The sequence below is a fragment of the Musca domestica genome, unplaced genomic scaffold (genome assembly GCF_030504385.1).
Source record: "Musca domestica strain aabys unplaced genomic scaffold, Musca_domestica.polishedcontigs.V.1.1 5, whole genome shotgun sequence".
NCBI classification, from domain to species: domain Eukaryota; kingdom Metazoa; phylum Arthropoda; class Insecta; order Diptera; family Muscidae; genus Musca; species Musca domestica.
In genome coordinates, this window is record NW_026712346.1 from 8,589,322 (window position 1) to 8,877,679 (window position 288,358).

The 288,358-nt window shown below is 35.6% G+C and overlaps 4 protein-coding genes and 3 long non-coding RNA genes across 9 annotated transcripts; 3 read left to right on the top strand and 4 right to left on the bottom strand.

Moving 5' to 3' along the window:
• The first annotated feature begins 69,174 nt into the window (after positions 1-69,174).
• Positions 69,175-69,833, top strand: LOC131804916 (uncharacterized). Its single transcript, XR_009343385.1, has 2 exons — positions 69,175-69,603; positions 69,660-69,833. It is a non-coding gene; the product is annotated as an uncharacterized LOC131804916 (long non-coding RNA).
• LOC131804917 (uncharacterized) lies at positions 69,540-70,155 on the bottom strand. Its single transcript, XR_009343386.1, has 2 exons — positions 69,857-70,155; positions 69,540-69,784 (listed from the first exon to the last, which is right to left on the bottom strand). It is a non-coding gene; the product is annotated as an uncharacterized LOC131804917 (long non-coding RNA).
• A 27,633-nt stretch (positions 70,156-97,788) lies between these two features.
• LOC101894303 (protein fuzzy homolog) lies at positions 97,789-232,653 on the bottom strand. Of its 3 annotated transcripts, XM_059128272.1 has the most exons (5): positions 232,629-232,653; positions 232,460-232,573; positions 231,828-232,394; positions 179,068-179,567; positions 97,789-97,940 (listed from the first exon to the last, which is right to left on the bottom strand). In XM_059128272.1, the coding sequence occupies exons 2-5, from the start codon at positions 232,535-232,537 to the stop codon at positions 97,883-97,885; spliced, it is 1,203 nt and encodes a 400-aa protein (XP_058984255.1). In that variant the 5' UTR covers positions 232,538-232,573; positions 232,629-232,653; the 3' UTR covers positions 97,789-97,882. The 3 variants fall into 3 exon arrangements, with proteins under 3 accessions (XP_058984255.1, XP_058984256.1, XP_058984253.1); XM_059128273.1 differs by lacking the exon at positions 232,629-232,653 and having other exon boundaries at positions 232,251-232,394; positions 232,460-232,595; XM_059128270.1 differs by lacking the exon at positions 232,629-232,653 and having other exon boundaries at positions 232,460-232,592.
• Positions 142,876-145,628, bottom strand: LOC109614473 (uncharacterized). Its single transcript, XR_002195562.2, has 3 exons — positions 144,818-145,628; positions 144,625-144,748; positions 142,876-144,558 (listed from the first exon to the last, which is right to left on the bottom strand). It is a non-coding gene; the product is annotated as an uncharacterized LOC109614473 (long non-coding RNA).
• Positions 232,654-239,142: 6,489 nt separating the features above from the next.
• Positions 239,143-241,373, bottom strand: LOC131805041 (protein fuzzy homolog). Its single transcript, XM_059128274.1, is given in 4 exon segments — positions 239,143-239,695; positions 239,697-240,033; positions 241,019-241,172; positions 241,233-241,373. Coding segments are annotated over 4 exon segments (657 nt in total). The 5' UTR covers positions 241,311-241,373; the 3' UTR covers positions 239,143-239,607.
• Positions 241,374-251,916: 10,543 nt separating this feature from the next.
• Positions 251,917-254,023, top strand: LOC131805060 (uncharacterized). Its single transcript, XM_059128303.1, has 2 exons — positions 251,917-253,469; positions 253,529-254,023. Exons 1-2 carry the CDS (start codon positions 253,040-253,042, stop codon positions 253,924-253,926), a joined length of 828 nt encoding a protein of 275 aa, XP_058984286.1. The 5' UTR covers positions 251,917-253,039; the 3' UTR covers positions 253,927-254,023.
• A 3,051-nt stretch (positions 254,024-257,074) lies between these two features.
• LOC131805073 (uncharacterized) lies at positions 257,075-267,411 on the top strand. Its single transcript, XM_059128310.1, has 2 exons — positions 257,075-257,400; positions 264,790-267,411. The coding sequence occupies exons 1-2, from the start codon at positions 257,356-257,358 to the stop codon at positions 265,753-265,755; spliced, it is 1,011 nt and encodes a 336-aa protein (XP_058984293.1). The 5' UTR covers positions 257,075-257,355; the 3' UTR covers positions 265,756-267,411.
• Positions 267,412-288,358: the final 20,947 nt, after the last annotated feature.

The window sequence follows — 288,358 nt, forward strand, 5'->3', positions numbered from 1 at the left end:
GCTTTTTTAAAGATTGAACTAGATTTTCGAACATGCTTGGATGCCATCGATCTTGTGGAGGAGCGATGAGGTGAAACATTCTTTGATGACAACGATTTCTTTGCAGGTCTGAGAAGAGTAAAAGAGTAAAAGTAAAAGAGAGGAAAAGTGACTATTTTTTACTTTTCTGTGGGCCGATTTTTGTGTATGCTCTGAATGCACTGCAAAGTTTGTATTCTGTCTACGAAGAAAACATCTAAGTCTGGCCAGGAAGGCAACAACGACTTATTTTTGATAATTCCATTTTGGACATTTTTCAAACCCGCACAAGTTTCAATTTTTATGGGACTATTACCAAACAAGTTTTTAATATGACTGTTCACCCCTATTATCATACGCATCCGACAAAGCTTTCCAAGGTAAATGGAAACTATAATTAGTGAGTGGAAATCTGATAACGATTTCCCGAGCCTCACCGGTGGTGATATGCATAAGGTGGCAGAGGCGCTCAATATCGGATAGACGTGAATTTTGTACAAAAAAAGGTTGTAAACAAGTCGCGAAAGGTGGGCCAACACATAAAATCACCAGCAAAGACTTCGATATCAATAGGTGGTACTACGAAACAATGACTATCAAAGGGTGGATTGGAGCAACTTTTATTGGGGGGAAGATTTGGAGAAAGCATCAATGGGTGGAGAAACAGACTGCACAGAAACCGGTTCGACGAGACTGTCCAAATTTGCTCGGAAGGGGGTGTTATATTAGAAATATCAGGCGAAGATCTGTTTTGCACACTAGAACTGGAAGCAGCTGAGGAATGAGAAGCCACAGCAGAAGAACAATGATCATTGTTTGGAGATTTGAGGCGATCAAGGTCCTTGTTTATGGTGGTCAAACACCAATGGTAAGCAATAAATGAATCATTGTGTTTATCTACAACAACATTAATATTATCAACATGTGCAGTCTCGGATGCCGTGAGGTAGGTTTTACACTCAGTATAAGTGTTCTGAACCTTTTCACAAGGACTGTTATTGTTGAAAGGAAATAAGAAATTTTCAAAACTAAAACCTCCAAATAATTCAAAAAATGTTATAAATATTGAGGTTATAGCATGGTTCAATAGAAGAGGAATTAAGAAAATCTTTTCCTATGTAATTAAAATTGCTCCAATATCAACAAATTAAGAAAATATATGATTTGCTAATGCCAACTGCAGAATGTATTTAGCTTTCAGTATTATCTTTGTACAAGTATTTACCAAAAGTCTTGCAAAATTGAGTATTTTTACAAAATATTTGAAGCTAAAGTTGGTAAACTTTAGAGTTTATGCGGAAAGTAGGTTATATTCTTCAAAAAAAAAGACAAAACCCTGCGGAGAATCACAATCAGTATCGACAATTATTAATAAATTGTCCAAACAATCACAAGAATAGTCACAAAGCGAAAAGATTCAACGAATATATTTTGCTGAAATTTGTGCAAAGAATGCCGAATGTAGGGTGAATTTGTTCAAAAATTCAAAAAACCCTACGTACAGTATCAATTATTCAAGCAAAGGATAAATAATACTTAGTTTTTGCAAAACTAGCAAAAAAACGACTAATTTTCACAAATATGTGTTGCTAAATATGCCTGAAAGGAATGCCGAAGGTAGGGTAAATTTGTCCAAGAATTTCAAAAACCTTACTGATAGTCAGAAATATTTCAGAAAATTATCAAAAGATATTTTCTAAAATAAATTACAAAAATTCACAAATTATGCTGTTTTACCCAACTCTGCCGAACCAACAACGGATATCGCACAAAGAGGAATAAAACACAAGCGACGTGGGCAGAGAAACAATTGTGCGTCGACGCTACAAACGACAGTGAGAGTTTGGAGATCAAAACAATATTTTGTTATTTTTGCTGTATATCAAACCGACGCTAAAAAGGGCGCGTGGGATGATGAAGTATTTTTGTTGCAATTTTTGGCAATGCAAATTCTCAAGTGAGAATTGATCGACGGTTAGAAACAAACGAAAAAGAATTGCAACAACAATAAATGCGCGTTGGTGACGACGACGAAGTAACCAACAGACAGATGGATGCACTGTTAATACAAGCGTGTTGTTATTGTTAATTAGAAACAATCAATTATCATTAAAGGGCTCAACCTTTGAAACGTGAAGTGGGATAACAACAACGAGCGTTTGGTTGGTGAGAAATTAAAGAACAAATAAATCAAACGGCCAAATATAAAAGAATGTTACTACCTATGTGGTGATGCAAATTTTTCTTCAACTAAGGTGAGGGAGTAGAATAACAACGAGGGGGAATAAAAAAACATCAATAACTCTTTATAGATCCACTTGTTGGATTGATGTAAAATGAATTGTGAGCCAAGCAAAAATAGATGATTGGATGTTGTTTTTGCTAAATGAGACTGCGAATACTAACAAATGTTTCGACTTTGGAAATTAGAGTTAGAAAACGAAACAAACGAAATGGTAATAACAAAGCACCAAAATGTTTTGTATGATCAACGCAACGACGGATGATATAATACAATAACAGAACTACTTGTTGTAGGGGAATTCACTTGATTAACACAAGAAGTGTTAATATAAGTCGACCAACTGACTTGTTTTCAAACGAAAGGCAAATGTACGATCAACGCAACGTAGGTTGATCAGTACAACGAATGCAATTAAATGCAACAAGAGTGGACTGTATTTGAATTACAATGACACAGGCGAAGAGTGATTGAAAACCGTCCAATATTATGTTGTCTCAATTAAAAACAATAAACATACGCACTAACAAACGCGCGTAGCTCAATCAAACAAAGATCTGAATTTACGTACCTGGTTTTTAGTCTTTTGTATGTTGACAATATGATGAGAGAGAATCCGATGATTTCTGCATGCAGAAGAGGGAGCAGCGAAAAAGTGATGGCTTCAATCCGGCTCGAAGGACCAATGTTTAACTCAGGGGAGTGGGGAGAATGTCTTCGATTGCGACAACAAGACCTCCCCAGAGTTGTGATGATGTGAGATGTATGTGTAGGTGAGAGATGTGGTGCGGGTGAATCGCGCGTGTGGTGTGCAAAAAAAGAAATATGACAAGAATAAAACAAAGATAAATTAGTATTAAGTCACGATTCCTTGTCCAAGCTGAACGTCGTCAAATTCTTGGAGTCGGTTAGCCTTTTAATACCCTGCTAACAGTTGAACCCGAATCCAGTAGGCATCGCGCTGTCAACTTCACTTTCCCATCCGCAATTCGAACGACCACTGTCGGAACCAAAACGATGGTACTTTGACGTATCAGCGATAACAGTGTATTGACAGTAATGCCGTTGGTAGCTACGGGCTGCGATCGATCTTTGGGCTGGGCGTACCTTCGTACCTTCGGGTTGAGGACGTCGTTGATCCTAGGTGCGTTCAGTCGTCGGGTAAGGAAAGGTGCCCTGCAACCCTTCGATGAAAAGCAGCTGCCGTGGGAATGCTCGTGTGCAAGACAATTTTTACAGTATTTATATTCCTCCACGACACTAAGACGGCCAGATGTACTCATCCCCATAAATTTCCGGCATAAACGCAATGGATGGCGGGTGTGACAAATATAGAATATGCCGGACGTTCTTTCTCCACGCTGAAAGGGATGATGGAACGAACACGGGATGGCGATCGGTTGGACATATTGTTTTACTTGGCGTAGAAGGAACGAATATAATGGAATGTTACAGATTAGAAATCAGAAACAGGTTGGATGGAAGAAAGTATTAGTTTTGGGCGGATAATACGACGAGTTTCGTGACTGGCCGGGTGGTAGTTCCCCGTTGGGTAACTATATCCGCGACTAGTACACGTCCGTCTGAACTCAGATATACTTTCGAAATGCATCCTAGACGCCACGCGTTCTGTGGAAGATTGTCCTCGATGAAGCTCACTCAAGTATTGGTTTTTCCATCGTGAACAGAAAATCTGGTGAATGGCTTTTAGCTTTTCCCAACGTTTAAGAATGGAAGTGGAAGAAATATCGATTTGAGGATCGATGGGAACCAGAATAGGAGTCCCAATAAGGAAATGTCCGGGAGTTAAGGCAGCGAAGTCAGTAGGATCCTGAGAAATTGGTGATAATGGCCTGGAATTAAGGCAAGGTTCTATGCGGGACAACAAAGTGAAAATTCTTCGAATGTAAACTTCATGGAACTGCGAACATACGGAATTGAGACTTGAAGCTCTTAACTCCAGCTTGCCACAATCTACCCATATGGGGAGCCCCCGGAGGTATAAAATGCCAAGTTAGCCCTTGTAGAGCACAGTAGGCGGTGTCTCCGTTACGAGAGGCTAGCAGGAAGTTTTGGGCTAAGATCTTTGAAGCCCCTACGAATGTTATGTTATTGTCGGAATACAAATGCAATGGACAACCTCGGTGTGAAACAAATGAAACGATGAAACGCTGAAAGAAATGTAGACATGGAAAGATCTGAAGTGAGTTCTAAATGGATAGCAGTAGAGTGCTTATGGGATGTTGGGATTTCACCACGGTAAATTCTATTGGGGATGTTGATTGGTGAAATTCACCACGGTAAATCTTAATGGGGATGTTGTCTTGGGAAATGCACCACGGTCAATTTTAAGGGGAATGTTGTCTAGGGAAATGCACCACAGTAAATTTTAATGGGGGTGTTGTCTTGGGAATTGTACAACGGTAAATTTTATTGGGGATGTTGGCGTTGCTTGTTTTAATATGAACTATTAGATGGCGCTTAATTTAGCGCAGACACAATCCAAAACTGCTGTAATTCATATTACATATACATTACATATTACAAATACATTACATATTACATATACATTACATTACACATGGTGAAATTTCAAGTTTTAATATTAACCACTAGCATAGACATCCTCTGAAACGACTGTATTATGATCATATCGAATGGGACTAAAGAGATTCACCATGTGAGAAGTGAATATAGCAGAAACACATCTGAAAGTGGTTAGTATCATAGAAAACAACAAGATGTTTGTTCTACTATTTTGTCTAGATGGCTCTCAGCATGCTTTTGTATAGTCAACATGCTGATTACTGCAGTCAAATGTGCTTATTAATTTATTTGAAAACATATTTTTCAAGAAATCGACTTCATTAAATGTGATATATTATAGAAATATCTCAATTGACAAATAACCTACAATTATTGATATTTCAGGGGTTTTGATTTCAGCATAGATGGAATTATAAATTAAAATATAGACAAATAAATGCTCTCACTGTTTATTTTCGAAAAAAAAATCGGATCAGCAGATATCGTTTTAAGGATTTGAGTGAGAATATTAAAGTAACTCAATTCTAAAACGTTAAAAATAACAAAAATTGTAGGACATTTGTCAATTGCAAATTGTTGCATAATAAAAGAAATGTGAAAAATACGTAATGACATCGAAAAATTCCGGAATAATCAAAATTTTCAGTCATTCCCCTAGAAACGATATACGCGAGATCTAACGGTGAGTTCTATCTATACTAACCATAAATAATGTTGTAGCATAGACACACTCCAAAACTATTGTAATATGATCATATCGAATGGGGCTAGAGAAATCCACCATATGAAAAGTGAATATAGCAGAGACACATTTGGTTAGTATCAAAGACAACAACAAGATGTGTGTTCTATTATTTTGTCCAGTTGGTAGTATGTAGCCAAGTTCTTTCCAGTTTAGCTCAATAAATACAAATATCTTAAATATATTAAATTAAATAATAATGTAATTAATAAATAATTTAAATATAATTAAATCCTGTGTCCAAATGTACAGGACAGTTTGTAAAATAATTTTGACAAGCTCGAAGTTTCATATTATTTTCTAAATTTATAATGGTAGAATGAATATATTTATGTAAAAACATTTTTTTTCTTGTCCAACCACAAAAATATATTCAGAGTTGTTCAATGGTGTAAGACATCATTATAACTTTTTTCTCCATCCGTCCAATCTAAGCCATTCACATGTGTCTTGGTGTAGGCATTTGTTCTGCATTCTTCCCCAGTAAGTTATTTTATATTAACACGAACGACGAAACAAAAAATAATCCTGAACATAAGAAGCACCACACATAAATGATAGTTCCTTCACGAAAATACTCTTGTGGTTTCCATGGCAATATTGAAAATCAACCGGTGCAATATCCGATCTATTGATTTCAAACATCTTCTTAGGAAAGTTGAATTTGAATGGAGGCGATATCATCGATGTTGGAGTATTTATAAAATTTTGCTCATGTCCAATAAAAACTTTAAACAAAGATGTCCACAATTGTATGTATGAAATCGTTGATCTCTTTTATAATTCTATGTAATAGCTGATCCCAAATTACGTAAAACTTCTACCGGAGGTTGAATATTACCAAAACAGTCGTAATAGTCGATATTATTATTGTGTTTATTATATGCCACCCAATGAGTACCAGGTCCACTGCTAACATCCAAATTTATGATACCACATTCAATTCGATGTGGTTTCTTAGGTAAAGTATCACACATATAAACACCTCTAAAGTGAGGTATATATTTTTTCCCAAAACAAAGCTAATATTTGCATCAGTTAGAGAATCGTTGGGTAGCTGCTTAATTATTATTTTTTTTTTTTTTTGAGTTTTATTTTCATCAACATAAATTCCATAGCCCTTTTTATATGGTTTAAGATAGAGGCCTTTACCCATAGCTATAGCTTGTATTGTTATGTCTGGTTTGTTCATCCAACTCTTGGCTCTTTTTGCATTAAAAACGGCATTGGTAATTGCTGAACTACCCGATGCTAAGGCTCCCAATGCTCCTAATCCACTGAGAATGGGAATGAGAGGAAGAAATCCACCTCTTTTGGGAACGCTTATTACTCGCGGTATAGCGACCTTTGATTTTTTTCCTCGAAACGTCCTTTGTATTTTATGTGTGGCAATTTTTATGGCTTCTTCGTTATCAGTTGTTTTTTGCTTTTAAGGGAGCGCGTAGCTTTTTTTAAAGCATTTTTAAAAAATTGTTGACCCAATATTTGTTTGGGGTTTTTATTACCCATCCCCACACCTAGCTTTGTCTTAGCTTTCATTATATTAGTTACAAGATATGCGCTAAATTTCTTCTCCAATGTTACTATGTTTCGATTTTACTCGCTCCCAAGCCCGTTCAGTTATCAGCAGTATCTTTATTTTGTGATAGGCAATATCGTGTGCTCTACACGCTGCATCTAATGGATTAATACCTTGATCTCCTCTTTGAATACGTTTTCCTAACTTTGTTCAGGTCCACAAAATTGATATCCTGGTAAATGAAGTAAAGAGTTAATCAACTTATTTACCAGTCCTCCTCCTTGAACGTGTTTCTTTCTAATAAATCGCTTCGTATTGTAAACAATCATTTTATACTTTTTAGCAGTGCGCTAAACGAGAGAAATATCGATATTTGGTTATATTATAAATATGAATGTTTTCTTAAAACTACTCCTTAGTTTAAATCATGAGATTACTAGCAACAAGCTAAAATAATTGTTCAAAATGTTGATTTTATACAAAGGAAAACCCCTTGACCTAGTACTTTGCTACCTGATTCTATTCGAGCCTTAACAGCAGGACCATCAAATTGTCCTGATAGAAAGCCCCAATGGATTAAAATTCGAAAATGTTTACATTTACTCAAAATCGCTGTATCAGACGAAATATGAGTACCTAAAGAAACTGATATTCACTATAAAGGGAATGAGATTGTATACATTTATCAACAATGATGATGTTATATAAACGGACGAAATAAAACCAAACTCAATCATGATTTTTGATGATGTTGCATGCGATAAACCAAACAACATTAAAAATTACTTCAGTACGGGGCGACATAAGAATGTTGATTCGTTTTACTTGTGTCAAACGTACACACGTATACCAAAGCATTTATTACGTGATAATGCGAATTTGATAGTAATATTTAAACAAAATGATCCGAATTTAAGACATATATTTAACGATCACGTCGGATGTGACATTTGTTTTGAAGATTTCAAAAAAATTTGTCATGAATGCTGGAAGGAAAAGTATGGATTTCTAACGATTTCCAAGGATAACGAAATTCACTCTGGAAGATACAGAAAAGGTTTTCATATATTTATTCAACCTTAATATTATTTAACGTATTTGCATATGTTAATTTATATTAGTGCACCTACAGCCATGGAGGAGGAAATGCTGAAACGGCTTGTTAAGTCCAGAAACGTTTTGAAAAAGAAATTTCAAAGCATTAAAATGGGCGAAGAAGCTAAGACTACAGATTTGAAAAATACTTTCAAACAAATAACGGAGCCAATAAACAAACTACTGAACAAACAAACTTTCAACTGAAAATTCTTCCAAAATGATTATGCCTAACAAAGATAAAATGGAAATGTACAGAGATTCTATTATTACAAGTACACCCCTTACGAATTAAAAACCAGATGATAAGTTAGATTCCAATGTATTGGAGGTGTTACAACATAAAGTAGATTACACACAAAATTTCGATTCCTTTAATACATCAAAAGACGACGACAAATTTTATTCCAATAATGAGGAAGCTATGAATCTTTCATTTTTGAAGAAAATTAAAAAAACTAGATGTAGTCCTTGGTCCACACAAAGATAACAATGGAGAATGAAGATTTGGGGACCAACCACTCAAAATAAGCGATGAAAAGATTTTGATTGGAAATAAAAGTTGGGCATTAACACCCGGTTTGTTTGAACTGTTGTTTTATCAGGACCCCAAGAACTATGATCATACAGAACTCGATATTTACAAAACATTATTATTAGATACAAATGCGCATAAAATAAACTATGAATCTAATGAACGAATAAAGGACAACAAGGGGAAAAAATAAAAGAAAATAATAAAAAATATAATAGAGGATACTCACAGCGACAAAGGCTTACAGACAATAAGTCCTGGTAAACCCAACTATGTACACTGGGACGATCCCAACGAATTGGTAGAACGATTAAAGCTGTTGTTGGCGTCACAACAAGCCGGAAACAATAACAATACTAATGAAATTGTTTCTATTATCGAGGAACTGCGAGAAGGAAATATAATATATTAAATAATACTCTTAAAGAGCATACAACATATGACTGTTGACAAGTTTGGACATCATTACAATCAAAAAAAAAAAAAAAAAACAATCAATAGCAGTGAGAGAAAATGTTTCCAGATTATTGGATTATTAGTCAATATTGATGAAGATAGCAATCTTAAAGTGCAAAATAAAAAGATTAGGAATGTTGCACCTCCAGCAGAAGGAGCGGATGCGTTTAACCAAGCATACGTACATACGCAAATCAAGCACATACAAGAAATTTTAAAGAAAAATTTCATTCAAGAGTGTACCTACCTAAGAGAAGAAATATCACAACTGAAACGTTCACAAAACGAAATAATTAAATCCTTATCGCAAGCTCCATTCAACTCACCAGATTTAACATATCATACGGAATAAAACAATGGAAAAACGGGATTTGGTAAATGAACTTCATCGACAAGCACGAAAAAACTTCTCAAGACGAAGGGATATTACTCCTTCCACATTAGCGACTTCAATGTTCTTTTAAAACGCTCAACAATTGGGGTATTCAATACACTATATGTGGAGTAGTGGTGTATAGAATATTTCTGCATATTTTTTTTTTTTAAATCTTTGTTGAAAAATTCTTTTCCATCATCTGTTTGCAAATTTTTTGGAATTCTTCCTCTTTGTAAGATCCATAGAAACATCCGTTGCCGTTTTTGTTTTAAGGGCTTCACACCATGCGAATTTCGAAAATGTATCGATGACAGTTAACAAAAATCGGTACCCCTTGTTTGCTTTTGAGTAACTGCCCATTTCAACTAAATATTTGTTTGGGGTTTTTATTACCCATCCCCACACCTAGCTTTGTCTTAGCCTTCATTATTTAGTTACAAGATATGCGCTAATTTCTTCTCCAATGTTACTATGTTTCGATTTTACTCGCTCCCAAGCCCGTTCAGTTATCAGCAGTATCTTTATTTTGTGAATAGGCAATATCGTGTGCTCTATACGCTGCATCTAATGGATTAATACCTTGATCTCCTCTTTGAATACGTTTTTCTAACTTTGTTCAGGTCCACAAAATTGATATCCTGGTAAATGAAGTTCAACGGGTAAAGAGTTAATCAACTTATTTACCAGTCCTCTTCTTTGAACGTGTTTCTTTCTAATAAATCGCTTCGTGTTGTAAACAATCATTTTATACTTTTTAGCAGTGCGCTAAACGAGAGAAATATCGATATTTGGTTATATTATAAATATGAATGTTTTCTTAAAACTACTCCTTAGTTTAAATCATGAGATTACTGGAACAACAAGCTAAAATAATTGTTCAAAATATGGATTTTATACAAAGGAAAACCCCCTTGACATAGTACTTTGCTACCTGATTCTATTCGAGCCTTAACAGCAGGACCATCAAATTGTGGGAAAACTAATGTTATGCTTAGTTTGATAGAAAGCCCCAATGGATTAAAATTCGAAAATGTTTACATTTACTCAAAATCGCTGTATCAGACGAAATATGAGTACCTAAAGAAACTGATATCCACTATAAAGGGAATGAGATTGTATACATTTATCAACAATGATGATGTTATACAAACGGACGAAATAAAACCAAACTCAATCATGATTTTTGATGGTGTTGCATGCGATAAACCAAACAACATTAAAAATTACTTCAGTACGGGGCGACATAAGAATGTTGATTCGTTTTTTTTTTTTGTGTCAAACGTACACACGTATACCAATGCATTTATTACGTGATAATGCGAATTTCATAGTCATGTTTAAACAAAATGATCTGAATTTAAGACTTACAGTGGTTTCTATTTACCTGCATCAACATTAGCTGCGCATTGGCCTTTGCAGACCAAAAAACTTTTTTTATGCCATTTTTTTCTGAATCCCTTTTGTTTATGTAGAGTAATGGGAGAAAAGAAACAATAAGAAAAATAAAACAAACAGTATTAATTTCTTTTCTTGCAAAATTTGCTGGTTTATTGAATTGCTTTTGGTGTGTTTTCGACAATAAGTTTACCTCTTTTCAATGTTGTGTGTTGGCGACAGTGGCCGTGTTGGGTATTGCTTCAAAGACTAAAGACAAGTGAACGCAGAGGTTCTAGGTGATCGCAGAGGATCTCATGTCTGTCTACTAATACAACTACAACTACTTTCAATGAGAGCATGTGTAACAAGGTGAGGTTACCGACAACAACCAATGTCCAGCGACGATCCGCTCACTACGGTCTCCGCCAGGGGAGTTGTAGAGGAGATGCCTGTGCGCCAATCAGCATCCAAAAATGTTTGGGTCAGCCAACTGGAGATTTGGCAGAGAACGAACTAAAGCAGGGACAGCAGAAAAGGATGGAAGGTTACTAGAAATCTTGGGGAGAACAAAAACATCGGTTTTCAACAAAATTGAAGCACTTAAGCGAGAACTTATAGAAATTCGACAGTTTTTCCTAGAGGTAACGGAAGACGAACCATTTACACCAGAAATGGTTGCAAGAGTGGATCGAGACGATAACTTCAATCTATTTTGAAGGTTCTCAGTTATGAAACTAGCCTCAGACGCAGGGTCAATGAGGGCTCGAACAGGATAAGAATTTCCTTCGTGAACAATATTTACAATGGCGGTACCGAGAAGGACTCGAGAGTTATGCGATGTGCGAAACACTTGACGGTTTACTACAGTCGGATTGGCACCAGTGGATGTAGAGGCAACATTATCTAGAATAGAATTGGAAGCAGTTCTTGGGACTCGGACTGTGAGCGTCACATTTGAGGAGGAACTATTTGTAGGTGTCGAACGATTAGGTTTATGCATAAGCGTATGATGTTTTTCATGGCATACATAGCAGTTATGTGCACTGGGACAATTACTAACAGAATGACCTCTTGACAAACAATTGAAACACAAGCCATACTTTTTTACAACAGTAATTTTTTGATCGAAAGACATCTTTTTGAAACGATGACAAGAGTAGAGCGCATGATTTTGATTAGGGCATAGAACACAACGATGTTTTGGATAAGATTTTACTGTATCAGGGGAAGATTTCGCCACATGTACCTTAACGTTGCGTTTGTTTGGGGATTTTGATGAATCTATACCTTTTATGTCCCGCAAACAGGCAAGCGTCTGAATTCTCTCCGTGAGGAACGAATTGAGCTGAGCCCATGACGATAAGGAAGACTTATCAGTGAGACTCTGTTCCCAGAGTGTCACCGTAAGTTTTGGCAGACGCTGAATACAAATAAAAACTAAAATAGGATCCCAATGATCCGTGACAATGTCATAGACTGACATGGCAGATAAACAACCATTTATGCCTCTCTGTAAAGTCTTAAGACCTGAACTCGTTTCATTAGCTATTGATGGAAGATCGAACAGAATTTTTAAATGACTATTGACTAGAATTCTTTTGTTGTCATAAGCATCCCTAAGAGCTTTCCAAGCCAGAACAAAACTTTTATGCGTGAGTGGAAACTTGAGTCCCTGAGACCTTGAGTTTTCTTAATCAAATGACACAACCTTTCAATATCAGTTAATCGGGAATTATTTATAAACATGGCAGAAAATAGATCCCGGAACGTGGACCACGACAAAAAATCTCCGTGGAAATCATCTATATCGCACGGCGGTAAATTAAGATTATGCGTGGTGTCGGAACCACAAGGCGGTAATCTCCAATTCGAAACTGAGATATCAGAAGTACTCTGAATATCTGGATAAGCCATATTGGATAAAGGCGGCAAACTATTATTCAGTACATTGTTTGGAATGGTAGTACCTGACTGTGAAGTATTCGACCTATTGCATGACCGCGCCACAGAAACCTGATTTTGGGCATTATGGGTGGTACTAACACGAATTTCAGATGGTATGGAAGGAGGTGTTTTCGCAGACCTTAGTTTCTGCAACATTTCAGTTATTTCCGACAAACATTCAACGTAGTTTTCTCTAGTGGACTGATATTTCTCATCAGCAGAAGCAATTCCGTCTGAGGTAGTACCCTCAACGGTTATCAGATAATCGAGATACTTTTCGTAAGTATCCTTGACCTTGTACCACAAGTCCTGAAGTTCGGTGTTTCGAATTTCTAAATTGAAACCCGTGTGAGTTTCTGCCTTAATCAATTTAAAAGCAGCGGCAAATTTGACAACATTATCGGATGCCCGAATAAATTGAGTTAGTGGAGTGACCGACATGGTTTCAGAATTCAATTTCAACAAATACTAATCAAATATTCAGCTAAAATGAAGCACAATGACGCAAAGTCTTATTAAAGAAACCCAAATAAAGGTAAAAGCAAAGAAAGTTTCAAAAGAAAATGCGAAATATTTGAAAAATCCCAAAGGAAAACTAATTCGGCAGAGAAAAGATTGAAAAACTTCCAAAAATTTACCAAAGAAATAGCAAAAAAGAACAAAAAGGTTATTTATAATGAAATGTATTACGAAAATGCAAATAAAAATGAATATAAATATCCAAATAACAATTAAAATATATTTAAATTGTCGATTTTTATCAAAAATACTGAAAAAGTAAGAAAAATGATAAATTGTCAGTTTGTGCCGAGTGTAGGGTGCACGTATTTCCAACTGGCAAATATTGATATGTACGCACGAACTAATAATTTCTTTAAAATAAGCTAAACTTTTAAGATAAGTTAGGAAAATATCGATATTTTTCTCGCAAATGAGCACAATAAAAAGTACATATAATATGCCGAATGTAGGGTGACAAAAATTAAAAAAGTCCAAAAACACTTTTTTATCGACAATTATCAAAAACAAAATAAAAATTATTTTTCAAAATTTTATTTTTTATAATTCACAATTTTACTACTTGAACCCACTGTGCAGTGGTGAATAACGAATACCGCACAAAGAAGAATAAAACACAAGCAGTGTTTGATGGTCGAACGGTGACGGGGGTGGGTTAACTACCACACTACGAGCTGACCAACGACAATGATCGCAACGGATATCGCACAAAAGAAAATAAAACACAAGCAGCGTCGGCAGAGCGCTCAGTGTGTGTGGGTAAGCAACTGCCTCCCCAGTAAACAATTTTTTCCGACTGCTCTGATTTTAGATTTTTTTCCGAAATTGGAACATTACATCATTACAATCAAAAAAAAAAACAATCAATAGCAGTGAGAGAAAATGTTTCCAGATTATTGGATTATTAGTCAATATTGATGAAGATAGCAATCTTAAAGTGCAAAATAAAAAGATTAGGAATGTTGCACCTCCAGCAGAAGGAGCGGATGCGTTTAACCAAGCATACGTACATACGCAAATCAAGCACATACAAGAAATTTTAAAGAAAAATTTCATTCAAGAGTGTACCTACCTAAGAGAAGAAATATCACAACTGAAACGTTCACAAAACGAAATAATTAAATCCTTATCGCAAGCTCCATTCAACTCACCAGATTTAACATATCATACGGAATAAAACAATGGAAAAACGGGATTTGGTAAATGAACTTCATCGACAAGCACGAAAAAACTTCTCAAGACGAAGGGATATTACTCCTTCCACATTAGCGACTTCAATGTTCTTTTAAAACGCTCAACAATTGGGGTATTCAATACACTATATGTGGAGTAGTGGTGTATAGAATATTTCTGCATATTTTTTTTTTTAAATCTTTGTTGAAAAATTCTTTTCCATCATCTGTTTGCAAATTTTTTGGAATTCTTCCTCTTTGTAAGATCCATAGAAACATCCGTTGCCGTTTTTGTTTTAAGGGCTTCACACCATGCGAATTTCGAAAATGTATCGATGACAGTTAACAAAAATCGGTACCCCTTGTTTGCTTTTGAGTAACTGCCCATTTCAACTAAATATTTGTTTGGGGTTTTTATTACCCATCCCCACACCTAGCTTTGTCTTAGCCTTCATTATTTAGTTACAAGATATGCGCTAATTTCTTCTCCAATGTTACTATGTTTCGATTTTACTCGCTCCCAAGCCCGTTCAGTTATCAGCAGTATCTTTATTTTGTGAATAGGCAATATCGTGTGCTCTATACGCTGCATCTAATGGATTAATACCTTGATCTCCTCTTTGAATACGTTTTTCTAACTTTGTTCAGGTCCACAAAATTGATATCCTGGTAAATGAAGTTCAACGGGTAAAGAGTTAATCAACTTATTTACCAGTCCTCTTCTTTGAACGTGTTTCTTTCTAATAAATCGCTTCGTGTTGTAAACAATCATTTTATACTTTTTAGCAGTGCGCTAAACGAGAGAAATATCGATATTTGGTTATATTATAAATATGAATGTTTTCTTAAAACTACTCCTTAGTTTAAATCATGAGATTACTGGAACAACAAGCTAAAATAATTGTTCAAAATATGGATTTTATACAAAGGAAAACCCCCTTGACATAGTACTTTGCTACCTGATTCTATTCGAGCCTTAACAGCAGGACCATCAAATTGTGGGAAAACTAATGTTATGCTTAGTTTGATAGAAAGCCCCAATGGATTAAAATTCGAAAATGTTTACATTTACTCAAAATCGCTGTATCAGACGAAATATGAGTACCTAAAGAAACTGATATCCACTATAAAGGGAATGAGATTGTATACATTTATCAACAATGATGATGTTATACAAACGGACGAAATAAAACCAAACTCAATCATGATTTTTGATGGTGTTGCATGCGATAAACCAAACAACATTAAAAATTACTTCAGTACGGGGCGACATAAGAATGTTGATTCGTTTTTTTTTTTTGTCAAACGTACACACGTATACCAATGCATTTATTACGTGATAATGCGAATTTCATAGTCATGTTTAAACAAAATGATCTGAATTTAAGACTTACAGTGGTTTCTATTTACCTGCATCAACATTAGCTGCGCATTGGCCTTTGCAGACCAAAAAACTTTTTTTATGCCATTTTTTTCTGAATCCCTTTTGTTTATGTAGAGTAATGGGAGAAAAGAAACAATAAGAAAAATAAAACAAACAGTATTAATTTCTTTTCTTGCAAAATTTGCTGGTTTATTGAATTGCTTTTGGTGTGTTTTCGACAATAAGTTTACCTCTTTTCAATGTTGTGTGTTGGCGACAGTGGCCGTGTTGGGTATTGCTTCAAAGACTAAAGACAAGTGAACGCAGAGGTTCTAGGTGATCGCAGAGGATCTCATGTCTGTCTACTAATACAACTACAACTACTTTCAATGAGAGCATGTGTAACAAGGTGAGGTTACCGACAACAACCAATGTCCAGCGACGATCCGCTCACTACGGTCTCCGCCAGGGGAGTTGTAGAGGAGATGCCTGTGCGCCAATCAGCATCCAAAAATGTTTGGGTCAGCCAACTGGAGATTTGGCAGAGAACGAACTAAAGCAGGGACAGCAGAAAAGGATGGAAGGTTACTAGAAATCTTGGGGAGAACAAAAACATCGGTTTTCAACAAAATTGAAGCACTTAAGCGAGAACTTATAGAAATTCGACAGTTTTTCCTAGAGGTAACGGAAGACGAACCATTTACACCAGAAATGGTTGCAAGAGTGGATCGAGACGATAACTTCAATCTATTTTGAAGGTTCTCAGTTATGAAACTAGCCTCAGACGCAGGGTCAATGAGGGCTCGAACAGGATAAGAATTTCCTTCGTGAACAATATTTACAATGGCGGTACCGAGAAGGACTCGAGAGTTATGCGATGTGCGAAACACTTGACGGTTTACTACAGTCGGATTGGCACCAGTGGATGTAGAGGCAACATTATCTAGAATAGAATTGGAAGCAGTTCTTGGGACTCGGACTGTGAGCGTCACATTTGAGGAGGAACTATTTGTAGGTGTCGAACGATTAGGTTTATGCATAAGCGTATGATGTTTTTCATGGCATACATAGCAGTTATGTGCACTGGGACAATTACTAACAGAATGACCTCTTGACAAACAATTGAAACACAAGCCATACTTTTTTACAACAGTAATTTTTTGATCGAAAGACATCTTTTTGAAACGATGACAAGAGTAGAGCGCATGATTTTGATTAGGGCATAGAACACAACGATGTTTTGGATAAGATTTTACTGTATCAGGGGAAGATTTCGCCACATGTACCTTAACGTTGCGTTTGTTTGGGGATTTTGATGAATCTATACCTTTTATGTCCCGCAAACAGGCAAGCGTCTGAATTCTCTCCGTGAGGAACGAATTGAGCTGAGCCCATGACGATAAGGAAGACTTATCAGTGAGACTCTGTTCCCAGAGTGTCACCGTAAGTTTTGGCAGACGCTGAATACAAATAAAAACTAAAATAGGATCCCAATGATCCGTGACAATGTCATAGACTGACATGGCAGATAAACAACCATTTATGCCTCTCTGTAAAGTCTTAAGACCTGAACTCGTTTCATTAGCTATTGATGGAAGATCGAACAGAATTTTTAAATGACTATTGACTAGAATTCTTTTGTTGTCATAAGCATCCCTAAGAGCTTTCCAAGCCAGAACAAAACTTTTATGCGTGAGTGGAAACTTCGACACAATTTCCCTAGCCTCACCTTGAGTTTTCTTAATCAAATGACACAACCTTTCAATATCAGTTAATCGGGAATTATTTATAAACATGGCAGAAAATAGATCCCGGAACGTGGGCCACGACAAAAAATCTCCGTGGAAATCATCTATATCGCACGGCGGTAAATTAAGATTATGCGTGGTGTCGGAACCACAAGGCGGTAATCTCCAATTCGAAACTGAGATATCAGAAGTACTCTGAATATCTGGATAAGCCATATTGGATAAAGGCGGCAAACTATTATTCAGTACATTGTTTGGATTGGTAGTACCTGACTGTGAAGTATTCGACCTATTGCATGACCGCGCCACAGAAACCTGATTTTGGGCATTATGGGTGGTACTAACACGAATTTCAGATGGTATGGAAGGAGGTGTTTTCGCAGACCTTAGTTTCTGCAACATTTCAGTTATTTCCGACAAACATTCAACGTAGTTTTCTCTAGTGGACTGATATTTCTCATCAGCAGAAGCAATTCCGTCTGAGGTAGTACCCTCAACGGTTATCAGATAATCGAGATACTTTTCGTAAGTATCCTTGACCTTGTACCACAAGTCCTGAAGTTCGGTGTTTCGAATTTCTAAATTGAAACCCGTGTGAGTTTCTGCCTTAATCAATTTAAAAGCAGCGGCAAATTTGACAACATTATCGGATGCCCGAATAAATTGAGTTAGTGGAGTGACCGACATGGTTTCAGAATTCAATTTCAACAAATACTAATCAAATATTCAGCTAAAATGAAGCACAATGACGCAAAGTCTTATTAAAGAAACCCAAATAAAGGTAAAAGCAAAGAAAGTTTCAAAAGAAAATGCGAAATATTTGAAAAATCCCAAAGGAAAACTAATTCGACAGAGAAAAGATTGAAAAACTTCCAAAAATTTACCAAAGAAATAGCAAAAAAGAACAAAAAGGTTATTTATAATGAAATGTATTACGAAAATGCAAATAAAAATGAATATAAATATCCAAATAACAATTAAAATATATTTAAATTGTCGATTTTTATCAAAAATACAGAAAAAGTAAGAAAAATGATAAATTGTCAGTTTGTGCCGAGTGTAGGGTGCACGTATTTCCAACTGGCAAATATTGATATGTACGCACGAACTAATAATTTCTTTAAAATAAGCTAAACTTTTAAGATAAGTTAGGAAAATATCGATATTTTTCTCGCAAATGAGCACAATAAAAAGTACATATAATATGCCGAATGTAGGGTGACAAAAATTAAAAAAGTCCAAAAACACTTTTTTATCGACAATTATCAAAAACAAAATAAAAATTATTTTTCAAAATTTTATTTTTTTTAATTCACAATTTTACTACTTGAACCCACTGTGCAGTGGTGAATAACGAATACCGCACAAGAAGAATAAAACACAAGTAGTGTTTGATGGTCGAACGGTGACGGGGGTGGGTTAACTACCACACTACGAGCTGACCAACGACAATGATCGCAACGGATATCGCACAAAAGAAAATAAAACACAAGCAGCGTCGGCAGAGCGCTCAGTGTGTGTGGGTAAGCAACTGCCTCCCCAGTAAACAATTTTTTCCGACTGCTCTGATTTTAGATTTTTTTCCGAAATTGGAACATTACATCATTACAATCAAAAAAAAAAAAACAATCAATAGCAGTGAGAGAAAATGTTTCCAGATTATTGGATTATTAGTCAATATTGATGAAGATAGCAATCTTAAAGTGCAAAATAAAAAGATTAGGAATGTTGCACCTCCAGCAGAAGGAGCGGATGCGTTTAACCAAGCATACGTACATACGCAAATCAAGCACATACAAGAAATTTTAAAGAAAAATTTCATTCAAGAGTGTACCTACCTAAGAGAAGAAATATCACAACTGAAACGTTCACAAAACGAAATAATTAAATCCTTATCGCAAGCTCCATTCAACTCACCAGATTTAACATATCATACGGAATAAAACAATGGAAAAACGGGATTTGGTAAATGAACTTCATCGACAAGCACGAAAAAACTTCTCAAGACGAAGGGATATTACTCCTTCCACATTAGCGACTTCAATGTTCTTTTAAAACTTATCATCTGGTTTTTAATTCGTAAGGGGTGTACTTGTAATCATAGAATCTCTGTACATTTCCATTTTATCTTTGTTAGGCATAATTATTTTGGAAGAATTTTCAGTTGAAAGTTTGTTTGTTAAGTAGTTTGTTTATTGGCTCCGTTATTTGTTTGAAAGTATTTTTCAATTCTGTAGTTTTAGCTTCTTCGCCCATTTTAATGCTTTGAAATTTCTTTTTCAAAACATTTCTGGACTTAAAAAGCCGTTTCAGCATTTCCTCCACCATGGCTGTAGGTGCACTAATATAAATTAATATATGCAAATACGTTAAATAATATTAAGGTTGTATAAATATATGAAAACCTTTTCTGTATCTTCCAGAGTGAATTTCGTCATCCTTGGAAATCGTTAGAAATCCCCACTTTTCCTTCCAGCATTCATGACAAATTTTTTTGAAATCTTCAAAACTAATGTCACATACGACGTGATCGTTAAATATACAGTATTTTTTGCTTACCTGCACAATCAAAAATTGCACGATATCTTGTGCAGCAATGCCCAAAATGCAGGTAGCTTCATTGCATTTATCTGCACAATGAAGCAGGTATCTTTTAATTTTACTTGCGTGCACAAAAAGTTCAGGTATCTTTAATTTTCTATTCGTGCACAACAAAGCAGCAATCTTTATTTTACTTACGTACGTGTAATAGCCAGCCAAAATCAAAGGGGAATCTTTTAAAGTTTATAATACATTTATTAAGTGGTTTAATTATATTAAACACAACAATTTAACATAAATAAATAATTCATAATTCTCATGAATTGTCTAGGCAAGCAATGCTCGCCATTAGCGTCATCGGAACTTCAAACAAAAGAGTGTTCTCTTTTAGGTCGTCAAAAGTAGTTAAGCAATGGATAGACAAACTCAGAGAGACAAATTCACAACATATGTATTTGAGCATCAGTGGTGTTTTATCCAGCATAACCATCTTTTAGTGTGGGAGAGGAAGCGAGAATATGTGGAAGGAGTTTAGTTATAATGGGAAGTATCTATGGATTGATGTTTATAGAGAATTGGTTAAACAATACAATAAAACACATCATCGAATAATAAAAATGGCCTCTATTCAAGTAAAATCATCGAATGAGAAGGCGTTGCTGCAATCTGATTATAACCACTTAAAAATTTTTAGGAGACAAAACTTTCTTGTGTGTGATCATGTAAGCTTTAGTAAATATAAACATCAATTTGTAAAGGGATACACTCCAAAATGGACTACGGAAATATTCAAGATAAGAACAATAAGAATAACAAACCCCGCCACTTATTTATGAGAAGACTATGAAGGGAATCCCATCCAAGGATGTTTCTACAAAGAATAACTTTTACCCATTTTATAAACAAAAGGTAATAAAGTCTTGGTTGAGTGGCTGGGATTGTCAGACAAACATAATTCATGGATAGATAAGAATCATGTCATATAATCTTAATACATATATATAAATATATATATATATATATATATATATATATATATATATATATATATATATATATATATATATATATATATATATATACATATATATACAAGCATGGATAGATAAGAATCATGTCATATAATCTTAATACATATATATAAATATATATATATATATATATATATATATATATATATATATATATATATATATATATATATATATATATATATATACATATATATACAAGCATATACGTATGCATATTTTGTGTCTCAATTATTACGACAAAGAATTTTGCAATGTCAAGAATACAATCATAAACAAATACCAAGACCTAAAATTTCAAAGGAAAATAAAGAGTATTTAAATCTTATAAAGCTTAAAGTCAAACCAAATGTCTGGAATACTTAACATTAATGAGCGGCTATTCTCGGATGAGAATATTGTAAAGAGAGGCTACCACAGCTACGTTCTATATATTCAACCATTTAAAAATAATGATGAAATTCGGTGAGTATACAAAATCTAGATCTTTACATACTTCCATCGGAGAGTTATCTATTCATTGAAGGAAATTTGAAAAATGGCATGGGAGAAGTTTCGCAAAATGCAAGACTGAGATATAATTGTGTGGGATACATGTTTGATGAAATTCGCTATGAACTAAATGGAGTTGAAATTGAACGTACTCGTTATCAAGGAATAACTACAGAAATTAATAATTGGATTTCTCAAAGCGAACCCGAAAGTAAGGTTATGAGCAAAGCGCGATGGAAAGCTGATAATGATTTATCAGTAGGCTACTTTAATTTTTGTGTACCCTTGAACCGTCTACTAGGATTCGCAGATGACTTTGATAAAGTAATTTGTAACAGCAAACCTGACTTAATTCTTTTGCGTACTGCCTCGTTACGAACTAACCAACGACAACGAACCCACAGTGAGAGTTGGAGAAATAAATAAGTTGTTGTTATAGTTGTTGGTTAGTAGACTGACGCTAGAAAAAGGCGCTTGGAATTTTAGGGATTATTGTTATTGCAATGACAAGACAAACAGACCAACGAAAATGACCAAACAGTGTGTGTTGGGGCGAGGTACGGGGGGATTTAGCGATGTTGGTATGTTAATTAGAAAAGGCGGCACTTGCAATGTGGTGATTTTATTCTCGTTGAGAGTAATACCGAATTGGTGAGATGTAAAGAGATCACTCGACAATGCAGAAATGTGTGGAGAATATAACAATAACCGAAAACAAAATTATGCACACTACAGCTGCAGGTTATTTTATAAACAAAAATATATTTCTTTTTGATAAATTCGAATTATTAAACACAAATTAACCGGGAAATTCGATTATTTCGCAACAAAATGGAAAATAATGCGAATAAATCTCGATTTAAAATTAAATCTTTAATAGATTTTTCAGCAAAATAAAATTGTTGTGGACTGTAAATTTAAAGATACCGCGACTAAGGGTAAAACAAAGGCGACCAGTACCGCGAAGCAAACAAAAACTAACACCTTTTCACTTGTTTTTCAAAAATAAAAGCACTCTAAGCTCACAAAAACAAAATTCACTGAACTTACGTACCTTTTTTGATGTTGATGATGATGAATAAGATGATGTTGATGCGGTGGTGCGATTAATGAGGGGGGATGTATGTTTTGGAGTTGTTTCCTTTGCAAAGAGATAACAAAAAAACAGCAATTAATATCCAGGCAAACTTCTCAACTTGGCAAATCCGGCTCGATGCGACCAAAATGTTTATGTAGAGTAATGGGAGAAAAGAAACAATAAGAAAAATAAAACAAACAGTATTAATTTCTTTTCTTGCAAAATTTGCTGGTTTATTGAATTGCTTTTGGTGTGTTTTCGACAATAAGTTTACCTCTTTTCAATGTTGTGTGTTGGCGACAGTGGCCGTGTTGGGTATTGCTTCAAAGACTAAAGACAAGTGAACGCAGAGGTTCTAGGTGATCGCAGAGATCTCATGTCTGTCTACTAATACAACTACAACTACTTCCAATGAGAGCATGTGTAACAAGGTGAGGTTACCGACAACAACCAATGCCCAGCGACGATCCGCTCACTACGGTCTCCGCCAGGGGAGTTGTAGAGGAGATGCCTGTGCGCCAATCAGCATCCGTGATTGATCGAGCAAGGGAAGTTGAGGGGCAAAGTATCTAACTTATACACCTTTATTTGAATTGTATTCCTGCCTCGAAAATTTGGTAATTTTGTTTTTTTTAATTTGGTTACAAAAGTTGTATTTATCTGCACAAGAAATTTTTTTGCAAACTCAAAGAAGACACTAAAAACTACCACTTCGTTTTTGTTTTTGTATTCGCAAAAACAATAACAACACAAGAAAAGAGCATGCATTAAAAACATATTCTCGCTTCCTCTCCCACACTAAAAGATGGTTATGCTGGATAAAACACCACTGATGCTCAAATACATATGTTGTGAATTTGTCTCTCTGAGTTTGTCTATCCATTGCTTAACTACTTTTGATGACCTAAAAGAGAACACTCTTTTGTTTGAAGTTCCGATGACGATAATGGCGAGCATTGCTTGCCTAGACAATTCATGAGAATTATGAATTATTTATTTATGTTAAATTGTTGTGTTTAATATAATTAAACCACTTAATAAATGTATTATAAACTTTAAAAGATTCCCCTTTGATTTTGGCTGGCTATTACGCGTACGTAAGTAAAATAAAGATTGCTGCTTTGTTGTGCACGAATAGAAAATTAAAGATACCTGAACTTTTTGTGCACGTAAGTAAAATTAAAGATACCTGCTTCATTGTGCAGATAAATGCAATGAAGCTACCTACATTTTGGGCATTGCTGCACAAGATATCGTGCAATTTTTGATTGTGCAGGTAAGCAAAAAATACTGTATATTTAACGATCACGTCGTATGTGACATTAGTTTTGAAGATTTCAAAAAAATTTGTCATGAATGCTGGAAGGAAAAGTGGGGATTTCTAACGATTTCCAAGGATGACGAAATTCACTCTGGAAGATACAGAAAAGGTTTTCATATATTTATACAACCTTAATATTATTTAACGTATTTGCATATATTAATTTATATTAGTGCACCTACAGCCATGGTGGAGGAAATGCTGAAACGGTTTTTTAAGTCCAGAAATGTTTTGAAAAAGAAATTTCAAAGCATTAAAATGGGCGAAGAAGCTAAAACTACAGAATTGAAAAATACTTTCAAACAAATAACGGAGCCAATAAACAAACTACTGAACAAACAAACTTTCAACTGAAAATTCTTCCAAAATGATTATGCCTAACAAAGATAAAATGGAAATGTACAGAGATTCTATGATTACAAGTACACCCCTTACGAATTAAAAACCAGATGATAATTTAGATTCCAATGTATTGGAGGTGTTAAAACATAAAGTAGATTACACACAAAATTTCGATTCCTTTAATACATCAAAAGACGACGACAAATTTTATTCCAATAATGAGGAACCTATGAATCTATCATTCTTGAAGGAAATTAAAAAACTAAATGTAGTCTTTGGTCCACACAAAGATAACAATGGAGAATGAAGATTTGGGGACCAACCACTCAAAATAAGCGATGAAAAGATTTTGATTGGAAATAAAAGTTGGGCATTAACACCTGGTTTGTTTGAACTGTTGTTTTATCAGGACCCCAAGAACTATGATCATACAGAACTCGATATTTACAAAACATTATTATTAGATACAAATGCGCATAAAATAAACTATGAATCTAATGAACGAATAAAGGACAACAAGGGGAAAAAATAAAAGAAAATAATAAAAAATATAATAGAGGATACTCACAGCGGCAAAGGCTTACAGACAATAAGTCCTGGTAAACCCAACTATGTACACTGGGACGATCCCAACGAATTGATAGAACGATTAAAGCTGTTGTACTAATGAAATTGTTTCTATTATCGAGGAACTGCGAGAAGGAAATATAATATATTAAATAATACTCTTAAAGAGCATACAACATACAACTGTTGACAAGTTTGGACATCATTACAATCAAAAAAAACCAATCAATAGCAGTGAGAGAAAATGTTTCCAGATTATTGGTAGTCAATATTGATGAAGATAGCAACATTAACGTGCAAAATAAAAAGATTAGGAATGTTGCACCTCCAACAGAAGGAGCGGATGCGTTTAACAAAGCATACGTACATACGCAAATCAAGAGAAGAAATATCACAACTGAAACGTTCACAAAACGAAATAATTAAATCCTTATCGCAAGCTCCATTCAACTCACCAGATTTAACATATCATACGGAATAAAACAATGAAAAAACGGGATTTGGTAAATGAACTTCATCATCAAGCACGAAAAAACTTCTCAAGACGAAGGGATATTACAAAGGGTATTGATGATCTCTGTCCAGCAGATTTAGTTGAAATGGGCAGTTACTCAAAAGCAAACAAGGGGTACCGATTTTTGTTAACTGTCATCGATACATTTTCGAAATTCGCATGGTGTGAAGCCCTTAAAACAAAAACGGCATCGGATGTTTCTATGGATTTTGAAAGGATCTTACAAAGGGGAAGAATTCCAAAAAATTTGCAAACAGATGATGGAAAAGAATTTTTCAACAAAGTTTTTAAAAAAAATTATGCAGAAATATTCTATACACCACTACTCCACATATAGTGTATTGAATGCCTCAATTGTTGAGCGTTTTAAAAGAACATTGAAGTCGCTAATGTGGAAGGAGTTTAGTTATAATGGGAATTATCTATGGATTGATGTTTATAGAGAATTGGTTAAACAATACAATAAAACACATCATCGAATAATAAAAATGGCCTCTATTCAAGTAAAATCATCGAATGAGAAGGCATTGCTGCAATCTGATTATAACCACTTAAAAATTTTTAGGAGACAAAACTTTCTTCTGTGTGATCATGAGATATAATTGTGTGGGATACATGTTTGATGAAATTCGCTATGAACTAAATGGAGTTGAAATTGATCGTACTCGTTATCTAGGAATAACTACAGAAATTAATAATTGGATTTCTCAAAGCGAACCCGAAAGTAAGGTTATGAGCAAAGCGGGATGGAAAGCTGATAATGATTTATCAGTAGGCTACTTTAATTTTTATGTACCCTTGAACCGTCTACTAGGATTCGCAGATGACTTTGATAAAGTAATTTGTAACAGCAAACATGACTTGATTCTTTTGCGTACTGCCAACGATAAAAATGTTTGTTATTCAACCATGGATGCGGAGGAAATTAAACTCAACATAACAAATGTTGTATGGAATGTACAACAAATTCAATTATCAGACTATAGAAAAATCAGCTTCTTGAAAATCAGCTTGAAAACTATCAAGGATGGAAAAGCGTTGTCTTTAGCATTCCGTCGCTGGGACTGCTAATTTAATCCTACTTTTTCTGGTGGAATACAACACAGTTGGAGTGTTGTCTGTCAATCATGAAAGACCACGATATGTTGCCTTGATATTTGAAAAAGACAACAAGCTGTAACATTGCGAACTTAAAAACATCAAAGTTCACTTGAACTCTGAAACCTATCCTTACGATGATTTGAATGTAAAGTTCGAGGAAAATCGCTACGCAGTACTATATGACATGTATACAAAGTTTCAACAATCATGTTACATGAGGGAGCCACAGCCACTTCTTACATATGCTAGTTTTAAAGACAACCCCAGTGCCGTTATTGACATTAGCAACCAAAACGAAGCTGTTAAGAATGGACCAATCGATTTAAAAATCCAATTTGAAACTAATAAACCAATTCCACAAAACACTTATGCGTACTATTTAATTACCCGAGTACGTTCCATTAACAGGAATTGTACGAAAAGTAGTATAATTTATTTCATACTCACTGTTTTTAGGCTTACCTTTTTGCCTTTTTTAAATTATAACAATTATTGTGTTTTTTATTGCGTGTTTTTATTTATTATTATTTATATTTTTTCGTGTGGAAGTGCAATTTATATATATAACATTAGGTTTTTTAACTTATTTCAAGTACTTTATTCATAGTTTAGACAATTTTGCGTAATTTTAAATCCACTAGGTTCTAAGTTTTATTTCAGTAGATTTTAGGTTTTGTTTTAAAATATTTTTAAATTCTTTTGATTCTACAATTTCACAATTTATTTGTACAATTTTTCACCTTTTAATATCAACAATTTTACAATGTTCTTTGTTTTCTGTAATGTTGATGATTTTTATTGTCTGTAAAAAGTTCACTGTTTTTTTTATAAAAATATTAATGTTATTATTTTTTCTCTTTTATTTTGCACTGACACTTGTCATACGGGGGGGAAACTTCGCGTTTCGTTCGCGACGATAATTCGATTAGAACTAATTATTGTCCAATTTGCATCGTCACATCAAACCTGTTTTGGCTGTTGACGATGCTTAGTTATTAGAATTCAGTATTGGAATTTACCGGTGGCTGCATAAATGTATGTGTGTATGTGTATGTATTTACATTATTTACATCATTTTGTTATGATGCCATTTATGCGGCCGCCGGTAAATGCCCAACCAACAGTGTTGGGCAAAATTATAGCAATTTTATGAACATTTTCTGGGCCCCGAATGACAAGTGTAAGTATTCATTTGTAATATACCATAGGGATCCTCGGTTTTCAGTTCCTCGGCATGTTCTTGATTGGCCCTGCAAACACGTAGCCCAGTTGTGTGTTGTAGGCCAGGACATCTCCAATTCCAGCTGCTGTACACCCATCTTTCCTTATGGCGAAGTACGTGTCCGCTCCCAGTTCCACATCGATCGGACTATTTCCTCGGGGATCAGGGTCAGCAAGGGCGTAATTTGTAAAGCATCTCTTGGGGTCTTCTAATATCGGGTCTGAGTAAATGCGTCTGGGGAGATCGTCGATAATTACTGTATTTACCTTCAGACTCCAAGTACTGTTTGTGCGGCGGGGCGAAACGGTGAAGGTGGTGAATCGCTCCCCTTTGTACTCTCGCGACTGCAGACCCAGGCGACGGAACACGGCATACGAAATCTTGGACATCGTCGCCGATTGGCTAACTATGGCTCGCAACATGCTGAAACCCTCCATGCCCTCGGCTGTTATGCGTACCATCGCTGTTGGTACAAAAACCAAATCCCATGCGAAGGCTGGGGTGGTGACGGCTTCTATGTTGAGGGATACCTCGTCCAGTTGAGACGCCCCGTGCAAAAGGGTATGGTGCCGGTCGTTGCATCTCCGGCAACCAGTTAAAGACGGGCAGTCGGGGGCCAAATGACTTCTCGCCAGGCAATTTCGGCAATACCCCCGACGCTCCACGGTCTCATACCGCTGAAAGGGCGTCTGCCGGCGGAACCTCTCACAAGCACTGAGGGCATGGTCTTCTTGGCATAGTCCACATGAGTATTGCCAGTAGCTTGGTCTATCTTGTCGTTGACGGGGTCTTGCATCGGATCGACTTCGTTGACGTCTTTCAGGGGATGTGGAACTGGGACGATTGATTGGCCGTATGGGTCGATTGGCGCTTCTTGCTGTGGGACGGGCAGGTGAGTCTGGGCTACGGTTGCGATCGTCCAGACGGCAGTCCTGGTTGGGCAAGTAAGCGGCCATATCTGAAAAGAAATTAAGGCGAGTACTAAATTCTTTTTTGAGTGAGAATCCGACTAGTCAGTCGGACCTGGTATTTTGGTCACTACCTGGATACGTTTTTTCGATACGACCTAACTTCCATTCATGCGGAGCCAATCTATCATCCTTTACGACAACTAAATCTCCTTCTTTGATATTCTCTTTTTCATTTTTCCATTTAGTTCTTCTGTGAAGTTCGTGAAGATATTCTAGCTTCCATCTGTTACAAAAATATTGCGAAATAACTTTGAGTCTTTTCCAACGATTGACTAAGCTTAAATCTGTATCTGAAATGTCTGGTTCAGCTGGGGTAAGAATAGGTGTTCCTATTAAGAAATGACCAGGTGTCAAAGGGGAAAGGTCGTTTGGGTCGTCGCTAGCAGGACTTAAGGGTCGTGAGTTAAGACAGCCTTCAATTCTTGATAAAATAGTTGTAAATTCTTCAAAAGTGAAATTCATTTTTGGGATACTTTTTCGTAAATGAATTTTAAATGATTGGACGCCAGCTTCCCACAAGCCGCCCATGTGCGGAGCACCAGGAGGAATAAATTTCCAAGTAAGATTTTGAGTGAAATTATTTTGAATTGTGCTATTTTGAATATTCTTCATGAAAGCTAATCTATCTCGCTTTAATAGATCAACCGCTCCCACAAAGTTATTTCCGTTGTCCGAAAATATACAAGACGGAAAACCTCGCCGACTAATAAACCTAGAAAAAGCGGCAAGAAAGGCATATGTCGACAAATCGCTTGTGGGTTCTAAATGTATAGCCTTAGTGGCGAAACAAACAAACAGGCACACGTAGCCTTTTGTAATAAAGCAGGCTCTTCCTGAATAACTTTTAATGTTAAAGGGTCCTGCAAAATCTACCCCTGTGTTTGTAAAGGGTCGAGAAAGAAAAGTGCGTTCGGGTGGTAGCGAAGCCATTATTTGAGTTTGGGTTTGTTTTTTGTGAATTAAGCAGATTTGACATTTTCGAATGGTTTGTTTGATAAGCGACTTGAGTCCAAATATCCAGAATTCGGACCTTAATACTCGGGTCATTGGTTGATTACCCCCGTGTAAAGTAACCTTATGAGTGAATTCGACTAATAATTTGCTAAGTTTTGCGCCATGTGGTAATATTATTGGGTGACGTTCGCTATAAGTAAGGGCTGGCGATTGTACCAATCGGCCATTTGCTCTAATAATACCCTTTGAGTCTATAAACGGATTGAGTGTCAACAGAGGACTTGAAGGAGAAATTTGAGTCTTTTTCATAAGTGAGTTGTATTCGTCTGCATATACGAATTTCTAGGTACGAATTATGCAAGATCGTTTTCCATCTTGGATTTCATCTGAAGTAAGGTCTCTTGATGAGGTGCGAAGGTGTTGCCTATTTGTTCCAGTATTTTTCCAGAGTTTTAGGGCATATGCGTATGATCGATAAACTTTAGATAAAGAGGAGAAATTTTTTAAAGGGTCATCTTTTTCAGCGAAAAGAGTCATAACTTTTGCCGTTTTGGCTTCCAAATTTGTGTCATTTGGGATTTCATATGATGGCCAACGGTCTTTTGGCATTCTGAGCCATTGAGGTCCCTGCCACCAGAGATCACTAGTCTTTAGCTCTGCAGGCGAACATCCACGGCTCGCAATATCAGCTGGATTATTTTCCGAATCAACATGTCTCCAATTTTCTTGTCCAACATTATCAGCAATTTCCGAGACTCTATTTCCAACAAATGTGCTCCAATGACAAGGAGGCTTTTTTAATCATGCTAAGACGATGGTAGAATCGGTCCAAAATTGTGTCGAATATTTTGATATTTGTAGGCTATTTACAATGGATTTAGCTAATTTGGAGAGTAATACTGCCCCGCATAACTCGAGTCTGGGTATTGATAATTTTTTAATTGGAGCGACACGAGTCTTTGCTGCTAGCAAGAATGTATGTGTGGTATGGTCAGTATTTTCCACCCGAATATAAAGAGTGGCTCCATATGCGCTTTCTGATGCGTCACAAAATCCATGAATCTCTACAGAACCATCTAGCGTGTATTGAATCCATCGAGGAACTCTGAGATATTCAATATCTTTGCTATTTTTGACAAAATTGTTCCAGTTCATTTGTGTTATTGGCTTTAATTGATCATCCCAGTCAATTTTGTCTAGCCAGATTTGTTGCATTATTAACTTAGCTACGACGACCACCAGTGCCAGCCAGCCACATGGGTCAAACAATTTGGCTATCGTTGATAAAACTTCTCGTTTTGAAGATACATTTTTGTTTTCCATTGAGGGCGGTGTAAACGAAAAATAATCGCCTGAGATATTCCATCGAATTCCAAGGGTCTTAGTTGAAGCATCTTCGGAAATGTCTAGCCAATTGAGTGGTAGCAAATGTTCATGTGGAATATCTTGTATTATTTTGCGATCATTTGATGCCCATTTCATGAGTGTAAAACCGGCAGATTCTAAAGCGGCAGTTAATTCTTTTCGAGCTTTTATTGATTCATCTTCAGTGTGACCGCCAGCTAATACATCATCAACATACAAATTATTCTTTCTACATCTTCTGCTAGTTTAAGAAGAGTTCTCAATGCTAAATATGGTGCGCAGTTAACTCCAAATGTAACTGTTAGCAGCTCATAATCCTCTACTGGGTTTTCCGGAGACTTTCTAAAGAGAATTCTTTGATATTTTGTTTGCTTTGAATCCAAAAGTATTTGGCGATACATCTTTGTTATATCTGCATTGAAGGCATATTTGAAGAATCTCCATTTTAAGATTTGCAATACTAAATCCTGTTGAAGAATGGGTCCAGGATATAATATGTCATTGAGACTTGTTTTGTTTGATGAAGGACAAGATGCGTTAAATACGACTCTTAACTTCGTTGTGAGTCGATCGGGTTTTATCACAGCGTGATGTGGTAGATAATAATTTGGCATTTTATCTATTTCCTTCGGATTGATTTTCCTCATATGACCAAGTTCTAAGTATTCAAGTATTGAGGCATCATATTGTTCTTTGATCTCTGGTGTTTTCATAAGTTTTTTCTCCATTCTGTAGAATTGAGCTAGGGCGATGTTTCGGGAATTCCCCAATTCTTCGCATTTTTTGAATGGGAGAGTCACCACATATCTTCCATCCTTGTTCCGTATTGTTGTTTCAATGAAGTTTTGTTCACAAAATTGGTCTTCTTCTGACCGTAAAACTTTTTTAGGGGTCTCTTCCACCTCCCAAAAACGTGTAAGTAATTTCTCTATTGAAGTTGTATTTAGAAGTGATATTTGTTTTCGTTGAAGGATGCTTCCTGGTATGGGTCCTCCAACTATCCATCCAAATTTGGTTTTTTGTGTTAAAATTGATCCAAATGTTTTCATTGGAGTTCCAATTGTGAATATTAATGGTCCTATGTCCATTCCAATAAGTAAATCGATTGGTTGACTAACGTAAAATTTCGGGTCAGCCAGTTCTAATGCTGTTACATCTCGAAGTTGTGATTCATCTAAGTTTTGTGGTGGTAGATTTGAAGGTAAGTTCTTTAAAACTGGAGCCCAGACTTCCAGTTTAAAGCTAGGGTCGTATTTGGATCTCATAGTGAACAAGCAAGATTTCGTTGATGTCTCAGAAACAAATTGACTTAAGCCAGTGACATGAACTATGTTATTCCGTGTAGGTAACTTCAAAAAGTTTTTCATCTTTTCCGAAATAAAGGTGGATTGTGATCCTGAGTCTATTAGAGCTCGGGCATCGTAAAGTTGTCCTTTCGTTTCAATTTGTACTATTGCTGTGAAGAGTAGTGTTCCTCCAGATTGTCGCTCACAAATTTGCTTATCTTGGAGGGTCAAAGTAGTAATAGTAGTTGGTTCTAGGTTTGTAGTGGACTGTATTTGATTTGTAAGAGCAGCAGCACTAGTACTAGGTCGTGCTTCCACTCGAGCTAGGTATGAGTTGGTTGTTTGGGTTTCCGTTCCCTTGTGTAACAAAGTATTGTGTTTCATAGTACAAATACGGCAGCCAAAGCGACTTTTGCAATCCTTTACTCCGTGATTTGATGACAAGCAATTGTAGCATAAGTGTGAAGTTTTCACGACGTGAATTCTGTCATTCACACTCTTTTTCAAAAATTCGATGCAATCTCTTATGAAATGATTTGATTTGCAGACTTGACAAGTTTGAGTATTTTTCTGTTTATTTTGTTGAGGTAATATTACATTAGTAGGTCTTCCTCCAAAGTTGTTTGTATTTTTTGAGACATTTGTTTGAAATGTTTTCAAAAATCTAGGCGTGTAATTGTTAGTTGGTTTTTGTTGAGCAAATTTCGATGTAGAGGGCTTTATATTTCCAACTGATTCCAAAGTTTTGAATTTGTTTGTTAAGAAAGCGTCAAACTGTTCCCATTTTGGAATTTGTTTGCAATCGCTTAATGAGTTCTCGAATTCTTCTAAAAAGCCTCTAGGTAATTTTGTATATTAAAATCGGATCCCATCCTTTAACATCGACATCAAGCATCCCCATTGTCTGAATGCTGCTATTAACAGTGCGTTGTAGTTTTTGTATAGTGTGACTTGATTCAGTAGAAACTCCAGGTAGATTAAAAAGTGTCTTGATTTCTTCATTAATTTGCATTCGTTTATTCTCGTAACGATCTGTGAGATTTTTCCATGCTAATGTAAATCCATCATTAGTTAGTGGGAGATGTGAAATAATTTATCTAGCTTCTCCTGCTGTCTTTTGCGTTAAATGGAATAATTTTTCGACATTGCTTAATTTTGAGTTGTTTATGTAAATGGCCGAAAATAGATCTCTGAAAGTTGGCCATTTTCTATAACCACCTTTAAATGTGTCGGTATCGCATGGAGGTAGCCGCGATACATTAGTAAAATCCACTTCCCTTCCTTGTTGTGACATCTCTGACTCTCTTTTCATTTTTTCCTGTGTCTTTTCATCCAAAAGATTTTGAATTTGTCCATTTATTGAACTCAGCGCTTTTTTGTACGATCCCATGGTATCCATATAGTGCTTCCTCAGTTTATTTTTATCGATCGGCTTTCCTTCCTCTTCTGGAACATAATCCCGGCAGTCTATGTATGCTCTTTTGACTTGGTCCCATGCAGAGTCCAACTCCATTCGTGTTGTTTCCAAAGTATGTACCGTGTCATCAGGTTTGGTTATTGAAAAAATTGAAATATAATCCAGAAGATCCTTGAAGCAATTTGTAAATTTATCGATTAAAGTTTTATCCATTTTGAAAGCTGAGCGTTAACCTTTACGAAATTTTTGTTTTGTTACAAAAAAGAAAAGTTGCCCAACGAAAAGGACTAACTTGGTTTAGAATTTAAACTTTTATCCAAATTTTTATTTTTAAAATGAGGATAAGTTTCTCTCTCCAATTTTGTCGACGAAAACGATCTTATCTTATTGGTTTGAGTCAAATTATATTTCGTTTCCTTCAAGAATTTCAAAATTTTTGAAAAATTTCAAAAAATTTTCTTTGTATTAGACGCCGGACTGATTTGATTAAAAATGTTTGTTGGGTTGCCAGAAGGAGTCAACTTTTAGCCAAAATGAGCAAAAAGGAAAGTAAAATCTCTTAAAGTCCACTTACAGGAGGATTTTATTTTTGCAAATCGACAAATAATCAAAATTTTTTTAAAACAAAAGTGTGTAAAGGAGAATTGCAAAGGAAGAAATTACCAGAGATGTTTTGCTGCAATAAACTATTTTTTCCAAAAAAAACGAGAGTCTTTTTTGATAGTCAAAGAGAAGTTTTATGTTCCAAAAAGTTTCAGAAAATCCAAAAAAAATTTTAACGAAAGAAAAAATGTGTGTTGGGTTGTCGAACAAAAGTTTCAAAATTTTTACTTAAAATCGCTTAATATCCTATGACAGGAGGATTTTAGTTTATAAAAGCCAATAACTTTGATTATTGCTGTGAAAATTTGTCTGATTCAACAAATTTTCTAAATTCGCCAAATTTTTCGATAAAATTCGCAAGAGAATTGGAGAAAATTATGTATGTATAAACCCAATATTTCAGCAGAAATATTTCAAACAAATAATTTGGGTCAAAAATCCAAAAATTTGAGCAAAAATTTCCAAAAAATTTGATTTGGGTCAAGGTCCAAATATTTCAGCGGAAAATTTTATGTCCCAGCAAAATATTACAAAAGAAAATAATTTGGGTCAAAATCCAAATATTTTCAGCAAAGAATTCAAGAAAGTGTAAAAAATGTCAATGAAGAAATTTTTTTCCAAAAAGTTGTCGTGTTATGTGTCACAAAATCAAAAAAAATTATACCAGCAAAATATTTCTGCGAAAAATGCAAGAAATTAATTTTGGGTCACAGAAAAATTTTTTAAGCTCCTTAGAGCAATAGATATTGTGCTAAATGGGAAAAAAGGTTAAAATTAGAATAAAAATAAAAATTGTAAATATATGGGATCGATTTTATGTCTGTCCACCAGACTCCGATATAAAATTTGTTCTCCAAAATTTCAAAAAAATTTGTAGTTGAAGTTTCAAATGTATGTCTGTCCACCAGACGCTTGCTTGTTTGCCAATTTTTTCTCCAAAAATTTCAAAAAAATTTGTAGTTTAATTTTCAAATGTATGTCTGTCCACCAGACGCTTGCAAAAATTTCAAAAAATTTAGGTTATTTTTTGTCTGTCCACCAGACGCTATTTTTTAAACGGGTTTTATTTACTCGTTTATGTATTCGGGTGACGCCAAATTTTTCCAAAAAAAATGGCGACTATGTATTGCAAGTGACGCTTTGTTTCCAAAAAATTGTATATAGTTTTTGCAATATGGCGTTTATGTGTTTGTCAAGTTTAGTGACGCCAATTTTCCAAAATTAAAAGCTTATGTATTTGTGTCAATATGGCGCTTATGTATTCACCTGAACTCCACGTTCAGAAAATTCCAAAATTTTTTGTATATATATATTTGTATATAGCTTAAAATTCCCGCTATTTTCGAAAAAATATGTGTCTGTCTGTTTTTTCTTTTTTCCGGGTCAATAGCCAAATGTCTGTCCACAAAAATGGCTCCTAATGGAAAATTTCGTTCACTGTGTCAGAGTGGGCAACTAGCAGCTTTGAATATGTGTCAAAGTTATCTTGCCAAATATGGGAATATGCGGGTCAATGCAAATATTGAAGATTTGCCTGCTCCCGAAATGCCCTTTTGTGTCAAAAAAGAAAATTTCACGAGTACTCACTTTGATGTTGGGTTTTGGGTCTCGGTTGTTGTTATTGTTGTCGTGCTGCGTGTGTCCGTCCTACTGCTGGCTCCAAAATTCTCCTTGTTGTGGTTGTTTTTTGTGTCACTGTATATTGTCTTTCGTGTATCACTGTGTATAGTCTCTTTTAAAAAAAAATTTAATGTCACTTTTGTTGTAAATTTTTTTGTAAATTGTATATTTTTTTTAAAATTGAAGAAAAAATTAATTTTTCTACAATTTTAAAAATTTTATTTCTTGTAGCACTGTGTAGCTTCACTTTTGTTGCACTGTGCAAAGTCTATTTTTTTGTTAATTATTTATTTTTTTTCTCAATTTTCTTCTTTTTTTAAAAATTTAATTTTGTTTTCTTTGCACTTATTTTTTGCACCCACTGTTATTTTTCACTGTTCTTTTTTCTCACTGTTCTTTTGTCCGTCCACTCACAAATTGTTTTTTTTTTTTTTTTGTTTTTAATAACTTAAAAAACTTTCACTTTTTGATCCGGCTCTGGAGGACCAAATGTTTTTAGGCTTACCTTTTTGCCTTTTTTAAATTATAACAATTATTGTGATTTTTATTGCGTGTTTCTATTTATTATTATTTATATTTTTTCGTGTGGAAGTGCAATTTATATGTATAACATTAGGTTTTTTAACTTATTTCAAGTACTTTATTCATAGTTTAGACAATTTTGCGTAATTTTAAATCCACTAGGTTCTAAGTTTTAATTCAGTAGATTTTAGGTTTTGTTTTAAAATATTTTTAAATTCTTTTGATTCTACAATTTCACAATTTATTTGTACAATTTTTCACCTTTTAATATCAACAATTTTACAATGTTCTTTGTTTTCTGTAATGTTGATGATTTTTGATGTCTGTAAAAAGTTCACTGTTTTTTTTTATAAAAATATTAATGTTATTATTTTTTCTCTTTTATTTTGCACTGACACTTGTCACACGGGGGGGAAACTTCGCGTTTCGTTCGCGACGATAATTCGATTAGAACTAATTATTGTCCAATTTGCATCGTCACATCAAACCTGTTTTGGCTGTTGACGATGCTTAGTTTTTAGAATTCAGCATTGGAATTTACCGGTGGCTGCATAAATGTATGTGTGTATGTGTATGTATTTACATTATTTACATCATTTTGTTATGATGCCATTTATGCGGCCGCCGGTAAATGCCCAACCAACAGTATTGGGCAAAATTATAGCAATTTTATGAACACTCACCTTTGCAAGAATATTTCAATAAAACACAATTTACGTAAATTTATATGCAGAAACATTTTGTTTTATTTTCTAATAAGAATTTATATGAGACTCAGTCATCGGTAATCAGCTGATCCGTAAACTTGTTTTCTCTGCTCGCCTACAATTTTTTATTGAATATATTTAATTTACAGTCGAAATTGTATTTATTTCGGAAATGAATACAAATAAAAGGCGTCGGTACTGGGGAAATATCCCGAAATTCAAACAAGTAAAATATTCCGAGACTACATCTGTTGGAAATAGGTATCAAGCACTGTCTGCTGATGATGATATCGATAGTACTTCTGAGGAAGGAGAAATTGTTTCAAAAATATGATCGGCAACAAGTTTCGAAGAGAGACGTTAGGAAAATTAGATTTTTAATTGGAATCTCTGTTCATTGGAAAAATCCTCTAAAGAGTAAAAACGAGCCTACTATTTGTTCCAAATGTTCGTCATATGGCCATGGTGGAAAAAAATGCTACAGAAGTGAAGTTTGCCCAGCTTGTGCAGGTAATCATGACTATTCTGTCTGTACTCTAAGTAAATCTTCAGAAAACGAACCTGTTGTTTTTAAGTGCTACAATTGCGCCAAGAAAAATCCAGATAATATTAATCTCAGGGCAGATGACCCTCTGTATCCATGTAGAAATGAATATCTAAAAGTTCGAGAAAGAATAACTTCCAGGTCGAAGACGAACCTGCCAAACCGAAGTAGTTTTTCTAACGCAAAAACAAATATAAATATGCCACAACAACCAACGAGAGAACACTTCATTCCAACTGCGCCAATGTCACATGGTACCACATGCTCTCAGAACAAACAGCTGTTTTCAGACGTCACACGAAACAACAACAATGCTAAACATTTCGATAACGATAACGATATTTCTAGTGATAGTTTATTGGATATATTTTTTGAAGCTGTGGATGCTCTCCAAAAATGTCAAAATAAATATGACAAATTGAGAGTACTGGGTATGATGCTTCAACATGTCATATAATAATATAAACAATGAAGGATTTCACGTTATGCACTGGAACGCTCAAGGCATAACAAATGAGTCAGCTGTTTCTCAGTTGGAGCTCTTTATTAAAAAAAACTGATGTGGATTTAATAATGTTGAATGAAACATTCTTGAAATCCAACCACAAATTTCTTATTGGTGGTTACAAAATATACAGGGAAGATCGCCCAAGTAATAGAGGTGGGGTTCTTATAACCATTAAAAAGGTAATAAAACACGAAATTTTTACCTAATTTTAATACTGGATGTGTTGAAAATATATCCATAGCGGTGATGATAAATGGTCGCAAAATAATGTTTACTTCGGCATATTGCTCTTATTATACTAACACATTCAAGAATGATTTAGAGGTATTGACTAATCATAAAAATGATTTTTTTATTTTTGGAGACCTAAATGCGCAGCACACAACCTGGAATTGTTTGTCTCGTAACACAGCGGCAAATACTCTTTATAGCCGTTGCCATCTATCTAACTACTATATATATCATCCAACTTCATTCACCCGTTTTAGTCAAAATATAACACCAAACCAAACCTCCACCATTGACATTTTGTTAACAAACTCAAACTTGCCATTTTCCTCGCTAAACACTTACATATAAGTGGCACTATTTGTTATGATATTCAATTTACCTCATTGTACCATTTGGCAAACTGGCCTTACGTAAGAACATGGATTATTGATGAAATTGCTTCCAAAAATCTACAATCCCTGGATATTACATTGGAAAAAATAGAAATAGAATAGAATGTTAAGTTGCTTAAACAAAATTCTAAAAGTGCGCAAAACCCCTTGGCAAAGAGATATTTCTGAATTTAGTTTGACACTAATTCGACAAAGAATAAATATCGTCGTAAAATGCAAAGATGTTTAGACGCAATTGTCAAAACTGAATTGATGGCTATTGTTAAACAAATAAATAGGCTCATAGGTTTCCATATAAAACGGGATAGAAACATAAATTGGAACAAATTTATATCAAATCTTCCCACTGGTTCTAAAAATCTTTGGAAATTATCGCAAGCACTGAAGGACCTGTACCTGTTCTGGCGTTTAATGGTAGCATACTAAGAACTAATGGAGACAAATGCAATGCAATTGCAGATGTGTTTGCAAATTCGCATACCTTAACATTAGCTTTCCCTTCGCCTCTTGACAACAAAGTCAATTCTTACATACAGCATCTGAACTCTTTGAACATACGCCAAACTGAAATAAAATTTATTGATGTGTCTGACATACGAGATTGTGTAAAAAATCCAAAGAACCACAAAGCATACTCCTCAAAAACATGCCCGATGAAATTCTAAGTATTTTTGTAGAAATATTCAATTTTTGTTTAAAAAATGGATATTTTCCAAGATCATTCAAAAAATCAAAGGTTATTCCAGTACTTAAAAATGGAAAAGATCCAAAACTCACTTCCAGCTACAGACCAATTAGCTTGCTAAGTTTATTGGACAAAGTCTTCGAAAAAATTGTTCATACACGTATAATGGAATTTGACAATTTAAATAGCATCATGAAGAAAGATCTATATGGATTTCGTAAAGACCACTCGACAGTTCATCAAATCAAGAGAGTGGTAAATATTATAGATGAAAATAAGCTAAATCGAAAAAGCACCGGAATTGTTCTACTGGATATCGAGAAGGCCTTTGATTCAGTATGGCACAATGGCCTTCTTTACAAACTACATATTCTTGGATTTCCTACATATATTCAAAAACTTATTCAACATTTTTTAAGTAATAAAACATTCTTAGTGAGCATTGATAATGTTTTTTCAAGTGAAAGGCCCATACCTGCCAGTCTCCCCCAGGGTTCTGTACTATCTCCTATCCTTTATTCGCTGTTTACGTCGGATATAATTGTTAAAAGAAATGTAAAAGCAGCGTTTTACGCCGACGACAGTGCCGTCATAGTAAATGGAAAATTGTCGAATGCGATAATCAAACGGATGCAGGACTCCTATATTTCCTTTTAACAAATTTCCAAAACGTATTGCCACGTTGCCACTTAATGTTCAAGGATGTAATATAATGATACAAGACGAAGTAAAGTACTTAGGGGTAATATTAGACAAAAAATTGAACTTTAGAAGTCATATTAATCAAATCTGCGAAAAGGCTATTCGCTGCGGACGAACGTTATATCATATGCTTAATAGAAGATCAAGACTAAATGTAAAAAACAAAGCTCTTCTGTATAAAATGTGCATAAGACCTATTATGACCTATGGTTGTCAAATATGGTTTACTAAAGTAGCTAAATCCCACATCAAAAAGCTTCAGATTATCCAGAACAAGAACTTAAAAATTATCCATAACCTTCCTCACAGATATTCTACCACACGACTACATTCTACATACGGATATAAAATGATAAATATCTATATGAAGGATCTGATGCTGTCATTTAAGGATAAATTCCGACTATCTTCTTTCGATTCGATAAGGAATATTTCATAACTACTACCACGCCAAACTCTTTAATTGAAGAGTTTTTTAGTGGTTCTCAATTACCTTTTCCCTATACATACAAATTACGGTTATTACTAGGTTTTTTAACAATATTTTTCCTAAGTCTGTGATACATATTTCTTTCCATATAGTTTATTACACAATATTTTAAAAAGATCTAATTGTTGTAATACTTTTAAGTAAAATCTCATAAATTGTAATATTCTACAGATATCAATAAAACAAAAATAATATATAATAAAAAAAATCTATATGAGACTAGTTAAAATATAATACACTTATATTTATTTAAAGATTAAACATTTTGTGTTGCGAGAAAATATTAATATGATGACATTTGTAGTGAGTAAAGAAAAATAAATTGAAATTAATATTATTATGCTCTTTTATCTATATATTGAAACTTAAATCATAATGAAATTTATATTTTAATCCAAGTCCATTGAGACAGATTCATTTGAGTTATTTATATTTGTTTCATGAAGGTTATTTAATATAAAGTGGTCCCAAGCATAGGTGTGCATACCATCCTCTAGAATAAATCGTTTATCATCTTGATGGCTTAGAGATATTTTAATAATTTTGTCTGTATATATTGTATGCTGCCTTGACCTAAACGAAAACATGGTGCCGTAAAAGAAACCTTTTTGTTATAAAGACATTCTCGATATTTACCTATAGTATACCTTTTTAGGACCGACTTTTTAACACCCTTAAATTTTTTTTTTACTTCTTCGCTATCAACTACTTTGATGACATATATTTTGGGACGAAGGCCTACAAATTCAACCATTGTTTTTCCGTCGTTCTCATCTTTCATCATGTCAAGTTTCTTCTTATTAATGAGAGGAAGTTTATATTTATTTTCTTTTGAAAACACTGACGTGTCAAATTTAGCCAATATTTCATCTAAAGATAATTCAAAATACAAATTCCGTCCGTAAAATGTTAATATGAACGAATCTGTATCCATATAATTTAGAATAAAATCCTCACCAAATTTCTCTTTTAGAAAATCATACATCACCCATCTAATGTGCAGAACCCTAAGTACAATGGTCTGTAATATTTTACTTTTACATTCCTAATTTGAATAGCAACCATATTTTCGGATAATATTGAAAGGCTGTGAAAATTTGGCTTCGAGATTAATTTACTAGCAACATTCCTTCTTCTTTGGTTTGCCTCATCTACCCACATTGTCACAATTTTCACAGTTTTTCTTTTATCGATATTCTCAATTGCCTTACCGAATGAAGAGTTTTTCAATAATTTAGAAAAATCTTTTTCAAAGGTATTTTCAGCCTTTTCCCTATGTTCATTATTCTTCAGTATGTAAGGAGCTAACCAAGCGCTTTGTGTGAAAGCCAAAACTCTATGGACTTTCTTAAGAATTAGATGCTTAAGTAATTTGCAGTGTATGGTGTATGAAGTTTTGCCAGTAATATCTGCAATTAGTTTTTCGGAGCCCTCAACTCACTTTTTCTCCCCCAAAAAAGGCAAATCGCTATGTTTGTCGTGAAGATGCGATGAATATTCAATATCAACCTCTAAAATAAAACCAGTACGTGCGTTGTCAGGAATAGATAATATTACAGCTGGATAATTGAATTTCTCCATTTTATAACTCTCCACCCATCTAAAATCTTTTCAGAGAGACACTCAGTAAGTTAAATTATTTACATCCAAATAATAAATATTTACCTCTGGTTTGGCGCTATTATAATTGGGAGCATCTTCATTATTTGCTACCGAGTGTCTGTTTGAACACTGGGTAATTCCTCCCCGAATACCATTTTTGCAGAAATTGTACATGTCTATATCTCTGAGTAGCTCATGTTCGACTTTAGTACATAGTAGCATTGCATCCCAAGATAGAGATGGTGCTGTGAAATATTGGCACGGGTCCAGTTCGTGAATTCGCATACATAAGCTCCTGAAATTTTCAAATACGTCTGCTAAAAGCAAGACATCTGCTTTTAAGTACAAATCCATGTAGTCTTGCATAGTTTGAAATCGAAAATGTGACCAAACATTTGTTGCATGCCTATAGTCGTCTGACGAACATTCAGCATCTGTCAACTTGTTATAACATTGGTCAATTTTTCAAATGATGAAATTCATTCGTAGGAAAATACCCCTTTCCTAGTCATAAGTTCGAATGCTTCATCACCATGAAAATGAGATCCCACCGCAACAAAAGAATTTCGAGATAAATTCCTTGCTAATTTATCCATACTTGTTGGAATTCCTTATCATCTTCCTCACTTGAATCTTCTTCTTCTCCTACAACAACTGTACTTTTTAAAGAACTAGAGTCGATTGACTCGTTATCCGTATTAATGAAATAAGACATTGAAATATATTTTTCTTTGATTTAAGGTATGACACTAATTTCACCTCCAAATTCAACTAATTCTTTAAAGAAAAGGTGACAGTCGTACGAAGAAAAATTGTGGAAATATATTGGAAGAAATTTAGATATATGATATGGTAGATTGCAATGGTTATATATCGCACCTCGATATTGTCCCGTTAAGTGACAGTGATGTTTCACCCTATCATTACCTAAAATATCGCCACATATACGGCAATTGATATCCCTAATAAAGGCTGTCTCTTCTTCCGGTGTTAAAGTATTCATAGGTTTCGTTTTGGTTAAGTAACTATCATACAAAAATTTACAATCCTGAATTAGTTTTTTTCAGAAAAACATTTGCTGCGTCGGGACCACTATATATAAATAACTTATTTAAAATTTCATTAAAACTACATTTAATAAAGTAACTAAATGCACATGGAATATGCTTCTTTACCTTTTCTGTTTTACTCCCCCCATTGTTCTCATCTTCCGCAACGTCTTCTAGTATGCTCTCGGAGTCAGCATAAATAAGAAAAGCCACCTTTTCCATTTTCTTGTGATTGGCGAGCTTCAATACAGCATCCTTCATGTTTGGCAGGATACAGACTACTTTTCCACACAGCTTTTTGTGAGTCATACATTTATTTTCATAGTGGAAACATTGTAGGCATCCATAACAAAAATAAGCTTTCCCCCTATTGACTTGTGAATTAAGACCGGATAAGACAAAGAACAAATACATGATTAATAGAATATGGTTTTGATAAGTTTTTTTTTTAATTAACAAGGCATATCTATTACTAAAATGTAATGGAAATATGGTTAAATATATTTTCAATCGTTAACTCTTTATCATTGTTTGGTTTCAAATATAGTCCTTGGAGTTCCATATTAACATTTATGACCGTTTAACTCATTTTTTAAGGTTTTAATTATTAATACTTTTGATGCATTAAGAAAATCGATGGGGTACAAAATGTCTTTATTGTTTTTTATCTAATAGCTGAGTATATTTTTGTTAATTGCACTGTTAATTAATTTTTATGTCAGAATCCAGATTTTTTCTCACGGTCGATCAATGTTCTTCGCTACGAACGTATATTATATATTATTCACAATTTTATCACAATCATCACAAAACTTTTCCACCTTCACAGCTGATTTATTTTCATGCTGCTGCTTTAGTTTTCCTTGTTGTTGATCACGATTTGGTTTCATTACATCCTCATCTCCATGATGGTTCTCTAAGTGCAATTCTAAATCGTTTACACTTTCACATAAAACCTCGCGAAACATACAATGCTTTTTCATATGTTTCACAAATTCACTTTTTTCCTTGTAATAAAGGAGACATTTTAAAAACTTTTTCAAAAATATTAAGAAAAGATGCTTATTAATCTGCGACTTGTTGAGTACTGATCTTTCTTCCAATCCATTCAATACATTATTGACTACATTTTGTAAACAAATAGAAATTTCGGAATTCTATGATTCAAGCAAAATTTGTCATGAAATTCTGCAACAACGCTTCCCCCCAAAATTCTCATATCCATTCCGCAGAAATCCAATTGTTAGTTAATGTAAATAATGGTGTTTCCTTCTTCAAATCCCTTCAATATTCAATACCGAATTGATCATGAAACTCTTTCAGTTTCAATTCTCTCAAATTGCTACATAATGTAAATAAATTCTTCAACGACAAAAATATCAAAAAACGATCGATACAATGTATCAAAATGCCTGTCCACACAAGAAGAATTTGCTTTGACTACAACAACATTATTTGGTGGTTAGATGTCGCCTATATCGTTTCGAGGGGAATGACTGGAGAGCCATCTGGACAAAAATAATAGAACACACATCTTGTTGTTGTCTATGACTCTAACTAAATGTGTCTCTGCTATATTCACATCTCATATGGTGGATTTCTCTAGCCCCATTCGATATGATCATATTACAATAGGTTTTGAGTGTGTCTATGCTACAACATAATTTATGGTTAGGATAGATAAAACTCACCGTTAGATGTCGCCTATATCGTTTCGAGAGGAATGACTGAACATTTTGCGTCACTAAAATTATAGAAAACTGAAAATAAGAACAACGAAAAGTTAGTTTTGTCTTTTTATCCAGGTTGCTCTCATCATGATTTGCATAGCCAACATGCTGATTTACGCGTTCAACCCACTCGACTTCGAAAACACATTTTATCGTTTTTCAAGAATTTCACTTGATTATTTCGGAATTTTTCGATGTCATTACGTACTTTTCACATTTATTTTATTATGCAACAATTTGCAATTGACAAATATCTTACAATTTTTGTTATTTTGGCATAAGTTGAGTTTAGGGGCTATGCTTGGATTGACCTGAAATTTTTACCGCAGGTAGGTATTTGTAACCTGATTACGGCAATAATTTTTTTTTTTGTGGGGGAAATACCCGGTTACCCGGTTATTCGACCCAAAAGTTCGGATACAACATCCGGTTTATATCCGATTCTACGTAACCGATATCAATAATGGATATCATTTCAAATGGATATCATTTGAAAGCTTTGCATTTTTGTATGAGTACTTTTTGAAAAACCCATAAAAACTCGAAAATGGGCCCATTATAGGGTCTATACACAAAATCTATATATATATATATATATATATATATATATATATATATATATATATATATATGTATATATATATATATATATATATATATATATATATATATATATATATATATATATATATATATATATATATATATATACAAAATCTATACACTATATTATAGCTAACACTATTGCCTTTCCAAAATCCAAAATATTGACTTTTAAAGTCGTTACTTATGAAAGCAGTTTGAGTGAAGCCAAGTTTTGTGTCGGGTTTAACGTTCTTCTTAATCTGCTTTGTTTTTAATTCGGTGTTGAGTAAAAACTACTTGTAATTTAACGGTATTTTTTGCATTCTTTTTTACGAAATTGAATACAAATGGAATCAAGATATAAAGAATTTCTACGAATGTGGGTGGAAAGGGAATGCCTAAAAAGTACCGTTAAAAAAGAGTTAGTTTTTAATTAAAGTGTGCTTTACGATGGAACAAGTCGAATTATTTGAAATTTATGAAATTTTTAATTTTCAACGCACTGGATTTTTGTCCGAAGGTGCCCTTCGCCAACTGCAAAACTGGGGATTAATTCCAAATGTTGGTGCATTAAAATGCAATCGGGGAAATTGTATGGAGTTGTGTCGTTATGGTGATTGTTGTGATGGTTGGATTTGGATGTAAGTAAATCATATTTCATATATTTTATGTGTCTAATTATATTTATTTTTAGGTGTCAAAAGAAGCTTCGGGGCCGTCGACCAGGGAGATGTAATCTAAAACGTTCCTTACGAAAAGGAACGTTTTTTGATAACTCTCATCTCTCTATTTGCCAAATTATTGTCTTCTGTTTTATGTGGATTGAGAGGGGAGGTCCTCTTAATGACATAATACGGGAGACAAGAATTGATAAGCGTACTGGGGTGGACTGGAACAACTTCTGTAGAGAAGTTGTGGTCTTTAGTTCATTCCAGACGGATTTGCAAATAGGCGGCCCTGGTAAAATTGTCGAGATCGACGAATCCAAAATCGGAAGAAGGAAGCTTCACCGTGGCCATGCTGTTGAGGGGCAATGGGGCGGTGTTGAACGGGAAACAAATAAAAGTTTTATTGTTCCCGTTGAAGACCGCTCGAAACAAACCTTGCTGCCCCTCATTAAAAAGTATATACGACCCGGTTCTATTATAATTTCCGATTTTCGGAAGGTAAGATTATATAATATGTTGTCATATATTATCTTATAATAAATATTATATTTTTTTGTAGGCTTATGACACCTTGGATGAGGAGGGGTATACCCATTATAAAGTGAATCACTCCGAACATTTTGTGGATCCTGAGACGGGGCACCATACCAACACTATAGAGGGTTTGTGGCGCCACCTCAAGGTATCACTTTCTGCATATAACCGTAGAAAAATATTTTTCAACGGTTATATACAGAAATTTATATTATTGAGGTGGTGCAACGCTAACCAGAAAAATCCATTTGAGGAATTTCTGCGCTTTGCTGGACAACTTTACGACCCCACAAATACTAAAGTTGTACAGCAAAGGCAGGAATTCCAAATGGATTTAATGGAACCCTCTGTAGTGTTGGAGGTGAGTGCTTCTGAGGATAGCTCCGAGGATGATAGTTCCGAGGATGAGGACGCACCACCCAAAAAAAGAAGGCGCCTTTAACAAAAATTGAATTTAATTGTTAAATTTTTATTAGTTTTTTTGTAAATTTTGTTAATTTAATTTTAATTTTTAATTGTTTTTTTTTTCTTTTTTAATATAATTTGTAATTTAGTTTTAAGAATTTAATGTGAATTAAATAAAAATATATAAATAGTTTTAATTAGAAAAGAGGGTGTTTTACTTTTAAATGTTTAGAATATTATGGATCGCGTAGCCGGTGTTAGACATACCCCAGAGGAGAAAATCTTAAGCCCCGGCCGAAGGCCGGCTACTTACAAAAATTACAATTTTTAGAAAAACTATGGATCGCGTAGCCGGTGTTGGACATACCCCAGAGGAGAAAATCTTAAGCCCCGGCCGAAGGCCGGCTACTTACAAAATTTACAATTTTTAGAAAAACTATGGATCGCGTAGCCGGTGTTGGACATACCCCAGAGGAGAAAATCTTAAGCCCCGGCCGAAGGCCGGCTACTTACAAAAATTACAATTTTTAGAAAAACTATGGTTGCTTATAAAAGCTATAAAATGATACCCATTTTATCGATATCGGTTACGTAGAACCGGATATAAACCGGATGTTGTATCCAAACTTTTTGGTCGAATAACCGGGTAACCGGGTATTTCCCCCACAAAAAAATTATATTGCCGTAATCAGGTTACAAATACCTACCTGCGATAAAAATTTCAAAATGATCCGAGCATAGCCCCTAAACTCAACTTGCTCCGTTATTTTTAACGTTTTAGAATTGAGTTACTTCAAAATTCTCACTCAAATCCTTAAAACGATATTGACGACATCTGCTTATCCGATTTTTATTTTTCGAAAATAAACAGTGAGAGCAATTATTTGTCTATATTTGCATTTATATTTTCATCTATGCTGAAATCAAAACCCCTGATATATCAATAATTATAGCATATTTGTCAATTGAAAATATTCTATAATATATCACATTTAATGAAGTCGATTTCTTGAAAAATATGTTTTCAAATAAATTAATAAGCACGCTTGACTGCAGTAATCAGCATGTTGACTATACATGCATGCTGAGAGCCATCTAGACAAAATAGTAGAACAAACATCTTGTTGTTTTCTATGATACTAACCACTTTCAAATGTGTTTCTGCTATATTCACTTCTCACATGGTGAATCTCTTTAGCCCCATTCGATATGATCATTATACAGTCGTTTCGGAGGGTGTCTATGCTAGTGGTTATTATTAAAAAAAATTACAGCCGTTTTGGATTGTGTCTGCGCTAAATTAAGCGCCATCTAATAGTTCATATTAAAACAAGCAACGCCAACATCCAACAATGAAAGAAAAAAAACAATAAACTTTGAAAAATAGCAATTGGACGGAAGGATGATTGGATGCTTCTCATTATAAGATAGGTCAGGAGAGGACGAAAGGTGGCCACATTATTCCATTGAAATCTTCGAAAGGATTTAGATTTCGAATGCAACTGGAAGAAGGAATTGGAAGTTTAGCGGATAGTGCAGTGTACTCATTTGCATATAATGCCTTTTGGCACAACTGAATCCAACGATGTCTTGCTAGATTTAGCTCATCGCTAGTGAAAGGGCCAGATTTACGAATGAAATTAGCACGAAAACTCGGATGAGTACGAGAAATGAATCGATAAAACAGAGCGAGGGCACGAAGAGCTTTGCTGAAGCACGAGAGCACTTCTAAGACGTCTTGGGAATCAGAAAAATATGTAAAGCTTACGTGAATTGACTTCTTTTCGAGACTTGTGTCTTGATTTGGAGCAACGGTTGCACACCACATGCTCGATGTTTCGCGCAGCCAATGAGGTCTGTCATTGCAGACAAGGTCTGACGGGATAACGGCTCTGCTTGCCAGGTCAGCTGGATTTGTCTCAGAAGAAATATGACACCATTTGAATGAATCAGCAATTTGAATAATGTTGGAAACTTTATTTGCCACGAAAGTTATCCAGAAACAAGGTGGTTTAGCCAACCACGAAAGAACAATGGTGGAGTCCGTCCAGCAGAATATGGAATGGGACGGGACATCCAATGACGGAAGAAGACTATCAATCATTTCAGCCAGAAGTACAGCACCACATAACTCAAGTCTCGGAATGGATAGTGTTTTTAATGGAGCTACTTTCGTCTTTGAGTAGAGGAGGTGTGTCGAAATAGATGCACCAGAAGATATACGAATGTACAAGGCCGCGGCAAACGCGCTCTCCAACGCGTCACAGAAGCCGTGAAATTGAATACTGCTGATAGGAGTGAAGTCTATTCAGCGCGGAATTCGATTTTTTTTTTAATGGATGGAAAATAGTTTTGGAATTGCAACCAATCGAAAACGATATCTTGGGACAACGGATCATTCCACAGTGGTCGCTGCCATTGGCCAAAATTCAAAAAATTAAAATCATATATTTATTGTCAAATGTGTATCGATGGGGTACAAAATGTCTTTTTTGTTTTTTATGTAATAGCTGAGTATACTATTGCTAATTGTGTTTAACTTAATTTAATTTCTTTAAAAATGCAAACCTTTGCTCTTTTTCTTCAATTTGTCAAATACCATTTTATTCAACTTTGAACTTTCGTTCAAAGTTAGTGATGACAAATTGTAACGAGCAAAGATGATCAATTCGCGCCTCTCTTGTGAAATTTTCGTCCAACAACATCTACACAACACTCATTGTTCAAAAGGTAAATAATATTAGTTTTTCGCAATATTTTTGGTATCTTCGAGCCGGTCTCTTGAGAGAGCATAAATCGCGAGTGTTTCGTTTTGAAAAAAGAATAAAATTACAAAAACAACGAACAAAGTGCTTAACTACGGTCGTTTTAAAAGTGTCCGTCGGTAATTCGTTTTGTTCATAATTTCCAACAGTGCCGGTTTCTCATTGTGTGTAATATTCTCTTCAAGAATATTAAATTTACAATATTATTATTAAATTTACATATTAAATTTACATTATTACGATCTTCTTTACGATATACGCGTAAACTGTCGTAAGTGTGGTGCAAATAAATAAGCAGTGATCTGTGATTTTCATTGTTGTTGTGATTTGTGCTTTTGTGTTTATTAACACAAAACAGAGAAGAAATAAAAACAACAACAACAACAATACGATCACATACATAGACAAATGAAAATATAGACAACGAAATGCTCTCACCGTTTATCTTTGAAAAAATCGAATCAGCAGATGTCGTCTATATCGTTTCAGGGGTTTGAGTGAGAATATTGAAGTCACTCAATTTTAAAACGTTAAAAATAACAAAAACTGTAGGATATTTGTTAGTTGAAAATTGTTCCATAATAAAAGAAATGAGAAAGTACGTGATGACATCAAAAAATTCCGGAATAATCAAGTGAAATTCTTGAAAAAAGTAAAATGTGTTTTCGAAGTCGAGTGGGTTGAACGCGTAAATCAGCATGTTGACTATGCAAAACATGATGAGAGCCACCTGGATAAAAATACAAAACTAACTTTTCGTTGTCTATATCTTCATTTGTCTATGTCACATATTAGTGCTGTATGCTTGTGGTTGAGTGTCTTTGCAATAGGTAGTCAGTAACCACCCACACAGTGTAATAGGTCCGTTCGTTCAAAAAATTGTTTATTAGGTCTGTTCGGGCCAAAATTATAAAATATTTTGCTTCACAACATTTTAAATTTTCTTAAAAGTTTTAACGATACTGTTGGAAATTATCTGTTTCTGTATAGGATACACCCTATTTTCGGTCGTATCGATATTTAATAATAATTTTCGTTATTATTATGTATTATTAATAAACATCATTAATATTTTTAATTTTTTTTTTAAATATTTATTTGAATTTTTTGTCCTTTTTGGAAAAAATAATTATTATTTTGAGGTGTAGCGTGCATCTTACAGTCCGTGCGCCCTACAGTCATTAATAAATATTGATTGTTATTGATTTTTTGCAATTTTTTGGCGATTTATTTTGGCTTTTAAATTATTTCTTTTCGGAAATAATTTTGTTGTGTATATTTCGATACACAAATCAAATTATCTGTATTTTTCGATACACTGAGAGAAGTTTTCTGCACATAACGAAACATACTTTGTCAAATTTGCAAAATACTTCTTCAAGTTTTTGGTATTTTTGTAATACTCATAAGAACAAGAGTGTATTATTCGATACACAGTGAAAATCTTTTCGATTTTCATTACCGAGAAAATTTATTTACATTTTCTCATCATTTTTTTTTAATTTAAAAAAAAGAGTTTGTTTATCCAGTTGGGTGTTGTATTTGTTAGCATTCACTAACAGATAAAAGCATTTTCGTGCTGTTTCAATATAAATTTGAGCAATTTCGCTCAATTTTCGTTGAGTTTTGACAATTTTAATTTTTTTTACACTGATATTTTCAGATTTGCAATTTTTAAATTCGTTTCTTGTTATCTTTCGTTATTATTATGTATTATTAATAAATATCATTAATTTTTTTAATTTTTTTTTAAATATTTATTTGAATTTTTTGTCCTTTTTGAAAAAATAATTATTATTTTGAGGTGTAGCGTGCATCTTACAGTCCGTGCGCCCTACAGTCAGTAATAAATATTGATTGTTATTGATTTTTTGCATTTTTTTGGCGATTTGTTTTGGCTTTTTAATTATTTCTTTTCGGAAATAATTATGTTGTGTATTTTTCGATACACAAATCTAATTATCTGTATTTTTCGATACACTGAGAGAAGTTTTCTGCACATAACGAAACATACTTTGTCAAATTTGCAAAATACTTCTTCAAGTTTTTGGTATTTTTTTAATACTCATAAGAACAAGAGTGTATTATTCGATACACAGTGAAAATCTTTTCGATTTTCATTACCGAGAAAATTTATTTACATTTTCTCATCACTTTTTTTTAAATTTAAAAAAAAGAGTTTGTTTATCCAGTTGGGTGTTGTATTTGTTAGCATTCACTAACAGATAAAAGCATTTTCGTGCTGTTTCAATATAAATTTGAACAATTTCACTCAATTTTCGTTGAGCTTTAACAATTTTAATTTTGTTTACACTGATATTTTCAGATTTGCAATTTTTAAATACGTTTCTTGTTCTCTTTGGCCAAATTCATAGAGCTTTCTAACTCACAATGCCACTATCTCCACTTGATTTCTTTATCAGGGCAACTGATGCTCTGGTAAAATTTGAAGCCAACTTTACCTCTCTTCGAGAGGAAGAGTTTGACATATAATCCCTTGATGTTCAGGCCGCTGAGGCAAGGGAATTGTGGAGTAAAGTGAAGGGTTTGACCAATGTCTTACATGTTTCCAAACTTCTGAAGATGCTGAAAGCGAAGACATCACATCTGCAGAAAGTAAATATGACGTTGCGTATAGGGCATATGTAAACGTCATTGCTTCAATAAATCGTAAATTGGACCAATTACGTACCTTACAAAAAAATTCTAACCCTTCGTTAATTCAAAGTTTGAATAGTACCCAGCAGTCTCAACGCTCGAATTCACGTGTTTCATATGTAACTAGCACTCCAAGAGTTGTTTCTTCTCCTCATTCAGAAATGTTACCTCTGTCTGGTGTTTCGCCCCATACAGAACCGTCAGTTGAAATTTTCGCTTCAAATGACAATGTGATGCATAGTCTGAATCTACCACCATGTGATATAGATGTTTTCAACGGCGATTTCCTTTCCTGGCCTACCTTTAGCGATCTTTTCTCTGCGGTATACATCAACAACAGTCAACTTAGTAGCATTGAAAAATTATGTTATTTCTTAAGAAAACCAGTGGGGAAGCAAAAGACATAATTTCAAAGTTTCCGCTGACACACAAAAGTTTCGCTTTAGCGTGGCAGGCCTTAAAGGAGACATATGACAATGTCCGAATCTTGTTTAACAACCAATTGAAATTGCTCTTTGGATCTTCCAGTTCTCGATAATGAGTCCAGTGCTGGTTTGAAAAATCTATAACAATCAATGGATGTATTTCGGCTATGGCGATCTATGACGTTTCTACGAACGAGTGTGATCCCATATTAGTCTTCATATGCTTTCAAAGATTGCCTAAGCACACAACAGACAGTCAAAGATAAGTCGGCTTTGTCTGATTGGAAGGATTTGGATCGTTTTCTTACGGAAAGGATCCAGACCCTTACTTGTCTCCGAGACATTCGAGGTATTGACTCATCAAAAAAGGTTGAGAAAAAAGTGCGGACTCACTTAACAAAGTCCGCAACTTCTGTATTATAGTGCTTCTTCATTTAAATCTCGCGATCTCTGTCCTAAATTGGTTCACCCTTTGCGTTTTTGTCCAGAGTTCAAAAAGAAGGTCGTTTTTCAGTGCTTAAACGCTTCAACTGTTGTCTGAACTGTCTGACGGTTGGTCATGAAGTTAAAAAATGTGTAAGTAAACACAATTGTGGGAAATGCAATAAACGACATCACACACTTTTACATCGTGAGATGTCAAATCACGCAAATTCTACACCAGCAGCGACTCCGTCGCCATCAACTTCGAACCAATTCAACAATGCGAATCGAAATATTCCCTAGACTTCGTTAGGTATATCCCACTCTGTCAATCTGCAAGTGTATCATATTTCGCAAAACAAAAATGTTGTTTTGGGTACTGCAATGGTGAATCCAATTCACCAAGGCATCACATACCCTGCTCATGCCCTAATCGACCCAGCTTCTGAAGCGTCTTTCATCACTGAAAATTTGCAACGTCATCTTGGTATTTCTACTACCTCGACCCAAGCTACGATTTCTGGCGTTAATCAAAGTGTTTCAACTACATCCAGAAAATCGTGCTCATTATGCATAGGTTCTCCTATCGACTCATCAATTTTCTTTGAAATCCCAGCTCTAGTGGTTCCGGCTATTTCTGGTAATTTACCCTCCATTTCAATAGGTGGTGACATAATTTCCCGTTTGTCAAATATTCGTTTGGCGGATAGAAACTTCTGCGATTCTAGACCAGTTGACATTCTACTAGGCGCTGATTTATATCCTAGAATCCTTTTACAGGGAATTCAATCGAATATCTTAGGTTCTTTAATGGCACAGAGAACTGTTTTCGGCTGAATCATTACTGGTCCCATTCCCAATTCTATAATTACGGTTTTAACAACCACTATCAACTTTCCGGAAGAAGATCTTAACAAGACTCTTCTTCGATTCTGGGAATTGTAAAAACCTCCAAAACGCGCTATCTTGTCTCCTTCGGACAAATTCTGTGAGGAAAATTTCAAAAAGGCTCAGAAGGCAGATATATTGTCACACTTCCCATCATTCCTGAATTCGCAGGCCAACTTGGGCATTCTAGGACCAATTGCTTACGACAATTCTTTCGAAATGAAAAAACAATTCTTTTCTAAGAAAACCGCAAATTAAAACCATTTACGATGGGGTGGTCCGGGAATATTTAGAATTAGATCACATGAGACTGGTTTCGACTTCGTCAGCAAGCTCTACAGTTTGCTATCTTCCTCACCATCCGGTTATTAATCCGGATAAACAAACAACAAAATTGCGAGTGGTTTTCAATGCCTCGAACAAGACTTCCAACGGGAATAGTCTTAACGATATTCTCTATGTCGGCCCAACTCTTCAACGACCTAGTCCGTCTTATTCTAAGACTTTTCCAATTTGTATTCAATTGCGACATAACGCAAATGTACAGGCAAATTCGGGTCGATTCTGCTCATACGCCTCTCCAAAGAATTTTATTTCGGGATTCTCCCAACAAACCGGTTCAAGACATTGAACTTCAAACGGTAACCTTCGGAGTAAACAGTGCTCCTTATCTTGCGATTCGTGCTTTACTTCAATTGACCGATGATACAGAAAATGAAATGGGAAGAATTTGTGATTTCTTATCAGGGTGTTAATTCTATATCCATTCCTCGTTGGGTCCAATATTCACCTCTTAGTCATGTCGAACTTCACGTACTTTCCGATGCCTCGGAATAGGCATACGCGGGGGTAGCGTACATTCGTTTCGTTGCTTCAAATGGGAAAATTTTCACAATTTTGCTGACTTGCAAAACAAAAGTAGCTCCGCTTAAGTCCATTTCCCTACCTTGCTTAGAATTATGCGGTGCTGTATTAGCATCACAACTTGTCAAGGGTATTTTGAGTGAAATTGACATATCTTTTAATAATATCTTTTGTTGGACCGATCGTCCCTTCTTGACTTCAAAAGACTCCATCTACATGGTCTACTTTCGTTGTAAATAGGGTATATCGCATTCAAGAGAATGTTGGGCAAAATAAATGGTTTCATGTTCGATCTGAAGACAACCCTGCTGATTTAGGTAGCAGGGGGCTTTCTCCTTCGGAGTTGGCCTTTTCTCAAATTTGGTGACACGGTCCTCATTGGCTAAGCCTTAATAGTTTTACCTGGGAAATTCAAAATGTTTCTGTTGACACTGAGGTCGAACTTCGTCCTGTTAAAAGTCATGTCACTTTTATCAAAGACTATGATGATGTTTTAAATAGATTTTCTTCCATAGATAGGGCATTTCGTGCCATTGCATATATCTTTCGATCTTTCCACAATACGCATTCTCTTCATAGAGGTAAATATCATTATGAGCGTTCCGCTCCTAAAAATTCAGAGATCCTAGCAGTAAAATTACGTCTTGCTGCGCTTGCTCAAAAGGCATAATATTCAGAGGAAAATTATGCCTTACTTCATAACCGACCACTTAATCCTTAAAGTGCTATTTTATATCTAAATCCATTTCTGGATAAAGAAGGGGTAATGAGATTGAATGGACGCCTATCGCAGTCTCCGACTCTCTCCTATTCTGAACGGCATCCTATTCGCTTAGCTTATCATAGTAAATTCGCGAGACTGTTGTTGGAACAAATTCATATAGATTCGCTTCATGGAGGAAACCAATTAATGCTCCGTATGCCTCGCATGGAGTACTGGATTCCTCGCGCTACTTCACTGATTAGGTCAACCATAAGACATTGCAAATTGTGCGTTTTAGCAAAGAAACGCACTTGTACCCAAATTATCTTCTCGGACAACGGCACTAACTTCGTTGGTGCATCTCGAGAGATAGAACGGGAATTTAAGCAAGCATTAAATGAAATTCGTCATAAACTCCGATCAAAGTTTTCCTATCAAGAGCTTTCATGGAGATTTAAACCAGCTGGAGCTCCACCTATTGGTGGACTTTGGGAAGCTGCGGTTAAAAGCTTTAAAACTCATTTTTGGAAAATGGCTAAAAATTTCAAATATACGTTTGAAGAGTTTTCTACATTGCTAACAAGAATTGAAGCATGCTTAAATTCTCGTCCGCTCTGTACCATGAATGGTAGTCTTGACACTACGGTAGAACATCCCAATGTCGTATGAAGAGAGATGTGTCGAGGATGCCATTATTCTTCTGGGCTCCCAAGACTCCGACATACGCGGGGTCAGCAATGCTGCCGCTCCTCTACGGGAACCTGCACCGGCACTGCCAGCCAAATCGAACGGCTCTACGGCCGATCTAAAAGCTTCTGCTTCTCCTCTACGGGAGAATAGCACCGCAGAGCTTGCACCTAATCCGGGATCTTCGTCCCAAACGGTAGGAGATACCCCTCAGGTGCTCCTGGGCTCAACCAGAGGTCTTTCGACCGCAGGTGCAGACACTCCTCTACGGGAGATTGCACCAGCGAGGTCTGCATCTCCCCAAGGCTCTGCCTGGACCGTCGGTACGGCGTCTCCTCTACGGGAGCTTGCACCCGTCGTACACGAACTTCAATCGACAGATGTGGCTACTACAGGCGGAATGGTTGCTCCTCTACGGGAGACTAAACCTTCCACTTCCGCCGAAACTCCTCAAGGCAAAAGCACAGTGGCCAGATCCATTATCCATTCGACAACAGGGACCTAAATGTGTTTTATGCACACAGAGGCACGTCCTTCGGGAATGTCCCGAGTTCATCAAATTGGCCTGCGAAAAAACGATTCGATTTGTGGTTCAGGAGCATTTCTGCTCCAATTGTTTAGGCAGGTCACATACCCTCCGAAAATGTTTGAGTCCACATCGTTGTCAGAAGTGTAAAGGCGACCACCATACACTTCTTCACCTCGGCAAAAAGCCCCTATCCAAGGCAATAGTCCGACCTTTGGGTAAAAAAGATTCCACGTCTCGTCCATCCACCTCGTCGCATATACCCACTTCGAAAAAGTCCGTTCCAAAGAAGTCCTCTAAACCGAGATTGTCCGCTCCTCCTTGTCCGGTCTCGTCCAAGCCGTCGAGCTTTGTTGTTCCGACTATACAGTCCATTCAGCCCATTGTTACGCTGGGGCCGACAATGGTGGTTAATATTATCCTTCAGGATAATAAAGTACCAGTCAGATCGCTGGTGTACCCCTGTGTTTGACATAGCCGTATATGCTCAACGCTGGATAGTAAGCTTCAGCTCAATTCTCTAAACGTTGGCCAAGAGCTTTATTGCCAACTTACTTTGCAATCATTTCATGATTCGTCCCAACTTCTGCGCGTTTCCGCCAGAAGTATGTCCTTGTGGCATGTGGTCACGCCGTCGCAATCAGCCCCCGACTATTTCAAGGACCATTACGCCGGGATGCAATTGGCAGATCCCGAATTCCATAAGTCCGCTCACGTGGGGCTTATTCTTGGGCCTGATGTGAACCCGAAGGTAATAAAGTCACAGACTTATTCGAGTCCTGGGTTCCCCTGGGCTCAGTTAACCATTTTTGGTTGGGTGATATCGGGTCCTTGTCCACTGTAGGATCGCCAGAGATGATCAGACAACATCTGTTTTATCGCCAAGCTGATTTTTGGAGGCAATCTTCTATTGTCTCGATGGTTATACGACCATCAATTTTTTTTTGAAAAAAAAAATGGAAAAAAATATATGTATGTAATAATAAATAGAATTTAGTATGCTCAAAATTGACGGTTACGCCTCTTTTTTATTATAATTGTATTTCCAATTTATTGTAAGTTAAGATTTTTTTTGTTGTAACATCGCTAGATGTTTCAAGGGTGGCGGAAAAGTTTTAACTTCAATTTAATTTAATTTCTTTAAAAATGCAACCCTTTGCTCTTTTTCTACAATTTGTCAAATACCATTTTATTCAACTTTGAACTTTCGTTCAAAGTTAGTGATGACAAATTGTACCGAGCAAAGATGATCAATTCGCGCCTCTCTTGTGACATCTAGGCTTGTTCGCTACTTTTTAACTTACTTGTTTTTCGGATTTTCGTTCAACAACATCTACACAACACCCATAGTTCAAAAGGTAAATAATATTAGTTTTTCGACTAATATTTCTAATAAAACCGCAAATTTTTATTTGAAAAATACTAATTATTTTGTATTTTATTTTTCCTTTTATTTATTTTCGCTGCTCCGCCTCAAATTGCACTGTTAATAATTTTTATGTCAGAATCCAGATTTTTTCTCACGGTCAATGTTCTTCGCTACGAACGTATGATCGTATATTATTCACAATTTTATCACAATCATCACAAAACTTTTCCACCTTCACAGCTGATTTATTTTCATGCTGCTGCTTTAGTTTTTCTTGTTGTTGATCACGATTTGGTTTCATTACATGCTCATCTCCATGATGGTTCTCTAAGTGCAATTCTAAATCGTTTACACTTTCACATAAAACCTCGCGAAACATACAATGCTTTTTCATATGTTTCACAAATTCACTTTTTTCCTTGTAATAAAGGAGACATTTTAAAAACTTTTTCAAAAATATTAAGAAAAGATGCTTATTAATCTGCGACTTGTTGAGTACTGATCTTTCTTCCAATCCATTCAATACATTATTGACTACATTTTGTGAACAAATAGAAATTTCGGAATTCTATGATTCAAGCAAAATTTGTCATGAAATTCTGTAACAACGCTTCCCCCCAAATTCTCATATCCATTCCGCAGAAATCCAATTGTTAGTTAATGTAAACAATGGTGTTTCCTTCTTCAAATCTCTTCAATATTCAATACCGAATTGATCATGGAACTCTTTCAGTTTCAATTCTCTCAAATTGCTACATAATGTAAATGTTAATATAAATCGGACCTAGTGGGATTCAGTTCAAATACATAAATTTGAACTGACACTTACAGTCCTTAAAATTCTCCTTACAAGCACTTAAACTTGAAGGAAAGACGATGATTATTAAATAAATCCAAATTGGTTATGGTCGCTTCACAAAAGACAACTGATTAATTCTTTATTATTTTCATTCTTTTATACAAATAATTTCTTAGCATAATTGATTACTTGCATAAAGTAAAACTAGGTCAAATAATATTAATACAAAGTGAATAAATGAAATTGTTAAATATTGAACCTAAATAAACGTTAATAAATGGCTTATATGAAAATGCTGAATTAACAAACTAGAATAAAGCTGTAAATACGTCACAACTAAACTACAACTTAAATATAAATATGTATGTAGATACGTATGTGTTAACATTCTACGCCGCGTTGACAGTGTTCAAGCAGAAACGGAACCATTTGTCGCTGATTGGTGATTTCTTACAGCTGGAGTAGGTGTAAATTGAGCTGGTTTGTTGAACCTTAAATGCATTCTCCAACTCAGCAGACCAAGCAGAATAACAATGCAGCAACATAACAAGGTGTAGCTAACTGCATGATGGTGAAGACTGGTGGAGTGGATAAGTTGTGGCAAATGCTTAAGAGTTGATTCATTCAACTGCCGTTGTATATTATCCAATACTTCCAGATGAACCTTGTAAGAAGTAGTGTTCGTGAGCGTTAAAATCTTTTCTATTTCCTGTGGTGGACTTATAGAATGGATGTCTTTTAATCTCACATATGAAGTGTGTATGCTGTTTGAGGGTTCAAAATGTCCAAGTATGGTAACAAAATGGTTCTTCATGACACAGTTGGAACCCATCTCCATTATTCCGGCATTCTTGATGATGATAAGATTTGTCTCCGTACCGCCCACAATAGAAGATTCAACATCGACAGTAGTAGCGAAGATCCATCTATTTTGATGATGCAATTGGCCCCATACTGTAGATCCAATAATCTTGTTGAGATTGCAATTGGCAGTTGAATGATTATTAAAGATATTGACTTCACAGGGGTTGGGGACTGCGTTCCTCCGGAGTTTGGACCGCTGATTTCTACAGATGTATTCGTCATTCTTTGGTGTAAGGCATCTTGATATGTCCTCAGGTTGGAAAAGTATGTATTCGTCTCTGTGCGCATCTGTAGCCAAGTATGACTTTTCTGGCTTAATGGCTATTAGAGTACTTTATGGGGCTATTTGCGATCTTCATTCTTTTCCTCGGGATGGTATCTTTCCCATCTTCCTCTTGCCTAGAAGAGCCGATGTCACCCTGCGTTGTCTGGTCTGTGGATAATTCACTATGCTCCTCTGGAAACAGTGGAGCCAGCCTCTGAATGGCCCGTTTGTATACTCCAGTTGATGTTTTCACATCAGCAACTCTTATAGCTCCTTCGTCACCAGCGAACACATTGAAAATTCTTCCCAATGGCCACTTCCTCGGTGGTAAATTATCTTCCTTGATGATGACCATGTCACCTTTCCGAAGATTGTTCATCTTTCTCCTCCATTTGTTCCGTTGTTGCAGTTCGTGGAGGTATTCATCCGACCATCTTCTCCAGAACTGCTGCTTGATATATGAGAGTAGCTTCCAATGAGATGTGCTGGATGTCTTAACAGATTCTGCTCTGCTGTCTACTTGTGTAGTTAAAGCCTCCCCGATTGAAAAGTGTCCTGGTGTCAATGCTTCAAGACAATCAGGATCGTTTGACAAAGGCATGAGCGGCCGGGAATTTAGGATTGCTTCTATCTCGATTATGATCGATTATGATCGTTTCCAGTTCCTCATGTGTTAGGTTTTCCGTTGACACGCTACGTACCAAGAAGCGTTTCGCGGACTTCACTGCTGATTCCCACAAACCTCCGAAATGCGGTGCTCTTGGTGGGATGAAATGAAAGTGAATGCCTTTAGCGCTTGAGGTTGAAATAATTGATTCTTGCGCTTTATCCGAATATATATTTTCAGATAGCTCCGCTAAATTATTCTTGGCTCCAACGAAGTTCGTAGCATTGTCGCAATATATGTTTTGGCAGTGTCCACGCCGCGCAATGAAGAGTTTAAGTGCGCCAATGAAAGCTTCTGTGGATAAATCAGACACAAGTTCTAGGTGAACTGCCTTTGTCGCAAAGCAGCAGAAGACAGGTACATAAGCCTTGGTTGGTCGCTTACCCCTCACTTTGTAATGTATCCAAAATGGCCCACAATAATCAACTCCAGAGTTTATAAATGGCCGTGCGGGAGTTACTCTTGTTGCTGGCAGCTGGTGCACCTTATACATTTTTGAATCGTTGATGTGGCAGTTATTTTCCCTCTGATTGGCCAAAATAGTTGTCTTATTGTGTTTAACACCGCTTGAGGTCCACAACGTTTTTTTTCTTCATGAATCGTCGTAAAAAACAATTTTACTAATGGACCGTTATATGGCAATATTATTGGATGTTTTGCCTCCGGTTGAAGCATAGAATGTTCCAATCTTCCACCTACGCGAAGGACACCTTCTTCATCCAAGTACGGCGACAGGCTGCATAGAGAGCTGTGTTTGCTAATTTGCTTCTCAGCTTTCAACTCTTTTATTTCAGTTGCGAATTCTGCCGATTGTATAGCATGAGTAATTAACCGGAGGGAGTCATCTGACTCCTCAGGGTTAAGGGCCTTACTTCTGGGCCGCTGAGACCTTTGCATCCGCGCATTTCTTATGAATCTGAGGACGAATGACACAATCCTTTGTAGTCTCCTGAAGGAATTTTTGTGATCGATTCCATCTATAAAGTGGATGTCAGAGGTTACTATAGCAGTCGTAGCGACAACCTTTAGCTCCATGTTATTTGTAGGAGCATTTTGAGGAGGACATTTAGCAGCTCCTTTCCGTGAAGAAATACTGGCCCATGAAACCATAATCGGCTTTTATATAGGTCTACTGGTTGCAGGCCTCGAGAAAGCATGTCGGCAGGATTCTCCTTTGACGGAACGTGCTTCCATTGCTCTAGTAATGACAATGTTTGAATGACTGACACCCTATTTGCCACAAATGTCTTATATAAGGTTGACTGGGATTTTATCCAGGCAAGGACAATTTCCGAGTCGGTCCATAGAAACATGGGATGACTTTGAAGCTTTAAATCAATCCTTACTCTATTACCCTGTTCAGCTGCTACCACTGCGGCACATAGCTCTAGTCGAGGAAGTGTTTGCTATTTCAACGGAGCAATTCTGGATTTAGCGCAGATCAGGCGTACAGCTACGAGACCATCCTTTGTAACAAAGCGAATGTATACAGCGGCGCCAAACGCTTTCTCCGACGCATCGGCAAACACATGTAATTGCACCTTTGCCGGAATCTGCTCGCTTCGAAATGTTTTCCAAGTAGCACAAAGTTTTTCGGGTAATGGTTCATCCCATCCTAATGCAAGTTGCCACAGCTGCTGGATAAACATCTTTGCTTTTACAACAATTGGTGCAAGCAGACCAAGTGGATCAAAGATTTTCGCTAGCTCAGACGTAACTGATCGTTTCGTTCTTACTTGACAATGATCAATATTTGCCTTCACGCAAAAACGGTCGGCCTGAGGCATCCAAAATGGTCCCAAAGTCTTTATCGTTTTGCTTTCATCAAAATCTAGATTGACTTCCCTATCACTATAAGGTATATCCTTTAGCAATCTTGGACTGTTTGGCGACCATTTTCTTAAGTTGAAGCCGTGCTTTTTCAAAATGATTATCAATTCCTTTTGTGTCTCCATCGCTATGTTTAAGCTATCAGAACCACCGAGACCATCGTCCATATAAAAGTTCTCTTTTAGCATTTCTGAACCAAGGGGATAGCGATCCAAGTTGTCGTCTGCGATTTTCTACTTTGTCTACTTTGTGGCAAGGTACGGTGCTACACGAGTTCCATATGTAACAGTATTGAGCTTGTAATAGCTAACTGGGTGCGATGGATCTTCCCTCCAAATGATCAGTTGATATTTCTGATCATCGGGGTGAATTAAGATTTGTCTATACATTTTTTCAATGTCAGTTATGAAGACAAACTTTGGTAATCGGAACTATAGCAAGATAGAGAACAGTTCACTTTGCACAGTTGGTCCTGTGTACATTAAGTCATTTAACGAATGACCCGATGACTTTTTCGTGGATGCATCAAATACCACCCTTAATTTTGTCGTGGTACTATCTGGTTTAAGCACACAGTGATGCGGAATGAAATATTTAGGGTTCGACACTATATTCACGTCAATTTTCTGCATGTGTCCTAGCATTTCATATTCCTGCATGAACTTGATGTATTCTGAAGAAGCCGACGTTCAAGACTCATGAACCGGTTATATGCCATCGCATGAGATTTTCCCAATGTTGTTGGAGATTCTTGGAAAGGAAGACTAACAATGAATCGCATTAGGCTGAAGTAAAACTCCGCCCCGAATAGGATGTCAATTTTTCCTTGAATATTAAAATTTGGATCCGTCAATTTAATGTTCGTTGGAATCTGCTAGTTAGATATGTCCAAATCGTGATTCGGTTGTGCAGGTATAATCGTTGGTAAAACAAATGCTTCCAAATAAGACGAAAATCCAGAATTGTTAGACATCATTTGCATGTTCACACGATGATAAGCCTTCTTCTGAATTTTTCCAACTCCGTCAATAGACAAAGAGGTCTCTGTTGTTGCAATTGTGACCTTTTAATCAGCCGTTCTGTAACAATAATTACTTGTGAACCGGAATCAAGCACAGCTCTGAACTCGCCTGACATACCATTTGCAGCTTTGCAGCTTTTATGGTGACAATGAAAGCTTCTGTGGATAAATCAGACACAAGTTCTAGGTGAACTGCCTTTGTCGCAAAGCAGCAGAAGACAGGTACATAAGCCTTGGTTGGTCGCTTACCCCTCACTTTGTAATGTATCCAAAATGGCCCACAATAATCAACTCCAGAGTTTATAAATGGCCGTGCGGGAGTTACTCTTGTTGCTGGCAGCTGGTGCACCTTATACATTTTTGAATCGTTGATGTGGCAGTTATTTTCCCTCTGATTGGCCAAAATAGTTGTCTTATTGTGTTTAACACCGCTTGAGGTCCACAACGTTTGTTTTCTTCATGAATCGTCGTAAAAAACAATTTTACTAATGGACCGTTATATGGCAATATTATTGGATGTTTTGCCTCCGGTTGAAGCATAGAATGTTCCAATCTTCCACCTACGCGAAGGACACCTTCTTCATCCAAGTACGGCGACAGGCTGCATAGAGAGCTGTGTTTGCTAATTTGCTTCTCAGCTTTCAACTCTTTTATTTCAGTTGCGAATTCTGCCGATTGCATAGCATGAGTAATTAACCGGAGGGAGTCATCTGACTCCTCAGGGTTAAGGGCCTTACTTCTGGGCCGCTGAGACCTTTGCATCCGCGCATTTCTTATGAATCTGAGGACGAATGACACAATCCTTTGTAGTCTCCTGAAGGAATTTTTGTGATCGATTCCATCTATAAAGTGGATGTCAGAGGTTACTATAGCAGTCGTAGCGACAACCTTTAGCTCCATGTTATTTGTAGGAGCATTTTGAGGAGGACATTTAGCAGCTCCTTTCCGTGAAGAAATACTGGCCCATGAAACCATAATCGGCTTTTATATAGGTCTACTGGTTGCAGGCCTCGAGAAAGCATGTCGGCAGGATTCTCCTTTGACGGAACGTGCTTCCATTGCTCTAGTAATGACAATGTTTGAATGACTGACACCCTATTTGCCACAAATGTCTTATATAAGGTTGACTGGGATTTTATCCAGGCAAGGACAATTTCCGAGTCGGTCCATAGAAACATGGGATGACTTTGAAGCTTTAAATCAATCCTTACTCTATTACCCAGTTCAGCTGCTACCACTGCGGCACATAGCTCTAGTCGAGGAAGTGTTTGCTATTTCAACGGAGCAATTCTGGATTTAGCGCAGATCAGGCGTACAGCTACGAGACCATCCTTTGTAACAAAGCGAATGTATACAGCAGCGCCAAACGCTTTCTCCGACGCATCGGCAAACACATGTAATTACACCTTTGCCGGAATCTGCTCGCTTCGAAATGTTTTCCAAGTAGCACAAAGTTTTTCGGGTAATGGTTCATCCCATCCTAATGCAAGTTGCCACAGCTGCTGGATAAACATCTTTGCTTTTACAACAATTGGTGCAAGCAGACCAAGTGGATCAAAGAGTTTCGCTAGCTCAGACGTAACTGATCGTTTCGTTCTTACTTGACAATGATCAATATTTGCCTTCACGCAAAAACGGTCGGCCTGAGGCATCCAAAATGGTCCCAAAGTCTTTATCGTTTTGCTTTCATCAAAATCTAGATTGACTTCCCTATCACTATAAGGTATATCCTTTAGCAATCTTGGACTGTTTGGCGACCATTTTCTTAAGTTGAAGCCGTGCTTTTTCAAAATGATTATCAATTCCTTTTGTGTCTCCATCGCTATGTTTAAGCTATCAGAACCACCGAGACCATCGTCCATATAAAAGTTCTCTTTTAGCATTTCTGAACCAAGGGGATAGCGATCCAAGTTGTCGTCTGCGATTTTCTACTTTGTCTACTTTGTGGCAAGGTACGGTGCTACACGAGTTCCATATGTAACAGTATTGAGCTTGTAATAGCTAACTGGGTGCGATGGATCTTCCCTCCAAATGATCAGTTGATATTTCTGATCATCGGGGTGAATTAAGATTTGTCTATACATTTTTTCAATGTCAGTTATGAAGACAAACTTTGGTAATCGGAACTATAGCAAGATAGAGAACAGTTCACTTTGCACAGTTGGTCCTGTGTACATTAAGTCATTTAACGAATGACCCGATGACTTTTTCGTGGATGCATCAAATACCACCCTTAATTTTGTCGTGGTACTATCTGGTTTAAGCACACAGTGATGCGGAATGAAATATTTAGGGTTCGACACTATATTCACGTCAATTTTCTGCATGTGTCCTAGCATTACATATTCCTGCATGAACTTGATGTATTCTGAAGAAGCCGACGTTCAAGACTCATGAACCGGTTATATGCCATCGCATGAGATTTTCCCAATGTTGTTGGAGATTCTTGGAAAGGAAGACTAACAATGAATCGCATTAGGCTGAAGTAAAACTCCGCCCCGAATAGGATGTCAATTTTTCCTTGAATATTAAAATTTGGATCCGTCAATTTAATGTTCGTTGGAATCTGCTAGTTAGATATGTCCAAATCGTGATTCGGTTGTGCAGGTATAATCGTTGGTAAAACAAATGCTTCCAAATAAGATGAAAATCCAGAATTGTTAGACATCATTTGCATGTTCACACGATGATAAGCCTTCTTCTGAATTTTTCCAACTCCGTCAATAGACAAAGAGGTCTCTGTTGTTGCAATTGTGACCTTTTAATCAGCCGTTCTGTAACAATAATTACTTGTGAACCGGAATCAAGCACAGCTCTGAACTCGCCTGACATACCATTTGCAGCTTTTATGGTGACTCTCGCAGTGGCTGATCTTCTGCTGATGCCGAAGAAATTACTGCAGTATTGACTGGTGTATGATTGCTGTTGATGATTGAGATCTCCTTGATAAATGTAACAACGTATTGCGTTTATTATTACATTTCTTGCAGTTGCCAGATGTGCAGTTTTTCGCTATATGATCAGCCTTAAAACAGTTCACGCACATTTTATGTCGTTGTACCCATTGGAGTCTTTCAGATTCCGACATCGCCAAGAATTGCTTACATTGATAAAGACGATGTTGACCATTTTTGCATAGCTTGCAATTACTGTGATTCTCCATTGATGTTATGGACGAAACAGCTTTGCTTGAACCTTTGTGAGCAGTTGCCACTTTCCCAATCGATTCCATTGACTCAAACTGCAATTCCAAAAATGCAAAGAGTTCTTTCATGGAAGGAACCTCCTTCGGTCTTTTTAACGATTGCATAATTCGTATGTACAACGCATGATCCAAATTCTTCGTAATCAATTGGATCAATAGCGCGTCCCACGACGAAGTGTCAATATCCAGGTTGTTCAGGGCCAGCATACATTCCCTCGTCGTATCATGCAAAGCTTTGATAGAAGCGGTTGATGAGGTTCCTGTTGGCTGGTTCAGAATACGTTCTACCAATGTTGAAACAAGAACCCGTTTGTTATTGTACCGTTCTTGGAGCAACATCCATGCAGTTGCGTAGTTGTCCTCTGTCAAGGCTAAGTGGCTTACGAGTTTTCCAGCTTCGCCCGACAAATTTGTTTTTAAGTACCACATCTTTTGGACATTAGGAAGATGCTGCTTGTCCACCATCTCGCCTTTACCCTTCGGGCCAGTCCCTCAACTTGAGCCGACGCAGGTTCCTTAACCTGGGCTGATGCTTGGGGTTCTGAATCATTTTCTGGCGATCTTGCCTTAGCGGGTTTATCTGGATTGACCTTGGCAGACTTCAGCTTCTCCAACTCCGCCTTTATATAGTCCACTGTTGCATTGAACTTTTCGCCTATGGCCTGGTGCAGATTCTCCGCTATATACGGATCATCCTCTGCCAATGATGGATCTTTGCGGATCTGGTTTTCTACCGATTCAAACGTCTGCCAAAGCTGCTCTAGCTCCTTACGCTTGCCAATGTAGAATTCCTCAGTTCTTCTTTCAAGCGGTGCCTTCCTAATTGTCGCTATGAATTTTTCGAAATTACTGCCCCTTACTTCTTGTTGGACTATAAGGTCTTAAAGCGATGTCATTGTTGATATTTAAATTTTTTCCAAAGAAATTTGTGTACAAGATGCGGTATATCACGTCTGACAAAACCGGATATATGTTGCCGAGTCCTTTACCACTTGTTGGGCAGAAGGCTGTGTTTAACGACACGTATCACGATCAACCTCTTTTACCAATTGTGGGGTAAAATAATGTGTGTAAACGAACGCGTATTACGATTCAAATCCTTTACCACTTGTGGGGTAAAAGGAGGTGTGTTAACGAACGCGTATTACGATCAAAATCCTTTACCACTTGTGGGGCAAAAGGGTGTGTGTAAACGAACGCGTATTACGATTCAAATCCTTTACCACTTGTGGGGCAAAAGGATGTGTGAAAACGATCACGTCGGGGTCACCAAAAAATGTTAATATAAATCGGACCTAGTGGGATTCAGTTCAAACACATAAATTTAAACTGACACTTAAGGTAAGGTCACATTTGGCAAATATTTGACGAAAAATGTGAAATATTTCTTTGTCACAATCTGACCACCAAATATTATTTGACGGTAAATACAAAAACAGCTGATTTTGGGAAAACAAAATTATTTGCCAGAAAACAAAAATTTGACCAATGTGTCCATAATGTGAACATATATGATCAATTATTTTCCTATTTTTTGGTCACACATTTATTTGACGATGCAAATGTTTTGTAAGGTCAAACAAGGGAAAATATCAGTTTAAAACATTGGACAGTTTTTTGCTTTAAGAACAGGAGCATTTGTAGCATGATTTTTAATGAATAGAAAAACAAACGAATGCAATAAGTGGCTTTGTTTATTTGATATTTTTGAATTAACTGAATTTGAATGTTTAGTAAAAAATGTTTATATTTGGTCTGTTCCAGAACTGCGAGAATGTAACAGCCTGTTCCACGATCTCGAAAGAAAATTTGTGCGAACGAAGGCTACTCACTCACTTTCGCATAAAAATGCGTTCCACTAACTTTCGTTCTTTCTTTCGCATAGCCTTACGTGATTCAGTGTTGCAAAATATTTTTTGGCAAAATTAATCGCGAAATAAGGCAAAAAAAAGCGCCAAATGTCTAATATAAACGCGAAAAAGCAGCAGTGGCTCTGTCTCAACTGACAGTTCAGTTGTAAACAAACAAATTGTAAATAAACAAACAAAATAAAATTTCTAGTGATTGTGTTCAGATTATTTGTGTTCTTAAAAAAGAAAAAAATGAATATTTCTGTAGCCCTATTTTTTATGGATGATGAGGAGGAGGTTCAAATTGTGCCACGGAGGCATTTAAGAGATGCTTCGAATTTATTTGAAGTACCTAACAACCAGTAAGTATGATTGTATTTTTACATTTTTAAAATAATAAAAAAATGATTTTTTCTAGGTTTGTGTCTTCCAGTGGTCTTCATGGGATTGCCTGCTGCTTCCAAAAATTGGCACTCCTCTGGCGAACTTAGGATTCTCCCCCATATACTCAACTATTGCCCGCAGCTGTGTAGTTTTTTCGTGCTGGAATTGAGAAAATAAAAAAATATATATTTGTTGTTCACAGATTAAATTGCATTTATTATTTTTACTTACATTTTTCTTTCCATTTTCAATCAAGAAATGTTTATGTTAAAACAATTTTCCTTAATTTTTATCATTCGACAGCAAACACACAAGTGACTGATTTTGACATTTGTGTTCGCATGCGTACGAAAGAAAAAAGATAGTGGAACGCAAAATTACACTGAAACGCTTACGTTTTCGTTCGCTTTGATTTTCGTGCAAATTTTCGTTCTGATGGATTTTAGTGGAACGGAAATCAGCTGTTTGTCGTGTAAAAGTTGTGCGAACGTGTTCTTTCGACATCGTGGAACAGGCTGTAAGTGTTTTTACTACGATAACCGATTTTCCCTTTATTATATCGAAGAAAATTGCGAAACTATTAGATTCTTGCAGGTTCTGGAACAGGATATGGGTAGACGCATCAACGCTTGAAACAATGATATGTCAAAAATTTTGAAATGTTTTGACAAAAATAAGTAGATTTTTATGTTTTCCTATACAGCGAAAAATCGGAGTTTGCAATGATATATATTTTTCAACAATTTTTACAAACTTCAATAAAATTTCATTCATTATTTTCAATTTAAAATTGTTTTGACAGTTCATTGTCCCAGCAGCTATGTCGATGTGACTACCTGTATTCTTCTACCATGATACAAAAAAAAAAAAAGCAAAAAAAAAAAATTGTTCTGGCAAGGAATTTATTCCACAACAGCTGTTCTTTTGCTTCCCTTCTCCAAATAAATTATACCCGAAACTACATTTTCTTCATGTCTGTCTTTCACTCTCTCGGTCTATTTCTCTCGGCCAAATAAACTTATGTTTCCTTACAGTTTGATCAAACAATTTAATGGGAAAATATATTTTACGAATGTGAACATGTGTCAAACATGTTTTCCCATAGCACTGTTTGACGCTGTTTGGTGACTGCTTGAACAAACAAAATCTGTCAAATATTTGACTGTAATGTGAACATCGAATCAACTCTGTATGAATTTCACATTTGTTCAGTCAAATATGGGAAAACAAATTTCGATCAAATATTTGCCCAGTGTGACCGTACCTTTACAGTCCTTAAAATTCTCCTTACAAGCACATAAACTTGAAGGAAAGACGATGATTATTAAATAAATCCAAATTGGTTATGGTCGCTTCACAAAAGACAACTGATTAATTCTTTATTATTTTCATTCTTTTATACAAATAATTTCTTAGCATAATTGATTACTTGCATAAAGTAAAACTAGGTCAAATATTATTAACACAAAGTGAATAAATGAAACTGTTAAATAATGAACCTAATAAACGTTAATGGCTTACATCAAAATGCTGAATTAACAAACTAGAATAAAGCTGTAAATACGTCACAACTAAACTACAACTTAAATATATATATGTATGTAGATACGTATGTGTTAACAGTAAATAAATTCTACAACGACAAAAATATCAAAAAACGATCGATACAATGTATCAAAATGCCTGTCCTTACAAGCAGAATTTGCTTTGACTGGCTACAGCAGCATTTTTTTTAGTGTGTATATGTTACAACATTATTTGGTGGTTAGATGTCGCCTATATCGGTTCGAGGGGAATGAATGGAGAGCCATCTGGACCAAAATAATAGAACACACATCTTGTTGTTGTCTATGATAGTAACCAAATGTGTTTCTGCTATATTCACATCTCAAATGGTGGATTTCTCTAGCCCCATTCGATATGATCATATTATAATAGTTTTTGAGTGTGTCTAAGCTACAACATAATTTATGGTTAGTATAGATAGAACTCACCGTTAGATGTCGCCTATATCGTTTCGAGAGGAATGACTGAACATTTTGAGTCACTAAGATTATAGAAAAATGAAAATAAGGACAACGAAAAGTTAATTTTGTCTTTTTATCCAGGTTGCTCTCATCATGTTTTGCATAGCCAACATGCTGATTTACGCGTTCAAACCACTCGACTTCTAGAACACATTTTATCGTTTTTCAAGAATTTCACTTGATTATTCCGGACTTTTTCGATGTCATTACGTACTTTTCACATTTCTTTTATTATGCAACAATTTGCACTTGACACAATTTTTGTTAATTTTAACGTTTTAGAATTGAGTTACTTCAATATTCTCACCCAAATCCTTCGAAAATAAGCAGTGAGAGTAATTATTTGTCTATATTTGCATTTATATTTTCATCTATGCTGAAATCAAAACCCCTGAAATATCAATAATTAAAGCATATTTGCCAATTGAAACTATTCTATAATATATCACATTTAATGAAGTCGATTTCTTAAAAATATGTTTTCAAATAAATTAATAAGCACATTTGACTACAGTAATCAGCATGTTGACTATACAAAAGCATGCTGAGGGTCATCTAGACAAAATAGTAGAACAAACATCTGGTTGTTTTCTATGATACTAACCACTTTCAGATGTGCTTCTGCTATATTCACTTCTCACATGGTGAATCTCTTTAGCCCCATTCGATATTATCATAATACAGTCGTTTCGAAGGGTGTCTATGCTAGTGGTTATTATTAAAAAAAATTACAGCAGTTTTGGATTGTGTCTGCGCTAAATTAAGCGCCATCTAATAGTTCATATTAAAACAAGCAACGCCAACATTCCCAATAATATTTACCGTGGTACAATTCCCAAGACAACATCCCCAATAAAATTTACCGTGGTGAATTTCACCAATCAATATCTCCAATAGAATTTACCGTGGTGAATCGTGGTACTCATTTGGATATTTTTGGCACAACTGATTCCACAGTCACAGAAGCCGTGAAATTGAAATTTGCTGATAGCAGTGAAGTCTATCCAGCGCGGAATTCGAATTTTATTAATGGATGGAAAATAGTTTTGGAATTGCAACCAATCGGAAACGATATCTTGGGACAACGGATCATTCCATCCGATACCACAGGCCCAAATCTTCTGCATCATCTTTTTTGCCAAAACTACACATGAAGATAACCAACCTTCTGGGACGAACAACTTTGCTATATGCGATAGAAGTACACGTTTGGTACATGTGGACAAATGAGAAAATGGCTTGGCAGTTAAAAAGAATGATTCTGAATGAGCCTCCCATCGCACAGTGGTCGCTACCATTGGCCAAAATTCAAAAAATTAAAATCATATATTTATTGTCAAATGTGTACACATGATCTCTTAAGGAGTTAAGCATTTTAGAAAACATAATAATCATGGCTTTATTCTAACGTTCCAGTTCGCGAATAGCATACAAAAAAGAGAAAATGTAGTTAATTGCTTTTTTTAGTGGGATCAGTGCAAAAGTGGAGTAAATATAGAACTGCATTACAAAATTAAATACATTTCAAAATGACAAATCTTGGCATAATTATTGAAATACAAGGTATTGACTTATTCTTAGTACAGCAATTTGTGTGTTTAGTAGTCTGTCAACTCTGCTCGCATGCAAGTGTTTTTTCTGTGTGTCGTAAAACATATTAAGATATAATTATATACGTTTCAATAGTTTGCTAAAGTGTGAAGTTTTTGTGAAATAAGTGTTTTATACTATTTTACTAAATTAAATTTTGTGCGCGTTGATCATTTGGTGTTTTCATTTTCTTTTCTGTGTTTGTTATTTACAACGTAGTGTTACTTTCTTTTGTCTTTTACGTTTGTGCCTGATTCCCTTTTGCTGTTCTGGACGTATTAAATTAGCTGTCCTGAGCATACTCTTAGGTTGTTACGGTAAATTGATTATTACACTATTTCCCTAATACACTGCTTCCTTTAGTATTTCGAATTATCATGGAGTGCTCAATTAAAAATTGCAAAACTACTAATTTTAAAGAATGTTTACTTACATGTTGGCTATGCGATAAGCATGAAAATTTAAAATGTGCAGGTCTTAATGGCCGCCATTTTGATGTTCCTACTGATTGGGAAAAATATGGTTTACGTTGGGCATGTATTGGTTGTAGGCCCTTAGAAATTAACTTTTATAATCATTTCAAGTAGTTTAAAATTGAATTAGCAGCTTTGAAGAAGGTTTTCGACGAAGCACTTTTAATGCTTCAGAATTTCGAAAAAAAGTGTAATAATTTTCAATTCTTAGATGGATCTCCGAAACAAAAGAAATCCTCAGTTTTTGTACCTGGTGGTGATTTGATCCGTTTAAATTCACCAGCTGTGACTCAGCCATACCACGCTACCAAATCTTTCGGCTCGAACATCCCACCCTCTATTGATTATAAAACTATTGAAATTGTTACACGAAATGCTCCGGTAGAAATGCAATCTTCTAAAACCGTACCTATAGCTTCTCAATTCTTAGCGCCTGCAATTGTTGTTACAGTACAATAGCTAATACTATTCCTGTAATTTCTACCGATAACACCGATAAGCAAACGTTATCTTCTCCACGTTCGGCGGAACCGTTAAAGGAAGCTTCTATTACTGCAGAATGTAATAAGCCTTCCATTCTGGCCAAGCCTCCAGCGGTTATAGAAACAAAATCTCTTCCTGCAGATAAATATGAAAATAATCTATCTGCTTCTGCAGACTTTCACAATACTATCCCTGCGCCTTCTGATTTAAGTGAAAAGTCTGTTTCTGCAGACAATAATAACAAATTTTCTATGCCTTTGCCTACGAATCAACTTATTGTTGTAGCGCCGAGTAAAACTATATTTGTATCCCGATTGCATAACGATACTACTGTTGATAACTTTCGTTCTGGCCGGATGGATTGTTGGTAAAGGAATTTGTATTTAGGGAAAGAACACGGAAACATGGTTAAAACCACAAATTCGTGGCACTGAGATTTTATCTGATCACTACCAAATTTACAGAATAGACAGATTAAATAAAATTGGTGGAGGTGTTTTGATTGCCGTTCATAATTCCATTGCCTCAGAACGTATTTTGGCTACAGAAAACCCTTACATTAAATTTGTTTGTGTTAAATTAAAATATCTAAATTGTATGTTTATTATAACTTGTTCATATATTCCTCCGAATTCAGACATTGATATTTATCTTATGCATTCGGCCTTAATAAAAGAGGTTTCATTATATCATTCCTCCAACGCGGAAATGATTTGTCTTGGGGATTTCAATCTACCTAAGCTAGTATGGATCCCAGGAGAAAATATTGTAGATTATGTATCAGTCTCTTCTTCAGAACTTTCTACTCAGATGTCATCATTTTGGGAAATCATATTTGATCAATGTCTTTATCAAATAAATTCTATCTATAACGCGAAAGGTAAATTATTAGATTTAATTTTTTCTTCATCCATAACTTCTTCTGTGTGCAGAAGGCTGCCTTTCTCAGAGCCAGAAGATATGTATCATCCTACTCTTTTGGTAGCTATTGAACTTCTTAACATTCAAACAGAAAATACTTCATCTCAAAAAAGTCGCGTAAGTTAAACTTTGGCAAGACTAACGTTGATCAGCTGCTTTCTACATTATCCAATATAAACTAGTGTTTTGAAGGTAATTTGGATTTTCGTATTTCAAGCTTTTATAAAATACTTAACAATGCATTAGTAACCTCAGTCCCACTTGTGAAAATGTACTGTGATATGGGTCCAGTTTGGTTTACCCCACAACTTAGACGCTTAGGTAACATAAAAAGCAGTTTATTTAAAAATTTAAAAAATCAATTCTATCATAAATTTTACTAATTATACGAATGCTAGAAATTTATACAACACTGAAAATTCTAAATGTTACTCTGAATACCTAGTCAAGATGAGCCTCTATAAATCCTAATCTCTATAATCCTAAGAACTTTTATAAATTCGTTAATTCAAAAAGAAAAGTTCGTGAATTTCCCAGTAGTAGCGATTCGGTAGTAGAATAACATGTGAACCTAATGAAATAGCAGACATGCTTGCAGATTTTTTCAAAGTACGTATTCCAGAAATTACACCATCAGTGGAAAATACTCCTATAGTATTAATAAACTTAATCAGTTTCCTCGTATTATTTTCACATCAGATGAAGTGTTGAATGGTTTACTTTCATTGAAATGTTCCAATTCACCGGGTCCAGATGGTGTACTGTCTTTCATTTTAAAAGCATGTGCACATGAATTATATCTTCCTCTAAACATAGGGTATTTTTCTTTTATTTGGCGTTCGAGCTTTATTATTCCATTGCATAAAGCTGATAGTAGATGTGTTGTTAAAAATTATAGGGGCATTGCAAAACTAAGTGCAATTCCCAAACTTTTTGAGCGTTTGGTTACACAACGCTTCTTTACATCTATAGTATCACTTCTTTACATCTATAGTATCACCACACCAGCATGGTTTTGTTCAACTTTAACAAATTTATTAGAACTGGTCTCTAATGTTCACACTGGATTCTCAAAAAATCTCCAAACTGATATTATATAATTTGTTAATATATAAACTTGACTTAATGGGTTTCTCTACAATTCTACTAAAATTGATATCATTTATTGTTCCTCAGGGTAGCCATTTAGGTCCACTACTTTTTGTTCTTTATTTAAATGACTTTCCATCTACTATTCGCAACTCCAAAATATTAATGTTTGCTGACGATGTTCAACTTTTCTGCGCTCTTAATTCTCACAACGAATCACTTAATCTGCAACCGGACTTGTATTTTTTGCAAATTGGTGTAGTGTCAATGTAATGTCATTAAATTTATAAAAATGTAAAAAAATGTCCTTGTATAGATCTCAGCATATGAACTACAACTATTTTATAGGTTCTTACAAATTGGATAATGTAGACTCGTTTCTTGATCTTGGTGTCATATTAGACAATAATTTACGTTTTTATTTACATATAGAGCCTTGTGTTAATAAAGAAAAGTCTTTACTAGGATTTATAAACGTTGGTCAAAGAAATTCGACGATCCTTATGTGACCAAACGCTTATTTATCAGCCTTGTTCGACCTACTTTAGAATATGGCTGCGTACTTTGGAGTCCTTTTTATAAAATATATTCCGAAATTATAGAATCTGTACAGGTTCAATTTCGTTTGTTTGCTCTGAGAGGTTTAGGATGGAATTCAAATGAACATCTTCCACCTTATGAGAACCGGCTTAAACTTATCGATCTTCATACATTAGAGAAAAGGCGATTAATGCTAAGATGTATTTTTATCATCAAACTTTTGCGTGGTCAAATTAATTCTGAGTTTTTAACTAGTGATATTAAATTCAATGTCACCTCGCAAAATATACGTTATTACATACTACTTAAACTAACATTAGCAAAGTCGAACTATGAATTAAATAATCTCTCCAGAGTTTATTTGCTGATTATAATAAATTATATAACATGATTTATTTGCGTGAACCCTTGCATGTCATAAAAAACACTATCTTACGTTCTTAGTTTTGTAATATACTTGCCAGACTTAGTTTCTGTGATTTAGTATTTGTATTGTTTGGTTTTACTTTTTAGCTTATACAGTATTTTTTGCTTACCTGCACAATCAAAAATTGCACGACACCTTGTGCAGCAATGCCCAAAATGCAGGTAGCTTCATTGCATTTATCTGCACAATGAAGCAGGTATCTTTAATTTTACTTACGTGCACAAAAAGTGCGGGTATCTTTAATTTTCTATTCGTGCACAACAAAGCAGCAATCTTTATTATATATATATAATATTTTCTTTTAAAGTTTATAATACATTTATTAAGTGGTTTAATTATATTAAACACAACAATTTAACATAAAATAAATAATTCATAATTCTTATGAATTGTCTAGGCAAGCAATGCTCACCATTAGCGTCATCGAAACTTCAAACAAAAGAGTGTTCTCTTTTAGCTCATCAAAAGTAGTTAAGCAATGGATAGACAAACTCAGAGAGACAAATTCACAACATATGTATTTGAGAATCCGTGGTGTTTTATCCAGCATAACCATCTTTTAGTGTGGGAGAGGAAGCGAGAATATGTTTTTAATGCATGCTCTTTTCTTGTGTTGTTATTGTTTTTGCGAATACAAAAACAAAAATGAAGTGGTAGTTTTTAGTGTCTTCTTTGAGTTCGCAAAAAATTTTCTTGTGCAGAAAAATACAACTTTTGTAACCAAATTAAAAAAAAAAGTACCAAATTTTCGAGGCAGGAATGTCCAATGTGCAGCTATCGATTGGGCACTTAAATACAATTCAAATAAAGGGATTCAGAAAAAAATGGCATAAAAAAAGTTTTTTGGTCTGCAAAGGCCAATGCGCAGCTAATGTTGATGCAGGTAAATAGAAACCACTGTATACTTTATTTCTTTTTAATTGTTAGACCGGCTGATGCTCTAATGTAGCCGGTTTCCCAAGTCTACTAACCCCCTATAATCCGGACTATGGGGTATACGTGCTCCCTACGTCATGGGGAGGTGGCCCTCTCGGTCGGCAGGGGCGGGAAAGTGAGGCGCTGGGAACGATCGGAAAATATAGAAGACGTGCGTGTTCTGCGTCGGCTTTAAGATTAATTTTGACAATAAAATTGAATTTCAGTTCAAGTTTTAGTTGTCTTTCCCCCTGAATCCTCCAATGTGATTTTTTCACGCTATTAGTAATGGTCCTAAGATTCGAAAAGTGCTAATTTAACTCTCAGATTTTGTCAGATGTGTATGTCTATCTTCCACCCAAAGTTCATAACATTTTAATACATGCACCCGACATTATAACATATGCCTTTGTATCGATTGGGGAATTATGAGGCCGCGGAGTCTAGAAACAAAGATATAAAAATGTTTCGACCTAATCATATTCGAAAAAATTCTCGCGTTTCATCGTCTTCTTCTGAGTTCTGACCCCTGCGAACGTTACCAAACAATAAAAAATCTGTATTGTATTTTTATATGTATTTGATTTATTTGAATAACACTGAAATATATTAATATCCATTAAAAACTTTAATTTTATTTTATATTGAATTTTTATTTTATTTTGTTTACAAAAAATGTGAAAATAATAAAATTTGGAATTTATTTGTATGAAAAATTATTTTTTTCTGGAGGTACCTTACAGAGGAATCTACCTGAAGGCAAGCCGTTCCAAATAAATTTCAAAAAGATTATTCCTTTACTCTCTAGAACGTAAAATGTCAAATAAAAGAACAAGATTTGGGCAAATAACTCTTATTCGGGAGGTATGTTGTAAGGGGATCATGCCAAAATATGCACCGACTATATCCATTTTGTAAATTTTTTTTTATCCCAGCAAGGTACCATAACCAGATTCATATTGATATCTGCACTGAAAGTATTTTTGGCCGCAGTTCCCATACGACCTCAACCACTGTGCATCGTGTGCCTAACATTTTTGGAAATACTACTTTCTTCGAACTCAAGAAAGGCCTGTCGAAGGAGACGCTCAGGTGGAATACCGGCCACAATTGTCTTCGAATTTGATATCCACTTTCGTAAAGAAAATCCAGCGGGCGATAAAGCTGATTGCAACTACTGAGTAGAACGCAAAGCTATGTGTCAATGTCAAAAATGTCACTGTCTGTAATTGAAAGTCTTGAATTTCCTCATCTGGGCTTGAACGACATAAGATCATCTATCATATTCCTCCTTTAACTCGGGAGTTCGCATGAGTCGAGCTTCGTTCCTAATGAACTGAGCCATAGCATTGGACCTGGAATGCCCTAAACCTTCGCCATGAAAACAGGTCTCCTTTAAAGGTAAACGAACAATGTACTTACCGTCAGTAGTTCTTGTTGTAGTTGATTTGAAAAAATCTTTGGAAAATTTATCGGGTGGAGACAAAAAGTTCTTCCTTGGAAGATTCTCCACCTTCCAATGTGCCAATCAGAAAATGGTTAAACATAAAAACCGTTAGATTATCAATATTTTCTAACTGTGGAGTCAACGGGAGCCAATTCAGGTTTCTAAAATTGCGCTGACTTCCTCGCAGGCTTGACCTGCGTTGTTTTGTAACTTGTAACACCCATAAACCTCCCATATGTTGGACAGAGGCTGGTATGGCAAAATGATTGGCAGCCTTTCACTATAAGATAATGAAAGTGTTGATGCCATAAACCTTCGCCATGAAAACAGGTCTCTTTTAAAGGTAAACGAACAATGTACTTACCGTGAGTAGTTCTTGTTGTAGTTGATTTGAAAAAATCTTTGGAAAATTTATCGGGTGGAGACAAAAAGTTCTTCCTTGGAAGATTCTCCACCTCCCAATGTGCCCATCAGAAAATGGTTAGATATAAAAAACCGTTAGATTATCAATATTTTCTAACTGTGGGGTCAACGGGAGCCAATTCAGGTTTCTAAAATTGCGCTGATTTCCTCGCAGGTTTGACCTGTGTTGTTTTGTAACTTGTAACACCCATAAACCTCCCATATGTGTGACAGAGGCTGGTATGGCAAAATGATTGGCAGCCTTTCTCTATAAAATAATGAAAGTGTTGATCCTAATCGCCCATCATCAAAAATTATATTATATTTATCAATAAATATTGTGTGTGGGAGAAAATGACTTTTTGATCTATATCCTTCCTTTGAGACAGAACTTGGAATTCTTCGGGAATGTATTTTAGTTGCGAAATCCTTATAAGTCGATTTCGTCTAGCGAATAGTTTTTCGGAAGACGGTCTTCTGGTATAATATTTATATAAATATGTTTTTTGTATCAAAATGATTGACTCCCATGAATCTTTTATATGAACTGCCGTTGTGAACATCTGGAAATGTTTTAAATGATTTTCATTTCAATTTCGAACTCCGCAGATCTAGGTACATAATGCTGAGATGATTTCATTTCCAGCTTAATTTCCGGAATTCTAAGAGATGTGGGCCAGAATTTCACCTCTTTTTCACGTGAGCTTGGTCCAAACTAGCGCATATTTCTCTTCTTCAATTCTGAAGAAGTTTCCCCCGATATTGCTTGGTCTGCAAGCTTGCCATGTGTGGCAACATTTTAATATCACCAGTAGCTACTTATAAGCTCACTCTGCAGAAAAGAACCATGACCACTTATTGCGAGACAGACATATGCATGTTTATTCCTATAAGATTACAAAAGTCATATTCTAGTTGTATAACAAGTATTCTGACAATTATATTTTATTTTATCCATATGGTTCACATTTTTTCTCAATAATATGTGGAACAATTCATACGTGATAATCCCACATCCGCGTAAGACTAGTTTTAAAAATCCTCTGCTTGTACCATCATTAAACCCCCCTGGTTGTTTCATGTCCGCTATTTCATTAAGTTTAGTGACAGCGACTTAGTCCTTCAGTTGCAGCAATACTTAAGACAGAGCTTATAGTAGGCATTTTTGCTACTGTATCGAATGCTTCATCATAATCCACTTTTGTTTAAATAATTTTATTACGAGTCTAGCATTATATTATTCAATACTTCTATCAGCATTCGTTTTTATTTCAAATACCCATTTCGAAGGGAGTGCCTTTGCTCCTTTTGGTAGTTTCGAGAGAACCCATGTTTTGTTTTCAATTAATGAATTTATCTCTGCTTGTATTTATTTGATTCTGTCAGCACCTTGAACTGCTTTTGAATATTTTACTGAAGGCTCTGTTTGGTTAACGAAATCATGTGACATCATTACAAAATCATCCTGATACAGTTTGATATTATAACTGATCGATTTCTTAACCGTTTTATATTGCTATATTCACAAGAGTCTTTCCTCTTTATTTCTTCAAATTTTCCTCTTTCCTCTTTATTTCTTCAAAACCTTCAAAATCTTGTAAGCCGCTTATCAAATCTTGTTCTTCAGCTTCAATGCTCTCTACTTGCGGTTCGGCATCTAGCACCGCCTCATCTTGAAATCTTTGTGGGAGGTAAAAATCTTGGACATCATCTGATTTATTGTCATGTAGACAAATGGGTACTAATATTTGACTTTCCTGTGTATCTTGAAGACTACTAGAATAATCGTCGTTTTGTTTCTCAACTATTGTGTCTTTTTCAATTCCTACATTAGGATAACCACTGATATCTTCTGAAAATGTCATATTTCTCGATACTTCTATGTTTTCTTTTTTCTCTTTAATATAGACATGATATCTCTCATCGCCGTCATATCCAACAAGATAACCCATTACAGCCTTTTTGCCCAACTTTTTTCATCTTTGACTAGAAATATGAATACGATTTAAAATGTATATGGCAGGTTTTACAAATTCTGCCCATAGCGACATTGAAAACTGGAGATCATAAATGTTCTTGACATCTCTACAATGGTTCTATTTTCCCTTCCAGCACGACCGTAATGTTGAGGAGTAAATGGAGCAGTAAACACTTACTCCATGTTTCGCAATAATTTTCTTCACTTCTGCATTGTATAATTCATTCACATGTACAGGGTGAGATAAAAAAAACTGCAACAAAGTCAAACGCCATAATTTTGTTTAATTTTATTGAATGAAAGCAAAAAATGTTGGATATAGCATCAAATTTTATAATAAGTTTAGATTTGTTCGAATTGGCCACCTTTGGCACGAATTAAGGCCTTCAAACGGCCAACGAAACCGTCACACGCTGCTCGAATGTTGCTATGCGGTATTACTCCAGACACAATAGCCCAACGGATTGCTATCAGGAGATTTTGTGGCCATTGTGCGCCAGAAATGAAGCGAGGAACCTCATTTTGTAACCATTTTTGGGTGACGCGTGCTGAGTGCGATGGTGCTGAGTCCTGCTGGAATGTCCAAGGTCTGCTGCCAAAATGTTTGGGTGTCCAAGGCTTTAGTACAATTGAAACTATTCTATAATATATCACATTTAATGAAGTCGATTTCTTAAAAATATGTTTTCAAATAAATTAAGAAGCACATTTGCCTACAGTAATCAGCATGTTGACTATACAAAAGCATGCTGAGGGTCATCTAGACAAAATAGTAGAACAAACATCTGGTTGTTTTCTATGATACTAACCACTTTCAGATGTGCTTCTGCTATATTCACTTCTCACATGGTGAATCTCTTTAGCCCCATTCGATATGATCATAATACAGTCGTTTCGAAGGGTGTCTATGCTAGTGGTTATTATTAAAAAAAATTACAGCAGTTTTGGATTGTGTCTGCGCTAAATTAAGCGCCATCTAATAGTTCATATTAAAACAAGCAACGCCAACATTCCCAATAATATTTACCGTGGTACAATTCCCAAGACAACATCCCCAATAAAATTTACCGTGGTGAATTTCACCAATCAATATCTCCAATAGAATTTACCGTGGTGAATCGTGGTACTCATTTGGATATTTTTGGCACAACTGATTCCACAGTCACAGAAGCCGTGAAATTGAAATTTGCTGATAGCAGTGAAGTCTATCCAGCGCGGAATTCGAATTTTATTAATGGATGGAAAATAGTTTTGGAATTGCAACCAATCGGAAACGATATCTTGGGACAACGGATCATTCCATCCGATACCACAGGCCCAAATCTTCTGCATCATCTTTTTTGCCAAAACTACACATGAAGATAACCAACCTTCTGGGACGAACAACTTTGCTATATGCGATAGAAGTACACGTTTGGTACATGTGGACAAATGAGAAAATGGCTTGGCAGTTAAAAAGAATGATTCTGAATGAGCCTCCCATCGCACAGTGGTCGCTACCATTGGCCAAAATTCAAAAAATTAAAATCATATATTTATTGTCAAATGTGTACACATGATCTCTTAAGGAGTTAAGCATTTTAGAAAACATAATAATCATGGCTTTATTCTAACGTTCCAGTTCGCGAATAGCATACAAAAAAGAGAAAATGTAGTTAATTGCTTTTTTTAGTGGGATCAGTGCAAAAGTGGAGTAAATATAGAACTGCATTACAAAATTAAATACATTTCAAAATGACAAATCTTGGCATAATTATTGAAAAACAAGGTATTGACTTATTCTTAGTACAGCAATTTGTGTGTTTAGTAGTCTGTCAACTCTGCTCGCATGCAAGTGTTTTTTCTGTGTGTCGTAAAACATATTAAGATATAATTATATACGTTTCAATAGTTTGCTAAAGTGTGAAGTTTTTGTGAAATAAGTGTTTTATACTATTTTACTAAATTAAATTTTGTGCGCGTTGATCATTTGGTGTTTTCATTTTCTTTTCTGTGTTTGTTATTTACAACGTAGTGTTACTTTCTTTTGTCTTTCACGTTTGTGCCTGATTCCCTTTTGCTGTTCTGGACGTATTAAATTAGCTGTCCTGAGCATACTCTTAGGTTGTTACGGTAAATTGATTATTACACTATTTCCCTAATACACTGCTTCCTTTAGTATTTCGAATTATCATGGAGTGCTCAATTAAAAATTGCAAAACTACTAATTTTAAAGAATGTTTACTTACATGTTGGCTATGCGATAAGCATGAAAATTTAAAATGTGCAGGTCTTAATGGCCGCCATTTTGATGTTCTTACTGATTGGGAAAAATATGGTTTACGTTGGGCATGTATTGGTTGTAGGCCCTTAGAAATTAACTTTTATAATCATTTCAAGTAGTTTAAAATTGAATTAGCAGCTTTGAAGAAGGTTTTCGACGAAGCACTTTTAATGCTTCAGAATTTCGAAAAAAAGTGTAATAATTTTCAATTCTTAGATGGATCTCCGAAACAAAAGAAATCCTCAGTTTTTGTACCTGGTGGTGATTTGATCCGTTTAAATTCACCAGCTGTGGCTCAGCCATACCACGCTACCAAATCTTTCGGCTCGAACATCCCACCCTCTATTGATTATAAAACTATTGAAATTGTTACACGAAATGCTCCGGTAGAAATGCAATCTTCTAAAACCGTACCTATAGCTTCTCAATTCTTAGCGCCTGCAATTGTTGTTACAGTACAATAGCTAATACTATTCCTGTAATTTCTACCGATAACACCGATAAGCAAACGTTATCTTCTCCACGTTCGGCGGAACCGTTAAAGGAAGCTTCTATTACTCCAGAATCTAATAAGCCTTTCATTCTGGCCAAGCCTCCAGCGGTTATAGAAACAAAATCTCTTCCTGCAGATAAATATGAAAATAATCTATCTGCTTCTGCAGACTTTAACAATATTATCCCTGCGCCTTCTGATTTAATTGAAAAGTCTGTTTCTGCAGACAATAATAACAAATTTTCTATGCCTTTGCCTACGAATCAACTTATTGTTGTAGCGCCGAGTAAAACTATATTTGTATCCCGATTGCATAACGATACTACTGTTGATAACTTTCGTTCTGGCCGGATGGATTGTTGGTAAAGGAATTTGTATTTAGGGAAAGAACACGGAAACATGGTTAAAACCACAAATTCGTGGCACTGAGATTTTATCTGATCAGTACCAAATTTACAGAATAGACAGATTAAATAAAATTGGTGGAGGTGTTTTGATTGCCGTTCATAATTCCATTGCCTCAGAACGTATTTTGGCTACAGAAAACCCTTACATTAAATTTGTTTGTGTTAAATTAAAATATCTAAATTGTAGGTTTATTATAACTTGTTCATATATTCCTCCGAATTCAGACATTGATATTTATCTTATGCATTCAACCTTAATAAAAGAGGTTTCATTATATCATTCCTCCAACGCGGAAATGATTTGTCTTGGGGATTTCAATCTACCTAAGCTAGTATGGATCCCAGGAGAAAATATTGTAGATTATGTATCAGTCTCTTCTTCAGAACTTTCTACTCAGATGTCATCATTTTGGGAAATCATATTTGATCAATGTCTTAATCAAATAAATTCTATCTATAACGCGAAAGGTAAATTATTAGATTTAATTTTTTCTTCATCCATAACTTCTTCTGTGTGCAGAAGGCTGCCTTTGTCAGAGCCAGAGGATATGTATCATCCTACTCTTTTGGTAGCTATTGAACTTCTTAACATTCAAACAGAAAATACTTCATCTCAAAAAAGTCGCGTAAGTTAAACTTTGGCAAGACTAACGTTGATCAGCTGCTTTCTACATTATCCAATATAAACTAGTGTTTTGAAGGTAATTTGGATTTTCGTATTTCAAGCTTTTATAAAATACTTAACAATGCATTAGTAACCTCAGTCCCACTTGTGAAAATGTACTGTGATATGGGTCCAGTTTGGTTTACCCCACAACTTAGACGCTTAGGTAACATAAAAAGCAGTTTATTTAAAAATTTAAAAAATCAATTCTGTCATAAATTTTACTAATTATACGAAAGCTAGAAATTTATACAACACTGAAAATTCTAAATGTTACTCTGAATACCTAGTCAAGATGAGCCTCTATAAATCATAATCTCTATAATCCTAAGAACTTTTATAAATTCGTTAATTCAAAAAGAAAAGTTCGTGAATTTCCCAGTAGTATGCGATTCGGTAGTAGAATAACATGTGAACCTAATGAAATAGCAGACATGCTTGCAGATTTTTTCAAAGTACGTATTCCAGAAATTACACCATAAGTGGAAAATACTCCTATAGTATTAATAAACTTAATCAGTTTCCTCGTATTATTTTCACATCAGATGAAGTGTTGAATGGTTTACTTTCATTGAAATGTTCCAATTCACCGGGTCCAGATGGTGTACTGTCTTTCATTTTAAAAGCATGTGCACATGAATTATATCTTCCTCTAAACATAGGGTATTTTTCTTTTATTTGGCGTTCGAGCTTTATTATTCCATTGCATAAAGCTGATAGTAGATGTGTTGTTAAAAATTATTGGGGCATTGCAAAACTAAGTGCAATTCCCAAACTTTTTGAGCGTTTGGTTACACAACGCTTCTTTACATCTATAGTATCACTTCTTTACATCTATAGTATCACCACACCAGCATGGTTTTGTTCAACTTTAACAAATTTATTAGAACTGGTCTCTAATGTTCACACTGGATTCTCAAAAAATCTCCAAACTGATATTATATAATTTGTTAATATATAAACTTGACTTAATGGGTTTCTCTACAATTCTACTAAAATGGATATCGTTTATTGTTCCTCAGGGTAGCCATTTAGGTCCACTACTTTTTGTTCTTTATTTAAATGACTTTCCATCTATTATTCGCAACTCCAAAATATTAATGTTTGCTGACGATGTTCAACTTTTCTGCGCTCTTAATTCTCACAACGAATCACTTAATCTGCAACCGGACTTGTATTTTTTGCAAATTGGTGTAGTGTCAATGTAATGTCATTAAATTTATAAAAATGTAAAAAAAATGTCCTTGTATAGATCTCAGCATACGAACTACAACTATTTTATAGGTTCTTACAAATTGGATAATGTAGACTCGTTTCTTGATCTTGGTGTCATATTAGACAATAATTTACGTTTTTATTTACATATAGAGCCTTGTGTTAATAAAGAAAAGTCTTTACTAGGATTTATAAAATATACGTTATTACATACTACTTAAACTAACATTAGCAAAGTCGAACTATGAATTAAATAATCTCTCCAGAGTTTATTTGCTGATTATAATAAATTATATAACATAATTTATTTGCGTGAACCCTTGCATGTCATAAAAAACACTATCTTACGTTCTTAGTTTTGTAATATACTTGCCAGACTTAGTTTCTGTGATTTAGTATTTGTATTGTTTGGTTTTACTTTTTAGCTTATACAGTATTTTTTGCTTACCTGCACAATCAAAAATTGCACGACACCTTGTGCAGCAATGCCCAAAATGCAGGTAGCTTCATTGCATTTATCTGCACAATGAAGCAGGTATCTTTAATTTTACTTACGTGCACAACAAAGCAGCAATCTTTATTTTACTTACGTACGTGTAATAGCCAGCCGAAATCAATGGGGAATCTTTTAAAGTTTATAATACATTTATTAAGTGGTTTAATTATATTAAACACAACAATTTAACATAAAATAAATAATTCATAATTCTTATGAATTGTCTAGGCAAGCAATGCTCACCATTAGAGTCATCGAAACTTTAAACAGAAGAGTGTTCTCTTTTAGCTCATCAAAAGTAGTTAAGCAATGGATAGACAAACTCAGAGAGACAAATTCACAACATATGTATTTGAGAATCAGTGGTGTTTTATCCAGCATAACCATCTTTTAGTGTGGGAGAGGAAGCGAGAATATGTTTTTAATGCATGCTCTTTTCTTGTGTTGTTATTGTTTTTGCGAATACAAAAACAAAAATGAAGTGGTAGTTTTTAGTGTCTTCTTTGAGTTCGCAAAAAATTTTCTTGTGCAGATAAATACAACTTTTGTAACCAAATTAAAAAAAAGTACCAATTTTTCGAGGCAGGAATGTCCAATGTGCAGCTATCGATTGGGCACTTAAATACAATTCAAATAAAGGGATTCAGAAAAAAATGGCATAAAAAAAGTTTTTTGGTCTGCAAAGGCCAATGCGCAGCTAATGTTGATGCAGGTAAATAGAAACCACTGTATACTTTATTTCTTTTTAATTGTTAGACCGGCTGATGCTCTAATGTAGCCGGTTTCCCAAGTCTACTAACCCCCTATAATCCGGACTATGGGGTATACGTGCTCCCTACGTAATGGGGAGGTGGCCCTCTCGGTCGGCAGGGGCGGGAAAGTGAGGCGCTGGGAACGATCGGAAAATATAGAAGACGTGCGTGTCTGCGTCGGCTTTAAGATTAATTTTGACAATAAAATTGAATTTCAGTTCAAGTTTTAGTTGTCTTTCCCCCTGAATCCTCCAATGTGATTTTTTCACGCTATTAGTAATGGTCCTAAGATTCGAAAAGTGCTAATTTAACTCTCAGATTTTGTCAGATGTGTATGTCTATCTTCCACCCAAAGTTCATAACATTTTAATACATGCACCCGACATTATAACATATGCCTTTGTATCGATTGGGGAATTATGAGGCCGCGGAGTCTGGAAACAAAGATATAAAAATGTTTCGACCTAATCATATTCGAAAAAATTCTCGCGTTTCAACGTCTTCTTCTGAGTTCTGACCCCTGCGAACGTTACCAAACAATAAAAAATCTATATTGTATTTTTATATGTATTTGATTTATTTGAATAACACTGAAATATATTAATATCCATTAAAAACTTTAATTTTATTTTATATTGAATTTTTATTTTATTTTGTTTACAAAAAATGTGAAAATAATAAAATTTGGAATTTATTTGTATGAAAAATTATTTTTTTCTGGAGGCACCTTACAGAGGAATCTACCTGAAGGCAAGCCGTTCCAAATAAATTTCAAAAAGATTATTCCTTTACTCTCTAGAACGTAAAATGTCAAATAAAAGAACAAGATTTGGGCAAATAACTCTTATTCGGGAGGTATGTTGTAAGGGGATCATGCCAAAATATGCACCGACTATATCCATTTTGTAATTTTTTTTTTTATCCCAGCAAGGTACCATAACCAGATTCATATTGATATCTGCACTGAAAGTATTTTTGGCCGCAGTTCCCATACGACCTCAACCACTGTGCATCGTGTGCCTAACATTTTTGGAAATACTACTTTCTTCGAACTCAAGAAAGGCCTGTCGAAGGAGACGCTCAGGTGGAATACCGGCCACAATTGTCTTCGAATTTGATATCCACTTTCGTAAAGAAAATCCAGCGGGCGATAAAGCTGATTGCAACTACTGAGTAGAATGCAAAGCTATGTGTCAATGTCAAAAATGTCACTGTCTGTAATTGAAAGTCTTGAATTTCCTCATCTGGGCTTGAACGACATAAGATCATCTATCATATTCCTCCTTTAACTCGGGAGTTCGCATGAGTCGAGCTTCGTTCCTAATGAACTGAGCCATAGCATTGGACCTGGAATGCCCTAAACCTTCGCCATGAAAACAGGTCTCCTTTAAAGGTAAACGAACAATGTACTTACCGTCAGTAGTTCTTGTTGTAGTTGATTTGAAAAAATCTTTGGAAAATTTATCGGGTGAAGACAAAAAGTTCTTCCTTGGAAGATTCTCCACCTTCCAATGTGCCCATCAGAAAATGGTTAGACATAAAAACCGTTAGATTATCAATATTTTCTAACTGTGGAGTCAACGGGAGCCAATTCAGGTTTCTAAAATTGCGCTGACTTCCTCGCAGATTTGACCTGCGTTGTTTTGTAACTTGTAACACCCATAAACCTCCCATATGTGGGACAGAGGCTGGTATGGCAAAATGATTGGCAGCCTTTCACTATAAGATAATGAAAGTGTTGATGCCCTAAACCTTCGCCATGAAAACAGGTCTCTTTTAAAGGTAAACGAACAATGTACTTACCGTGAGTAGTTCTTGTTGTAGTTGATTTGAAAAAATCTTTGGAAAATTTATCGGGTGGAGACAAAAAGTTCTTCCTTGGAAGATTCTCCACCTCCCAATGTGCCAATCAGAAAATGGTTAGATATAAAAAACCGTTAGATTATCAATATTTTCTAACTGTGGGGTCAACGGGAGCCAATTCAGGTTTCTAAAATTGCGCTGATTTCCTCGCAGGTTTGACCTGTGTTGTTTTGTAACTTGTAACACCCAAAAACCTCCCATATGTGTGACAGAGGCTGGTATGGCAAAATGATTGGCAGCCTTTCACTATAAAATAATGAAAGTGTTGATCCTAATCGCCCATCATCAAAAATTATATTATATTTATCAATAAATAGTGTGTGTGGGAGAAAATGACTTTTTGATCTATATCCTTCCTTTGGGACAGAACTTGGAATTCTTCGGGAATGTATTTTAGTTGCGAAATCCTTGTAAGTCGATTTCGTCTAGCGAATAGTTTTTCGGAAGACGGTCTTCTGGTATAATATTTATATAAATATGTTTTTTGTATCAAAATGATTGACTCCCATGAATCTTTTATATGAACTGCCGCTGTGAACATCTGGAAATGTTTTAAATGATTTTCATTTCAATTTCGAACTCCGCAGATCTAGGTACATAATGCTGAGATGATTTCATTTCCAGCTTAATTTCCGGAATTCTAAGAGATGTGGGCCAGAATTTCACCTCTTTTTCACGTGAGCTTGGTCCAAACTAGCGCATATTTCTCTTCTTCAATTCTGAAGAAGTTTCCCCCGATATTGCTTGGTCTGCAAGCTTGCCATGTGTGGCAACATTTTAATATCACCAGTAGCTACTTATAAGCTCACTCTGCAGAAAAGAACCATGACCACTTATTGCGAGACAGACATATGCATGTTTATTCCTATAAGATTACAAAAGTCATATTCTAGTTGTATAACAAGTATTCTGACAATTATATTTTATTTTATCCATATGGTTCACATTTTTTCTCAATAATATGTGGAACAATTCATACGTGATAATCCCACATCCGCGTAAGACTAGTTTTAAACATCCTCTGCTTGTACCATCATTAAACCCCCCTGGTTGTTTCATGTCCGCTATTTCATTAAGTTTAGTGACAGCGACTTAGTCCTTCAGTTGCAGCAATACTTAAGACAGAGCTTATAGTAGGCATTTTTGCTACTGTATCGAATGCTTCATCATAATCCACTTTTGTTTAAATAATTTTATTACGAGTCTAGCATTATATTATTCAATACTTCTATCAGCATTCGTTTTTATTTCAAATACCCATTTCGAAGGGAGTGCCTTTGCTCCTTTTGGTAGTTTGTTTTGTTTTCAATTAATGAATTTATCTCTGCTTGTATTTATTTGATTCTGTCAGCACCTTGAACTGCTTTTGAATATTTTACTGAAGGCTCTGTTTGGTTAACGAAATCATGTGACATCATTACAAAATCATCCTGATACAGTTTGATATTATAACTGATCGATTTCTTAACCGTTTTACATTGCTATATTCACCAGAGTCTTTTCCACGATTTCCTCTTTATTTCTTCAAAACCTTCAAAATCTTGTAAGCCGCTTATCAAATCTTGTTCTTCAGCTTCAATGCTCTCTACTTGCGGTTCGGCATCTAGCACCGCTTCATCTTGAATTCTTTGTGGGAGGTAAAAATCTTGGAAATCATCTGATTTATTGTCATGTAGACAAATGGGTACTAATATTTGACTTTCCTGTGTATCTTGAAGACTACTAGAATAATCGTCGTTTTGTTTCTCAACTATTGTGTCTTTTTCAATTCCTACATTAGGATAACCACTGATATCTTCTGAAAATGTCATATTTCTCGATACTTCTATGTTTTCTTTTTTCTCTTTAATATAGACATGATATCTCTCATCGCCGTCATATCCAACAAGATAACCCATTACAGCCTTTTTGCCCAACTTTTTTCATCTTTGACTAGAAATATGAATACGATTTAAAATGTATATGGCAGGTTTTACAAATTCTGCCCATAGCGACATTGAAAACTGGAGATCATAAATGTTCTTGACATCTCTACAATGGTTCTATTTTCCCTTCCAGCACGACCGTAATGTTGAGGAGTAAATGGAGCAGTAAACACTTACTCCATGTTTCGCAATAATTTTCTTCACTTCTGCATTGTATAATTCATTCACATGTACAGGGTGAGATAAAAAAAACTGCAACAAAGTCAAACGCCATAATTTTGTTTAATTTTATTGAATGAAAGCAAAAAATGTTGGAAATAGCATCAAATTTTATAATAAGTTTAGATTTGTTCGAATTGGCCACCTTTGGCATGAATTATGGCCTTCAAACGGCCAACGAAACCGTCACACGCTGCTCGAATGTTGCTATGCGGTATTACTCCAGACACAATAGCCCAACGGATTGCTATCAGGAGATTTTGTGGCCATTGTGCGCCAGAAATGAAGCGAGGAACCTCATTTTGTAACCATTTTTGGGTGACGCGTGCTGAGTGCGATGGTGCTGAGTCCTGCTGGAATGTCCAAGGTCTGCTGCCAAAATGTTTGGGTGTCCAAGGCTTTAGTACACCCTTCAGAACATTTTCACGATTATATTTGGCATTTATTTTGATGCCACGGTCGATTAATACGAGTGGAGAGCGACCATCGGCTATTATGGCGGACCACACCATCGCCATGGCCGGCTCTTGTGTTCTGGTGGCCAACCGAAGGTACACATTTTCAGCTGACCACTTGGGCAAGTGAACACGATAATTTTGTTTGTTTACAAACTACTGGACAACGAATGTTTTCTCATCGGAGAAAACCAAATTCGGCAGTTCACCACTTTCGGCCAAGCGAAGCAACTCTTTAGCTCTTTGGAGTCTATTTTCTTTCTGTTGCTGTGTAAGTTCTTGCACTTTTTGGAATTACAATGGATTTACCCCGAGCTCTTTTTTCAATAGTTGCCGAATGGAATATTGCGATATATTCAGCTCACGAGTCATTTTTCGGACACCGCTTCTTACTTTTCAAACCATTTCTGCATATGTTGCTGTTTTTGCCCGTCACTTTCCTTGACGTCAGGCTGCGCTACCAGTATCACGGTAACGAGCGATGGTACGAGACACAAAAGATTTACTCACATTTAAATGCTGAAGTGCTCTACCGATAGCCAACCAACTATTGCCAACCAAATACAAATAAATCACACTATCACGCTTGAATTCCATCAATAATAATAACTTTTTTCTGGAAAATTCTCACCCAAACCCTTCTGTACGCTTTTAAAAGATATAATGAGCTGTTACTGGAATAATTTTAACAGCTGTCGGAGGAGTGGCATTTTTTCAGAAATCCCTTACCCAAAGAATGTAAAAGAACTCCAAGCATTTTTGGGAGTTGTAAATTTTTGTAAAAGATTTGTACCAGAGGTATCAACATTGCTACTCCCCTTGCACCAGTTGTTGAAAGTGTATTCCAAATTTAAATGGAATTATCTTTGTTCACTTGCGGTTGACAAATTAAAAAAAGCACTTTCTTAGTGAAAAATGTTTGGCTCACTTCAATGCCAATTTTAGAACGAAATTAACTGTGGATGCAAGTCCAGTTGGAGTAGGAGCTGTGCTGTCACAGATAAGAGAAAATGGTACAGAAGGGCCTATTGAATTTGCGTCTAGGACATTAAATGATTGTGAAAAGAGGTATTTGCTGTTGGATCGAGAGGCGGTAGCAATTTTATTTGGTGTTACAAAATTCCACCAGCTTTTGTATGGACGTCATTTCACTTTGGTGACTAATAACAAACCTCTTCATTATATTTTGGGCCCTAAGAAGGGAATTCCATTGATGCCTTCTAGCCGATTGCAGCGTATTGCACTAACGTTATGGGGTTATCAGTTTGATGTGTCGCATATTAAATCAAAGTATAACGATGCTGATTATTTTTCTAGATACCCAATAGAATCTGATTTTGCGCCAAAACATTTCCCAAATAATGTTTATTTAAATTTTTGCAATTAATGCACAGAGAAAGTCAATTGTTGAATTTTGAAAGTATTCGCAATGAAACAGAGAAGGATAAAATTCTCTTGACGGTTAAAGTTTTGCTATCTAGTGGCTGGCCGGAAAAATGTCTTGATCAGGAATTACCATGGCGATAATTTTTTGAAAAGACACGAATTGTCGGAAGAGTCAGGTTGCATATTTTGGGGGATTGAGTTATTATACCAACAGTGATTAGGAAAGATATATTAAATTTTTTGCATGCGTCCCATATGAGAATAGTAGAGATGAAAGCCATGGCTCGAGAATGTTGTTGGTGGCACGGTCAGAATAAGGATTTGGAAATCTTGTGAACCATGTCTTGTGACACGACCAACTCCACCTCAGCAGGAACTGATGAAGTGTGGTCGAGAATTCATATTGATTTTTTTGGTCCGTTTATGAAGCGTTGGTGTCTGGTGGTAGTGGACAGTTGCAGCAAGTGGTTGGAATGTATTGATATGGGTACAAATACAACGAATACAGCCGTAATAGCAGTTTTGAGGGGACTGTTTGCACGTTTTGGCTTGCCAAAATATATCGGAATTCAACAGAGAGTTATATCGTTTTTTCCTTGATTATCTAAACACCACACGGGTGTTTCTCCCTCTTATTTCATATTTAATAAAAGAATGTTGAGAACTGGACTAGATCTTCTCAATCCAAAGAGAATTGTCACAGATAAAAGTTTTAAACAAATTTAGGAATTTGCTAAAAACAAACAAGAGAATCAAAAGAAATACTATAAGGGTAGTAAAAAGTCTTTTTTAAAATCAATGAAAATTTGGTTGTAAAAGATTATTCCATTCCGGGAAAAGTTTTATGGTCAAAAGGTTTCATACGTGATATAATTGGAATCAATGAAAATTTGGTTGTAAAAGATTATTCCATTCCGGGAAAAGTTTTATGGTCAAAAGGTTTCATACGTGATATAATTGGAAAACAGACTTATATTATTGAAATGAAAAATGTTAAAAAATAGAAACGTCATTCAAACCAATTTATACATTGTATGAAACCTAATGACTTTCCAAGTACAATTTTAGACCCTTTACAAAATATTTCTCCCGTTATCCAAGAAAATTGTAATGAAAATCTAATAGAAGAAAACACAAATATTGTTAATGAAAATAAGGAATCAGAAAATTTACCTGATAATAAAAAAGAAATTGTAAAGTATAATTTAAGAGAAAGAAAGCCAAGAAAATAATATGATATACTATTAATTTTTGTCACAATACAAAATTTTTATAAAAAGAAATAATTGCATTGAATAATTAAAATTTGTTTGTTGTGGTGTCCCACATTATTATATTACTATACTACGCCTTTGTTAACAATGTAAAACTATTTATATGAAAACATATGTATTTAAATAACAAAAACAAAATAACTAATTAATAACATAGAATTATTCTCATATAAGCACACACGCTCTCTGGTACTCTCCTCATTCAGCTATACCAAAAACATTACCAACAACGACAATAGACGATGCCTTTACAAAAAGATGATTGCTGTTTGGTGGACACCTGCAACTTTGTTCTAAGAAGAACAAATCACTCATCATTGTGAAGCGTAGCTGCCAAATTGCACTTTAAAATAAAAATAAAATCTGATTGTTTTAATAATAAACTCGCTTTTCATTTTGAGTTTATTACACTATTATATATTTATATCCTATAAAAGATGAGGGAATGATCCATACTCATTTGTCGAAATCGACTCTCCTGGGGCTTTTACAGTCTTGCGTCTTCTAAATGGTAATCTTGACGACTTACCAAAAATACAAGGCTCACCAAAAAGCATACGCTCTAATTTGCAGACAAGGAGCAAAAATCAACTATGTATAACGTTCCATTCGGCTCCGGTGTCGTTTCTCCATTTACATCTAGCTTACACCTTTGTATTGTAGAATAAAACTTACTTGAGATGTTTCTGTCATGTGAAGCCAACACAGAAAAAATATCTGCCGATAAACCAGGAACATATATCACAAAGTTTCGCAACTTGTATAGAGTGTGGTGTTTTGAATTGCTCGTAATCATTTTTTTCCATCTGTTATCCATTTTCTTCGATGTCTAATCCAATGGCCAATTTTCTTTCAGCGGTGAAAAGCTTCGCTTTTCTTTCATTTTCAAGATTCTTCTTATTATTTAACTTCTTTTCATTTAGAACTAAAGCTTCCTATTTCTTCACATGTGTGCCATAAGTTTTCTTGAACATTTCTTTCAAATAAACTAAGCTGCGTAAGATATGAACATTTCAAATGATTTTGGCAACACGAGTAATATCATATCACTCTGATTGGAATTATGATTAGTTTTTTCCTTCCGCTGAACGAATACGGTTGAACAAAGCTGGGAAATATTGCTTCATTACTTTGAAAATTACAGTGATGTCGGCCAGCTTCGCATGTAAAGAAGCAAATTTGCATTTGACGCACAGAAAACCTACACGCATAAATTGCAAATCCGATTCGCTCAAAACGAGTCACAGTTTAGTGACCATTTTTCATCGATTTTTAGCTCAAGGTCAAAATGATCAAAATACTGGATAGATATGTTTTGTGGCGGAAATCAATCGGCGAAGCTCATTTTCAATCATTGGCCATTATCAGAAATAAAATTCGAGGCAAGATGTCTTTTACATAACACACAGTTCTTAATTTATATGCAATAATAGCTAGGTTATACTTATGGAGATGTAGATTTATGCTTTGTTCCAGAATTGCAAGAATGTAAAAGTTTCTACTACTATAAGCGAATACCCTTACCCTTTATGATATCGAAAAATACTGCAAAACTAGAGCAATAGTAAATACCATCCAAAGCCGATCATACCAATTATTCTTGCCAATTAAAGTAAAGAAACATTTTTCAATACTTAAGATTTAAATTCTGAATATCGCTAAATCTTTTATGCAGAATAGTATCGCGAGAAAAGAGAATACTCTGTAAATAGTAGGAAGTATGAGTTTTGTAGTCTTCTTTTTGACTTAAGCCAAGAAGTCTTAACCCAATGAAATCTTGTCTTCATTTTCTTAGCTATACTTTTATACTGAGATAAGAAGACAGAACTAAAAATCTGTACCAAAACTGCAGGCAAAGTATATGATGTTGTTAATCGTCAATGCATCCCACAATTACCAGACCTCCGAAAAACCCGATCGAATTCGAGTAAAGAGTAGAACTTGCAGAAGCACACATGGAAGTTGAAAAGCAAAACGAGCAAACTCCTTTTTTCGCTTTAGTTCAAATAAGGGCGAGCATGATTTTCCCGTTTTAGACTGGGAGAAAAATTTATTCGAAAATGAGCAGATGTTACTCTTGCCGAGCAATCTTTTGGTTTTTTGTCATATTGCTGTTGTATTTCTATGTATGTGTATTTTCTCAAACTACTTGTAGAGAAAAAAATCGTAGTAAATTTTGTATATTGGTTGTGAAAATCCCGAAATTAGTCATTTTCGGGTATTCAAACTGTAATTGCAAAAATTTAAGAAAGAGTTTGTAACATAATGCGCGAAAAACATTTTGTCTTTCAAGTGTAAACGTAATAAATTGAAAATCATCGGTATATTTGATTAATATCTGCAACAACATAATAAGCTGTCATTATTTTACATTTTGATATGCCACAATTAAGTTTTTGATAAATCTTTTCACTTGTTGGTGATGCTATATATTCAGTAAATTAAAAATGCAGACGAAATAATAAACAAGTTTTTGGTTTTTATTAGATTGTGCATTGAACGTGCACATACAGTTGTAATTTGTAAAATTCGTTTCAGCTACCATCCCATTTGTCACCAGCAAAAAGTTTTTTCTGAGAGAATTTTCGAAAATAAGTTCTTGCCAATATACCTAAAATAAAAGAGATAAAGTAAACATGTATAAAATGTATGGTTTAATGTATTTTTTAAAAATATTTAATGTATTACTTGTTAACAAGATTTTTAATTAAGAGAAATATCCATACCCAGAAAAATGCTTCGTTGCATCAATGAACCGGTTCCATTAATTTTTCTTCATTGATGCAATGAAAAGCTACGTTAACATAACAAATGTTTTGTTCATGCAATGAAAACTTATGTTGCTTTTAAAATCAATCCGCCCCATTACGGTTGTCGTCGTCGTCGCAAAATGAAGTCGAGGCGACAATAATTATATCAGGGCTGTCGTTTTTTGTCGATAGCGGCAAATGAAGCTTTTATAATTGTCGATACAACAATCGACGTGAAGTCGATTTTTAAGAATCTGTCGCCGTAAAAATTGTGGCGACATTGTATTTTTTAGTCGACGTTGATATTGTAACCATTTTGTATTTGATATTTGACCATGAAAATAACAACAGCAAAACAATTTGAAATCCAGCCAGAGACTCTGATGGCTTTCAAAAAGTATGTTAAAATTAAAATTATTTTTGTATGTTTTTATTAGTTAGTTTTCTAAAATTCTTGAAAATTTTTCTAAAAAATTGAAAACTAAAAAAATGTGCAGAATAAGGGTAAAGCCAGCAGACTTTACAGCTTTAGGAGGAGTCTGTCGCGAATGTAATGCAGTTTCAAAAGTTACTGAAGTTATAGTTCATGAAAATGAGTAAATGGACAATGCCGATGACAAAACTGATGTAACTACAATGGTAAAAAATCATCAAGGAAAGAATAAACTATTTAACTCTTGAAAGCGCAGTATAAACTTTTGGAAAAGCTCAATCAAGAGTCAGGCAATGCAAATATGTTTGTTTGCTGCATTAGCACACGCCGCTGCACTACTAATACATTCTCCTCTTCATCCTCATTTGAACTTAAGATATGTAACGCATTTATGATATTCATCTTTTCACTTTATTTCCGAAAGAGACGAAATTGAATTCAAAATGCAAACACATTTTTATCTTTTTTTGTCAATAACAAGGAGTGTTGTCAACGTTTTTTTAATTTTTACCAACTTTTATTTTAAACTGTCGATGTCGCTTCTATGCATTACCGTAATACCATTTTTGAAACGAAGCGACGGCGAGGGCGACTTGCACATAAAGTCGACGACTATAGAAGCGACAACCATAATTGGGCCGAATGACTTTTGGTTTCTTTTTTTTTTTGAGTTTTGCCTTGCTAAGGCAAAGGTCATATGTTTATGATTTATGTGTTTGTTTCTCTTTCGAGGCGAGCTTAATTATCTGAAATTTGCAGTGAAAAGGAAAGCCAGATAGACATTATCACACACTCACCACTATGCGACGCGTTTCGCCGTTGGTTAAGCGGCTCATCAGGCATATTTGGTGTGAATGATGGCTTACAAGGGCCGTTCTCTGGAAAGTAGTATATATTTCGAACTTATTGCGAATTAGCATATGAGAATTAAACACTAGAAACTCTTCAAGTTCGACTCAAGTTCTATTAGCAGATCTTTTTCACAGCAAAGTTTGTTTCTTTAAATATATTAAACGGATTTCATTAATGTTACGAAACTACTTATTTTTAAAAATTCAGTAAAAAAATGTGAATATAGAAATGGTACATAATAGCGCTGTCTTATACAAACAAATACACAATTAGAGGGGAAATTGTGATAATTGTTATATTTAAATTTGTACTCCAATTTAATGAAATGAAATGAAATTTCATGAAATGAATGAAACTTTACGTTATGGAGTTCGTTCTTAGGCCAAACAAATGATACAGTATTTTTTGCTTACCTGCACAATCAAAAATTGCACGATATCTTGTGCAGCAATGCCCAAAATGCAGGTAGCTTCATTGCATTTATCTGCACAATGAAGCAGGTATCTTTAATTTTACTTACGTGCACAAAAAGTTCAGGTATCTTTAATTTTCTATTCGTGCACAACAAAGCAGCAATCTTTATTTTACTTACGTACGTGTAATAGCCAGCCAAAATCAAAGGGGAATCTTTTAAAGTTTATAATACATTTATTAAGTGGTTTAATTATATTAAACACAACAATTTAACACAAATAAATAATTCATAATTCTCATGAATTGTCTAGGCAAGCAATGCTCACCATTAGCGTCATCGGAACTTCAAACAAAAGAGTGTTCTCTTTTAGGTCATCAAAAGTAGTTAAGCAATGGATAGACAAACTCAGAGAGACAAATTCACAACATATGTATTTGAGCATCAGTGGTGTTTTATCCAGCATAACCATCTTTTAGTGTGGGAGAGGAAGCGAGAATATGTTTTTAATGCATGCTCTTTTCTTGTGTTGTTATTGTTTTTGCGAATACAAAAACAAAAACGAAGTGGTAGTTTTTAGTGTCTTCTTTGAGTTTGCAAAAAAATTTCTTGTGCAGATAAATACAACTTTTGTAACCAAATTAAAACAAAATTACCAAATTTTCGAGGCAGGAATGTCCAATGTGCAGCTATCGATTGGGCACTTAAATACAATTCAAATAAAGGGATTCAGAAAAAATGGCATAAAAAAAGTTTTTTGGTCTGCAAAGGCCAATGCGCAGCTAATGTTGATGCAGGTAAATAGAAACCACTGTACATGGGAAATTTCATCTCAATTGGACAATAAAGGCAACCTGCATTTTGTCAATAAAAATACATGGGCAGACGGTCAGAAACGTGATTTTATAAAGATCATCCAAAGAAGTAGGCTTTATCTCGTGTATTTCTACCTCTTACAAACAAATGCACAACGACAAATTACCCTCTACCACAGAGTGGTGTAGGTATTAATAATTAAAAAACAGCAAAGTTCGGCCGGACCGAACTTTTAATACCCTCCAACTTTTTGAAGGATCTTGAACAAATTGTAAAAAATCCATCGAAAAATACCGCTTAAACGAAACCCGTTATATTGAGGCTACGAAGACGTGAAACTACATACGAAAATTTTTGCCATAGGTTGTAGTACACATTAACATCTTCCAATACGACCTTTGAAACCATTCCGGTGAATAATGTCGGTAAAATCATGAAAATACCGAATATTGGGAGGTACCGTTATATGGGGGTTATACGAAGATGTGGACCTTCATACCCATTTTTTGACATAGGCTGTGGTACCAATTCTTAATTTCAATTAGAAATTGAAAACAATTCCATTAAAAAATATGCCTAAAATTATGAAAATACTAAAAAGCCTACGTGTCAACCAAACAACAACAACTACAACCGTTATTTGCAAGCAAACACACGTCTTTACACTTTCATCTCATTAAACTCTTCATCAGAATCGAAAATACGACAAAAAAGTTACGTTGATAGTTTTCCATATTCCTTCACCAACTCTAAACATTCCTCATTCGTTGTTGCAAAAAATAACGATCTTACTATGCCAGCATATGAAAAGGGAAAATATTTTTTTTTTTTTAATCTTCATATGCACACATTTTTTCATATAATTTGATTTTACATAGCAACCGAAAACACACTTTAGCTCTCCCAAATATAAACAACTACCATTAAAATTTGTTATTCTCTTTTGTCCTCGCACGTGCAATAAAAAGGACATCATAATTTCCAAAAACAAAAAAATACCGCAGCAGCCGAAAAAACTCTAAGCATTCCTGTTGTAGGTGAGAACAAAAGAGAATAATATATTTGAATGGTGGTTGATGACACAAACATCAGCAGCCACACACACAAAATGTTGGCCGATATTGTTATTTGCTGTCGAAAAGAAAAAATCAAATTCTTGATTGATCTCATTCTTTAAGTGATTTCTGAAGTGAACGGACGTGTCTTAAGAGTGTTTTGTGTTAAAGATTTATTTTTGTGAAATGGAGAGATTTCTAGTTTTTGCATATGGAATAAGGGTAAGTAAAAATTAAGTGCTTTGTGTTTTAAAAAATTTAAAAGAATACCATTATCTGAAAACGCACGATATGTGTTGTGAAAGTGGGTATCATAATTCATCAACATTTAAAATACATGTTAGAAAAAAACATGCTGATATCCAATCTGCAAATTTCATTGAACGCAGTGCGGAAATTCCAATCAATTTTCAAATCAATTCTGAATATGAAATAGAACCGGTCGATGTGCAGTGTGATAATGAAAACAAAGTAAAAACAGTTACGACCAAGTTACGTTGCAAAATATTTTAAACAATTGCTTGGAATTTCAAACTGCAATGCATTCAAATTTCAATTTAATAAGAAAATACGTTGAAAATATAAACAAAATGATAATGAAAATGAAATGATAAATGATATTATTTGGCCCCATCTTAATGTATTTTGTACTGTTTCCAGCAATATAGATCGCGAACAGTCGCTCAAATTTTTTAAATTTTCCGAGGACTAAAAAAACCTTCAAAAATTTGAAAGCAGAACATAACTTAAAAATGAATCTCAAGAAGGCCGATCTTTTTGAGGAAAAAAATGAGGAGGTTATGGATACATCTCAAAAATTAACACATAACAAAGGTAAGTTGGTAGTTGCTCCAACAACAAAAATAGGATATTAAAACTTGTCCTAAAATTGATAATTATAAATACTTTTTATTTTCTAGATAACAATACATTAAAACTTTTATGGTGCCTTCACGGCTATTTGTACCCCACAAACATTCATGCGCACCAATAATTGCGAGAAAAAGGAATTTGGCCGATACACAATTTAACCCCCACAGGAGGCTAACCAAATTCTAAAGTTTGCGTAATAGTGGATGCACTAATAAAATGTAAGAATTTTGTTTTTAACCTTTATTATATTCCATATTAAATATATTACAATGCTTTGTAAATTTTATTGATTCACTTTGTATTTAATTAGTATTTTTTATTACAAATATCTTAAACGAAATAATTTTAAAACTGTATGATATATTTTAATTAATAATTTATGTGAATTTAAAATTTAAGAAAAGGATACTAGCTGGGCCAGCTAGTATATCACAGTCCGCGTTGCCGGCCCGTAGTTGTAGTCTTTATGCATAGTTTTTAAAGCATAATAATTCACAAATCTGGCTCACATAAGTGGCACAATTTTTTTATAAATGATGACTCGATTAAATAGATCCTATTTTTCAGTAAGAGCTTTAAGTTTGAGAGTTAAAAACCTAAATAATATAGCATATATATTAAAAAGTATACATTAACTGTTTATAATACGCCCATGTAAGATCGTGCTCTACCCCAAAAGTAGCCTTAACACACATGTTAAGTCAAATCAATTCAAAAATGTTATCAAAACCCTCGAAAAAGGTAAAATCAGGAGGTTTTTTTTATATGAGCCCTATGAAACATTTACATTGAAAAATTTCCGCGAAGATTACTTCTACCAGAAGCTAGATCCCAAATAAAGGCAAAATCAATTGAAAAATGTGAGCAAGACCCTGGTAATTGCTAAAATCACCGGATACATTCACATAAGAGTTATAATGAAGCATGGTTCTATACTTATAATTATTTGAAAGAATTTGTTTTTCTTTTTAAAATCTCAAATTACAAACATTTGAAGAATTTGATAGGGGCTTTATCACAATGTAGACCAACCTGACACATATTTTGTACAAGTGATTCTCATGTAACCCCTAGGACTGTATCAAATTTAAAACTTTATCGTAACTTTTGTGGAGTATAGGGCAAAATATTTGCGGCCCTTTGTGTATGGTTAAGCTATATAAAATGGACTCTAAAGAAGTTAGATCCGGGAACACCTCAGTTGGGCTTTTTATTTACCAACCGAAAATTTTAATATCCCCAAGATTGTCTTCCAAAAAGAATTCTGAAACAATTCTACACAAGATTCCATATCACAGTAGAACAGTCAATTTTTTCAGTTCCGCGATTTTTCTCAAAATTTTCTTTCATCACAACGTTCCTACTGTAATTACAAATAACTAAAAGAAAATTTGAGTCAAATCGGCCCACCGGTTCTCAACAGATTTGTTACTATGTTTTTTCATATTTTTTACATATAAATTTAAAGAAGTAGATGTGGCCAGTTCCTCTAACCCAAAACAAATACCTTGGGTTGAGGGGAGGGGTAGTCAAGATTACGTATACTAATTGTGGAACAGATATCTTCATGATTTTGGCAAATATTAGGATTTTCGATAAATCGAAAAAAATGGGCGCAGTTGGTCACTTTTTCTTTACATAAAACCTAAATCGGGGCAGGACGAACATTTAAAAAAATATCCAAATAGTTCCAGCTGGTCTCAACTGATTCAATTACCAACGAACAACAATTGATTTATATATAGATTAAAAAGTAAGCGTGGTCAGTTCCTGAGCCCCCAAACAAATACTTAGGATTGGAGGGAAAATCTACAGTATTTGTGTAATTATTTTAAAACCGATATCTTCATTATTTAGCAAATATAAGGATTTTAGATAAATCGAAATAGTGGGCGTAAAAGTAGGCGTGGTCGATATTTTGTTCTTTAAAAACCTAACTCGGGTTATGACGAACGTTTATACAGAAAATTATGCAAATCGGTTCAGCCGTTCTCAACTGATTCCATTACCAACGAACAACAATTGATTTTTATATATATAGTACATCGTCAAAATCGATAATAATTTCTAAATTGAATATAACTATCATAAATAAGGTGTCATCGGCTTATAAAAGTTATGGACCCTATAAAGTATGTTACAGAGTACAAATCTTTGTCGATTAAATTATATCCGTGATCCTCTGCGTTTTCCATTTGCAATTACCATAGAGCTCACCAAATTTAATACGCGTCTTTCAGACTTAGTACATATTATTCTTAGGATTATTGATGTTACAAAGGTATATATTTGTTCTCATTTAGATATAGCCCTCATATAATACTATCTCCTAATATTCGTCGACTAAAAGTGCTCCAATGTAGCATTTTATGACTTCAGTATACTTATGTTTAGTCCTTTAATACTGATTTCCCATATAACCTGCCGATTTGAGGTATTTTGAAGGCTTCAAAAGCATTTTCGAGGTTATAAATCATTTGAAAAAAAATTACGAAAAGTCTACTGTATGATTTATTTCCTATTCATCAGTACCTCTTTATATTCGTTATATCATCGTATTTTCAAACCTCAATTTCTCACTATTATAAAGGTCTTAGCAATATTTTTCAAATCAAAAGTAAGTTTGAATTCGTAACTTTTAGAAGACCATGTCTGTACAAAATCCTATATCAATTAATTTATATCCGTCTGCGTATTTGGCCGTTCGCTAAAATCGCTTTAAGGTGAATTACTTAGGTTTGAATATTTATACAATATTCCTAGGAAGTTAGAATATATACGTTTCGTATAGGTATAATTATACCGCTAAACATTCGTATATGTGCCAGTTCCTCTGACCCCAAGCAGATACCTAGGGTTGGATGGAGAGTCATGAGTACGTCATACACTAACTATGGAACAAATATCTTCATTATTTTGGGAAATATTAGGATTGTAGGTAAATGAAAAAAATGGGCGAAAAAGTTGGCGTGTTCACTTTTTCTTTGCACAAAAACCAAAATCGGGGTAGGACGAACATTTAAAAAAAATATTCAAATCCGTCCAGCCGTTCTTAGCTGATTCGATTACCAACGAACAACATTTGATTTATATATATGTGGATTAAAAAGTAGTCGTGGTCAGTATCTTGTGTAATAATTTTCAAAACGATATCTTCATTATTTTGGCAAATATAAGGATTTTACATAGATCGAAATAGTGGGCGTAAAAGAAGGCGTGGCCAATAAAAACTTAGCTTGGGGTATGACGAATGTTTATAAAAAAATAATACAAATCGGTCCAGCCGTTCTCAACTCAACAACTTGCGGTCGGGATTAGAATTCGATAAGAACTAACTACTGCCAAATTTGCATCGTCACATCAAACCAGTTTTGGCTGTTGACGGTGCTTATTTATTGGAATTCAGCATTGGAATTTACTGGTGGCTGTATCAATGTATGTGTGTATGTGTAGGTGTATATTTTATTTACATCATTTTGTTTTGATGTAATCTATGCAGCCGCCGGTAAATACCCAACCGACACTGTTTGACAAAATTGCGTAAATTTATGAACATTTTCTGGGCCCCGAATGACAAGTGTAAGTATACATTTTTAATATACCATAAAAATCATCGTTCTTCAGTTCTTCGGCATATTCTTGATTGGCCCAGCAAACACGTAGCCCAGTTGAGTATTGTAGGCCTGGACATCTCCAATACCTGCTGCTGTACACCCATCTTTCCTTATGGCGGAGTACGTGTCCGCTCCCAGTTCCACATCGATCGGACTATTTCCTCCGGGATCAGGGTCAGCAAGAGCATAGTTCGTAAAACATCTCGTGGGGTCTTCTAATATCGGGTCTGAGTAAATGCGTCTGGGGAGGTCTTCAATTATTAAATCATTTACCTTCAGCCTCCAATCAGAGTTTGTGCGGCGGGGCGAAACGGTAAAGGTGGTGAATCGCTCCCCTTTATAGCTCCGCGACTGCAGACCCAAGCGACGGAAAGCTGCATACGAGATCTTGGACATCGTCGCCGATTGGCTACCTATGGCTCGCAACATGCTGAACCCCTCCATGCCCTCGGCCGTTATGCGCACCATAGCCGTCGGTACAAATACTAAGTCCCATGCGAAAGCTGGGGTGGTGACGGCTTCTATATTTAGGGATACCTCTTCCGATTGAGACGCCCCGTGCAATAGGGTATGGTGCTGATAGTTGCATCTCCGGCAACCAGTTAAAGACGGGTAGTCGGCCAGGAAATTTCGGCAATACCCCCTACGCTCCAAGGTCTCATACCGCTGAAAGGGCGTCTGCCGGCGGAACCTCTCACAGGCACTGAGGGCATGGTCTTCTTGGCACAGTCCACATGAATATTGCCAGTAGCTTGGTCTTTCTTGGCGTTGGCGGGGTCTTGCATCGGATCGACATCGTTGACGTCTTTCAGGGGATGTAGAACTGGGACGATGGATTGGGTGTATGGCTTGTGCCAAGGAGGAATAAATTTCCAAGTAAGATTTTGAGTGAAATTATTTTGAATTGTGCTATTTTGAATATTTTTCATAAAAGCTAATTTATTTTTCATAAAAGCTAATTTATCTCGCTTTAATAGATCAACCGCTCCCACAAAATTAGTTCCGTTGTCCGAAAATATACAAGCCGGACAACCTCGCCGAAAAATCCAATCGTAGCCTTTTGTAATAAAGCAGGCTCTTCCTGAATAACTTTTGATGTTAAAGGGTCCTGCAAAATCTACCCCTGTGTTTGTAAATGGTCGAGAAAGAAAAGTACGTTCGGGTGGTAGCGAAGCCATTATTTGAGTTGGGTGACGTTCGCTATATATAAGAGCTGGCGATTGTACCAATCGGCCATTTGCTCTAATAATACCCTTGAGTCTATAAACGGGTTGAGTATCAACAGAGGACTTGAAGGAGAAATTTGAATCTTTTTCATAAGTGCGTTGTTTACGTCTGCATATACGAATTTCTGGGTACGAATTATGCAAGATCGTTTTCCATCTTGGATTTGGAAGGTCATCGCGAAAAGAGTCATGACTTTTGCCGTTTTGGCTTCCAAATTTGTGTAATTTGGGATTTCATACGATGGCCAACGGTCTTTTGGCATTCTGAGCCACGGCTAATCAGCTGGATTATTTTCCGAATAAACATGTCTCCAATTTTCTTGTTCAACATTATCAGCAATTTCCGAGACTCTATTTCCAACAAATGTGCTCCAATGACAAGGAGGCTTTTTTAACCATGCTAAGACGATGGTAGAGTCTGTCCAAAATTGTGTCGAATATGTTGATATTTGTAGGCTATTTACAATGGATTTAGCTAACTTGGAGAGTAATACTGCCCCGCATAACTCGAGTCTGGGTACTGATAGTTTTTTAATAGGAGCTACACGAGTTTTTGTTGTTAATAAGAATGTATGTGTATTATGGTCAGTATTTTCCACCCTAATATATAAAGTGGCTCCATACGCGCTTTCCGACGCGTCACAAAATCCATGAATCTCTACAGAGCCATCTAGCGTGTATTGAATCCATCGATGAACTCTGAGATATTCAATATCTTTGCTATTTTTAACGAAATTGTTCCAGTTCATCTGAGTTATTGGCTTCAATTGATCGTCCCAGTCAATTTTGTCTAACCAGATTTGTTGCATTATTAACTTGGCTACGACGACCACCGGTGCCAGCCAACCACATGGGTCAACAATTTAGCTATAGTTGATAAAACTTCTCTTTTTGAAGAAATATATTTATTTTCAATTGAAGGTAGTGTAAAAGAAAAATAATTGCCTGAGATATTCCATCGAATTCCAAGGGTCTTAGTTGAAGCATCTTCGGAAATGTCTAGCCAATTGAGTGGTAGCAAATGTTCATGTGGAATATCTTGTATTATTTTGCGATCATTTGATGCCCATTTCATGAGTGTGAAACCAGCAGAATCTAAAGCAGCAGTTAATTCTTTTCGAGCTTTTATTGATTCATCTTCAGTGTGGCCGCCAGCTAATACATCATCAAATTATTCAAAATTATATTTGCGGCTCTAGGGTATGATTCTTTTACATCTTCTGCTAGTTTAAGAAGAGTTCTCAATGCTAAATATGGTGCGCAGTTAACTCCAAATGTAACTGTTAGCAGCTCATAATCCTCTACTGGGTTTTCCGGAGACTTTCTAAAGAGAATTCTTTGATATTTTGTTTGATTCGAATCCAAAAGTATTTGGCGATACATCTTTGTTATATCTGCATTGAAGGCATACTTGAAAAATCTCCATTTTAAAATTTGCAATACTAAATCCTGTTGAAGAATGGGTCCAGAATATAGTATGTCATTGAGACTTGTTTTGTTTGATGAAGGACAAGAGGCGTTAAATACGACTCTTAACTTCGTTGTGAGTCGATCTGGTTTTATCACAGCGTGATGTGGTAGATAATAATTTGGCATTTTATCTATTTCATTCGGATTGATTTTCCTCATACGACCAAGTTCTAAGTATTCAAGTATTGAGGTATCATATTATTCTTTGATCTCTGGTGTTTTCATAAGTTTTTTCTCCATTCTGTAGAATTGAACTAGGGCGATGTTTCGGGAATTCCCCAATTCTTCGCTTTTTTTGAATGGGAGAGTCACCACATATCTTCCATCCTTGTTTCGTATTGTTGTTTCAGTGTAGTTTTGTTCACAAAATTGGTCTTCTTCTGACCGTAAAACTTTTTTAGGGGTCTCTTCCACCTCCCAAAAACGTGTAAGTACTTTCTCTATTGAAGTTGTTTTTAGAAGTGATATTTGTTTTCGTTGAAGGATGCTTCCTGGTATGTGTCCTACACTATCCAGCCAAATTTGGTTTTTTGTGTTAAAATTAATCCAAATGTTTTCATTGGAGTTCCAATTGTGAATATTAATGGTCCTATGTCCATTTCAAAAATTAAATCGATTGGATGACTAACGTAAAATTTCGGGTCAGCCAGTTCTAATGCTGTTACATCTCGAAGTTGTGACTCATCTAAGTTTTGTGGTGGTAGATTTGAAGGTAAGTTCTTTAAAACTGGAGCCCAGACTTCCAGTTTAAAGCTTGGGTCGTATTTGGATCTCATAGTGAACAAGCAAGATTTCGTTGAAGTCTCAGAAACAAATTGACTTAAGCCAGTGACATGAACTAAGTTTTTCATCTTTTCCGAAATAAAGGTGGATTGTAATAATGAGTCTATTAGAGCTCGGGCATCGTAAAGTTGTCCTTTGGTTTCAATTTGTACTATTGCTGTGAATCTTGGAGGGTCAAAGTAGTTGTTGTTGTTGTAGCAGCTCATACATCTGTGTTCGTTTGGTTTCCATTTTCTGACTCAGTTCAATCGGGTTCTGCCTCTAAGTCCAGTCTCAAAAAGGATGCAACCTGTATGGGTTGTGTCCATAACGAGATTGGAGTTAGGTGAGTAGGCTTGGCTGGGCAGCGAAATAAGTGCAGCGTGTCATGTGGCCCTGTGCCACATGCTGGGCAGATGTTCTGCACGTCTCCGTTGATCCGGGCCCAGTAGGAATTTAGGCGGCTGCACCATCCGGATCGTAATTGAGCCAAGACTACTCGGGTTTGTCGGGGCAGCTCTCGTTCTTCAGCTTCGACGGGAGGGGGATGGTCTCCTAGCACAGTATTCACTCTATATCCTTCAATGGCTTCTGAGACCGCATTAGAGTGAATACTATTCAGTCCCGCTTGATAGGCCTGTTGATCTAGAGACTCTTTCTTATACCTCTGTACCTCTCTCTCTAGACCATGAAGGACTTTCCTAACGTGCCTGTGCGGAGGTTGCCTATCCACAAGATGGTGATTTGGATGGCTTTGTTTATAACACCCAAGCAGGTATTGCATTGACAGCATTTTGTTATGCTGTCGCACCGTTAAGACCTTCGCCTCCTCATGTAGGTGATCGACAGGTGTCATGAGAAGGCACCCTGTTGCGGTTCTAAGGGCGGCATTCTGGCAGGACTGAACATTTTTCCACTGCGTAGCACTGACGTTAGCGGACCACACTGGAGCCGCATAGTTTACCACAGACCGGCCTATCGCGTTGTAAGAGGTCAACAAGGTTTCCTTATCAGCTCCCCAAGTACTGCCGGCCAGAGACTTGAGGACCTTGTTCCTACTTCTAATCTTGTCGCAGATAGCTGTGGTATGCGCGGACGACTTAAAGAGGCTATCGAATGTGACCCCTAATACCTTGGGGTAGTTGGTGGTCGGAATAATAGAACCATCGACCTGCACATTCAAGGATAGCCCCATCTCCGCAGTCCATGTGGTGAAAAGTGTGGCCGTCGACTTAGTGGCGGATATCTTCATATTCCTCGCAGTGAAAAAGGCGGTAAGATCAACAAGGTAAGCGTTCAACCGATCGCAAATGTCATCAATAATGGGTCCGGACGCCACGAGCGTACAATCATCTGCGTACGTAATAATCTCTATGCCGTCTGGAGGGCGTGGAATTTCAGAAAGGTAGAGGTTAAACAGTTCCGGAGATATCACCCCACCTTGGGGAACTCCCTGTTTAACTCTACGGATGCTCGACTTCTTGTTTCTGAATTCCACGTACGACTGGCGTCCACACATGTAGTTTACTATCAAACGTTTCAAACTTGGCCGGATGGTGGTGCGTTCAATGTCCTCGAACAGTGTGGCATGATTGACTGTATCAAAGGCTTTTGATAAATCAAGTGCCACCATAACTGTTCTATCGCACGGCCTGCTCTGGTTGAGACCTCTACTGACATGTGTGGAAATGGCGTGTAAAGCTGTTGTTGTCCTATGCAATTTCCGGAATCCGTGTTGATGATCGGCTACTGGGAAACACTCTCTTATGCTGGGGAGGAGTAAAGCCTCAAGCGTCTTTGCTACTGGTGACAAAAGTGATATCGGCCTGTATGAATCACTTTTGCTGGCATCCTTGCCTGGCTTCAGTAGCGGGACCACCCTGCCCATTTTCCAGGCATCGGGAACTACTAGGGTGGCTAACGACAGATTGAGAAGCTTTGTCAGATACTCAACTCCTGGTTCATCCAGTTGCTTCAACATCACCATTGAGATTCCGTCAGGACCAAGCGCTTTGGATGACTTTGCGCTTCTGATGACCTGTGCAACATCTGCCAACGTAAATTGTGGTGGTACCTCCTCGGCTGGAAGGGATCGTACACGGCGTAGTATCCTTCTCTTCGCCCTGTCACTCTCGGGGTGCTCTACAAACTGCCGGTTAAAATAACACGCGCACCTCTTCGGATCTGTCACTTCTACGCCGTTAAATGAGACAGATGTCCAATCGTCCTTTTTTCCAGGGTTCGAAAGCGACTTAACCGTTGCCCACAATTTACTCGTTCCGGTACCGATGTTGCAATGCTTCAGATGTTCTAACCACTTTTTCCGCTTATGCTCACCTACTAACCTGTTTACCTCCAGAGTAAGTTCCCTGACTCTGGGGTTATTAGGGTAAGTACGGCGAAGCTCATCTCGCTCGTTTGCTAATCCCGCTGCCTCTGCTGGGAAATTTGGTCTTATTTCAGGTATTCGACCAGCAGGTATATAGCGAGCGGCTGCAGCTTTGATGATGTCCCGGAAACACCTATCTGCTACCTGAACATCAGATAGGTTGGGCAGTTCCCTGAAGCGGCGATTGGTATACTCTCTGAATTCTTGCCAATTAGCTTTCCCGTGGTTAAGGAAAGTGCGGCGTTCAGAGTCGATGAAGTCGGGTGGTCTATTGATGGCGATAATAATGGGGAAGTGGTCTGAGCCTAGAGAAATGACTGATTGCCAAGTTACGTCATTCGTCAGACCTGGGGACACGATGGATATGTCCGGAGAACTGTGGCAGTCTCCCCTTATTCTGGTGGGCGCGTCCTCATTCACTGTGCAAAACGTGGAGCTATCGATTTGCTCAGCCAGCGCCATGCCTCTCTGGTCATTACCTAGGACGGAATGCCATAATTCATGATGGGCATTGAAATCCCCTAGCACCAGACGGTTATTGCCTACCAGTAGTGAACTGATATTAGGCATATAACGTGGAGCACAGCTATTTAACGGCGGAATGTACACGTTGAGCACCTCTACCTCGGCGGTTCCACACTTGACCGCTACCCCCATACATTCCATGTACGGGCCACTAGAGTCAAGCTCAGGCGAGATAGGTCTGTACTGGACAGAGTGGTGCAATAGGAAAGCTAATCCTCCACCTCCACCTCTGGAGCGATCCTTCCTCAGTACGTTGTATCCATCACAACTTTGAAGCCTGCAGGTGGTACTCAGCTTCGTCTCCTGGATCGCTGCGACCTTGATGTTCTTCCGACTCATAAAGCTTACAATTTCGTTAATCTTACCTCTGAGACCATCACAATTAAATTGGAGAAATGATGCATTATCCGGAACCTGAACAGCAATGTGTGGCGTCAACTGCTGCGTAGGTTGCTGTTGAGGAGATTGCGGGGGAGTCTCATATTGCGACGACGATGAGGACGCCGAAGATGAAGACTCACTGGGGTCTACATTGACGCAGCAGGAAGCAATGTAGTCCCTATCGCTATACTCCTGTATCCGGTTTAGGCCGGAACCGATCTGTGGTGGATGCGACTACGACAAACGGAGCAGAACCATGGTCCGGGGTTGGTCTCGATCCCGGCTCGGACCAAGAGAATACGGAGCAAACATTCCGGGTAATGTAACACGAACATGTATTTGCTGGGTTGGCGGCCCCTGGTCGGAGATATGTGCCTCCGAGTCAATCCGGTACATAGAACCGGCCGCCGTGGGATCGGGTCAAAGTAGTAATAGTAGTTGGTTCTAGGTTTGTAGTGGACTGTATTTGATTTGTAAGAGCGGCAGCACCAGTACTAGGCCGTGCTTCCACTCGAGCTAGGTATGAGTTAGTTGTTCGGGTTTCTGTTCCCTTGTGTAACAAAGTATTGTGTTTCATAGTACAAATACGGCAGCCAAAGCGACTTTTGCAATCCTTTACTCCGTGATTTGATGACAAGCAATTGTAGCATAAGTGTGAAGTTTTCACGATGCGAATTCTGTCATTCACACTCTTTTTCAAAAATTCGCTGCAATCTCTTATGAAATGATTTGATTTGCAGACTTGACAAGTTTGAGTATTTTTCGGTTTATTTTGTTGAGGCAATATTACATTAGTAGGTCTTCCTCCAAAGTTGTTTGTATTTTTTGAGACATTTGTTTGAAATGTTTTCAAAAATCTAGGCGTGTAATTGCTATTTGGTATTTGTTGAGCAAATGTCGATGTAGAGGGCTTTATATTTCCAACTGATTCCAAAGTTTTGAGTGTGTTTGTTAAGGAAGCGTCAAACTGTTCCCATTTTGGATTTTGTTTACAATCGCTTAATGAGTTCTCGAGTACTTCTAAAAAGCCTCTAGGTAATTTTGTTGAACAAATGTATATTAAAATCGGATCCCATCTTTTAACATCGACATCAAGCATCCCCAGTGTCTGAATGCTGCTATTAACAGTGCGTTGTAGTTTTTGTATAGTGTGACTTGATTCAGTAGAAACTCCAGGTAGATTAAAAAGTGTCTTGATTTCTTCATTAATTTGCATTCGTTTATTCTCGTAACGATCTGTGAGATTTTTCCATGCTAATTTAAATCCATCATTAGTTAGTGGGACATGTGATATAATTTCTCTAGCTTCTCCTGCTGTCTTTTGCGTTAAATGGAATAATTTTTCGACATTGCTTAATTTTGAGTTGTTTATATAAATTGCTGAAAATAGAACTCTGAAGGTCGGCCATTCTCTGTAACCACCTTCAAAAGTGTCAGTATCGTATGGAGGTAGCAGCGATACATTAGTAAAATCCACTTCCCTTCCTTGTTGTGACATTTCTGACTCTCTTTTCATTTTTTCCTGTGTCTTTTCATCCAAAAGATTTTGAATTTGTCCATTTATTGAACTCAGCGCTTTTTTGTACGATCCCATGGTATCCATATAGTGCTTCCTCAGTTTATTTTTATCGATCGGCTTTCCTTCCTCTTCTGGGACATAATCCCGGCAGTCTATGCATGCTCTTTTGACCTGGTACCATGCAGAGTCCAACTCCATCCTTCTTGTTTCCAATGTATGTACCGTGTCATCAGGTTTGGTTATTGAAAAAATTGAAATATAATCCAGAAGATCGTTGACGCAATTTGTGAATTTATCGCTTATTGTTGTTTTTATAAAAACAACGTTTGTTTATGAGTGGAGAACGAAGGTAATGTTTACCAGGGGGAAAGGCAGAATATCCCAGAGAATATGGGAGAATATCCCAGACAAGAAACAAGGGAACTGATGAGGATTGGTGGCTCTTTCCGAAACCTAGGTATTCCCTGCCTTACCCCCTGGTAAACATTACCATCGTTCTCCACTCATAAACAAACGTTGTTTTTATAAAAACAACAATAATGGGATTTTGCCTGACGATTTTGCAACAACAAAATACTATGGTATCCCAAACAAGCAAGCCAAACACTGTTTTTTTAATTTTATTTTTTTCTTCAAAACCTTTTTTCTTTGTACTTATTTTTGCACCGCACTGTATTTTTCACTGTTTTTTTTTTCTCACTGTTTTTTGTCCGTATACTCATAAATTGTTTTTTTTTTTTTTTTGTTTTTAATAATTTAAAAAACTTCCACTTTTTGATCCGGCTCTGGAGGACCAAATGTTTTTAGGCTTAACTTTTTTGTTTTTTTTTTTCATTGTTTTATTTTGTTTTCTTTATATTTTTTTTTTGGGAGGTGCAATAACATTAAGTTCAAGTTTTGTTATTTATTTTTAGGTCTTTATTCAATAATTCATTAGTATTATTTAGTTTAGATGATTTTTCTTAATTTTTATTCACTGGGTTCTAAGTTTTATTTCATTAGAGTTTAAGTGTTTTATATCTGCGGTCGCGATTAGAATTCGACTGCCAAATCTGCATCGTCACATAAAACCAGTTTTGGCTGTTGACGGTGCTTATTTATTGGAATTCAGCATTGGAATTTACCGGTGGCTGGATCAATGTATGTGTGTATGCGTAGGTGTATATATTATTTACATGATTTTGTTTTGATGTAATCTATGCAGCCGCCGGTAAATACCCAACCAAAAGTGTTGGTCAAAATTGCGTAAATTTATGAACAGATACTATATAAATATTAAATTGAAATACACATTAAGTTATATTCAATAAAACTTAAAACTTTCTTTAATTTAAATTTAATTTAAAGTTATATTATAATCTATATATATAAAAATCAATTGTTGTTCGTTGGTAATGGAATCACTTGAGAACGGCCGGGCCGATTATTTTTTGAACCAACGTTCGTCATACCCCGAGTTAGGTTTCAAAAAAATATATATATTGACCACGCCTTCTTTACGCCTACTATTTCGATCTATCTAAAATCCTTCTATTTGCCAAAATAATGAAGATATCGTTTTGAAAAGTATTACACAAGATACTGTTGATTTTCCATCCAACCCTAAGTATTTATTTGGGGCAGAGGAACTGACACACGGCTACTTTTTAATCCATATATATATAAAAATCAAATGTTGTTCGTTGGTAATCGAATCAGCTAAGAACCGCTGGACGGATTTGAATATTTTTTTTTTAAATGTTCGTCCTACCCCGATTTTGGTTTTTATACAAAGAAAAAGTGACCACGCCTACTTTTTCGCCCATTTTTTCCATTTACCTACAATCCTAATATTTCCCAAAATAATGAAGATATTTGTTCCATAGTTAGTATATGACGTACTCTTGACTCTCCCTCCAACCCTAGGTATCTGCTTGGGGTCAGAGGAACTGGCCACGCATACGAATGTTTAGCGGTATTATTATACCTATACGAAACGTATATATTCTAACTTCCTAGGAATATTGTATAAATGTTCAAAGATTAACCTAAATAATTCGCCTTAATGCAATTTTAACGAACGGCCACATACGCAGACGGGTATAAATTAATTGATATAGGATTTTGTACAAACATGGTCTTCTAAAAGTTACGAATTCAAACTTACTTTTGATTTGGAAAATATTGCTAAGACCTTTATAATACTGACAATTGAGGTTTGAAAATACGATGATATAACGAATATACAGAGGTACTGATGAATAGGAAATAAATCATACAGTAGACTTTTCGTAATGATTTATAACCTCGAAAATGCTTTTGAGGCCTTCAAAATACCTCAAATCGGCAGGTTATATGGGAAATCAGTATTAAAGGACTACACTTAAGTATACTGAAATCATAAAATGCCACATTGGAGCACATTTAGTCGATGAATATTAGGAGATAGTTAACGTGACCATACGTCCCGTTTTGGGCGGGACAGTCCCGCTTTGAGGTTATCTGTCCCGCTGTCCCCAGCGAGAGCAAAAATGTCCCGCTTTCGAAAACACTGGATATTGATATTGATGAAAAATACATGAGTTATTTTTTTCCCGTTTATTTATTTATTTGCATAGTTTTTTTCAAGCAACATTAACATTAAAATTAACTCGAAAGATTTTGTAATGCTAATGCTGGAGTTAATGTCGACGTCGTCGACGGCGTCAAATGTCAAAAAATTGAATCGTATGAAATTTTATGAGAGCAGTTAATCTTAACGCCGTAAGAAATTCGACGCCGAAAAAGTTCAATCTGTTTCAACTTTTTCGGCGTCGTCGACAGCGTTGACATTAACTCCAGCATAACAAGGGAAATCACCAAATTAAAAATGCTTATAAAAACAGAAAAAGTTTCTGTCACTCTGTCAGTACCCTAAGCATAGACGCTCTAAATTGTTCTGGTATCTTTTCATCGCGGAGTCGGAGAAGGCGAGCAAAGTCAAACAATTTATTTTCAATGTTAGTGATTGTAACATTACAATAATGCCTAAACGCAAGTGTACTTTTAACATTTCTTTGCAAAATAAGTATCCATTTATAAAACAAAGAAGTGGTGAATCAGACGTTACGTGTGAAAGATGTCGTACTGATTTTAGTGTTGGACATGGTGGTGCCAGTGATATTGAGAAGCATTTAAAATCGGAAAAACACAAGCTTTCTGATCAAGCTGCCGCTTCAAGCTCGTCAATGCTTTCTTTTTTTAAAAGAACAAATTTGGCGACTTCCAAAGACTTGGATATAGCTGCAGCGGAGGGTGTGTGAGCGTACCACACAGTGCAAGAAAACCACAGTTTTCGTTCGAATGACTGTGCTTCAAATCTAATACAAACATGTTTTGAGCAAAAATTTAGATGTGCCCGTACAAAATCACAAGCTATAGTTGTAAATGTGCTGGCACCTATGGCGATGGACGAATTGAAAGAACACCTTCACGAAGCCCACTGCATATCTTTATTAACCGATGCTTCCAATCATGGCTCAATAAAATTATTCCCTGTTTTAGTTCGCTATTTTGTACCATACGAAGGCGTGAGAGTCAGGATTTTAGAGTTTCAAAAGCAGCCAGGCGAATCATCTGATATAATTGTGGATTATTTGAAAGAAGTATTATCTTGCAATGATTTGAATAAGAAAATTGTGGCATTTTGTGCAGACAATACAAACTGCAATTTCGGAGGAAAGAATAGAAAAGGGATAAATAATGTTTACGCGAAATTGAACCTATCCGTCGGAAGGCAGCTCATTGGGATTGGGTGTGGAGCCCATATAATTCATAATGCTATCAAAACAGCCGCAGATTGTCTCCCTGTTGACTTCGAATGCATCATTGTGAAAATTTATTCATTCTTCTACATCTACAGCATTCGGGTAGAAGTTCTGAAAGAGTTCTGTGATTCCACCGACACAGAGTATCAGAAACTGTTGGGCTACAGTAAAACAAGGTGGCTTGCTTTAATGCCGGCGCTTGAGAGAATTTTAAAAATGTTTCAGCCTTTGAAAACCTATTTTCTGAGCATAGATAAATGCCCTACTATTTTAAAAACGTTTTTCGAAAATCCCAGCTCTGAATTGTGGTTATATTTTTTGCACGCACAGACAGCGATTTTTCATCAAGCCGTGTTGAAAATCGAGGGACAAAACGTGTCCGCAATAGAGTCTGCGAATGAAATTAATCGTCTCCGAGTTAACATAGAACATAAAGAGAATTCGATTTTCCTTCCTCATTCCATCCGCAATCTACTGGTAAAATTACAAAAAACTGACGTTGCTGTTGATGAGCAGAATGTGAAAACTGCGGCAGCGGATTTTTATAAGACAAGTAAAGAATACTTGGAACAGTGGTGCCAGTTCAATGCACAACTAGCAGTATTTGACTGGTCAAATTTGAGAAAAGTCCCTACTTGGGAAGACGCACAGAATGTGACGGATTTGCTGATCACACAAAGATTTCTTAGCAGTAGCCAAGATACGGAGGTGTTCGATGAGTTTTCGCTTATTTCCAGTTACGTCACAGTTGAAAAAATCAAAAGCTGGAACGATGAGAATGTTGCTACTGAAGACCGTTGGGTGGAGCTGTTTAAACACTTCCGTGCTAATAATCTCAACTGCACAAACTTTCGCACAATTATTGAGTATGTTTTATGTATGCCTGGAAGTAACGCACCTGTCGAAAGAGTTTTTTCCCTAATGAATAAAATATGGACAAGTGAAAAAACACAGTTAAGTGTGACCATTTTAAAAGCTATTTTAATTACTAAGACTAACATCAACAAACAATGTAATCAGCTCCATTCCTACTTGAAAACTAGACCCGATATTTTAAAACTAATTTGCTCTGCTGACAAATATAAAACAAATACTTAGACATAATATTAATTTCATAAATTATATTTATACGTATTCTCTCCGTTTTTGAATAAAATTTGTTTTTAAATGCATATTTTTTTTTTACAAAATTCCGCAGGCGTCCCGCTCTGACAAAAAATATAAATGGTCACATTAGAGATAGTATTATATGAGGGCTATATCTAAATGAGAACAAATATATACCTTTGTAACATCAATAATCCTAAGAATAATATGTGCTAAATCTGAAAGACGCGTATTAAATTTGGTGAGCTCTATCGTAAATGCAAATGCAGAGAATCACGGATATAATTTAATCGACAAATATTTGTACTCTGTAACATACTTTATAGGGTCCATAACTTTTATAAACCGATGACACCTTATTTATGATAGTTAAATTCAATTTAGAAATTATTATCGATTCTGACGATGTCCTTCTGTCTGTCCTACAATATGTCCTTCACCTATATATAAAAATTGTTGTTCGTTGGTAATGGAATCAGATGGGAACGGCTGAACCGATTTGCATAATTTTTTGTACAAACGTTCGTCATACCCCGAGATAGGTTTTTAAAGAAAATATATTGATTGATTTTGCGCCCACTATTTATTTCATTGATCTAAAATCCTTATATTTGCCAAAATAATGAAGATATCGGTTTGAAAATTATTACACGAGATACTGTTGACTTTTCCTCTAATCCTAAGTATTTATTTTGGCGCTGAGGAACTGACCACGCCTACTATTTAATCTATATATAAACCAATTGTTGTTCGTTGGTAATCAGTTGAGAGCGGCTGGAACCATTTCGATATATTTTTTATACCCTCCACCATACTATGGAGGGTATATTAACTTTGTCATTCCGTTTGTAACTCCTCGAAATACTCATGTCAGACCCAACAAAGTATATATATCTTGATCAGAGTAAAATTCTAAATCGATTTAGTCTGTCTGTCAGTTGTAATCACGCTATCTTTGGAACGAATTGAGATAGAGGGCTAAAATTTTGCACACATGTTTATTTTGCCAGTAGGCAGGTTAAGTTGGTAAATTGGCCATACAGGTCCACGTTTTCATATAGCTCCATATAACGGTACCTCCCGATGTTCGGTATTTTGATGATTTTAGCGACATTACTCACCGGAATTGTTTCAAAGTTCGTATTTGAAGTTCGAAATGGATACTACAGCCTAAGCCAGAAAATTGTCTGTGCAGGTCCACGTCTTCATATAGGCCCCATATAATGGTAACCTCTCTATATTCAGTATTTTAATGATTTTAGTGACATCACTCATCGGAATTGTTTCAAATTTGGTATTTGATGTTCGTATGGGATACTACAGCTTATGACAGAAAATTTTAGGTCTACGTCGTGTAGACCCCAATATAATGGCTATATTCGGTATTTTTAAGATTTTAACAGAATTTTTAACGGATTTTATTTTTTGAAAATTTCCAAATTCGTTCAAATGGTGGAGGGTATTCAAAGTTTGGCCCGGTCGAACTTACGGCTTTTTAGCTTGTTAAATGTTAGGACGAATATTCTGCGCCGATTTTTCGATTTATCTAAAATCCTTATATTTGCCAAAATCATGAAGATATCTGTTCCACACTTAGTATACGACGTAACCTTGATTCTCCTTCCAACCCTAGGTATCTGTTTGGGGTCAGAGGAACTGGCTGCACCTACTTCTTTAAATTTATATGTAAAAAATTTGAAAAATATATGTTACCATACCCAAATGTTCGATTTTGATTAGATATGTAAATAGTTCATCCCATGAGAATGAAAAATGCAAAATTCATTGGGACTTCAATCAGTGAAATATGAAGAAGCACTGAAATATGCGGACCATACAAAATAGTGGAGTGAATTGAAAATATAGTATGAAAAGGATTCATATGCTCGGAAAATTCTTCCGAACCCTTAAAAGTAACCTTAAATCATAGGTAACGTTACACGGGCACTATGCGCTATCGTCAGTAATTACACTTCGCCGAAGACAATTTTGGGGTTAGGAAATTTTTTGGTTGGTAAATAAAAATCTCAAAAGTGGGGTTCTCGGAGTCCATTTTATATAGCTTAACCATACACAAATCTTTTGCCCCATACTCCGCAAAAGTTACGATAAAGTTTTAAATTTGATACAGTCCTATGTATCAGGTTGGGCTACATTGTGATATAGCCTTATCAAATAATATAGCCCCTTTAAAATTCCTCAAATGTTGGTAATTTGAGCATTTATAAAAAAAACAAATTCTTTCAAAAAATTATAAGTATAGGACCATGCTTCATTATAACTCTTATTTGAGGGTGTCCGGTGATTTTAGCTATTACCAGGGTCTTGGTCAAATTTTTCAATTGATTTTGCCCTTATTTGGAAGTCCTTTTCGCAGAAATTTTTCAATGTCAATGTTTTGGAGTAGCTCTCATATAAAAGTACCCCATAATTTTACGTATTTCGAGGTTTTGATTAAATTTTCAAATCGATTTGACTTAATATGTGTGTTTAGACTACTTTGGGGCTAGCTTACATGGGCCTAATTTAAACAGTTAAAATATACTTTTTAATATATATGCTATATTATTTAAGTTTTTAACTCACAAAGTAAAAACTCTTAGTGAAAAATTGGATCAGGTTTTTTGAAAGATGTATTTCTTTATATTTAATCGAGTCATCATTTTGTGCCATTTATGTGAGCCGGATTTGTAAATTTTATATATATATATATATATATATATATATATCAATTGTTGTTCGTTGGTAATGGAATCAGTTGAGATGGCTGAACCGATTTGCATAATTTTTTGAACCAAAGTTCGTCATACCCCAAGTTAGGTTTTTAAAGAATAAAATATTGACCACGCCTACTTTAACGCCCACTATTTTGATTTATCTAAAATCCTTATATTTGCCAAATAATGAAGATATCGGTTTTAAAATAATTACACGACATACTGTAGACTTTCCCTCCAATCCTAAGTATTTATTTGGGGGCTGAGGAACTGACCACGCCTACTTTTTAATCTATATATAAACCAATCGTTGTTCGTTGGTAATTGAATCAGTTGAGACCACCTGGAACTATTTGGATATTTTTTTTAAATGTTCGTCCTGCCCAGATTTAGGTTTTATGCCAAAAAAAAGTGACCACGCCCAACTGCGCCCATTTTTTCAGCTTATCGAAAATCCTAATCCTACTTCCTTAAATTTATATGTAAAAAATATGAAAAAGCATAGTAACACATCTGTTGAGAACGGCTGGGCCGATTTGACTCAAATTTCCTTTTGGTTGTTTGTAATTACAGTAGAAACGTTGTTATGAAAGATATTTTTGAGAAAAATCGAGGAATTTCTATTTAATTATATTATTTTATTATTATTTTTTTTAATTGAAAAATTTAGTTTAAAGTTAAATATAATAAAAACAATCTCATATATACCGAATTTTAAATTCAAAATTTTTAATTAATAAGATTTTAATTTCAAATTTTAAGTTGTTTTTTGTTATTAAAATAAAGTATTTGAAAAAAAAAAAAGTTTTTTAATCACCAAACTAAAAATCTGTATTTAAATTCCAATGAACATTTTTAGAATCAATGAACTTATTTCATTGCACTCAAAAACAAGTTTTATTCCATTAATGAAGAAGTTTTACTTCATTAATGTCGATATTTCACTGCACTAATGAAAGCGTGTCATGTTATTAAAGTAGAAGTTACACTTTATTCATGAAAGTTTTTCATTTCATGAATGAATGTTTTTCATTGCAGTAATGAATAAGTTTCTTTACAATCAGGAAAGTTTTTCATTTTGTTAATGAATGTTTTTCACTGCATTAATGAATGTCTTTCATTGTATTAATGAAGAAATGTCATTGCACTAATGAATGTGTTTCACTGAATCAATGAAAAATGTTCATTATATTTATGAACAATTTCGTTAATTTCACATTAATGAAACTCAATGAAACTTTTTTCATTTATTCAATGAATCTCTACGTTGGTTTAAAATCAATTTTACATTAGTGAAACTCAATTAAACTTTTAAACATTTATTCAATGAACCTCTACGTTGGTTCAAAATCAATAACAAATGTCATTTACGGAACGTAGGATATCATTTATGGTATGAAGTTTTTTCTGGGTAGAGTAGTGTGAATGTAAAAATCCCTTTGAATGTCGACTAAAAAAAGTGTATGCAGATCAAATTATATCCTACACAAAACTTATGACGTCTTATTGGACGGATGGGGGAAGATTGAATACTTTAGATATTAATTAAACTACGATTGTAGTCACACCACCAACATTATTTCATTTTGTACCAGCTTCCAATTTTTTAGCGAGTAAATACAGTAATAAGAGTTCGCTCAGGACTTTTTTTGTTGGAATTAAGTAGATGTTCCCATTGTAAAATCTGTAAGTTTGCGAATTCTGGAAGAATAGACTACAAATATATTTGCAACAAATTTAGTTTATTTGTATTTTTAGAAAATAACAAAAACGCATAAAAATTATGCTCTAATACAATTTTTCAGTTCAAGGTAGCTTAGAGTATTTTTTGACAAATATAAAATAGTTCCAAACATCGCTTCTCAACAAATTAAATCCTTAAATAAAAACATTAAAACTTTTTTAGGGCAAATAATTCCCAATTACCATCCAATGTCGATAATACCAATTATTCTTACCAATTAAAGTAAAGCGAAATTTTTCACTACTCAAGATTTAAATTCTGGATATCGCTAAATCTTTTAAGCAGAATAGGATCGCAAGAAAAGAGAATACTCTCTAAATAGTTGGAAGTATGAGTTTTATAGTCTTCTTTTTGGCTTAAGCCAAGAAGTCTTAACCCAATGAAATCTTGTCTTCTTTTCTTAGTTCTACTTTTATACTGAGATAAAAAGATAGAACTAAAAATCTGTACTAAAACTGCACTATGTACTATGATGTTGTTAATATTTAATGCGTTTCACAGTTACCAGACTTTCGAAAAACCCGCTCGAATTCGAGTAAAGAGTAGATATTGCAGAAGCACACATGGAAGTGGAAAAGCAAAATGAGCAAACTCCTTTTTTCGCTTTGGTTCAAATAAGGGCGATCATGTTTTTCCCGTTTTAGACTGGGAGAAAAATTTTTTTTTTGAAAATGAGCAGATGCTACTCTTGCCGAGCAATCTTTTGGTTTTTGTCGTACTGCTGTTATATTTCTATGTATGTGTATTTTCTCAAACCACAGCAGCAAACGAAACAATCCCAAAGACGTTAAAAAGCTTTGTCTGAGTGATTCGGGAATTCTCCCAAACAAAAATGTGAAGAGCAAACTCCGTACAAAACTTCCACTTCGTTTCATCCTGCTGGCGAGAAAGTTTTTCTCCCGAGAGAAAACGGGTTATTTTAAAAATTGTTGTGTAGAGAAAAAATCATAGTAAATTTTATATATTAGTTGTGAAAATCCCGAAATTAGTCATTTTTGGGTATTCGAACTCTAATTGCAAAAATTTAAGAAAATATTGAACAACCCTTTGTGTTTGTAATATATACATAATTTACATTTTGTACTTCAAGTGTAAACATAATAAATTGAAAATTATCGTTATATTTGATTAATACCTGCTTTTTTGTTAATACAGCCTTCCTGATTCATGTCTGGCACGTCTTTAACAACATAATAAGCTGTTATTCAATCAATTACACTATCACGTTCTGAATTTTTTATGTGAAGTTTGGTTCTTGAACTAAACTTTGGAGATTTTATGATCTTAATACAACTTTGGTTGTCTTCATATATATAGAAATCGGGTGAAATTGACATATCATTTAGTAATTTCCGTAAAAGTTCTGGAGCTGCATATGAAGCCACAATAAAATCAACTACAGCAGATGATAGCGCAATTGTTGACTTTTTTTAAGGATCAAGAAATTGCGTTGCAATCCAGCAAAATTAGATAAACTTGTTGATTTTCGATCTTTATGATCCCCTGTCCAATTTAAATCCGTATAGCATTTGATTTCAACATCCCAATCCGATATATTTATTAATTTTCTTTGCGGTTTTTCCTTCAAATATCTAACGACGTTCTTAGCAGATTTCCAGTCACACTTTCTGGGAATTTTAAACCTTCGACATAAAATGGAAACGCCTGAGACTCTGAATCCATTGGAATTTGCCAACGTTTTCCTTCTCCTAATTTTGGGTTATTACCAGTTTGGATATCTTAAATAATGCCACTGTTCACCTTCTTAATATATAAACAAGTATCACTCTTTTCACAGTCCTTCCCCACTGGTGGGAATGTTTCGTCAAAGTCTTCTCCGAATGAATGTGTATATTCCTGCCCTTGCTTTATACTTTGGCTTGTTCAGGTTGTCGCACTTTATTTGAAATATCCATAGGCATTCTATTGTCTTCTTTCCTTTGGATAGCGTTATCACTACCCAGTTATTCTTATGTTACAACCTGGCTATTTCTTCCTTTACAACTATCATCCATACATTTCTTGACAACATTTCCAACAAGCCAACCAACCATATTCCTTGACTCCATCAACGTTAATTATATCTTTTTCAGCAGACTCTTTTTTAATTTTTCGCAGTTTTTTCCAATTTGACATGTTTAATGTAAATATGTTTGCAAATATTTTATTTATTTATTTTTTGCTTTGAATTTTGAATGTAAAGTAAATAAAGTGAAATTAGTGCATAATAGTGCATCTAGCTTTCCAACTCAGGTCCTACATCGTTCTTCAACTGGAAGATGTAAACAAAACTGGTCAAAAAAAAAAAAAAAAATGGCCTCATATCAGAACCTACGTTCTTTATATGGCAATGATCCTTTCAATGATAACTCAAAATGAAAAATTCATTGGGATAGTGAAATAACGAGTATAATAAGTGACTGAAATATGCGGACTATTTAAAATGATAGATCGAATTGAAAATTTAGTAACAAAAGGATTCACATTCTTTGCAAATTCTTCCGAAACCTTCAAGACACTTAAATCGCAGGAACTATTATATACGGGGGACTATGCGCAATAGCGAGTACTGACAACCTGGGAGTTGGGAAGTTCTAAGTGGATAGCATTCGGTTAGTAGATCAAAATCCTAAAACGATTTTGGGTTCCCAGGCTAATTTTAAGGGTCTATTATATAAAGCTTCAACCATACACAAAGGGACTAAAATATTTTGCTCTTAACCTCGCAAAAATTACGATAGAATTTGAAGTTTGATACAGTCTTATGGGTTACATGTAGAGTCATTTGTACAAATAATTTTTCTGTGAAAAATATGATAAATGACATAGTGTTTTGAAAACAGTTTCTTACATCTGTTTTTTTGCTGATATTGCGTGTGCTCATATACGTGGCCTACTGTATGCAGATTTTTAGCTGATACACACTTAGTGACTTTATTCCCTTTTTATCCCCTCCGCAATGCTATGGAGGGTATATAAAATTTGTCATTCCGTTTGTAACTCCTCGAAATACCGATGTTAGAATAAACAAAGCAAACATATTCTTTATCAGCGTAAAGTTCTAAGTCGTTTTAGCGATGTCCATCTATCCGTACGGTTGTTGTTATCACGCTACCGTTCGAACGAATTAAGATATCCCCCATATAACAGTACCACGCGACAATCGGAATTTGGAGGATTTAAGCCCGATTTTCCAGCGGAATTCTTTAAAACTGCGTATTTAGAGTATACAGGTTCTATCTGTTGTGGCAAAAAAATTGTCTATATAGGTTTACGTTTTATTATAGGTCCTATAAAACGGTACCTCCTGGTATATGTTATTTTGATGATTTAATCCACACTTTTATGGTTTGTAATGGGTTTTTCTTCTGAGGTGGCAACATTGAATATACAGATCCACGTTATAAGGTATTCTGACGATTTTAATCACATTTTTATTCGATTGTTATGTTTTGGATTGGGTGTTAATGCGTTAAGGATTTAACTTTTAATACTGTTCACCATTAGGTAAAGAGTAAAATAAAAGTAAAATTGTGTCCACTCCAGTTTTTAAAACTTAATAAGTTAAAAAGCACTAAGTTCGGCCGGGCCGAACTTTTAATACCCTCCACCATTTGCACAAATTTGGAAATTTCGGACGGGCCGAACTTTTAATACCCTCCACCATTTGCAACGAATTTGGAAATTTTTAAAAAATAAAATCCTAAAAAAATTCTGTTAAAATTTTAAAAATACCGAATATAGCCGTTATATTGGGGTCTATACGACGTGGACATACATAGGCATTGTTTGTCATAAGCCATTACCATATTCAAATTGGAAACTTGAAATAAACGGTGAATAATGTAGCTAAAATCATCAAAATATCGTATATAAGGAGGTGCCGTTAAATTGCAGCTGTGCAAAGACCTGGACCAGTATAGACAATTTTCTGTCACAAGCTGTAGCATCCATTACGAACTTCAAATACCACATTTCAAACAATTTCGGTGGGTATTGTACCTAACATCGTCAAAATACCGAATATGGGGAGGTACTGATATATGGGGCCTATACGAAAACCTGGACCCGCACAGACAATTTTCTGTCACAGACTGTAGTATTCACTACGAACTTCAAATACCAATTTTGAGACAATTCCGGTGAATAATGTCGTTAAAATCATCAAAATACCGAATATCGGGAGGTACCGTTATATGGAGGCTATACGAAGACATGGACTTGCACATACAATTTTCTATCTTAGACTGTAGTATTCATTACGAACTTCAAATACCAATTTTCAAACAATTCCGGTGAATAATGTCGCTAAAATCATCAAAATACCGAATATATGGATGTACCGTTATATGGGGGCTATACGAAGACGTGGACCTGCATAGCCAATTTTCTGCCTTAGGCTGTAGTATCCATTTTGAGCTTCAAGTACCAAATTTGAAACAATTCCCGTGAATAATGTCGTTAAAATCACCAAAATGCCGAATATCAGGAGGTACCGTTATATGGGGGCTATACGAAGACATGGACTTGCACAGACAATTTTTCTGTCACAGACTGTAGTTCCTATAACGAACTTCAAATACCAAATTTGAAACAATTCCGGTGAACAATGTCGTTAAAATCATCAAAATACGAATATCGGGAGGTACCGTTATATGGGGGCTATACGAAGACATGGACTTACACAGACAATTTTCTATTTTAGACTGTAGTGTTCATTACGAATTTCAAATACCAATTTTGAAACAATTCCGGTGAATAATGTCGCTAAAATCATCAAAATGCCGAATATAGGGAGGTACCGTTATATGGGGGCTATACGAAGACCTGGACCCGCACAGACAATTTTCTGTCACATATAACGAACTTCAAATACCAAATTTGAAACAATTCCCGTGAACAATGTCGTTAAAATCATCAAAATACCGAATATCGGGAGGTACCGTTATATGGGGGCTATACGAAGACATGGACTTACACAGACAATTTTCTATTTTAGACTGTAGTATTCATTACGAACTTCAAATACCAATTTTGAAACAATTCCGGTGAATAATGTCGCTAAAATCATCAAAATACCGAATATAGGGAGGTACTGATATACGGGGCCTATACGAAGACCTGGACCCGCACAGACAATTTTCTGTCACAGACTGTAGTTCCTATAACGAACTTCAAATACCAAATTTGAAACAATTCCCGTGAACAATGTCGTTAAAATCATCAAAATACCGAATATCGGGAGGTATCGTTATATGGGGGCTATACGAAGACATGGACTTACACAGACAATTTTCTATTTTAGACTGTAGTATTCATTACGAATTTCAAATACCAATTTTGAAACAATTCCGGTGAATAATGTCGTTAAAATCATCAAAATGCCGAATATAGGGAGGTACCGTTATATGGGGGCTATACGAAGACGTGGACCTGCACAGACAATTTTCTGTCTTAGGGTGTAGTATCCATTTTGAACTTCAAATACCAAATTTGAAACAATGCCAGTGAAAAATGTCCCTAAAATCATCAAAATACCTAATATAGGGAGGTACCGTTATATGGGGGCTATATGAAAACGTTGACCCACATGGCCCATTTACGAACTTAACCTGCCTGCTGGAAAAATAAACATGTGTGCAAAATTTTAGCCATCTATCTCAATTTATTCGAAAGATAGCGTGATTACAACAGACAGACAGACATCGCTAAATCGACTTAGAATTTTACGCTGATCAAGAATATGTATACTTTGTTGGGTCTGACATGAGTATTTCAAGGAGTTACAAACGGAATGACAAAGTTAATATACCCTCCATAGTATGGTGGAGGGTATAAAAATAACGTAAGGTCGATGGTACCAGTTTCCTTCTGCTTATTATTTATTCCGAGCTTTTAGTTCAAAATTTGAACTTATACTGTTAATGTTTGTAGTTAAATTGACCAAGGTACAAAATATTCGGAGGTGCCGCTGTATATGTAAAAAATTTGAACATATTCTGTTAAAAAATGTATATGGAACATATTAATGATATAGGATATAATGAACCTATTTGAGCAGTCTTCTGCCACAGGAGAAATTACAAAAAAACGAGGGATAAATTATTCTGAAAAAAAAAATGAAATTTAAAGGTGTTGTGAAGGTGTCGGTACCAGGATACAGTAAACACTTCTGAGATGTATAATAGTTCCGTTCATAGCCACTGGAAACTAAACTTGCTGAAAAAGAGCAAGTTTGTGCTTTTGGGGAGGGGTAAAAACAATATTGTTGAGAAGAGCTTGTAACAAACAAAACGATTGCACTTAGTTCGAACAAGAGCCATAGATTGCCCATCCGAATATGGCACTCTAAACAGTAGCAAGTATATGTGTAAATAAACGCTCTTCGAAGTAACCCTCGGATAAAGATATACTCCTATTATTATTACGGCAGATTTCTGGAACGCGGGGTCGACGAAAAGAATACGGGTGGTGAATCGGATGGAGTCATGTCCTTAATCTTGACAGAAGAGTCACACCTAGATTTAAGGGTGAATGTGCAAGTCTATGTTTATCGGCGAAACCCAGGGATACGCAGCTTACTAGCGAACCCGAATCCAGCTGACATCTATTCGAACTAGAGCATACTTACCCTATTCCTCTTAATTAAGGTAATGAGGATTAGGCTGATGAGTCCAATAGCGCAATAAGATGCTGCCTTTAAGAAAGACGGCTACGGAAATACTGACCGAGATTCAAAACCGACGAGACATTTCTTGGTAGGAGTTGGTCGCGGAGCTTGGGGTTTACATACAATAGAGTGTGGAGGAATTAATGGCAGTGGAGGCACTAGATCGCTAAAACAAGTTCCAGTAAGCACTTCATGCAATATTTACGCCATCGAAAAGCAACCATGTGCTCCGCCATGGACACATTTGCACAATAAGAATTGGTGCGGACACTGGCAAAGATGGCACATGAAACGATTTTTTCTGAGCAGATCGTGGTTGGCTCGTGTTTTACTCATTTTGATTTATTTAGGTACTGTGTATGAAGACAAATGGAGAAAGAAGGTTAGGTTAGGTTAGGTTTGGTTAAAGGATGCGTTGTGCAAACAACCACTCCACTCGGTGACCTATTTTTCCATTGTGTTCATCCTAATTTAGAGAAGAAGTAGAATAAAATAATAAAAGGTAAGAAACGAATAGTGAAGAAGAAGCGTGAATTTAAAAATATAGGAATAGAGAAGGTCGTATGTTTGTATCCGCGGTGTAATCAGCGTGTCGTCCTACTAACTCAGATCCGCGTCTGGCCAATTCAGCAGCCGATTAATTGTCAGATATGATGCAGTGTCCGGGGACCCAACAGATTTTGACATACGACTTAAGAAATTCCAGAGCATTCCTGCAATCCAGAACTGCCATAGATTTGATTGTAAAAGAATTTAGAACATTAGTCACCGGTACATCCAGCTCATTGATTCGGTTTGCCAGTAGCCTTTCAGACAGCAAAGATTTCTGCCGGAAAATCGCTGCAGTCGTTGTTTTGTTTGAAGGACCTTTGGATACTTAGGCTTTGATAGAAGAAGAAGACAGAAAACCCCAGCTCCCGTTCCACTTTCCATCTTTGACATATCTGTATGGATAGCTATACCATTAAAAGGTGGAATATTGCGGATCAAGACGTCTCTGTTAGATATATGGATATCAAGTAATTCAAAGCTTTGCCTAGGTGATATATAATCATTGGCTATAGCCTGATTTCCTATGTTCTACACATACTTGAGAATGACGGAGTGTCCAAAGGACTGACTCCGCCATTGACCCAGTTCACTGAGTCGCAGGGCACACCTAGCAGCTTGTTCCTCTACAAATGTACTTAAGGGTTTTAAGTTGATTGGGGTGCGTTCCTAATCGCGTCTGTAATTAGGAGCCATGCAACTCTTTGGACTTTATCAATGCTTTTACTGAAGGCAGTTTTCCCTATAGAGTGCCACCAAAGTAGCGCTCCATAGGTTAGGACTGGCCGGACGACTAACTCATATAACCACTTGATTATATGAGGCTTAAGTCCCCAGTTCTATGGAGTTTTTGCAGAAGTAAAGTGCAATTAAGCCCCTCTTCGCTCACTCCTCGATATTTCTCTTCCAGTTTAATTTCTGGTCTAGGGTGGTACCGAGATACTTGGCTTCCGAAGACAGGCTTAGCATAACACCATCCAGCATTGGTAGCGAAAAATTGGGGATTTTTCGCCTCCTTGTAGAAAGTAAGAGCTTAGTTTTAGATTGGTTCACGACAAGTCCGTCTGGAAAGTTTAACTATAGCCCCCTGCATAATGTCTGAAACAGCGATTTTCCCAGCAATCAACAAAACCACATCGTCAGCGTAAGCCACGATCATTGTTCCGCTTTGTTCCAGCTCGATAAAATATCATTTATCACAAATAGCCAAAGTAGTGGAGACAGAGTAATGATGCGGAATGCCCCTATTGACCGTTTTACTAACAGAACACTCCCCGATGCTTGAGTTGATGATCCTGCTGCTGAGCATAACATCAGTCCATTAAACTAGGAGTGGTGGTATACTAAGTTTTGCAAGAGAACTATGAATTGCCTCAAGTGTGACATTGTTGAAGGCCCCCTCGAAACACGAGTTATTCAGGTTCTTCTCTACGTAACCCAAGACGTCGTGTTCCGCTGTCTCAACAGATTTGCCTTTCGTGTAAGCATGCTGAGCTGTGCTCAACGAATTTAAGGGTGGTAGAGATCTAATCTCAATATCTATTAGAAATAGAAAAAACGAGAGTCTGATAGGTCTGTAGTCTTTTGGAAGTACATGACTTGATTTCCCAGCCCTTCCTCCGTTGATGCATGCTGTAACATGGAGGGAATAATGCCATCCGAGCACGGTGACTTGAAAGGTTTGAATGAGTTTATAGCCCACAAAAACTTGGGAGTGCTTACAATCCTCTTAGTCAGACTCACGTCCTCCATCCCACGATGCTGACTAAACCGATCTACCATTCGGTCATTTGCAACATCAGTGCAGTTTGGAAAGTGAGTACTGGCTATCAGTTTGAGATGCTCTAGACCAGAGTCAGTCCAGCTTCCTTCAAAAGCGAATTTTAGGTTGTAGTACCCATTAAGATCTTCTTATACAAAATTTAACACAATTCCGCTGAATAATGGGGCTAAAAATATCGTAAAGATACCGAATCTCGGGAGGTACCGTTATATAGGGGCTATACGAAAACCTGACCCATTTACATTTTTAACTTGCCTTCTGTCAAAAAAAGTGTGTGCCAAATTTTAGCCTTCTGCCTCAATTTGTTCGAAAAATATCATGATTACAACAGACAGACGGAAACAACTAAATGGACTTAGAATTCTACGCTTATTAGGATTATATATATATATATATATATATATATATATATATATATATATATATATATATATATATATATATATATATATATATATATATATATATATATATATATATATATATATATATATTATTTGTTGGGTCTGACAGGAGTATTTCGAGGAGTTACAAATGGAATGACAAAGTTTATATACCCTCCATAGTATGGTGGAGGGCATAAGAATATATAAATGAATGCACACTTATTATCCTCAATACGACAGGCACACAGATATACAGTCATCAAACTTTCCGAATTTTTTTCCTTGAGGGAGATGTCATTTAAGCACTTATGTTCCTATGAACCCTACTCTATCTTAATAAAATGTATGTTTTTTTTTTTTGAGTTTTGTCAAACAGGCAAGTTTACTTCCCCGTAACCGAGAGACAGAATATCGTAAATTGAGCTCGTCACTTGCTTTTTAGTCGGTAATTGATCCAAAAATGAGTTACAAAGTGTAATTGGTTTGAGAGTTGAAGCTAACCAAACAGCGTATGTGTTTTCGCTTCGCAAAATGGGTCTGCTATAGAAAATAGAATCACCATAGTAAAGTAAATACCAAATTTTATTCAGACATGACTGACGTGTTTGGGATTATTAGACTCTTAAGTGGGTCTATTTTGCTGTTCGTCTCTCCACTTGGGTGCTCTACTCGTATGTACATTACTGCATAGTATACCTTCTCGGAGGTATCCACATGTGCCTGTACTACTGCTTTAGGAGAATATCTTTTTCACCTACATATTTCAAGTTCAGCCATGTTTGGTGAGGTAAGGTAAGGATTTTTCCAGAATGCCATAATACTGGGACGAACTGCTTCATTCCTTGGTAGCTTGGCGACTACTATAATGGGTTCTATCGAGCCATGTGTTTCATATAAACTCGCGATAACCGACAGAATATCTCCTTTAATAATAACCAGGATGCTATTAACCCCGGCACTTATAGAAATACGTATCATTTTTGCATTCCAATGAATTCCTTAGGTTTTAGTAGTACTGGTTTGAGCAAATTTCAGAAAATCTTCATTAAGAAGACACGGGCCAATTGGCACGTCTTTACGGTATTTTCTGTCTTTCGGAAGCATCAATATATGTCTGTCATTGGTGAAAACTAATTCGTAAAATAGGCAAGAAATTAAAATCTGCCTCAAATCTGCTATTAAAGTTTGACCAGAAAGAGGAACATTAATAAAAAAGTATTTACTTGCAGTTTTCTTTGACCCATAACTTCTTACTAATCTTCGGTAAATAATCACGTCCAATAGTCATATCAATCAGCGAAGTTTTATAATCATCAGTGGCGAAATCCCAATTAAACTATCAATCTTCAATTCTTTAATAATAAAGAATGCGATAACTTTAAAACTATTATTACATCCATCTTCAGGGAGATGTAGTAATTCCGTGTGAAATTTATTTGAATCACTTTTGACAAAAAAAAAATCGCTCGGAACCTGCATCTAGCAATATTCGAACCAAAAATTTCTCACCAGCGTAGTATACTTCAACAAGATTTGCAATTTTAATTTTTCTTCTCTAAGTGAAGCATTGTGTGACGCTTTCGTTGGCATCTTGCATTTCGTCGAACACGACGAATTGGATCGCAAATATCTGTATTAAATTTATAATATGTGAAAATAAAAAATACAATTTGTATCTATCCAATTGATTCAGAAGTTTCGCAGAAAACGTCTTGAACTCCAAAAAACGAGAGATCTCGGGCCCCATTAGTTGTAATTTGGTTTCACATTCTTCCGTAATTGTCGCTTTACACTTTGTTTACAATTTGTGTGTTGTTTATCTTCAATCCGGTCCACTATCATTCTCGAATGTTATGCTGTTATCCTTTCCTGGCATCCTTGCCTGACTTCAGTAGCGGGAATACCCGCCACATTTTCCAGGCTTCAGGAACGATGTGGGTGGCTAACGACGGGTTAAGAACTTTTGTCAGGTACTCAACTCCCGGTGTATCCAACTGTTTCAACATTACCATTGAGATTCCGTCTGCGCCTAACGGTTGGAATGACTTAGCGTTTTGGATGGTATTTGCAACATCACCCATCGTAAACTGTGGTGGTGACTCCACGGCGGAAAGAGATCTTTACTAGTGTCATTTGAATGGAACTTCTGGGGAGAATATCCCAGGCAAAAAACGAGGGAACTGATGAGGATTGGTGGCTCTTTCCGAAACCTAAGTATTCCCTGTCTTACCCCCTGGTAAACATTACCATCGTTCTCCACTAATAAACAAACAATAATAAAAACAACAATAAAGGGATTAAGCCTGACCATTTTGCAACAACATTTAGACAAAACGTTAAAAGCATGAATGAAAATTGTAAAATTAATAATATAACAAATCTTTGGGAGAACAAAATTTGTTCTTCTATTCATATTTGTCAGAATTTCATATACATATTTTCTTATAAATTCCCATTTAAATCAACAAACAAAATTTTTGGAAAAAGGAATTATTTTACTGTGGATTACGAATCGTGCAGCATGAACGGGTTAATTCGTGTACCTAATTCTAAGAGCGAACTACTTGATTGAAAGTGCAATGCGAACATAGCATTAGCGACCATTTTGACTTCGTCGCTAACTAAACGGAAAAAATCGTAAATTATCGAAATTATAAGCATTTTAATTTTACCGATTTTTGTCGGTAACTCAAAAAATGACTTAGAAAATTCCACTACTGCTACGACGTAGTACTCATCGCTTCGTCCTATCGATCTCGGGGTGCTCGAAAAATTGTCGGTTAACTGAGGCCCATCGGTGAGGTCCGTCGGTGACTGAAGCCCATCATTCTATTTTCCATGGTTCGAGAGCGGTTCCAATGTTGCAAAACTTCAGGTGATCTAGCCACTTTTTCTTCTTGTGCTCCTGTACAAACCGGTTGACTTCAACTGTCAATTCACTGATTCTGGCATCAGTAGGGTTGGAACGATGGAGATTTTCATGTACACTTGCTTGTCCCGCTACCTCCGCTGGGAAGTTTGGTCTTATTTTGGGTAATTGACCAGCAGGTATATAGCGAGCGGCTGTAGTTTTGATGATGTCTCGGAAAATCCGACATATGACATTCTGGTGGGGGCATCCTCATTAACTGTGCTGAATGTGGAGCAGTCAATCTGCTCTGACAGCGCTGGCGAAGTATGACAATCTCCTCTTATTCGGGTGGGAGCATCCTCATTAACCGTGCAGAATGTGGAGCGGTAATCTGCTCTACCAGCGCTGATCCCCTCTGGTCGTTACCTTGGACGGAATGCCTCTTCGTATAACCCCATAAAACGATTTTTATTTGAGCGCTATTTTTCGACGGTTTTTTTTTTATGGAAAATCATTAACCATCGATATTGCCGATAGTTTTATGCCAAAAGGTGAAAACTGTTATTTTCTTCTTCCGATTGATTTTTCGAGTTGATTATTTTTTTTTTTTATGATGTGCTTGGAGAAAATTAAATTTGTCGATAGTACCAAATTATCAAATATATTGACAACACAAGTTTTCATTGTAAATACCTGAAATTACACCTATTAAAATGACTTTTCTCTCATTTCTTTGTTACGTTTAAATATCCTCAAGACTGGCTCTACTTCGGAATACCTTTTCAGATAATTTTTCATTTCAATTATAAAACAACAATTAGGAATTTCTCGTCCCATTCTGAGGAGGTCTAATGTTGTTGACAGGTTGTCGTTGTTTTGTAAGTTTTTCCTTTATAACAACGGTAGACCAGACTATACTTCAGTTTTGGGAACTCTTTTTTCTGGATTAATGCCAGCAATTTAAATTTTTTTATAAGAATGACGATGGGATATATTAGTCACTCCAAATCTAGTGTTAAATAGGAACGCTCGAAGGAAGATGAAGAATTGCGTTCTTCACACGGAATCCTACGATGGGTTCCCAGAAAAGCGAAAAAAATATCCAAATATTTTTAGGCAACTCAAGTTTAAAGTTCTTCCTTTATTGAGTTCTTCTTAAAGACTACAAAATAATAATGTTTAACTATTTATATACAATGCGATGTTATATACACAATATATGAGTATTGATACAAAAGAAATGAAACGAATATTACGCATTAAAAATTTTAACTTTTTGGAATGTCGGGCAGAGTGGTCTTACGATTATATATAAAGAGGTCACGGCCACCCCACTGGCGACCCATACTTTGGGATAGTTATATTGTTGTGTAATAATATTTTTTTAATTTGGGTCAAATTTCAATCGTAAATGTGTTTCTCTCGATTTTTTACATTTTTAGGCCGCCATATATGTTAGTGAGAAGATGTTTTTTTATTTTTTTTTTTTCTTTTTTAAATTGGACCCATCTAGCCATTCAGTAAGAAGCTTGACAACTATAGTTAGGGATCGACTACTTATACCGATAATAGTTTTGATGTGTGCAGCTCTAATCATTTTGCTCTATAAATTATGCCAAATCTACATTCAGTTTTCCATCTATGACAACAATTTGTGAAATGATTGTAAGTCGTTTCCAAAGATTTATAGTAAAACACCTGAGTCGGAAATTCCATGTTTTGCTAATTCCAGCGGTTGTGTTAATGGAGCTATTTCAATATTTTTCATAACTGTTGGACATCCTCTTCGACCTATAAAGCGAGCGAAGTTCTCTTTTTACTTCTTCGTAAACCGAATTTAACTGAACTGCCGATGCTGCTAATCTGTGTATGTCATCTCATGTGTTTAGTTCTCTTAGGATCGATATTAAGTTTGTCTTACTTTAGAGAAAATCTTGGATTCCCTAGAATCAAAGGGACAAGTCGATTTGTTATTGGGTTTAAAAAACCAAGAAATTTTGTCTTAGCAAAGCTTTGTTGTTATTTCCTAAATAAATTTAATGATATGGAGAAAAAGGCAGTCGTTAATACTTATATCACAACATCATCTTCCTTAAAACCACCCTAATTAACATCAAAAATCGTGTCGTTAGATCATACTTCTTGATTAAGCTGCAGAAATACAGATAATGAAGTAATTACATGTGCGCGCAAGTTACAAGTAAAAATGTTTTGATCAAACCCCATTTGTTTGTGGCTTTAGAGCAACACAATCACACCAATATCATAATTACACAACACAATACTTTGGAGGCCTTCAACGTTTCTGCTGTTGGGTGAGTATGAAGTGCATAATTTTGTAAAATGAGTGCTTTTTGGACATTATATTTTTGTTGTTGAAAAATTTTGCTACATCTATCTGATATTTCTGCATATTATCAATTTTTTTGCTTATCGTTTTAGGTTTACACCTTTTTGAATTATTTAGACTATGGTTTTTGTAATATATTGATATTTAAGAAATAATTTTTTAGACTACTATTTTTGTACATTACTATTGGAGGGAATTTAATTTGAAATACATTTAGACTAAGGGAATTACTCATATGTACAAAAACGCCAATAGTGTACTTGTAATTTTAATATTTATTTTTTCAATATTTGAGACATTTTTCTAGTTACTATAAGTTAATATAAACATTTTGCTTTGAATAAATATTAGCCAGAATTAACATGTACTGGTAAATATAAATACAGTGTTTTCATACTAAGGATGTGGTAGGGACAATCTAGGTCCAATAAAATAATGGGTTCCTATAATAAGTTTTTCCACACTATTAGGACCAATGTATGGGTGGGTAAAGATGCATAAGCCTCTCAAAACAACAGAGACGTAAGAAATGAATTAAAGAGTAGAATAGGTACACTATCTTTTTGGGGGAAGTCTTTTTTTTTTTTTTTTGATTCATTTTTTTTTTTTTTTGATTCATTCATTCTTTTAAATTTCTTACTAAGAAGGGAGTCTAGAATATTTTTTGTAATAATATTAGTTCTGTGGAGAAGGACGATAACACCCTACCCGACTGAAGCATAGCTGATCAATGGCACCCGCAGTCCTCTTTTCGACAGAACCCTGGTAGTAACACCTTACCAACAGTCATATCATTTATTGGTTAGTATGTTCATTACAGAAATGGCGCCCAACGTTGGGCTCTATAAGTACAATTTGACTGTGCTGTTGCGGCCTATTTAAATTTTATTACTGTGTAGAGCTCAACTAGATAATAGGAAATTTAAGTTTAGGCTTTATTTCGGAGGATACTTTGAAGAGGTTATCAGGATTTTCAATTACTTGATGTCAAAAGGATCGAGTATATTGACCGACTACTATCTTTAAAACTTTTCTGTGAATTTAGTCTTATTTTAATTTTTATATCCTATAAGGTGGTAAAAATAGTATGTTTCAATAATCGCAGTCTTAGTTATCGAATCTTGAATAATACTCGGAATTCGTTGTTGATTTGCTCCACGCACTCAATGTCTAATGTTATATCAAACTAATTAGTATATATTGGTTTCATTCGGTTTGACCCGATGATATGAACCAACAAGCTTTACCTTCAGCTGCATAGACCTTTTCTTTTATAATTATTCAAAATCTCCCTAGTCCCCCATGTCTATGTATGAAAACACTAGTGTCATTTAGAACTTTTTAGAATATATTTGAATATCAGAAAATTATAATGGCTCTAGCACGAACTCCTCATACATTTACTCTAGGTTTAACTAATATAAACGAATCTTGTTCTATTTGTACTGAAACATTGACAGACATAAATGCGTCTCTATATCTTTTACAACGTGAGCATTATTTTCACCGAGTGTTCACAATAGCCCCTGATGATTTGAATTAATTCGCCAACTCTGGTTAGTTTTATTGAAAAATGTATATTTCGTATTGCCAAATTTTGGCGCAACCATGTGTTTTAATTCCTAAGGTAAATCAATTTTTTTAGGATAAAATATATTATACATACTAATTATAATTATACATTATTCAAACCGTCAGGTATAATTAATTCTTATTGCAGTATGTTAACTGCTTGACGAACTATTGTAAAAGAAAGAGAGCTTGCTTGAGCACTCAAAATCTATCTTCTTGTTGTAGAATTTAGTACAAAAGGAATAAAGTGTAATGGAGGATATAGCAAAAATTATGAATAATCGATAAATGACATCGAATTTCCTTAAAACAATACTTGAAATTATTCATGTTGGTTACTAGATGACGTGATGTGCGTTGATCGCCAGTGGCAGTAACACCACCCCCCCATCTCAGCATGACGAGAAGCTTTCGAAGACATACTCCTATTTTTTCGCCATATTTAGCACAGCTAACCGGTTTGCAGGTCTCACCAATATACCCGCGGATGTCATTATTTTTGCACTTCGCACTTGCCCATCTTTTGCCAGAGATGTCTCCAATATTCTTCCTCTAGGCCACACGTTTCTAGGATTCGACGGGTCAACTACAATTACCAAGTCACCAATATTCAAGGCTTTGACTTTTCATGCCACTTCGATCTCAACGTTAAATTGGGTAAATATTCCCTAACCCACCTTCGCCAAAATGCATCTGCATATTGTTGAGAACAAAGCCAATGGTTACGTAGAGCCACGCCAGTGTCGTCATATGTTGCTAAAGGTTTCATACCGTTAGATGAACCCAACAACAAGTGGTTTGGTGTTAACGCTTCTGCATTCTCATTGTCGATTGGTATATACACCAGAGGTCGAGAGTTAATAATGTTTATACCTCAGCAAGCATACTTGGTTACAATTCTTCACTTGGTACTCTAGTGGGGGGAGGTTGTATAAAACTGTCTTAACAGATCTTACTAGTCTTTCCCATGCACCACCTATGTGTGGTGAGGACGGGGGATTAAATTTCCATATTGTTGTTGCAGAGGTGAAATTACAAAGAAACTCATTTTTATCCATATCATTTATTGCAGTCCGAATTTCTTTCTCTGCGCTCACAAAATTAGTGCCATTGTCACCGTAGAATTCTCTTGGTGTTCCTCTCCTGGAAATAAAGTTTCGAATAGTCATTATACAGGAGGAGGTGTTCAGAGTATTGAATACTTCGATGTGGACTGCTCTTAATGTTAAGCAAGTAAAGAGAGCTCCATATCGTTTCTCTGTGTGTCGTCCGACTGTAATCATTAATGGACCGAAGAAATCAACGCCAGTATATGTAAAGGGTGGGCAAAATGCGACGAGACGAGCTGATGGAAGTTCTGCCATTTGTGGACATATTGGCATGCTCTTTTTTATTTTACATACTTGACATTGTTTAATCGTATTTTTTACGGCGACTCCCATTCGTGGAATATAATATTTTTGACTCAATTCATTGACAACCGTTTCTTGACTTTGATGATGAAATTTTGAGTGAAAATGGGTGATCAACAAAAATGTAATTCGGCTCCCTCTGGGTTTCATTGAATAGAATTCTCGCTGTGCCATTTTTAATAGTAGGCATCCTGCATGAAATAATTCCTTCGATGTAAGCTCACGTTCAGTTTTTGTTTTTTGCCTGAATATATTTTTGTATTTCACCACATACGCAAGAGATCTAAGAAGGCGGTTCCAATTGGAAAAACGTTGCGCATCGATTAATATTTCTTCATCCTGATGTGAACTTATGTGACCGACCAGTTCTGCGGACTCATATCTAGGCCACATGGATGTAGGATCCAACAAAAACTGAGGTCCTGTAAATCATCGACTCTCATTTGATAAATCTGGCCTTTTGGCCCATTTAGTTGCATCGTCCGCTACATTTTGCTTACCTGGAACTCAACGCCATTCATTTAATTCTGTGGTCTCTAGAATTTCGCTTACTCGAAGAGCAACGAACTGGTGATACATTTTGGTGTTATTTGTCAGCCAACTTAGGACTGTTCTGGAGTCCCACCAAAAGTATATCTTTTTAACGAAATGGAATGACTTTGAATAATGTTATTGGCATATCTAGAGCCGATAAGAGCTGTCATAAGCTCTAGATTTGGCATTGATGTCATACGCAGTGGCGCTACTCTAGTCTTTAAACCAATCAATGAGCAGACTATATTCCATTGAGAGAAATACGAAGGTAAGCCACTGCAGCATAGCCGATTTGCCTGACGTCCACGAACGTGTGTAATTGTAATTCAGCATTCCCATAATCACTGAATGTCTTTAAGTCAGCCATGGGCAGCCTCGAACGAAAAAGTATAAACAAACCAACACGAACTCGCAATGAGAATAAGAATCAGTCGTCGATGAGACACCGACGAATGAAGACGTGTGTGACTCTACGCATTGTTACCATTGATGCACTCAGCGAAACAATCGTTTCATTTATATTCTTTCATTTCAGCGTATCTACATGCCAGAATGCTACAACCATAAAATAATATTTTTTTAAAAAAACAATATTTTTTAAATAAGTTAAGGGAATGGTTGGATGAGGAAGATGAAAGGAGTCAGGTCGATAAAGCATTAAAGAAACACGTTTCTAAGATAATTAGCCTAGATATTGTACGTCACGGGAGGCCTTTTTCGGATGGTCCATACATAAAGAATATTATTTATAAAACTATGGTTGAAATTAAGCATGGTATTAGTTTTGCTGAATCTCTGCCCCTATCTCGGCATACTGTTGCCCGGAATTGCGTTCAAATAGGGTCATTAGTTCAAGCGGCTATAATTCAAAGATTAAATAGCTGTGAATTTTTTTCTTTTGCACTAGATGAGAGCACAGACATAAATGATGTCTGTCAGCTAGCTATTTGCATTAGATGCGTAGATGCCGAATATAACATATTTGAAACAATATTTACCATAGAGTGAAAATGGAATGTCCGATAGAAGTGGAACCCACTAAATTTTGGAAAAACATAAAGACATCGGAATACCCTCATATTAAAGAGGTTTCTTATAAATGCCTTTCCTTCTTCGGAACAAAATATTTTTGTGAACAAATATTTTCCGATTTAAAATATCTCTGCTCAAAACAACGGAATAGGTTGAGCTCGTCACAACTACGCAGCATTATGCTGATACGAAATTGTTGCAAGAGTATATTAATTGAGGACCTTATAAAATAATGATGGGTTATGATTTATTCAGTAATGGTAGTATATGATAAAAATCCTTCTCATTGATACATAATGCAAAATGTCTTGAATTCATTTATTGTTTATTTTTAAAGAAAATATTAATCAGTATTTATTTACCTACTTTTATGATTTTTTTTTTGTTTTAGCCTTTGAGGCATGAATTGTTGACATCGAAGTCTTATTATATTTTGGTTTGATTTTTTTTTGTCTCTCTTATTTTTAAACATTGAAGAAAAAAATATTAAAAAATCTCCGCTTATTGTCTTGAATTTTAGTATGTGCTAACAATTAATTTTTTAAATGTAAATATTAATATTTTTATTATGTGGTAATATGTTCCTTGCTTCAAAAGCCTTAAATCCCCATTTTTTATTTAGACTACTTTTATATTGATTATTTTTATATTAACCAGTGAATTGTGTTTTTTTTTACAATAATTCAATTTTTTATTTGTGTCTTTTAGTTGAAAATTAAATTTATATATTTGTATTTATACAAAACATTTCCCCCTTATAATACGCTAGTACACTGTAATAATAATAGCATTATGCATTAGTTGGCGCCAACAACTCACAAATGCTAACTGAAATTTCTTTAGGTGGACGCTCACTCTCTCGCACCAATACACATTCATTTTTAGTTTTGAGCATCCCTGCTTTAAGTAACAACGTGGCATGCTTACCTTTTCCAGCTCTGGTAGGTATTTTAACCACTTGCACCATTTTTTTTTTGTTGTTCAATATTAATCGTCTGGTCCCATTCTACTTTTATTGTTTCATTCATTGTTTTTAAGTACATAAGAAAATTCCAGATGAGGCCTAAGGGATCATATATTGTCATAAGTATTTTCAAAATTTGACGTTTGGTTACAGGCTTTTCATCGCGAATAATTTCGTTATTCCAAATATAAGGCGAGATTTTAAAAGCAATTGTATCGTCGGATGGTTTCCAAAAAACTCCGAGAATTTTTTCAGTTTGTCTGTCCGAGCTAATATTTAGTTGTTTATCGGAGTCCTGCTGATTCATTTCCAGTTCATCGATTACCTCTTTTTTGTTTGAACACCAGTTCCGCAAATTAAAGCCACCTTTATTGTGTATGTACTGGGTCTCTTTTGCTATTTGTATGGCCTTGTAAACAGAATCCGTTGAATATATAAAGAGTCGTCTACATAGTGATTCCCTGCAACAGCCTGTGGTAGTTGGATCTGAAATTTCGGTGCATTCATATTCTTTACGTATTGTGAGATGCATGGTGCGCAGGAAGCACCAACTATCATTACATTCGTAATGTAAACATCTGGTTCTCTATTTTTCTCACAATTGCGCCACAGAAAGCACTGGACATGGCGGTCTTCTTCACGAATGTACATTTTTTGGAACATTTCTACACTTTCCGGGCTTATTCCTGTTAAATACTGGAAAAATTGGTAAATACAAAGTATTTTCATGCCTAAACTTTCAATATTATAAAACAATTTCACCATCTGTTGTATTTGGTCATCTCTTTCCGTGCATTCGCATATGTGCATGTTGTAAGCTTTTGGGTTATTGTTGGGGCATGGCCCGAAAATTGTCCAACCAAGCGATGTTTTTTTCTTTTACCCTCTGTGAAATCGTAATATTTGCATTATTCAGGCCAATCAATATTTTAGGTTTAGCATCGGAATAACTTACCACTGGAAGACCTTTTAAATATGCAAATTTACTACACAGTAACTCATAGTCAAGAGGTTGGTTTGGCAACATTAATTCTTTTACTGACCGTACATCCAAATATAATGTTTTATTACTTTCACCAATCACTTTGACATTGAATCGTTTTGAGTTATTCTCTGTTCTTTTTACATTTGCTGTCCACGTCATACAGAACTGGTCCATCTCCCCTTTTAATTCTAATTGAAAGCATATGTTGATACAACGTTGTTGTTGTTCCCATAGATCTTTATTGGTATGATTTTAAAGAGAATGCTCTGTTTACCTATGTTATGGGAGTTAACATTATGCTCACTGTCACTGTCTCAATTTTCTCATTCGGTGCTGTTCTCCCATCTCCAGTCTGTATGTTAGGCTTCGTATTAGAATTGTTGCTATGTTTATCACCATGCAGTAAGTCATGATGCTTTATGTGACAGCCATCAACAATACACATTTTGTTTTTGTTATAGCAAACAAGAGAGTGCCTCTTTAAGCAATGTTTGCATAATTGGAGCTTTTTAACGAATTCCCATTTCGTTTTTCGATCAGCTGTGACAAATGTTTTGCATTTCGCTATGTTATCACACTCTTTTTCACATATTAAACATTTTTTCTCTTCATCTCAACATGGGTATGTACAAAGGAATTTTTCTCTTTACGAATAAGTTAAGAAGATGAAGGGGGCGTATATGCATTACCTATGTTTACCGTACTTGTTGATAATCTAATGTCAAGTATCCACTCTACTAAATTCGCCATTTTGCCGTTAATTTAGTTAATTTAGAAGTAAGATGGGAGTTTCGATAGAAGGTCGTAAAGCAGAGACGAATTGTTTAAATCATCATCCAAACCACAAGCTTCAATAGTCGATTGTAAACCTTTAACTTGAACGGCAAAATTTGTAATTGTATCATTTTATTTGGGTTTAGCTGTGGCAGTGCTCTGATTTTATTTTTGAGAGAATTCAATATGTTCTCTGACCGTACAGAACTCTCAGAATTGAAATTGCGTGGGGAACACATGAAGGGTGGATTAGTATTCGTTTTACGGACTCCAGTGCGTCTCCTCGAAGTGCCCGCTGTAACCTTATAAGGTTCTCGGCGTCTGTCAAGCCACAAACAGATGTTGACCAGTCATAACTAGAACTAAATAATGGCCATTCCTCCGGTGAGCCAGAGAATGCGGGCAGTTCTTTAGGTACGGTTTGACGGGCTTGCAGTTGACTAGGTGTAAGCCTTCGATGAGTGGATGGCTGTTGCTCTTCAAAGTTTAGCTGTGGAGCACTGTCCGTCGGCCTAGAGATTATGAACGATTGTTGTTGCTGAGAGCTGTTATATGCTGCAGCTTGATTCTGATTTGTATTATTTTGATATCTGGTTGAGTGCAGGTTAAATATCGGTTCAGTGAAACGGGATGTATAAAATGTGTTTGAATCGTGACCACTGGTAGGAAACCTGTAAGATTGATTGGTTGTCATAAGAGGCGCGGTGTGTGACGTGTTGATTGAAGTTAGGTTACCCATATTCTGTTGAACATCATCGTCATTTATTGTTCTTCGTTCGGCCGTTATCTGTATATTTGGTGAATCTTCATTATCCATCGTTTCGTGAAGCAAGTGATATATTTTGGCCAGATATTCCTGCTCACGTTTTTTAGCTAGTTCTCTCTCCTTATCTAAGCGTTTTAACGCAAGAGCGAATTTTCTGCTTGCTGAGTTGTTTGAGTCCCACGATGACTGTGTACCATCAATGGACCGACAATATTTGGTGGAATTTTGGGGGCACGTGGCACACGCAAATTTTTCTGCTGGCTTAGAAACTTTGCTGCACGATTCGTGGTATGGTTTTTTGCAGTTCTGGCACCATAGAATATTACCGTTGATACTTATAATACATCATTGGTGACGTTGAGGTTATGTAGTTCAACCTGATGAGAGGGAGAATCCATATTATTACTTACGTGTGGCTACTGTTGAGGTTATGCTGTTACTGGTTTAGAGGGTAGGAGTTCTGTCCAAATCCAATCTTGTCACTATTGCGACGTCTGCAACTCCTCGGCCTCGGACAATAGCCCCTGATGATTTGAAATTATTCGCCAACACTGGTTAGTTTTATTGAAAAATGTTTATTTCGTATTGCCAAATTTTTTTGAGAAACTTTTGAAAGTTTTTATGTCCCTTTCTCTGCACATCTCAGGAAGCTAGTGCAGATGCGTGAAAATCTGTTAAAAGATGAGAGTTCTCGACGTCAGTTTCCTGTAAGGCAAACGATGTGTAACACACATCCTCGTAAAACTGTCGCAGAATTAGATTTCTATCATGAAACTTCAATGGATTCTAATGTGTCAAATGACATTACAGCTGGTACTTCGGCACTCAAATGTTGGAACTGCAAAGAATCTGGTCACTTTTGGGAAGATTGCTTAGAGGAAAGAACCATTTTTGCTATGGCTGCGGAGCTGAGAATACTTATAAGCCAAATAAGATGCACAACCAAAAAAAATTTGGTAAAAAAAACTTACATCAACAACATCATTCAAAAAACTTACAATAGCATCCAAAAACTGAATTCAAATCATCAGAACCAGTCTAATATCGAAAATAACAATCCAGACTTTAATAAATATAATATTTTAGATGAAAACTCAGTAATAATTTTGACGACGGAAAATTTTAGCTTTCAAAACCCTTGCCAGATATATTATCATCCAATTCGTCCTTACCATCTAAGATGGTCAGATTAGAAAAAGAGATGAAATTTTTGAAAATTCAGATATTATTTTGGAAAAAAGTAGAAAGCCAAAACGATCCAAAGCTAGAAAAATTATTTCCAAATACATCATCTCCAGTATTGTCCATGGTCCACAGGATCAAAGGCTTTACGCAAAGGTTTCCTTTTTTTACATTTTAAAGAACTCGGACTTTTAGACACTGGCGCAAACGTCAGATGCAGAATTAGCGCAATATGATTTTTCATACCTAACAGAATTTCACGACTTCAAGTCTAACGTCAGAACCGTCGATGGAAAACGGCAAAAGGTCACTGGGTTCATTGACATTAATGTTTCCTTCCGCAATCATACAGAAAATCTGCGTATATTAATCGTTCCATCGCTTAGTCAGCGTCTCATACTAGGAGTAGATTTTTGGAAGAAATTCCAACTTTCTCCCTGTCCGATTTCAAGTCCGAAATGTCGTACGATTTTGAAAATATAGAATCTGAAAGATCAAATCCAAGCCAATACCCTTTTACTACCCAACTTCAGCAACTGGAAACTTTCAAAGCATTATTTAACAACTCCGAGAAACAAGGACTAGATAGAACCAGCTTGATTAAGCATGACATTGACGTAGGTGGTGCCAAGTCAAGCAACAGATTTATCCTGTTTCCCCGGCAGTAGAAGACATTATTTATAAAGAGATCGCAGGAATGTTAGATTTAGGAGTAATAGAACCTTCCGCTTCTCCTTGGAGTAGTCCGATGAAGCTAGTACTCAAGCCCAATAAAGTCCTCTGTATCTGGATGCACGAAAAATAAATTCGGTCACTATAAAGGATGCCCACTCCCTTCCTAAAATTGATGGGATATTTGCCCGATTGCCCAAGGCCAATTTGATATCCAAGATTGATTTGAAAAACGTCTTCTGGCAAATCGGCGTAACAGACCGAGCAAAACCTCTGACAGCGTTCACAGACCCTGGTAGACCACTGTACCAGTTTGTGGTCATACCATTCGCACTGTGTAACGCTCCTCAGACCATGAGTCGACTGATGGATGAATTAATACCTGCAGACTTAAAAATATGCGTTTTTGGTCATCTCGATGACCTGATTATTAAAGATTTTCTATCCCATATCATGATCCTAATGAGAATCACCGAACAACTTAGGAAGGCAAATTTGACCATTAAAGTTAATAAAACCCACTTCTGCGTGACTGAAACAAAATATTTAGGGTATATTATAGGACATGGAGGTCTAAAGACCGATCCGGATAAGGTAGACTGTATTCTTTCCTGGCCAATTCCAAAGAATCTTAATGTCTTTTTAAGGTCTTTCTGTATGCTATAAACGCTTTATAGAGAAATTTTCTTCTAGAGTCTATCCTATTATTGAGATTCTTTCAACAAAAAAAAACTTCTCTTGGACAAAAGAAGCTGATGAAGCATTTAATGCCATCAAGAAGCTTTTGACTTCAACACCCATAGAGGCGCTAAAGAAGTTTAGGTGCTATGTTGAATTTCAGCCCTTTGAAATCATAACCGATCATTCTAGCTTGGTCTGGTTAATGAAATAACAAGATCTTATCGGTAGATTTGCGAGATGGCTTCAAATTCACCTTCAGTCAACGTAAAGGAAAAGACAACATAGTGCCTGACGCTCTGTCCCAACCAACCAAATTATTGACAACTTTTTATATATTCGGACTGAGCACTATAACGGTGATGCAGATCAAGATTATTAAACGTGGAAGCTGTGGATACCTTTGAATATGCGAAAAAAATCTAATAATCAGATTTCACAACGGTCTCACAGCTTGCCATGGATGTATGTTAAAACCTTAGACCTTATTAGGAGAAGTTTCTTTTGGCCAGACACGATTGGAGACGTTTTAGATAAGTTTTCGCTTTGCCCACTAAGAAAATTTACCTTCTCTGCAATTCAAGAATTTTTATTGACCCAAATATTGCACCTGTACGGAGTGCCAGAAATATTAATTAGTGACAATGGCTGGCAATTTAAGTGCATTAAATTCTATACATTTCTCACGAGTTTAGGCATCTCCCATATATATACTGCTAAATACTCAGCCCAATCAAACGCATCTGAACGTGTCAATCGTTCGATTTTAGCGGGTATTAGGTCACTTTTTAAAGAGGTTCATCGACTGTGGGACGATAATCTTAGCTCGATTAGTTGTGTTTTGAGAAACTCTGTACACCAGGCAACGAAATATTCCCCATATTATGTGTTGTTCGGTTTCGATATTGTCACAAACGGGACCTCATATCAGCTCCTCCGAAAGTTGTAAATGTTGGACGAACCATGCAACATTCTTCCCCGAGATGGCACTATAAAGTTATTAAGGTCAAAAATTAGAAAGCATATTTCTGATGTTTACCACTAAAATCAGGCTCAATATAATTTGAGGACAAGACCAATTACTTTTAGTATAGGTCAAGAAGACTTCAGAAGGAACTTCGCCCATATTAATTCCGAAAAATCCTTCAACGCAAAACTTTCTCCTCTTTTCATCAATTCCAGAATCAAGGAAAAACTTGGTCAGCATTACTATGTTTTAAGAAATCAATTGAGCTTAAACTGGGCAAAACACATTACTGATTTCCATTACGCAATTCAAAATTTTTTTTTAATTACATTAAACTTATGTTGTTGCAAAATGGTCAGGCTTAATCCCTTTATTGTTGTTTTTATAAATACAACGTTTTATAAACGATGGTAATGTTTACCAGAAGGGTAAGACAGGGAATACTATCGTTCTCAACAATAAACAAACGTTGTTTTTATAAAAACAACAATAAAGGGATTAAGCCTGACCATTTTGCAACAAAAAAAAACTACTATATTCGTCGTAGCATCAGAGGATACCGAGGGTGACAGAAAATAGAAAACGTCATCTTAATTGCATCGAATTCCTTCATCCTCACGTGAGATAATTTTGGAACCATATTCCAACAAATTTTAATAAAGTATCAGGGGTATAACATGGACTGGTGCCACGATTAATTGATTAGTAAGTAAATAACACATGTAATTATTGCAAGTGATGCCATATAAAAATTCCTTCTTCTGAAGAATTAGTGTCTCAAAAACGACCCCAAACAGCAGCAATAATACCTTTGCATTTTCTTATTCGACTTGATTGCTGAACCGACATAGCCATAGGAATCATAATGTGGATTTTTTTAGTTAACTATTGTTTCAAACGAAGAATTCTAAATTACCTAAGAAAAATTATGTAGAATAACATAGTTTCTTGTTACCATCATATTCCTACATATCTATAAAAATTCTAATAGTGTAATTGTAATTTTAATATATGTATTTTTTTTCAATATTTAAGACATTTTTCTAGTTACTATAAGTTAATATAAACATTTTCAATTTCCACTTTTTATTATGAATCTATAAAATGCTTTGAATAAATATTAGGCAGAATTAATATGTATTGGTAAATATAAATATAGTGTTTTCATACTAGGTCGAATGAAGTTATGGGGTCCTATAATAACTTTTTCCGCGCTATTAGAACAAAGGTATGGGTGGGTAAAGATGCGCAAGACTCTCAAAACATCAGAGAGGTAACAAATGAATTAAAAAGTAGAATAGGTACAATATCTTTTTGGGGGTAGTTATTTTCAGACATACTCAAACATTTTTGCGAGCGAATCAAAATTATGTTTGTAAATAATTGTTTTTTGAATAATTTTGTGCCAATCAAAAAGTTATACAATTTTTCCTTATATCATAAAAATTTTAATTCAGCATTTTTTACGTAACGAAGAGGCTTTTATCAAAACTAAGGTGATCGATACCTTGGTATTTTTTAGTGCCAACCTTGCTTTCCAAAATACTCCAGATACAATAGTTCAACGGATTTGTATACTGAGATTTTGGTGGCCATGGTGCGCTGTAAATTAAGTGAGGAACCTCCTTTTGTAACCATTACTGTGTGGCGCGTGCTGAGTGCGATGGTTCTGAGTCCTGTTGGAATGTCCAAAGTCTGCGGCCAAAATGTTTACGTGCACAAGGCTTTAATACACCCTCCAGAATATTGTCGCTATTATATTCGGTATTTATTCTGATGCCACGGTCGATTAATGCGAGAGCAACCGTCGGCTGTTATGGCGGCCCACACCATCATCATGTCCGGCGCCTGACTTCTGTTGGCCAACCGAATGTGCACATTTTCAGCTGGCCTCTTTGGCAAGTAAACATGATAATTTTGTTTGTTTCCCCAAGTGGCTATCGTTAGAGCACTGCAGCATTTAAATGTGAATAACTCTTTTGTGTCCCGTTCCATCGCTCGTTACCGTGATACTGGTAAGAAAACAGCAACATCTGCAGAAATGGTTCGAAAAGTAAAGAAGCGACTTGATCGAAACCCGCGTCGCAGTGGCCGAAAAATGGCTCGTTAGCTGAACATATCGCAATACTCCATTCGGCACATATTGAAAAATGAGGTCGGAGTAAAGCCATTTAAATTCCAAAAAGTGCACGAACTTACACAACAGAAAGAAAATAGACTCAAAAGAGCTAAAGAGTTGCTTCGCTTGGCCGAAAGTGGTGAACTGCCGAACTTGGTTTTATCCGATGAGAAAACATTCGTTGTCCAGCCGTTTGGAAAAAAACAAATTGATCGTGTTTTCTTACCAAAGAGGTCAGCTGAAAATGTGCAACTTCGGTTCACCACCAGAACTCAAGCGCCGGGCATGGTGTTGGTGTGGGCCGCCATAACAGCCGATGGTCGCCCTCCACTCGTATTAATCGACAGTGGCATCAGAATAAATGCCGAATATTATCCCGAAAATAATCTGGAGGGTGTATTGAAGCCTTGGGCACGCAAACATTTTGGACGCAGACCTTGGAAATTCCAACAGGACTCAGCACCATCGCTCTCAACACGCGCCACCCAAGAATGGTTACAGAATGAGGTTCCTCGCTTCATTTCCAGCGCACAATGGCCACCAAAATCTCCGGATACCAATCCGTTGGACTATTGCGTCGGGAGTATTTTGGAAAGCAAGGTTGGCACTAAAAACTACCAAAGTGTCGTTCACCTCAAGCAAGCGCTTCACCGCAGAGCAATATTCGGACACCGAGTGACGGTTTCATTGGAAACTGCTCGCATTCTGCACTGACCTACCATTATATTATTTTTTCCGACTTCTGACGTTATATGTCCGACACTTCTAGACAAAATCCACAATATTAATGGATTGAAGTTTGCCGGATGTAAATCAAAGTTTTTCGTTCTTGGTCCAGTCTAAGAAAGAGGGTGGAATGGTTTTCGGAGGTAAAAACAATTTGTAATATTTAGTCTATTTTATTGTCGTCTATCCACAAATAGTCCAAATAAAGAACAAAAGTTGTTTCTTTTACAACACATTTTTACGTAATAATTTATATTCATTGATAAGGCTTTGAATAAGTTCACTTTTTAAAAACACTTGCTTATTGTTAATTCACACAAGTTATATTGTGCCAGCTTCATTGATGCAGTATTTAATGCAAAAATTTGGGTACAGTTGCAAAGCTATAAAAATTTAATGTTTTCAATTCATTTGTAAGGATAATTTAAACCATTAACTGTTAACTAATGAACCCATTAACCCAAACGTTTTTACACTTTCATTTTTGGTACTCAAACAGGTACAATGGTCATTGCGTACATTAACAATTTCGACTAATTTATAGAATTACGTGAATCGTTGATAAATAAAAGAAAATGAACCGGAACAAAGTGACTTCCTTGCGGAACGGCCAATGGAAAATGAATAGTTATCATTCTGTGGCAACTTATAGGGATAAGAATTATTGATTTGGCAAGAAGTATATGTACAGGTTTTAGCAAAAAATTATGTGAAACATTCAGCCTTATCAACGTGAGCAACAAATACTTTATTGTTAAAATTTAATATTTTTAGATTAATAAAATCGTAGGATTCAGAATTAGATTTACAATTACTTTTAATCTCCTTGAAGTGAAGATTATACAGCGTTCGGGACTCGAAAGTATATATATATATTTTTTTCGAACGTTCCCAACGCCACTCCTTTACACCCCAACCGACCGTGGGGGCGACCTCCCCATTACGTAGGGATCGCGTACGCACAATGATCCGTACCATGGTGAAAAATTAGTAGGCATTGAAATACCAGCTACAGAAAATACTTCCTCAGCCGGTGATAAAAAAAATCTATAGCTACTCATTTAGATACATAATTATTCTAGATTTTATTATGTCAATACTAGTACCCAAATCTACGACATCATACAAAGAATTGAAGTCTAGATACATTCTACTTATAGGTTCACCCATAGAGTAATTAGTTTGGTGAAACTCAATATTTAAAAACAAATAATACTTGATATACAAATAATAAGCATATTCTAGTATAGGCCGAACAAGTGATACAGTGGTTTCTATTTACCTGCATCAACATTAGCTGCGCATTGGCCTTTGCAGACGAAAAAACTTTTTTATGCCATTTTTTTCTGAATCCCTTTATTTGAATTGTATTTAAGTGCCCAATCGATAGCTGCACATTGGACATTCCTGCCTCGAAAGTTTGGTAATTTTTTTTAATTTGGTTACAAAAGTTGTATTTATCTGCACAAGAAAATTTTTTGCAAACCCAAAAAAGACACTAAAAACTACCACTTCGTTTTTGTTTTTTTATTCGCAAAAACAATAACAACACAAGAAAAGAGCATGCATTAAAAACATATTCTCGCTTCCTCTCCCACACTAAAAGATGGTTATGCTGCTGCTGCTTTGTTGTGCACGAATAGAAAATTAAAGATAACTGCACTTTTTGTGCACGTAAGTAAAATTAAAGATACCTGCTTCATTGTGCAGATAAATGCAATGAAGCTACCTGCATTTTGGGCATTGCTGCACAAGATGTCGTGCAATTTTTGATTGTACAGGTAAGCAAAAAATACTGTACAAATAATTGTTTGGTAACATACGGATCAGAGAATTCTTTAGCCCACCGTTTTATGAATCCTAAAACACCATTATCTTTACTATCCATTGATATAATATGATTATTAAAAGATAATTTAGGATCTATTAGGAGGCCAAGATCAACAAAGGATACCACGGGTGTTAAAATATTCCCGTTAATATTTTACACAGTTTATAAAGAATAGATCGTGAAAAGCACATATGTTCAATTTTTTTCAAATTTAATTCCATGAAGTTATTGAGGTAATATTACAATAAAACTGACTTTTCACTGGACTAGTGTGTTAAGAATATCTTTACAACATCTGCATACATCAGTAACTGGGAATATTTTATTGAAGTCGGCACAGATAAGAGAAAAAGGACTGGTCCAAGATGACTTCCTCGAGGAACACCCGGTGGTATTTTAAAAGAGCTAGATTGACAACCCTCAAATAAATCTAATTGTGTCCTATCTATTAAATAGTATGCTACCCACGACAGTAATTTTTTACCTAAGCCTATATTTAATTTATAAAGGAAAAGTTGGCGATTGACACGGTCGAACGCTTTACTAAAATCTGTATATATTGTACCAGTTTGCATACCGTTAATAAATCCCTTTACAACTATGGAGGTAAATTGGGTAAGATTTGTGATAGTCGACAACCCCGCCCGAACACCATTTGAATAAACTGAGGAAAATAAACTTGCAAGGCATTGAGCGGTCTCGCTATCATTAACATAATCTTTATCTTTTAATTTTAAAACATTAGGTTTGGTTGAAGTCTTTCTTTTTAAATCTACAAATTCATAAAACGATTTTGAATTAGATTTAAAGTTTCTTTTTTTAATTTTATCAAGGTAGTCTTTAAACAATCTAGGAGACTCTATCGTGTACTTAGACCTTGAAATAGAGTAATTAGCTTAGTCAAAGTCAGATACCGGTTTTTAAATTTACGGAAAGGTTATTGCCAGATTGCAATGTCTGTGCTGAAGTAGTTGCCGGTAAGGGTACCCTTACGGAAGTTTGTCTGGTTTCCTTTCTTTTAAGAGAGGGAGTCTATAAACTCGTTTCGCTCGTAGGAAGTTTTACCACTACCTGGAGTAGTTGGAGTAGATATACTCATACTTCCGCAATCATACAGAAAATCTGCGTATATTAATCGTTCCATCACTTAGTCAGCGTCTCATACTAGGAGTAGATTTTTGGAAGAAATTCCAACTTTCTCCCTGTCCGATTTCAAGTCCGAAATGTCGTACGATTTTGAAAATATAGAATCTGAAAGATCAAATCCAAGCCAATACCCTTTTACTACCCAACTTCAGCAACTGGAAACTTTCAAAGCATTATTTAACAACTCCGAGAAACAAGGACTAGATAGAACCAGCTTGATTAAGCATGACATTGACGTAGGTGGTGCCAAGTCAAGCAACAGATTTATCCTGTTTCCCCGGCAGTAGAAGACATTATTTATAAAGAGATCGCAGGAATGTTAGATTTAGGAGTAATAGAACCTTCCGCTTCTCCTTGGAGTAGTCCGATGAAGCTAGTACTCAAGCCCAATAAAGTCCTCTGTATCTGGATGCACGAAAAATAAATTCGGTCACTATAAAGGATGCCCACTCCCTTCCTAAAATTGATGGGATATTTGCCCGATTGCCCAAGGCCAATTTGATATCCAAGATTGATTTGAAAAACGTCTTCTGGCAAATCGGCGTAACAGACCGAGCAAAACCTCTGACAGCGTTCACAGACCCTGGTAGACCACTGTACCAGTTTGTGGTCATACCATTCGCACTGTGTAACGCTCCTCAGACCATGAGTCGACTGATGGATGAATTAATACCTGCAGACTTAAAAATATGCGTTTTTGGTCATCTCGATGACCTGATTATTAAAGATTTTCTATCCCATATCATGATCCTAATGAGAATCACCGAACAACTTAGGAAGGCAAATTTGACCATTAAAGTTAATAAAACCCACTTCTGCGTGACTGAAACAAAATATTTAGGGTATATTATAGGACATGGAGGTCTAAAGACCGATCCGGATAAGGTAGACTGTATTCTTTCCTGGCCAATTCCAAAGAATCTTAATGTCTTTTTAAGGTCTTTCTGTATGCTATAAACGCTTTATAGAGAAATTTTCTTCTAGAGTCTATCCTATTATTGAGATTCTTTCAACAAAAAAAAACTTCTCTTGGACAAAAGAAGCTGATGAAGCATTTAATGCCATCAAGAAGCTTTTGACTTCAACACCCATAGAGGCGCTAAAGAAGTTTAGGTGCTATGTTGAATTTCAGCCCTTTGAAATCATAACCGATCATTCTAGCTTGGTCTGGTTAATGAAATAACAAGATCTTATCGGTAGATTTGCGAGATGGCTTCAAATTCACCTTCAGTCAACGTAAAGGAAAAGACAACATAGTGCCTGACGCTCTGTCCCAACCAACCAAATTATTGACAACTTTTTATATATTCGGACTGAGCACTATAACGGTGATGCAGATCAAGATTATTAAACGTGGAAGCTGTGGATACCTTTGAATATGCGAAAAAAATCTAATAATCAGATTTCACAACGGTCTCACAGCTTGCCATGGATGTATGTTAAAACCTTAGACCTTATTAGGAGAAGTTTCTTTTGGCCAGACACGATTGGAGACGTTTTAGATAAGTTTTCGCTTTGCCCACTAAGAAAATTTACCTTCTCTGCAATTCAAGAATTTTTATTGACCCAAATATTGCACCTGTACGGAGTGCCAGAAATATTAATTAGTGACAATGGCTGGCAATTTAAGTGCATTAAATTCTATACATTTCTCACGAGTTTAGGCATCTCCCATATATATACTGCTAAATACTCAGCCCAATCAAACGCATCTGAACGTGTCAATCGTTCGATTTTAGCGGGTATTAGGTCACTTTTTAAAGAGGTTCATCGACTGTGGGACGATAATCTTAGCTCGATTAGTTGTGTTTTGAGAAACTCTGTACACCAGGCAACGAAATATTCCCCATATTATGTGTTGTTCGGTTTCGATATTGTCACAAACGGGACCTCATATCAGCTCCTCCGAAAGTTGTAAATGTTGGACGAACCATGCAACATTCTTCCCCGAGATGGCACTATAAAGTTATTAAGGTCAAAAATTAGAAAGCATATTTCTGATGTTTACCACTAAAATCAGGCTCAATATAATTTGAGGACAAGACCAATTACTTTTAGTATAGGTCAAGAAGACTTCAGAAGGAACTTCGCCCATATTAATTCCGAAAAATCCTTCAACGCAAAACTTTCTCCTCTTTTCATCAATTCCAGAATCAAGGAAAAACTTGGTCAGCATTACTATGTTTTAAGAAATCAATTGAGCTTAAACTGGGCAAAACACATTACTGATTTCCATTACGCAATTCAAAATTTTTTTTTTAATTACATTAAACTTATGTTGTTGCAAAATGGTCAGGCTTAATCCCTTTATTGTTGTTTTTATAAATACAACGTTTTATAAACAATGGTAATGTTTACCAGAAGGGTAAGACAGGGAATACTATCGTTCTCAACAATAAACAAACGTTGTTTTTATAAAAACAACAATAAAGGGATTAAGCCTGACCATTTTGCAACAAAAAAAAACTACTATATTCGTCGTAGCATCAGAGGATACCGAGGGTGACAGAAAATAGAAAACGTCATCTTAATTGCATCGAATTCCTTCATCCTCACGTGAGATAATTTTGGAACCATATTCCAACAAATTTTAATAAAGTATCAGGGGTATAACATGGACTGGTGCCACGATTAATTGATTAGTAAGTAAATAACACATGTAATTATTGCAAGTGATGCCATATAAAAATTCCTTCTTCTGAAGAATTAGTGTCTCAAAAACGACCCCAAACAGCAGCAATAATACCTTTGCATTTTCTTATTCGACTTGATTGCTGAACCGACATAGCCATAGGAATCATAATGTGGATTTTTTTAGTTAACTATTGTTTCAAACGAAGAATTCTAAATTACCTAAGAAAAATTATGTAGAATAACATAGTTTCTTGTTACCATCATATTCCTACATATCTATAAAAATTCTAATAGTGTAATTGTAATTTTAATATATGTATTTTTTTTTCAATATTTAAGACATTTTTCTAGTTACTATAAGTTAATATAAACATTTTCAATTTCCACTTTTTATTATGAATCTATAAAATGCTTTGAATAAATATTAGGCAGAATTAATATGTATTGGTAAATATAAATATAGTGTTTTCATACTAGGTCGAATGAAGTTATGGGGTCCTATAATAACTTTTTCCGCGCTATTAGAACAAAGGTATGGGTGGGTAAAGATGCGCAAGACTCTCAAAACATCAGAGAGGTAACAAATGAATTAAAAAGTAGAATAGGTACAATATCTTTTTGGGGGTAGTTATTTTCAGACATACTCAAACATTTTTGCGAGCGAATCAAAATTATGTTTGTAAATAATTGTTTTTTGAATAATTTTGTGCCAATCAAAAAGTTATACAATTTTTCCTTATATCATAAAAATTTTAATTCAGCATTTTTTACGTAACGAAGAGGCTTTTATCAAAACTAAGGTGATCGATACCTTGGTATTTTTTAGTGCCAACCTTGCTTTCCAAAATACTCCAGATACAATAGTTCAACGGATTTGTATACTGAGATTTTGGTGGCCATGGTGCGCTGTAAATTAAGTGAGGAACCTCCTTTTGTAACCATTACTGTGTGGCGCGTGCTGAGTGCGATGGTTCTGAGTCCTGTTGGAATGTCCAAAGTCTGCGGCCAAAATGTTTACATGCACAAGGCTTTAATACACCCTCCAGAATATTGTCGCTATAATATTCGGTATTTATTCTGATGCCACGGTCGATTAATGCGAGAGCAACCGTCGGCTGTTATGGCGGCCCACACCATCATCATGTCCGGCGCCTGACTTCTGTTGGCCAACCGAATGTGCACATTTTCAGCTGGCCTCTTTGGCAAGTAAACATGATAATTTTGTTTGTTTCCCCAAGTGGCTATCGTTAGAGCACTGCAGCATTTAAATGTGAATAACTCTTTTGTGTCCCGTTCCATCGCTCGTTACCGTGATACTGGTAAGAAAGCAGCAACATCTGCAGAAATGGTTCGAAAAGTAAAGAAGCGACTTGATCGAAACCCGCGTCGCAGTGGCCGAAAAATGGCTCGTTAGCTGAACATATCGCAATACTCCATTCGGCACATATTGAAAAATGAGGTCGGAGTAAAGCCATTTAAATTCCAAAAAGTGCACGAACTTACACAACAGAAAGAAAATAGACTCAAAAGAGCTAAAGAGTTGCTTCGCTTGGCCGAAAGTGGTGAACTGCCGAACTTGGTTTTATCCGATGAGAAAACATTCGTTGTCCAGCCGTTTGGAAAAAAACAAATTGATCGTGTTTTCTTACCAAAGAGGTCAGCTGAAAATGTGCAACTTCGGTTCACCACCAGAACTCAAGCGCCGGGCATGGTGTTGGTGTGGGCCGCCATAACAGCCGATGGTCGCCCTCCACTCGTATTAATCGACAGTGGCATCAGAATAAATGCCGAATATTATCCCGAAAATAATCTGGAGGGTGTATTGAAGCCTTGGGCACGCAAACATTTTGGACGCAGACCTTGGAAATTCCAACAGGACTCAGCACCATCGCTCTCAACACGCGCCACCCAAGAATGGTTACAGAATGAGGTTCCTCGCTTCATTTCCAGCGCACAATGGCCACCAAAATCTCCGGATACCAATCCGTTGGACTATTGCGTCGGGAGTATTTTGGAAAGCAAGGTTGGCACTAAAAACTACCAAAGTGTCGTTCACCTCAAGCAAGCGCTTCACCGCAGAGCAATATTCGGACACCGAGTGACGGTTTCATTGGAAACTGCTCGCATTCTGCACTGACCTACCATTATATTATTTTTTCCGACTTCTGACGTTATATGTCCGACACTTCTAGACAAAATCCACAATATTAATGGATTGAAGTTTGCCGGATGTAAATCAAAGTTTTTCGTTCTTGGTCCAGTCTAAGAAAGAGGGTGGAATGGTTTTCGGAGGTAAAAACAATTTGTAATATTTAGTCTATTTTATTGTCGTCTATCCACAAATAGTCCAAATAAAGAACAAAAGTTGTTTCTTTTACAACACATTTTTACGTAATAATTTATATTCATTGATAAGGCTTTGAATAAGTTCACTTTTTAAAAACACTTGCTTATTGTTAATTCACACAAGTTATATTGTGCCAGCTTCATTGATGCAGTATTTAATGCAAAAATTTGGGTACAGTTGCAAAGCTATAAAAATTTAATGTTTTCAATTCATTTGTAAGGATAATTTAAACCATTAACTGTTAACTAATGAACCCATTAACCCAAACGTTTTTACACTTTCATTTTTGGTACTCAAACAGGTACAATGGTCATTGCGTACATTAACAATTTCGACTAATTTATAGAATTACGTGAATCGTTGATAAATAAAAGAAAATGAACCGGAACAAAGTGACTTCCTTGCGGAACGGCCAATGGAAAATGAATAGTTATCATTCTGTGGCAACTTATAGGGATAAGAATTATTGATTTGGCAAGAAGTATATGTACAGGTTTTAGCAAAAAATTGTGTGAAACATTCAGCCTTATCAACGTGAGCAACAAATACTTTATTGTTAAAATTTAATATTTTTAGATTAATAAAATCGTAGGATTCAGAATTAGATTTACAATTACTTTTAATCTCCTTGAAGTGAAGATTATACAGCGTTCGGGACTCGAAAGTATATATATTTTTTTTTTCGAACGTTCCCAACGCCACTCCTTTACACCCCAACCGACCGTGGGGGCGACCTCCCCATTACGTAGGGATCGCGTACGCACAATGATCCGTACCATGGTGAAAAATTAGTAGGCATTGAAATACCAGCTACAGAAAATACTTCCTCAGCCGGTGATAAAAAAAATCTATAGCTACTCATTTAGATACATAATTATTCTAGATTTTATTATGTCAATACTAGTACCCAAATCTACGACATCATACAAAGAATTGAAGTCTAGATACATTCTACTTATAGGTTCACCCATAGAGTAATTAGTTTGGTGAAACTCAATATTTAAAAACAAATAATACTTGATATACAAATAATAAGCATATTCTAGTATAGGCCGAACAAGTGATACAGTGGTTTCTATTTACCTGCATCAACATTAGCTGCGCATTGGCCTTTGCAGACGAAAAAACTTTTTTATGCCATTTTTTTCTGAATCCCTTTATTTGAATTGTATTTAAGTGCCCAATCGATAGCTGCACATTGGACATTCCTGCCTCGAAAATTTGGTAATTTTTTTTAATTTGGTTACAAAAGTTGTATTTATCTGCACAAGAAAATTTTTTGCAAACTCAAAAAAGACACTAAAAACTACCACTTCGTTTTTGTTTTTTTATTCGCAAAAACAATAACAACACAAGAAAAGAGCATGCATTAAAAACATATTCTCGCTTCCTCTCCCACACTAAAAGATGGTTATGCTGCTGCTGCTTTGTTGTGCACGAATAGAAAATTAAAGATAACTGCACTTTTTGTGCACGTAAGTAAAATTAAAGATACCTGCTTCATTGTGCAGATAAATGCAATGAAGCTACCTGCATTTTGGGCATTGCTGCACAAGATGTCGTGCAATTTTTGATTGTACAGGTAAGCAAAAAATACTGTACAAATAATTGTTTGGTAACATACGGATCAGAGAATTCTTTAGCCCACCGTTTTATGAATCCTAAAACACCATTATCTTTACTATCCATTGATATAATATGATTATTAAAAGATAATTTAGGATCTATTAGGAGGCCAAGATCAACAAAGGATACCACGGGTGTTAAAATATTCCCGTTAATATTTTACACAGTTTATAAAGAATAGATCGTGAAAAGCACATATGTTCAATTTTTTTCAAATTTAATTCCATGAAGTTATTGAGGTAATATTACAATAAAACTGACTTTTCACTGGACTAGTGTGTTAAGAATATCTTTACAACATCTGCATACATCAGTAACTGGGAATATTTTATTGAAGTCGGCACAGATAAGAGAAAAAGGACTGGTCCAAGATGACTTCCTCGAGGAACACCCGGTGGTATTTTAAAAGAGCTAGATTGACAACCCTCAAATAAATCTAATTGTGTCCTATCTATTAAATAGTATGCTACCCACGACAGTAATTTTTTACCTAAGCCTATATTTAATTTATAAAGGAAAAGTTGGCGATTGACACGGTCGAACGCTTTACTAAAATCTGTATATATTGTACCAGTTTGCATACCGTTAATAAATCCCTTTACAACTATGGAGGTAAATTGGGTAAGATTTGTGATAGTCGACAACCCCGCCCGAACACCATTTGAATAAACTGAGGAAAATAAACTTGCAAGGCATTGAGCGGTCTCGCTATCATTAACATAATCTTTATCTTTTAATTTTAAAACATTAGGTTTGGTTGAAGTCTTTCTTTTTAAATCTACAAATTCATAAAACGATTTTGAATTAGATTTAAAGTTTCTTTTTTTAATTTTATCAAGGTAGTCTTTAAACAATCTAGGAGACTCTATCGTGTACTTAGACCTTGAAATAGAGTAATTAGCTTAGTCAAAGTCAGATACCGGTTTTTAAATTTACGGAAAGGTTATTGCCAGATTGCAATGTCTGTGCTGAAGTAGTTGCCGGTAAGGGTACCCTTACGGAAGTTTGTCTGGTTTCCTTTCTTTTAAGAGAGGGAGTCTATAAACTCGTTTCGCTCGTAGGAAGTTTTACCACTACCTGGAGTAGTTGGAGTAGATATACTCATACTTCCGCAATCATACAGAAAATCTGCGTATATTAATCGTTCCATCACTTAGTCAGCGTCTCATACTAGGAGTAGATTTTTGGAAGAAATTCCAACTTTCTCCCTGTCCGATTTCAAGTCCGAAATGTCGTACGATTTTGAAAATATAGAATCTGAAAGATCAAATCCAAGCCAATACCCTTTTACTACCCAACTTCAGCAACTGGAAACTTTCAAAGCATTATTTAACAACTCCGAGAAACAAGGACTAGATAGAACCAGCTTGATTAAGCATGACATTGACGTAGGTGGTGCCAAGTCAAGCAACAGATTTATCCTGTTTCCCCGGCAGTAGAAGACATTATTTATAAAGAGATCGCAGGAATGTTAGATTTAGGAGTAATAGAACCTTCCGCTTCTCCTTGGAGTAGTCCGATGAAGCTAGTACTCAAGCCCAATAAAGTCCTCTGTATCTGGATGCACGAAAAATAAATTCGGTCACTATAAAGGATGCCCACTCCCTTCCTAAAATTGATGGGATATTTGCCCGATTGCCCAAGGCCAATTTGATATCCAAGATTGATTTGAAAAACGTCTTCTGGCAAATCGGCGTAACAGACCGAGCAAAACCTCTGACAGCGTTCACAGACCCTGGTAGACCACTGTACCAGTTTGTGGTCATACCATTCGCACTGTGTAACGCTCCTCAGACCATGAGTCGACTAATGGATGAATTAATACCTGCAGACTTAAAAATATGCGTTTTTGGTCATCTCGATGACCTGATTATTAAAGATTTTCTATCCCATATCATGATCCTAATGAGAATCACCGAACAACTTAGGAAGGCAAATTTGACCATTAAAGTTAATAAAACCCACTTCTGCGTGACTGAAACAAAATATTTAGGGTATATTATAGGACATGGAGGTCTAAAGACCGATCCGGATAAGGTAGACTGTATTCTTTCCTGGCCAATTCCAAAGAATCTTAATGTCTTTTTAAGGTCTTTCTGTATGCTATAAACGCTTTATAGAGAAATTTTCTTCTAGAGTCTATCCTATTATTGAGATTCTTTCAACAAAAAAAAACTTCTCTTGGACAAAAGAAGCTGATGAAGCATTTAATGCCATCAAGAAGCTTTTGACTTCAACACCCATAGAGGCGCTAAAGAAGTTTAGGTGCTATGTTGAATTTCAGCCCTTTGAAATCATAACCGATCATTCTAGCTTGGTCTGGTTAATGAAATAACAAGATCTTATCGGTAGATTTGCGAGATGGCTTCAAATTCACCTTCAGTCAACGTAAAGGAAAAGACAACATAGTGCCTGACGCTCTGTCCCAACCAACCAAATTATTGACAACTTTTTATATATTCGGACTGAGCACTATAACGGTGATGCAGATCAAGATTATTAAACGTGGAAGCTGTGGATACCTTTGAATATGCGAAAAAAATCTAATAATCAGATTTCACAACGGTCTCACAGCTTGCCATGGATGTATGTTAAAACCTTAGACCTTATTAGGAGAAGTTTCTTTTGGCCAGACACGATTGGAGACGTTTTAGATAAGTTTTCGCTTTGCCCACTAAGAAAATTTACCTTCTCTGCAATTCAAGAATTTTTATTGACCCAAATATTGCACCTGTACGGAGTGCCAGAAATATTAATTAGTGACAATGGCTGGCAATTTAAGTGCATTAAATTCTATACATTTCTCACGAGTTTAGGCATCTCCCATATATATACTGCTAAATACTCAGCCCAATCAAACGCATCTGAACGTGTCAATCGTTCGATTTTAGCGGGTATTAGGTCACTTTTTAAAGAGGTTCATCGACTGTGGGACGATAATCTTAGCTCGATTAGTTGTGTTTTGAGAAACTCTGTACACCAGGCAACGAAATATTCCCCATATTATGTGTTGTTCGGTTTCGATATTGTCACAAACGGGACCTCATATCAGCTCCTCCGAAAGTTGTAAATGTTGGACGAACCATGCAACATTCTTCCCCGAGATGGCACTATAAAGTTATTAAGGTCAAAAATTAGAAAGCATATTTCTGATGTTTACCACTAAAATCAGGCTCAATATAATTTGAGGACAAGACCAATTACTTTTAGTATAGGTCAAGAAGACTTCAGAAGGAACTTCGCCCATATTAATTCCGAAAAATCCTTCAACGCAAAACTTTCTCCTCTTTTCATCAATTCCAGAATCAAGGAAAAACTTGGTCAGCATTACTATGTTTTAAGAAATCAATTGAGCTTAAACTGGGCAAAACACATTACTGATTTCCATTACGCAATTCAAAATTTTTTTTTTAATTACATTAAACTTATGTTGTTGCAAAATGGTCAGGCTTAATCCCTTTATTGTTGTTTTTATAAATACAACGTTTTATAAACGATGGTAATGTTTACCAGAAGGGTAAGACAGGGAATACTATCGTTCTCAACAATAAACAAACGTTGTTTTTATAAAAACAACAATAAAGGGATTAAGCCTGACCATTTTGCAACAAAAAAAAACTACTATATTCGTCGTAGCATCAGAGGATACCGAGGGTGACAGAAAATAGAAAACGTCATCTTAATTGCATCGAATTCCTTCATCCTCACGTGAGATAATTTTGGAACCATATTCCAACAAATTTTAATAAAGTATCAGGGGTATAACATGGACTGGTGCCACGATTAATTGATTAGTAAGTAAATAACACATGTAATTATTGCAAGTGATGCCATATAAAAATTCCTTCTTCTGAAGAATTAGTGTCTCAAAAACGACCCCAAACAGCAGCAATAATACCTTTGCATTTTCTTATTCGACTTGATTGCTGAACCGACATAGCCATAGGAATCATAATGTGGATTTTTTTAGTTAACTATTGTTTCAAACGAAGAATTCTAAATTACCTAAGAAAAATTATGTAGAATAACATAGTTTCTTGTTACCATCATATTCCTACATATCTATAAAAATTCTAATAGTGTAATTGTAATTTTAATATATGTATTTTTTTTCAATATTTAAGACATTTTTCTAGTTACTATAAGTTAATATAAACATTTTCAATTTCCACTTTTTATTATGAATCTATAAAATGCTTTGAATAAATATTAGGCAGAATTAATATGTATTGGTAAATATAAATATAGTGTTTTCATACTAGGTCGAATGAAGTTATGGGGTCCTATAATAACTTTTTCCGCGCTATTAGAACAAAGGTATGGGTGGGTAAAGATGCGCAAGACTCTCAAAACATCAGAGAGGTAACAAATGAATTAAAAAGTAGAATAGGTACAATATCTTTTTGGGGGTAGTTATTTTCAGACATACTCAAACATTTTTGCGAGCGAATCAAAATTATGTTTGTAAATAATTGTTTTTTGAATAATTTTGTGCCAATCAAAAAGTTATACAATTTTTCCTTATATCATAAAAATTTTAATTCAGCATTTTTTACGTAACGAAGAGGCTTTTATCAAAACTAAGGTGATCGATACCTTGGTATTTTTTAGTGCCAACCTTGCTTTCCAAAATACTCCAGATACAATAGTTCAACGGATTTGTATACTGAGATTTTGGTGGCCATGGTGCGCTGTAAATTAAGTGAGGAACCTCCTTTTGTAACCATTACTGTGTGGCGCGTGCTGAGTGCGATGGTTCTGAGTCCTGTTGGAATGTCCAAAGTCTGCGGCCAAAATGTTTACATGCACAAGGCTTTAATACACCCTCCAGAATATTGTCGCTATAATATTCGGTATTTATTCTGATGCCACGGTCGATTAATGCGAGAGCAACCGTCGGCTGTTATGGCGGCCCACACCATCATCATGTCCGGCGCCTGACTTCTGTTGGCCAACCGAATGTGCACATTTTCAGCTGGCCTCTTTGGCAAGTAAACATGATAATTTTGTTTGTTTCCCCAAGTGGCTATCGTTAGAGCACTGCAGCATTTAAATGTGAATAACTCTTTTGTGTCCCGTTCCATCGCTCGTTACCGTGATACTGGTAAGAAAGCAGCAACATCTGCAGAAATGGTTCGAAAAGTAAAGAAGCGACTTGATCGAAACCCGCGTCGCAGTGGCCGAAAAATGGCTCGTTAGCTGAACATATCGCAATACTCCATTCGGCACATATTGAAAAATGAGGTCGGAGTAAAGCCATTTAAATTCCAAAAAGTGCACGAACTTACACAACAGAAAGAAAATAGACTCAAAAGAGCTAAAGAGTTGCTTCGCTTGGCCGAAAGTGGTGAACTGCCGAACTTGGTTTTATCCGATGAGAAAACATTCGTTGTCCAGCCGTTTGGAAAAAAACAAATTGATCGTGTTTTCTTACCAAAGAGGTCAGCTGAAAATGTGCAACTTCGGTTCACCACCAGAACTCAAGCGCCGGGCATGGTGTTGGTGTGGGCCGCCATAACAGCCGATGGTCGCCCTCCACTCGTATTAATCGACAGTGGCATCAGAATAAATGCCGAATATTATCCCGAAAATAATCTGGAGGGTGTATTGAAGCCTTGGGCACGCAAACATTTTGGACGCAGACCTTGGAAATTCCAACAGGACTCAGCACCATCGCTCTCAACACGCGCCACCCAAGAATGGTTACAGAATGAGGTTCCTCGCTTCATTTCCAGCGCACAATGGCCACCAAAATCTCCGGATACCAATCCGTTGGACTATTGCGTCGGGAGTATTTTGGAAAGCAAGGTTGGCACTAAAAACTACCAAAGTGTCGTTCACCTCAAGCAAGCGCTTCACCGCAGAGCAATATTCGGACACCGAGTGACGGTTTCATTGGAAACTGCTCGCATTCTGCACTGACCTACCATTATATTATTTTTTCCGACTTCTGACGTTATATGTCCGACACTTCTAGACAAAATCCACAATATTAATGGATTGAAGTTTGCCGGATGTAAATCAAAGTTTTTCGTTCTTGGTCCAGTCTAAGAAAGAGGGTGGAATGGTTTTCGGAGGTAAAAACAATTTGTAATATTTAGTCTATTTTATTGTCGTCTATCCACAAATAGTCCAAATAAAGAACAAAAGTTGTTTCTTTTACAACACATTTTTACGTAATAATTTATATTCATTGATAAGGCTTTGAATAAGTTCACTTTTTAAAAACACTTGCTTATTGTTAATTCACACAAGTTATATTGTGCCAGCTTCATTGATGCAGTATTTAATGCAAAAATTTGGGTACAGTTGCAAAGCTATAAAAATTTAATGTTTTCAATTCATTTGTAAGGATAATTTAAACCATTAACTGTTAACTAATGAACCCATTAACCCAAACGTTTTTACACTTTCATTTTTGGTACTCAAACAGGTACAATGGTCATTGCGTACATTAACAATTTCGACTAATTTATAGAATTACGTGAATCGTTGATAAATAAAAGAAAATGAACCGGAACAAAGTGACTTCCTTGCGGAACGGCCAATGGAAAATGAATAGTTATCATTCTGTGGCAACTTATAGGGATAAGAATTATTGATTTGGCAAGAAGTATATGTACAGGTTTTAGCAAAAAATTGTGTGAAACATTCAGCCTTATCAACGTGAGCAACAAATACTTTATTGTTAAAATTTAATATTTTTAGATTAATAAAATCGTAGGATTCAGAATTAGATTTACAATTACTTTTAATCTCCTTGAAGTGAAGATTATACAGCGTTCGGGACTCGAAAGTATATATATTTTTTTTTTCGAACGTTCCCAACGCCACTCCTTTACACCCCAACCGACCGTGGGGGCGACCTCCCCATTACGTAGGGATCGCGTACGCACAATGATCCGTACCATGGTGAAAAATTAGTAGGCATTGAAATACCAGCTACAGAAAATACTTCCTCAGCCGGTGATAAAAAAAATCTATAGCTACTCATTTAGATACATAATTATTCTAGATTTTATTATGTCAATACTAGTACCCAAATCTACGACATCATACAAAGAATTGAAGTCTAGATACATTCTACTTATAGGTTCACCCATAGAGTAATTAGTTTGGTGAAACTCAATATTTAAAAACAAATAATACTTGATATACAAATAATAAGCATATTCTAGTATAGGCCGAACAAGTGATACAGTGGTTTCTATTTACCTGCATCAACATTAGCTGCGCATTGGCCTTTGCAGACGAAAAAACTTTTTTATGCCATTTTTTTCTGAATCCCTTTATTTGAATTGTATTTAAGTGCCCAATCGATAGCTGCACATTGGACATTCCTGCCTCGAAAATTTGGTAATTTTTTTTAATTTGGTTACAAAAGTTGTATTTATCTGCACAAGAAAATTTTTTGCAAACTCAAAAAAGACACTAAAAACTACCACTTCGTTTTTGTTTTTTTATTCGCAAAAACAATAACAACACAAGAAAAGAGCATGCATTAAAAACATATTCTCGCTTCCTCTCCCACACTAAAAGATGGTTATGCTGCTGCTGCTTTGTTGTGCACGAATAGAAAATTAAAGATAACTGCACTTTTTGTGCACGTAAGTAAAATTAAAGATACCTGCTTCATTGTGCAGATAAATGCAATGAAGCTACCTGCATTTTGGGCATTGCTGCACAAGATGTCGTGCAATTTTTGATTGTACAGGTAAGCAAAAAATACTGTACAAATAATTGTTTGGTAACATACGGATCAGAGAATTCTTTAGCCCACCGTTTTATGAATCCTAAAACACCATTATCTTTACTATCCATTGATATAATATGATTATTAAAAGATAATTTAGGATCTATTAGGAGGCCAAGATCAACAAAGGATACCACGGGTGTTAAAATATTCCCGTTAATATTTTACACAGTTTATAAAGAATAGATCGTGAAAAGCACATATGTTCAATTTTTTTCAAATTTAATTCCATGAAGTTATTGAGGTAATATTACAATAAAACTGACTTTTCACTGGACTAGTGTGTTAAGAATATCTTTACAACATCTGCATACATCAGTAACTGGGAATATTTTATTGAAGTCGGCACAGATAAGAGAAAAAGGACTGGTCCAAGATGACTTCCTCGAGGAACACCCGGTGGTATTTTAAAAGAGCTAGATTGACAACCCTCAAATAAAACTAATTGTGTCCTATCTATTAAATAGGATGCTACCCACGACAGTAATTTTTTACCTAAGCCTATATTTAATTTATAAAGGAAAAGTTGGCGATTGACACGGTCGAACGCTTTACTAAAATCTGTATATATTGTACCAGTTTGCATACCGTTAATAAATCCCTTTACAACTATGGAGGTAAATTGGGTAAGATTTGTGATAGTCGACAACCCCGCCCGAACACCATTTGAATAAACTGAGGAAAATAAACTTGCAAGGCATTGAGCGGTCTCGCTATCATTAACATAATCTTTATCTTTTAATTTTAAAACATTAAGTTTGGTTGAAGTCTTTCTTTTTAAATCTACAAATTCATAAAACGATTTTGAATTAGATTTAAAGTTTCTTTTTTTAATTTTATCAAGGTAGTCTTTAAACAATCTAGGAGACTCTATCGTGTACTTAGACCTTGAAATAGAGTAATTAGCTTAGTCAAAGTCAGATACCGGTTTTTAAATTTACGGAAAGGTTATTGCCAGATTGCAATGTCTGTGCTGAAGTAGTTGCCGGTAAGGGTACCCTTGCGGAAGTTTGTCTGGTTTCCTTTCTTTTAAGAGAGGGAGTCTATAAACTCGTTTCGCTCGTAGGAAGTTTTACCACTACTTGGAGTAGTTGGAGTAGATATACTCACTGCACAGGAAGGATTAGTAAGACCTGCGACAACATCTGCTACGGCAGTTGGGCTTGGCATACATACTTCGGACACAGCAAAAGCATACGAATTCGTCCCACCAATTTCTACATCGCAATTAGTAGAAACCGGCGGGGGTACGCTGACTAAAGCGTTTGGAGCATCTGAAACCACTGGCTTAGCCGATGACTTCTTAGAATGCCGTTTTCGCTTCGGTTCAGACACGAGTGGAGAAGACAGTAACTCATCCAATATTCGAAATTTTTCAAAAATTGAATTAAAACGAGAAATTTTGAGACAAGAATGACAGATATCTCTACCTATTTCACTTATATCAGAAGAAATATCCCTTGCGAAATTATACCATTCTACACTTATATGACGACATTTTATACAACACCACCTTAATCCGTTATAGTCTAAATTGAGTGCATTAGTAACGTGACCATACGTCCCGCTTTGGGCGGGACAGTCCCGCTTTGAGGTTATCTGTCCCGCTGTCCCCAGCGAGAGCAAAAATGTCCCGCTTTCGAAAATACTGGATATTGATATTGATGAAAAATACATGAGTTATTTTTTTCCCGTTTATTTATTTATTTGCATAGTTTTTTTCAAGCAACATTAACATTAAAATTAACTCGAAAGATTTTGTAATGCTAATGCTGGAGTTAATGTCGACGTCGTCGACGGCGTCAAATGTCAAAAAAATTGAATCGTATGAAATTTTATGAGAGCAGTTAATCTTAACGCCGTAAGAAATTCGACGCCGAAAAAGTTCAATCTGTTTCAACTTTTTCGGCGTTGACATTAACTCCAGCATAACAAGGGAAATCACCAAATTAAAAATGCTTATAAAAACAGAAAAAGTTTCTGTCACTCTGTCAGTACCCTAAGCATAGACGCTCTAAATTGTTCTGGTATCTTTTCATCGCGGAGTCGGAGAAGGCGAGCAAAGTCAAACAATTTATTTTCAATGTTAGTGATTGTAACATTACAATAATGCCTAAACGCAAGTGTACTTTTAACATTTCTTTGCAAAATAAGTATCCATTTATAAAACAAAGAAGTGGTGAATCAGACGTTACGTGTGAAAGATGTCGTACTGATTTTAGTGTTGGACATGGTGGTGCCAGTGATATTGAGAAGCATTTAAAATCGGAAAAACACAAGCTTTCTGATCAAGCTGCCGCTTCAAGCTCGTCAATGCTTTCTTTTTTTAAAAGAACAAATTTGGCGACTTCCAAAGACTTGGATATAGCTGCAGCGGAGGGTGCGTGAGCGTACCACACAGTGCAAGAAAACCACAGTTTTCGTTCGAATGACTGTGCTTCAAATCTAATACAAACATGTTTTGAGCAAAAATTTAGATGTGCCCGTACAAAATCACAAGCTATAGTTGTAAATGTGCTGGCACCTATGGCGATGGACGAATTGAAAGAACACCTTCACGAAGCCCACTGCATATCTTTATTAACCGATGCTTCCAATCATGGCTCAATAAAATTATTCCCTGTTTTAGTTCGCTATTTTGTACCATACGAAGGCGTGAGAGTCAGGATTTTAGAGTTTCAAAAGCAGCCAGGCGAATCATCTGATATAATTGTGGATTATTTGCAAGAAGTATTATCTTGCAATGATTTGAATAAGAAAATTGTGGCATTTTGTGCAGACAATACAAACTGCAATTTCGGAGGAAAGAATAGAAAAGGGATAAATAATGTTTACGCGAAATTGAACCTATCCGTCGGAAGGCAGCTCATTGGGATTGGGTGTGGAGCCCATATAATTCATAATGCTATCAAAACAGCCGCAGATTGTCTCCCTGTTGACTTCGAATGCATCATTGTGAAAATTTATTCATTCTTCTACATCTACAGCATTCGGGTAGAAGTTCTGAAAGAGTTCTGTGATTCCACCGACACAGAGTATCAGAAACTGTTGGGCTACAGTAAAACAAGGTGGCTTGCTTTAATGCCGGCGTTTGAGAGAATTTTAAAAATGTTTCAGCCTTTGAAAACCTATTTTCTAAGCATAGATAAATGCCCTACTATTTTAAAAACGTTTTTCGAAAATCCCAGCTCTGAATTGTGGTTATATTTTTTGCACGCACAGACAGCGATTTTTCATCAAGCCGTGTTGAAAATCGAGGGACAAAACGTGTCCGCAATAGAGTCTGCGAATGAAATTAATCGTCTCCGAGATAACTTAGAACTTAAAGAGAATTCGATTTTCCTTCCTCATTCCGTCCGCAATCTACTGGTAAAATTACAAAAAACTGACGTTGCTGTTGATGAGCAGAATGTGAAAACTGCGGCAGCGGATTTTTATAAGACAAGTAAAGAATACTTGGAACAGTGGTGCCAGTTCAATGCACAACTACCAGTATTTGAATGGTCAAATTTGAGAAAAGTCCCTACTTGGGAGGACGTACAGAATGTGACGGATTTGCTGATCACACAAACATTTCTTAGCACTAGCCAAGATACGGAGGTGTTCGATGAGTTTTCGCTTATTTCCAGTTACGTCACAGTTGAAAAAATCAAAAGATGGAACGATGAGAATATTGCTACTGAAGACCGTTGGGTGGAGCTGTTTAAACACTTCCGTGCTAATAATCTCAACTGCACAAACTTTCGCACAATTATTGAGTATGCTTTATGTATGCCTGGAAGTAACGCACCTGTCGAAAGAGTTTTTTCCCTAATGAATAAAATATGGACAAGTGAAAAAACGCAGTTAAGTGTGACAGTTTTAAAAGCTATTTTAATTACATAATGCATAATTTTTTTTTTTTTTTTACAAAATTCCGCAGGCGTCCCGCTCTGACGAAAAATATAAATGGTCACATTATGCATTAGCTATTTTTGCATCAATTCCTGTGCAAATAGCATGTGACCGATTGAAGCACAACCAACACTCAATTGTATTATCGGAGTCTGTGGGATTAGTACAATTATCATACGAGCAGAACATTTTAGATATGTTAAAGTTTATAAAGCAGTAAAGCACGATGGCAACTCTGTTTATGAAATACACATAAGAGCAAACCAAAAAGACTATTTTGTAAGTAACACAAAACACTTAAACACCAATAAGTACTTTACGAAATATGTATACTTATCAAGAAATTAATTTATATTTAAGCGCAATTATCTTAAAATAACCATAAAATAAAATAATTTTTTTATTTAAGACAAGACAAATAAAATTATCAACTTTCACACAACAGGGTCGCCAAGAAAAAAATTTAGACCTGACAACAGAGTAAATGTAGTTAAAGTGTTATCCATTGATATTTATTGGAGTTTTTAATTGCAACAGTTGGAATACATTATCATATTATAAATTTATTGAAAATATCAAGAGCCGCGCATGCAATTTTCATTCAAACTGAATGTTTACAACAAATCAGCTGCTCTCTCTCCCTCTCTTACACTACACTGGTTTGGTGCTAACAGCGTTGCCACATAAAACATAGGGACTGTCAGCTGGGAGTACTAAAAGCTTGTGTTGCACTGCCGCAATTTCTTGTTACACCAAATGAAATAAAGAGCGTTACCAGAAACAAATTTCCCATTTTTATACCCTCCACCATACTATGGAGGGTATATTCATTTTGTCATTCCGTTTGCAACTCCTCGAAATACTCATGTCAGACCCAACAAAGTATATATATTCTTGATCAGCGCAAAATTCAAAGACGATTTAGCCATGTCCGTCTGTCTGTCTGCCTGTTGTAATCACGCTATCTTTCGAACGAATTGAAAAAGAAGGCTAAAATTTTGCACACCTGTTTATTTTGCCAGTAGGCAGGTTAAGGCCATGTAGGTCCACGTTTTCATATAGCCCCCATATAACGATACCTCCCGATATTCTGTATTTTGATGATTTTAGCGACATTATTCACCGGAATTGTTTCATATTTGGCACTTGAAGTTCGAAATGGATACTACAGCCTGAGACAGAAAACTGTCTGTGCAGGTCCACGTTTTCATATAGCCCCCATATAACGGTACCTCCCGATATTCGGTATTTTGATGATTTTAGCGACATTATTCACCAGAATTGTTTCACATTTGGCATTTGGAGTTCGAAATGGATACTACAGCCTGAGACAGAAAATTGTTTGTGCAGGTCCACGTTTTCATATAATCCCCATATAACGGTACCTTCCAATATTCGGTATTTTGATGATTTTAGCGACATTATTCACCGGAATTGTTTCGTATTTGGCATTTGAAGTTCGAAATGGATACTACAGCCTGAGACAGAAAATTGTCTGTGCAGGTCCACGTCTTCGTATAGCCCCCGTATAACGGTACCTCCCGATATTCGGTATTTTGATGATTTTAGCGTCATTATTCACCGTAGTAGTTTCAAATTACGTATTTATGGTTCGTAATGGGAACTACAGTCTGTGACAGAAAATTGCCTATGCAGGTCCAGGTGTTCGTATAGGCCGCATATATCAGTACCTCCTTATATTCGGTATTTTGACGATTTTTGGTCCAATACTCACCGAAATTGTTTGAGATGTCGTATTTGAAGTTCGTAATGGAAGCTACAGCCAGTGACAGAAAATTGTCTATACAGGTCCAGGTCTTCGTATAGCTTCTATATAACGGTACCTGCCTATGTACAGTATTTTGATGATTTTGGCTGCTTTATTCACCGTTTATTTCAAGTTTCGAATTTGAATATGGTAATGGCTTGCGACAAATAATGCCTATGTAGGTGCTTGACGTACAGGCCCTAATATAACGGCTATATTCGGTATTGTAAAAATTTTAACAGAATTTTTGGCGAATGTTATCTTTTTCGAAAATTTTCAAATTCGTTCTACATGGTGGAGGGTATTCAAAGATCGGCCCGGCTGATCTTACCGCATTTTTACTTGTTAATACTTCTGTTCTCTTTTTGAAATTTTGAAATGTTAGCAAGTATTTATGCCCGGGACCATATAGAATGTCAAAAACGCCAATTTCAGCAGATTTAAAATACACTCGGCTAAACGATTATTAATTGAAACCTCACCTGAAAACGTTGGAGTCAGACAACAACTTAATCGATAAGGCGAACAGAGCAAAACGATTAAATTTATTTGTTAAAGGTAAAGAGAAGAAAGGCTAAGCTGAGAAATCCGTGGAATGCATATTTGCATACATACTTAAAATCCATGATGCAACCATAATATCAGCTCGAGTTATGTCTTCCTCAAGTGATAAAATGGATGCAATAATTGAAATGCAAGATAAAGAAATAGCTAAAAATTAATTAATAATACTAAAAAACTGGCAGGCCGTAAAATTATTATTGAGAAGACCTTACTGAAAACGGCAACAGAATAAGCATGTCTTATATCAATTGTAGACAGAAGTACTTGGTAATGATAAGACACATATGGTATTCGTAAGAAATTACTTAATAAAAATAGGAACAAAGTGAATGTTGTGATCAAAGACTGGAGAGTTGATGTGTGGAAATAAAAAAGCAGATATTAAAATTAAGAAGCATTATTTCTCCATAAGCTTAACAATTTAGATCTCAGTTATAAAACATTACTTAATAAATTAATTTCAAAAAACAAAAAACCTAAACACACTCAATATCATAATAATCTTGCTAATGTTCTTTCAAACAATAAAGAATAGTAGACAAAGATAGTCAAGAATAGTAGACAAACTAGAGGATTATTGTGCACTCTGGAATATGGAACTCAATATGCAGAAATCCAAAATCGTGATATTTCGAAAATGAGGAGTTGTATCCAGAAAGGAAAATGGTACTTTAATGGAAATGAAATTTCAATCACATCTGAATACTCTTATCTTGGACTGATATATACTCCGAAGCACATACTAGAAAGGAACGAGTTGGCAAAAAAATAGCATAAATACGACGTGGAAATGCTTCCTGTTCAGACCAAGTACATCACTAAACCAAAATGGAAATTATTTCTAACAGTATGTAGGTCAATTCAATCTTATGGGTCACTCATTTCGGCGAAATCGATAAACTAACGCTTTTCTATTTAAAGAAAGTTTTAAAAATGCCAAGCCCTACCCCCAAAATACATTCTCATGCTAAAAACTGGTGTCGAAAGTGGTCATCTCTACATTTTTAACAACTTAATGAATTATATAACTCGAATCTTGTTTCGGTATAAAGACTTCCTAAAATATTAGCGAAAAAGAATTGAATGAAATCGATGCGTGTGGTGATGGTGAAAAGAAACAACAAAGAAATGAAAAACAATGATTTATTAGTAATAAATTCTAAATAGTTTCATCTTTACTATTGGTGTATTATTTTTCTTTCTATGATACAACAGAGGCCTGGTGAGTATAACCGAGGTACGAATGGGTTAGAGCGCGAGAAGTGTACACTTCAACTACTGATCGACAATCACACAGGATCGCAATCACAGATAATCGCGGCGATCGCCGAGGATCTTTGTCGATTTCTACTACTACATCTACAATTGTTTCCAATGAGAGCAGAGTCTCGTATGTATCAAAGTGAGCTAACCAACAACAACCCCTGCCCAGTGGCATCTGCGCTCTATGGTCTCCGCCGAGGGAAGTTGCCGAGGCGATGCCTGTGGTATCAACCAGCAGCCGTGATTGACCGGACACGGGAAGTTGAAGGCCAACTTAAACACAACGTTTGTTTATTAGTGGAGAACGATGGTAATGTTTACCAGGGGGTAAGGCAGGGAATACCTAGGTTTCGGAAAGATCCACCAATCCTCATCAGTTCCCATTTTTTCTGGGATATTCTCCCCAGAAGTAATTTTAAAAATAACTCCTATGACAAAAAAACTTTTTTGTTGTTTTTTAAAAACAACAATAATGGGATTAAGCCTGACCATTTTGCAACAAAAAAAAAAAAAAAATACTATGGTATCCCAAACAAACAAGCCAACACTGTTTATTAATAGACAAGGTTCGGTCGATGAAAATGTTTATAAGTGCGGTTGTAAGATTTAGAAGATTTTTCAATAGAATTTTAATTTTATTTAATTCTTTGGTTCCTCTTCTATTGAGTTTACGATTTCGTCAATTGGGTAAAAAAAGTTTTTTGTCATAGGAGTTATTTTTAAAATAACTTCTGGGGAGAATATCCCAGACAAAAAACAAGGGAACTGATGAGGATTGGTGGCTCTTTCCGAAACCTAAGTATTCCCTGTCTTATCCCTTGGTAAACATTGCCATCGTTCTCCACTAATAAACAAACGTTGTTTTATAAAAACAACAATAATGGGATTAAGCAACAACAAAATTAAGCAAAAAACTCTCAGCATTTCTACAATAAACTAGAGCCTAAACTTATCGGATCCTTTTTTTAGGGACTATGTGACCAAAGATGAAATCTTGTGGATACTTAAACCAAGAGGTGATATGATATCACTAAATTCAAATAGATGCAAATCCAATATGTTAAATGTGCAATGTACAAGAAAATTAAAACATACAGCATTTTATAGGCCGCTGCCCAGCACTAAAAGAATTTCATCACATGTTCTTCCAAAACTCTTTTCTTTGTGCATCTGGACTAATAGATATTCTCAATGGAATCGTAGTTAATTAGATATGTCTAGCTAGCTATCTAAAATCATGTATACTTTATAGAAATCAACTGTTGCTGGAATTGAATTTGTAAATAACTATTAATACTAAAATCACTTAGAATCAAATTGATTTATACTTATAAATTATTGGCAGACGATTTTAAGTCAGTGCCTTAAAAATTAAAAATTACATTTTCATTTTGTATTTTTTTTCTGCAAGGTAAAAGTTCAATATAAAATAATAAAGAATATTACATCTTGTCATTACTACTAGAAATACAATAAAATATTTAAAAAAATTAAAATAAAAAATACTTACTTCATGGTATGCGTCGGAATTGATGAAATGAACAAGGAGCCAAATATATTATTATCTTCGTCAACTTCTGCGTAGAATTTGTTGCTATCAGAACACCAATATTGGTCAGCCACGCAATTATTACGATGATTTTGATACGATTTTTTTTCTAAAAACTCCAAATTTGAAAACGTTTGGCAAAATAACAATTTTAGTTGATCTTTATAGGAAAAATCGCCAATATATCTCTTATTAGACGCTCTGTGGTGAATGTTCGTTGAAAAAACATATTTTCTGCTTCTAGTGTTGACAATTATTATCGCTATTACAGCGGAGTCCAACTCAATGCACTCTGATATGCCACATGGTATAAATTTTTCTAACTTTTGCATTAAAGTAACTTCATTTCTGAATACGTTATCTGCTAAATCTACAAGCCTTTTTAATGGTGGTTCAGTTCCACAAATAACGGCCAAAATGTTGTTGATGGAAACTGGAATGGTAATAAAGCGGTACGCCATCTATAAATAAAGAAAAGTATTGCCAAAATTTTCAGAATTTTCAAATAAAAAAATAAATGTTATTGATTAAATTGAACAGAAGGGTAATTTGCTTAAAATACGGAGATATAAAAATTATTTTTGGCAGTAAATGTAAGCATAGTAAATACAATTCAATGTTATAAAAACGAGAGCCTAAATTGTTTATACCCTTGTATATTTAGATTAGTTACAAACTTGAGAAAAATATGTGAGATGAAAAAATATATATAAAAACGATCATGATTTGAACGGTCAAAAATTTGCGTTCAATTATTAAATATTCATTTAAAGTACATCAGCGATTCAGCTACAAGTAATGAATGGTTAATGTGTTGCTTTAAAAAAATATTTGTAGGGTAAGTGCGCCTAAGTTCGGCATGTCCCAGTAGTCGGCAGTTTTGAAATTTAATCTTAAATAGCTATGAATAGAATTGACCAAATAATGAAATAATTGCAAAAGTGTTCAATGAGTTTCGATCATTTATTACGAGAGAATAACGGTTTTCGTCAGTGAGTGTCTTCCAACGCGTGCGATAGTGCTTGTTTGTAACGAAACAAATTGTGGTGGTTAACTTAATAATCAAATTAAGTACATTAAATTCAATACTTTTGGAATCAGAAATATTTTACAATAGTAAATGACAGTCTAAAGATCATTTTATAACTTAAAAAATTTACAAATCAAGCATTTTTCTGTTATATCATTTAATGCCGACATTAGGAAAAGAAAAAAAGAGATTGGCCCGATGTCGGCAGGGGGTGTCGATTAAAAAAAATATCATATTTGACCAATTTCACCAAAACTTGAAAAAGTTTTAAAAATAATCTAAAAACTACTGAAATAAAAAAATAGTTTTAAGTCGGCAGTTGCTTTTATTTGTGCTTTTTGACCAACTTTTCTTGGTTTTTTAAATCAGCTATTTGACGTTTTAGATAAAGGTGGCATTTTAGAAAAAAAAATGTTGGCTATCCAAAGGAAAAATATCAGTTCACAAATTCGAAATATAAGAATGGTATTTTTTTCTTTTTTTATTTATTTTAGTTGAAAGTCCATACGTTACTGAAGGTAACCATACTATTCTTGATTTTCTACCTATATTTGGTCTACAATGATAAATTAATAAAACACTATTTAAAATCGAAATTAATTTCAAATTCTGTGAATTAGTAATATAGCATTATTTTATAATATTTGAAATAAAAAAATATACAAAATAATATTTTTTACTGAAATACCATATACCGACTACTGGCAAATAGACATGCCGAGCATTGGAAAATGGTGCAGACTACTGGCAAAATACTACTATTTTGGTAAAATTGCAAATTTTGCCAATTCAATAAAAACAAATTCAATTTTTGTTTATTATTTCGAAAAGTAAACAAAATTTGGAATCTGAAAAACTTTATTTTTCTGCATTTGAAAGATTTCACTCAGAATATTGAAAGATTGAAAAAACGAAAATACTAAAAGTGCCGACTTCTGGTACACTTACCATATAAGATAGTGCCATTATAACGAAATTCGGGTTTATCTTAACCTAGAGTAGAAGCTATTTTATTTCCCGAAGAGAGTTGAATCAAATAAAATAAAGGGTCGTTCAGATTACGTGTCATGATGTGATCTATAATTCTCACAGCATGTTTTTTACACAGATCACAATATACTTTAGCAATATTGTGCGTACGGTCTGATTCATAACTAACTCATATTTACAGGTCCTCATCTTTACATGGAAGTGTTGAGAATCCAAATTCAGGATGTTCTTCAATATTCCAACGAAATGACAACTACTATTATTGGGACGGTAATTATAACAGTACAGTTTGGGACAGTAATTATAAATACGAGGTAGTAAGAGAGAACAATTAATGTCATTGTAATGAGAACTATATTTTTTTCACTCCAAAAAAACTGACACCTGAACAGAAAGTGTGTCATTTCTCTTCTCGCCTTCTTTACATTTGGTCACTCAAACCGGGTAGATTTTAAATTACAGAGCAGTCGAAAAGTTGTCTTTTCTTTTCTCACAAAAAAAAAAACCAAGCGGAAAATTTTAAAAAGGCAGGAGATTACCACTCAGTCCTTATGTAAATTATGCTATTGGACTTCATGGAATGGAAGATTAAGCTGCCTGTGGTGTAGGCAAGAGAGATTGGGAAAGAAGGTGAGTCGTTTTCTGGAAAATGTCACCAAGCCGAATATTTATGTTAACTATATCTCGATATATCCATAAGATACGTGTCCATATTTGTTCGACACTCAGAATATTTCAACTTCTTTTAAATAACTTTAACGTAATATTGTTCAATTCAAATTTGATTCTCCTTCGTGTACATATTTTTCAAGTTTGTTCTCTAATTAATAACATTTTAATAAACAGCGCGTTTTATCTCTGCAAGAATATTAAAAGAGATTATGGGCGTTATCAGGCAAGAGTCAATACACGGGGGATCGCAGTGATCGAGGAGGATCATTGTCGATTACTTCTACTACATTTACAATTATTTCCAATAAGAGCAGAGTCTCGTATGTATCAAAGGGAGCTAACCAACAACAACCACCGTCCGGTGGTATCTGCGCTCTACGGTCTCCGCCGAGGGAAGTTTGCCGAGGAGATGCGATTGACTGAACTCGGGAAGTTGAAGGCCAACTTATACATTTCCGCCCACATTGATACATTTCAATGTTTTAACAAATTGCAAGTTTACATCAATGATATTTCAACAATTTAACTTTAGCTATAATAGATTATAGAAAGGATCGTAAGTTCAGGCTTATGTGAGCATTTAATTCAGTTCAAATCATATTCAATAAATACAATAATAAAGAATGTTGTTTAGAGAGGGACGGGATCCGAAAGAACCCATCCATATTGAGCCGTTGGCAAACCGGGTTGTGCAATTACTCGATTTGAAATAATTTTTGAATAAATTTCTGGACCGAGAGCCATGTTTATGGGTGCAGCTTTGTCGATCGTAGGATCCGCGAGTTCGAGACCAACGAAAGATTCGCGTATTGCGGGGGAAATCGACACTGACGGGATCACACCACGGGTAATATTCGCAACACTAGCCGTTACAAAATGTCTCTGGACAGAATCAAACCGCGATATTATAAGTAAGTCAGCGTACTCCAGCTCATTTACTCTTGTTGTCGGCCATCGTAACTGTTGAACAAGTGACGCGCAAACTTGGCTAATTTGACAACAGGGGCCAATCAGCGCCCTTACCGGAATGTTCGAATGTGGCAGACAGAGACGGACCAATACGGTTGGGGAGAGAGACCGGTAAAACATGAGGGGGTGGTGGTGGGAATATACCTCTAGGCACAACCGATGTTGGATTATTTATTTTTTTCTTGGACCGGTTTCCACGAGTTTTGTGCAAATGGGAATTGTGGCGGTCTGTGCAATGTCTACACGATAGGCGGACTGGAAAATTTTTGACATGTGGTCTGGACACAAACAATTATAGCAGTAACGATTATAAGATACAGTACGCAAGAGTTTTTCCAACGACATGTTTCTAAACACAGAACATTTATATACTGAATGCCTACGATTACAGATCCTACAAGACGCCATAGGGTGTTAAGCGGTTCGAGGCTGATGTTGTTGGCTTAGGTTCAGTATCGTGGCGGGTAAGGACTTCCCCATCAGCATCAACATTGGAAGCGGATGTGGCAGCAGCCGGATTCATCGCCAACCCTACTATTGGCACTGGGTTTATTTGATTGGTAGCCATTATCTCCGCTTCTATCTCCCAGTCCGACATCATGACATCGTCGTAATCTGGCAAGATAACTTCGGGGAACAAATCTTGCTTGGATGCCATAGCTAACATAAATGGGAAAAAATCACAACACGAAAAGAAGAAACAAATGGTATAGATTTAGTTAGGCAGTACCACTAACTTCACGACTGATCGCCTAACTATTCCCTGAAGAGTTCGAACATCTACCACGCGAACTTTACCATCATAACCGGGGTGAGTTTCCACGACACGTTCTAATTTCCAATAAGTAGGAGTTAATTTTTCATGACGAATCACAACTAAATCATTAATTTCGATATTTCTCTGTGGATACTTCCTCTTGTACCGCTTATTTAATCTCAGAAGATATTCTTGTTTCCACCTTATACAAAACTGATTCGTCAAAGCTCTTAATTTTCGGAACCTAATAACTAAAATTAATGGGGATTCCTCAAGAAGGAGTTCAGGTGGAGAAAGCAGGGGTGCACCTATAAGGAAGTGACCAGGGGTAAGCGCGACTAAATCGTCAATGTTATCCGATATAGGCCACAATGGTCGAGAATTTAAACATGCTTCTATTCGAGTTAGAATAGTAGAAAATTCCTCCAATGTATATGAGAAGAATTTTACATACCTATTAAGATGCCTCTTAAAACATTTTACTTAAAACTTTTTACTGCCGCTAAAAGACGCTTATACTCGAAATTATTCGGAAGCTGGAATCCTACTGGAGAAACAATGTAGTGGTCAATTGCGGAAATGTGTTCTATGTATAAACGGATAGATGTAAGATAAAACTCTTAACGCTCTTTCCAGTGATGAGAATTGATGTAAGATGTCTTCATACTTTGAGAAAAAGGAAAGATGTGTTTTCACGCTACGAGCTTCAAGTTCAGTGTCAATAGGAGCTACATTCGAAGGATACCATTGAGAATTATCTAGACTTAACCAACTAGGACCCTTCCAACAAATCGAGCAATTTGCAAGTTCCGAAGGCAAAATGCCACGACTTCAGCTGGGTTGTCTTCAGGCCGAGGGAAGTTTGCCGAGGAGATGTGATTGACTGAACTCGGGAAGTTGAAGGCCAACTTATACATTTCCGCCCACATTGATACATTTCAATGTTTTAACAAATTGCAAGTTTACATCAATGATATTTCAACAATTTAACTTTAGCTATAATAGATTATAGAAAGGATCGTAAGTTCAGGCTTATGTGAGCATTTAATTCAGTTCAAATCATATTCAATAAATACAATAATAAAGAATGTTGTTTAGAGAGGGACGGGATCCGAAAGAACCCATCCATATTGAGCCGTTGGCAAACCGGGTTGTGCAATTACTCGATTTGAAATAATTTTTGAATAAATTTCTGGACCGAGAGCCATGTTTATGGGTGCAGCTTTGTCGATCGTAGGATCCGCGAGTTCGAGACCAACGAAAGATTCGCGTATTGCGGGGGAAATCGACACTGACGGGATCACACCACGGGTTATATTCGCAACACTAGCCGTTACAAAATGTCTCTGGACAGAATCAAACCGCGATATTATAAGTAAGTCAGCGTACTCCAGCTCATTTACTCTTGTTGTCGGCCATCGTAACTGTTGAACAAGTGACGCGCAAACTTGGCTAATTTGACAACAGGGGCCAATCAGCGCCCTTACCGGAATGTTCGAATGTGGCAGACAGAGACGGACCAATACGGTTGGGGAGAGAGACCGGTAAAACATGAGGGGGTGGTGGTGGGAATATACCTCTAGGCACAACCGATGTTGGATTATTTATTTTTTTCTTGGACCGGTTTCCACGAGTTTTGTGCAAATGGGAATTGTGGCGGTCTGTGCAATGTCTACACGATAGGCGGACTGGAAAATTTTTGACATGTGGTCTGGACACAAACAATTATAGCAGTAACGATTATAAGATACAGTACGCAAGAGTTTTTCCAACGACATGTTTCTAAACACAGAACATTTATATACTGAATGCCTACGATTACAGATCCTACAAGACGCCATAGGGTGTTAAGCGGTTCGAGGCTGATGTTGTTGGCTTAGGTTCAGTATCGTGGCGGGTAAGGACTTCCCCATCAGCATCAACATTGGAAGCGGATGTGGCAGCAGCCGGATTCATCGCCAACCCTACTATTGGCACTGGGTTTATTTGATTGGTAGCCATTATCTCCGCTTCTATCTCCCAGTCCGACATCATGACATCGTCGTAATCTGGCAAGATAAATTCGGGGAACAAATCTTGCTTGGATGCCATAGCTAACATAAATGGGAAAAAATCACAACACGAAAAGAAGAAACAAATGGTATAGATTTAGTTAGGCAGTACCACTAACTTCACGACTGATCGCCTAACTATTCCCTGAAGAGTTCGAACATCAACCACGCGAACTTTACCATCATAACCGGGGTGAGTTTCCACGACACGTTCTAATTTCCAATAAGTAGGAGTTAATTTTTCATGACGAATCACAACTAAATCATTAATTTCGATATTTCTCTGTGGATACTTCCTCTTGTACCGCTTATTTAATCTCAGAAGATATTCTTGTTTCCACCTTATACAAAACTGATTCGTCAAAGCTCTTAATTTTCGGAACCTAATAACTAAAATTAATGGGGATTCCTCAAGAAGGAGTTCAGGTGGAGAAAGCAGGGGTGCACCTATAAGGAAGTGACCAGGGGTAAGCGCGACTAAGTCGTCAATGTTATCCGATATAGGACACAATGGTCGAGAATTTAAACATGCTTCTATTCGAGTTAGAATAGTAGAAAATTCCTCCAATGTATATGAGAAGAATTTTACATACCTATTAAGATGCCTCTTAAAACATTTTACTTAAAACTTTTTACTGCCGCTAAAAGACGCTTATACTCGAAATTATTCGGAAGCTGGAATCCTACTGGAGAAACAATGTAGTGGTCAATTGCGGAAATGTGTTCTATGTATAAACGGATAGATGTAAGATAAAACTCTTAACGCTCTTTCCAGTGATGAGAATTGATGTAAGATGTCTTCATACTTTGAGAAAAAGGAAAGATGTGTTTTCACGCTACGAGCTTCAAGTTCAGTGTCAATAGGAGCTACATTCGAAGGATACCATTGAGAATTATCTAGACTTAACCAACTAGGACCCTTCCACCAAATCGAGCAATTTGCAAGTTCCGAAGGCAAAATGCCACGACTTCAGCTGGGTTGTCTTCAGGCCTTACATTAAACCAGTTATTATTTCCTACATTTTGTTGGATTCGACAAACTCGATTGCCTACAAATGTATTCCCTGTAGTTGGTGTTTTTCTCAACCAAGCTAACACAATGGTCGAATCGGTCCAGCAATAAATCTTATGTATTGGAATTTCTATGCCTTTTAGAATTGGTTTTAAGAGTTCAGATGCTAATACAGCCCCACACAGTTCCAAACGAGGCAACGGTTTCGTTTGATTTGATGGGAGTAACTCTTGTCTTGGAAGTTATAAGAGTAACATATATCTCGCCTTTAGAATTTTTTGTACGGATATAAACTAGCCCCGCAATATGCTTTCTCAGAAGCATCAGAAAAGATATGTAATGCTGTCAACGAGTTTGGTTCATATTAAACCCGACGAGATATTTTTATAGCATTAATAAGGGGATAGTTTTCAACAAATGATTGCCATGCATTTTGAGTAACAAAAAGAAGCGGATCGTCCAGCCAATACTATCTAACCACACTTTTTGCATTATAATTTTAGCTATGATAATAACGGGGGCTAACAAACCTACGGGATCAAACTATTTCGCTATGTGAGAAAGAACCTCGCGTTTAGAATAATTAGTTTGGAGAGGAATTGGATTCACACAAAAATAAAACGAATCTAAAACAGCATTCCACCTTATGCCCAAAGGTTTTGAACTACTTGACACAACAAAGCTTAGAACATGACTAGGCGGAAGACGAGCTAATACCGTTTTTTCATTTGACGTCCACTTCTTTAACTCAAATTAAGCAGCGGATAAGGCCGCGATAAGCTGATCACGAGCCATCAACGCAGTTTCTATATCATGTGCACCTGCTAGGAAATCATCGACATACATACTTTTACGCAAAATGTTGGCAGCCAGAGGATACTCGGATTCGTAATCATCAGCAAGTTGAAGCAATGGACGAATTGCAAGATAAGTTGCACAGTTTACACCAATTGTGACCGTCTGCAATTCGTAATCTCTAATGGGTTCACTGGGAGAATCTCTAAGCAAAATCCTTTGAAGTGGTGTATGTTGTGGATGTACGCGTATCTGGCGATACATCTGCGTTATATCACAATTAAATACAAAGCGGAACAAGCGCCAACGCAAAATTATTAACACTAAGTCAGCTTGGAGGGTTGATCCCAAGTGAAGAGTGTCGTTTAGACTTATGCTAGTAGAAGTTTTGTTTGATGCATTAAAAACTACTCGCATTAAAAACTACTGGGGAAGTGGTTACCGGAAGCATATGACCTAAATCAAGGTACTCGCGAATGACTGCATCATACATACCTTTAAGGAAATGCTTACGAAGAAGTGAATTTTCATTTCGATCAAACTGACCCAGGGCACTAGAGCGAGAATCGCCGAGTTGTAGAGACTGAGGAAATTCAGCGCGAAGAGGAAGCGTGACAAAAAACCACCATCCGAATTTCTCGTTGTAGTGGACCTATAGTTTTCCTCACAAAATTTGTCAGATGGTGAAAGTAATTTGCGTTTGGATACTTCCTCAAGCTCCCAGAACCGCAAAAGCGTTTTATTTAGACTGGCTTCCTCACAAAAGTCTGAAGTGGTCGTAAAGACCTGCACAGGTGAACAAAGAATTGGGCCAGAAATAATCCACCCGAAAATAGTATTATGCGCCAGCAAAGAACCTAAAATGTTTTGTGCAAAAAAATTGAGAATGCAAATCCGCACCCAACAACATATCTACCGGACGGCAATCAAAAAGGTGTGAGTCAGCTAGAACTATATTAAACAAAGAGTGCGACAAGGAAGGGTCAACCGAAAAAGAGGGAAGATTACCCGAAATTTTAGGAAGAACAAAAGCTTCAGTTTCCAATAAAACGGTGGAATCTAGTCGAGAGTTAACTGTAATTCGGCAATTTTTCCTAGATATGACTGAAAAAGAGTTATTTATACCAGAAATAGTCGCTAGATTGGATCGGGAAGATAAATTTAGTCTATTTTCAAGATGCTCCGTAATGAAGGTAGCCTCGGAAGCAGCAGAATTGGATTGCGTACGTGGAGATGAAGGAGTAACGTTTTGAATTGGGATGGAGGTCTGTGGTCTTCTAGTGGGTTTATGCAAAAGTGTATGGAGCCTTCCATGTCAAATATTGCAATTACGTGAGCTAGAACGGCAAATAGCTTTTTTCACGGCAAATAGCTTTTGGTCAAAGGTTAACTTTTTAGAACGACAACAATAATACTTTCAGTGGAACAGAAGAAATAACGATGTTTAGATTGGTTTTTCAAAGTATCCGACGAAGTTTTGACAAATGTGCCTTAACGTTGCGCGAATTTGAACTAGGCGAATCAATACCTTTAATTCTTTCAGTTAGGAAAGAATCGAGCTCGGGCCATGACGATAAGGATGACTTATCTTTTAGACTCTGTTCCCAGAGTGTAACAGTAAGTTTTGGCAAACGCTGAATAAAAATGAAAACCAAAATTGGATCCCAATGATCCGTGACAATGTCATAAAAAGACATGGCAGGCAAATAGCCGTTTATGCCCCGTTGCAAGGTTTTTAGACCGGAACTCGTTTCATTTGCTAAAGAAGGGAGTTCAAATAGAATTTTCAAATGGCTATTGACAATAATACGTTTGTTATTGTATGTGTCGTGGAGAGATTTCCAAGCAAGAGGAAAGCTTTTATGAGTTAGAGGAAATATAGAAACTATTTCCTTAGCATCACCCTTGGTTTTTTGCACCAACTGACATAGCCTCTCAATGTCGCTTAACCGAGAGTTATTTATTTACATCATTGAAAAGAGGTCACAAAATGTGGGTCACAACAAAAAAATCTCCATGTAAATCATCAATATCACATGGTGGCAAACTGAGTAGTGGTAGGAGGAGATTTCACCAAATTGAGACTCCGCAAGTTCTCATTGATTTTGAAAAGCGTATGATTCTCAGGTTTAATCAAATGGGAAGAAGCAACAAACTTGAACACGTTATCAGAAGCTGCGTTAATGGAGTAAAAGACATTTTCTATGTTTTTATCTAAAAATTAAGAGGACCAAAATTAAAACAATAAATTTGTCAAATTTAAATCCAAATTCGACGCGAAATAGAAATTAATGAATTCCTCATGACTCACAAGCGGCAAGTGTAAAACCAAGAACAATGTTTTTTTAAGAGCTTTCTATGTACCAGTTGTAGTTGTATATATATATATATATATATATATATATATATATATATATATATATATATATATATATATATATATATATATATATATATATATATATATATATATATATATATATATATATATATTTCGTTGCCTCGTTTGGAACTGTGTGGGGCTATATATGTATATATGAAATATATATATATATATATATACATATATATATATATATATATATATATATATATATGAAAAATTGCAATTTTTACCAGACAGACCCGAATAAGTAGGGAAGGGGGGTTAGTTAAGACACTCCAAAGTCTACGTACGACCCCCTTTTTTTGATTTTTACCCAACTTAAAACATTTAAAAGAAAAGTAATGATGCGGTTTTGTTTAGAATTTAATTATATTAGAAATAAAACAAAAATAGCGCATATTCAGCTTAAACTATAAAAGTTTTTAATAAAAAACATAAATAAGGCACTGACAAAAGTGTACGTACGTTTTTTATTTTCCTTTTTGTTGATTCATTGTTTTGCTATAAGTTAACGGTAAAGTACCGTTTATTTACTTTAGCGCTTATTCTTTGCATTTTCTTTTTAATTCCTGGAATTGTGTCACTTGAGTAATATTCCGATCGTGATAATGACGTCGCGCACAGAGATTTCTAAAGATTTGCTAAAATTGGTGGTGGAGCACAGGAATAATAAAAAATCTTTTGGCGAAATATCAAAATTATTAAATTTAAGCAAATCCACGGTGCAAACCATATTTAATAATTTCAAACAATCAAGTTGTTTTGAAAGTAAACCGCGCAGTGGCCGTCCTAAGAAATTAAATCGCAGGGAAGTGTCGTTCATCCGCAATGAAGTAGAGAAGAATCCCAAAATACATGCCACTAATTTGGCCCAGGAGCTGGCAGAAAGATCACAAATTGTTGTCCACCCACGCACAATAACCAGGGCACTTAATAATGAAGGATACCGTTGCCGAGTTCCTCGCAAGAAACCCCTTATAAGCGAGAAAAACCGAAAGCTTCGCTTGGAGTTTGCAAACAAGCATCGGGACAAGGGATTGGAATTCTGGAAATTGGTGCTGTTCACAGATGAGTCCAAGTATAATGTCTTTGGATATGATGGAAAAGCCAAAGTTTGGAGAAAACCAAATACTGCCCTGCAACCGAAGAACATTGTAAGTACGGTAAAACACGGTGGTGGCAGTGTAATGGTCTGGGGAGCGATTGCAGCCTCAGGAGTAGGAAACCTTGTGTTTGTAGAAGGTAATATGGACCGCTTGCAATACAAGCGCATATTGGAACATAATCTGCAGCCATCCGTGGACAAACTAAACCTTGGTGCGAGCTGGATCTTCCAACAGGACAATGATCCTAAGCACACGGCGAAAATTGTTAAAGATTAGCTGCTGTATTATGCCCCACGACAGCTGCATTCACCCCCACAAAGCCCGGACTTAAATATTATTGAGCATGTTTGGGAAATTTTGGACCGAAAAATCCGAAAGCACGCTATTACTAGTGCTGAACTACTCAAAGAGAAGCTGATGGAGGAGTGGCAGAACATCTCGGTGGAAGAGCTAGAAAATTTAGCTGCTTCAATGCCTAGAAGACTCCAAGCAGTCATCGATGCTAACGGCGGCCCAACTAAATATTAATTTTGTTATTTATAAGTAAATTCTTTGAATATTCTTTAATTTTTGAGTTCGTACGTACACTTTTGTCAGTGCCTTATTTATGTTTTTTATTAAAAACTTTTATAGTTTAAGCTGAATATGCGCTATTTTTGTTTTATTTCTAATAAAATTAAATTCTAAACAAAACCTCATCATTACTTTTCTTTTAAATGTTTTAAGTTGGGTAAAAATTAAAAAAAGGGGGTCGTACGTAGACTTTTGTCCGCCACTGTATATTAATAGACCGACACTAAAAAAAAGGCGCGTGGAATATCAGAGAATTATTATTGTTGAGAACACACAGAAAATGTGATTTGTATGATTGGATAGAAAACTAGAATATTGATGTATTAGTGTTGAGACTATTAGAATAGATAAATGCGTCTCAACGGAGCAAACAAAGAGTTTGGAAAATATGACAGTAATTAAAGCACTCTTTGGCGGCAAAGTAGTTTAATAAATAATTTAAATTTGTGTAAGGTGTTAGCGAAAGAAAAACACAATATTCTGGTTAATAATAACGATTATTTTGCAACAAATGAAAAATATTGCGATGAACGATTATTAAAAAAATCTAATTCACTTTTTGAGCGATGATTAGGGGAAAATGGACTGTATTTTAAACGATGCGGTGAAATAGGGTGTAGATAAAGCGACCAGAACTGCGAAGAATTGCAGCGTTCGTTTGGAAAATGAAAAAGCTAATATAGCGTCAGCTTCGAAATCAATTTGTTTCATGTCAACGGTCCCTGAATAAGGATAAGTCTGAAGATATAGTATTCAAAATAGATTGAATGAACACATTACCGTAAATATTGTGAAAGATACTGAAAATATTTTAGCCTACAAGAAAGGTGCAGTCAAAGGATATTGGAAAGATACAACAGTCACAATGAAAGATGCCCTATGTGCTAAAGTACTTCGGGATAACTTGCTGTCTGTACCAATGCGAACAGAAAATGGAAAATGTTTTGATTTTTCTAAAATTGTTGCTCTTTTGAAGAGGGATGGATATGTCATTATAACAGCTCCCAAGAAAGGAAGTTTGTACGAATTGCAAATAAGAATTCAAAATAGGGCAATACAAGTTTAAGTATGAATTAAATTATGGCACTTAAGAATGGGCTCCTCGATATTAGCAGTAACTGTAGACCAAGGTACAACAAAACAACAAAGCAAAGGAATATTTTAAAAGAAAAGCTTCAACACTCAGTTTCTTATACTCCGCAACAAAACGGGGGCTGAAAGATTCAACCGCACTTTGGGTGAAATAGTAAGGTCTATGCTTAAAGAATATGGTTCTCCGAAAGAATTATGGAAGGAGAACAGCCTTAGCAGCAACATATCTTATAAATAGAAGCCCCTGCAAATCTCTTTCTGACAAAAAGACACCTGCTGAATTGTGGTACAAGTTTAAGCGTAACATTTTAAAACTAAGAGTTTTAGGATGTAAGGCTTTTGTCTGGGTTGCTAAACAGAAGAGAAAAATACTGGATTCAAAATTACAAGAAATGATAATGATGGGTTATACGTGTAATGGATACAGATTGTGGAATCCAAAGAACCGAAAAATAGTTATTGCAAGAGATTCAGGAAAAATAACATCTTCAATTGCTTATAAGACCGAACAGCAGCGAGCAAAAGGGGTAATGTATTAGATTCTCCACACATTCCCCCTCTTGCTCGTCGCTCCTGCTGAACATTTCAGTAATTATGAAAGTAATTCATATGTTGAATTGGTTTCTGCAGAAAATGATAACGATATCGATTCTGCCGATGAAGAAACTACTATTAACGAAAATGAAGCCACGGCTACGCAATCTGAACCACCAAACTCTGAATCTAGAGCCATTGGAGCCAAGAATAAGCGAAAGATTAAGGGCGAAATTAATGCGTTATATAACAGGAAATGCCAATTCTGCAATTTCCCATTGTATATGATGAAATCATGAGGGATTCCTTTAAAGATAATCGGATGTGAGATGTGAGGCAAGAGCTTGACTCTATTGAAGAAAATCGTGTTTGGGATTTGGTTCCACGCCCTGTCAAACATAAAGTATTGAAGTCCAAATGACTATAGTCATGACTATAGTAGCGAAGGGCTTCCTTCAGAGAACTGGAAGTGACTATGAAGAGATCTATTCACTGATGGCGAAACTTAGTACAATTCGGATAATATTAGCGGTAAGCGTTAAGAGGCATTTATATTTGCACCAGATTGATGTAAGAGTTGCATTTCTTTACGGGGATTTAAAGGAAGATAGAGCAAGTATGCAAGTTTCCAAAGTCGCTTTATATACTTACAGAAAGCTCAAGGTGCTGGAACGAAAAATTTAACAATTTCTTGTTCCAGCTTGGTTTTAAGAAATCTTTACATGATAGGTGTCTTAATACAACGTTTCACAGAAATTCGGTTTTGTACGTGCTACTATATGTGGACGATGTATTGATTGCGGGAAATGATTTGAAAGCAATAGAGAATGATAAATCGGATATACGTGTATCATACAAAATTTCCGATTGTGGACCCCTACAATATTACTTGGGAACGAAAATTGAATATGATAGAACTAAAAGCACGATGAAGCTTACAATTCGGATAATATTAGCGGTGAGCGTTAAGAGACATTTACGTTTGCACAAGCTTGATGTAAAAGTTGCATTTCTTTACGGGAATTTAAAAGAAAACCAAGTATGCAAGTTACGAAAGTCGCTTTATGGGCTAAAAGAACGCCCAAGATGCTGGAACGAAAATTTTAACAATTTCTTGCTCCAGCTTGGTTTTAAGAAATCTATACATGATCCGTGTCTTTGTACAATGTATGTTCGTATGGAACCTTTATTTATAATTATGCGGAGAAAACCCAACATAGTAGTTTTATCTACACGTTTGGCACTACAATAATGGATAAATCTAATACTGCCTTTGCTTCGGCCGTGTGTCTATTACAAATGCATATCACCATAATACACCGAATATCTATACGGCCTATCACTTTACTATATACGATGTATCTATAACCAACATATTTTGTGCTCTACTCCGCGCCTATCATGTCAGTACACTACGTGTTTTTTAAGGAAAAGTCCTATCAAGTCAGTGTCATCAAATGATAAATTAACTCTTTTTAAAGTAAGAAACTAACGGTGTTGTTTCTTCCGTAGCTCAAAGGGAACTCATTTTATTTACAATATTTCTTAACTCTAGACCTTAATGTAAATAACATGCATTTCAAGTACGTACAACACATAAATAAACATAGGCGACAAATCCTCTAAATTCTTTCTTTTGATTTCCCTACTTTCCCTACACTAATTATAAATTATTTTATGATTTACATTACTATCTGACTCCAACAGAAAACCCTTTACGTACATTTCACTACACTGTTAGGCATATTCGCGAGTACTTTCATGATGTAGAGAGAGATAGCATAGACAAATGAAAATATAGACAACGAAATGCTCTCACCGTTCATCTTCGAAAAAAAATCGGATCAGCAGATGTCGTCTATATCGTTTCAGGGGTTTGAGTGGGAATTTTGAAGTCACTCAATTCAAAAATGTTAAAAATAACAAAAACTGTAGGATATTTGTCAGTTGAAAATTATTTCATAATAAAAGAAATGTGAAAAGTACGTGATGACATCGAAAAATATCGGAATAATCCAGTGAAATTCTTGAAAAACGATAAAATGTGTTTTCGAAGTCGAGTGGCTTCAACGCGTAAATCAGCATGTTGACTATGCAAAACATGATGAGAGCCACCTGGATACAAACAAAACTAACTTTTCGTTGTCTATATCTTCTTTTGTCTATGGAGATAGGTACTGAGATGTAAGAGATAGCCTAGAAGTTAACAAGACTATGAAGCAGAACTAAATGGTATTTACTATCAAGCGGTCAACGAAGGTATCATAGCAGCGACTTTGTTAAGGCAATATGGCAGCAAGTTTTACATTTACAAGAAGAGTGGAGAGCGAAAGCCCTAAAACAAGTAGAACGAAAAGTTGACAAACTAAAAGAAGAAAACAGAGAGAATTGGTTCGTCAAGAACACCATCATTGTATTTCCAGGTGAAATAAAATAGCTTCTCTCTTTATGACCGATGTTTGCATTACCTGTCATTTTTCAATACATACATAGTTGATCGATAAGACATTATACATTCAAACAAAGAGAAAGTACAGGATGCAAGAACGAAATTTGCAACATTGATAGACAACCACATACATAAGATGATATTGATAAAGCGGTCCTGAATGCAGATAAATATAATGTAACAGCCTCAATGTATAGAAATAAATATAAACAAAGAATTAACCATCCATTCTTGGGTAGCGCGTGCTGAGTGCGATGGTGCTGAGTCCTGTTGGAATGGCCAAGGTCCGCGGCCAAAATGTTTGCGCCCAAGTCTTGAATACACCCTCGAGATAATATTCGGCATTTATTCTGATGCCACGGTCGATTGATACGAGCGGAGAGCGACCATCGGATGTTATGACGGCCCATACCAACACCATGGCCGGCGCTTGAGTTCTGGTGGCCAACCGAAGGTGCACATTTTCAGCTGACCTCTTTGGCAAGTAAACACGATCATTTTGTTTGTTTACAAACTGCTGGACAACGAATGTTTTCTCATTGTATTAAATCAAATTCGGCAGTTCACCACTTTCGGCCAAGCGAAGCAACTCTTTAGCTCTTTTGAGCCTATTTTCTTTCTGTTGTGGTGCAAGTTTCTCATTTTTCGACAACTGCGATTGGGTTTTGATCAAGTCGCTTCTTTACTTTTCGAGCCATTTCTGCTAATGTTGCTGTTTTCTTCCTTCCACTTCCTTAACATCGGGCTACGCTAACAGTATCACAGTAACGAGCGATGGTACGAGACACAAATGATCTATTCACATTTAAATGCTGAAGTGCTCTAACCATAGCCACTTGTTATTTTTTAACCAAATATAAAGAAATCACACTATCACGCTTGAATTCCATCACGAATAACTTTTTTCTTTTCAGATTGCTTTTGTTCGCTTGTAATCAATACAATGAGCTGCCAGTGGAATAATTTTAAAAGCTGTCGGACAAGTGGCTTAGAAATGACAGCAGTCTGATGTTGGTTCAAATTTTTTTTATCTCACCCTGTAGTATGGGATATAATGGCTTATCAAAGAATAAATAAGGACCTTACAACACTGTTACAAAAAAAAACAATAATATAGTACAGGAGCTTTTTAACAATGGTCATATTACAGTTACTGAGAAAAACAATTAAAGATTATGCTTCAAGGATTTTTTTACTACTGAAGATACATAAGGAAGCAAAGTTGAATATCTACCCTGCAAACAAAGAGGATTTTTTCTCTTCTGCTTTTGTGGTAGCATTTGTTGTAAACCAGCAAAGATAAAAAATAATGAGTTTTTCTCTCTTTGGGAATATTTTTTTGGGCTTACATATTGCAGATTTAATAAATGCATAATTGCCGGGCCGTCGGGGAAATTGCGTTTTCCAAATAGTGTTCAAAGATAGTTAAAGGTTGACGATGGCAGGAAAATCTGTTTTTTTTTTTATAAAGTAATTGTTTACATTTACCAGATTTTAATACATTTCCCTGGAAATGTTTGTATTTGTATTAAATAAACATTATTCCATGTGTATTTATACTATCATTACTGAAAAATAGTCAATTTATATGTAGTTCTATTGCTTTTGTCATTACATTATGGTGGTAGTTGTTAATATGTACATCAGAACTTTATAAGGTCTTTATTCCATATTCGGAGGGAAAACTATTAGAAAATCGGCAAAAAATCAGAAATGCTCACGATATTGCTTCCGAGTCTGTCCCAACATTCTAATTTCTGATCGAATTTGCCATGGATTTCCATTTGAATTCGTTTTGAAAAAAGGAAAATGAACAAATGAATGATATATGTACCGTATATATCCGATGGATTTAAAAAATTAAACACTTATAGCAAAGATATGTTCACTATAGCTCACACATGCAACCATACACTAAATAACCCTATATACAAATATTACAACAAAAATAAATAAAAACGAAAGGAGCTATATTTTATAACAAGTACCCCGCCGAGAAAAAAGAAAAAGAATGTTGAGAAAGTCAGGCGCTGGAACCAGCAAAAACAAATTAAAAACCAGTAAAGAAAGTCTTAAAGTCGGGCGGGCCCACTTTATAATACCCTACACCACTTAAAGCAAAAATAAGTTCACTATAGCTCACACATGAAACCAGGAACAAATACAGGAGAGGAATATCCTCCTCTGAATCGATTTATACCAAATTTGCCGAGTTATTTCTACCTTTTCAATTCGGGCTTGTATTACCCATTTGGTGCACAATTAACTTGACATAGTATAAAGATATATGTGAGCTATATCCACATCTGAACCGATCACGATAACAATTGGCAAAGGGTTTTCTGAGCTGTATTTGATGTATTTTCCCAAATATCAATGAACAATATATATGAGACCCATTGCTATATATGAACCGATTTTCACAAAACTTGACATACTTGTTTGTAGACTCAATTTGGTCGTAAGTTCCCAATTCCGTCCAATTAGGGCTAAAATTACACGTTTGGTGCACAATAAAAGGAAAATTGGACGAATTAATATATATGTATTTCTGAGCTGTATTTGGTATATTTCTCCAATATCATTGTTGCAGAGTGCATATTACGGCGGCGGGCGACAAAAATAACAAATCGGATGAACAATATGTATGGGAGCAATAGCTATATCTGAACCGATCAAAATTGGTTCGTCCTTGGGACAAACAAATGATTTGTGCAAGATTTCGTCTGGATCGGGCAATAAATGCGTACAGGTCGGAATACATGGACAGACGGACGGACGGGATGCATAAATCGACTCAGAATGTGATTCTATGCAGATTATAAAAAGTAACAATGAGTCTATCTCGTTTCCTCTTGCCTGTTACAAACAAATGCACAAAGACATAATACCCTGACCTTGTGGTGAAGGGTATAACAAGAATACTCGGACTTAAATCCGATATAAAACTTATACGCCGAAATAACAAACCACACGTAAGTCACTGTTCCAACTCAACTCATAATTGAGGCTTGGGAGTGTTAGGGAGTAAAACACATCACAACAAACAATAAAAACGCCATGGAGATATATGCATATTTTTATATGCCAACAACAAACGTATGAACTTGAAAATGGACATCGACATCAGCGTTTTCGGAACTTTATCAATCCGCAGAGGATTGATAAGCAAGACAAAAAAAACATATATATCGCAATACAAAAGAACGATTGTGGACCCTTACAATATTACTTGGGAAGGAAGATTGAATATGATAGAACTAAAGACACAACAAAGCTGAATCAGAAAAATCACAATGAAAAGACTCTTGAAAAATTCTCACTTAAAGAGTCGCAAGTAGCAGACATGTTTACAAAGTCATTGGATGCAAGCAAATTCATTTATACACATAAATAAACATAGGCGATAAATACTCTACATTCTTTTTTATGATTTCCCTACTTTTCCTACACTAATTATAAATTATTTTATGATGTACATATCTGACTCCAACAGAAAATCCCTTACCTAAATTTCACTACCTGTTCAGTACATGTCCTACGAAAAAGGATATGCAACCTCCGCCTAAGCATTTACGCAAAGACGTTCATGATCTAGAGCGAGAAAGAAGTGCAAGTCCCAAAAAAGATGTCAAGATGCCATTACCTTTGTTCCGATGATAGAACAACATATTTGCGCCGAACATTTTGCTGTAGGTACATAGTCATTTTTTATAAATGCAGATATGTGAAAAGTTTGGAGTTTTGTCGCACACGTTTGAGGCGTACACATTTGAAATACCCAATGTTTTACGTACCTGCATTTGTATGCAAAGATTTCGATTGCACTGTGTGACATTTTTTTCCAAGTTTTTTTTAGGGTCCATTATATATAAAGGTAACGATTGAATTCTACATGTGACCCATAAGTCTGTATCAATTTTAAGAAGTCTATCTTAAATTTTGGGCTGTATAGGGGAGAATGTTTGAGGCCCTTTGTTAAGGCTATATATAATTGGCCTAAAAAATGTTTGACCTGGGAACTCCCTTTTGGGATTTTGATTTACTGACTTAATGTTCACAAGTGCTGATGAATCTATATGTAATCTTCTGGCATGTGTACACGTTCTCATTCGATAAAATATTTTTTACAACTGTAACGCACTTTATAACGTCACCCCATTTTTATATTTTTGGTATCTAGAAGTATGTGACAGATACGTATGTAATTATAAATTTTCGAATAACTATCGTATATATTACGACCTATATCGCGACCCGAAGGCCCTAGTTAAGTCGATATGGAATTGTATTCTAATCAAGAACATCGCTTGTTAATTATCCAAAAAGTTATAAAACAAGATTCAGTTTTAAAAAAATGCGTTACACTTTTAAACTGTCGAAAAAACTAATTGAAAATTACAATTTTAATACAACAAAATTAATTTTTCAATGGTATAATACAACGTTGAATGTTTGCTATCTTTTCTATCTCCTTATCTATATTATCTATCAAAATACCCTAATATAATTCAAATTCAATAAGTTAATAAAATTTAACAAATAACAGATCAAACATAATTTACCTTAAGAATTCACTAAAACCCCGAAGACTACACCACGATTCACCAACTGAACAAAAGATAATATAAAGGCTTCCCAGCCCAACAGAAAACCCATAATAAACAGACACAACCTCTACAATAACATAACCTACATATTTAGGCAAAGACATTCAATTACTTTAAACCCAAGCAGATAATTGGTACAGCCAACAGTACGTAAAACCAAAAGAAGCTGATTCCACAATCTCACAGCTCTAAAACCTTGGACATAAAAGTTGGGAAACACAAACTGGGAAATTAACTTTTTTATAGTATTCCCCTGACCGCTTGTACCACTCTCTTTGGTTTCCAGTGGTTTTGGTAAGACTCGACTCTTTGTGATCAGGATACGAGAGAAACATTCCCCATCAGAGAGAGGCAGGTAGTTCCTCTCTCTCTCTTGGCTGAGCTGCACTAACTCGCTCCAACTTTATATGTACTTGATTGTGTCCGTGGTCGATACTTCTCCTGACACAATTTAGTTGTTTGTTGATTTGGGTTTGTTTTGTTGTTTTTATTTTTATTCTCCATTGAAATAAGAACTATGAAGTCGACGGAATCGTTCACCTAGCATAGCCTCCATATCATCGTAAAGACTTGGTAACTAAGCCTGCTGAGACACTTAGGTATCAGCGAGGCAACAGTTCGAATTCAGTTCGTGCCCTGACTGTAAACCTAGTGACACTGATTAGCACGGTGTACGTAACGACCCAGCGGACGACCAAATGGTTAACAGGTTCATTTGGGACGCCAGTTGTTTGCCTCGTCCAGTTCAAGGATCACCGGCTCTCGGATATTTGGTACTCTCAGACATTTGGTACTCAAGACTCTCCCCATGGAAACCGCTGAGCCGTTCGCGCGAATATATCCATTGGGAGTTTCACTATCCGCAACCTGTGGATGCGTACTAGATCACTCATCTATGCTTTCACAAACGGCAAAAACTGCAATCAAGTTAATTAAATTGATAGAAGGCTAAAATATTGCACACATGTGTATTTTGTTAGTTGGCAGGTCATGTTATCGGTCCACTTTTTCTATAACGGTACCTCCCAGTATTCAGTACTTGATGTGTTAAATGTAAAACTTTAACTGAATGCTCCAATCGATTTCAAATGCAAGTATTCAACTCACACGAATATAAAATAGGTTTTTTAAGATTTTCTTTACAATGGTATTAATGGTTTAACTTGTTGTGTATCTTTCGCTACCTAATTGGATTGTTAACCTTATTTTTTATTAATAGTCAATTATTTTCCTTGTTCGTAATGTCAGAAATTGTTTACTTTTTATCTTTGAATATCTGATAGTGACGCAAATGATCGAAACAGTGTGTATGTTTGTCATTTTAAATGTAAGACTTTAACTGAATACTCCAATCGATTTCACTTGCAAATACTCAACTCGCACGAGTATAAAATATGTATTTTTTAAAGATGTTCTTTACAATGTTATTAATGATTTAGCCGCTACCTAATTGGATTGTTCATGCTTTTGTTTTTATTAATATTTAATTATTTTCCTTGTTAGTAATGTCAGAAATTGTTTAGTTTTTTATCTTTGAATATCTGATAGTGACGAAAAGTGAAAGTGATTGTACAAAATATTAGGTTATCGTACACACCTAATATTAATTATGTTGTAGTGGGTATTTTTGTCTGTTTTTGACGACGGAAATGAAATGGTCATGAAACAACAGGAAATGACATTCAAAGCGATTTCTATAACAAAGAAAAAGAATTCTTCAAATCTCCAAAATGTATTTATATATCAAAATATCGACTAAATATCTTTGCAAAACATCATCATTTAAATGCATATTTCCATGAAGTTTACACAAGACAAACATACACACTGTTTCGATCACTTTTCGTCACTATCAGATATTCAAAGATAAAAAACTAAACAATTTCTGACATTACTAACAAGGAAAATAATTAAATATTAATAAAAACAAAAGGATGAACAATCCAATTAGGTAGCGGCTAAATCATTAATAACATTGTAAAGAACATCTTTAAAAAATACATATTTTATACTCGTGCGAGTTGAGTATTTGCAAGTGAAATCGATTGGAGTATTCAGTTAAAGTCTTACATTTAAAATGACAAACATACACACTGTTTCGATCATTTGCGTCACTATCAGATATTCAAAGATAAAAAGTAAACAATTTCTGACATTACGAACAAGGAAAATAATTGACTATTAATAAAAAATAAGGTTAACAATCCAATTAGGTAGCGAAAGATACACAACAAGTTAAACCATTAATACCATTGTAAAGAAAATCTTAAAAAACCTATTTTATATTCGTGTGAGTTGAATACTTGCATTTGAAATCGATTGGAGCATTCAGTTAAAGTTTTACATTTAACACATCAAGTACTGAATACTGGGAGGTACCGTTATAGAAAAAGTGGACCGATAACATGACCTGCCAACTAACAAAATACACATGTGTGCAATATTTTAGCCTTCTATCAATTTAATTAACTTGATTGCAGTTTTTGCCGTTTGTGAAAGCATAGATGAGTGATCTAGTACGCATCCACAGGTTGCGGATAGTGAAACTCCCAATGGATATATTCGCGCGAACGGCTCAGCGGTTTCCATGGGGAGAGTCTTGAGTACCAAATGTCTGAGAGTACCAAATATCCGAGAGCCGGTGATCCTTGAACTGGACGAGGCAAACCACTGGCGTCCCAAATGAACCTGTTAACCATTTGGTCGTCCGCTGGGTCGTTACGTACACCGTGCTAATCAGTGTCACTAGGTTTACAGTCAGGGCACGAACTGAATTCGAACTGTTGCCTCGCTGATACCTAAGTGTCTCAGCAGGCTTAGTTACCAAGTCTTTACGATGATATGGAGGCTATGCTAGGTGAACGATTCCGTCGACTTCATAGTTCTTATTTCAATGGAGAATAAAAATAAAAACAACAAAACAAACCCAAATCAACAAACAACTAAATTGTGTCAGGAGAAGTATCGACCACGGACACAATCAAGTACATATAAAGTTGGAGCGAGTTAGTGCAGCTCAGCCAAGAGAGAGAGAGGAACTACCTGCCTCTCTCTGATGGGGAATGTTTCTCTCGTATCCTGATCACAAAGAGTCGAGTCTTACCAAAACCACTGGAAACCAAAGAGAGTGGTACAAGCGGTCAGGGGAATACTATAAAAAAGTTAATTTCCCAGTTTGTGTTTCCCAACTTTTATGTCCAAGGTTTTAGAGCTGTGAGATTGTGGAATCAGCTTCTTTTGGTTTTACGTACTGTTGGCTGTACCAATTATCTGCTTGGGTTTAAAGTAATTGAATGTCTTTGCCTAAATATGTAGGTTATGTTATTGTAGAGGTTGTGTCTGTTTATTATGGGTTTTCTGTTGGGCTGGGAAGCCTTTATATTATATTTTGTTCAGTTGGTGAATCGTGGTGTAGTCTTCGGGGTTTTAGTGAATTCTTAAGGTAAATTATGTTTGATCTGTTATTTGTTAAATTTTATTAACTTATTGAATTTGAATTATATTAGGGTATTTTGATAGATAATATAGATAAGGAGATAGAAAAGATAGCAAACATTCAACGTTGTATTATACCATTGAAAAATTAATTTTGTTGTATTAAAATTGTAATTTTCAATTAGTTTTTTCGACAGTTTAAAAGTGTAACGCATTTTTTTAAAACTGAATCTTGTTTTATAACTTTTTGGATAATTAACAAGCGATGTTCTTGATTAGAATACAATTCCATATCGACTTAACTAGGGCCTTCGGGTCGCGATATAGGTCGTAATATATACGATAGTTATTCGAAAATTTATAATTACATACGTATCTGTCACATACTTCTAGATACCAAAAATATAAAAATGGGGTGACGTTATAAAGTGCGTTACAGTTGTAAAAAATATTTTATCGAATGAGAACGTGTACACATGCCAGAAGATTACATATAGATTCATCAGCACTTGTGAACATTAAGTCAGTAAATCAAAATCCCAAAAGGGAGTTCCCAGGTCAAACATTTTTTAGGCCAATTATATATAGCCTTAACAAAGGGCCTCAAACATTCTCCCCTATACAGCCCAAAATTTAAGATAGACTTCTTAAAATTGATACAGACTTATGGGTCACATGTAGAATTCAATCGTTACCTTTATATATAATGGACCCTAAAAAAAACTTGGAAAAAAATGTCACACAGTGCAATCGAAATCTTTGCATACAAATGCAGGTACGTAAAACATTGGGTATTTCAAATGTGTACGCCTCAAACGTGTGCGACAAAACTCCAAACTTTTCACATATCTGCATTTATAAAAAATGACTATGTACCTACAGCAAAATGTTCGGCGCAAATATGTTGTTCTATCATCGGAACAAAGGTAATGGCATCTTGACATCTTTTTTGGGACTTGCACTTCTTTCTCGCTCTAGATCATGAACGTCTTTGCGTAAATGCTTAGGCGGAGGTTGCATATCCTTTTTCGTAGGACATGTACTGAACAGGTAGTGAAATTTAGGTAAGGGATTTTCTGTTGGAGTCAGATATGTACATCATAAAATAATTTATAATTAGTGTAGGAAAAGTAGGGAAATCATAAAAAAGAATGTAGAGTATTTATCGCCTATGTTTATTTATGTGTATAAATGAATTTGCTTGCATCCAATGACTTTGTAAACATGTCTGCTACTTGCGACTCTTTAAGTGAGAATTTTTCAAGAGTCTTTTCATTGTGATTTTTCTGATTCAGCTTTGTTGTGTCTTTAGTTCTATCATATTCAATCTTCCTTCCCAAGTAATATTGTAAGGGTCCACAATCGTTCTTTTGTATTGCGATATATATGTTTTTTTTTGTCTTGCTTATCAATCCTCTGCGGATTGATAAAGTTCCGAAAACGCTGATGTCGATGTCCATTTTCAAGTTCATACGTTTGTTGTTGGCATATAAAAATATGCATATATCTCCATGGCGTTTTTATTGTTTGTTGTGATGTGTTTTACTCCCTAACACTCCCAAGCCTCAATTATGAGTTGAGTTGGAACAGTGACTTACGTGTGGTTTGTTATTTCGGCGTATAAGTTTTATATGGGATTTAAGTCCGAGTATTCTTGTTATACCCTTCACCACAAGGTCAGGGTATTATGTCTTTGTGCATTTGTTTGTAACAGGCAAGAGGAAACGAGATAGACTCATTGTTACTTTTTATAATCTGCATAGAATCACATTCTGAGTCGATTTATGCATCCCGTCCGTCCGTCTGTCCATGTATTCCGACCTGTACGCATTTATTGCCCGATCCAGACGAAATCTTGCACAAATCATTTGTTTGTCCCAAGGACGAACCAATTTTGATCGGTTCAGATATAGCTATTGCTCCCATACATATTGTTCATCCGATTTGTTATTTTTGTCGCCCGCCGCCGTAATATGCACTCTGCAACAATGATATTGGAGAAATATACCAAATACAGCTCAGAAATACATATATATTAATTCGTCCAATTTTCCTTTTATTGTGCACCAAACGTGTAATTTTAGCCCTAATTGGACGGAATTGGGAACTTACGACCAAATTGAGTCTACAAACAAGTATGTCAAGTTTTGTGAAAATCGGTTCATATATAGCAATGGGTCTCATATATATTGGGAAAATACATCAAATACAGCTCAGAAAACCCTTTGCCAATTGTTATCGTGATCGGTTCAGATGTGGATATAGCTCACATATATATCTTTATACTATGTCAAGTTAATTGTGCACCAAATGGGTAATACAAGCCCGAATTGAAAAGGTAGAAATAACTCGGCAAATTTGGTATAAATCGATTCAGAGGAGGATATTCCTCTCCTGTATTTGTTCCTGGTTTCATGTGTGAGCTATAGTGAACTTATTTTTGCTTTAAGTGGTGTAGGGTATTATAAAGTGGGCCCGCCCGACTTTAAGATTTTCTTTACTGGTTTTTAATTTGTTTTTGCTGGTTCCAGCGCCTGACTTTCTCAACATTCTTTTTCTTTTTTCTCGGCGGGGTACTTGTTATAAAATATAGCTCCTTTCGTTTTTATTTATTTTTGTTGTAATATTTGTATATAGGGTTATCATCAGAGAGAGGCAGGTAGTTCCTCTCTCTCTCTTGGCTGAGCTGCACTAACTCGCTCCAACTTTATATGTACTTGATTGTGTCCGTGGTCGATACTTCTCCTGACACAATTTAGTTGTTTGTTGATTTGGGTTTGTTTTGTTGTTTTTATTTTTATTCTCCATTGAAATAAGAACTATGAAGTCGACGGAATCGTTCACCTAGCATAGCCTCCATATCATCGTAAAGACTTGGTAACTAAGCCTGCTGAGACACTTAGGTATCAGCGAGGCAACAGTTCGAATTCAGTTCGTGCCCTGACTGTAAACCTAGTGACACTGATTAGCACGGTGTACGTAACGACCCAGCGGACGACCAAATGGTTAACAGGTTCATTTGGGACGCCAGTGGTTTGCCTCGTCCAGTTCAAGGATCACCGGCTCTCGGATATTTGGTACTCTCAGACATTTGGTACTCAAGACTCTCCCCATGGAAACCGCTGAGCCGTTCGCGCGAATATATCCATTGGGAGTTTCACTATCCGCAACCTGTGGATGCGTACTAGATCACTCATCTATGCTTTCACAAACGGCAAAAACTGCAATCAAGTTAATTAAATTGATAGAAGGCTAAAATATTGCACACATGTGTATTTTGTTAGTTGGCAGGTCATGTTATCGGTCCACTTTTTCTATAACGGTACCTCCCAGTATTCAGTACTTGATGTGTTAAATGTAAAACTTTAACTGAATGCTCCAATCGATTTCAAATGCAAGTATTCAACTCACACGAATATAAAATAGGTTTTTAAGATTTTCTTTACAATGGTATTAATGGTTTAACTTGTTGTGTATCTTTCGCTACCTAATTGGATTGTTAACCTTATTTTTTATTAATAGTCAATTATTTTCCTTGTTCGTAATGTCAGAAATTGTTTACTTTTTATCTTTGAATATCTGATAGTGACGCAAATGATCGAAACAGTGTGTATGTTTGTCATTTTAAATGTAAGACTTTAACTGAATACTCCAATCGATTTCACTTGCAAATACTCAACTCGCACGAGTATAAAATATGTATTTTTTAAAGATGTTCTTTACAATGTTATTAATGATTTAGCCGCTACCTAATTGGATTGTTCATCCTTTTGTTTTTATTAATATTTAATTATTTTCCTTGTTAGTAATGTCAGAAATTGTTTAGTTTTTTATCTTTGAATATCTGATAGTGACGAAAAGTGATCGAAACAGTGTGTATGTTTGTCTTGTGTAAACTTCATGGAAATATGCATTTAAATGATGATGTTTTGCAAAGATATCTAGTCGATATTTTGATATCTAAATACATTTTGGAGATTTGAAAAATTCTTTTTCTTTGTTATAGAAATCGCTTTGAATGTCATTTCCTGTTGTTTCATGACCATTTCATTTCCGTCGTCAAAAACAGACAAAAATACCCACTACAACATAATTAATATTAGGTGTGTACGATAACCTAATATTTTGTACAAAATGTATTGTTGTTATTTTTGGCCAATGGTTTCATATACAAATTAAAACAAAATCATTTTATTTTGTATTTTATTCCCGACGTTTCGTCGCTGTTTTGGCGACTACTTCTGGGGAAATCGTCTATTTAAATAAATCAAAAAATTGCAATTTAATGATTTCTATTACTAATATCTTCGGAACTACAAAAGATATCAACACGTATGACACCATTTTAGAAAGGTAATAGTGTTGGCTGTTATTAGGTAGGCAGATTTTAATACCCTATAATGGGTCCATTTTTGAGTTTTTTTTTTTGGGTTTTTCAAAACGTAATAGTAAAAAATATCAATTTTCTTGCATTACTCTGGAACCGGTTCTAGTAACCCATCATGTGGCCCCTTGTTGAATAGGTATTTTCATAAGCTTTCAAATGATACATCTGAATTTTCGGGACCAATAACCGGGTAACCGGGTATTTCCCCCACAAAAAAATTACTTTGCCGTAATCAGGTTAAAAATACCAACCTGTGCTAAAAATTTCAGAATCGTCCGAGCATAGCCCCTAAACTCAACTTGCTCCTACGCCTCTGCACGTTCGATCCATTATGTATGTTATGTAGATATTGGTATGCGACATATTTGTTTTATTTTAAATTTCCTCTGCGCTTCTTTATAATATTAAAATATTTTATTATTTTCTATTTTTTCCTACAAATGAATAACTACGTTCGAATACAACGAGAGGCACACAACAAAACGTAAACAAACTTCTCGTTTCTGAATGGTTGAAGCAAATTTGCCGCAAATCTTAAATGTCGTGGCGAATCTATTTTTTTGCCTTGTATGCCCATTTTGACATTATTGGTGCACAAAAGTTGCTTTGTTGCAGCAATTCGCCAATCCGAGTATCTGATAAATCTACCCTAATATCAAATGTTCAGTAATCAGTTTTTCCAAACCGTCATATAAGGGCTATACGAAGAGGTGGCCCTGCATACGAAATTTTTTACCATAAGTTGTAGTACCCATTATGACCTTTCAATACGAAATTTGAAATTTTTCCGTCGAATAATATTGCTGAAATCGTCAAAATACCGAATATCGGTAGGTACCGTTATATGGGGGCTATACGAAAACATGGACCTGCACAGACAATTTTCTGCCATAGGCTGTATTATCCATTACCAACTTCAAATGCCAAATTTGAAACAATTTCGGTAAATAATGTCGCTAAAATCATCGAAATACCGAATATCAGAAGGTACCGCTATATGGGCTATACGAAGACGTGGACCTGCACAGACAAATTTCTGCTTTAGGATGTAGTATCCATTCAAATACCAAATTTGAAACAATTCCGGTAAATAATGTCGCTAAAATTATCAAAATACCAAATATCAAGAAGTTCCGTAGACCTGCACAGACAATTTTCTGTCTTAGGCTGTAGTATCCATTACAAACTGACAATACCAAATTTCAAACAATTCCGGTGAATAATGTCGCTAAAATCGTCAAAATACCGAATATCGGGCGGTACCGTTATGGGGGCTATACCAAAGCGTGGACATACGCAGACAATTTTCTTTCATAGGCTGTAGTATCCATTACGAACTTCAAATACCAAATTTGAAGCAATGACGATGAATAATGTCGCTAAAATCATCATTATATGGCTATACGAAGACATGGATCTGCATACGAAAATTTTAGGCATAGGTTGTAGTACCCATTAGGATTTTCCAGTACGAAATTCGAAACTATTCCGGTAAATGATGTTGCTGAAATCATCAAAATATCGAATATCAGGAGGTACCTTTATATGGGGGCTATACGAAGACTTGGACCTGCATACACAAATTTTTTTCATAGGCTGCAGTACCTATTACGAAATTCAAATACAAAATTTGAAATGATTCCGGTAAAAAATGTCGCTAAAATCATGAAAATACCAAATATCGGGAGGTACCGTTATATGGGGGCTATAGGAAAACGTTGAGCGACATGGCCCATTTACGAACTTAACCTGCCTACTTGTAAACTATGCATGTATGCAAAATTTTAGCCTTTTATCTCAATTCGTTCGAAAGATAGCGTGATTACAACAGACAAACGGACATCGCTAGATCGTCTTAGAACTTTACGCTGATTCAGAATATATATACTTTGTAGGGTCTATTATGAATATTTCGAGGAGTTACAAACGGAATGACAAAGTTAATGGACAAAGCGAGCTTAAATAAAGGTGAGAAATAAAGAGCCGATGATGAGCTATTTTTTTTATTTAGGTGCCAGTATTTGTTACAGAAGGTATTTTTATGCATGGAAACGGTATATTTTTTATTATTCATTAGTTTTGGTAATGAAAAAGTAACATGTAAAGAGGCAGCTAAGTTCGACCGGGCCAAACTTTTTGTTCCCTCCACCATTTCGGAAGAAACTTGAAAAATTGCAAAAAAAAACCGTTGAAAGATACTGCTCAAAGACGATAAACGAAGACGTGATGTTGGATAGTCATTTTTTGTGAAAGGTTGTAGTAACGATTTCGAACTTCAAATACGAAATTTGACGCAATTCCAGATAATAATGTCGCTAATATCATCAAAATATCGTGGACCTATTAATTCTCTTTTAGAGGGTAAAGTACTCACAGAGAACTCCTTGTGTACATTTTAAACCAATTTCTTTGAAAAATATGGCTAAAATAATCCAAATACTCAATATGGCGGGGCACCATTGTATAGGGGCTATACAATATCGTGGACCTATGTAGACAATTCTTTTTCAGGGGTAAAGTAGTCACAAGGAACTCCTTGTGTAGAATTTCGGACAATTCCACTGAAAAATGTGGTTAAAATCATTAAAAACCATATACAGTTATATGGGGCAATATGATATCGTGGACCGATATAGGCCATCGTCGAACTTGACCTGCCTGCAGACAAAACACAGATCGGTGCAAAATTTTAGCTTCCTTTCTTTATTCATTTTGACTCTAGCGTGATTACAGCAGAAGGTTAGATGGACAAATCGTCTAAGAATTTTACGCTGAACAAGAATATATACTTTGTTGGGTTTAAAATATTATCTCGATTTTTATGGGCCAGCTGTTATCTTACAAATGTTTTGTAAGTTGTTGTTCGTTTACCTTTTGCAAATTTTACTCTCGAGAGATAAGAAATAGTATTTTGTTATCTATTACTTCTTATTAAGTAAATGTTACTAGGAAAGTAAACGAACGAACGTAGGATAAGAAGGTAGCCCTTTCGGCCAGTTGGTATCAATTTGATCTGTATAAAAATTGTTCAGCATTGCTTACAACTTTTTCGATCGAAGTTGGTAAATAGTTGCAAAAGTTTTCAATTTTAATGGAAAAAAAAAACAAAAAGTGTGAACATTTTTATATTCAATATTTGATTGAATGGAAAAATTTACCCCAAATTTTATATTTCAAATAAATTCGCCATGATTTCAACTTTGGCATATCAAGTTTCCAAAAAAGTTACTTTGTTGCAATTTTCGGCTATGTGCCTGGTACTTTTGCCATGGTCCAAGCAACATTAATTTTTGAGTTTTGCTGTTTATGTATATATATATATATATATATATATATATATATATATATATATATATATATATATATATATATATATATATATATATATATATATATATATATATATATATATATATATATATATATATATATATATATATATATATATATATATATATATATATAATTATATTTGTCCAAGCATAATTATTCACAGATATGACTGCTATAAGTGTTCACGTACACATCGATTAAAAGTGTTTTAAAATACCTGTATACCTGTTGCTTATTCACAAAACCTTTTTGAACTTGACAAACCAATTCTAATAGTAATTGTAGATCTACCTTTCATGAAACCGTGTTGACAAGGTGAAATTATGCTTTTTATGTAGTGTAATATTCTTCGTGATACCAAAAGTTCGAAGAGTTTAGGAATGGCGCCTTATTTAGCGATACACCTATAACTACTGATGACACTCCTATTTCCCGATTTATGCAGGGGAATAACAAAACTCGATCGCCAAAAGCATGGGAAATATCCTTTAGATAGGGAGAAATTAAACATTTTAGTGAGAGGTACAGAAATTTCACTAGCGCAAGATTTTAAAATGTAAGTTGGAACGCCGTCAGGGCCTGGAGAGAATGAGGAGCGTAGTGTTCTTAACCCATAGAAAACTTCGTCATCTGTCAGGATAATACGGGGAAAATGATTTAATTTCTCAATATTATAGCTGTAAGAACCATTAAAAGTATTCTGGGTATAAGAAGATTGAAAAAACTCAGCAAATAAATTAGAAATCACTAAGTGGTCAGAAGATTCACTACTGCCAAGTTTCATACTACTGGCAAATTTATGTGTCTTCCTTTTGGAATTTACAAATTTAAAAAAGTTTTTGGGTTTATATAGCAGGTTTTGTTTCATTTTTATTAAATATTGGGAATAACATTTGCAGTTTTCAGAGTTGTATCTACTCCTTGCGGAAGAAGAATACTTTGAATAGTTCAGTGCAATATTCGACATTTTAAATTTTTTGAATAATCTGCTACGCCTATCAATAGAAGCATTAACAGATTTAAAATTCAGGGAAGCGTTTCTTAATTCGAGGTTTATCGAAAGTGTAGGGTGATAACTGTCTTCAGGGAGTACGTAGGGAGAGCATCTAGAAATCGAAATATTTAATGAAGGCGAAAAAATTAAGTCTAACAGCCTGTCTTTAACATTTAATACATGGTTTACTTGGTACAGACAAAGCTCAAATATCTTATCCCAAAAGTTATCAAAACCTGTTGAGTAAGTCAGAGGTATGTAATCTAGAATATTGTCACCTGAGGTCCAAGATACCCAAGGAAGGTTGAAATCCCCTAAACAAATAAATGCAGAATTATCTGTAAGCAACGAAGACATCTTTACAAATAAATCTGCATGGTTAAGATAAATTTCAAGTTCAGAATTAGGTGAAATATATGAACAAGTTAAGAAAATGGTATTACCAATGATATTTAATTTTGCGCAGATAAATTCGATATTAGGATCCGCTGAGACATCAATCATTTCGGAAGGAATCGAGTTATGAACTGCTATTAGAACTCCACCACCTTTTTTCGATAATCTATCTTTTCTGTAGACTTGATAATTATCAGTGTCCAGGACATCAGGTTTTAACCACGTTTCGGTGAAAGCTATTATTTTATATTCAGAAAAGAAACTTTTAAGGAAAACATCTCTAAGCTTAGTGTTTAATCCTCTTACATTTTGATAAAGAATCGGACAGACGTCATTTATTTTTTGGGGCAGTTACAATGTTTACAGACTTATCTACATTTTTAACCAAAAAAACAAAAATAATAATAAATAAGTGCGAAATAGGATGTTAACTGACATCTACCCTTCAACTCCAGGGCCTACATCATTAGTAAGAAAAGGTTTTATATCCTTCCAGAAATTCTTCCCAAACATTCAAAATACCTTAAATCGCTTTTGCAGGTCTTTATATCGATCTTAACTCACGGATAAGGGAACAACCCGATTTCATATTTATATAACCATCTTTGATTTAAGTTATTTTTGGGGTCTTGGCCACTTTTTTCATTTTTTGGCCCTTATTTGGCATTTTTCTTTCTAAGGGGGTAGAGAACCTCTTCGCATATAATTTGAAATTTTCAGAGTAGGGCGGTCTTGTGGTCTTGACCACATTCATCAATTGATTTGGCTAAAAAAGTTTATTTATGCCACCCTGGGGTAGGAAATTATCATACAGATAATTGCCACATAGGAATTTATTTAAATAAAGTCCCCACATTGGAGTATCCCCAAGTCAACTTTCATATCTAATGTGTGGTCAGAAAAGAAAATTTTGTATTCTATTGAATTTGTAACACCCAAGAGAATATTGGTTGTGAACGTAGATTTGGGATGTACACATATATGAAATAAATTGTGGAAACATGAACAAATTACAAATATAAGAAAGGGACCGAATATTTGTTGAATCATCATTGAATTATACTATGATGAAAATATGGACTTTAAGGGGTCTCCAACTTACAATTTAAATGGCAAATAAAATTAATTCCCATCTTATCATTCTGACCTCAATTATGAGGTGGGTAAAACTATTTTTACTTATTTAAATCACGCAAAATGCTACGACATGCTATATTGTTCTGCTATATTTTTGATTTGGCCTCTATTTGTCATCTTGGATTATAAGGGGTAGAAGAAAGTTTTCAATGTAGGTCGATGTTTCGGAGTAGTGCCCATATAAAGAAGGTACCTCCTAATTTTACCATATTTCAAAGAATTTGGCTAATAATGTGTATTAGGGGGGTGAAAATCTAAGTGCTGATGGTTTCAAAAAAGTAATTATTTTTGGCTATTCTTAAATCATTCAGCCCTCAATTATATAGTATACAAAATACAGTAAATTCCAAATTACTGCTCATTTGACTGGAAGATTTTGCTACGATTTTTACCATATTAAAAATTAATTTGATCCCTTACAAACGATAATAGATTGGTATAGCACATCCACACAGTTGAAGCCCACGGCTTTAAAATGGGTACAGGTATTTTAAAACACTTTTAATCGATGTGTACGTGAACACTTATAGCAGTCATATCTGTGAATAATTATGCTTGGACAAATATAATTATATATATATATATATATATATATATATATATATATATATATATATATATATATATATATCTATATCTATAAAAGAGGAAAATGTTTGTATGTTTGTTTGTTTGTTTGTTTGTTTGTTTGTTTGTTTGTAATTTATGGACCCGAAAACCGCTGAATAGATTTTCCTGAAAATTTCCATATATACTGCAACATCGCCTGAAAGTAACATAGGCTATAAACATTTTTGAATTTCCGCTTGGAACTGGAGATATAGCATCAGAATCGGAGGTACCTCCCAAAAATTTACATTTTATTGATTGGTTGAAGATACAGTCTCCAAATTTGTAATACGTAACGAAATTTGGAACAAAAATAAGTTTGCCAAATTATATTGTAATCGGTTCAGATTTGGATATAGCTCCCATATATATTTTCGACCGATTTCGTTCATTTGATGCCTCAAACACGATATGAATGTTCGATTCCAATGAAATTTGGAACGTTTAACGGTATTTGATCCGAAAATAAATTTATCAAATTATATTGAAATCGGTTCAGATTTGGATATAGCTCCCATATATATTTCGACCGATTTCATGTATTTGGTGCACCAAACACGATATGTATGTCCAATTTTAATGAAATTTAAAATAAGTAATGAAATTGGGAGCAAAAATGAATTTGTCAAATTATATTGAAATCGGTTCAGATTTGGATATAGCTCCCATATATATTTTCGACCGATTTCATGTATTTGATGCACCAAACACGCTATGTACCTCTAATTTCAATGAAATTTGGAACGTGTAGCGGAAATTAAAACGAATATACAATTGTCAAATTATATTGAAATCGGTTCAGATTTGGATATAGCTCCCATATATATTTTCGACCGATTTCGTTTATTTGATGTACCAAACACGATATATTTGTCCAATTTTAATAAAATTTAAAATAAGTAATGAAATTGGGAGCAAAAATGAATTTGTGAAATTGTATTGAAATCGGTTCAGATTCGGATATAGCTCCAATATATATTTTCAACCGATTTCGTTTATTTGATGCACCAAACACGATATGTATGTTCGATTCCGATGAAATTTGAAACGTATAACGGGATTTGGGGCAAAAATAAATTAGCCAAATTATATTGAAATCGGTTCAGATTTGGATGTAGCTCCCATATATATTTTCCACCGATTTGATATATTTGATGCATAAAACACGTTGTCTATGTCAATTTCAATGAAATTTGGAATGTGTGATGGAATGCGGCTAAATATTTATTTTTCAAATTATATTGAAATCGGTTCAAATTTGGATATAGCTACTATATATATTTCATGTATTTGTTACACCAAACACGCTATGTATCTCCAATTTCTATGAAATTTGGAGAGCCTGTATATAAATAATATTGAAATCGCCTTAGATTATCTATATCTATAAAAGAGGAAAATGTTTGTATGTTTGTTTGTTTGTAATTTATGGACTCGAAAACCGCTGAACACATTTTCCTGAAAATTTGCATGTATACTGCAACATCGCCTGAAAGTAACATAGGCTATATACATTTTTGAAATTCCACTTGGAAGTGGAGATATAGCATCAGAATCGGAGGTACCTCCCAAAAATTTAGATTTTGTATGCACATATCTATTGATCGATTACAGATACAGTCTCCAAATTTGGAATGCGTAACGGAATTTGGAACAAAAATAAATTTGAAAAATTATGTTGAAATCGGTTCAGATTTGGATATAGCTTCTATATATATTTTTGGCCGATTTCAAGAATTTGGTGCACCAAACACGCTATGTATCCCAAATTTCAATGAAATTTGAAACGTGTGATGGATTTTATCTAAAAAATTGATTTCCCAAATTATATTGAAATCGGTTCAGATTTGGATATAGCTTCCATATATATTTTTGACCGATTTCGTTCATTTGATGCCTCAAACACGATATGAATGTTCGATTCCAATGAAATTTGGAATGTTTAACGGGATTTGATCCGAAAATAAATTTATCAAATTATATTGAAATCGGTTCAGATTCGGTTCACCAAACACAATATGTATGTCCAATTTTAATGAAATTTAAAATAAGTAACGAAATTGGGAGCAAAAATGAATTTGTCAAATTATACTGAAATCGGTTTAGATTTGGATATAGCTCCCATATATATTTTCGACCGATTTCATGTATTTGATGCACCAAACACGCTATGTACCTCTAATTTCAATGAAATTTGGAATGTGTAGCGGAAATTAAAACGAATATACGTTTGACAAATTATATTGAAATCGGTTCAGATTTGGATATAGCTCTCATATATATTTTCGACCGATTTCATGTATTTTACGCACCATACACGATATGTACATTCGATTCCAAAAAAATTTGGAATATGTGATGGGATTTTGATTAGAAAAAAAATTAGTCAAATTATATTAAAATCGGTTCAGATTTGGATATAGCTCCCATATATATTTTCCGCTGATTTAACATATTTGATGCACCCAAAGCGAGAGAGACGAAATCTGGCACCAGAAAAAAATTGCCAAATTATATTGAAATCGGTTGAGGTTTGGGTATAGCTAATATATATATTTCGGCCGACTTCATACATGTTATGAACCAAACACGATATATATGACCGATTCCAATGAAATTCAGATTGTGTGGCGGAAAGTGGTTATAATAATAAATGTGATCAATTAATTGGAAGTTAGTTAAGATTTGAAATATAGCTCCCATATATATATATATTCTCGGCCGATTTCACATATTTGACGCACCAATTTAAATGAAATATGAAAGTTGTGGCGGAATTTGGTGTAAAAGTAAATTTTTTAAAATTATATTTAAATCGGATCAGATTGGGATATGATTTTAATAAGAACGATTGGCCCACAACGCCTTAGGCTAACACTGAAAAACAACACAACAATTAATTTGAAATACACTTATTACGGGGAAGTATGTTGCTATCTCGAATTCACTAATTGCAATAGAAATGCCACTTAACTTCAAAAAATTGCAGTTTCCTGCACGCTTGGTATTTGCTATGAAATAAATAAATCCGAAGGACGAACCCTTCGTTTATGTATGTCATGTTACTGTGTTTCTAATGGTTTTATATATGTACGCTTTAAAGTAGTGCAATATTTTTTTTTTTGAACCAACATATATTCGTACACAAAATTTTGAATGCATATAAATTCAAAAGGGGTGGCGAAGCGCACCGGGTTCAGCTAGTATATATATATATATATATATATATAATTATATTTGTCCAAGCATAATTATTCACAGATATGACTGCTATAAGTGTTCACGTACACATCGATTAAAAGTGTTTTAAAATACCTGTACCCATTTTAAAGCCGTGGGCTTCAACTGTGTGGATGTGCTATACCAATCTATTATCGTTTGTAAGGGATCAAATTAATTTTTAATATGGTAAAAATCGTAGCAAAATCTTCCAGTCAAATGAGCAGTAATTTGGAATTTACTGTATTTTGTATACTATATAATTGAGGGCTGAATGATTTAAGAATAGCCAAAAATAATTACTTTTTTGAAACCATCAGCACTTAGATTTTCACCCCCCTAATACACATTATTAGCCAAATTCTTTGAAATATGGTAAAATTAGGAGGTACCTTCTTTATATGGGCACTACTCCGAAACATCGACCTACATTGAAAACTTTCTTCTACCCCTTATAATCCAAGATGACAAATAGAGGCCAAATCAAAAATATAGCAGAACAATATAGCATGTCGTAGCATTTTGCGTGATTTAAATAAGTAAAAATAGTTTTACCCACCTCATAATTGAGGTCAGAATGATAAGATGGGAATTAATTTTATTTGCCATTTAAATTGTAAGTTGGAGACCCCTTAAAGTCCATATTTTCATCATAGTATAATTCAATGATGATTCAACAAATATTCGGTCCCTTTCTTATATTTGTAATTTGTTCATGTTTCCACAATTTATTTCATATATGTGTACATCCCAAATCTACGTTCACAACCAATATTCTCTTGGGTGTTACAAATTCAATAGAATACAAAATTTTCTTTTCTGACCACACATTAGATATGAAAGTTGACTTGGGGATACTCCAATGTGGGGACTTTATTTAAATAAATTCCTATGTGGCAATTATCTGTATGATAATTTCCTACCCCAGGGTGGCATAAATAAACTTTTTTAGCCAAATCAATTGATGAATGTGGTCAAGACCACAAGACCGCCCTACTCTGAAAATTTCAAATTATATGCGAAGAGGTTCTCTACCCCCTTAGAAAGAAAAATGCCAAATAAGGGCCAAAAAATGAAAAAAGTGGCCAAGACCCCAAAAATAACTTAAATCAAAGATGGTTATATAAATATGAAATCGGGTTGTTCCCTTATCCGTGAGTTAAGATCGATATAAAGACCTGCAAAAGCGATTTAAGGTATTTTGAATGTTTGGGAAGAATTTCTGGAAGGATATAAAACCTTTTCTTACTAATGATGTAGGCCCTGGAGTTGAAGGGTAGATGTCAGTTAACATCCTATTTCGCACTTATTTATTATTATTTTTGTTTTTTTTGGTTAAAAATGTAGATAAGTCTGTAAACATTGTAACTGCCCCAAAAAATAAATGACGTCTGTCCGATTCTTTATCAAAATGTAAGAGGATTAAACACTAAGCTTAGAGATGTTTTCCTTAAAAGTTTCTTTTCTGAATATAAAATAATAGCTTTCACCGAAACGTGGTTAAAACCTGATGTCCTGGACACTGATAATTATCAAGTCTACAGAAAAGATAGATTATCGAAAAAAGGTGGTGGAGTTCTAATAGCAGTTCATAACTCGATTCCTTCCGAAATGATTGATGTCTCAGCGGATCCTAATATCGAATTTATCTGCGCAAAATTAAATATCATTGGTAATACCATTTTCTTAACTTGTTCATATATTTCACCTAATTCTGAACTTGAAATTTATCTTAACCATGCAGATTTATTTGTAAAGATGTCTTCGTTGCTTACAGATAATTCTGCATTTATTTGTTTAGGGGATTTCAACCTTCCTTGGGTATCTTGGACCTCAGGTGACAATATTCTAGATTACATACCTCTGACTTACTCAACAGGTTTTGATAACTTTTGGGATAAGATATTTGAGCTTTGTCTGTACCAAGTAAACCATGTATTAAATGTTAAAGACAGGCTGTTAGACTTAATTTTTTCGCCTTCATTAAATATTTCGATTTCTAGATGCTCTCCCTACGTACTCCCTGAAGACAGTTATCACCCTACACTTTCGATAAACCTCGAATTAAGAAACGCTTCCCTGAATTTTAAATCTGTTAATGCTTCTATTGATAGGCGTAGCAGATTATTCAAAAAATTTAAAATGTCGAATATTGCACTGAACTATTCAAAGTATTCTTCTTCCGCAAGGAGTAGATACAACTCTGAAAACTGCAAATGTTATTCCCAATATTTAATAAAAATGAAACAAAACCTGCTATATAAACCCAAAAACTTTTTTAAATTTGTAAATTCCAAAAGGAAGACACATAAATTTGCCAGTAGTATGAAACTTGGCAGTAGTGAATCTTCTGACCACTTAGTGATTTCTAATTTATTTGCTGAGTTTTTTCAATCTTCTTATACCCAGAATACTTTTAATGGTTCTTACAGCTATAATATTGAGAAATTAAATCATTTTCCCCGTATTATCCTGACAGATGACGAAGTTTTCTATGGGTTAAGAACACTACGCTCCTCATTCTCTCCAGGCCCTGACGGCGTTCCAACTTACATTTTAAAATCTTGCGCTAGTGAAATTTCTGTACCTCTCACTAAAATGTTTAATTTCTCCCTATCTAAAGGATATTTCCCATGCTTTTGGCGATCGAGTTTTGTTATTCCCCTGCATAAATCGGGAAATAGGAGTGTCATCAGTAGTTATAGGTGTATCGCTAAATAAGGCGCCATTCCTAAACTCTTCGAACTTTTGGTATCACGAAGAATATTACACTACATAAAAAGCATAATTTCACCTTGTCAACACGGTTTCATGAAAGGTAGATCTACAATTACTATTAGAATTGGTTTGTCAAGTTCAAAAAGGTTTTGTGAATAAGCAACAGACTGACGTTATTTACACTGATTTTAGCAAAGCTTTTGATACGGTAGTTCATAGGCTCTTGCTTCACAAACTAGACTTAATGGGTTTCCCAACATCACTTTTAAACTGGATATCCTCCTACTTACATAATCGTACACAAAGAGTTATTTTTAATGATGTATCTTCGAAGAATATCATTGTTTCATCAGGTGTACCCCAGGGAAGTCACTTGGACCCATTACTGTTTGTTCTTTACCTAAATGACCTTCCAAACGTAGTTCGTTTTTCCAAAATTTTAATGTACGTTGATGATGTGAAGCTTTTTCTTCACACAAATTCACTTAGTGATCAAATCTCTTTACAATATGATTTATACTCACTCGTAAACTGGTGTAGTACAAATGGTATGACCCTTAATCTAAAAAAATGCAAAAAGTTGTCTTTCTTTCGATCCCGACCTTTATTATCTAATTACTTTATTGGCTCCCACAAATTGGATAATGTTGATTCGTTCGTTGATTTGGGCGTAATATTAGATCCTAAGCTTCGGTTTCATTTCCATATTGATTCTTGCGTTAATAAAGCGAAATCTTTACTAGGATTCATCAAGCGCTGGTCTAAAGAGTTTGATGATCCTTACGTAACTAAAAGATTATTTGTTAGCTTAGTGCGTCCAGTATTAGAATATGGCTGTATATTGTGAAGTCCATTTTATAAATTTTACTCTGATAAAATTGAATCAGTACAAATTCAGTTTTTAATTTTCGCTTTACGTGGTTTAAACTGTAACGTTTCCGAACCTCTTCCTCCTTATGAGAGTCGGTTACTGTTAATTGACCTTCCATCACTTGAAAGAATGCGTTTTATGTTAAGAGCACTATTTATCATTAAATTAGTACGCGGTCTCATTGATTCTGCATTTCTTATAGGTGAAATATACCATAATGTTCCTTCTCGCAGGACTCGTAATTTCGAACCCTTAAAATTATCGTTTGCGAGAACTAACTATGAGCTTAACAACCCTATGAGGTCACTTTGTGTTATTTATAACAGTTTATTTAACACTATTTGCTTAAGTAATCCATTAAATACAATATCTCAATTCGTTCGAAAGATAGCGTGATTACAACAGACAGACAGATGGACATCGCTAAATCGATTTAGAATTTTACGCTGATCAAAAATATGTATACTTTGTTGGGTCTGACATAAGTATTTGGAGTAGTTACAAACGGAATGACAAAGTTAGTATACCCTCCATAGTATGGTGGAGGGTATAAAAATATTGACCACACCTACTTTTACGCCCACTATTTCGATTTATCGAAAATCCTAATATTTGCCAAGTAATGAAGATATCGGCTTGAAAATTATTACACGAGATGCTGTTGAGCTTGCATCCAATCCTAGGTATTTTTTGGCCGCTAAGGAACTGACCACGCCCATTGTTGTTCGTTGGTTGTTGTTGTAGCAGTAGTGCATGCATGTGTTTGCGTTCTGCTAATCTGGTTCCAGCTCCAGGTTTAGAAATTCGGCTACTTTAATTGGCTTTAGCCAGAGATCTTCTGGAGTGAGTTGGGTAGGTTTGGCTGTGCAATTAAAGAGGTGCAGCGTATTGAGCGGGCATGTATCACACCCCGGGCAGGAGTCACGCACATCTTCAGACGACTACACCATCCTACCCTTGTTTGTCTAGGCAGCTGACGTTCATCAGCTGCAATGGATAATAGCATCTGCGACTGCATCGGTATGAATGCCACTCAGACCTGCCTGATAGGCTTCCTGATCTAGAGGTTCTCTCTTGTAGCGCTGGACCTCCCTCTCTAGATCATGTATGTCCTTCCTGACACGCCTGGGTGGTGGAGATTTATCCACCATGGTAACACCCAAGCAGATACTGCAACGAAAGCGTATGATTATGCTGACGTAAGGAAAGGACTTTCGCCTTCTCGTGTAGATGGTCCACTGGTGACATGAGAAGGCACCCTGTCGCAGTTCTCAGGGCCGCGTTCTGGCAGATCTGGATATGCTTCCACTGCGTAGCACTAGTATTCGCAGACCACACTGGAGCCGCATAGCTGACCACAGACCGACCTATCGCGTTATAAGAGGGCAACAAGGCTTCTTTGTCCGCACCCCAATTGCAGCCGGCTAGCGCCTTGAGGACCTTGTTCCTACTTTCCATCTTGTCGCAGATAGCTGTGGCTTGCGCGGACGACTTGAATATGCTGTCGAACGTGACCCCAAGAATCTTGGGGTAGTTCGTGGTCAGTATTAGATTCCCCTCGACCTGCACATTCAGCTGTGTTCTCATCTCCGCAGACCATGTGGTAAAGAGTATTGCCGTTGATTTCGTGGCGGATATTTTCATATTCCTCGCGTGGAAGTATGCGGCAAGCTCCGCGAGATAGGGGTTCAGCCTTTCACATATGTCATATGTCGCGCACCTCTTCGGATTAGTCACCGTTACGTCATTAAAAGTGACTGAGGTCCTATCATCCTTTTTTCCAGGGTTCGAGAGCGACTTAACCGTTATCCACAACTTACTCATATCGGTTCCAATGTTGCAACACTTCAGATGTTCTAGCCACTTTTTCCTCTTATGCTCCTGTACCATCCGATTGACTTCCACTGTCAAATCGCGGATTCTAGGATCAGTAGGGTAGGTACGACGGAGATCATCACGCTCGTTTACTAATCCCGCTGCCTCTGCTGGGAAGTTTGGTCTTATCTCGGGTATTCGACCAGCATGTATATACCGAGCGGCTGTAGCTTTGCTGATGTTTCGGAAAATCCTTTCTGCTACCCGTCAGAAGGGTTGGACAGTTCCCTGAAGCGGCGGTTGGTGAATTCTCTGAGCTCTGACCAGCAAGTCGCAACATAATCCCTTTCGCTGTAGTCTCGCAAACGCCTTAGTCCGGAACAGTCCTTAAAGTGCACTCATTCTCTACATCCATTACATCGCACCAAAACAGATCTGTGGTGGATGACGTTCTGACAAACCGAGCAAAACCAAGGTCCGGGGTTTTCGTCAATACCGGCACGGACCAATAAAATCCGGAGCAATCATTCCGGGATATGCTGATCTCAATGCAGAAAAATAAGGATATTTTTTTTTCTAAATATTCTTTAGGTTTTTATTGAAAGAAAAAGTGACCACGTCCAATTTTACGCCTGATTTTCGGATTTACCTAAAATTCTTATATTTTCCAAAATCATGAAGATATCTGTTCCACAGTTAGTATTTGGCGTAATCTTTGCTCTCCCTCCAACCCTAGGTATTTGTTAGGGGCCAGAGGAACTGGCCACGCCTACTTTTCTAACACATAAGTTGAGAACGGCTAAGCCGATTGGACTCTTTTGGTTATTTGTAATTACAGTGGAAACATTTTCATGAAAGAAAATGTTGAGAAAAGTCTCTTTAAAAATAGCGGAAATGAAAACTTTGACTTTTCTATTTTGATATGGAGTTGTGAATAGTTTCAAAATGCCCTTTAAAAATTGGAAATTTTTATTGAAAAAAATTTTTTGCATATTTGCTATAGATGCCGTTATATGGTTGCTATACAAATGCTGCTATTTTCAATTTTGATTGAAAAATACTTTTTCATTAAAATTCTCAACATACTTTTAAATTGAGGCTATGCCTAATGGGGAACCAATAGTAGCCAGTTATTGTCGGTATTGATTTCTCAATACCGAAAACTTAAATGTCAAGTTACAGATAATTCGGTAGAAATTGTAACAAAAACAGGCAAAGGACGAAATTTTCGTGGTATTATTATACCTAAACGGATATATTTTAACTTCCTAGGAATATTGTAGTTTAAAGATTAACCTAAATAAATCGCCTTTATTGCGATTTCAACGAACGAACGGCCACATACACAGTCGGATATAGTTTAATTGACTGGTAAAAACTAAATGCTAATTAAACATGATCTTCTAAAAGTTACGAATTCTTAAATTATTTTTGATTTGGAAAATATTGCTAAGACCTTTGTAGTACTGATAACTGAAATTTGAAAATTTAATTAAATACGATGAAATAATGAATATAAAGAGGCACATTTGGTTTGATTAAATGAGAATAAATATATACCTTTTGTAACATCAATCATCCTAACAATAATATAAAAACCTGTGCAAAGTTTGAAAGACGCATATTAAATTTGTTGACCTCTATCGTAATTGCAGATGGTGAACGAAGAGGCTCACGGACATAATTTAATTCTGAGGTCCAAAACTCCAAGAAATTGATTAGATATGGAAAAAATCCATCCAATGAGAACTTAAAATGCAAAATTCATTGGGACTGCAATCAGTGAAATGCCCAATATGAAGAGGCACTGTAATATGCGGACTATACACAATAGTGGAGCGAATTTAAAATTTAGTAAGAAAAGGATTCATATCCTCGGAAAATTCTTCCGAACCTTTAAAAGTAATCTTAACACACATGTAACGTTATACGGGGACTATTGCGCTTTCGTCAGTAATTACACTGCGGAAAATTACACTATGGAAATTGTTCGGTTGGTAGATAAAAATCCCCAAAGGGAGTTTTCGGGTCAAACGCTTTTAGGTTCCATTTTATATAGCTTAACCATACACAAAGGGCCACAAATAGTTTGCTCTATACTCCGCAAAAGTTAATATAGAGTTTTAAATTTGATAGTCCTAGGGGTTACATGAAGAGTCATTTGTATAAAAGACTAGTTGGCCCAGTCCGCGTTGCCGGCCCGTAGTTTTAGTCTTTAACGCACAGTTTTAAAGCATAATAATTCACAAATCTGGCTCACATAAATGGCACAATTTTTAGTATAAACGAAGAAATAAATACGTCTTTCAAAAAACCTTATCCTATTTTTAAGTAAAAGGTTTTAGTTTGAGAGTTAAAAACCTAAATAATATAGCATATATATTAAAAAGAATACATTAACTGTTTATAATAGGCCCATGTAATATGGTTCTCTACCCACAAAGTACCCTAAACACAAATTTAAAATCAAATCGATTCGAAAATATAATCAAAACCCTCGAAATAGATAAAATCAGGAGGAATTTTTATATGAGCGCTACTCCGAAACATTGACATTGAAAAACTTCCGCGAAAAGGTCTTCTACCAGAAGCCAGATGCTAAATAGAGCAAAATCAATTGGAAAATGTGACCAAGACCCTGGCAATAGCTAAAATCCGGGAACCCCTCTTTTGGGATTTTTATTTACAAACCGAAAAATGTCCTAACCCCAAGATTGTCTGCGGCGCAGTGTAATTACTGAAGATAGCGCACAGTGCCCGTATAAACTTAGCTATGATTTAAGGTTACTTCTAAGGGTTCCGAGTATATGAATCCTTTTCTTACTATATTTTCAATTCACTCCACTATTTTGTATAGTCCGCATATTACTGTGCCTCTTCATATTCGGTATTTCACTGATTGAACTCCCAATGAATTTTACATTTTGAGTTCTCATTGGATGGATTATTTCCATATCTTATCAAAATTAAAAATTTGGGTATGGCAACCATATAATAACATGTATAAAAAATATGCAAACTTTCTCGATTTTTTCGGTTTTTTCAATAAGAATTTTCAATCCAAAAGGCATTCTGAAACAATTCTACACAAAATTCCATAACATAATAAAACAGTAAATTTTTTCAGTTTCGCGATTTACTCAACATTTTCTTTCTTGACAACGTTTCCACTGTAATTACAAATAACCAAAACCAAATTTGAGTCAAATCGGCCCAGCCGTTCTCAACTGTTGTGTTACTATACCTTTTCAATTAAGTCGTATACCAACTGTGGAACAGATATCTTCATGATTTTGGCAAAAATTAGGATTATAGATAAATGGAAAAAACCTAAATCGAGGTAGGACGAACATTTATAAAGAAATATCCAAATAGTTCCAGCCGGTCCCAACTGATTCAATTACCAACGAACAAAAATTGGTTTATATATAGATTAAAAAATAGGCGTGGTCTGTTCCTCAGCCCCCAAATAAATACTTAGGATTGGAGGGAAAGTCAACAGTATGTCGTGTAATAATTTTAAAAGCAATGTCTTCATTATTTGGCAAATAGAAAGATTGTAGATAAATCGCAATAGTGGGCGTAAAACTAGGCGTGGTCAATATTTTTTCTTAAAAAAACATAACTCTGGGTATGACGAACGTTTGTACAAAAAGATATGCAAATCGTTTCAGCCGTTCTCAACTGATTCCATTACCAACGAACAACAATTGATTTATATATATATATATATATATATATATATATATATATATATAAAGATGTATCAGGTCGGTCTACATTGTGATATAGCCCCCCTCGCTGGGCCAGCTATGATTTATATGTTTATTTCTCTTTCGAGACGAGTTTAATGATCTGTAATTTGCAGTGATGTGAAATCAACGCGTTTCGCCGTTTGTTAAGCGGCTCTTCAGACATATTTGGTGTGGATGATGACCATTGATTTTAATCTTTTATATATGAAGACAACAATGAATCAAACACAAAACAAGTAAAGTGATTGTCCATATATTTCAAGTATATTGACAGTTAATTTCAATTTGAAATGCTAATATTGATTTTTTCCCAGAGGGCTCTAATGTAGGCCATCAACTCTAAAGGTAGTCAGGATTAAAATCTCCCTCACGATCATATTATGCAATATTTTACCCAAGAGAAAACTTCATTGCATTATGAAGTTTTTTGAAAATCTCTTGGAACCCCGCATATGAAGCTAAAAGAAGACTTCCAATTTGTTAAGAAAAGAATCATCCTTCGTTGGAATTAAGTGACACATATCCGCGAAACTGTGATACCATATCTGTATGGACTGTCTAACCTCTCAACCTTCCAATATAGCGGTCATGCTAATCTACAAACTGGAGCGACCATATGCGGGGCACATTTTGTCTAGAGCGCGAAAATGGCTACATGTTCAATTGAAAAAAAAATTGGTACATTTTCCCATGAAAGTGAATCCGAAGAACCGGCTAAGGGCAAGTTAATTATAATTAAAATTATACATTTTAATAAAATAACTTGTTGCCCCGTTATATAAAAAAAATGTTGTTTAAATTTCGTTTACATGAGTTAATCGTTACATTTCCAGTTTGCGTTGGCACCAGCTATTTCGTGTTGTTATGTTTAAGCTGCAGGTTCCAATTTCTGTTGTCAGTTTGTATATTTTTGGGAGATCTACAAGAAATATGCAAATTTTGTTGCCGTGTTAGTTATCGTTTTTGGAAAGGTCGTTCCTAGTCAAACTGTTCGATTATTCAAAGAACTTCCACAACCTCTTAAATGTTTTAATTATTCTGTAAAAATATATAAACGTAAGCTCCTTATGTTGTTGGCCAATTGGTTTTACTACAGAAAAATTCAATTTTTTGTGATATTTGTTAGAATTTAAGTTAAGTTGTGTCGTGTAACTTTCCCTGGTCTGATGGGGTTGCTTACAAAACATGGAATGAAAAAGCAAACAAAAAATTTAGACTTTCCGGTCCAACTTATAATAGGGCATGTTACCATCCAAAATGCTTATTTATTGTATGGACAAAATTTACCGTTTTGAACATGGTTTTGAATAGAAATCTTGACCTTCCATTCAATTCAAAATTAATGTGTTCATAGTAATTCTGACATTATAATCCACACAGGTAGGCCTATTTCTCTACCTTATCTACATTGTACCATGGTTTTGGAATAATGTATGTAAATTTTTCATAAATAAAAATTTTATATGTAAATACAGTAGTTATTTAAGAAACTATTAAACTTAGAGAAAGAGTTGTTGTTGTTGTTGTAGCAGCTCATACATCTGTGTTCGTTCGGTTTCCATTTTCTGACACAGTTCATTCAGGTTCCGCCTCGAGGTCAGTCTCAAAAAGGATGCAACTTGTATGGGTTGTGTCCATAACGAGACTGGAGTTAGGTGAGTAGGCTTGGCTGGGCAGCGAAATAGGTGTAGCGTGTCATGTGGGCCTGTGCCACATGCTGGACAGATGTTCTGCACGTCGCCTTTAATCCGGGCCCAGTAGGAATTTAGGCGGCTGCACCATCCGGATCGTAATTGAGCCAAAACTACTCGGGTTTGTCGGGGCAGCTCTCGTTCTTCAGCTGCGACGGGAGGGGGATGGTCTCCTAGCACAGTATTCACTCTATATCCTTCAATGGCTTCTAAGACCGCATTAGAGTGAATACTATTCAGTCCCGCTTGATAGGCCTGCTGATCTAGAGGCTCTCTTGCCTATCCACAAGATGGTTATTTGGATGGCCTTGTCTATAACACCCAAGCAGGTATTGCATTGACAGCATTTTGTTATGCTGTCGCACCGGTAAGACCTTCGCCTCCTCATGTAGGTGATCGACAGGTGTCATGAGAAGGCACCCTGTTGCGGTTCTAAGGGCGGCATTCTGGCAGGACTGAACATTTTTCCACTGCGTAGCAATGACGTAGGCGGACCACACCGGAGCCGCATAGTCAACAAGGTCAACAAGGTTTCCTTATCAGCTCCCCAAGTACTGCCGGCCAGAGACTTGAGGACCTTGTTCCTACTTCTAATCTTGTCGCAGATAGCTGTGGTATGCGCGGACGACTTAAAGAGGCTATCGAATGTGACCTCTAATACCTTGGCGTAGTTGGTGGTCGGAATAATAGCACCATCGACCTGCACATTCAAGGATAGCCCAATCTCCGCAGTCCATGTGGTGAAAAGTGTGACCGTCGACTTAGTGGCGGATATCTTCATATTCCTCGCAGTGAAAAAGGCGGTAAGACCAACAAGGTAAGCGTTTAACCGATCGCAAATGTCATCAATAATGGTTCCGGACGCCACGAGCGTACAATCATCTGCGTACGTTATAGTCTCTGTGCCGTCTGGAGGGCGTGGAATGTCAGAAAGGTAAAGGTTAAACAGTTCCGGAGATATCACCCCACCTTCGGGAACTTCCTGTTTAACTCTACGGATGACTACGGTGACTCGACTTCTTGTTTCTGAATTCCACGTACGACTGGCGTCCACACATGTAGTTTACTATCCAACGTTTCAAACTTGGCCGGAGGGTGGTGCGCTCAATGTTCTCGAACAGTGTGGCATGATTGACTGTATCAAAGGCTTTTGATAAATCAAGTGCCACCATAACTGTTCTATCGCACGGCCTGTTCTGGTTGAGACCTCTGCTGACATGTGTGGAAATGGCGTGTAAAGCTGTTGTTGTGCTATGCAATTTTCGGAATCCGTGTTTATGATCGGCTACTGGGAAACACTCTCTTATGCTGGGGAGGAGTAAAGCCTCAAGCGTCTTTGCTACTGGTGACAAAAGCGATATCGGCCTGTATGAATCACTTTAGCTGGCATCCTTTCCTGGCTTCAGTAGCGGGACCACCCTGCCCATTTTCCAGGCATCGGGAACTACTAGGCTAACGACAGCTTTGTAAGATACTCAACTCCTGGTTCATCCAGTTGCTTCAACATCACCATTGAGATTCCGTCAGGACCAAGCGCTTTGGATGACTTTGCGCTTCTGATGACCTGTGCAACATCTGCCAACGTAAATTGTGGTGGTACCTCCTCGGCTGGAAGGGATAGTACCTTCCTTCTCTTCGCCCTGTCACTCTCGGGGTGCTCTACAAACTGCCGGTTAAAATAACGCGCGCACCTCTTCGGATCTGTCACTTCTACGCCGTTGAATGAGACAGATGTCCGATCGTCCTTTTTCCCAGGGTTCGAGAGCGACTTAACCGTTGCCCACAATTTACTCGTTCCGGTACCGATGTTGCAATGCTTCAGATGTTCTAACCACTTTTTCCGCTTATGCTCACCTACTAACCTGTTTACCTCCAGAGTAAGTTCCCTGACTCTGGGGTTAATAGGGTTAGTACGGCGAAGCTCATCTCGCTCGTTTGCTAATCCCGCTGCCTCTGCTGGGAAATTTGGTCTTATTTCAGTTATTCGACCAGCAGGTATATAGCGAGCGGCTGCAGCTTTGATGATGTCCCGGAAACACCTATCTGCTACCTGACCATCAGATGGGTTGGGCAGTTCTCTGAAGGGCGATTGGTATACTCTCTGAATTCTTGCCAATTGGCTTTCCCGTGGTTAAGAAGAGTGCGGCGTTCAGATTCAACAGAAGTCGGGTGGTCTGTTGATGGCGATAATAATGGGGACGTGGTCTGAGCCTAGAGAAATAACTGATTGCCAAGTTACGTCATTCGTCAGACCTGGGGACACGATGGATATGTCCGGAGAACTGTGGTAGTATCCCCTTATTCTGGTGGACGCGTCCTCATTCACTGTGCAAAACATGGAGCTATCAATTTGCTCAGCCAGCGCCATGCCTCTCTGGTCATAACCTAGGACGGAATGCCATAACTCATGATGGGCATTGAAATCCCTTAGTACCGGACGGTTATTGCCTACCAGTAGTGAACTGATATTAGGCATATAACGTGGGGGAACGGAATGCCATAACTCATGATGGGCATTGAAATCCCCTAGCACCAGACGGTTATTGCCTACCAGTAGTGAACTGATATTAGGCATATAACATTGACGCAGCAGGAAGCAATGTAGTCCCTATCGCTATACTCCTGTATCCGGTTTAGGCCGGAACAATTCCGGAAATGCACCCACTCCATGCATCCGTTGCATCTCACCGAAACCGATCTGTGGTGGATGCGATTACGACAAACGGAGCAGAACCATGGTCCGGGGTTGGTCTCGATCCCGGCTCGGACCAAGAGAATACAGAGCAAACATTCCGGGTAATGTTGCTCCCACATCAGAAAAATGGACGAACACGAACATGTATTTGCTGGGTTGGCGGCCCCTGGTCGGAGAAATGTGCCTCCGAGTCAATCCGGTACATAGAACCGGCCGCCGTGGCGTAGTTGGACATACTGCAGAGGAGAGAATCCGAATCGTGACCGAAAGCCGGATACTATTAAAAGCTTTTAATTTAGCCACAAATCAGAGGAGAAAATCCTAATATCATGATTTCTATGACTTATATCTTAGAATATCTTGTATTCGGGTCTAATAGACGATTAACCGGTTATTTCTCCACAAAAAGAATTAATTTAACATTTCAGGTCAATCCATGTCTCCAAATATCTTTTTTTGATACCTATCCGAGCAGAGCGCACAAAATCAACATAATACACATCTCCAATTTGGTTGGTTATAGCTGAACAATATGACTTAGGGAAAGCTAACTGATTGGTATATTAACTTAATCTATAATATTCTTTCCGATAACATTTTCAACAGACAGATTAACTTAAGTAAAAATGTTATATCTTACGTTTGGACTTTTCTTCGGCAAATAAACTGCAATATCATTTTGCAGCGAACACGATGTTTGCAAGAGTAGCAGCAACAATTGCCTATCCACGATATTTAAATCCCACCAACCCTCTGTACCTGCAGCTATTCGTTGTCCCACAAGCAAACAACAGAATAAAGAACCACATTGAGAGCTGAAGTCGTTGTTTAAACGCTGCACTATATGTGTATTGTCAGTGGAAAGAAGACAACTGGAGAACCCAAGGAATTGACTTATACCGGCCTCTAAAATAGCATCTAATATCGGAAGATAGTGCTTGGATTCTTTTTTTAAGCGCTCTGCAAATGTAGGATGTGTCATTTCATCCCGGCTTATAAATAAACTAAACGCTCCATATACCATTTCCGGTAATAGATCAAGAACGTAGTCCTCAATACCTACTGAGCAAATTATTATTGTAATAGAGTTGTCAAAATCTTTCCAAATATATTTCCAGTTCTCGGCGTACGTCCTGTTTAATCGAATGCCTAATGATTTAAAGAACATATGAAATCCATTTAAAGAAGCCATAGTAGAGAATGGTAGCTGAAAGTTTAAATAAATAAATCATTTTTTAAGGTGAACACCATACAAAAACTTGTTTACTTTACATTTTCACAATCTCCTTTTTTACGAGTAAGAATTGGCAACCCCCCATTGGTCGTTAAGCAGATGACGTAAATGGACATTTCTTTAAAAACTTCCCAACCTAAAGTTAATTGACTCTAAAAGATTATACGTTTATATTGTTGATAGTTTAGAAATTGTCAACAAAATTACTTAGCGTAGAGTTGCATATGATATGGCCATGGATAAGGCCCACCTAAAAGTGTTACCTAAAATTGATTTGTACATCCGAACAGTGTTGCCAGTATTGAGGAATTCTCCCCATAAAGGGGATATTTTTTTAAATTGGGGGACGAAAAATTCAAGTTGGGACTTAAGGATTTAGTCGGGATCTTTTTACAAAATTGCGGAATTTGTGAGGTTTTTTTCAATAAAAATTCTAACTACCTTACTTATTTTGATAATTACATTTATGTTACACATTTATATCTAGTTATCTCTTACCATAATCTGTGTTTGCCTGTGTTTGACGCATCGACACAGCTACTGGGACAATGAACTGTCAAAACAATTTTGGAATTGAAAATGTTGAATAAAAAATTTTTTAAATTTGTAAAAATTGTTGAAAAACGCTAATTATAATGACCTCCGAATAACGTGGTATAAGAAAACATTTAAGAATCTACTTATATTTGAAAACACATTTAAAGTTTTTTGACATATCAATGTTCCCAAACGTTGATGCATCTACCTGTATTTTTCTACCATGACACATACACTTTGGAAAAACAGTCTCGGTTGCAGAGATGTCAAAAAATGTATATTTGTAGAACAGTTACATTGATATTTGTATTGAAAGTGCTAAAAATTGCATGATTGTTTTACATAGAAGGTACAAACTAGCAATGCATGTGTAGAACGAATTTTTCAGTTACGGACTCAGTGAAAACCAAACTTAGAAATAAAATGCAGTATGATTTGTTGGAGGCTCTGTTGCTTACTAAAGGCCTGCTCAAGACGAATTGTATGAATTATGCTTTTTTCGACACACTAACTTTGTCTACTCAATCATGCGCTATGTATTTGATAAGCAATGACAACCAAGGTTCGATCGTGGGATGGTTGACTCGAATATTTGCATGGTGTTCTCCATAAATGCAGGGTGTGAACGATGACATCGAACCGTGTCATCGTCAAATTGTGTGTCATTTGTGTACGTGTGCTTAAATTGAGAGAGTGTGTTTGTGTTACTTTCAACGGTAAGGGTGTGTTTTTGTGTGTGCTGTAATTTTGAAGTAACAAACTCCGCGTAAGCATGAATTGGATTTCAATAACAAAATATGCATAAACATCAACAAGTGAATAGAAAAAATGAAATATATACTGATCAAAACAATTTATTGGTGATTATCATAAAATTTTGGTCATAAAATAGAGGTAAATATTGTTTGCCTATTTTCTATCTATATATAGTGTTCTTTTAAAATTAAAGTTTGTGGGCAGAGATTTGACTCTCATTCAATAACAGAATATGCACAGAATTGAACAATGGAAGTATAGAGTGTTGTTACGTGAATTACAGTAGCACTCATTCTCATTTACACCTCCCTATCGGAGGCAAACATTTACAACATTAATTTCATTATAATCAAAATAGGAAAAATTTTCAGGGGATTATTGTTTATTAATAAGTATTAGCATTTTTGATTGTTTCGTCAATAACCACGAAATGTGAAAATTATATGTGGACCAACTAGAAGTACCTTTAATATATTAGTTTTCGCCAAGAAATTCTTTATTACAAAAAATTAATTTTTTAACATATCGGAAAAGCAGGTAGCGATTGCGCTTTGCCTTCATCACGTGTGTGTCTTTTCCGTTGGCAATTGTTTCATACTTGTTGTTGATTTTTGATAGAACATTTTTGTATGACACACTATTCAACATTTCCTTTTATTGGTCATTACATGTTATGACGATGGATTTGAGTGTGACCGACATGACGAGACATCGAGCATTTGGGTTGGATGTCATGTACTGTTATGCGTTTGATCAAATAGAGAAAATTGTCACATTTGCAGCCCTTTAATTTCTAACACCTGACACATCGATAAGTCAATACCTCGCGCTACCACCTTATCCTATTGGATTCTGGTGAACTCGGGCCGCTTTTCTAAATTATCTCCTCACTTAAATGAGCTCTCTTATGTGGTTCTAGGGAACATTAACATTTGGTCCCACAATAAACTAATTTCTAATAGGATTTTCTGGGGTAACTCTACACTTGTCGCGTTCTATCTAGCGTTAAAAACTTTTACAATCACAAATAAAATCTTATATACTAATCACTAACTACTAACATATACTTAAACTAACAAATAAATGTTTTAGCATATCAATTCCTAATTTATGAGTTCGGTGTTATATTTTAAGTTTTTTTTAACATATAATCTAATCTTTCATTTGTATTTCTCCTTTTTATACCCTCCACCATACTATGGAGGGCATATTAACTTTGTCATTCCCTTTGTTAGACCCAACAAAGTATATATATTCTTGATCAGCGTAAAATTTTAAGTCGATTTAGCCATGTCGTTCTGTCTGTCTGTTGTAATCACGCTATCTTTCGAACGAATTGAGATAGAAGGCTAAAATTTTGCACACATGTTTATTTTTCCAGTAGGCAGGTTAAGTTAGTAAATGGGGCATGTAGGTTTTCTCATAGCCCCCATATAACGGTACATCCCGATATTCGGTATTTTGATGATTTTAGCGACATTATTAACCGGATTTGTTTCAAATTTGGAATTCGAAGTTCGAAATGGATACTACAGCCTAAGAAAGAAAACTGTCTGTGCAGGTCCACGTCTTCGTATAGCCCCCATATAACGGTACCTCCCTATATTTGGTATTTTGATGACTTAAGCGTCATTATTCACCGGAATTGTTTCAAATTACGTATTTAGATTTCGTAATGGGAACTACAGTCTGTGATAGAAAATTGTGTATGCAGGTCCAGGTCTTCGTCTAAGCCCCATATACCAGTACCTCCCTATATTTCAAGTTTCGAATTTGAATATGGTAATGACTTATGACAAACATTGCCCATGTAGGTCCACGTCGTATAGACACCAATATAACGGCTATATTCGGTATTTTTAAAACGTTAACAATATTTTTAAAGATTTTATCTCCAAATTCGTTTCAAATGGTTGAGGGTATTCAAAGTTCGGCCCGGCCGAACTTACTGCTTTTTAACTTGTTAGATGTTAGCACTCAGGCTCTGGGCCTAGATCCTCCGAAAGAATGTTGCTCAAGGCCGGTAAGTAGATATTTTTTCTTTTAAATATTGTTACCTTGTCAGCATATACTTATACTGGTTTTATTATTCCAGGTTTTTGGACATCACGGACTTAGGCACAATGGATACTTCAATGGTGGTTGGTGCTGGACGGACACATGAGACAGGTCTAAATTTGCTGCCGTTCCAGTTTACTTGGCTTGGGTCAGAGATGGTTTTAACGGTTGGTGTTGTTGGCGTTGCATTAATTTGTTCGCACAAACGCATTCACACACAACAATAAAACACAAGTGTTAATTAAACACAAAAACAAATTGTCCTAAAATTATTTTAATTTAATTTTTGGGACATTTTTTAAGTATATTTTAATTCGCAAATAAAATGTCTTCTTTGTTTTCCTAATTAATCAAATTACCTTTAATGTACCTACGAGCCATGGTAGAAGAATACAGGTAGTCGCATCGACACAGCTGCTGGGACAATGAACTGTCAAACCGATTTTGGAATTGAAATCTTAAATGAAAAAATATTGAAATTTGTAAAAATCCGATTTGCATTGTATAAGAAAACATATAAATATCTACATATATTTGACAAAACACTTTAAACGTTTTGACATATTAATGTTCCCAAGCGTTGTTGCATCTACCTATATTCTTCTACCATGCTACGAGCCCAACATTAGATTTGTATTTCTCGGGTTTATATTATACACAAGTTGGCAACGCTGATTTCTTTAACCGCTGTACCGAGCTTAACATATCCGGTTCATTTGTTTCTGACCGGCAACAATTTAATTAACATTTTCCGCATTTCGAATATTGATTAAAAAGCGTGAAAGTTGAATGAAATGCCTGGATTTTCTTTCAAAAATATTATCCCACTTGATAAATCTTTCAATTCCGTGGCAAAAATGGTTATTACCTGTGCACGCTGCAATGTTACTTTCTTCCAATCATTGATTTTGAAAATATTTTTCTTTTTTTAAACCAATAAATGCATACACAAAATTGTCAGAAGTCGGGCACACTTAAATAAATGTGATCAGCTGGAAGCTCAACCTTACCTTTTTATTGTGGATCTACCCATGATAGAAGAATATAGGTAGACGCATCGACACAGCTGATGGGACAATGAACTGCCAATTCAATCCGTCAATTTAAATGAAAAATCATTCAAATTTGTAAATCATTTTGAAAAACATATATTATAGTTTCTTTCGATTTAGGTCGTATAAGAAATCATATAAAAATCTACTTATATTTGAAAAAAACATTGTAAATTTTGACACATCAATGTTCCCAAGCGTTGATACATCTACCTGTATTCTTCTACCATGGATCTACCCATGGAACAATTACATAAGGTAGAACAAACCTACCCCCTTAATACATTTTTTCTTTTGGTGCTTCATTCTGTCAAAACATATACACAGTTTGTATATGTTGTGAATAAAAAATAAAATAATTTGAAATTATTTCAAGGCCAATTATAAAATTTGTAAATATTGTACATAGTAGAATTAGTTCTTAGTTCGTAGTATTAGATTTTAAATCATAGTTTTAAGATATTATATAACTTAGTAGAGTTCGCCCATTTTTGTTTTTGGGGCATTTATGTTAAGTTTCAGTTTATTTTAGTTCATTTATGTTGATGGATGCTAAGTGCCTGGAGCATAGCGAATTACTTTGTATTATGTAGTAGATAGCGAATAGCTATACATAGTTAAGTCTTAAGTACTGTAAGCCATTTCTGTTAGTACGTAAGTTTATTATCCAAATAAATATGGCCATAGGCAAAAATTGAAAAAAATCGTTATGGTAGAACTAAGAAGGTAAAGTAATGCGATGATATGTTGAACATTTGTTCAAATTTATACAGTTGACAACATCTCATTTTCAAAATCAATATTCATAAATCCATTGTATGCACACAATATCAGAGATTGGAACTGTTTTTATGCATTAAAATTTGACAAGTGAATTACAGAAAATGTAGAGCTGGGAATGCTATTTTGAAATGAGGTTACTTTACAATCCATATAAACTGTCACAACAAGAACAGTTTTGTTTATTTGCATTTATAAAGAATTGAAATTGTCAATAAAATTTGTGAAAAATACTTTAATTGAAAGTGGAGCCCTGCATGCAATTTTGCAGAGTGTGATGTGTAAACGTCTGTGTGTCTGAGTGCGCAACCCCATGTCTGAGTAAACGCGGGGTTTAATCGCAGCTGATCGTGAGCTAAATAATTAAGATTCCAACTATTTTTTTTGCTTCTTCTTTGCTTGTAATAAGTCAAAAAGTTACTTTCGACTTTAAACAAATTTAAATTTTTTCGGGAACTCTTTGATATCGGTGAAATCTTAATAAACTTTATTGCCTTGCTTTGGAGCCATTGGTTCTTGTTGTTGCTGCATTTGTTTTGCTGTTGCTGCTTGCCGATATGTCTGCAAATAAGACTAAAAAACATTGTTACATGTGGACTGTATTCTAAAGGCATTCCTTAAACCTGTGGAAGCATTGAATGCAGAATTTGCTGCAAATGGATTCATTTAGCATGTGCCAAACTCTCACCTCAAGATCTTTCAACACTGAAGTCAATTGGTGTGAGTTCATTTATTTGTGCGGCATGTGACCAAAACCTTAATAATGTACGGGGAAATAGTGTTGTGGTTGACGACATTCGAGATCTCAAGAGGCAGATTGATACTTTTGTTGGTGTTCATCAAACCGAGTTGAATGGCATTAAAGATGCCATTGACAATATGAAGGTTGAACTGAGTTCGGGTCTGTCTGTAATCAAGTCTGATATTGCCAATGTAATGACCGCATTAACCATGTTGGAGAGTCAGTATCGTCCAAGATGAATCTTTTGGAAGCTGAGAATAACATTCTTCATCGTCGCTTAAACCGTGCTGACTTCATTATTGGTGGCTTATCAATTGCCGATTTCTTTAAAGTCAGTTTGAATAAAAGTGATGTCAATCATATCTGCTATATCCACAATAGGAAGCGGATTTTAGTCAAACTAGATAATGTGGGTATTCGAGATGACATTATGAAGCAATACTTTAGAACCCGTGTATGTGATTTTATAAAGGATGGTCCTGGTAGTGATGTTTCTAGTCGTATATATCTTAACGATCACTGTAAGACTGCGGCTTCGAAACTCAGTTCAATTTGCGGCTGAACTTAATTTCAAAATTTTAAATGGAGACAAAGTTTAAGCGGAAATTACAAATCGCAATGGTTTCAGGACGAAAAGAGACATTGATTTTTGCTGCTCCTTATTGCAACAATCCGAGATTTCGTCTATGTAGCAGGATTTTTACTATTACACTGATTGTATGTATGATCTCATTAATATTTTTTACGATCAGCTGTGTTATCTAGTATTTTAAGTTATTTTGTATTAAACATGAAATTTAATATTATATCGCAAATTTATTATATTGTACTCTTTATTTCATCTTTATTATCCTATTTGTTTTGGCTCCCCACCGCATATTTTTTCAAACAATTTAATATCTTCTAATAGTAATTTAGGTCCTATAGTTAGCTGTAACATATATTATTAAATCAGAGTAGAAAATGCTAATATCATGATTTTTATGACTTATATCTTAGAATATCTTGTATTCGGGTCTAATAGACGATTAACTGGTTATTTATCCACAAAAAGAATTAATTTAACATTGTAGGTCAATCCATGTCTCCAAATATCTTTTTTTGATACCTATCCGAGCAGAGCGCACAAAATCAACATAATACACATCTCCAATTTGGTTGGTTATAACTGAACAATATGACTTAGGGAAAGCTAACTGATTGGTATATTAACTTAATCTATAATATTCTTTCCGATAACATTTTCAACAGACAGATTAACTTAAGTAAAAGTGTTATATCTTACGTTTGGACTTTTCTTCGGCAAATAAACTGCAATATCATTTTGCAGCGAACACGATGTTTGCACGCCTATCCACGATATTTAAATCCCACCAACCCTCTGTACCTGCAGCTATTCGTTGTCCCACAAGCAAACAACAGAATAAAGAACCACATTGAGAGCTGAAGTCGTTGTTTAAACGCTGCACTATATGTGTATTGTCAGTGGAAAGAAGACAACTGGAGAACCCAAGGAATTGACTTATACCGGCCTCTAAAATAGCATCTAATATCGGAAGATAGTGCTTAGATTCTTTTTTTAAGCGCTCCGCAAATGTAGGATGTGTCATTTCATCCCGGCTTATAAATAAACTAAACGCTGCATATACTATTTCCGGTAATAGATCAAGAACGTAGTCCTCAATACCTACTGAGCAGAGGGCTGCAATGAGTATGATTGAGTAGGCTTGATCACACACAGTGGAAATACAATCAAACTCAATCAGTCGGTCAGATGCAACATGTTCATTCGAGTTACTCAAGCCAAACGAAAAAATTGTGATCAAACATGTATTGATCGAAGTTTTGTGATCGCAATCAAACAGCTCACATGAGTTATTTGTTTACGAACTTATGTTGAATTGTTCATAACGGGTCGATCATCTATGGTGAGTCTGATCGGTTGTATTTATCCTAGTTAAGTGAGTGATTTGATTTGATTAAAACGCAAATGTTCGAATTTGAGCGAAATCATGATTGTAATTTTACTAAGGATTTCATAACTAAAAGATGTCCCCATTAAAAAGATTGGTACAAATTATTTTTAATAAGCATACAATTTTTCATTTTATATGGGTTTTTGGTATGCTAGACTTCAGTAACTTATTTGAAAAAAAAAAAACAAAATTAAATTTTTTAATAAAGAAACACATCATTGGTGTTTAGAAAACTAAAAATATTTAAATTTTTTGTTTTAATTTACAATATTGGTCAAGATTTTTCACAAACTTTGACCTTTTTGTTTACCTACACCTGTGTAGTTTCTACTTACAACAAAATCGGTCGCACTATCACAATATTCTTCCATTTCAAATATTAACAAAGTCAAAATAAACTGTCCCAACTTGTTTAAATGGTTGAATAAACAATGACGCTGAGCGAACTCGATTCAAAGAAGACAATCACGGTTGTGATTGCTCATTTACATTCATGTGTTCGATCAACTCATGTTGCTGAACATATCAAACCGTCTCGAACGCTCATGTTTGATTGTGAGTGAAGTGATTCAAACTGAGAGTTCGATTCGATCCAAGCGAAAACGGTCATTTCATTCGCATCAAGCTAAACGACTGCATCAACAAAAATCATGTAAGAAACCGAGTATGCTTGAATTTTTGCATACTCGTTGCAGCCCTCTGCTACTGAGCAAATGATTATTGTAATAGAGTTGTCAAAATCTTTCCAAATATATTTCCAGTTCTCGGCGTACGTCCTGTTTAAACGAATGCCTAATGATTTAAAGAACATATGAAATCAATTTAAAGAAGCCATAGTAGAGAATGGTAGCTGAAAGTTTAAATAAATAAATCATTTTTTAAGGTGAACACCACACAAAAACTTGTTTACATTTTCACAATCTCCTTTTTTACGAGTAAGAATTGGCAACCCCCCATTGGTCGTTAAGCAGATGACGTAAATGGACATTTCATTAAAAACTTCCCAACCTAAAGTTAATTGACTCTAAAAGATTATACGTTTATATTGTTGATAGTTTAGAAATTGTCAACAAAATTATGCTAGGAACACAATTGGAGCGAACGACGAATTTCGCCCTACGCGGCGACAAAATGAGCCGCGAAAATTCGTCGTATGGAACACAATACCGACGAAATTATAAAACAGCTGATGAAGTTGTTTACTTTTTGCTCATTTGTTGACTACAATGAATTATACAAGAACACATAATTCTTTACGTTCTCTATTATAATTTCACTTATGTCCATCTTCTCTATTATAAATTCACTGATATCCATCTTCACTCAGGCGCAAGTACACAAATAAATAAACAAATTAATTATGTTTTTTTTTATACGAGTAACAGATAGTAGAGTGACCATAACACATTTTAAAGTAAAAAGTAACTTTATTTAGTAAAACACATAAAATTCGTACAAGTATGGCCACCTTGTACTGTTTTGTTCGACGGTCGCCGGCGTATGAAATAGAAATAAAGCTAATTGAGTTCGCGGCGACCGACGAAATTTTCGCCGGTGCCGTGATTGTGTGCACTTCCATATACACATATGTGTTTTATTTTTGACGACGAACATACGCCGCGAAAAAATTCGTCGTTCGCTCCAATTGTGTTCCTAGCATTACTTAGCGTAGAGTTGCATATGATATGGCCATGGATAAGGCCCACCTAAAAGTGTTACCTAAAATTGATTTGTACATCCGAACAGTGTTGCCAGTATTGAGGAATTTTCCCCATAAAGGGGATATTTTTTTAAATTGGGGGACGAAAAATTCAAGTTGGGACTTAAGGATTTAGTCGGGATCTTTTTACAAAATTGCGGAATTTGTGAGGTTTTTTTCAATAAAAATTCTAACTACCTTACTTATTTTGATAATTACATTTATGTTACACATTTATATCTAGTTATCTCTTACCATAATCTGTGTTTGCCTATAACACATACCATGGTAGAAGAATATAGGTAGACGCATCGACACAGCTACTGGGACAATGAACTGTCAAAACAATTTTGGAATTGAAAATGTTGAATAAAAAATTTTTTAAATTTGTAAAAATTGTTGAAAAACGCTAATTATAATGACCTCCGAATAACGTGGTATAAGAAAACATTTATTATTCTACTTATATTTGAAAACACATTTAAAGTTTTTTGACATATCAATGTTCCCAAACGTTGATGCATCTACCTGTATTTTTCGACCATGACACATACACTCGGTTGCAGAGATGTCAAAAAATGTATATTTGTAGAACAGTTACATTGATATTTGTATTGAAAGTGCTAAAAATTGCATGATTGTTTTACATAGAAGGTGGCAACCAGCAATGCATGTGTAGAACGAATTTTTCAGTTACGGACTCAGTGAAAACCAAACTTAGAAATAAAATGCAGTGTGATTTGTTGGAAGCTCTGTTGCTTACTAAAGGCCTGCTCAAGACGAATTGTATGAATTATGCTTTTTTCGACACACTAACTTTGTCTACTCAATCATGCGCTATGTATTTGATAAGCAATGACAACCAACAACATCCCCCATTTTGATTCAAGTGTGCCATTGTCTAAGGTTCGATCGTGGCATGGCTGACTCGAATATTTGCATGGTGTTCTCCATAAATGCAGGGTGTGAACGATGACATCGAACCGTGTCATCGTCAAATTGTGTGTCATTTGTGTACGTGTGCTTAAATTGAGAGAGTGTGTTTGTGTTACTTTCAACGGTAAGGGTGTGTTTTTGTGTGTGCTGTAATTTTGAAGTAACAAACTCCGCGTAAGCATGAATTGGATTTCAATAACAAAATATGCATAAATATCAACAAGTGAATAGAAAAAATGAAATATATACTGATCAAAACAATTTATTGGTGATTATCATAAAATTTTGGTCATAAACTAGAGGTAAATATTGTTTGCCTATTTTCTATCTACATATAGTGTTCTTTTAAAATTAAAGTTTGTGGGCAGAGATTTGACTCTCATTCAATAACAGAATATGCACAGAATTGAACAATGGAAGTATAGAGTGTTGTTACGTGAATTACAGTAGCACTCATTCTCATTTACAACTCCCTATCGGAGGCAAACATTTACAACATTAATTTCATTATAATCAAAATAGGAAAAATTTTCAGGGGATTATTGTTTATTAATAAGTATTAGCATTTTTGATTGTTTCGTCAATAACCACGAAATGTGAAAATTATATGTGGACCAACTAGAAGTACCTTTAATATATTAGTTTTCGCCAAGAAATTCTTTATTACAAAAAATTAATTTTTTAACATATCGGAAAAGCAGGTAGCGATTGCGCTTTGCCTTCATCACGTGTGTGTCTTTTCCGTTGGCAATTGTTTCATACTTGTTGTTGATTTTTGATAGAACATTTTTGTATGACACACTATTCAACATTTCCTTTTATTGGTCATTACATGTTATGACGATGGGTTTGAGTGTGACCGACATGACGAGACATCGAGCATTTGGGTTGGATGTCATGTACTGTTATGCGTTTGATCAAATAGAGAAAATTGTCACATTTGCAGCCCTTTAATTTCTAACACCTGACACATCGATAAGTCAATACCTCGCGCTACCACCTTATCCTATTGGATTCTGGTGAACTCGGGCCGCTTTTCTAAATTATCTCCTCACTTAAATGAGCTCTCTTATGTGGTTCTAGGGAACATTAACATTTGGTCCCACAATAAACTAATTTCTAATAGGATTTTCTGGGGTAACCCTACACTTGTCGCATTCTATCTAGCGTTAAAAACTTTTACAATCACAAATAAAATCTTATATACTAATCACTAACTACTAACATATACTTAAACTAACAAATAAATGTTTTAGCAGATCAATTCCTAATTTATGAGTTCGGTGTTATATTTTAAGTTTTTTTTTTTAACATATAAACTAATCTTTCATTTGTATTTCTCCTTTTTATACCCTCCACCATACTATGGAGGGTATATTAACTTTGTCATTCCCTTTGTAACTCCTCGAAATACTCATGTCAGACCCAACAAAGTATATATATTCTTGATCAGCGTAAAATTTTAAGTCGATTTAGCCATGTCGTTCTGACTGTCTGTTGTAATCACGCTATCTTTCGAACGAATTGAGATAGAAGGCTAAAATTTTGCACACATGTTTATTTTTCCAATAGGCAGGTTAAGTTAGTAAATGGGGCATGTAGGTTTTCTCATAGCCCCCATATAACGGTACCTCCCGATATTCGGTATTTTGATGATTTTAGCGACATTATTAACCGGATTTGTTTCAAATTTGGAATTCGAAGTTCGAAATGGATACTACAGCCTAAGAGAGAAAACTGTCTGTGCAGGTCCACGTCTTCGTATAGCCCCCTTATAACGGTACCTCCCTATATTCGGTATTTTGATGACTTAAGCGTCATTATTCACCGGAATTGTTTCAAATTACGTATTTAGAGTTCGTAATGGGAAGTACAGTCTGTGACAGAAAATTGTGTATGCAGGCCCAGGTCTTCGTCTAAGCCCCACATACCAGTACCTCCCTATATTCGGTTTTTTGACGAGTTTAGGTACAATACCCACCGAAATTGTTTGAAACGCGTATTTGAAGTTCGTAATGAATGCTACAGCCTATGGCAGAATGGTTTTTGCTACATTATTCACCGTTTATTTCAAGTTTCGAATTTGAATATGGTAATGACTTATGACAAACATTGCCCATGTAGGTCCACGTCGTATAGACACCCATATAACGGCTATATTCGGTATTTTTAAAATGTTAACAATATTTGTAAGGATTTTATCTCCAAATTCGTTTCAAATGGTGGAGGGTATTCAAAGTTCGGCCCGGCCGAACTTACTACTTTTTAACTTGTTAGATGTTAGTTAGCACTCAGGCTCTGGGCCTAGATCCTCCGAAAGAATGTTGCTCAAGGCCGGTAAGTAGATATTTTTTCTTTTAAATATTGTTACCTTGTCAGCATTTACTTATACTGGTTTTATTATTCCAGATTTTTGGACATCACGGACTTAGGCACAATGGATACTTCAATGGTGGTTGGTGCTGGACGGACACATGAGACAGGTCTAAATTTGCTGCCGTTACAGTTTACTTGGCTTGGGTCAGAGATGGTTTTAACGGTTGGTGTTGTTGGCGTTGCATTCACACAACAATAAAACACAAGTGTAAATTAAACACAAAAACAAATTGTCCTTAAATTATTTTAATTTAATTTTTGGGACATTTTTTATGTATATTTTAATTCGCAAATAAAATATCTTCTTTGTTAATACACTAAACAAAACTGCCTCAATTTTCCATTGTTATGCCTTTTATATGGCAATTTTCCTAATTAATCAAATTACCTTTATTGTACCTACGAGCCATGGTAGAAGAATACATGTAGTCGCATCGACACAGCTGCTGGGACAATGAACTGTCAAACCGATTTTGGAATTGAAAATCTTAAATAAAAAAAATATTGAAATTTGTAAAAATCCAATTTGCATTGCATAAGAAAACATATAAATATCTACATATTTTTGACAAAACACTTTAAACGTTTAGACATATTAGTGTTCCCAAGCGTTGTTGCATCTACCTATATTCTTCTACCATGCTACGAGCCCTACATTAGAGTTGTATTTCTCGGGTTTATATTATACACCAGTTGGCAACGATTTTTTAAATTAAAATAAAAACCACATGTAACAGCTCTTTTGATAATAAATACTCAATTTTCAAATAATTCCATTTGCTGCAAAAATGTTGAGCCTACCAAAGAAATGTTAAACTTTTTTAATTATAAGAATTTATACAAACCAAATGAGACAGAAAATGCTGACGATTTGGAATTTGAAGTTTTTGACGTGGTTGCATTGTAACTTTGAAAACTCTAGTTTATGAGATTAAAATGTGCTATTTATTCGTCATTTTCTATTTTTATTTATTTTATTTTTTTATTTTTTATTTTTATTTTACATGTATAATATGCAAGATAAACAAGTCTATGAATTGAATTCCATGTACAAATATTTTTTCAAATAAATTTACTCTGTTCGATTTTTGTTAAATGCTTGAGGATTTCTTTGAGGAAATTGAATCAAATTTGAGGAGATTTGGGGAAAACGTCTTTTTTTTGATTTTGGGGACGAGAGACAGAAAATACTGGCAACACTGCAACCCTATTACCAAAATATGATATGGCATTGATATGTCAAAAAAATTTAAATGGGTGTTTCAAATATTAGTAGATTTTTATATACTTTCTTATACTACGTCATTCGGAGGCTATTATAATTCGCGCTTTACAACAATTTTTACAAATTTAAATAATTTTTCATTCAACATTTTCAATTCCAAAATTTGTTTGACAGTTCATTGTCCAAGCAGCTGTGTCGACGCGTCTACCTATATTCTTCTACCATGCAAAATACGCTAGATCTATACATATGGCATATATCTACCCATGGTACAAAAAGAAGGTAGAACAGCTTCGTTAAAGTACAGAAATACATTCCTGGAGCTATGTCCGCTTTCTGTCAAAATTATTCAAAATAAGTTGTTCTAATTTATTTAACATTTTCCTCATTTCGAATATTGATTAAAAAGCGTGAAAGATGAATGAAATGCCTGGATTTTCTTTCAAAAATATTATCCCACTTGATAAATCTTTCAATTCCGTGGCAAAAATGGTTATTACCTGTGCACGCTGCAATGTTAGTTTCTTCCAATCATTGATTTTGAAAATATTTTTCTTTTTTTAAACCAATAAATGCATACACAAAATTGTCAGAAGTCGGGCACACTTAAATAAATGTGATCAGCTGGAAGCTCAACCTTACCTTTTTATTGTGGATCTACCCATGATAGAAGAATATAGGTAGACGCATCGACACAGCTGATGGGACAATGAACTGCCAATTCAATCCGTCAATTTAAATGAAAAATCATTCAAATTTGTAAATCATTTTGAAAAACGTATATTATAGTTTCCTTCGATTGAGGTCGTATAAGAAATCGTATAGAAATCTACTTATATTTGAAAAAAAACATTGTAAATTTTGACACATCAATGTTCCCAAGCGTTGATACATCTACCTGTATTCTTCTACCATGGATCTACCCATGGAACAATTACATAAGGTAGAACAAACCTACCCCCTTAATACATTTTTTCTTTTGGTGCTTCATTCTGTCAAAACATATACACAGTTTGTATATGTTGTGAATAAAAAATAAAATAAAAAAACGCGTCGCATAGTGGTGAGTGTGTGATAGTGTCTATCTGGCTTTCCTTTTCACTGCAAATTTCAGATCATTAAGCTCGTCTCGAAAGAGAAAACAAACACTTTAATCATAAAACATATGATCTTCGCCTTAACAAGGCAAAACTCAAAAATTCAGCCGAGCCTGGCTGTGGGATTTGAACCGCGGACCTCTGTGTGCAGCCAACTAGAAGTTGCCGTCTCTACGTTCAGAGCCATTAACCCGTCTTCCTAAAGCAGCACTAAAACAAGTGTATGCATTGGAAGCAATGTAGTTGTTGTGGACAAAAAATCCATCACTACAAAAACAAAAAAAAAAAAAAAAAAAAACGTTGCTGTGAAAAAGATCTGCCAATAGAACTTGAGTCGAACCTGGAGAGTTTCTAGTGTATAATTCGCATATGCTAATTTGCAATAAGTTCGAAATATATACTACTTTCCAGAGAACGGCCCTTGTAAGCCATCATCCACATCAAATATGCCTGATGAGCCGCTTAACCAACGGCGAAACGCGTCGCATAGTGGTGAGTGTGTGATAGTGTCTATCTGGCTTTCCTTTTCACTGCAAATTTCAGATCATTAAGCTCGTCTCGAAAGAGAAAACAAACACTTTAATCATAAAACATATGATCTTCGCCTTAACAAGGCAAAACTCAAAAATTCAGCCGAGCCTGGCTGTGGGATTTGAACCGCGGACCTCTGTGTGCAGCCAACTAGAAGATGCCGTCTCTACGTTCAGAGCCATTAACCCGTCTTCCTAAAGCAGCACTAAAACAAGTGTATGCATTGGAAGCAATGTAGTTGTTGTGGACAAAAAATCCATCACTACAAAAACAAAAAAAAAAAAAAAACGTTGCTGTGAAAAAGATCTGCCAATAGAACTTGAGTCGAACCTGGAGAGTTTCTAGTGTATAATTCGCATATGCTAATTTGCAATAAGTTCGAAATATATACTACTTTCCAGAGAACGGCCCTTGTAAGCCATCATCCACATCAAATATGCCTGATGAGCCGCTTAACCAACGGCGAAACGCGTCGCATAGTGGTGAGTGTGTGATAGTGTCTATCTGGCTTTCCTTTTCACTGCAAATTTCAGATCATTAAGCTCGTCTCGAAAGAGAAAACAAACACTTTAAATAAAATAATTTGAAATTATTTCAAGGCCAATTATAAAATTTGTAAATATTGTACATAGTAGAATTAGTTCTTAGTTCGTAGTATTAGATTTTAAATCATAGTTTTAAGATATTATATAACTTAGTAGAGTTCGCCCATTTTTGTTTTTGGGGCATTTATGTTAAGTTTCAGTTTATTTTAGTTCATTTATGTTGATGGATGCTAAGTGCCTGGAGCATAGCGAATTACTTTGTATTATGTAGTAGATAGCGAATAGCTATACATAGTTAAGTCTTAGGTACTGTAAGCCATTTCTGTTAGTACGTAAGTTTATTATCCAAATAAATATGGCCATAGGCAAAAATTGAAAAAAATCGTTATGGTAGAACTAAGAAGGTAAAGTAATGCGATCATATGTTGAACATTTGTTCAAATTTATACAGTTGACAACATCTCATTTTCAAAATCAATATTCATAAATCCATTGTATGCACACAATATCAGAGATTGGAACTGTTTTTATGCATTAAAATTTGACAAGTGAATTACAGAAAATGTAGAGCTGGGAATGCTATTTTGAAATGAGGTTACTTTTATTTCATTGCAACATGCTTATGGGGAAGGTTCAAATGAAACACTTGTCTTAATTTCAAGACTCTGGCGTTTTGAATTATATTATTTATCAAAACAATATTTGGCAATTTAGTGGCTAACGTTAGCTACTTGTTTAACGATCGTTTTTTCCATGAAGACAACAGTTGCTCCATGGTAGAATCATGAATCAAATAAGCAATCCCATCTCTGCATTTTCTGTAACTAATCTTGTCATATACAATCCATATAAACTGTCACAACAAGAACAGTTTTGTTTATTTGCATTTATAAAGAATTGAAATTGTCAATAAAATTTGTGAAAAATACTTTAATTGAAAGTGGAGCCCTGCATGCAATTTTGCAGAGTGTGATGTGTAAACGTCTGTGTGTCTGAGTGCGCAACCCCATGTCTGAGTAAACGCGGGGTTTAATCGCAGCTGATCGTGAGCTAAATAATTAAGATTCCAACTATTTTTTTGCTTCTTCTTTGCTTGTAATAAGTCAAAAAGTTACTTTCGACTTTAAACTAATTTAAATTTTTTCGTGAACTCTTTGATATCGGTGAAATCTTAATAAACTTTATTGCCTTGCTTTGGAGCCATTGGTTCTTGTTGTTGCTGCATTTGTTTTTCTGTTGCTGCTTGCCGATATGTCTGCAAATAAGACTAAAAAGCATTGTTACATGTGGACTGTATTCTAAAGGCATTCTTTAAACCTGTGGAAGCATTGAATGCAGAATTTGCTGCAAATGGATTCATTTAGCATGTGCCAAACTCTCACCTCAAGATCTTTCAACACTGAAGTCAATTGGTGTGAGTTCATTTATTTGTGCGGCATGTGACCAAAACCTTAATAATGTACGGGGAAATAGTGTTGTGGTTGACGACATTCGAGATCTCAAGAGGCAGATTGATAATTTTGTTGGTGTTCATCAAACCGATTTGAATGGCATTAAAGATGCGATTGACAAAATGAATGTTGAACTGAGTTCGTGTCTGTCTGTAATCAAGTCTGATATTGTCAAATGTAATGACCGCACTAACCATGTTGGAGAGTCAGTGTCGTCCAAGATGAATCTTTTGGAAGCTGAGAATAACATTCATCATCGTCGCTTAAACCGTGCTGACTTCATTATTGGTGGCTTATCAATTGCCGATTTCTTTAAAGTCAGTTTGAATAAAAGTGATGTCAATCGTATCTGCTATATCCACAATAGGAAGCAGATTTTAGTCAAACTAGGTAATGTGGGTATTCGAGATGACATTATGAAGCAATACTTTAGAACCCATGTATGTGATGTTATAAAGGATGGTCCTGGTAGTGATGTTTCTAGTCGTATATATCTTAACGATCACTATAAGACTGCGGCTTCGAAACTCAGTTCAATTTGCGGCTGAACTTAATTTCAAAATTTTAAATGGAGACAAAGTTTTAGCGGAAACTACAGATCGCAATGGTGTCAGGACGAAAAGAGACATTGATTTTTGCTGCTCCTTATTGCAACAATCCGAGGTTTCGTCTATGTAGCAGGATTTTTACTATTACACTGATTGTATGTATGATCTCATTAATATTTTTTACGATCAGCTGTGTTATCTAGTATTTTAAGTTATTTTGTATTAAACATGAAATTTAATATTATATCTCAAATTTATTATATTGTACTCTTTATTTCATCTTTATTATTCTATTTGTTTTGGCTCCCCACCGCATATTTTTTCAAAAAATTTAAGGTCTTCTAATAGTAATTTAGGTCCTATAGTTAGCTGTAACACATATATTAAATCTGTCTTGCAACCCTACTCTAGTCAAATGAAAATAGGCCATTGGAACTGCCGAAGTCTGAAACCTCTATTAAAAATGAATGAACTTAAATCTATTTTGAAAGATAATGTTTTAGATGTATTAGCCATTTCGGAAACATGGTTGTCACCAGACACATTGGACGTATCTGTAGCTATTCCAGGTTATAGGATACTTTGTAATGACCGGTTAATCCCTAACAGGGGTGGAGGTGTTGCGATCTATATATCGTATGGGCTTCACTTTAAACCTGCATTTTCTGTTTCTGTGCAAAGCTGTGAATTTCTTTTTATTATCTTGGAAGTTAAAGGTCTAAGCATTTTATTTGGTGTCGTTTATTTGCCGACAGGTTTTGCCGATTTCGTCACCATGGTCTTTTTCTCACTTTTCAAACATTATTGCTGTTGGTGACTTTAATATTAATTTATTTAATTCCAGCAGATGTGATTTGCTTCGTTCGTTCTCTTCTCGCTTTGATTTATCAGTTGTGCATAACTCAAAACCAACGCATTTTGACTTGAGGTGTAGATCAACATCGCTCATTGATTATATGCTTGTCAGTGATATTTCCCTCATAATATATTCTGCAGTCACCTGGTATTTCTGACCATTGCTTAATATTTGCAGCTCTTGTTTTTGATTATGAACCCCACCCGGACTTTATTGAATATCGTAATTGAGCTGGGATTGATTGGGATCGAGTGATATTATTCTTAAATGCGTATGATTTTGATTGTTATGATAATGCTACTGATGTTAATTCTAAATGTATGTTTGTGTCTAACCTCTTAAGTATGTTTTTCTCATTTGTTAAGAAACCTGTTAATACTCATGATGATAAATGGATGGATTCTAGGGAAATTTGTTTTGCAAAGTCACTTAGGTATCTTGCATTCTTTGCATTCCTTAGTGATAGATCTGACTTGAATTGGAAGACTTACTGCCGGTATCGTAACAAGGCCAAAAATGTAATGAGAAAGGCACGGAGGAGATATTTTTCTAGAATATTTAGTGGTATTTATTCTTCAGATGTGTGGAAATTCTTAAGAAATGTCGGATGTGTTGGTGGTAAAGGTGCTAGATTTGATATTGACGTCGATGTTCTGAATGCTTTCTTTTGTTGGTGATTCTCAATTGGAGGGGATGATTAGTGTTGATACCTACCATCGAACTATGGCTCCCAGTTTTACAATTATAAAGGGAACTACTCCATTGTCCTTCTGGCAGCTTGTGATGCTAATTACACATTTACTTCCGTGCTTGCTTGATTAGTGTTGATACCTCCATGGACTACAACAGTCGTTTTTCTTCTGCTCGTGTCAATGAAGTAGATGTATTGTGTGCTTTAAATAAGGTCAAATCAAAAGCTGTTGGGTTGGATTTTATTCCAATAACGTTTATAAAATTAGTTTTTCCATATATATCAACAATTATTACTGATTTGGTTAATTGTGTTTTAATGACTTCAACATTTCCCCAAGTTTGGAAAAGAACGTAAGTCTTACCTATACCAAAAACAAGAAATGTTTGTGAGCCTGATGATTTGTGTGCCATTTCTATTCTTCCAGCTATATCAAAAATAATTGAGCATATTCTTAAGGATCAAATCATTGACCATTGTTCTAATTATATTTGTGACTCTCAGTTTGCTTTTCGAGCAGGACATAAGGGTCTGTCAGATAGAATACGTTGTGTCCGTTGCGGCAACGTATTTGACTGACGTGACGTACAAAAAGTATAGACTCGCCACAACAAATCCGTCTTCTTCTTCTTGCGTAAGTTCTTATATATATGAATGTACATGTAATCGTATGAGTCCGGATAACATTCTTAAATACTTCCATAAAATTTAAGATATTTAGCTCATGGCGGAAGTAAGCAGATATTTTCTGCTCCCTTTAAAATGGGGGTGCCAACTATGAAAGGAATAGTATCAGAAACCTGCGAAGTGCTTTGGGAAATACTTGGCCCAATATATTTATCAGTCCCAAAGGAAAATGAGTGGAAGCGAATCGCCATTGATTTTTACACAATGTGGGATTTACCCAATTGTGTTGGCACCATTGATGGCAAGCACATCAATTTAACTTGCCCATCGAACTCTGGCTCCCAGTTTTACAATAATAAAGGGAACTACTCCATTGTCCTTCTGGCAGCTTGTGATGCTAATTACACATTTACTTCCGTGGATATTGGTGCGGTGGAGTTATGTGGAACTCAAGATTCGGTCAACAGTTGTATAAGGGCCAATTGGATCTACCAAAAGAAGAAGTACTACCCGATTGCAGATGCCGCGTTCCCATTAAAACCATTTTTAATTAGACCTTATCCAAGTTTGCATGAGCAATTTATATTTTCCTCTTCGATTTTATGTAACAAAAATTTTTTTAAGGAAGTAACTTGCCGCCTGAAAAGGAAATATTTAATAAACGTTTGTCACGGGCCCGTAGGGTAATAGAAAATGCTTTTGGTATTTTGGCGAGCCGATGGAGGATTTTGTTGTCATCCCTACAAATGAGCACAGCATCCGCAGAGAAAGTTATTAAAGCCACGGTACTTCTTCACAATTTCCTCAAAATGCATGATGGCAGTTATTGTCCGCCAGAATATGTCGACCGAGACGACGGCATTGTATTGATAAATGGTCTGTGGCGCAACGAAGTGCCTGTCCCTTTGCAGAGAGCCAGGAGAACAGCTTCAAATAATGCAGCAAAATGCGCATTCAAATTAAGGGATGAACTCATGAGCTATGTCGTTTCACATCCAATTCGTCATTTTTCCCGGCAGTAACTTCATATTTGTTTAATAAAAAATACTGATGAAAGAATGTATCAAACATTTAGTATTTCTTTTCATATTTTAATTTACTAAAAAATAAATCATTTCATTATACTAAAAACTAAAAATAATTTATTTTATTAAATAAGAAAGCAAGAAGAAAGAACATTGTTTAAAGTTCATTCATTGTTTAAAATTTGAGACAATGTTGAGCAATTTGATTTTAATTCTATCTTGCTCGTCCACTGAGTCCTTCAGCAAATACTCGTCTAGTACTCTTAAAAAATCGGCATTATGAGACACTGGTGGGGGACTTTGACTCTGTGCTGCCTGTTTTTTTTATCCAGTCAGACACAGAGTCACAAAGGTGATCAAACCTGTCTTCTTGTCTCTTTCTTTTATCGCAACGTTTTTCCACTTGTAGTGTGGATTGCTCAAAAGGACGTGGCAGCTCGCTGCAAAAGGAATCTACATTTTCATTTGTTTCGTCTTCCCCCGACAACTGCGAACTTCCATATATGTCGCCACTCTCGAACTGCGTACTTAAAAATGAATCCTCACTCGACCATTGCATATTTGAAGAAGTTCGGGGATATAAAATCGATTAGGAATCTCCAAAAAAATATATCACAGAGCTCTGTAATTACCTGCGAGGAGCGACATGTCGTTGCAAAAAAGACATCGCATTGATATACCGCCATCCACGACCTTCTTTTGCACCACTTCCCGACGGAAGCTTACTTCCGTTAACCTCCTTTACATATCTGTCCCGAAGGGACCTCCAGCGACTTTGGCATTGTTCGACTGCAATATAATATAAAATACCTCCTGTCAATATCTACCTTAAATATACAATTTATGAAAATAACTCACCAGTCGCGTTTGTGGAAGCTGCCACAGCTCTCCAAGCTTTTTCCTTAGCAATTTTGTTGCGATATAGCACTGTTTTTTTGTCAAAAAGACAAGGGTGAATCTGCACCGCTTCTATTAATAAAAATTCCATTTCAAAAACCTTACATAAAATATTAACAAATTACAGCTGATTTCTGTGCCGGACTTGCCGCATGTCAAAAGTTGAGAGTAGACCAACTTTAATCCGTTTCGGCAACTTACACGTTGTGAATGTGACATTCTTCATTAAAATATAAGCAACCAAATCGGCTGTCAGTCTAATACGTTGCCGCAACGGACACAACGTATTCTATCTGACAGACCCTATAGTACGACACATTTACTTCTGTCTCTCAATGATAGCATTCGGGAAGATATAAATAATGGCAAACTTAGTGTCCTGATTTCGCTTGATCTGTCAAAAGCTTTTAATTCCATAAACTTCAACCGATTGATTTTCAAACTTCTGAATGAATATAGATTTTCTGATTCGGCATGTAGGCTTATCTTTTCGTATCTGAGTAATAGGACCCAGTCAGTTCGTTATAATAACCATCAATCGGATTTTCTGCCTCTTCATTCTGGTGTTCCACAGGGTTCCGTTTTGGGGCCCCTCTTATTTATACTCTATGTGAATGATCTACCTGTACACACTAATTTTCTAGATTGCCATACCTTTATGTTTGCTGATGACATATTTTTGCTTTTGTATATAATGTTCCTAGAAGGAGACATATTTCAGACTTTGTTAAGAATTTTTTAGGATGTTCCTCTCATTACTATATTGATTTTCGAAAATTATTTTTATTTTACAAGGTTATCAAATACAGTAAGCCTATTCAATCATATAGATAATTTGACTTTTCCCACGCCACTAGGAATCCTCATTCCTTATCATTCCTAGAATTTGGAAAATATATATATATATATATATATATATATATATATATATATAAATATATATTTTCGCATTCTAATAATGTGTTCAAATTAAAACTTCTTGCATTTTTTAATACTAGCTGATTTTTATAATACTACTAAGTCATTAATTTGTGTTACTGCTATCTGGGACTTCTACCCTGTTTTTTCTTGTAGTTGTGGTTGGGGGCCAAACTCTAACTCAAGCTCATAATAAATGAGTGGTATGTAATTTTTTTCCTAGTTTTATGAATTTATTGATTATTTTTTGTAATAATTTTAGTTTGCTCAGAACTTATTATAATGTAATGTTTTTTAGCCTTTTATTACATGAATGAATTTAAATAAATAAATAAGTAAAATGGACCAGATTTTTTTCATTTGTTATAGCTTTAGCTTACGACTTCAGAGGGAATATATATATATATATATATATATATATATATATATATATATATATATATATATATATATATATATATTGATTCGCCCAAAATGTACCTCATAGAAATAATGGTCTCATTTAATTTGTAGTCAATCAAAGCATGTCCTTTATCCGGTGAGAACGATAACTCTCAAACGATAACGTTCACAAAAAGGCTATATCTGCCCACTCCCCCTAGTATCTCCCCCACAAAGGATTACAATTTTGAATAATATCTTTTATAAAATGTGAAGTAAGAGTCACATTGTCTTTCCTAAACCCAATATTTCTACCAATAAACGATCTAGTGTGAAGATTAGATACATTGGTCCATTCATCTGGTATGTACCCCACAAGGGGTCAAAACTTGAAATAATTATAACACTCAAAAAATGCGAAATAAGAAACAAACTATTTTCAAAATCTACGCATCGAAATACATCTACAAACACATGACCTGGTGAGAGAATAGGATTTTCGGATAACTCCTTCAAGTACCTCCCCACAAAGAGCAAGAATTTTGAATAAATTTCGTAAATTGAAATATTTCTTTCAAGTATAAAGAAAACATAGAATGGACAAATCCTTCTGGCACACCATCCACAGGAACATCCGATTCTTCTCAAAATTTTGCATAACCTAATAGTTCAACAACACGAGATTTAGTGTGGAGATGGAATATACCGAATATATTCTTCCGATACAAATACAAAAAGATTCATTGCCGCCAGCATCACTTTTATTGCAAAGAAAACTCTAAAGATGCAAAGAAAACTTTCTCATATTCTCAAATTGAAATATGTATTATTTTTCCTCAAACATAAATGACAACAGTTAATGTGTCAAAAAATTTGTAAACATATGACTGCATGACTTTACCTTCTTAATTCTACTCGCTTAGGTATCGATTGTTGGCTTGTCGGTGTCATGAACCAGGATATAACTTAAAAAAATATAATTCCAGTAAACACATATTTTTAATTTGGATTAATACTTCTCCTCTCCTCATTGAATTACAAACATAACTAACCGTAAGCTAATATTGTACTATTGTACATCAGTTCATACTCAACAACAGTACCCCGCAGGAGTGGGATAGATATGAAATGTGAACCATCAATAACAGCCTTTGTAAAGACCCCAAACCCTCGACGAAGAACAGATAATAACGTATCGACATCATGGAGAAATTGGATACAACAACATAAATGGTTTTCTTTTTTGTCTCGTACCCGTACGTAGCCCGACGTCAAGTAAGTGGACGGAAGAAAACAGCAACATCAGCAGAAATGGTTCGAAAAATAAAGAAGCGACTTGACCGAAACCCGCGTCGCATTGGCCGAAAAATTGCTCGTGAGCTAAACATATCGCAATATTCCATTCGGCAAATATTGAAAAATGAGCTCGGGGTAAAGCCATTTAAATTCCAAAAAGTGCAAGACCTTACACCGCAACAGAAAGAAAATAGACTCAAAAGAGCTAAAGAGTTGCTTCGCTTAACCGAATGTTGTGAACTTCCAAATTGGGTTTTCTCGCATGAGAAACCATTCGTTGTCCAGCAGTTTGTAAACGAACGAAATGATCGTGTTTACCTGCCAAAGAGGTCAGCTGAAATGTGCACCTTCGGTTGGCCACCAGAACACAAGCGACGGCCATGGTAATGGTGTGTGCCGCCATAACAGCCGATGGTCGCTTCTCGCTCGAATTAATCGACCGTGACATCAGAAAAAAATACCAAAGTGTCGATCACCTCAAGCAAGCGCTTCGACGGGATTGGGCCAAAACAACGCAGAGCAACAGTCGGGCAGCGTGTGACGGTTTCATCGGCCGCTTGAAGGCCCTTTGAATACCCTCCACCACTTGGAACGAATTTGGCAATTTTCAAAAAAGAAAAAATCTTTTAAAATCTTAAAAATACCGAATGTTGCCGTTATATTAGGGTCTTTACGACGACGTGGATCTGTATCACCAAAATGCCGAATAAAGAGAGGTACTATTATGTGGGGCTATGTCAAAACGTGGACCTGAACAGACAATTTTTTGTCGTAAGCTGTAGTATCCATTACCAACTTCAAATACCAAATTTAAAAGCAATTCCAGTGAATGACATCGCTAAAATCATCAAAATACCAAATATCGGGAGGAGCCGTTATAGGGGGCTATACGAAAACGTGGACCTGCACAGACTATTTTCTGTCATAGCTTGTAGTATACATTACGAGCTTCAAATACCAAATTTGAAACAATTCCGGTGAATAATGTCGCTAAAATCATCAAAATACCAAATATAGGGTGGTACCATTTTATGGGGGCACAGACAATTTTCTGTTTTTGGCTGTAGTATCCATTACGAACTTCTAATACCAAATTTGAAACAATTCCGGTGAATAATGTCGCTAAAATAATCAAAATACCTATCATCGGAAGGTAGCGTTGTATGGGAGCTTTACGAAGACGTGGACAAGTACAGACAATTTTGTGTCGTAGACTGTAGAATTCATTACGAACTTTTAATACCAAATTTGAGACAATTGCGGTGAATTATGTCGCTAAAATAATCAAATTACCGAATATCGGGAGGTACCGTTAAAAGGGGCTATACCAAAACGTGGACATACATGGCCCATTTTCAATTAAAAAAACCTGCAGACATAATATACATTTGAGTAAAATGTTATCAACCTACTTCATTTCGTTCGGAAGCCAGAGTGATTTCCACAGACGGACAGATGGACGGACATCTCTAAATAGACAAAGAATTTTATGCTGATCAAGAATATATACTTTGTGGTGTCTAAAATGTGTATTTCGAGATGTTACAAACGATATGACTGTGCAGTTATTTTTAGTTGCATTGTAGCCATCTCACTAGCACTGCAGATCTCAATCTTGCTGAAAATACACTTTTTTCTTGATTAATAACCCTCCATACTCTGGTGAAGGGTATAAAAATCAAGCAAAAAATGTAATTTCGACAAATTTGAGATCTGCACAAAAACGATGACATGAAAGTAGATGCAATTAAAATAGAGGCATTGCCAAGAAGTTTTAAAACGGTAAACAGTAATAAGAGAAAATTATCAGCCTGTGGCATATGTCTTCAAAGCTCTAACAAAATGTCAACAAAAACAAAATCTTATAATTGAAACAGACCATAAAACCCCTCGAGATTATTATTAAAAAGTCATTCCACTCCGCTCCACATCGACTATTCTCCTCTAGGTATTGCCATAATCTCCATACGTCGTTTACATGAAAGACACTGAAATAAAATTAGCAGATGCTCTCAGCAGATATTGCGAAAATGAACAACATCGGAGAAAATATAAGTACATGCAGTTAAAACCCATACAACGATGTCAATAAAAAATAAAAGAACACCAACAGGCGATACAAACTTACAAATGCTGATAACAATTATGTAGAATGGATGGCCGACATCAATAACAAAATTTCTATATGAAATTTTAGAAACTTTTATATGACGATGGCATAATTTAAAATAATTAAATTATGTTATGTTGTTTTATAAAAACAGCAATAAAGGGATTAATGCTGACCATTTTGAAACAACAAAATACTATGGTACCCCGAACAAACAAGCCAAAAATGTTCTATTAAAAACAAGACACGGTCGACGAAGGGATTTTCGTTGTAACAGACAAAACTTTTTTACTGGCTTAAGTCATCGGCTAGCTTCTTCGTAAAAGAAGAATGGAAACGTAATGCTATACATCGCTCCCGTCGAAATGAATATACAGTGCCAACCTGTGGTCTTGGTGGTGCCAGGCTGGTGGTCTTGTACATCTACTGAGCGCATCGATATCTGTGCGTGTGGGTCACCTTTATTATCTCACTCATTATCGTGTCATATTTTATGGCGGCTGGGAAATATGTAATTTTAAAATATTTATTGCACATAGCTAGGTTTTCCCAACGCCTCAACCGCACTAAAAAGTATGTACAAAGCATGGTACAATGAAGAGAAGGTAGGTCAACTTTGAAATAATTGCAAGTATAGAGGTCTACCTGTTTGGCTTGTAATGTCAGAAATAGTATCAAAACAATAACAAAATCAAACAACTTGTTGCATTTATTTTGAATAAATAATTGAAGACCGCGAAAACTGAATGAGAGGTCAACACTTCTTTTCAAAACCAGGTTCTATATATCTCTAAAGGATTATTTCGCTACAAAAACTCTAGATTTTGTCGATGCATACGATGAAATAAACATTTTGAAAACATCCGAATTTGAATGTTTTCTGAACAATTTTTTTGTTATTGAAAAGAAAACACATACATAAACAAATAAAGATGACATATTAAGCCAAGAAAATAAAAAAAATGAAATCATATGGTATCATAGCCCTACCTTGATATCATTGTACCATGGTACAAAGTATTAAATGTGTATGTTAATAGTGAACTTTATGTTTTATAAATTGAACAAATGGATAACAACGTTTTCTGTTCTAACGGCCATTAGTTGTTTGGTATTGATTTCTCTCTGATAATAGCAAGATAGTGCGGAAATCAACAACATCGTAGCAAATTTAAGTACATGCAGTTAAAACCCATACAACGATGTCAATAAAAAATAAAAGAACACCAACAGGCGATACAAACCTACAAATGCTGATAAAAATTATGTAGAATGGATGGCCGACATCAATAACAAAATTATTACATGAAATCTTTTTGAAATTCTAGAAACTTTCATATGACGATGGCATAATTTAAATTAACTAAATTACGTTACGTTGTTTTATAAAAACAACAATAAAGGGATTAATGAAGTCCATTTTACAAAAAAAAAAAAAAAAAAAAATACTTTGGTATACCGAACAAACAAGCCAAAATTGTTATATTAATAGACAAGACACGGTCGACAAAAGGGTTTTTGTTGTAACAGACAAAACCAACTTAATAAAATATTGTTCAAGGACAAGCTCCTATATATATATATATATAGAGAGAGAGAGAATTACTCTTTCAAAATCTCTAAAACAATTAAAAATATTAAAATAGAGAACAAATTAGTTTCTTTTAACTCAAGAACCCCTGGTCTGATTTTAACGCATACATATATAAAGATCCAAAGGGCAAAGCACGCTATAGGGGCAAACCCTATATAAAGATCCAAAGGGCAAAGCACTCTATAGGGCCAAACCCTACACCACTTTGCTAATTTAGTAGAGCTCCACATAACAATTAAAACTTTTTATGGGAGAATTCAATCATGCACGCTATGATTATAAATATAATTTAAAGTTCAAAGGACTAAATAAGCTTCGTATCTTTCAAATTCGGACTTGTATTGCCCATTTGGTGCAAAATTAATTTGAAATCAGATAAAGATATACTTATATGAGGGCTAAAAGGACTAAATAAGCATTTGTATCTTTTAAATTCGGACTTGTATTGCCCATTTGGTGCAAAAATATTAAATCGGATGAACAATATATATGGGAGCTATAGCTATATCTGAACCGATTTCGATCAAACTTGGCATACTTGTTTTCAGGCAAAAATAATAAGTAAAAGAGGACAATAACAGTCCCAAATAAAGAAAAAACATACAATTTTGAAAAGACAACATTACAAGTCCCGTCTGAAAAAGAAACAGATTTTAAAATTCTTTTGAGAAATCTTCTAAATCTTACAACTGCACTTATAAACATTTTCATTTTTTTTCTCCACTTGTTATGCTTTTATTTTACATGAACGAAGTAGCATAACCATGTAAGTTGGTTTTGTCTGTTACAACAAAAACCCCTTTGTCGACCGTGTCTTGTCTATTAATATAACAATTTTGGCTTGTTTGTTCGGTATACCATAGTATTTTTTTTTTTGCAAAATGGTCAGCATTAATCCTTTTATCGTTGTTTTTATAAAACAACGTAACGTAATTTAGTTATTTTAAATTATGCCATCGTCATATAAAAGTTTCTAAAATTTCATGTAGTAATTTTGTTATTGATGTCGGCCATCCATTCTACATAATTTTTTATCAGCATTTGTAAGTTTGTATCGCCTGTTGGTGTTCTTTTATTATACCCTCCACCATACTATGGAGGGTATATTAATTTTGTCATTCCGTTTGTAACTCCTCGAAATACTCACGTCAGACCCAACAAAGTATATATATTCTTGATCAGCGTAAAATTCTAAGACGATTTAGCCATGTCCGTCTGTCTGTCTGTGTGTCTGTCTGTCTGTCCGTATGTCTGTCTCTCTGTCTGTTGTAATCACGCTATCTTTCGAACAAATTGAGATAGAAGGCTAAAATTTTGCACACATGTATATTTTTCCAGTAGGCAGGTTAAGTTCGTAAATGGGTCATGTAGGTCCAAGTTTTCATATAGCCCCCATATAGCGGTACCTCTCGATATTCGGTATTTTGATGATTTTAGCGACATTATTCACCGGAATTGTTTCAAATTTGGCATTTGAAGTTCGTAATGGATACTACAGCCTAACAGAAAATTATCTGTGCAGGTCCACGTCTTCGTATAGCCCCCATATACCGTACCCCCCGATATTCGGTATTTTGATGATTTTAGCGACATTATTTAACGGAACCGTTCCAAATTTGGTATTTGAAGTTCGTAATAGATACTCCAGCAGAAAACAGAAAATGGACCATGTAGGTCCACGTCTTCGTATAGGCCCCATATAACGGTACCCCCCGATATTCGGTATTTTGATGATTTTAGCGACATTATTTCACGGAACCGTTCCAAATTTGGTATTTGAAGTTCGTAATAGATACTGCAGCAGAAAACAGAAAATGGACCATGTAGGTCCACGTCTTCGTATAGGCCCCATATACCGTACCCCCCGATATTCGGTATTTTGATGATTTTAGCGACATTATTTACCGGGATTGTTTCAAATTTCGCATTTGAAGTTCGTAATGGATACTTCAGCCCATGACAGAAAATTGTCTGTGCAGGTCCACGTCTTCGTATAGGCCCCATATACCGTACCCCCCGATATTCGGTATTTTGATGATTTTAGCGACATTATTTACCGGGATTGTTTCAAATTTCGCATTTGAAGTTCGTAATGGATACTTCAGCCCATGCCAGAAAATTGTCTGTGCAGGTCCACGTCTTCGTATAGCCCCCATATAACGGTACCCCCTATATTCGGTATTTTGATGATTTTAGCTACATTATGAACAAATTTTTCTTCAAGTTTCGCATTTAAATGTTGTAATAACTTATGACAAAAGTTGCCTATGCAGGTATACGTCGTCGTATAGACATTCGGTATTTTTAAGATTTTAACAGAATTTTTAAAGGATTTATTTTATTTTATTTATTTTATTTTTTTGGAAATTGCCAAATTTGTACCAACTGGTGGAGGGTATTAAAAGTTCGGCCCGGCCGAACTTACAGCTTTTTTACTTGTTTTTTATTGACATCGTTGTATGGGTTTTAACTGCATGTACTTATATTTTCTACGATGTTGTTCATTTTCGCAATATCTGCTGAGAGCATCTGCTAATTTTATTTCAGTGTCTTTCATGTAAACGACGTATGGAGATTATGGCAATACCTAGAAGAGAATAGTCGATGTGGAGCGGAGTGGAATGTCTTTTTAATAATAATCTCGAGGGGTTTTATGGTCTGTTTCAATTATAAGATTTTGTTTTTGTTAACATTTTGTTAGAGCTTTGAAGACATATGCCACAGGCTGATAATTTTCGAAAGAGCTGCAACTACACTAAATTTGCTTGCATCGCACCTGGAATTTAACGTTTTGGGTAGAATAATAATTTTTGAGTAGAGGAGTCGAAAAAAATTCTTTTTTTAGTTTCCGGAAAGCTAATTCGTTGTAGGGATGATGTTTTTCGAAAATTTATTTTTTATTTTGGAACTCATCGATCATTTTTAAATAATTTTAAAATCAATTCCATAGTTCTTTACGCAAGACGAGTGGCATATTTTTTTTTTTGGGTAGCGGAGTCGAAGAAAATTCATCTTTAGTTTCCTGAAAGCTAAGTCATCGTGCGGCACCCACATCCACTAATTTAATAGATTTCGTAGGGACGATATTATTTTCGAAAAATTATTTTTTATTTCGGAACTCATCTATCATCTTCAAAAATTTTAAAATTAAATCCACAGTTCTTTACGAGATACGAGTATGACATAAATACATTATCAGATCAATTACCTCATGTTCATCCCGGAATGTATATGTATACATATATATATATATGTATATATCCATATATATATATATATATATATATATATATATATATATATATATATATATATATATATATATATATATATATATATATATATATATATATATATATATAGATAATTACTCTTACTCAAAATCCCTAAAACAATTAAAAATTAATATATATATATATATATATATATATATAAAGAGGGAGATTTAGTAGTGATTAAGAATGACAGACTCGCTCCAAACGAATGGAAGTTGGGTCGCGTTCAAAAATCATTTCAGGGCACGGATTAAAATACTCGGATAGTATATACGGACTTCTGGTGGCAATATATGCAGACCCATTACCAAAATTATTAAACTATTCTCCGACTGACTAGCCGTTTATTTCCTCCTAAAAACATAGTACTCGCTTCTTGTTTTTTACAGATATGGCTACTTATCTACCGAATCAGGACTGACGCATGGAAGACCGGAGCCGCATTCCCAGTAACTCAGCCCGGAGCCCCAACCGCCCAACCCCAAATCCAACAGCCCGCAGTCCCAACCAGCCACCGAGGACCCAGCAAATGGCTGTACTCCTGTGGACTATGCCAACAAGACCACAGCCTTTACTCGAGCCCTGTGTCCCGCGACAGACCCCGTTTCAGAGGTATGAGACGGTGGAAAGACGTGGTTATTGTCGAAACTGTCTGGCAAGGAGCCATCTTGCCCCCGATTGCCCCAGTTTTGATGGCTGCAGACGTTGCGACAGCAGGCACCATACGACCCTGCACGGGGCATCGCAGCTGGATGAGGTGCCACGAGCAGATGGAAGCTATAAACGCACCAGCCTTTGCATGGGATTTGATATTGGTGCCCACCGTAATGATCAGATTAATGGCCGAAGGGATGGAAGGGTTCGTGATGGTGCGGGCACTGATGAGCCAGTCGGCAACTATGACCACCATTTCATATGCGGCATATGCAGCACCGCAACGCATAACCACATTCACTATACGACCCAGAAGAATTAGCAGCAGCTGGTCTCTGCAGGTAAATGCGGTGGTGAGAGACAAACTCCCCAGGCGACTTTATTCGGAGGCTCTTTTGGAAGACTCCACTCGGGGCTTCACTAATTACGCCATCGCCGGCCCAGATCCTAGGGGGAACACGCCTATAGATGTGGAATTAGGGGCGGACACATACAACGCGATTCGCAAAAGTGGGTGTGTGGCGGTTGGATTGACCGAACCGGAACATGCCTGCTGCCGAAAATTAACATTGTCGTTCAACACACAGCTGGGAATTGTGTTCGCTGGACAGATTCGGAACATGGCAGCTGCCGAAAATTGTATGGAGCAAGTGGAATTGAAGATTTACACTTATCACTCGGGGCCCAGAAATGTTTACTAATGCGTAAACTTTTGATCTCCATTGTCAGTTGGAGTTAACGGCCACTGCGGCAAATTTTTAAATATATGTTGCACTAACTGACTGGAAGTAAATAAGCAATAAATTGATTTGCAAATTTGGTTGCCAAGCTGATGCAAATTAGGCATCAACACAGTTCGTCTTGAAATCGTGCCCGCGAAAGTTTAAAGTGCTCCCCAGTGACAAGTTAAAATTAAAGACAATAATAAGTGAAGATTTAAATTAACAAACATAATTACAGAACATTTTCACACAACAAACATAACACACAACAAACATCATCAAAATATTTATTCAACAAATATACAACATGAAGAACGTTCAGCCATAAAAAATCATTACACAATTTACAAAAAAGATAATAATTTTTACACAGAAAACCATACATCAAAACTACATAAATTTTTAAAAAAAAAAAAGAAAAAAAAAAAAAAAAAACATATATAAATTTACATGAATTTTCACACAAAAAATACAAGAAAGATAACACTCATTATTATATTTATACAACACATAAACATAATTTCAATTTGCCACATAAAAACCAAAACCACTGAAAATTAAAACAAATCAATAAAGATTATACATAAATTGAATTTTAAATAGTAAATAAACATCTTGTTAATAAAACGATTAAAAAACATTAAGTTTGGCCGGGCCAAACTTTTAATACCCTCCACCTTAGGGTAAAGGAAATATTAGAAGAAATGTGGCAAAAACCATAAAAATACCGAATATCGGGAGGTACCGTTATATGGGGGCTATACCAAATCGTGGACCTACACATGCAATGTTTCGCCAAACCACATTCACTATACAACCCAGAAGAATTAGCAGCAGCTGGTCTCTGCAGGTAAATGCGGTGGTGAGAGACAAACTCCCCAGGCGACTTTATTCGGAGGCTCATTTGGAAGACTCCACTCGGGGCTTCACTAATTACGCCATCGCCGGCCCAGATCCTAGGGGGAACACGCCTATAGATGTGGAATTAGGGGCGGACACATACAACGCGATTCGCAAAAGTGGGTGTGTGGCGGTTGGATTGACCGAACCGGAACATGCCTGCTGCCGAAAATTAACATTGTCGTTCAACACACAACTGGGAATTGTGTTCGCTGGACAGATTCGGAACATGGCGGCTGCCGAAAATTGTATGGAGCAAGTGGAATTGAAGATTTACACTTATCACTCGGGGCCCAGAAATGTTTACTAGTGCGTAAACTTTTGATCTCCACTGTCAGTTGGAGTTAACGGCCACTGCGGCAAATTTTTAAATATATGTTGCACTAACTGACTGGAAGTAAATAAGCAACAAATTGATTTGCAAATTTGGTTGCCAAGCTGATGCAAATTAGGCATCAACACAGTTCGTCTTGAAATCGTGCCCGCGAAAGTTTAAAGTGCTCCCCAGTGACAAGTTAAAATTAAAGACAATAATAAGTGAAGATTTAAATTAACAAACATAATTACAGAACATTTTCACACAACAAACATAACACACAACAAACATCATCAAAATATTTATTCAACAAATATACAACATGAAGAACGTTCAGCCATAAAAAATCATTACACAATTTACAAAAAAGATAATAATTTTTACACAGAAAACCATACATCAAAACTACATAAATTTCAAAAAAAAAAAAAAAAACATATATAAATTTACATGAATTTTCACACAAAAAATACAAGAAAGATAACACTCATTATTATATTTAAACAACACATAAACATAATTTCAATTTGCCACATAAAAACCAAAACCACTGAAAATTAAAACAAATCAATAAAGATTGTACATAAATTGAATTTTAAATAGTTTATAAACGTCTTGTTAATAAAACGATTAAAAAACATTAAGTTTAGCCGGGCCAAACTTTTAATACCTCCACCTTAGGGTAAAGGAAACATTAGAAGAAATGTGGCAAAAACCATAAAAATACCGAATATTGGGAGGTACCGTTATATGGGGGCTATACCAAATCGTGGACCTACACATGCAATGTTTCGCCAAACCACATTCACTATACAACCCAGAAGAATTAGCAGCAGCTGGTCTCTGCAGGTAAATGCGGTGGTGAGAGACAAACTCCCCAGGCGACTTTATTCGGAGACTCATTTGGAAGACTCCACTCGGGGCTTCACTAATTACGCCATCGCCGGCCCAGATCCTAGGGGGAACACGCCTATAGATGTGGAATTAGGGGCGGACACATACAACGCGATTCGCAAAAGTGGGTGTGTGGCGGTTGGATTGACCGAACCGGAACATGCCTGCTGCCGAAAATTAACATTGTCGTTCAACACACAACTGGGAATTGTGTTCGCTGGACAGATTCGGAACATGGCGGCTGCCGAAAATTGTATGGAGCAAGTGGAATTGAAGATTTACACTTATCACTCGGGGCCCAGAAATGTTTACTAGTGCGTAAACTTTTGATCTCCACTGTCAGTTGGAGTTAACGGCCACTGCGGCAAATTTTTAAATATATGTTGCACTAACTGACTGGAAGTAAATAAGCAACAAATTGATTTGCAAATTTGGTTGCCAAGCTGATGCAAATTAGGCATCAACACAGTTCGTCTTGAAATCGTGCCCGCGAAAGTTTAAAGTGCTCCCCAGTGACAAGTTAAAATTAAAGACAATAATAAGTGAAGATTTAAATTAACAAACATAATTACAGAACATTTTCACACAACAAACATAACACACAACAAACATCACCAAAATATTTATTCAACAAATATACAACATGAAGAACGTTCAGCCATAAAAAATCATTACACAATTTACAAAAAAGATAATAATTTTTACACAGAAAACCATACATCAAAACTACATAAATTTCAAAAAAAAAAAAAAAAAACATATATAAATTTACATGAATTTTCACACAAAAAATACAAGAAAGATAACACTCATTATTATATTTAAACAACACATAAACATAATTTCAATTTGCCACATAAAAACCAAAACCACTGAAAATTAAAACAAATCAATAAAGATTGTACATAAATTGAATTTTAAATAGTTTATAAACGTCTTGTTAATAAAACGATTAAAAAACATTAAGTTTAGCCGGGCCAAACTTTTAATACCCTCCACCTTAGGGTAAAGGAAATATTAGAAGAAATGTGGCAAAAACCATAAAAATACCGAATATCGGGAGGTACCGTTATATGGGGGCTATACCAAATCGTGGACCTACACATGCAATGTTTCGCCAAAGGAGCTAGAACCCATTATGACCTAGAAATACCAATTTTCAGACAAATCCGTGAAAAAATGTAGCAAAAATCATCAAATTACCGAATATCGGGAGGTACCATTATATGGGGGCTATACAAAATCGTGGACCCATACATGCAATGTTTCGCCACCGGAGCTGGAACCCATTATGACCAATAAATACCAATTTTTAGACAAATCCGTGAAAAAATGTGGCTAAAATCATCAAATTACCGAATATCGGGATGTACCATTATATGGGGTCTATTCCAAAACGTGGACCTATAATTTTAATGACTCGCCGCACGAACCGGGACCCATTATGATCTACAACTACCAATTTTCAGAGAAATTCGTAAGAAAAATGTGTCAAAAATCACCAAAATACCGAATATTGGGAGATACCGTTATATGGGGACTATACCAAAACGTGGACCCATACATACAATGTTTCGCCACACGAACTAGGACCCATTATGACCAACAAATACCAATTTTCAGACAAATCCGTGAAAAAATGTGGCAAAAATAATCAAAATACCGAATATCGGGAGGTACCTTTATATGGGGGCTATACCAAAAAATGGACCTATACATGGCATGTTCTGCCACACGTACAGGGACCCGTTTTTAGAGACAGGCAGACAGACGGACATCGTTAAAGCGACTAAGAATTTGATGCTGATTATGAATATATATACTTTATGGGGTCTACGACGAATATTTAAGGATGTTAGAAACGGAATGACAAAGTTAATATACCCTCCTTTACAAGGTGGAGTGTATAAAAGGCATCCCAAAGGTAAAATAATAAAACAAGTAGATTTAAATATAAATTTTACGAGTTAGCTGGAATTTCACTGTGCCATATCTAGGAGGGATATTTTGTCGACGTTTCTGAAAGTATATATATATATATATATATATATATATATATATATATATATATATATATATATATATATATATATATATATATATATATATACATATATATATATATATATATATATATATATATATATATATATATATATATATATATATATACATATATATATATATATATATATATATATATATATATATATATATATATATATATATATATATATATATACATACATATATATATATATATATATATATATATATATAATCACTGCTAAATCTCCCTCAACATTGTTTTTTGGGTATTTCCATTTGGTTCTTCGATGGAGTTCATGCAAAGATTCTAACTTCCATCTGTTACAAAAATATTGAGAAATCACTCTGAGTCCTTTCCACCTATTTACTAAATTTATGTCTGTGTCTGAAACATCGGGCCCCGCTGGAGCAAGCATTGATGTCCCTATAAGAAAATGACCGGGTGTCAAGGGTGACAAATCATTAGGGTCGTCGCTAGATGGACTTAATGGTCGCGAATTGAGACAAGCTTCTATTCCGGCTAGAAATGTTATCAATTCCTCAAACGTAAAGTTCATTTTTGGAATACTTTTCTTTAAATGAAGTTTAAATGACTCAACTCCTGCTTCCCATAAGCCACCCATTTGCGGCGCACCAGGTGGGATGAATTCCCAACTAAGATTTTAGTAAAAATTGCTGTCAATTGTATTTGTTTGGAGGCTTTTAATAAGCGCAATTCTATCTCTTTTTATTAAATCGACAGCTCCAACGATATTGGTTCCATAGTCGGAATAAATACAAGACGGTTAACGAATCTTGAAAACGCGGCACGAAATGCTTGAGTTGAAAGGTCGCTTGTAGGCTCTAAATGTATTACCTTGGTCGCAAAGCATACAAAAAGACACACATAACCTTTTGTGATAAAACAAGCTCTTCCAGAATAACTTTTGAAGTTGAAGGGTCCCGCAAAATCGACACCAGTATTTGTGAAGGGTCTGGACAGAAAAGTTCGTTCGGGTGGAAGTAATGCCGTTATTTGTTCCTGCGTCCTTTTTTTATGTATAATGCATATTTTACAGTGACGAAGAGTTTTCTTGACCAGCGACTTCAATCCAAATATCCAGAATTCGGACCTTATTATTCGAGTCATCAACTGATTTCCGCTATGCAAAGTGAGTTTATGAACAAAGTCCACCAACAACTGGCTAAAGATTGCTCCATGTGGCATAATTATAGGATGACCTTCATTGTATGTTAAGGCAGTAAGTTGTACCAATCTTCCATTGGCTCTCACGATGCCAACCAATCGTGGAATCTGTCCAAAATTGGGTCGTATAGTGAGAAATTTGTAGATTACTCGTTATCGATACTGCCAGTTTGGACAACAGAACTGCGCCACATAATTCGAGTCTAGGAATAGAGAGTTTTTTGATCGGAGCTACCAGAGTCTTTGCAGCTAACAAGAATGTATGTACGCTTTTGTCAGCATTTTCGACTCGAATGTATATTGCTGCTCCATATGCGTTTTCTGAGGCATCACAAAAGCCATGAATTTCCACCGTACTGTCTAAGATGTATTGAATCCATATTGGTACTTTAAGTTTTTCTATATTTTGGCTATTTTTCACGAAATTTTTCCAGCTTATTTGGGTCAAAGGCTTCAACGTTTCATCCCAATCAATTTTGTCCAGCCAGATTTGCTGCATTATAAGTTTTGCTACAACCACCACTGGCGCCAGCCATCCACAAGGGTCAAACAATTTGGCTATTGTTGATAGAACTCCTCTTTTTGTATGTATTTCTTAATTTTCCATTTGTGGTGGCGTAAAAGAGAAAAAATCACCGGAAATATTCCATCGAATCCCCAATGTTTTTGTGGAAGCATCCTCAGAAATATCTAACCAATTCAGTGGAAGTAAATTTTCTTCCGGAATATCTTTGAATACATTGTGTTCATGTGAAGCCCATTTCATTAGAGTAAATCCAGCTGAGTCAAATGCAGCTACTAACTTCTTTCTGGCCATGATTGATTCCTCTAATGTATGGCCCCCAGCCAGTACATCATCAACATAAAAATTATTCAATATTATATCCGCTGCTCTAGGATGCGAATCTTTAACATCTTCTGCTAACTTAATGAGAGTTCTCAATGCCAAAAACGACGCGCAATTTACTCCAAAGGTCACTGTTAGTAATTCGTAATCCTCAATGGGGTCTGATGGTGATTTCCTGAATAAAATCCTTTGATATTTTGTTTGACTTGCGTCTAAAAGTATTTGCCGATACATCTTTGTTATGTCGGCGTTAAATGCATATTTGAAAAATCTCCATTTCAAAATTTGTAGTACCGAGCATGGTACAATGAAGAGAAGGTAGGCCAACTTTGAAAAAATTGCAAGTATGGAGGTCTACCTGTTTGGCTTGTAATGTCAGAATTAGTATCAAAACAATAAAAAATCAAACAACTTGTTGCATTTATTTTGAATAAATAATTGAAAAACATGCCCGCTTGACTGAACCGGAACATGCCTGCTGCCAAATTAACATTGTCGTTCAACACACAACTGGGAATTGTGTTCGCTGGACCGATTCGGAACATGGCAGCTGCCGAAAATTGTATGGAGCAAGTGGAAATGAAGATTTACACTTATCACTCGGGGCCCAGAAATGTTTACTAGTGCGTAATCTTTTGATCTCCACTGTCAGTTGGAGTTAACGGCCACTGCGGCAAATTTTTAAATATATGTTGCACTAACTGACTGGAAGTAAATAAGCAACAAATTGATTTGCAAATTTGGTTGTCTTGAAATCGCGCCCGCGAAAGTTTAAAGTGCTCCCCAGTGACAAGTGAAAATTAAAGACAATAATAAGTGAAGATTTAAATTAACAAACATAATTACAGAACATTTTCACACAACAAACATAACACACAACAAACATCATCAAAATATTTATTCAACAAATATACAACATGAAGAACGTTCAGCCATAAACAATCATTACACAATTTACAAAAAAGATAATAATTTTTACACAGAAAACCATACATCAAAACTACATAAATTTCAAAAAAAAAAAAAACATATATAAATTTACATGAATTTTCACACAAAAAATACAAGAAAGATAACACTCATTATTATATTTATACAACACATAAACATAATTTCAATTTGCCACATAAAAACCAAAACCACTGAAAATTAAAACAAATCAATAAAGATTATACATAAATTGAATTTTAAATAGTAAATAAACATCTTGTTAATAAAACGATTAAAAGACATTAAGTTTGGCCGGGCCAAACTTTTAATACCCTCCACCTTAGGGTAAAGGAAACATTAGAAGAAATGTGGCAAAAACCATAAAAATACCGAATATCGGGAGGTACCGTTATATGGGGGCTATACCAAATCGTGGACCTACACATGCAATGTTTCGCCAAAGGAGCTAGAACCCATTATGACCTAGAAATACCAATTTTCAGACAAATCCGTGAAAAAATGTAGCAAAAATCATCAAATTACCGAATATCGGGAGGTACCATTATATGGGGGCTATACAAAATCGTGGACCCATACATGCAATGTTTCGCCACCGGAGCTGGAACCCATTATGACCAATAAATACCAATTTTTAGACAAATCCGTGAAAAAATGTGGCTAAAATCATCAAATTACCGAATATCGGGATGTACCATTATATGGGGTCTATTCCAAAACGTGGACCTATAATTTTAATGACTCGCCGCACGAACCGGGACCCATTATGATCTACAACTACCAATTTTCAGAGAAATTCGTGAAAAAATGTGTCAAAAATCACCAAAATACCGAATATTGGGAGGTACCGTTGTATGGGGACTATACCAAAACGTGGACCCATACATACAATGTTTCGCCACACGATCTAGGACCCATTATGACCAACAAATACCAATTTTCAGACAAATCCGTGAAAAACTTTGGTAAAAATAATAAAAATACCGAATATCGGGAGGTACCTTTATATGGGGGCTATACCAAAAAGTGGACCTATACATGGCATGTTTTGCCACACGTACAGGGACCCGTTTTTAGAGACAGACGGGCAGACGGACATCGTTAAATCGACTAAGAATTTGATGCTGATTATGAATATATATACTTTATGGGATCTACGACGAATATTTAAGGAATGATAAAGTTAATATACCCTCCTTTACAAGATGGAGTGTATAAATTTACGAAATGAAATGTCCCAACTTTCGACGTTTCTGAAAGTTCGATATATATATATATATATATATATTTAAAATAGAGAAAAAAAATTGAAAATAGAGAAAAAAATTATATATGTATATATCCATATGGAAGGTAACATTGTAAAGCTGACGAGGAGAACTTTCAGAAACGTCGAAAGTTGGGACATTTCATTTCGTAAATTTTGAAAAAAGAGAATTTCAATTATTTATATATATATATATATATATATATATATATATATATATATATATATATATATATATATATATATATATATATATATATATATATATATATATATGACCTAGAAATACCAATTTTCAGACAAATCCGTGAAAAAATGTAGCAAAAATCATCAAATTACCGAATATCGGGAGGTACCATTATATGGGGGCTATACAAAATCGTGGACCCATACATGCAATGTTTCGCCACCGGAGCTGGAACCCATTATGACCAATAAATACCAATTTTTAGACAAATCCGTGAAAAAATGTGGCTAAAATCATCAAATTACCGAATATCGGGATGTACCATTATATGGGGTCTATTCCAAAACGTGGACCTATAATTTTAATGACTCGCCGCACGAACCGGGACCCATTATGATCTACAACTACCAATTTTCAGAGAAATTCGTGAAAAAATGTGTCAAAAATCACCAAAATACCGAATATTGGGAGGTACCGTTGTATGGGGACTATACCAAAACGTGGACCCATACATACAATGTTTCGCCACACGATCTAGGACCCATTATGACCAACAAATACCAATTTTCAGACAAATCCGTGAAAAACTTTGGTAAAAATAATAAAAATACCGAATATCGGGAGGTACCTTTATATGGGGGCTATACCAAAAAGTGGACCTATACATGGCATGTTTTGCCACACGTACAGGGACCCGTTTTTAGAGACAGACGGGCAGACGGACATCGTTAAATCGACTAAGAATTTGATGCTGATTATGAATATATATACTTTATGGGATCTACGACGAATATTTAAGGAATGATAAAGTTAATATACCCTCCTTTACAAGATGGAGTGTATAAATTTACGAAATGAAATGTCCCAACTTTCGACGTTTTTGAAAGTTCGATATATATATATATATGTATATATATTTAAAGTAGAGAAAAAAAATTGAAAATAGAGAAAAAAATTATATATGTATATATCCATATGGAAGGTAACATTGTAAAGCTGACGAGGAGAACTTTCAGAAACGTCGAAAGTTGGGACATTTCATTTCGTAAATTTTGAAAAAAGAGAATTTCAATTATTTATATATATATATATATATATATATATATATATATATATATATATATATATATATATATATATATATATATATATATATATATATATATATATATATATATATATATATATATATACATATATATATATGTATATAATCACTGCTAAATCTCCTTCTTTAACATTGTTTTTTTGGTATTTCCATTTGGTTCTCCGATGGAGTTCATGCAAATATTCTAACTTCCATCTGTTACAAAAATATTGAGAAATCACTCTGAGTCCTTTCCACCTATTTACTAAATTTATGTCTGTGTCTGAAACATCGGGCCCCGCTGGAGCAAGCATTGATGTCCCTATAAGACAATGACCGGGTCAAGGGTGACAAATCATTAGGGTCGTCGCTAGATGGACTTAATGGTCGCGAATTCAGACAAGCTTCTATTCCGCCTAGAAATGTTATCAATTCCTCAAACGTAAAGTTAATTTTTGGAATACTTTTCTTTAAATGAAGTTTAAATGACTTAACTCCTGCTTCCCATAAGCCACCCATGTGCGGCGCACCAGGTGGGATGAATTCCCAACTAAGATTTTGGTAAAAATTGCTGTCAATTCTATTTGTTTGGAGGCTTTTAATAAGCGCAATTCTATCTCTTCTTATTAAATCGACAGCTCCAACGAAATTGGTTCCATAGTCGGAATAAATACAAGACGGTTAACGAATCTTGAAAACGCGGCACGAAATGCTTGAGTTGAAAGGTCGCTTGTAGGCTCTAAATGTATTGCCTTGGTCGCAAAGCATACAAAAAGACACACATAACCTTTTGTGATAAAACAAGCTCTTCCAGAATAACTTTTGAAGTTGAAGGGTCCCGCAAAATCGACACCAGTATTTGTGAAGGGTCTGGACAGAAAAGTTCGTTTGGGTGGAAGTGATGCCGTTATTTGTTCCTGCGTCCTTTTTTTATGTATAATGCATATTTTACAGTGACGAAGAGTTTTCTTGACCAGCGACTTCAATCCAAATATCCAGAATTCGGACCTTATTATTCGAGTCATCAACTGATTTCCGCTATGCAAAGTGAGTTTATGAACAAAGTCCACCAACAACTGGCTAAAGATTGCTCCATGTGGCATAATTATAGGATGACCTTCATTGTATGTTAAGGCAGTAAGTTGTACCAATCTTCCATTGGCTCTCACGATGCCAACCAATCGTGGAATCTGTCCAAAATTGGGTCGTATAGTGAGAAATTTGTAGATTACTCGTTATCGATACTGCCAGTTTGGACAACAGAACTGCGCCACATAATTCGAGTCTAGGAATAGAGAGTTTTTTGATCGGAGCTACCAGAGTCTTTGCAGCTAACAAGAATGTATGTACGCTTTTGTCAGCATTTTCGACTCGAATGTATATTGCTGCTCCATATGCGTTTTCTGAGGCATCACAAAAGCCATGAATTTCCACCGTACTGTCTAAGATGTATTGAATCCATATTGGTACTTTAAGTTTTTCTATATTTTGGCTATTTTTCACGAAATTTTTCCAGTTTATTTGGGTCAAAGGCTTCAACGTTTCATCCCAATCAATTTTGTCAAGCCAGATTTGCTGTATTATAAGTTTTGCTACAACCACCACTGGCGCCAGCCATCCACAAGGGTCAAACAATTTGGCTATTGTTGATAGAACTCCTCTTTTTGTATGTCTTTCTTAATTTTCCATTTGTGGTGGCGTAAAAGAGAAAAAATCACCGGAAATATTCCATCGAATCCTCAATGTTTTTGTGGAAGCATCCTCAGAAATATCTAACCAATTCAGTGGAAGTAAATTTTCTTCCGGAATATCTTTGAATACATTGTGTTCATTTGAAGCCCATTTCATTAGAGTAAATCCAGCTGAGTCAAATGCAGCTACTAACTTCTTTCTGGCCATGATTGATTCCTCTAATGTATGGCCCCCAGCCAGTACATCATCAACATAAAAATTATTCAATATTATATCCGCTGCTCTAGGATGCGAATCTTTAACATCTTCTGCTAACTTAATGAGAGTTCTCAATGCCAAAAACGGCGCGCAATTTACTCCAAAGGTCACTGTTAGTAATTCGTAATCCTCAATCTGATGGTGATTTCCTGAATAAAATCCTTTGATATTTTGTTTGACTTGCGTCTAAAAGTATTTGCCGATACATCTTTGTTATGTCGGCGTTAAATGCATATTTGAAAAATCTCCATTTCAAAATTTGTAGTACCAAGCATGGTACAATGAAGAGAAGGTAGGTCAACTTTGAAAAAATTGCAAGTATGGAGGTCTACCTGTTTGGCTTGTAATGTCAGAATTAGTATCAAAACAATAAAAAATCAAACAACTTGTTGCATTTATTTTGAATAAATAAATGAAAAACGCGATAACTGAATGAAAGGTCAACAATTCTTTTCAAAATCATGTACTATATTTCTCTAAAGATTATTTCGCTACAAAAACTCTAGATTTTTTCGATGCATACGTTGAAATAAACATTTTGAAAACACCCAAATTTGAATATTTTCTGAAAAATTTTTTTGTTGTTGAAAAGAAAACACATACATAAACAAATAAGGATGACATATTAAGCCAAGAAAATAAAAAAATTAAAATCATATGGTATCATAGCCCTACCTTGATATCATTGTACCATGGTGTAATGTGGGTCCAGGAAATAGTATGTCGTTTAGACTTGTTTTATTCAATGAGGGGCACGAAGCGTTAAATACGACCCTTAACTTTGTGGTAATATGGTCTGGTTTTATAACTGCGTGATGTGGCAGGTAATAACTGGGCATATCGTTAATTTCATTTGGGTTAATTTTCCTCATGTGGCCAAGTTCGAGGTACTCGAGTATCGAATTGTCGTACTGTACTTTCCTCTCCATTCGATAGAATTGAGCTAAAGCAATATTTCTAGAAGTTCCCAATTCCTCGCATTTTTTAAATGGGAGAGTCACAACACATCTTCCATTTTTGTTCCGTATTGTTGTGTCAATGAAATTCGATTCGCAATATTGGTCTTCTTCTGACCGTAAAACATTTTTAGGGGTCTCTTCCACCTCCCCAAAAACGTGTAAGTATTTTCTCAATGGAAGTTGTGTTTAACAATAAAATTTGTTTTAGTTGGATAGCATTTCTAGGAATGGGTCCTCCTACAATCCATCCAAATTTTGTAATGTCAGTTAAAATTGATCCATAAGTTTTCATTGGAATCCCAAGCGTAAATATCAAAGGTCCTATATCCATACCGATAGTAAATCAATTGGTCGGCTAATGTAGAATTTCGGATCAGCAAGTTCCAATGATGTTAAATCTCTAAGTTGTGATTTGTGTAAGTTTTGTGGTGGTAGATTTGATGGTAAATTCTTTAAAACTGGAGCCCAAACTTCCAGTTTAAAGCAAGGGTCCAATTTGGATCGTAAGGTAAAGATTTCGTTGATGTCTCTGCAACGAATTGACTTAAGCCAGCAACATGAACTAAGCTGCTCCTTGTTGGCAACTTCAGAAGATTTTTAAGTTTTTCCGAAATAAATGTTGATTGTGATCCAGAGTCTATGAGCGCTCTGGCATCGTAAAGTTGTCCTCTGGTTTCTATCTGCACCATGGCTGTAAAGAATAGTGTACCTCAAGATTGTTGCTGACTAATTTGTTTATCTTGAAGGGAAAACGTTGTAACTGTAGCTGGTTCTAAGTTTGGTGTGGACTATATTTCTGTTGTTTGAGCGGCGGCACTTGTTCTAGGTCGTGTCTCCACTCTAGCTAGGTATATATTTGTAGATTGGGTTTCCGTTCCCTTATGTAACAAAGTATGATGTCTCATTGTGCCAGTTCGACATCCAAATCGACTTTTACAATCCTTTACACCATGGTGCGCTGACAAGCAATTATAACACAAATGAGATGTTTTCACGATATGAATTCTATCATTTGCATTTTTTCTTAAAAACTCCGTGCAATATCTTACAAAGTGACTAGCCTTGCACACTTGGCATGTTTGGGCATTTGTTGTATTTTTATTCGTACGGTTCTGTTGTTGATACTGATTAGATTTTTGCCTTCCTCCCAAATTATTCGTATTATTTGTGACATTTGTTTGAAATGTATTCGAAAATCTGGGTTTGTTGTAAGTGGGTTGTTTCTGCTGACAAAATTTCGAAGTCGTAGGCTTTATATTTCCAACGGATTCCATTGTTTTGAATTTGTTCGTTAAAAATCTGTCGAATTGCTCCCATTCTGGGAGCATTTTACAGTGATTTCTCGAATTGTCCTAGAAAATTTCTTGGTAATTTTGAAGAGCAAATGTATATTAGAAGAGGATACCACCCTTTGACATCGACTTCTAGCAATTCCAAGGTCTGTATACAGCTGTTGACAGTTCGTTGTAATTTTTGTATCGAATGACTTGACTTGAATCGGCAGAAACTCCAGGTAGATTAAAAAGTATTTTTATCTCCTCATTTACTTGCATCCGTTTATTTTCATACCTATCAGTAAGATTTTTACATGCAAGTTCAAATCCATCATTAGTCAATGGCACGTGAATAATAATTTCCTTTGCTTCCCCAGTGGTTTTTTTGTTTCAAGTGAAATAATTTTTCTACGTTGCTTAGCTTTGATCCTTTTATATAAAGTCTCTAAATGTGGGCCATTCTCGATATCCTCCTTTAAAGGTGTCCGTATTGCATGGTGGTAAGCGAGATACGGAAGCAAAATCCATATCCTGTCCCTGCTGTGCCGTTAATGACTCTCGTTTTGTTTGTTCCAACATCTGTTTTTCTCGAACATTCTGTAATTGAATGTTGACGGCACTTAAAGCCTTTTTATATGCGTCCATCGCCTCCATGTAATTTTTCCTGAACTTGTTTTTATTAATAACCTTTTCTCCTTCATGCTATCTGCAATCGATATAAGCTCTCCTTACTTGACTCCAATTTGAATTCAATTCCAAACGTGTAGTTTCCAAAGTGTCCACAGTATCCTCTGGGTTGATAATTGAAAAAATCGAAATAAAATCCAACAAGTCGTTGACGCTGTTAGCGAATTTGTCGCATAGTGGTTTGTCCATCTTCTTAGTTGTTTCAAAAATTTGGTTTATTGCCTTTCAAAAATTTGGTTTTATTACTTTGTTTAGAAAATCAACTTTTCTTCAACTTTTTGTGGTTCGAAAGCGAGAAAGTACCTTTCTTTAAAATTTGCAACGAATTACCTATTGGGTCAATATTTTCAAAAACTACCGAAAGAATTTGAAAAATATAAATTTTTGGGAACACTTCGATTGATTGAAAAACTGTATTTTCAATCCAAAATCTGGAGAAATTTATTTTCCAGAATTCGTCCTTAAACGTATTCGAATATAGTTGGATGAGCGAAAGGTCAACTAAGAGAAGCTTTATCCGATTATAAATGAGACAAAATATTCCGCTTCAAGAAAAACGAATGAAGAAAAAAATATATATACAAAAAAAATCAAATGTCATATATACAAAAAATGAGTCAGAAAATTGTAGAGTAATTAATGGACAGCTCCGTCTATCCACCAATATGTATGTCAAAGTAGAAAATGTTTGCTGGGTTGTCGTAAAATTCCGAAAAATACAAATTTCAAAATTGCATATAATCTCCTATGATATCCTTTGTTAGAAAGCTTTTATGGCTTTTCCAATTTAAACTTTTCTCCAAAAGTAAGTTTGTTTAAAGTAGTGTCTGAATATTTCTCTAAAGCGACAAATATTCTAAGTGCGCTACGATGCTATTCAGCAACGAAATAAAAAATTTCGGTGAACAAAAATAATTTTGGGTCAAAACCCCAGATATTGTTTTCAAAAAGTTCTCCAAATGTAAAAAATTCCGAAAATATTCCAAAAAATGAAAAATTTCTGGGTCGAAGCCTTTTTATCCAAAAGAATTCCCAAAATTATTGCAAAAAGTTTAGAATATTTTAGATCAAAGCAAGATAAAACAAAAAAAGCTGAAAATTAATTAAATTAATTAAAAAATTTATGAAGATAATATTGTTGATTAAATTCCGTCTGTCCACCAGACGCTGATAAAAAATGTTTCAAAAATGTTGATTTTGTCTGCCCATCAGACTTCAACAATTGCGTAGAGAACTTTAATATATCACAGAGGTTAGGATTTATGGCATAGGTCGATGTCACCAGACTTTGTTATTAAATTCGCTATGTATTTGCTTTTAAATATGGCGCTATGTAGTTTACGGCGTTATGTTTTTCCAATATGTATATGTATACTTTGAGATATAAAGTTTATGTATTCGTAGTGACGCCAACTTTCCAAAAAATTTCCATATAGAAAACTGTATGTACAAATATGGCCTGAACTCTACGTTCAGCTTATTTCCAAGAAAAAAATGGCGTTTATATATTTGTAATGACGCCAACTTTCCAAAAAATGTCCACTTTTTTTTGTGAGTCTTTTATATTAATGTCCGTCGGACCAAACCATCAAAAATGTAATTTTTTGCCAATTTTTAGGTTAATATTCCCGAAAATTGCACGAAAAAAATGTCAATGGTGCAAGCAGCAGATTCCAAAAAGAGTGCCAAAGAATTTTGCATATATGGCTCAGGACAAATATTAATGATCTGCCAGAGACAAATATGCTTTTTGTGTCTTTAAAAATACAAAAACTTTCCACAAGTACTCACTTTGACGAATTTCTGAGCCTCTTCTTGGCTTTTTTGCGTCCTTCTCCTCGAATATGCTGGGTCTCTTTTTGTAAAAATGTTCTTTTTAATGGTTTGTGGGTAATAATAATTTTTATTTTTTTGTAATTTTAAATATATTTTGTACAATTCCTTTTGTAGGGTCACATTTAGCAATAACACTAATTTTTCCAGTTTTTTTTTTTGTAATTTTTTCCACTTTTCGCCACTGCTCTTCTTTTTTGTATTTTGTACCATCGTTAAATGTTTACCACTGTAATATTTTTTAATAATCTATTTTTTTTTATTTTGTAATTTGTTATGAAAACATTTTTTGTTACACTGTTAAGGAACCCTTTGGTTCATTATTCTCTTTTGTTCCGCTTTGTATTTATTCGTTCAATTTTTTTCACTAAACGGTTCCTTTTATTTCTATTTTCTTTCTTTCTTTCGATCTTGTACTTCTGTTACATATGTAACATATGTACTCACGGTTCTTTGTTGTTTGTTGTAAAACTTTTTAACTTCTTCTTTTTTATATGTTCGATGAACATTTTGTTTGTCACGCACTAATGTATGTACATGTATATGTATTTTTTTCGTTTTTAGTTATTTAAAAAACTGCACTTTAATCCGGCGTTGAAGGATCAAATGTTTTATTATTTTACCTTTGGGATGCCATTTTTATTAACAAGACGTTTATTTTATATTTAAAATTCAATTTATGTACAATCTTTATTGATTTGTTTTAATTTTCAGTGGTTTTGGTTTTTATGTGGCAAATTCAAATTATGTTTATGTGTTGTTTAAATATAATAATGAGTGTTATCTTTGTTGCATTTTTTGTGTGAAAATTCATATAAATTTATGATTTTTTTTTTTTGGAATTCATGTAGTTTGTATGTATGGTTTTCTGTGTAAAAATTAATATCTTTTATTGTTAATTGCGTAATGATTTTTTATGATTGAACGTTCTTCGTGTTGTATATATGTTGAATAAATATTTTGATGATGTTTGTTGTGTGAACCGACCAATCCTAACCTATGGCGGACTTGTGTGGTGGCATTCCTTACGGAAAACCACCTTCAGCAAGAATATTGACAAAGTACAAAGAGTCGCATCGCTACTAATTACAGGAGCGGTCAGGAGCACGCCACAATCCGCTCTAGACACCCTACTCAACTCAAAGCCTCTAGGCTTATTTGTAGAGGAACTAGCTGCTAGGTGTGCCCTGCGACTCAACCCTTCGGGCATTCTGTCATTCTTAAGTATGTGGAAAACGTAAGTAATCAGGCTATAGCTAGTGACTATATACTCCCTAGGCACAGCTTTGATTTACTTGACATCCGCATACCAAATCAGTGAAGCCACCTTTATGCCACTTCTTTCAAGTACTGCATAAACACTACCTTGGAAGAATTCAACAGAACTGGCTATCTGGAAGGGGATGCATCATCTCCAAAAAGATTTGGCCGGTGAACTCCGAACGGAGATCACGGTCACTCTTGTCCATGACGAAGTTGGACTTGAAGCTTGTGGTGGGTCTAATTACAGGTCATTGCAACATAAAGGCCATGACTTCAAAATGGGGGGGGGGGGGGGGTGACGACACTGAATACTGCAGGCTATGTCAGGACGAGGAAGAAACAGAAACGGTGGAACACTTACTCTGTCATTGTCCTACCCTTATCGGAGTAAGACATAGGCTTCTGGGTAAGCACTTACTGCCTGACCTGTCATGCCTCTCCGAAACAGAACCAGCAGTCATTCTTCAATTAGCCAGAAGACTAAAATGGCTAAGGACGACACGCTGATTACACCGTGGACGCAAACCCACTAGCTCTTCTAATTCTTCTAAATCTTATATTCTACACTAACTATCTTTCTTACCTCACTTCCACTTTTTTTTTTTCTAAACTAGGATGATCACAATGGGCCAGTAGGTCTCCGAGTGGAGTGGTTGTTGTTTTTACACAGCCACACATCCTTTAACCTAACCTAACCTTGTTGTGTGAAAATGTTCTGTAATTATGTTTGTTAATTAAAATCTTCACTTATTATTATTGTCTTTAATTTTCACTTGTCACTGGGGAGCACTTTAAAATTTCGCGGGCGCGATTTCAAGACGAACTGTGTCGATGCCTAATTTGCATCAGCTTGGCAACCAAATTTGCAAATCAATTTGTTGCTTATTTACTTCCAGTCAGTTAGTGCAACATATATTTAAAAATTTGCCGCAGTGGCCGTTAACTCCAACTGACAGTGGAGATCAAAAGTTTACTTAAAAATAATTATATGGGTTCTATGGAGTAGACAGTTCAGACTCTCCAAAAACACTAACATTACAGGGATATTTACTTAGTAGGTTAGGTTAGGTTGAAAAAGAGGGGCAAAAACAATTTCGCCTCAAGCCCTTTTGGGCATGCATTTAAGCCAGTATAGGCCTGTTTTGCGCTCTAGTCAGAGGGGTTTTACCGAGGAAGACGTGCAGTTAAACAGTCTGTTATAATTGAAATTCTGTAGCCTTTATGAAATTCTTTAACTGTTTTATATCATTTACCATGATCTGACTAATGTCTGGTGTAGTGTCGCTCCCTAAAATTTGGTAAGCAAACGCTGGGCATATACAGAGAATATGTACCAAAGTTTCGCCGTCTTCCCTGCACGCCCTGCATATGCTGTTTTCTTTGCAACCTATCTTGTATAGATGAGCTTGTAGGCCCAGGTGCCCCGTAAGAATGCCTGTCACCTCACTGATCTCCTTCTTGCCTAGCAAATAAAAGATTCTTCGTTTTTTTCTCATTTTGGTCACCCCACAGGATTTTGGTGGTTTTCCCTACGCCCTCTTCGTTCTATAAGGATATATGGGGATTTTTTGCCCATGTCTTTAACATTAGACATGACGCTTCTAGCGGCAGTGGATTGTCTAAGTTTACTGCTGCTAATTCCCTGCCTGTTCTAGCGAGTGAGTTTGCTATCTCGTTACCTATAACTCCGTTATGGCCTGGTACCCATATAATGCGAACTAAGCCGTGTTGAGAGTAGTTGTTGATTGAGTTTATACATTCCAATACAGTTCTTGAAGTTACTGTTTTGGATGTTATAGTGTTAATAGCTATCTTACTGTCCGTTAGGGCGTTTACGATAGCCGGTCTCGTGTTAGCATTTAACCAATTCAGACACTCTGTAATCGCCCGGACCTCTGCTTGTAGGATCGTAGTGTGATCGGTCAGGCGGAAAGAGATTTTGGTGTTTGTTTCTTCGATAAAAAAGACCCAGTCCTACTCTCTCCCCCAACACTGAACCATCTGTGTAACAACAGTTACCAGTCGGCATCTGTGATGGGAATCCATCGATCCACGAGTCTCTGTTTGGGATTAATTTTTTAACAAGAGGCAGCTACAATAGATTCAGATATCCGGTCCGATACAAAGTTTTCTATTGATTCTCCCGTTGTTACCTGTAAGATTCTTTGATGGTATGTAGCGTGGCCTTTGATTAACCACTCGTCCGTTGCCCTAAGCCTTAAGGCCGCGACGGTTGCTTCATACCGAATCTGAATGTCTATTGGGTGAAGAAATAGTAATGTCTCTAGTGCCCTAGTTGGTGTTGTCCTCATTGCCCCGCAGACGCTTAAGCAGCACATTCGTTGGACTTTCTGTAGTATTTTAATATTACACTTTTTATCCATGGCTGTCCACCAGACTATTGACGCGTAAGTTAGAACAGGTCTAATCACGCTTTTGTATAGCCAGTGTATCATGTTAGGATTGAAACCCCATTTAGACCCTATAGCTCTTTTACACTTTGCCCAACATCTATGAGCTTTGTTTGCTCTTTCCTGGATGTGGTCCCTCCAATTAAGTTTCCTATCTAAAATCACTCCCAGATATTTAACCTTATTGGAAATGTTGATTGTCCTGTTCAAGGAAACCGGTTCCTCGAAAAGACCCAGTTTCCTTTTCCTGGTAAATAGACATATTTCAGTTTTTTTTCGGGTTGCCGTTGAGACCTCTCGGTCTAGCACAATTGTATGCAAGTTTCAGAGCCGACTCGGGTTATTTCCCCTCAGAAGTATTGTAACATAGTCTGCATAGCAGACTGCTTCAAAACCTTCGTTGGTTAAAGTCCTTAGGAGACTATTTATGGTAGTAACCCATAGGAGGGGTGATAATATCCATCCCTGTGGAGTTCTTTGGCCAACTTTGTCCCTTTTGATGACGTCATATAGCCCACAACTTATCCATCTGTTCCTTAGCATATGGTTTATCCAGTCCCTTAGGGTCCTGTTGACCTGAAAGTTATCTAAGGATTGGATTAGTGTATCCGTGCTGACGCTGTTGAAAGCGCTTTCGATGTCAATGCATACTGCTAATGTGTACATCTTTTTATCGAAGGTGCTCTCGATGTGGTGTACAACCTCATGTAGAGCGGTTTCCGCTGAACGCCCTTTAACGTATGCGTGTTGTTTATATTTAAGCATATCGTTTGCAGTCCTGCTCTTGATCATGGTATCGATTATGCGTTCCATGGTTTTGAGTAAGAATGATGTTAGACTTATCGGTCGATAAGACTTGGGTATTGCGTAGCTTGCCTTCCCAGGTTTGGGTATAATTACTATCCTGGATTCCTGCCAGGCTTTTGGAGTGTACGCAAACTTTAGGCACGCGTTAAAAATTCCGGCTAAGTTGGACGAAATAACGTCCACTTCCTTTTGGAGCAGAGCCGGGAAGACCATATCTGGTCCCGCTGCCTTAAATGGTTTGAAACTTTTGATGGCTTCATTTACCATCGATTCGTCAATTTTTGGTGCTTCCTCCGTCACATTCCTTCTATCTTCCGATGTAACCACGTTTGTCGTGGCGCTCGGTGGGAAGTGTGTTTTCATCAGTAGCCCTAGGGTTTCTTCTATTGTTTCCATCTTGTTGCCCATATCATCCACCATTGTCTCGGCTTGTGTATAGTTTTTTGAAAGAAACTTTTTTATTTTTGAAACATCATTCACGCTTTCAACCTGTTCACAGAAAAGCTTCCAGGAATTTCGTTTAGCTGTTCTGACTACTTTGTTGTATTCTTTAAGTTCATTATGGTAGCTGTCCCAGAATACTGCCAATTTTTTTCGTCGAACTCTGTTGTAAAGCCTACGGACCTCCTTTCCTTTGTTACGAATATTCCCTGTCATCCAGGGTTTTTCATAGGCGGATTTCCTCTCTCGAAGTGGACAGCATTCCTTGAAAGACTTTACTAGGGTCTCAGTTAAGATATTAACATCTCTGTCTATGTCATCTATGCTTAGGCATTCATTGTTACTATGCCCTGGCCTTTGTCTAACTAGTCTCCCATACTTCATACAGTCAGTCTTGGATTTGTTCCGGAAACGTATTGGGTTCGGCGGCGGCCGTGTTAGTTCAAATATTATATACCTGTGATCCGAGAAAGAGTGCTCTATCGAGACTCTCCAATTCTGGATCTCGTTTATGTGATGTGAGTTAGCATCGCTACCTACTAGTACTTCGTTACCTGTTTGTTTTGTTTTGCTCACCAGCCGCTGCAGTTCCGACGTGGATGGTAATGTCGGCGCGTCGAACGGTAGGTATACCGACGCCAGGTATATGTTGCCATTCCCCTGCCTCAGTACCGTTGCGTCCGATGATGACAACTCTGGGGAGAAAAGAAAGCATAAATTTTTGTGACATATTATACAAGTTCTCGCTCGAGACCATGTGTTAGCATAAAACAGTTGATAGTTAATATGGTTATTCCAGAGACCTTGTTCTGAACTGTCCAGGGTTCCTGGATTAAAACAATGTGTATCTTACTTGTATTTATTGATTTCATCAGAGCTATTGTTGCCGTCTCGCTCCGATGAAGGTTGATCTGGATGACCTCAATCATTGGTCCTCAAGTAGGCGGGCTTCCTGAGAGTCGGTGATATTATCGTCGATGCTGACCTTGTTGTTTTTGAAGCGGACCGCGTTCGAGATGAAGAAAGCTATGCCCTTGGTCTTTGTCAGACTGGCCATGGAGAGATCGTCAATCCCTATCACAAGGAGAGTGCCATCCTCCTTCTCCTCCCTGTGAAAGACTTCCCATCTCTTCACGTCCCAAGTCTTATTTTGGTTACCAAAGATCTCGAGCATGCGTTCCGTCCAGACGTACACCGTCGTTTTAGTTAGGCGAGGGATCTCGCTCCACCTCACCAACTTAAGGCTGCCATTTTCCCAAGGGGGTTTTATCTTTTC

Coding starts and splice junctions, on each gene's coding strand:
- LOC101894303 (XM_059128272.1), bottom strand. CDS start 232,537: ATGTCCATTTACGTCATCTGCTTAACGACCAATGGGGGGTTGCCAATT. Junction 232,395..232,459: donor AAAAAGGAGATTGTGAAAAT/GTAAAGTAAACA, acceptor TTAAACTTTCAG/CTACCATTCTCTACTATGGC. Junction 179,568..231,827: donor TGCCGAAGAAAAGTCCAAAC/GTAAGATATAAC, acceptor CTTTATTTATAG/ATGGCGTACCGCTTTATTAC.
- LOC131805060 (XM_059128303.1), top strand. CDS start 253,040: ATGGGGGTGCCAACTATGAAAGGAATAGTATCAGAAACCTGCGAAGTG. Junction 253,470..253,528: donor TTTAATTAGACCTTATCCAA/GTTTGCATGAGC, acceptor AATTTTTTTAAG/GAAGTAACTTGCCGCCTGAA.
- LOC131805073 (XM_059128310.1), top strand. CDS start 257,356: ATGGTTTTCTTTTTTGTCTCGTACCCGTACGTAGCCCGACGTCAA. Junction 257,401..264,789: donor CGTACGTAGCCCGACGTCAA/GTAAGTGGACGG, acceptor TGTTTTTTACAG/ATATGGCTACTTATCTACCG.